General features: G+C 36.1%; 1 protein-coding gene across 3 annotated transcripts; it reads left to right on the top strand.

The window, feature by feature from the left end:
• The first annotated feature begins 63,847 nt into the window (after positions 1–63,847).
• On the top strand, positions 63,848–285,090 carry KCNH7 (potassium voltage-gated channel subfamily H member 7). Of its 3 annotated transcripts, XM_051787244.1 has the most exons (17): positions 63,848–64,503; positions 66,494–66,724; positions 194,454–194,609; positions 201,826–201,858; positions 208,195–208,623; positions 213,806–213,829; positions 216,477–216,691; positions 236,211–236,636; positions 244,149–244,548; positions 245,281–245,480; positions 255,643–255,895; positions 259,315–259,520; positions 262,131–262,230; positions 273,297–273,560; positions 278,339–278,507; positions 281,839–282,031; positions 283,410–285,090. In XM_051787244.1, the coding sequence occupies exons 1-17, from the start codon at positions 64,428–64,430 to the stop codon at positions 283,674–283,676; spliced, it is 3,642 nt and encodes a 1,213-aa protein (XP_051643204.1). In that variant the 5' UTR covers positions 63,848–64,427; the 3' UTR covers positions 283,677–285,090. The 3 variants fall into 3 exon arrangements, with proteins under 3 accessions (XP_051643204.1, XP_051643202.1, XP_051643203.1); XM_051787242.1 differs by lacking the exon at positions 201,826–201,858; XM_051787243.1 differs by lacking the exons at positions 201,826–201,858; positions 213,806–213,829.
• The last annotated feature ends 3,268 nt before the right edge of the window (positions 285,091–288,358 follow it).

The following is a 288,358-nucleotide window of genomic DNA, read 5'->3' as shown; positions in this document are numbered from 1 at the left end:
GTCATTGGGTTTTATTTGGAAATCCATGAGAATGCAAGGACTGAGGGTCCGAGTCATCTATTCAAAACCCTTGGCTGACAAAATATGCTTCCATATGAAGGCTTCTCCTCCTTGAGAGGACCCAGAAAATACAGCTTTTCTGCATCACTTTATGCTCTTTGCTTTAGTTTCAGGTATATGAAGTAAAACATATACTGTTTCCTCTCATGTTTTCCAGCATAAATTCTGCCCTCAATGAACAAAAGACTCGCTGACATTTACTGTCACGAGTACAGCACCAAGTACACTGATGATCTCAGCTGTGGCTTCCAGTTCAAATAATAATAGTAGTAGCTATGACAATGTTAGCATATGACCAAGAACAAAGACATCTTACAAAAAACATGAGCCAAATTGGGAGAACATACCAAAGAACAGTAAATGCTAACTCAAAGACAATTCATTATTTGCTTTGTCATTTAAATATTTCCAAAAATTAATGACATTTCCCAAGTATATGTCCATCATTTCCCTGAGATAGCAAGCCAATATACAGTAGGAATTCAAATGACTCATATGCTGTGATGCGACTGCTTAATATGGCTTATTAAATCAGCTCTCCAAAGTGTCCAGTACAATGACTATCAAATATCAAAGTATAGGAAATAGGGTCCTATTTTTTTTCATTGGTGTGTGCACAAGCAGAAAGCAAATTGACCAGAATTCATGCAAATCACCTAAGACTTATTTCTTACAGAATCTCTAATGAGAATAACAAAGTGCAGTGCTCAGTTCAGTAATACTTCATTGCTATGACAAACTACAGAGCCATCACCAGAGTGCACTAAAAAAGCAGAACCTTCAAAAAAACCTGAAACAAAACAAAACAAAAAACTCCCCACAAACTCAAAAAAACCCAAAAACCCCAAAAAAAACAACAAAAAAAAACCAAAGAAAAAAATCAAGAAAAAAAATGCTCTCAAGATAGAACACTTTAAACTCTTTATCAGTTTATTCAGCAAACAGTCTGAAAGGATTCCAGTAATTCTGACAAATAGAATCAGCAAGAGAGCTACTTACTGCCTCATAGACTTTGAAATTCTTTTGGACTTTTAATTAAAGAAATATAAAACCAAGTCAAAAGTATATGTTCTTATTCAATTTGCATCTATTAATTGAAGCATTTATGTCCTTTGTTACCTTAGTGCTAGTATAGACTGCAAATACTTGTGAATTTTGTTTTACTTTTAGGTTAGGGAGCTATTGTAATTCAATTATATGGTTAAGAGTGACGTTCAGAGATACTAAATGGCTCTTCACACAAGCATCTAACCCAGTTGTCCCTAGGCCATATATTAGCTTTCAGTAGTTTTGAATACACAAACAAAAAGATAAGGTATGGTAAACTGTAAGCCCTCCAAGGAACAGCTAGAACAAGTAAGCGTAATGACCCAGATAGAGGATATAAAAAGAAAATTTGGTCTTGTGCAGATTGCACCTTGGCATAACTATATCAGACCAAAACTTAAGCTGACAGTTTTGAACAGCAGGTCGATATGGCACAAAGCAAAAAATCATGAAAAAAACCCTAAACAAAGCAGTGGCAATGCCAAACAACCTTTCCACATTTCTGTTAACATGTACAGAAATAGAATAAAGTGAGAATGGTTCCACAGTTAAACTGAAGTCTGCTCGAACTATTTTTAAAGTCAAAGTCCGAGATATCTTGATAAAACCCCTTCTAGGTCGTGTTCCTAATATATATCATATAAATTCCCTCAAATAAGGTTTTCTCAGCTCACAGTTACACAATTTTTGGATGTCTTCCATTTTGTTTCCTAGAACACCTTTTCTGGAATCAGAATGGACTCTGAGCACTGTCTGTTGGGTCCCTGAAAGAACTAACACAAATATCTTACAAATAAATGTGCATAAAACCCAGGAGAGATTCATTTGCAAAGTGATTCACAGCCATTTGAACATACATGTCTTGGTCAGAAGAAACTAAAACTAGAAAATCCCTACATGTACAAGCATATACTCTGTAAAATCAGGTGTTTACTACTGTTCATGTGCATTAAGTGGAAGCTTGCTTCCTCAATAGTTGTGACTGAGACCATGTCCCAGAGGAAACAGGGCCAAATAACTTTCTGCAGAATCAGGACCAAATGTCAAGGAAACAACCCTATGATGGTAGTTGGATTGGTTAGGTAACTGAACAGGTCTTCCGCAGCCTGGGTTTTATGGTATGAAATAGTTAACTAGTTATATTATATACTTACATATATATAGTTACTAGCAAGAAGTATGAGCTAATATAGATGTGTCTTCTGTGGCTCTGACATTTGAAAAGCCAAACACTCTCACACAGAGAGTATCTAACAGGATGGTTTTCACACAATTCTTTCCTATATTTTGATCAGCTTTATTTTTTTTATATATTGGCATTGAAATTGTGCATCTTTATGAACATTGTAAAAACTTGAGAGATTTGAGTAGAAAGCCCAGAAAAATGAAAATTTTTTGCTAGAAAAATGCCAGGTAAAATTTTGCTTCTTACATTTACCAATGGTATTTCATAATATTTTCACAGTTATTTCACCTGGAACGAATAACAATAAATGCAGTATCATTCAGGTAATAACGTTAGGAGCAATTTCTCTATCACTAAATGAAAAGGATTAATAATTTTTGTCTTGAACAATACATGTAAAGAGGATATAAAGTAAGTGAATTCAAAGTCTCAGTAATAAATCTCTTGAAAACCTTGATATTAAAGTATAGTTAATCATGGGACAGAGAAAGTCTAACAGATTTGCACTGTTTCCAACTTTAATACCCTGAAATATGTTAAATAAGAATGTAAATTTGATTCCAGACAGCAGTCATATTCTTTGGAAAAGACAGAGGCAGATCAAATTCTGAGAGAAGAAAACTCAGGAATCAACTGAAGTAGCTTTCCAGAAACTGATGGCCATTGAAAAATAAGACAGAACACTTTCACAGAGCAAATCCTTGGATAATGACTATACAGAGTATGGGGGGAAATGGAGGGTAGAGATCTAACATAAAATAATATCTATTTATACTGTATCTTCCACATTACGAAAAGTGACTCTCAAGGTGCATCAGCCCACCAAGTACATGCACACTGCCAGTCTGGGGCAGTGCTGGACTTGTTTTCTGTTCCTGACCCCTTGGTTTCTGCACTATATATATGTTAGTGGGAATTATTTCACTGGTTTCTCCCCTAAGTTTGATATTGACCCATCAGTAAAAATAACATGACATCAGATTTCTGCCCATGGTGTAGAGGACAGGGTAGAGGAAAACCAAAGACATACATGTGTGAAATTCAGGTGATCCTATTCTAGTCTCATGATCTCCAGAGTACATCTGAAGGATATAATTGAATTTCTGAATCAGAAATCACCTCCTTTTTCTTAGCTATACTTTGCTTTAAATTTAGGATTCTCTTTATCATTTTATATCACCCAAATATACTAACTTTATTCCATCATTCACTTGTATGAACAGTATCATCTTAATTATGGTACTACAGGGGGGGAAAAAAGTCCAGACAAAAAACTCACCTGGATGTAGAGCTTGATCTACTAATGGAATAAATAAATATGTTCCCACCTTATCTCAGCATCTGTTCCTCCACCTTTGTGCAAATGTCCAGAAGGAAGAAATGAGAGAACGAGAAAACAGAAGAGGAGGTCATGCAGACAACCTGGGGTTCCTGAGTTTAATACACCAGATTAAGGAATCAAATATTTTCAAGCTATGGATAAATAAAATGAGGCTTGGCATGGTTTGGTTGCTTGAGACACAGCTGAGAGCTGGATCTCTGCAGCTCAGGCAAGCCCTGCCAAACAGGTTCGCCTGAGGATTAGGAAATCAGAGGTAACTCCAGGTATCTTCAAGATTCATCAGACTCCTACTGTTCCCCAGTGAGAATGGAAAACAACAGATACTTCTCTGCAAAGGCAAAACATTTCAAAAAATAACATTCTGAGGTGGAAATTCACCATCAGCTGGAAGCAAGAAAGAAACAAAGAACAAAAGAGAAAACGTGGTTTCAAATAGCATGTGTCTGAAAATAGAGCAAATGTGTGGAGGAACAATGAGCTTTCTGTGAGTTGTGTTGGAAGCACAGGCCGGGGCCAGTGCATCTCTACTCATATTGGGCAGCTGGCCAGAGAATATAGAAGTGACTTTCCTCCCATTATTTTCTCATTTTCATTAAACTGTATTTTAGGGCACCACAAAACAAGCCTACTTTCTCTATGTTTTTCTCAGGCACATACCCTTTGCTCCCAGCATAAGAATAATCTTTCCTGGCAAAGAAAGCAGGTTCTCATTAATTATCTCTCTCCTCCACTCTTGCAGCTTTACTTGTAGGAATACTGCCACAATTATAGACTGTTTGCCAAGAGGCCTTACACATGCTTTTTTCATTATTAGACTACTATAAAATTTAACCATATAAGTCTCCTGTGCTGTATCCTCCTGACAATGCCAACAGCCATTCTAAAATAGATTACTTCAGAGGGCCTAGAGACCAGGCCTTTTTACAACTCCTTAAACTGTGTTTTATTTTTGCCTTGTTAGTAGATGTGATTCTGCTCCCGCTGATGGTCACTGCAGCAGTCTCACCTCTTATATGAGCATTTTAAAAAACATCAGACTTTGTCATGCTCAGCAATTACACAAAAATTCATTTAACTAACTAGGAATTTTTCATGTCAGTAAGGTTTACAAAACAGCAAGGGCCACAACACAGCAAGGGCCAGCTTTTGCCATTTAGCATTAAAAGACTTTTATTCTAGATTGCTGGAAAAATAATGGTGTACAAGGATAGACCTTGATTTTCATTTTCTCCTCATACCACAGAGCTTAATTAGTTCTACAAATACAGAACTGTAAGGAAAAAAATGGATCCTGAAATAGTACTTTTTATCAATAGATAGCAGAGTACTTTGCAGTGGAATACAATACCATTTTCCTCTTGTAAAACGGTCTCTTGAAGTAGAAAGAAATTACTTCCTTGTCCGGGGGCTCACAGCAGACTAGAAGTATGTAAGCAAACAACATTCAGGCTTTAATCATTTTAGTTAATCCTAATGAGCAATATTGTACTTGCTATCATTAATTTCCCATCAATGGTAAAGAATCTGCCTCAGAAAGTCACAACTTCTTTTTTTCAATGTGTGAAGACAACACACATGGTAGGCCTCTGGAATTTATTCTCTCAGTGCAGCAAAGATAGAGTAAATAACACTGTCCCTAATTCAACTTTCAGGAATGTCAACCAGAGCAGTCAGGGAAGGGCACCAGCTGCCTGTCCTCTCATTCTGATCTACTGCAGCAGCAAGGCAATAGTATCTGACAGAAAGGGAAAACCCAAAGCTCTCACATACCACAGAAAACACCCATCAAGATTAGGATTCAAGCTTAGCATCAATTATAAAAAACAACAGTAACATTGTAAACAGGACTGATGAAATCAAGAAAAAAATGATACTTCACATATGCTTGCTAACATGTCTCTCCTTTATTTTCATGTGCCACTCTATATCTAGGATATATTGCGTTTAACAGTTTTATAAATACGATTAAGAGCCACCATCCTTGGCTAACACGTTTCAAGAAGCTTATGTCTACAGTAAGCCTTTGGTGCTGTTTATGTATGCAGAGCCATAGCTACTTGGGAAGATATGAGGAAACACAAGCCACTGCCCATTTAGCAAACCAGCAGTGTCTGCACTATCCAGAAGCTGTGCTCAGCACCCTCCTTTAAAGAAAATGTTTTCTGGTTAAATGAAGTAAAAAAACTTGCAGAGCTGTTAGTTTACTGTCTTATTGGAAGTGGTACAAGAACCTGCTAACTTTAGGTTGAAGAGAGAATAAAAACAAACAGACCATAACTGCACAAGGGCACAGATACCCTGTGCCCAATCCCTGTGTTTCCCCATCATGCTCGCATTGCCTAAGGACATTTAGCCCAGACCAGATGGCCTTACGTGATTGTCTGAATACACTGATAGAGTCATTCTTTCAATGTCACTGACATTTATTTTACTCTCTTACATCTCTGTTGAAAAGATACCTCCATCTTCATGCAATTGCCCACAGCTTCCCACAAATTCCAGCTCAGCTGAGCAGAGCAGAACATAGCTCAACCTTGGAGGCCTTATAAGGAAGGCAGATAAGCCCCAGATTTCTTGGAAACCCTTGAAATTAGTTATTTCTTTCTCCCAAGGTGTTTTATCTTTAAAAAACAAACAAACATCCCTCCAAAAACAAAAATGGAGAGTTGAGGATTTTTTCCTTTCCACCAATTAATTTAATGAATCCCACATTTCCAGCCTTACTCTCCTATACTTTTTCCTCAAGGAAAGCACCAGTCAAGGTCCACTCCAGTGTCCCCAGTGCTCTGTAGATGAGCATGCTGCACCCTGCTAGATAGAGCCAGGACTTTTCCACTGAGAACAATGAGTGCAGTGCTGTGACCATCCTGGTCACTGTGAGATGATGTCCTTGCTGCACAGACAGAATAGGATTGATGGTAGGTGTCATCCCCGAAACTTATGGAAAAGATGTTGTGATTACCAGGCCTACCAGGACTCTCCATAAACTTTTTTTCTCAATGAACAAAAGCAAGCAGGTCCACAACTCTTCCCCTTCCCCTGTTGAAAAAAAAAAGTACTAGAAGACTTTTAAAAGATGTTGTAGGGGACTACAAAAGCACATGCAGAGTGCTAGAAAGCAAATAGATTGATTGGAGAAGCAAAGAACAGGCCAAATGCTACCCTTTGCCCTGGGAGCAGCCAGCAGGGCTGGGGGTGCTGCGCCACACAGGCTCTTTACTGGGCCATGCTCCACGTGAACTCCACAACTTGCAGGGAAGGGCGACAGGTTCAAACACCTCCTGCTCCCAGTGCTGTACCCATCATCTCACACCAGCAGCAAGGCCTGGGAGCAGCCCCCACACAGATCCCCGTGAGGGCTGGCAGGACCAGGGCCACCCATCACCTGTGATGGGCCGGTCTGTCCTCGATGGGTGCTGGCCAGGGGGATGACACGAATTGCTTCTGTGCTAAAGGGCTGGGAAGATGGGATCAGGCTGTCATCGTTAGGTTGCCCAAAGTTTTTTGCAGGGCTTGAGGAAGACTGTGGCTATCTTAACAGGATGGTCTAACAAACGTCACTGATTAAGAACGACTCCCTCAATAACATTTTGTAATTCCAAATTACATAAATGCAGAAAGCAGCCCCTCCTTATCTGGCTACTCAAGTCCCCACCAACAAACAGATGGATGAGTATTAGACTGAATTCATCTGTTGAATTTTGGTGGTGTTTCTCAGAAATCAGGACTCTAGTAATCCCATTAGCCCAAATACCCTGCTTAAATTTACCATAGAAAAATTAGTCAGCTTAGTCAGATTTTAGCTTATAATATGCTGCACCATCTACACACAGAGATACACAAAGAAATAATTTTCCCTTGTTGATTTATCAGCAATAGATTAAGTTACACCTAAAAAACCCCCCAAAACCCCCCTAAAGCACAAAACCACAAAACCTGTGCAAATTCAGCACATCTGGAGCCGCGTTTTTCCATGAGAATTTAAAGAAAAGTAATACTGTTACCCTTTCATCCCTTGAGCCAAATTTGTTATGTGAGAAGGACCATTAATGTCAGCAGGGATACAAAGTGAGCAGGATTTGCTCCATGCTCAGTAATAAAACCTTCTCAAGGAGATGAAATTGGACTCAGTGTAATGTAACAGGAGCAACTGGAAACCACAGTGGCACTGTGTGGCCAAGTCTGTATCACACTGCTATTCAAGTGCTACAGAGCAGGTAGTTTTGTAGCTCTGTTGTAAGATTTTTCTGGAGATGATATTAATGAGTGGTGACTGTCGGGTGCCAGTGTTACTTCAAATTGCTATTTTAATACAGCTCACATCAACAGTAGCACTGACAAACATAATCAAAATGGCAGTCCATTCAAGTACAAGATACGAATACTGTCCTCACTTGAAAATGAAAAATAAAGCAAGAGACAGGATATTGAAAAAGGAGGAAAAATGCTAAAGGAAGAAAGAGCCAGTATCATTTGGAGTTAAATCACTATGCAGTAGTTATAGTCTGACAATCCAAATGTGGACTCCATGTGCAAAAGTATGGATACAGTCACTAGAATTTTATTTGCTTGATTTTTGTATAAAAATGAGATCAGTGTGTGCCTCAACACTGGGAGAGCACTGCCACAAATGAGTTCCTACTGTATGTTTTTGGAGAGTATAGGCTTGAATTTGAGCACAGCATTAATTCAGTTTCCCCCTCCTTCCCAATCAGGTTCTCATTATGTCATCTAAAAGTTTGATTTAGCCAAGCACTTCTGTGTGTGCTTTGTTGGAACATGTAATTACTTCCCATTAAAGTCAACAGGACTAAGTAGCATGGTTAAGTGCTTTGCTGAATCAGAGCCTAAATGATATCTGCTGTGCCAGTAAGTTACAGGTACAAAAAAAACCCCAAGAAAAACACCACCACCAACCACCCAAAACTAAACGTGCTTTAAAATTTTGACCTTTTTTAAGCAAACTTTTATAGTGGACCCCTTTTTGATTTTGTTGTGGATTTTACAAGTCGACTGATTTAGTTATGTTACTTCCCATCTTTCATCTCTCTCAAATGTTGCCATGTTAGTCTTTGCTGATTCTATAGAAAATGGTAATTTTTAGAGAAGATAAAAATATAGTACGGAGGTGAAAAACATTACTCTTGTTTGTCAAAAAAGTGAACAGAGAAAGAGAAGGAAAGCACATACAGTTGTTCGCCCTTAAAATCTTGTAATGTGACTGACTTAGACAAGGGTGCATTAGTCTTTGAAAAAAGACACCAGACACGCACACATAAAAAAAATACCACAGTGGCCCGCAAAAAGCTTCCTGAGCCAGCTTATTCAGGAAGAGATTATGCAGGGTTTGTAGCTTTCCTTCACCAGTAACAGGTTTAAAGACAGCATGCAGCCTGGACAGCAATGAAGAGCACATAACTGCTCTATCTCAGCCATATAAACAATTCAGATCTGCCCCTAAGTCCTCACGGGTAACCCTCAAAATTATTCACCCAAATGACTCTTTCTCAGGGGCAGGTGCACAGTGTCATGGTATCTGAGGCAAGGGTACCTTAGACACACAGCTAAGGATGCTTTTAGTCAGTGTTCTGCTTAAAATCTTGTTTTGTGACTCTCATCGTGATGCCTGCCTGTGTTTGCAGCAGCAGTTCTGAAGCACAGCAAAAACACTGTCGCAAGTTAATTGGGTAGAACTTGTATCAGACAACAACGTGTTTAACTGGGTAAAATATATCATTAACAACACCTGAAAGACTGAGAATCTGTGGGGAAAATAAATCAAAGCCAAAAATTCATGAGCATTTGTAACTGTCATCACAAAACAGGTTTACTTTGCTCTATTTGAGTTCTGATGTTGTGAACATAGCTTTGGTATCTGAGCACCTAGATTTCATAATCAGCAGTCTAACATGGAAAATCTTATCTATGAGGAAACAATGTCATGAGTTCCATATGACACGAAACTGATGGATGTGCCCACATCACCGAGGTGACACAGGGGACACACTGAAACAAAAAGTAGTGGATCAATGGGATCAAAATGACATGTTTCAGTGTGAACAAATAGCTGTTGGCAAATAGCCAGCAGTGGTATAATAAATAGTAATGCCAATAAGAAGTTAACTATCACCCCAAAATTTCAGCCACAAGCCGCATAGGCACAAGACAGACATAACAGATGCTATGGGAATGAGTATCTTAAAAATACCCGACCAAACACAAAAGCAATATTACAAGATAGTTTAACCTTTAATCACTGTTTCCAGACCAAAATAGGTGAAGCAGCTTCTCAAAAAAAGCCTCCAGTTGAAGACTTTAACATATATTCTATTATTTATTCTATTTATTTCTTTAAATTTTAAAATGTGCGTCTCCAAAGATCTAGGGAAAATATACAAATCATTTGAAATTACACAAAACATTCCAACTAAACCAATGGTCAAAATAAAAAACCTTCCCAGAACCCTGACCCTAACCCTTCTCAGAAAAGAATCCCACCTTTTGAACCCAGTCACCATCACTCAGTCTGTTTCCTAAGAAAAAGCTTGGGAAAATAGTTGGGTGCTTCCACTACCAACCAAGAGGTTAGCAATTGGCCCATGTCTAACATCTAGGACCATGACATGCAGTGACAAGAATTATTCCTGACGCTCAACTTTCCCTTCTCATCCTCTCTCTGGCATTTCTGCTTTATCTGCAAGTTTATTTTCACAAATGATTTTTATCAGCTGTTTATCTTCACCCCTTGGTGCTCTTTGAGACCTCCAAAATATGTCCCTGGAGGTAAGATGACCACCATCCTTTTTCCATCTCCATTCCTTCCCTTTTTTATTTTTTTATTCTTTTATCCCCAGAGATGGTCACTAAAAGAAGTACTGAATATCATAGTGTTTCTCAAAGCCATAATTAAAATTGCTCCATTCCTTTCAGCTAGTAGTGTGCCCATTTTGTAGATGCATAGAGACAGAATAAGAGTCAGACAGAAACAGAGTCAGCAGAAGAACTGGTAACATAATGCAGATCTCATTTCCCTTCCCCTTGGTTGAGGAATTGTACTAAACAATAGGGACAGTCTATTTCAGCCTATTTTCGGATACAGTATCTCCAAGAGCTATTTTCATACCAAAGGTAAAACGAGGTCTATAAATCTCAAGAATTTTTTTTCTCCTTCAGTCAGTGGAAAAGAGACAGGAACACATAAGTCATAACACATTAAAATGAAGGGGAAGGGTCAGCTTGCTTTCTGTGCTGAGCAGGAGAAACATCGTTGTCATGCTCAGATAAGCAATCATAGACTTTCTGAGTGACAGGTTACAGGTAATTGGAAAAAGAACCCTGTAACTGAATGTTATAATCCTATTATTGACTTTTAATTAATAATCTGAACCTTATTGAATGGAGCAGCCATGCTATAAATTTAAAACACATTGCATGATAGTCCACTCTTTCCAAAGCTTCATTTGTAATCAGATCTGTAGTTCTTGGCTGCAGTGATTTATAATAATCATCAGTAAATATTACACAATTGATGCTATTCGCTGTGTGTAAAACAGGAGTGAGAAATGCCACATCTTAGGCCAGAATCATTCACACTTTTCACAGAAAATTATTTATTCTTTAAACTAGTTTAATAGGGGTAAGAAGATACTGAAGGCAGAATTTCATCACAAAAGGCAGCAGGCAGGTCTGTGCATTAAAGGAAGCCTTGACTTACTGCAGGCAGCAGTTCACCGTCTGTGCCTTGCCTCAAGGAGGGAAAACTAATTCAAGACTTCTCTACTCTCATCTCTAAGGTTAGATGCTTTTTACACTCTCTTTCTACAGATTTACTGAAACAAATTACCAGCTGGTTATTTTCACTTTCACGTGTTTAGTATGCCCTCACTCATACTGCTTTTGATTTCACTGGAAGTTGATTTTTTTCTTGAACGCAGATTCTACCACCTAAGAACAAATGTAAATGTCTCTCGCTTCATCGTAATATATCGAGCACCATTCATTTTATTTTGATTTATCAGCAAATAAATAAAAGACCTGCAAGTGAGAACATTAGCCCTCAAATCAACCAACAAACCAACCAACAAATACTGGAGCATCATGGAATCAACAGTCAAATATTCTGAATAAGTTATTGGTTTGGGGACACAGACTATGCATAAGAAGAGTCATAATTATGTTTCTTTCCTTTTACCAATTGCAAATCAGAATTTTTGGCTTAGTCACTTTAAGCCATTTTCCAATATTATTCAGATCACAATGATAATGATGGTTTGTGTGTTGGTATAGGAGAGCCCATGGATCATTAAGACTGTTCTTCAGCACTCAGTAAGCATGCTCTGACCGCAACCTATCCAAAAATCTCTGGTCCAAGAAGCAGCTGTCCAAGAATGTGTTGCACAGATGGAAAAAAAAAAAAAAGTCAACCCAAGGTCAAATGAAAAGCCTTGGCAATCTGACCCAGGGAGCCCTTAGAGCTGAGTGCATTTCCATGAACACAGAGAAACAAATACAGTTTTCATATTTAAAATTACTGGCAATTTGTCTTTCAAGGACAAAACAAACAAAATCACACATCCACATGAGATGTGTCCCAAAAAGTGATACTCCCCTGGCAATGCAGCCAGCCCAAAGAGGGCTGCCACAGCTCAGCTTGGAAACATCCTCACCATTTTGGAAATATTCCAGCAGTCTACTTGATGTAAATAAATGGTTACAATACACAGGATGATGGATACCTTTCCAGTATGCATCGAGTTGGTGTTGGGATGTACTTCTCTGTCTGACCCAAATCCTTTCTGCTTTCTGAGCACATGTTCTGATCACTGGGTTATGGCAAAGGTAGAAGCAAATTCTCTTCCACTCTCCCTTGCTTACTGGTGAGACCACCAATAGGCACAGGCATAACCAGCGAATCTGGTTGATCCTTCTGGAACTTAGAAGTGCCTGTTTCATCCCTATTTGCAAAAGGGTCTAGATGCTCCCCCTGTCATTTCTAAGTTAGTATGCATGCACTGGCACTTAGTAAACTTTAAGTGTCAGAGTAGAAGGCTATGCTGATTTTGGGGCTCAGTTAAAGTGCTCCCTGTAATTTAGGACCGTAAATCTTGTCCAATCCTCAAGTTGCACAGACCTGAAGCTCTCTGAATCTTGTCCTGGCCTCTCGAATTGCGAGTTTAGTAGATGCAACAGCAGTGGCTTGTGCTAACTGAGAGTCACCATGGTCTCATTGGTCAAGTCAAATAGCTGCAGAATCCTGATCTAAGAGGAAGTAATCTCCACTCGTGTCTATAGGGATTACATAAAGTAGCAGTTGCATTATTCTCTTGAGTTATCTGAAGCATAGTTGCCCCTAGAACATACATGCAGTTTGCAAAAGCACAGTAAGACCTTGCAGTTAAAAGGGCTATGTAGATACGAGGAGTATTCTTTCAATATTAACCAAAGTTCCATGCTTCCCAGATGGAAGGGTTGCTATATTTAGCAGTTTAGACAGAGATCTTAGTTAAGGGGTTAATGCATTCAACATGGATATCCCAAGGGGCTCTCTTCTACTAAGTTAACCATATTTTAAGCTTTCTAGATAAAGAATTAATTTTCTATATGCACAGAAATTCAAGTATTTTAATTTTGTACATGAGGTTATTGGCACTTCATCTGACAAGTGTCTTAGAAAGATCCAGCCATGAATTTCATGAATTTATGAGAACTTAAGTCCACACCTTACAGTCTGCCACACAGAGCATTTTTATTGGCAAATCTCAGAACTGAGCTCCCCATGGCTGCTTTATATGACACTCAGATGCATTAGATTTGCTGCCTTTGTGCTTTCCAGTTAAGGTGTTCAGACTCAGTTAAGCAACCAAACAAGCTCAGCTTAGCTTTTGGCATCATCAGGGCAGCTCATGGGCCTTAGTGCTGTACTCAGCTTGGCCACATACTCATGCATGGACTAGGGCTGTCCATGCCAGTTTGGGGTATTTAACAACAGACAGAAGGTGCTGCTGCCCCTACTCCCAGGCTGTATCCTGGGTGAGAAGCTGCAAGGAGCTGTTTTTGGAAGCATAGACAAAAAGTCATATCTGTAGGGTTCTTCACACTGGTCCTGAGTAAGGTAATCCTCAAGTGGAGAGCAAGAGTAGGATTCCCAGGATGCTCAAGCTTTATACTGGCTAGAACAGACTAGCCCCTGCTTCCCACACTGAGGATTTTCAGGCTTCATTTCTAGGCATCCGCTATACCTTCACACAGGCAGAAGGTTATCTAAAATCCCCTGTCCTTGCTAACTGCTGAGCTGGATGCAAGGCAGCTGTTGTGGACTACGCTTGAGATAATATAATCTGGCAGCAGCAATATGGCAACAGCTCAGACACAGGCTAGTGCTTTCTTAAACCAAGCTTTGTCTGGGCCAGACTGTAGTGTCGTATCCTAACTCTCCCCACATACTGTGCAAAGTTTGCTGCAGTATGTGATTTAAATGTTTAAATCTTTCCTTACATCTCTCCCTACCAGTCAAAAGAGGTTTTCCATAAATATTTCCTGACCAATATTTTGTCATAGAAATGCTCACACCAGTAATTTAGAAAGCTATTTAAGTAAATTACTAGGTTCAAATTCAGTGTCTAGTTTGGATTATTTTCTCCATTTGAGTAAAAAGTACAAGGAAATAGAGGAAGAAGATCATACATTAAATATATTAACTCCAACTGAAGAATAGTGCTAGGAGAGCCAAAAAGCCCAACTTACCAGTAACATTTACAATAATACCATTTCTATATCTGCTGAAAGACATTCCAGGTGTACCAGATTATGGCAATATAAAGCCTGAAAATATTTCTCTTGAAAAGCACAAGGGACTCCTTAGTGCAAATGTTTCTTCCCCCTTCTCCCAAAATTTACATCTGATAAAGTCTTTCCAGCACCTGCTCAATGGCTAGGTGGACTTCCAAAAACCTGTCACTCAGCAAATGGTCTTTGGGGAAAATACTTAATTTATCATTACAGCATGGAAACACAAGAAAAGTAAATATATCTTTCTCTTCACTGCAGATAGAAATGAGCTGCGGTGGAAACATCAAAATTGGTTCAGTTCTCACTATTTCATTATATTCAGCAATTATTTATTACCTAATGATTTGCATACTGTTTTATCTCAACAATTATCAAAGGATAGTAAAATTAAAGTGATGTACAAAGTCCTTACAAACTGTCTTCATCAAAGAACTGTGTCCCTCAAGATTTGCCATCCCCAGAGGAAGACCATAAGCTTCATGACCATGATCAAGCTACCAGACTTGAAGTCCATCTAGCTAAGAATTTAATTGCTTCTACTGGCCAGTAGCAGATGCTCAAGGAGTATAAAAATAATCAGTTAGTGCTGCAGTACATTGAATGCAAACATCACATCTAATCCATGACTTTAACAGCCAGTAACAAATGTATTCTTTGTGATTTTTTTTCCGGATTCCTTTTCAACCCATTACCACTCTTGGCTATCACATCTTCCTGTAAAGGGATATTCCAATTTAATCCTATGTTGCATGACAAATACTTAAATTTGTTGTAAAGTTGCTGCTGGACATTTTTATTCTGTTTCAGTCATAAGACAAAGTGAACATTTCCTGCCTCTCCCTCACCATTCTATCTTCTCTAGGACTTTCACAATTTTATATTCCACTGTCCTCCTTCAATCATCTCTTTTCAAAGGTGAAATGCTTATTAAAACTCTCCTCACAGGGGCTTCCTTCCACATCTTTTATAAAAGTTGTCTTTTCTTTTAAAATTCAGTTCTGTTGCAGTTTTTGTAGATAAGATAATCAGAATAGTTTATAGTTATCAAGATGTGGGAGCACCATAGATTTATTCTGTTGCATAATGGTACTTTTCTATTTTGTTATCAATCCCTTTTCTAATAATCCTTAGCATGCAATGTCTTTTTTTTCTGCTGTGAGCAATGACCTAATGTTTATGAGAAGTTAACACCAAAATCTTTTCTGCAATGTTAGGTTAGAGTCCATCATTTATATGCATTCATAAATGTTATTTTCCAAGTGTCTTACTTTGCATTTATCAAAATTGATCTCCACCTGGCAGCTTATCATCAACTATGGGAATTTTCTGCAATACTTTACAGTGAGTATTAGACACTCTTATTAGACTTCTGCTTATTTTTTTCATACTATAAATGAAGTGTATGAAAACATTGAACATGAAACACAAATTTCAAAGGGATCACATACGTAATCTCTCTTTAAAAAAAAACTTGACCATTTATTCCCACCCTCTATTTTCTAGCTTTTAACTGGAAATTAATCCATGAAAGGATCTTTCCTCTTAACCCATGACAGTTTAATTGCCTGAACAGCTTGTTTTTGTTGAATCTGCATGTGCCATTTTCATCAGATAACCCACAAGACAACTGACACTAACAGGAGCTGATTTCACACTAAAGTTCTGTAACTAAATCATAAGGAATTATAAGTATTTTGTTCTGAAACACAAATTCTTCATTGATGATGTGCTAGCAGGAGCACTAAGGCAGGCTTACTGGAATCAGTAGGAGCTTCACAGATGACTGGAATGGCAAAAAAGGCAGCAATGCTTTGAATCACTGTCAGTAACACTCTCATTATAGGTTCATTATGTATGGGCTAGGAGTCCAACTCTCACGGGCAATATCTGAAAAGCATCTTGACATGTTTCTGCTGAGAATGAAACATCACTTAGCTCAGGTCTGCACCTGGTACCACAGCCATAGGTGGCAATTAATGGTGCAAGTGTAAATGGAGCTTCACTGCCCTCCATACCTAATTAAATTAGGTGACCACTACACTCTTCAATACACTTGTCTTTCTTTGATTCTCCAATAAGTTACAAGTCCCTGAATCACATTTTTCACCGCAGAATAATAAAAACAGGCACAAGTTTACCCCTAAGCACTGATGGCATAAGGTTGTGTTTAACATACTGACATTTTAGTGGGTTTCCCAGTATCTCCAGACCCTTTTTGCCCTATATTAAGATTGCTCATCCCTCAAATTCTCTTTTTACACAGTCTAAACTTTTATTTAGATAATAAGGAAGAGAACATCATGTTTTAAGATTATCTGCAATAGTTCACAGGTTCAAGTCTTAGCTTTCTCTACTCAGTAGATTTTTTTTAAAAGCTTAGATAATGCACATTATTCAAAATGCAAAGAAAAACAAAAATACAACTACTATGAAACTATAGCTCTGCATTTTTTTCTCTAAACAACACAGTGTTGAACTTAATAGTGACCTAATTTTTTTCATTGTTTGTATAATAGTAGCAGCTAAGAGGCTTCTGTGCAAAGTAGGGGAGGGGAATTTTCATATAAAGATGAATTTGAAATACAGTATGGAAATACACCTTTTCAAGGTTATTACTTTTACTGCAAAGGAATTCACCAACACAAGAGGATCAACAGAACTGGTGATAGCACTTGCAACCATGTTTTTCTTGTGACCTTATGTCTGGGTATTTTAACATTGTGGGCTGAGTCTTGGTGCTAAACAAAGATTAGAAAAAGGAAATTACTAATAATAACTAAAAATACCAAGTCATTAAAAGTTAAATTATGTTCAAGTGCATGCTTGGAGACCTCAAAAAATGAATGGAAGTCTTTGTTATTGGTCCACTTTTGCTGCACCATGAGCTAATCTGAATGTGTTCAAAATTTACTGTGGGTCAGTCAGTAAACTTAGTTCATGCTTCTGAGGCCTAAAATATAGATTTCTTTTTTTAAGAGACTATCTAAAACCAAAACAAAACCCCACCCAAATCCCAACTTTTCTTTAATTGCAGCACATAAATAGCATTTTTAGGGGCTTGTTCCTTCCTTGGCATATTGAACAGAGTTCTAGCTATATTTACCACATTAGTATATAAAACTGTTCTGTCATCACTCTCCTTTTATGCTTTTAAATAAAGATTACATAAAGTACTGACACTTTATAATTTTGGCAGATCAATAAAGTCAAGAAAACAGCAGCCACATCTTTCTGCTAGCAATTGCTAAGATTACATTAGTGGTATTTAGTGCATTTAGGCTATTAGAACAGCAATGCTTATATTTTATATAGGTGGGGCTGGTAATATCAGCTATTAGTAAGATTGCTTAACAGTTCCTATTTTAAGACCCTGTCTTCAGTTTTTCAGTTGCTTGTAACTTTGAAAACTTTTTTGTAGACTAAGCTGGAATTTTCCATCCTAGGTATTGTGTAGAAGTATCATAACGATTTGACTGTGCCAAAAAGCAAGGTAAAACTCTTTTGCTCGTGCTTAAAAATTGAACTCACCAACCCCCAACTTGATGTACTTATCTCAGAAATGTTCTAGCGTCTCCAAGATTTTGAAAAATGACTTAAAATTTCATTAGGAAAGGGCTTGATAAATTCTGCTCCTCTTCAGTAGAGATTTCTTCAGTTTCAGTAGAAGTTGCTCATGGAAGATGTCTCCTGTAACACTAAGGCCAGATGTAGGAATTTAAAAGCACATGCCTTGTGTCTCCACAGACCTCAGTGAGCCATTGCTATATTCAAATAAAGAAAAGACAAGAGAAAGAGGAAAGAAATGAAACTACAGAGAAATGGGATTAGAATCCATTAAAAGGAAAATTGAGATTGATGTGCAGCACACAGACTGGGATAGCCCTGGGAAACCAGGAGGAAAAGACCACAAATGCAAAAAGCAGGAAGCATAAGAAGAGATATATCAGATAAGACACTAGTGTGCAAAGGAAGAACTGAGAATTACTGGGGCAAAAAAAATGGTACCAGAGAAAGGACCAGAGTTCCTGAGGCTGCAGGAGGTTCCCCAGGCAAATTTAACCAAGGAATGAGCTGGGATTTGGAGTTATCATTTAAAATGTACTGAATAACCCAATCATCAGAGCAAGGTTTGAATTCATAAAGAGTGCTAGCACATGGTGGACAGAGGGGAAGGAAAGAAAATACCATGCCTTCACAGGCACCATCCTGCCTGTGGCCTGGCTGATGTAGGACACCCATAAAATTAGACATCAGATCAAAACAGCACAAGATGCTTCCAGAGATCAGCTTTGCATTCTTTTGAATGTTCTTTGATTGAAAGTTATGTGAGTGCGCTTGCCTGTGTGCTGTTAAATGCACAGACTTAAGAACAGGGGTTTTTTCTCTCCTTCAGAGGGTATAAAATAAACCCCATAATTTTCATCTTCTGATAGAAAGGCATTATCCCCCCAGCATCCTTGAAATCTCACTTGAAACATCAGAAACAAAAATAATATACCAAATTAATCTGACAAAACTTTTCATCCATGTTTCTGATTCAAGAACCCTTCCCATTAAATTAATGTCACTCACTTTTCAGAACACAAAGATGGAAAATATCTGAGATTACTTTCCTGTGCAGCCTCTTGTGATGTTTGGTCAAGAACACGATGGATACAGACAGAGATCAGTTTGTGTCCAAGTGTTACCATGCCATATAGACCTTAGCCATACAGCAGCTGAGTAAATACCACTGATAAATACTGTCACTATTAACTTTGAGAATGGGTTAAAAGCATCTCCAGTTTCAAAGCTGTTCCATTTCTGAGATATGGCAAAGGGAAAGAGAAATTTTAAATGTGTATTTTATTATTTTTCCTTCTCTGTCTATTCTCTGATACAATAAATTAAAACCCGACAACTTTTTTCCTAGGAATATTACTATTAAGTACCATAAGTCATTGTACATTACACTATCAGCCCACTGTGTCAAAGTGTACGAATAAGACTGACAGTTCTAAACAAATCAAAGGTTACTCTTATAGGGTCTGTACAGATCACCCGTACTGCATCAGTCCTGTAAGTCAGTATACCTAGACAGGGATTTATATTCTATTAGCTTCTATATAACCAGAAGTGAATAAAAGGAAAAGCCTTAGTTTTTACCAGCATTTTGAGGCAGAAAGGAATAGAGTTGAGACAGGGTTGTATTTTGCAATCAATATGTCTTCTTGTCTGCAGGTATCCTCTTTACTAGTAAGGCATTGGGAGTATTAGCATCTGTCTTGCAGAGAGGCATCCACACCCTTTTCAGGCACCATTTCTAGATTTTTGAGCTGTATGGGAGTGGGATAAGAATCTGAACATTGTGAACTTGGAGAGATTCCAGCGTGAGGAAGACAATAAGAGTTGAGTTTTCTCATAATTTTTAATTAGGCACCTAAAGTCCATTTGTATCTTGTTTTAAGGGCCCATGTCCTTTTCAGACTATCAAGTCATTAAAAAGTACTTGTGTTTTCAGCATTAACAAATGATTTCAAACCCTGGCCCTGAAATCATCTTAATGGATCTCTTAAGCCTAACCTAGATTTGGAAATTCCTCCTTGACTTATGCCTTGTTCACTGTTCTCTAATTAGCAGTACAGTCATGCTATTGATGAAAAGCAGGTTGATTCTTCATGTGAAGATCATTTGCCAGCACATCACTACTCCTACCCCAGAGGGCAAGTTCCTGGTAAGGCTAAGAGGTTCAATTATTTAATTGTTCTATAATCAGACACACACTTCAGTTAGTTTCTGATGATTACAATTCAACAGAGTTTCTGCTATTTACTATTTCATTTGTCAAGACACTCTATGCAATCTTTGGAATCATTTCAGTGTTAAGATGCAACAAGTTTACCATGTTGGTTAAGCATTTTAACACACTATGCATAAAGGGTTTATCAACTCAGAAAGCAAAGGTAATTTAATTTTGCCTAAATGCTAACTAGTTCCAGTATAATGGCAGGCGCTTGACTGTCTGTAACTAAGAACAGGGCAAGCTTGAAAGGATCTATGTCCTAAGAAGAGATTTATAATGCAGTTTAGCAAACATTTTTGTAAGTCACACAATTAAGAAAGTGAAGCAGATCCAAATAGTTCTAGAAGTAGTAAAAGTCAAAATACTTCTACTTCAAATAGACATTTAATCCACTCTAGTGTTACTCTCACCCAGCCAGAGTATTTAGTTGTTACGTTTGTGAGAAGGAGAAAAATAGCCATCGTCTTATTAATGGTAACTCTCTCCTACATGTCCCCCCTTCATAATCAGCCTGAGCTGCCATTTACCCTTTTCTGTGAGTTTGGGAGAGACAGACACACCCCTGCTCTGGGCTACAGCCAAGGACCATTACGCACAAGGACTCTGTAAATCATTTAAACACTTTTATGAGAAGAAGACAGAAAAAAGCCCAAAACTTGCTGCATTGGTACAAATTTGTAGGAGGTTTGTAGTTGAGCAGAGGTGCATTGCTGTTTACCACCTCACAACACCGCAAAAGGATTTGAGAGAGGTTTGTGAAGTTTTGATGGGGACGGATCCCACCACTTCCTGGATAAGAGCTGCTACATGCACACAGATGCAGGTCTGAGGGATTTCTTCCATTCTGGTAATTTAGGGGATTTTGTGCAATTTATTGTAATATTTATTTTCCCTTCTTTCAGGATTACCATTACTTTACTCTAAAAAACTGTTATTATTCCTCTTTTGAGGCTACATATTTCTCCCATCAATTTCATTTTTGTACAATAACAAAACGAATGCAACCTTAGGTGACTAATTAGGCCTCTTAGCCCATACAGTCTGTGCTCAGACAGACCTGCGGTGCTATAATGGATTTTAGTGAGAGTTGCCTGGATGTAGCTGAAGATAAAAGCAGGTCATATGAACAACAGGAAAGGCCTAAGATTACCTTGTACAGAATTGCTGAGGCATGAGAATGAAGAGCTGAGAGAGCTGAGCTCTCCACAAGTCCTCTCATCACCTACCCAGCATGTGTGGCCACATCAGGTGACACAGTAGCGCAGCTCATTTGTTCAGACTGGAACTGAATTTTCCCTGGTAGCTGTGGGAACTGTAACTACTTCATTTTCAAGTTACAGCCTTTTAAATACTAAGAAAAAAAAAAAACAAAACCCCAAAATTTTATTTTAATAATACTTATACTTTATATTAGCCTTGTCATAGATTTACATATAAAATATAGGTGAATTTATAGCTGCACGGATATTCATTTATTCAAGCACTATGTATAAAGAATTTTGAGGCTGAGATATGTTGGGACTCAGAGCCCCAAAGGAGAGATTGGTAAACCTGCAGTTAGCAACATAACCTTGATTCAGACTTCTTACGCTTCTCTTCACGATACAGTCCTTAACTGAGTGACTGCTGTTTTTACAGCACAAAGTACTTCAACCAGGTCATCACTGTTCACCATTTCTTTTAGTTCCACCATGGGTTGCATGTTACTCATTGTATACTATCCAAATGCCAGTTTGGCTACAGAATTCAGGATTTTCTCCTGGCTTTCCACAGGGATTTCAGCCCCCAGAGAAGAGACTAGATCAGACAAAAATCCTGTTTCTAGGCTTATTCTCAAAAAAAACCCCAAACAAACAAACAAACAAAAAAAACAAACAAAAAAACCCCCCCAAAAACAACTACTTATGATACCACTCTGAGTGGTTAAAAATCATTTTACAAAGATAAAAAAAAAAGACTCCCAGGTTTGAAATTTAAGGTTAAGTGCAGGTGGTGGGTTATAAACAAACTTGGAAGAAAATAAACAGAAAAGTGAACAGAAAGTTAATCCCACAAAAGAATACACAAAACCCCCACAATCCTAACTACAGGCATCAATCTCTATCTCAATGATACACATACAAATAATGCATCTAGATTTACAGCTGTGACTTTGTATTTTCAAACTATATATAGACAACCATATAATTTACATTATGAAACCCTCAGGTTATTCCTCAGTAGAATCTCAGAGGCTTAAATCAATAAACATTATAGCCATTTTTAGGACCTACCAATATTTATTAAACCTCCCAGGGGGAGAGAATATATGTTTGTGATGGCTCCTATCAGTCTGAGCGCTATTTATGCTGCTAATGGACACTGAAGACTGGCAGAAATTGCACTCAGCTGAAACAAGTTTTCTTTTTACTATTTGTTGATTACCCTCAACCAATTCTGAGACACTTTTTTAGCTACTAGAAACTCCAGTTTCTGGAGTAGACAGCCTCTGGGCCTTGTGACAGTCTTTTGCTTGTTTCTTCTAAGCCACCCATTACTGCTTACTTGGGCTGCTGGTGCCAAGAGGGTTTGTCTCCCTCTTCTCTACGAGAGTTAGTCCTGACAACTGTCATAAGTTCTTTTACATCCTGTTATGTTATTTCTGGCATAGGGGCCATACGAAGCCAGTGCTTCAGGAGAAATCACCAGGGAAATCTCAAGGACAAATAACTGAATCCAAATTTGTTCTCTAGTTCTTTAGACTTAGGGGAGTTTCTGTGATCTAACTGATCTTTGAGTCCTCTTCCGGGTTCTCCCCCCCTATATGTTTTTATCTGTACAAACATGGGTTTTTCTGTAGAGCTATTCAATTGCCACATGCCCTTGATACGTGTTGGTATTGAAGCTTATACTATGAGGACTCCCTACAATGCTCAGTCATTTGAGCCTGGTATTATAAAGGCGCGACCTACCCATTTGGACAGGTTCCCTGATCTCTTACAAGAAAATAGTCTGCCCCATAGTTGTCATAGTTTGCAATTGATATTTTCTATATAGATTTTCCTCTCAAATCCACCAGGCAATGATAGAAATTGTTTCATACTTTTGCAAGAAAGAATTTTAGTAGCAGTGTAGAAGATCCTCAGCAGGATCTTGAGGAATTTGGCTCCACGGTGCTATTCAGTCAATGGTAACAAATGGCCTGAATCTACTGCAAAGTAAAAGTTTTCAAAAATGATCTTAGTGTACTGACAGTAACATATTCTTAATGTTTGAAGGCTTCTGAGAGTAATAATAATAAAGTCTCCAGTGAACAGCTGAGCACACTCTTTCCTTCAAGAAGTGGAGCCCAAGGGAACAGAGCTTTCCCCAAAACCAGTTATTCTAGTCATAAAATAACTGGAGCTGACTCCAAAGTAGAGATAACAGGTCCACAACAGAGCACCATTCATTGCCAGAGCTCCATTAAATCATGGTGGCAGATGAAATAGAAACAACACCCATAAATGTAAACACAAGGTAAAATACACATTTAAAATTAATCACTCAGTCATCTCCTAAAAATACAGGGACTATCTTTGTCCTATTGTTGCGTGTTAATGGGGAGGAAGGGGAAAGCAGTCTCCCTGCTCTGTGGGCTTGGGCTTGGAAATGGAAAGCAGCTTCCATCCTGCTGAGCTCAGCTGCTGCAGCAGCAGAAAGTTGTTCTAGACACAGTGTGCACTCATAATTTATTGTTTCTGTTTTCTAAATGCATTACCTGTTGCTCTTTCAATTCTTCCTTTTATAATCCTTTTAGATATTGACCTTTCCTCCAGCAACCATGATCTTGTGTGGTCTTTCTCACTTGTGTAGAGTATAAAAGCTCATGACAGTATTTATCAGCCCCTATTGCTGGGCTTCAGAGTAAAGGAAGGGGCAGATGAAGGTTTTTATCAAGCTTTTTAAGAAGAAACACAGCAATATGCAAAACCAAGAAGACAGTAAAACTGCAGTTACCCCCAGAATGTCATGACTTTATAAGGAAAGCCAGAGCTTTGGGGCTGTCAGGTGCAAGAACTATTGCATGTGATTATTATTCTTCCCTTTGCCACACGTCTCTGATGGCCTGCACTATCAGGATATTTCCTATTGCCAGTATTCACATCAAGCTCAGTAGACCAGATTTTCAGCCTTTTTTTTCCTTCACCAGAGCAAGACACCTAAAGCTGAGATCTGGCCTGATTTAGACAAATGTAAACAGCAGTTCATACTGCAGGGCAGACTGTCTCCGTCAGAACATCCAAGCAGAAATAAAGAGTTCTAGTTTAAACAAGTTCAACTGCTGTTTTTCCACTCAGTGTTATTTCTTAATTCTTCCTTCCTTTAATAGATGCTTGATGGCTTGTAGCAGGTAGCTGAGTCTGAACATGTTGTCTTTGAAGTGTGTTTACTTGGCAAGGATGCTGAGTAACTAGGAAAAGCTGTACCTTGCCCACCTGCACCAGCTCTGTATCTGTCCAAGCATATTTATACCTTCTATTCTTTTTTTCCCCACCATTTCCCAAACAAACAACTGCCCCCCCCCCAAAAAGCCCTTCTGTTTCTGTATTTGTCTGTATTGAAGTGTCATTGTCCTCTATTGATTTTAACTGTCTGTAAATAGCTAGCAATTGTGTTCTTCATTACTTACAGTTTCATCCTTTTATAGTATCTTCCATCTGCGATTTTTGCTTTTCCTTTACTTTCTTTCCTAATTTTTTGTCTTCCCTGAGCCAATTTTCTTTATTCTATGAACCCACAGAACTTTACTAAAACAGCATTCTCAAGTTAAAATAGCAACATCAAATTCGCACTCAGAATTTGAAGCATTCCTTATGCACCCTACACTTACAGAAACTGCAGAAAACCTGGAACAATTTTCTCCAGTTCATATAGAGTATTTGTTATTAAACTGATTACAGTAACAAGCCACATACCCTGCTCTTTTATGCAAGCCACAAAGTCATCATGATGTGAGACAGAAATCACAAATATATACATCTCAAACATAATCATTGACTCTTACCTCGTACCAGTTGGTCAGGCAGTATTCTGTTGTATTCATCAGATTTTTTCATCTGCAAAATTTTCCAAGAAAGACAGGATTTTTAAATTTTAGTAGTTACTACAACAAAAGATGTAGCATTATTTACAGCTGCACCGATATAAAACACCAACTTACTCCAATGCAGTTTTTACAGGCAGGTGAGAGGATTACAAATTGATCAGTGGTATTGCAAAGTATCTGTCTTGACCTACTCTGTAAGGAGCTCCCCAACAAGACCAAGAGGCTTAAAATCAATTAAAAAAACCAACAAACCAGATTCCTCAAAGTAGGAGCTCTGATAATTGCTTCATCATTAGCAAAAGTAGCAATGAGCAATGACAAAATAACAACAAACACCTGTCTCACATTCCCTCACAAACTGTCCTCACCTCTCAACTGTGTTTCATTCAGCTCCAGTGACCGTTGGGATCTAAGAAAGCCTTGCCATGGCTCCAGCTGGCTTCCCCTCCACCTCACCTGGGACTCTGGCTTCATCCTTCCCCTCTACTGCCTGCAAAGGCAGCTCCAAGGCCCAGGCCACTCCTGGCCATATAGCACCTGCTCTGCTGCACCACCTCAGCCTTTCCTTAGAGCAGAATAACAAAATTCCAACCATCAAAGTAAAAATAAAAATTCTGTCTCTTTAAAAGGAGAGCAATAGCTCAATTATTTTTAAACTGAAACACTTATTTTCATTTTATATCAACAGATCTGCTTCCTTGCTTTTACAGAAACCCTGGGTATATTAGAATGCCTCAAAATGAAGTTTTGCCACTTGTAAAATATTAAAGCATTTCAGAACAAGAAAGGTACAGCATTGTATACACATTTCCTATGTTCAGTAGTTTAAGTAAGGAATGGGAAGGAAAAGTGGGAAAAGAAAATTTTAACTTCTCAAAATACTCAGTAGAAACTTCCCTAAGAAATTAGTTACCAAAAACTGAATTTGTACATTAAAGACTCACAGGTGAAGATCTACAGTGTAGCCAGAGATCTAGCTATGCAGGATAAGTGATGTACTTATTGATTACTTACATGACAAAATAGAAACCTTTGCCCATGCTTTCTCTGGAGGTTGCCTTGCCTCTAAAGCTTCTCTGCCCAAGACACACACACACAAATACTTTGACAGTGGGGTTGCACTGAATAAGGCCCATGTCCTTCACCTGCTGTTTAAACCAGGCTGGCCCTGTAGATCTGCTTTTCTTATCCCTGCAAAGACAAACACCTGAGCAGTGGCACAGTTCTGAGCACAGCCTTGACCTATTTTCCAGGGCAGCTAAGCTTGTTGAAAAATTATGTGAAGAACAGGGGAAAAGGTATAGCTCATGTGGGCTTCACAACTAGGAGTTCATGTTCAGGAATTACAAACACTAAAAATTATTTACGTTGATAGCTAATAAGATGTAAGTTTGGAGGTTGAAGAAAGTTATTTTCTTCAGTAGAACAAATTCCTTATGATTGTAGAAAGTAGAGAACCAGTAAATAAACCAATGTCTCCAAGTGGATTAATAAAAATGGAAAACAGAACACACCAAACTCATGCCTCAGAAATTATTTTGTTCTCATTATGTGCAAACCAGGTTAATCTCCCTCATATTGTATAAAAGCCATAAATTTTGCTAAGCCTTCTTGAATGCTATGGAACAATTTTCTGGAAACCAAATAAATCAGTCCAATCAGTACCAAGCAAGTCTCTCAATTCTCCAACATCAATGACATGGAGAGGATGACTTGGATGCAGGCAAAGCTGACAGTAAGTTGGCTTGGAGTCAACCAGAGCTTGCAGCATGGCAAGTAACCCTGGCTCTCCCAAGCTGGCTCTGTGCTCTGCCCCATTGCTGGTGGGTCTGCCTGTGCTGGGATGAATAGGGGAACCTGGCTCAGAAATCGTTCTGCAGGAGCTGCTCTTGGTCTGGGAGCAACAGTCTTATCTATTATTCAAGATAATGGGCAACCTGCTAAAGAGTACAGCAATCAGAAGAGGATTGGTCAGTCAGCACTTTGAATTGGTTTTTCACTGTTGAACTGCAACGAAAAGTTATTTTTGGAAGCCAGAATTTTACTCCTTACCTTTACTTGAAATGGATTTTCACTGCTGTGCTGTAACAAAAAAGTTATTTTTGGAAGCCAGAACTTTACTGCTTACCTTTACTTGTTGGTTTTAAGGACTGTGCAGTACAGTTTTATTTTGTTTGTACAGCACTCGATTTGTCTTCTGTTTAAAAAGAAAGATTTTTTAATAGATATTTTTATAATAGATATATAAAACCAAAATGTCAGTAAGTAGATAAATTATAAATGAATTTTAATCATTAATATTTACTCAACTAAATGGATCTGTATCCTGAGAACATTATTATTTTGTGTTCAGCATTTGTATATGTCAGGTTTTATTTACTTGTGTACTTGCATGTACAGACCCCAGCTGAGTTGTGGGGTTTTTATTACCCTAGAGATTAAATAGATGTAGAAAAAGACAGTCTCTCAGGGAGGTTACAGTCTGAGAAAACACATCAAGTGCAGAACAGAGGTGCCTAATGCACTCTCATGTTTTTCCAGCATATGAAGAGTAGCTAGGAATTTAGCTGAAAAGCAGCATGAACCTTCAAAATGCATCCAATATGCCATGGGGAATATTTCTGCAAGACTACTGCCCACAGGAACTGGTAGCAATCAGGGGAGCCAATGATTACAACCACAACATTTCTGCAGATCTGTCCCATGATCCTTGTACAGGACATGTTGCAAATGAGGGCTGGGTCCCAGATGGCCTTATGACCGCATAAAAGTATGGAGGATGCTGTAATGGTTAATGGAGACAGAATTTCTCATGGAAGTCATGGTTACTGATGCAATTTAAAATACATCAACAGTTATCCTGCAGGCATTTGGAGAAAGTTAGTAACTCAGATGACTTTATTTTTCTGAAATGACCTTTCTCATCCCAAATAAATATGTACCATTTTATATACCTGACAGGTACTATTAATTGCATTTATTACATATAGTTCCACTTAAGGCTTCACCTTCTGAGTAGAATACATATTTTCCTTTCTAAACAATAGTTTACACATTATTGTATTTATATTTAAATCTAGTTCAGCTGGAATTCTATTAAATGCAACATGAAATTAACATTACAAAGAATCAACATCAAGGTGTTTTCTTGATCATTTAAACAATATTTCAATGGAGTTTTGCCAAAATTGATAGCAACTCCCTATTCAGTAACCTTGAAATTGCAAAAGGATCATAAAGGTAGCAGAAATATAAATGGTCTCAAAAAGGGCACAGTACAGAAAAGAAATCTAATTACAACTCCAAATCTCTTGATGCTTGTTCATTCAAACTCTAATAGTCCAAAAACTCAAAAGCTGATGCTAGTCTCTAAATTCAGAATGCTACCCAAGAGAATAATACTCTTCTCCAATGCTTCTATTTGCACTTACATTTGTGAATATAAACCAGTTTTTCACCTCTATGTTTTTAACATTACTTTTTAAACACAAAATGGGAAGTAAAAATAACTTTGGCTCCATTATGCAGCAAATGTAGGCAGACCTTTAGCTTCAGCATGACTCCATAACAGAAGCTGTCCAGTGGTGTCCCTACACAGCCCTTTTTGCACAATCAGCTTAAATTAGTAGAGACATATGATGCATTAAGCCATGCACATTGCACTGTTCAGGCTAGAAAGTGCCTAATGTTGAATAAAGTTTCCCACCAGCTGTTTTTGTGTTGTTTTGTGCTCTCATTTGAGCTATTACATAATGTGTTGAGATGAAAAATTGGCATATAGAGGTATAATGGTTTGTTTTCTAGAGAAAAAGCAGTTTATAATTAGATTTCATACTGAAAGAATAAAACAGACCTTTAACTCAAAATGAAAAGTGAAGGGGGGTATGTTAAATGATATTATAGCACCATCACTTCCAGGAAGTATTCTTATACTGTAAAGACAGGTCTTCATCATGTTAGAGTCATAATGAATGATATATTGAAATCAACATACTTCTGCCTGAATTATCATAGTCTAAAGCCATTATGTACACTGACTTACTGCAACATATGAAAAGGCAGAAAAAATACCTGATACGTTGCACACCATTTCTGACTCCATAAATATCTAGTGAATGCTACAAAACGTGTAATATTGAATCAGATAAATTAAATGAGTGTGAATCCACACACAGACAAGATTTATTGCAATAGCACTACCATTTTGCCCACTATATACTTATGCACACACAGACACACAGACATGCAATCTACTTTAGATGGAAAAAGGAAGCATAAAAATTAGCATGCATGGCAAGTGCCCCAGTCTTTAGACTCCCACTGAGTTACTACAGAAATGGGCTGCAGTACCACCAGCTGGTTTTAGAAAGCTTTGTTGCTGCTTAGGAAAAGAGCTGACTGTCTCCTTCCAGGAGAAAACTTGGGCTAAGATAGCATCAGTAAGCCCATTAATCTTCTGGGAAAGAGTTAGTTCTTACCTCTCCTTTCCACGAGATACCTCAAGTGGTTTCCTCCTCACTATGCTGGATTCTGTGGACCCCCCTTCTTTCTCTGAAGTGTAAAGGGAAGATCAATATCTAACTTTTATGGTTGGACTTAATTATCTTAAATGATCCCATGATCAGTGTTGCAAAATTCATCAGCAGCCCAACCTTATGCGGTCTGTCGTGGTTTAACCCCATCCGGTAGATAAGCTCCACATAGGCACTCACTCATTCCCACCACACCAGGGTGGGGGAGAGGACCGGAAGAGTAAAAGTGAGAAAACTCAGAGGTAAAGATGCTTCAGTAGGTAAAGCGGAAGCAGTGCACAAAAGCAAAGCCAGACAAGACATCCCTTTACCACTTCCCAAGGGCAGGCACCCCTAGGACAGCAGGGCCCCACCACACGTAACGGTGACTTGGGATTACAGACATCATCCCTCCAAATGTCCATCCCTTCCTCCTTCTTTCCCCAGCTTCATATGCTGAGCATGACACCATATGGTGTGGGATATTCCTGTGGTCAATTGGGGTCAGCTGTCCCAGCTGTGTCCCCTCCCAACCCCTTGTGCACCCCCAGCCTCTTCACTGGTGGGGCCGTGTGAGGAGCAGAAAAAACCTTGACTCTGTGTTAGCCCTGCCCAGCAATGATGAAAACATCCCTGCATTGTCTACACTGTTTCCAGCAAAAATTCAAAACGTAGTCCCACGCTAGCAACTGTGAAGAAAATTAACTCTATCCCAACCATAACCAGCACACAATAGCAGATTTTCATATCAGAAAGTTCTGGCTACACATCTCATTCACATCATAGACTATGCAACTCCCACAGTGGTCCAGCCATAAAAGATGAAAATACAATCCTCAGTAGGCATTGCTCCAGACTGTCATCAGGAAAACAGGAGTTTTCAGCCTTTGCTCACTGCAATGGGATGTTCACCACCATATACTTTCATTACTCTGAGGTCTGTAGGAGACATATTACATGTGGGATGAAAACCAAATCTCTTTTTGATAAAAAGTCAGTCCAAAAGTGAGAACCATTAGTAAGTAGAAAGGTCCAAGAGGATGGAGCTGCCATGATAAATTAATCTTAATATGTGGCAAGTGAAAATACTTATTTTTAATGCTGCTTAATCTTAGCATATATGTGTTTTTCTTAGAGATCATTATAGTCTTAGTCTCAGAGTCTGTTAGTGCACATACATAACACAGGCTTTTGGGAAAGGGAGAGACAAAAAAGTTATCCAGAAATCACAGTGGGGCTTAACTTCAACACAAAGCAAGTTTAATGGGATCCTTGGAAACTGGGTATCCAGTGGCCAGCAGGACTAGGGAAGTGATTCTACCTCTGTACTCAGCGCTGGTGAGGCCTCACCTGGAGTGCTGTGTCCAGTTCTGGGCCCCTCAGTTCAGGAATGATGTTGAGGTGCTGGAGCAGGTGCAGAGAAGGGCAATGAGGCTGGTGAAGGGACTGGAGCACAAGTCCTGTGAGGAGAGGCTGAGGGACCTGGGGTTGTTTAGCCTTGAGAAGAGAAGGCTCAGGGGAGACCTCATCACTCTCTACAACTCCCTGAGAGGAGGTTGTAGCCAGGTGGGGGTTGGTCTCTTCTCCCAGGCAATCAGCAGTAGGACAAGAGGGCATGGCCTTAAGCTGCGCCAGGGGAGGTTTAGGTTAGATATTAGAAAGAAATTCTTTACAGAGAGGGTAATCAGACATTGGAATGGGCTGCCCAGAGAAGTGGTGGATTCTCTGTCCATGGAGGTTTTTAAGATGAGGCTGGACGTGGCACTCAGTGCCATGGTCTAGCAACTGTGGTGGTAGTGGATCAAGGGCTGGACTTGATGATCTCAGAGGTCCTTTCCAACCCATCTGATTCTATGATTCTATGATCCCTGTGGCAACATACCAGCAACAGGAAAGATGAATTCACTGCCCGTTCACACTCACCTAAGCATAGATTATAAAGGGAAACAAAACCAGTAGTTTGAATTCTCTCCCTCCCAGGTAAGGAGTCCAAATGATCTGTGTGGTCTATATTTGTGTCTAAGTGATACCAATTTTCAGTATAGCTAGAAGTTATCACTGGTGGGAAGCATGCATGCAGACTCCATGGAAAAACACTATTCAAGTAGAAACTGTCTGTAACTGCATTTCCAGGGAGTTATAATTTGTTTCAAATCTTTGAACATTGGTAAGGGTGAGAGCACTCAGAGTCAGGCAGAGGGAGATGATGCTTTTTTTAAAATAAAGAGGTCAGAAATTCTTCAACATCAGTTTCTATGTTTTCAACACCCTCTTTTTTATTTTTAAGCACCAGCCAGGCAGGCATTTTTACTGGTAATACATCCACACAGGTTTCCTTGGCATCCCTCAAATCCTCGCAGCACTATTATATATGAATGCTACAATTTTCCATCAATGAACAAACTACTCTGTTTCCACTCCCTGTAATTTTACACCCTCAGAAGGCAATTTTGTTGACTGACAGACATCTCTTTCTTCTTCCTTTTGCTGCACTGGGATTGGAAGCCTGCTCCTCATGAGGGTTAATACAGCTGATTTTCCCTCTTACACAGTTAAAAAGCAGTCATGTGGAAGAACAACTTTATGCAAGGGAGGACGAACTTAAAAATACAAAATCCCAGGAAAGAGGAATGTGAAGAAGTACTTCAGAATCTTAGTTTAAATTCAGCCCTGTAAAAGCTCACATGAAATATTCATACTTTAATGTCCACAAAGTAGTTTAATCTGATCTGCAGAATCACAACACTGGCAGTATAATATGTCCCATGGCTGTACAAAATGCTGAAGTGAGCGGAATGTGTCCATATTCCTCTGCCAGAAAAATTCTGACCTGCAGGCTCTGGTGCAAAGCACTCACTATACACCCTGTATAACTATTTAATATGTGTGCCCCCTGGAAATGCTGAAGGCTTTTCTCCTTAGGTGTCTGTCTCTGATCCTAGCAACAGATACTATTTCTTTGTTCAGTGACCTTATGAATAAAAGCACTAGATAAATTGAGCCAGATAAATTGCTAGCAGCATCACTGTCTATAGTGAAGGCCAGTGATTCTCCAGATTTCATCCTAAACATAATTATGTGGAGAAATCCATCTACAGAACTTATGAGTTCCTCAAAACACTTCATCTGTCATCACTCCATTGAACCAACACTATTTATTTGCTTTTGAAAGCAACTCTAATTGATTTATCTGTTGCTCAGTATAAGACCATGATAAATAAATTATCACTTAAACACAATGGATTACTAACATTTCCTTTTCTATTTATAGCTATGACATATTACTAGGTCTTGCTTCATTTAAAAGCTTACATATGTTTTCCTCATCCCTGTAATCTAAGGTGCAAAACCTGGATTTGTGCCAGCGAATGCCTTTGTTAATACAGTGCTGCACTACCAGAGTCCATCTGGAGTTACTGTTCTGCTTGATGTCACATGGCAGATCCTACCTGCATGGAAGATGAAAGGACTTTCAAGGCACGTATCTAGGGATGACAGTTTCCTTTGTGATGAACCACAGAGTCACAGCTTGTTAAGAAAGACTGTGACAGTGATAAAAGACAAAGCCATCATTTTATAGCAGAATATGGCCTATCGGTACATGACAAGCCATACTATCTCTGCTCACACATGCTGACATCTCATAATGCCTTCTCCCAAGTGCCGGACAGAAATAGTCCCTGAAGGCAGCACCACTAGAGAGTAATAGCATACTGCTTATCTGGGAGCAAATGAATGGAAAAACCCTGAAGTGTGCAATGTGCCCTTATAATCACAGATAAAGGGAGCTTTCAGTTTAGAGTATTTTTTGTTTTCATTAGAGGTTCAATAGCTTTAGAATCCAAAAATAAGGACAATTATGTTACCTTCATTGTCAGCTATTTTGAACCTTTCATTTTTTTTTAAATGTTGAGGGTAAATTTACAAAAATCTGTTGGAAGCCCTTTGTTTCTGAGGGCTGTGCTTCCACACCAGGTATGTAATCTTGCCCTGTACTTAACATTCTTCACACTTGACATATTGCAAGACTGCCCAAGTATCACTAACTGATGCTCACAGGCTCCCAAGCTGCCCTGCAGGGCAAAGGCCCATGGAAATGTAGGTTATGGCTAGAGGTTAACTGCCAGGCACCTCCCAGAGCAGGTGGCATAGGGGACAGGGAGGGGACACTCAGCAGACATGTCAGTGGGGAATCTGAGGCTGGAACCTTGCTGGAGGGAATGGGAAGGCCTGGTGGCTTCCTGAGAAGGAGAAATCATAGAAGAAACATCAAGAAGGAAAAGATTTAGCTTGAAAGACTAGGGAAATATGTAAAAGGGCCACAAACCAGCAGGGGACTATAAGAAAAAAGACCTTTTGCCTCTAAGGATACTTCTCAGGTAAGTCAGGTTCTTCTCTTGGTTTTAAAACAAGACTTTTTGTAGTCCCCACAAAAAAGCTTTAATGATGACCTTGCTATTGGAAGAAATTGCAATCCACCTGAATCTGGGCAGAAATTAATCCATGTGCTCTAGTGATTCCCATGAAAACTCTGGCTCCCTATACTCCCACAAGGACAGAGCCACTCTTCTGCAAGTGCAGCTCACAGGGAGGGGCAGGGAACAGAAGTGTGACATCACAAAATAATAAAGAGATTTTCACAGAGATAACACTGGGTGGCTGCAAAATTAGTGTTGATGCCATAATGTAAGTGCTGCTTATCAGTAAGAAGCTGTCAATGTGGTTAATGTGGGTGTTCAGGTTGAGTGCTAATCACATGGGCTAACCTGAGAAGTATGCCTGATGGTGTTGTACATTTGAGATCCATTAGCTGCATTGGCTGGAGGTTGTAAGTCTTCAGAAGTGATAGTGAAAACCTGTCTGCCGCTCTCCTCTCGAGTTGCATAGTGCACAGATCTCCCTTTCCAGTACATGCAATCATTCCTATCACAGAATCTGTCCACCTAGCACAGCCAAGCATCCTGTTCTCACTTGCAACCCACCCACAAACACCTGCAAAAGTCACTGGGCAATCAACTGCAAAATTTCCTCAGTGACACCAAAAAAATGTTGACAAAGATGAAGTAGCTCGTGTCTTGACTGTTGCCTACCATACTGACCAGCATTTACTGTTTGCTTGGACTCTTCCCATCTCTTGACTGAATGTCTCTTTTTTTATACATAGATACTAAATTCTTTGGTATAGTTTTAATATAGTAAGCACAATAAATAACAGTAACATTAACCAATGTATTTAATAGTAAGCCTGTTGATGACCATTTATATTAGTTAGTTCAGTGTTTCTGCTTTGTGTCACAGCTTTTGTTGTACAGAATAATTGATTTTTTTCCCCATAAGTGTTGATAAAATCAAATAGACACTTTTTCAAATTTCCCTTCTGGGCTCTGGACTTCAAAATCTATATTGGCACTCAGGTCTCAATAACTTTTTCTCCATTTCTATATTTACAGTACCTTCCTCACTTATCTTCCTTCAATTCTCATTCTCATTAATTCCTTTATGGGGATTCTCAGACTTGAAACAACTCTCTCCCTCCTCTGATTTTGTTTTGCAGAAGCTCTCTCTGCTAAATGAAATAGCAAAATTACAGTCAAAGACAAAATATTTTAGAATTAAAAAACCCTGAAAACTTTTCAGACGCTACATGTGATATTTCATCATCACAGAATCATTGAAAACAGGTTGGAAGAGACCTCAAGGATCAAGTGGTCCAATCTTTCGTGGCAAAAGCATAGTCAAGACAAAATGGCCCTGCACCTTGTTCAGCTGGATCTTAAAATTGTTAAGTGTTGGGAAAGGTGTCAAATGTTCGGGAAGAATCTATATTTGAGTCATAGAGAACATCCATACAGGACACAATAGGTGTGGTATGTAGAGTTGTCTTGATAACAGATGAGAAAGATCACATAATACAGTTCTGCTGCAGCTGGAGTCCCATCGTCTGCTACACCTCAGCTAATAAATTCTGTGTCTTAGCTTCATATGAGCTTGAACAGACTGTTTCCATTTCCAAATCTACTACCACTCACAACTAATTTGGTGTTTCCACTCCTTCACTGGTGCAGCACAGACACAGCCATAGTTAGTCGGACGTAGGTCTCCATCCTGTAAAATCTTAGGTATGTATTTACCTAGATATAAAGGTATGCAGTGTTTTATCTCTTCTAACTTTGTTATGGTAATGACCATGTTTTTGAAAACTCTTAATCCTGAAGTTGAGTGATCATGTGAGAGTTCCATTTTTCATTTGAAGATAAACTCTTTAACCTTTAAAGAAGAATGTTCAAAAATCTGAATTCATAGAGAGAACTCACCTTTTCTTGTTCTTATTTTTTTCCTGATTTTTCACCCATTCTAATGATTTTTGAATATTCTGTTTGAATGACTTACAGTTGGAGTTAGCTCTACTAAAACTCTTTGTTGCTTGAAGCAGACTGAATTTTAATTTGTAGACTCATTACAAAGATCACATTTATTCACACATTCTTAGCACAGGCATAAATTGAAAAAGTGTACCCCAAATTCTCAAGAAATGCTATAGCCGGTCTCTTTTTTTCTATCCAAGTCACCATATGATTTTGAAATTCAAATGGACAAGTTGTTTTTTGATGACAATCGTCTTTTCACTTCAAAAAGAACTTTATTTTTAGAGATTCATAAAGCATAGCTAGCTTTTAGCTAGAGGTTTTTGAGCTTTATGCACACTGTGGTTCCCGTCTGGATTACAAGTGCCAAAATGCCACAAAAAAAGACTATTCCCTCAATACTTTTGGCTTAGTGAGATACAGAAAGTGACGGAAATTTGGTAAGAAAAAAACCACAGTGAGAATTCCCACTAAGAGTTTAGGTCAAAAAGGCTGATTAAGCACTGGAGGTTTTGGGAAGATTTTCAGACGGAACTGATGTTATACATCAGCTGAATTTTGCTGATCAATTTGGTAAACTGATTGAATATTGTCTCATATACAATCAAATTGAATGTTCTCGGAAGGCTTCATATATATTTAGAAACAGATAACCTAAAGTCTAAATGTGCCCTTGGTAACTGTTGGATCCCAAAATATAATATCTTCAGAGAGAGATTTGAGTGGTCTTTGCAAAAAGCTCTGGGCTATAGAAGTTGGGAAAAACCCTCTGCATTGACCTCATCCCTGTGGATTTTTTCTGCCTTCTCCAGCAGGATGTGAAAGGACTCTTTGCATGATGTTATCACATGCCCTGCCCAAACCAGAGAGTCCCCACCCTGCACCCTGATCTCATCAAACCTGTGCAGAAGACCTTTTGTGCTTTATCTCTCCCTTTGTGTTCCCTGAATCCTGGCATTCTGTAAACCCAAATACCTTTTTTCCCTTTTAATTCCCCCAAGATAAAATGGGTTTTCCCCTATGATGTATGTGTAAGACCCCAAATTTGTTAACCTGGATTTTTCCCTTATGTCATCTCCTGAAACCCCCTGTTTGTAATAACTGTAATATTTACAACCCCCTGTTGAATATGTAGATCCTAAACCCTTTAAATATGAATTTGTGAGTCCAATAAAGCATTCCAGTTTTCTGCCTTGGCTGGGATCCCCATAGTTATTGACTCATTACAGGTAACCCTTGCTGTTGGGTAAATATGAAAACACAGAAAATGTGTATGTTGATGACTGACCCCTACCATTGCCATCGCTGTTAGCTACTCATTTGTTTATCTTATTAAGAAGCTCCTACAATTACACAGGAGACTGACAACAGTTTGAGAGGTTTCCCGTGCAGGGAAGAAGCTCCAGGCTCTTTCTGGGGCTCTTGAGGAGGCAAAGGTTGCCATAGTGGTCAGATTTCACTCTGCCTGCCATAGCATAGGATCTAGGGGTCTGATTTTGCCACATGTTTATGGCAGGGCACAAAGAAGCAACCCTTAATACCAAAACACTACCTTTAACAGAGTCATGGGATGGAAGAAAAGCAGGTACCACAAGCAGTGAAGGAATAGGATTAGATGCCAAATGACTCTAAAATTCAGCAGTTCTGTGTTGTTTCTCCATGTAAGTTGTTTGGGGTTCACTGATGACTTGGAGCAGTAGCAATTATGAGTATCAGGAAGACATTCTGCATGCCTTGGGAACAACAATTGCAATACGTTTGAGATGACTCATTTCTTTACCTTGGCCCTGATTATGTAGGTTTTCTTTACCAAACATGTCTGAACACTCAAAAATGCACTCAAAGGGGTTTTTTCATGCAGCAGCTCCAATCAGTTTGTGCATTTGCAACACGAGTTACTCATGTAAGGCATGCAATGCACAGTGAATATGAGGTAACCTCCTCCATGTCAAAACTAAGGTGTGAACTTACTGATGCTTTTCGGAAATGGAGTAAATTACTTCACACATTGCTAGCTAAGAGAATTTCCAAAAAGAGATAGTGTGGAGTAGTTTATGAGCTTTAAATTCACACCTCAATTTTTACTCTTTATGGCAACTTTTAATGCAGAGAAGCATTAAGTCATTTTAATTCTGGAAGTCTTAGTTCAAAAAGCGATCAAGGTTTTAAAAAAATGAAGTGTAATGTTCTTGTATTTTCTTCTGCAATTCCACTTCTCCATAAACTGAACGACACACTTTTCAGTTAGTTCTGACACAAAGCAAAAGACAGAACGAAAACATCTACTCAAGGGTGACAAGATGAGACATTTCTCTTGAAAAATACACTTAGTCTTAACGTGGTCTGTTGACATATGTTACACACAGTGGAAATATGAAGAAATTTTAGGGTTAATATACCAATAGTACTGAAAATCTTGTGCAACTTCTTATAGTTTAGGTCTTGCATCTTGCCTGACATCTTGCTTGGCTTCCAGTCTTTAATAAGTTCAAATCCTGCCTTTTGAAAGGCTGGAGCTTCTGAAGCCAGTCCTCCCTGACAAACTAGGAAAAACACAGCAAGAGAGGAAGTTTCCACCATTTCCTTCTGTCATTGCAGATGCACAAGGATTTTTAAAGCAGGAAGCTTGTTCAGGGTTTTATCCAGTCTGGTTTCGATACCCTCCAAGGATGGCAACTGCACAAAATCATCTGCAAAGAAGCAGACTTTTAGCGGCATTTTTAATTGTTTTTTTCAAATTCACACTTCATTTAAAGTGCTCATGGATGTGGACTGCTAGTGAACTTGCCAACCTTTTTGATATAGAATGTGCTGAATCACAGGAAAAGTGAGGAAACTTACTTACAGAAGGTGTCCTGGGCTAGAAAGTTTGAATAATATTAAACTAGGTAAAACAAGACTCTTTTGGAGTCCTCAAAGGATCAACAAGAAGATAGCTTCATACTTTCCACAAGGTCTTGATACAAAACAATATATCCAAAATTCTAGGATTTTCACCTAGTAATAATCTATCTGTAAAAACTAATTTCTATAGACACAGACTCCGATTAAAGATAAAAGATCAGTCAATTACATAGAGTTCAGTGACTCTAAGCAGAAAATAAGAAATAAAAAAACCAGTAAAAATGTTACCTTGAATTTACTTCTTTCAATTGCAGTGCTTTATTAGACTGCTCTAGGTATGAATTCTTTCAAATATGATCACATACAGCACAATTTGAGGTGTTTATCTGAATATTGATCAACTGGTATTCTTTTTAAAAAACATTCTTTGCAAGTTCATCTTTGTTACTTGATACCTTATTTTCCCAAGTGCTGAGCACCTGCAGCTGCCAGTGGCTTCACATGCAGTAACCACAGTTACCCAGGAAATCAGGTCAGAGCACACTTGTACTCACACGTCAAGGCCACAATTTTCAGTGGAAAACCATAGATTTTGTAGACTACGGCATTTTTTATTTTGCTACACCTTCTGCTAAGAGGTGTCTGTTTGTCCACAGCAGATGCTGGAGCCCTGTCCTTTTAAGCTGCCAACATCCTAGGTCTGTTCCCAAGCATATCTAGTTAGAGAGTCAGGGTTGCCATGCTGGAAAGTACCTAAAAAAGAGGGGTCTGGTACAGGACCTAGACCAAGCTCCCCCTTTATTCCCTTCTGTAAGCCAATAGCAAGGAAAAATAAATTATGAACAGATGCTTGCTTCTGTCCTGCTCTGGTTTCTGGCCAGACAGACTATCTGAGAAGGTGTAATACAAGCAGCTGCTGCTTTCTAAGGGTACAGACATTTATTCACAGGAACAAGAGGAATGAGATTAAAAGGGTAAAAGAATTAGGACTCTGAAAAATACAATTTCTTACATCTGTCTACAAGGTGACAAAACTTTTTATGTCTCCATATGAAGAGACACTATTTACAAATCCATACTTGTGATACATAATCTGAGGCATTTGGACAAATCAGGGTAATGCAAAAAGGTCTTTGTTTCAGTGACTTTGGAGGGCACAAATGGAGATTAGTAAAACAATTATACACTGTAAAAGAAGTGTATATGGCACTAATCAAGATTATAAAAAGTTAACTACGTCTGGGGCTAAAAAATGGTGTTATCCCAAATTCTCATTAATAGCATCCAATTACTGTCTGTGGTTATGTAACTGTTCATCTCACTATGTGGCCACTTACTGCTGAAGTCTGTTACTGCTCAGCATAAATTGCAGAGAGCACAGTGTGCAAAGGCACTAATGGCATTTACTTTGCATTTTGCAGTACAAGGATAAACAAACATGTATTCTGAAGCAAAACTGCAAATTGAGGGGAGAGGTTATTCCAAGCAAATTTTTTTACTTTTGTATGTTTTAAAATTAGTTCAGCTGTGGGTTTTTTAGGGGATTTTGTTTGATTGGTTAGGGCATTTTTTTGGTAGTAAAAATCTGTGATTGTTATGGGATATAAAATAAAGTAAGTGTTTTCTGTTTTAATTATGTAATTAAAAAGTGTACACTATCACATAAAACATACCATTAGTTTTAGTGAATTTTTTTTCCCCTGAATGCTATACAAATATTTTAGATCTCAAAGTGCCCATCATTAGGCACTGAGAAGTCTGTGTGTGGGCACTGAATGAAGAAAATGTCAATGAGCCTCTACTGATAAGAACAAGCACAGATAAAGTAGACACAAAGATCTGCGAGTCGGTAAATACTGCAAACAACAATCATAGCAGGTCAGGCAATTACCAGAAGAAGAAAAAAACACTGATAAGCCCAGCAAATAAAATGTGATCCCCTCATAAGCCAGGGACATGAGAGGGAATGATAGCAGACTAAATCTGGGGTTCACAGGACATTAGTGTTACTGAATGGAGGGCCGACTATTGCTGTTGCATCAAATCTAACAAAGCCTGTTTGTACAGCAAATTACCTATTTCCTTTGTAGAAGGGAAAACATTGAGTAGTAAAGCTACAGTGAGCACGAAGAAAGCAAAATCAATGACCAAAACATGAGAGAGTAACTGCAAACTGAAACAATAAACAAAAGAGTTGTGAAAGACAAAAGCCATAGACTGAAGCAGCAAGAGAAAAAAGAATAGGCTGCAATGATTTCTGAGAGGATGGTTTTTCGTTTTCTTCATGGTTAATGGTGAGACTTCATTGACGTCTGCTGGAGCAGGATCAGGTTTCTTAAGATGGAAACAAAAATGTCTGGAAAAGGAAAAAATGCAGAACAGGTATTGAAAGGATTCAGTGTGGAAAAATTCCAATAAATACTAATTCTTGCCCCATTATAAGCACAGTTTCTGCCTATGGTGGAACAGAGATTTCGATTTGCTGCTATCCACTGAAAAGTAATAATTTAGCAAGCAGTCACTACAGGTTTTTTGTCATAAAGAACAAAACATCCAACAACTCATTCTCACAATAATAACATTTCTTAATCCTCAGCATCTGTGGTCTCAAACTAGACAGCTGATCCTCAGCTCCTTTGGAAGTGTTTGCAAAACACTCTTCCAAGAATGTAGTACATAAAAATAATCCTAAGGAAATGGACATTACAGTATAATGGTGGTATCTGCTGGTATTGAGCTTAACTTCTGGAATTGTGGTCGTGAGGAAAAGAAATGCCTCCTGCTTTACATAAATGAGTACATATCATGAGTACAGTATATATCTATGTACAGACAGTCAAATTGTTATTTCTGGAAACAACCCAGATATTATTTTATTCAAGGTACTTGTTTGACTAGCCCTGACAAAGTCATAACACAGTTTTCTGGGATAAAAGCATTATTCTAAAATCAGAATTAAGCCTTGTAAATTTGCTAATATTCTGCTTTACCCAGCAGATCTCCACTGCATAAGTTTAATCTTTTTCATTAGATATTCAATATGTTTCTTTTCAAACACATATTAGCTTAACAAGGATCTATGTTATAAGCCATATTAACCCCGTGTTTGCAAACAACAGCTTTTATCAATATTATTTCCGATAGAATGACAAAATCAATAGAAGAAAGTGAGACAGTAGAATTAATATATTTAAATATATAATGTATCTATACTTAAATTTTAGAAAGACTTTTAAAGAGTGGCTTGCATAAAAGGATTTTGATAGATTAAAGCCATAAGTGAGGGATATCAATATGTGTAAATGTATCAGAATAGTGTAAGAGGTTAACCAGGAAGAGAAGAAACTTCTTAATAAAATTATTATGATTAAAATTAAAAATTACAGGTTTGTAGTTTCAAGAAAAACAGTTTCAAATATATATATATGTATATGTAAGAAAAGGGAGATACCTGTGAAGACAGACATTTGTGACAAGACTGAGTAACAATTCCAATATAAATATTTAATATAATATAGGGATAAAATAAACAGGTACATATTGCTCAGTTTCTTGAACAATTTTAAAACTCAGTACCAGAGGTACAAAGGCAAGAAATGTCACAGAAAAAGATATATAACATGATCAAAGGCTCAAAAAAGATAATCAATGTGTAATTCCAACTGACATGTTCAGGGAAAAAAAATTAAATTCAGAGTAAAACTTGAAAGAAAGAGAATGTTTCTCATATGAATTTCCTCCAGCTTTACCTTCTTAAGATCTGAGATATTTCCAGAAGAAAAGTAAAATTAGCAGGAGTAAGGAGATAGACTACTTTAGTACAGAGACTAACCATGTGGATATCAAATACACATTTTGAGCACCTGAAGCTAATAATGGACCCCAAATTCACTTATTGCTTCCCTTATTTTCTGCACATAACAGGGTAGGATGATTTGTAGATGCTCCATCTGAAACACTACAAGTTCCAGCATGGTAGTGTCTCCTTGGCCAGAGACCCTGACACTCCCAACCATGGGGTACCACAGGGGCAACTGAAGGTACAAAGGGTTTCTCCTCTCTTTCCCAAAAATGCAGCTGATGGCTTGAATAGTGGTGAAAGCACTTTCCTTTGAGACACAATCTGCATGTTTTATGCTTTCTGAGGAGGAAACTGAACTTCGATCTCATTTGTGAGCTGGCGAACTCTAGAGCCTGATAGAAAAGGTGAACACCGTTGTCTTCTGCTTTAACCTAAAGAAAGGACAATGTAGAAAGAGGCAGTCTGTTTCTGCAAATGTGCTCTTGACACACTGGAAAGAAACCTCTTAGCTTAAGTCTCAGAGTACGTTCAAGCAAAAGAATGTCTACTTCTTGGGGTCCAGTCATATTTAGAAGAAAAATAAGTAATAAAATGACTACATAGACATCATCTGGTCTGAGCACCCACAGAAGTACAAGCCTATGTGCTTAGGGATTTTAAGATGGAACAGGGAGTCCCTTATTGAATTTAGGCTCCACAAAGGTTAAATAGTGGCTGAGTGGATTTAGATAATTTGTATCTACTCAACTGTTGTCTTAGGTGCCTAAATCCTTTCCTGGACGTGGCCCAGGAGAGAGCAGAGCATTGTGCTGTTAAGTGCTCTGCATTTACAGAAAATCAATGCCAAACTCTCATATTTTCGTTTAGAAGATCCTCCCCCAGTGTTTGTATAGCTTACCATTATACAACTAATTGGACACATTATAAATGCTTAAAGAAGTTGAAGGGCTTTAACAAGGAGGAAAATGCCATTATTTAGTCTAGTACGAGAGCATGAAAATAAGAAGAAAATTCCTGTGCATAAGAATTATTGAGAATTGACTGTATTCTGATGAGGAACAGTCTCCTTACTAAAATGGTAGAAACTTCAGCATTTCTACTATTTAAAAAAAGAATAAATATATCACTGTTAAGTAGAAGAAACATGATATTACTGGGTGGCTGATGTAGTTGTCATCTCTTCCCCTAATTGATGTCACTTGATGGAATCAGCTCTCTTTTCCATTTTGAATATGTGATTTTTGAGCAATTAGTTATTATCAGAGAAACCTGTGGGAACATGACCTTGCACAGGGCTGCTGTTTGCTTGCCAACAACTTCTAATTATCAGGTTTTGCTCATTTGATCCAGGATGGTAAGTCCCAGGCTGGGACCTTCTGAAGATAATATTTTCCTCAGAAGTAAATAAAAAAATGACCATAGAACTAAGTAAGGTTTTTGTAAACAGTGATAAAGCCTACTAGACAATCAACAGCACAAATATTTTAAAAGGGAACATCCATTATCCTGTCCATAAGATCCAAGGGAGAGGAAACATGGAACTTCAGTGCTCTTCAGAAACACTTCTTCATACCTTGGGAAGGTTTTACAGTATGCACGTTGACCAAAAAGTCTTGAACTGATCTTCACTCAGAAACTCAGGGTCAGTGCTGCATCCCATGAAAAGCAAATCACTGAGGTCTGGTTCACTGCAGAATCTAATTTTCTTTATTTCTCTCTAAGGAAGGATCAGAAGGGGCTTCCAGATTGGAGATTCTGACTCCCTAGAACACATGTGACAACTGGGGAGAAGGACTTGGGTGTGTCAACGTGTCTCAGCAATGTGCACTCACAGCCCCGAAAGCCAACCATATCCTGGGCATCAAAGGGAGTGTGGCCAGAAGGTCAAGGGAGCTGCTTCTGCCCCTCTGCTCTCATGAGACCCTACCAGGAGTGCTGCATCCAGCTCTGGGATCTCCAACATAAGAAGAACATGTACCTGTTGGAGTAAGTCCAGAGGAGGCCACAAAGATGAGCAGGGTGCTGCAGCACCTCTCCAGATAGTCTGAGAGAGTTGGAGCTGTTCAAGCTGGAGAAGAGAAGGCTCCTTGGAGCACCTTCCGGTACCTAAAGGGGGCCTAAAGAAATCGGGAGAGGGACTGTTGTCCAGAGTATGTGGTGATTGGAGACAGGAGAGAATAAGTTTAGGTTTAGAGAATGAGAGTAGGCTTAGACTAGATATTAGACATGAATTCTTCAGTCACAGGGTGATGAGGCATTGGAACAGGTTGTCCATAGAAGCTGTGAATGCCCCACCCCTGGAAGTGTTCAAGGCCAGGCTGAATGGTTCTCTGATTAACCTGGCCTAGTGGAATGTGTCCCTGTCCATGGAAGGCGGGTTGGAATGAGATGATTTTTAAGGTCTCTGTGGGGGTGCATCCTCTCACCCACATGCTGTGCCATGATTTGACCCTTTCAACCCAGACTATTCTGGTTCTGTGAAACATAGGACAGAAAAACTACCACGCAAGGGAAAGCCACTCACCTCTGGAGATACATACTCTTCTTCAGGGTAGCTTCTTTGGTTGTGGAAGTTATCCTTTGACTGGTTTGTCCAGCAAAGCAAATAAATTTTAGAAAAATAAATTAATATATTTAGTTACAAACACTAACAAAAATTTAAGGAAACACAACTGACAAATATTATATACAAAGTTGGTTAACCTATTTCACTCAAAATATCTTCCTTTAAAAAAAGTTTTTATTTAAAAAAGAGTTTTATAAGTTATTCATGTGATCAAGACTTTTCAACTTCACTTTTTTCTGCATTTTTTCAACACAATTTACATATTTTTTAAATTTTTATTTATTAAACCCTTGTCTTTTTACTGAAATACATGGATTTTCATTAAATGAAAACTAAAAATGTGAAATCTATATTGAAAAAGTATAAAATGGAAAAAAAATGGGAAATAAGTCAATCTTGAACTCTGTTTAATGGAGGGAGCTTTAAAATGTCAGAACACCAGATGCATTTTGACAAGTGAATGCAGTTAACCATATCAATAGTGAAAAGTTCATTGTATAGACTTCCAAAGATATTAGCAAGTAAAAGAAACATAAACCTATTTTTCTCTTAATTTATCTTTTTTTAAGCCAAATTTACCTTTTTCTTGCATCTCGACTTAGTAGTTTTGAATGCTTCAAGATGGGCGAGCTGTAATCAGTTTGCATTTAAGATGTAGAGTTCACTGTGACTCTCATAATAAATTATTTAAATAAAAATTACTTCCCTTTCCAGAAGATCTTAGGAACCTGGCCAATATAAGCCTACACAGGAGCATTCGAAAGTCTCTATTCTCATCACATCAAAGGCTTTAAAAAACATTGAATAATAATAGTAAAAAATGTTGATTCTCTGTCCTTGTAAGTCTATTATATTAATGGTTTACTAAGTAGTATAAAGGATGATATTTTCTTTGTAGAGCCTACTAAGGGACATCAGAATCACTTCCTGAAGGCAATACACATTCACTTTCAGACAGGAAGCATTTTCCTTGAAAGATGTTATATTAATTTTCCAAGAAATTACCAAGCTTTTAGAAAAAAAATTTAAAATTATCTCCAGGGTTTGGACAGCCTTTTTAACAAGGGTATCTGAATGACTCCTTATTTTTTAAATACTTTTATTTTACTAATAGGAAATAGAGACTCACAGAAACATAACTGGCCTTTAGCTTCACTGTCTGCAGACTGCGGAGACCATGTCTGTCAAATCCAAAGCCAGGATCTTAAGAGGACAGGACACAGCTGCTCAAGTGGCAGGGTGCACAGCAGCACAATCGTTCCCCCCACATTCTTCATTGTGCGCTCTACTGGAAAATTTTAGGTGTAATAGCTGCATCTTCCTCCCCCACACAATACCATCTTTCTTCTTCTAAAGGCAGTGGTTATCCTGAGCAGTCTCCTGCTCCTTAGAGGCAGAAGAGCATTTGACACAAAGGTGAACAGCAGACCATACAGTAAATATCCAAGTTATATTAAAAGGAATGAGCACAGCCTGTTTCTTGTCTTCATCATGTTTCTTTTTCATTAGTAATTAGGAATCCCTACAGTGTTGTTTTCTGCTCTGCCATGCCATCAAGAAATAAAGATTTCCCAACAAAATACTAGATGGCAAATGCCTGGTGTAACTAACTTTATATTATCCCTCCTTCATTCTTAAAACACAATGAAACAGATCAAGCTGTTTTAGAGGCACTAGAGCATCTGTGGCTGCAGAACATGTGCTCAGGTGCTTCTGTGCTCAGAGGCCCAGGGCAGTTGGAGTTAGAACATGAACTTCCTCCTGGACAACAATCTATGTCTTCAGAAGACTGCTATCATCATAAGCACTTGCCATGTTCATGTTTCCTTATTGCTGAAAAAATCTAATTCCTAATAAGTTTTGAAAATATTACATAAACTTACATGAACTCTGGCCAGTCTCAGGGCTTTGTGCTCACTATATCATCACACACCTCATGACAGATATAAGATTCTGCCTAAAATAGACATTATCTGAACTACTGCCCTATGAAGAAACCAAACATCTTGAGGTTTGTACCTATATACATGTTTTGTTGGTTTTTTTTAAAGGCTACAAATAATTAATTCTATGTTAGTGATAATCAAGACCATTGAATGATTATTCATTATCTGTCAGAACTAGTAAAATAAAAATGGCCATTACTATAATCAGTAAATTATTAATTATATCCCTCATCAATCACCAAGCAAACTATTCATCATTTGTCCCTGTTCCATAAATTTTCTGTACATAATAGTCATCAAACAAAAAAAGAATCAAGATCTCTTTCTAACAATCTCAGCTAAATTATCTATAAATATTTGTTTAATTAACCAACTCTATTACCTGTCATGTCTCCAAGCAGATGTTAAGTATTCCCCCATCTCCTTTCCTAAGCAAATTACTATCAGTTAATATCAAGTTACACATTTTTTTTTTCTGTGTGCCACAGTTATATGATTTTAATCTCACTTTCTTACCTGAGGTTAGGTAGTGGATCAGAGCAGATGACCTCCAGTTACATATCTTTATTGTTATCCAAATAAACTTTCTCCAACTATGAGCAAAGAATATTTTTTGTTCTCTCCTTAGTTATCTTCAAGTTTCATTCAGATTAAATAGTGTTTCTATACTGTTTGTATACTTACCTTGCAATGCAAAAAAAAGCTGGAAACCTACTCTGTTTAATTACTTTCTATCTGATGGGTTATTAACTTTCTCTGCTCAAAGGTGTTTAAAAGGTGTTTTCCAACCAGTAGCATAGGCATCTTATATGCAGATCTTTCAAGAGAACATCCTAAACTCTGTTTTCAAGTCTAAGACAACCAGGGCTGGGTCGAGTTAGCTCTGGATATTCTGTGCTGTGTTTCCAAATCCTAACCCTGGCAGCACCTCTTTCCCTTATTGGATTTATAAAGGCAGAAAGATTTCACCATTTCCCATAATTATGTGGTTATTTTTATTCCTTCTAAAAGAATATGAGATCTTTTTTGAGGAACTGGGAGAAGAAACAAGTGTTTCTAGTTCCAACACTTTTCCCAAGCAACTACAACAGCTCAGGAGTTCAAGGAAACAGGAAGAGAGTTGATGAGATATTTCCTCTCCAACAGAGAGGACCCTCAAATGGGCTGGTAATAAGCAGGGTTCCCCCACTGCCTTAGTCACATTTCTTAAGTAGCATTGTTGGTTTAAATGTACATAACTTGGCATTCCTCCTAAAAGAGAAAGTTTTGTCCTCCATCACCTCTTTATCTAGGTTGATTTTAACCTGAACTGTGAGTACATGAACACTTGTTCTGGCATACGGGAGTAGGTGGCACAGGAGCAAAACAAGATGACAGAGATGGGAAATGGTGGATTTTTAGGAAGCATATATAATTAGAGCCAGCTTCTGAAGCCGTGGTGTCAAACTCAGAACCCCAAGGCGGTGTTGCCCTGGAATCATCTCTCTTACAGGTACTACGTAAAATGTCAAAAAACTCAATAACTAAGCTTTATTTAGCTATCACAAGAAAGAAATATTTATGCTGATTTATGAAGGATGAGACAATTAAGTACTGTTAGATAGTTCCAAAATCTGATGACTGTGCAAAAAATCTAAAATTGCTTTGCCTTAATGCAAACCTGTATATTATAAAGACACTGTTTTAATGATTTGACTGGAATCGCTTATCATAGAAACACATAATCATTAAGGCTGGAAAAAACTCTAAGATCATTGAGTCCAACCAACCCGGAAACTGTTACTTTACAGTGTCAATACAGAGTCATAGGTTTCTACCTTCTTCTTCACTTTTATGGGGGGTGTACACTTACATATCTTAGGCCACTGACTTTTTTTGGTATCTTTCTAAAGATCAATTCAGCTTTCATGTGGTTGCATTTCCAAAGTATTATTTTTCAACAAAAATTAAAGAATTGTGCCAGATATTTAAATAATACAAAGTGGCACAGCAGTGCTGAAATCAGCACATCTGTGATCTTTTATTTCAGAAAATGATGCGCTTTATAAAATTGTTCTTTAAATATCTTGTGACATTTAGGGATTTAACGTAGAAAGAAATGGATTTTCTGTCAAATTGAGTGGTCATAGAAAAGAAGAAAACATGAATAATGCTTATAATCCCTTTATATCCCTAAATCAGTCACAGTTTTCAATTGATGTTATATTCTTGGATGTTTCAGCAATATCTGACACCACTGAATAACACTGAATTGCTTAGAACTTACACCAGGCTGATACAAAAAGTCACTTAATTTATTTACCTGCCCACGTACATGATGTTCCTTTTGGCAATTTTTATTCTTTTTTTCCCCCAATATTGTTTTCATGTATCCAGGGAATTACCATTTTGTCTATTGTCATCCAGTGTTTTTGTACTTCCTCTGTGTGAAATACTCTAATTGCACAGTGTGGATTTCACTTACTCAATTGCCCCATTTCGTGATCAAATTTGAAGTCTATTTATTTTGCCTACATTTTTAATCTAATGCTAGCTAATATTTAACTGTACAGGTCAGGTATAGGTAGAACGTTCCTGTTTAAGTTGTGTCACTATGACAAAGTTCTGACGATAATTAGGGAATATTCATTTATAAGGAGTGTCACTGGTATTTACCATAGTATCTTCATAGTGGTTAGTGTGGTTTAGCTGAACAGCTCCTTGTGAGCTCTTAGTGTTCTATTTGAGTATCTGATCCATTTCTTTGAGAATATAACATGATTAATGCCACAGAACAGCATTTCCATAGGCTTAAATGTCTTTACATAGTAATATGCAACAATATCTTACAAATAATTTTCAAGATCTTACCTGTTTAAATACCAAAGGATTTGAGAAATAAACTTTTAAAATGGAGGAGAAAATATTTTCTAATTTGCTCTATGATAATGTGAATCAAAAACCAAGGCAGTATTGACACATAGAGAAGAAATCTGGGTCATACATAAATATACGGCAACAAGTATCTGAAAATTTTAACTTATGCTCATCCAAGTAAATGGTAGAAATAACCTGGCTATCCCTATCAACTTGCTGGCTTTTTTCCTTTGAAAATTTACACAGTGAGAATAATGACAAGAAATCTAAAATGTGTACATCCTACAGAGCAGTACCCTTTTTCTTGCTGCCATTTCATAGAATCATAGAATATCCTGAGTTGGAAGGGACCTACAAAGATCATAGAATTCAACTTCTGGCCCTGCACAGGACAGCCCCATGGATCATACCATGTGCCCGAGAGCATTGACCAAACACTTCTTGACCTCTGGCAGGCTTGGTGCTGTGACTGCTTCCAGTACTGAGCCACTCTATGGGTGAAGAACCTGAATCTATTCACCAAAAAAGATATCAGAAATAGTGAAGTCAGCAGGACTAGGGCAGTGATTGTCCCTCTGTACTCAGAACTGTGAGACCACACCTCAAATCCTGTGTTCAGCTTTGGGCCCCCTCTCCCAGAAGGACACTGAACTGATAGAGCATGTCCAGAAAAAGGAAAAAAAGCTGGTGAAGGGTCTGGAGCCCAAATCTCATGAGGAGCAGCTGAGAGAACTGGAGATGTTTAGCCTGGAGAGAAAAGAGACTTGGGGAACCTCATCTATCTCCGCAACTACCTGAAAGGAGTTTGCAGCAGGTGGAGATCAACCTCTTCTCCCAGGTAACAATAGGACAAGAAGAAATGGACTTAACTTGCTTCAGAAGAAATTAGGATTGGATATTGAGAAAAATGTCTTCACTAAAGGGACTGTCAGACATTGGAACCTTTTGCCCGGAGAAGTGGTTGAGTTGCCATCCCTGGAGGTATTTAAAGGACATGTGGATGTGGCACTTAGGGACATGACTGAGTGGTGGACTTGGCAGGTTAACAGTTGGACTCTATGATCTTAAAGGCTTTTTCCAACCCAAATAATTCTGTGATCTTAAGATCAATATAAAATTCAAATTCTTTACATTTGATATTCACTATTGCTTATTTCTAATGCCTTTTTTTGGTAAGTGACTGAACTAGCAATAGTCTTGCTTTAAAGTTTAGATCCTATGCACTTCATTACAAAGTGTTAAATTATCACTGCTTGGCTTCTTTTTAGATTCCTGGGTACATGCCATTTAAGAATGTAAACACCCAGCAGACGTCATGTAAACATGCAAGGATTTTAGTCAACACACTGGCATTTCTCTCACATTAGCAAGGACAACAGAGACAATTACAAGCTCCAGGTGTTTAGATCTTTTAAAATCTGTGACACATATGCAGGAAAACTATGTTTCTCTTTAAATAAACATTTTCTATTAGAGTTTTCTTACCTAGACTTGCATAGCACATTTATTTCCCTGGGTCATTTTCCATTTTACAGCAAATAGATTATAGACACAGCATAGCAATCTGACAGCAGCTTTTCCCTCCGTCAATAGTATTTCTATTTAGAGATGAGGATTCAAATTCAGTATTGAAGGTACATGCTCTCTCTTCTCAGGGGAGTCAGCATACCTGGACATAACTCAACACCTTTGCTAGTCTAATAAGGCTGAGTTCAAAATTCAAGGAAAACCTGAAATTAAGTCTTTAAATGTCTAGTGCTTTGCAGATGTGAGTCCATATCTGCACTTAAAGCCAGCTCTAGTCTATGCCCATATTTCTTGTCTACAGGGATGTTGCTGCACCAGCACTGTGGGATTAACTGGTATCCATGGAGAGGGTCATCCTCACTGTACCTTGAGAGTACAAGGATCTTCCATGACATTGTTGTGCTTGAGTCATCAAAAATCCAACAAAAGTAGACTAAATAAGGACTCAAATAAAGCTGCTGCTTCCATTGAGCTTGCTTGAACCCTAGATATCCCTGGAAGGCAAAGCTGGTATTCTTGCTATCACACTTCTTTTGCCTCTCTTCTCTTTCCCACTTTCTTACCCAACCACTTTGTCCTTGAGTACTTTGTAAGAAAAGCAAAGCTCAGTTAAACTGGCTAACAGGTATAAGGATATAGATAATAGTATGGTAGTAAATTAGTAAAGCATGAGATGGTACCAATACCAGAAATTGAAGGAAACTTTATCTCCTTTTAGAAAAGTAAATTTTCATCCAAAGAAATTAAAGAATGAATATACTAATCTCAACCATCACGCCTGGTTTATGCTACTGTTACTATCATCACTTTTAAATATTCCAAGTTTTCTGCCACTTCTCAGCATGAGAATACAGAAACCTGCTTCACTTATTAAATTGTTAAGAAGAGACTTATCATAAATACGTACAAAGTCCAATTACTATCATAAAATACACTGGAGTGCAATTTAATTTCTGTGATAAAACCTCATATTCTGCTTTCAGACAGTCATGACTGCTTGATTTAAACAATGCAGTCTTCACACTATTTTAAGGGATTAAGTTCAAATGAATAGCCTGGCTGAGCCATGATCCATGACCTTCAGTACCTTCATGGATGATTTCTGATGAACACAGTAAATACACCCATAGTAAATACATCCTTGTAGATTACTCGTTACTGATTGGCAGTGATCATTACTATAACGCTCCCATCCTTCCTGAGATATTTTGACATAGGAAAAGCAGATGGCATTATAGCCAGGACTCCATCACCAGATTATCGTATGCCATGACTTGTCTCAAGTGTGGACTATTATGGAAGGATTTGAATGCTTTATAGTTTCTTAGATTCATAAATTGATAAAGTTTTCCAAGACCCACAGCTGTTCACATTCTTGTGGATTAAAAATATTCATGTAATATTTTTGGCTAATTGGGCATGTTCTATTAACTGTTATTGATTGACTTGTCTGAAATTCATCAAAGAATGTATGTTCAAGCAAGAGCGGCTGTAATTCTATTGATATTGATAAAAACTAGAATATTGATAATTCCTGTCTTTTTATTTTTTACTTTTGCACTTTCAGGAATTCTTTCTGGCAGTAAAATGTTCATTAGAACACCAACAGGAGAGACTATAATGTACAAAACACAGTCCTGAAGTTATTCAGGTCTAAAACAAGTGACACAAATGACACACTCATCCCAGAAGCTTCCAAATGACAGAACCTGGATCTCAAGTTAGTTTATGAGAACTGAGATGAACAATTGTTCTCTTATGAGTATTTGGTCCTTTGAAAATGACTATTCTAATCCAAATTATTACAAGGTGCACGCTTTGGCTATCGCTTGTCCACACGCCTGTCTCATTTGAGCATTGACTGATCCAACTGTTTTCACCGCCTGTCACAGGAACTGAACTAGAGCTAAGATATTTTACTGTCCTTTTTCAGAATTCATCAAGAGCAACATGTAATTTTTTTAACTCTAAAATGGGGAAGGCCAAGTAAAAGTGTAGAAGGCAGACAGTTTTCAATTGTTCCAGGTAATAAGATCTGCCTAACACTTGCCATCTGCATGGTGATTCTGCTACTCCCTATCAGATTACATTTCATATAATACAATTTAAACAAAATTAAATCAAATCCCTTGTGCCTTTACCTCTATAGCAGTTATTCAAATTACCCTGCTCACATGACTACTGAAAAGGCAAATACATCAGTGCTGAGGATAGAGACACACAATAAAAAGGAAGAGGGGAAATCTGGTAACCAAGCAATGGAGCCATGAGATTCTGTCTGTGAGAAGGATCAGCAAAGTTCCTGTTTTATGCTAGCACAAGGGAGCTGTGGAAGAAATAAAAGTCTTATCCCTGAATGTAAGGAAAGAATTATAGAACTGGAAGTATTTTATGGCAGATTAAAAAATAACACAAAAAATATTTAACCCTCATGAGCGAAAAGCAGTGCTGCTGCAAAGGAGCTGTGAGAGATGGGAGAAATGTAGTTAAGAAAGAAGTACAAAGGGTGCAAGCAAAGACTGGATTTATATTTAATGTTTAGTCTGAAAAGGTTTCAGATATCACAGACAAGTGTCCTACTAGCATACATGTGTATGACAGCCTTTTAAAATGTAAATCAATAATGTATCACTTATGGAATATCTCAAGCCTCAGGAATGCTATTCATACCATTGATGACTTCAGCCAATGACAGAAATGGAACCACATGTTTCAGGGAGCCATACAAGGCCAGCACATAGATATTACAGGGAGAAAGCATAAGTAGCAGAATTAAGACCCCATCTGTACATTATGGCTAATCAGAAGCCAAGTCTCAGTATCTCTGGAAATATCAAACATATCATATGATAATACAGTTGTGAGCAACCTCAGAAGGTGCCCAGTGCAATTTCCAGCCCAAAGCAGTGTCAGTGAGACTGTGAGACCAGGACTTTTAGGGCTTTATCCAGGTCAGTCTTGAGAGTCTCCAAGCAAGGGCACTGCACAGATTCTTTGGGATTAGCAGGAAAAGGACTATTGAAGCACTAAATAGGATTATATTTTTGTCTTAAACTGAAGATGTGTTTGGCAGCTCTTAGCCTCAAAGGATGTATATCCATAGACTGGGATATTTGACAAGGTCTGAAAATTTAGATTCACTTTCAAGTGAATCACAGCAATCTTGAGTTTTCAGGTGAGAGTACAAGGAAATCACTATTTGAGATTATTACAATTTCTCCCTCAGAACAGTCCTCTGATTTGGAATGTCCATTTCCGAAAATGTCAGCATTCCCTGGGGGGAAAAAAGTTTTACTAATAACAATTAGAAATACCTTTTAAGAAAGATTTCCTCTTAATATTCAATATGACTTCATGGGTTTGTTTTTTTCATGGTAAGCTGGGATAAACACAAGGCCTGTGTTTTCAACAGTACAGCTCTGTATTTGAATCTGCCCCTGGATCTATCACAATGTGGAAGTTCTGGAAGTTTGCAGGCCAATTTGGATAAGCAGTCATCTCAGTTGTGCATTACTGTCCTAAACTGACACAAGAACATGGTGGGTTTTTATATCCTAGATGTGCTTTTTCTCTGTCTATTAACACAACATAGGAGAAAAATGGGTAAATGAATATTTATCTAGCTCAAATGGCATAAAAAATTAATTGATGTATGTTTGTATTGATTTTTTTTCAAGAGTTGTGAAACTAGACTTTCAAAGCCACCAGTGAACAGCCTGATTACTGAGCTAAAATACAGTTTCTGAGTGACTGCTTTGGATGCTTTTGCATGTACAGAAGAACTCCTCTTTCAAAAAGTGTATCTGGATAGTTTGGCTATTATACTGTAAAAATAAACATAAAGTATGCAAATAAGTATAAAAAATAGTAAAAATTATCATAATCATCAAGAGAATTAATATCTACACTGTGATTTAATATGCACCTCTCTTAATTAACAAATAATGATAAAAAGAAAAATGCAAAATAAATGAATGTGTTATCATGAGAAAATCTTGCCATTTCTGAACATATATTTTGGTATAGCTGTGCTTTTATTACTCTTTACAGGCAGAAAAGTTGCCTTTCATCTGAAATTATTGTTCATCCTGCCAAATAACTTGAACTAGATGAAAGACAACTCCTGGAAAAAACTAGACTGAAAATGTATATCTTACTTGTATTTCAATCAAGTAGACATAATGACAGAGATAGGAAATCCAGGAGATTATTTAAATAAATTCCGTCTTGGGTAGCAAAAGACCTTTTTACAAAACACCATATGTCATTCGAGTGTCCCTCTCTGTTATCAGAGATTACAAGCAAAACTCTCACTTGCCAAGTACCTGTAGTTCATGTTGGCTTCAGCAGGGTTACTGAATACAGCATTTAGCACTGATGAAAAATCTACCCATTCATTTGCAGCTGCATCAATATAATTCTGGAGATACTAGCTTCACAGAGGCACCTGGAAATGTGGCCTATATTACATGTATTTTATCTTCAGAGACAGCAGATCAGCTCATACACTACCTTTGTGGAGGAAAATGATGTTTCAGGATATGGGTATCTCTTCAAAATGAATAAGACAAATGCCAATTTTTGTAATATAATTAGACATGATCTCATGCTATGATATTATAAAAGAAAAGTGGAAATATTGAAAAAGAAATATGTAACCTGAATATTTTCAGATTATAGTTGACAGCCATGTGAACAAAAGCACTGATAAGTACAGTGTCAGAAAGAATTCGTCTATGCGATTCTGGACTCTACACAGTTATGGAAAAATATTATTAGTGTAAGAATAATACTGAAAAATTAAATGTGGAAAAATACAGTTGTAGGGAGAAAATATACATGCCAGGTGGAGAAAGCTTCGCCTACAGAACTGAGTGTTAGAATATGCTAATAATAAAATTGTTAATGACTAAGTGAGCACAGTGTAGAAACTGCAGTTACCTTATTTAGATGAAGTGACTGTGCAAAGTATGTTAACAGAATGCAGAAAGAGCAAAGAAGGTATAGAACACTAAAATGAAAAAAGCAAACTCTGCTTGGTGGGGCTTTCTAATTAACATAGAAACACAATGTACTACTACTGAGATATTTAGAAAAACAAAATTACCTTCATCAAGGCAGTATGGAGCCATTGACACTAAAGCCTCATACTATTTTGGTGTTTTGTTTTTTTTTCTGATGAGTGAAATAGGAATTTAGTTGCTATGCTGTGTTCTGGGACACCATATCCAAGTGTATCAAGCTGACTGCACTCTGATTGAGGTCTACAGGGTCTTTGGGGATATATAACAATCATCCTTAGGAATACTGGACTAAGCATCTGGAACTACATTTAGAGTTGATGGCAGACAATTTTCCCCCCTAAACTCTTTGAATTTATATTTAATTTTGGCTACTAAAGTTTAGTGCATTTCTGGCCAGTTTCAGTCTCTTCACTTGTACCCTTTGAGTCTGGATTATGAAACTGTCCCTCCACCTTTCTTCTTCATATCAGACAGATAGTTTGTGGTCCATTTACACTTCCATCTACCTGTTCCCTCTATCCTTCTGTCTTTGACACAAATAACTAACTATAAGTAGCAGATATGGGTTAATCAATGAAGACAGAAAGCTGAAATCAATGAAAAACATGACACGAAGCATAAAAAGGAATAAAATTTACCCAAAATCATAAAATATCATATCAGCCCAAGGGATGGGAGCAAACCAAACCTCATATTTATGTATTAAAATAAAAATAAATAAATCTGCTTAGATTATTTGCACTGCCAGGACACTGTTGCCCAAAACAAACCACTGATATGCTTCAAAACTGCATTTTATTGATCTTAAAGTGAACCTGCGCTGGAAAGAAATCTATATATGTGACTTCTGATTGAAAACACATACAATCTGATACTGTCTAAAGGAGATAAAAGGTCTTGCTCCTTTTTGGTCACTCTCAGGAAAAATGTCCAACATGAACCAAGTTCCTTCAGAGCAGCTACTGTCCTTTTTCACCCCTACAGCTGCTCAGCAGTGCCTCACTGCCAGTTGCTGCAGGGCAGAGGAAATGAAAAGAGGAGCTCTGGCTATCGACTGCTTGCTAAGATAGCAGCATATGGAAATGCTATCCAAGCAGGAATTCAGCCCCTATTGCCTGATCTGAGGAAAAAGGCTGGGGAATAGAAATAATCTTATTTTCTTATGACCTCTCCAAAGTGAACCACACCAGTAGAGAGGCACCGGAACTGATTGGGAAGAGTAATTCCATTTTGCAAAAGATTTTGATATGGCCCGGTTTTATTTATTATTGCTCAGAAATTAAACAGTTTGAAATTCTCCGTGAAAGGAAATTGTGCCAGAACAGAATGTGCTGGGGTTACGCACCCTAAAGATCCTAGTTCAGACTACCTTTCTCTGAGGACACGTGCCCCAGAACCCTTCTGCAGTTGAACTAGGAGGAACTTCAGGCAAAACCAGAAACCTTGCAACCTCAGGATAGCCTAGACCACTTCTTTACCTTTTATTGGCATTAGGGTGAGAGCCAGAAATCACCATAAACCTGATCCAGTGCAAGGTACACTCTTTCATCAACATTGGTAAAAACACACGCAGAATGTGCAGATGTAGAAGAAGAAATTCTAACCACACAGTTTATTCAAGTGAGAAGCTAAGAAAAGGAATGTACCTCACCTGACAGATGGCAGTCCTATCACTTAATGTCTGAATACACTGTGGAGAAGGCAGCGTGAATTTGAGTACAAAGATAATTAATTTTAGAAATATATGAATCTAGTTCAGTGAGTAACTTACAGACAATAATTCATCTTTTTCATGATGAAGCAATGAATTTTTTCCCTTTTCCAGCTCATTCCTACTTGCTAGGCTTACTCTTCTGAAGGGACCAAACTTAAGATGTGTGATATAATAATTCTTACATGAATTTGTATGAACTATTATTAGAAAATAACATCCCTGAATTTCTGTTATGATGGATGACAGATTACAGAGAATGCACATATTTATCTTCAATTACAGTTCTCTGTGGTACAGAATTACTCACAAATATGGAGCAGGGTACTGCTTTTGTAAACCGTTAAAATTCTTCTATATATAGTATGAGGAAACAAATAAATTAATAGAAGTATGTTTCATGTCTTGCCTAATTATAATCAACATTCTTTCTGGACTGATGGCTGTCAGAATCATAGAATCATAGCACTGTAATCTAGCTAGAAAATCTTGGAAAGGCACAGCACATGCTGAGGTCATTCCTGATGCTCTTAATTGGCCAGAGAAGGTCAGCACCGAGTAGCCTGCGGCAACTATTTCAGACCAAGAACCCAGGAAAACGAGATGTGCATCTTAATACTGTAAACTCCCTAAGCAAGAGCCCACACCAAAACTGTGGCTTAATATTAGGGAATGAAGCCCTGCGGTGAGACAAAGAGATAGAGTCTCTCAGAGGAAGAAGCGGAAGCCTCATTGCTTGAATAATTTAAATGCTAAATAAATAATACAAATGCAAATATTCTAAAAGGAACGATCCACTGGCGAGGCATTGACTAGATAGATATATTGATGGTTTTCATGACCTGTACATGCTTATTCCAAACTGATCCTAAGTCATGAAGTTCTGAATCCCTAGGCATTCTAACATAGCATGTAAAAACAGCAATGTAAACTGTAGAATAGCTGCCTCAACTTTCTATGAATCCTTCCAAAAACAGTGAAGTTGCTTGCTGTCTTACTCTTTTCCTGTGTGATTTTCCTTTACTAGCCTAGGAAATTTAGGTCACAGTAGTTTTGCTCTTATAGATTTTGCATTTATAATTCATATTCTTGTCACCAACTTATTGTCTCCCAGAGTGAATTACTTGTGAAATATACACTGAATGAAATCCAAAGTAAGTATAACATAACTTTTTTTATTACTCATTAAATTAGTTGTAAAATTAACTAGAAAATTTGTAATCACTTTTTGGACCGTAATTTGGTGCAGATACTTCTTTTATGATACTAAAAACCTGATATATTTTCTCCCATTGAGATATCTGAAATCCTGAACACTTATAAGACCCATATAGAGACACAACGATGATGTACACCTTAAGGCCAAATATAATGATCACCTCTGTGTGATCTCATTGACATCAGTGGTCTTGACAGAAACAGGAGCCTTTTTTTTTTAGACAGCAAAAGTGAAACACAAAATAACCATAATCAGACCTAATTCATGGTGAATTTTGTAACTACGATAATGAAGTATTCTAATTTTGCTGTGTAGGCAGCTGTGTAGACCATGTGGCTGTAGGATTAGGAATGACCTGGTGATCCTGGGGCATCAGCACAGTGCAAGCAAAGGCAAGGAAGGAGCCAGCTCTGCCACAAGCAATTGCCACCACACTTACCCTGTGCCTCTCTTACTTGCATCAGCAGAGATTTGCTATTTGGCTGCTCATGATATTCAAGCAGCCGATTTCTATCTTCTCCAACAGAGGTAATTTGGCAGTCTGTTGTCCCAGGCAACTGCATACTTTGCTTGTGCCTAAAGCACAGACAGTTACAATCTAAATGATGATCATTATTATTGTGAAGGATTAAAACAAAATCTAGAGCTATAACTTGAAATTCTGGAAAGACATTAAAAAGTAAAAAGACAAGAAACAAGACTGATAAAAACCAAAGGTGATGATAAGATTCATCAACCTGTCAAGGAATCACAAAGGCCATCTTAGCACAAAATAGGATTCTAAATAAAGTTTCAGGATTTCATTCAACAGCTCTGAAGACACTCCCAGCCTTATTTAAAATTGTAAGCATATGTAAAATAGATAGATGAATAAATTATAGGGTATACAGGATAGACATGGTAAAAGCAACACAAATATCTTATGCTAGCTGGAACAATGGTGGGGCAGAACAGAAAGAAAGAAGAAAAACCCCAAGAACTATCAAGACTTAACTGAATATTGCTCCAGTACAGAAAGTATTTATTCAAATAGGAAGGCATTAGTAAAATTCTGTCTACAGGAGGGTAAACCATAACATCACAACAAGAATGAAATGAAAAACATAGGACTTTGAAAAATAACAGCATATGGTTAAGGATCATTTAAACTGGAAAAAGAAAGACATATCTCTTAGGGAAAGTCTTCTGAAGCATCAAACAGGAAAAGACCAAATCTTATTGTCTCCTCTATTTTTTTTTCCACCAAAAATATGATGGGAAATACGATTAGAGCCATTTTCCCAGAGCTATGTCTTCCTGACAATAGCAGATTTAATTGTTAAATGCCAAGATGTTGAAATAGATCAGTAACACATCTCCAGGCATACATTCCTCTAAATTCTCCTAAGGCACTTGAGAAGGAAGTAGTGAAAACGCTGGTGTAAACCTTGAAACCACTATTTCAAAATCAGCTACTGTCCTTGAGACCAGGAAATTCCATATATAGTTTTACTGTGGAGCAGCAGTGCTCACTGGGGAGTTATCACTGGTCTGTGGTGAGGGTGGTACCACGAGGGGCAATGCCACAAGGGGGCGGAGGGCAAGGGATCAGTGATGCTGGATGGGTTTTAGCTCCAGAGACACTCTCCCTCGGTATTTTGGACTCTTGGAGAGTTAGCAACTGTACGACTTTATAGATAAAACATATATCTCCATGGCATTCTACATTTCTTTCATCACACTAGAGATGCACATTTATAATGAATTCAAACTTTCCCACTTGCATGCATATTTTCCCAATCAAATGCAAATTCTTCCACATTACTTTCTCTGTATTTGTTGTAAATTGTCCAGTTTTAATGTATTTTCCTCTCTCACTTCTCTCACTATTGGCTTGCTTCAGAAAATTATCAAGCATTATGCACAATGAATATTAAGCACCCCAGGACCAATAGATCAACTACAAGACTGCAGTGGTGTAAATCACCACAATGAAAGCTTTTCCAATGCCACCTATTGCTCCTGTAGTTATTACAACCCATCATTCTTGTGAATTCATACCCTGATAAAAACTACATCTCAGACCTGGTCTTTTAGCAGTAGTTATCTTGCTTTGGCTGGGGTTGTCTTGATCAGGTTCTAAACCAATCAAGGTGAGGAAAACAAAAGAAAAAGTATACTCTGTTTAATATATATTCACATAATCAACATCAAAGTTCAAGCTGCCATCAGGAGACGGAACAAAAAAAGGTTTTCCAGAGTCATGGAGTTTTGGTGCCTTCAGTTTTCAGGCAAGAATAGCGTGGCTCTCAAATTTAACATGAAAAGATGGAGCTTCAGGAAAATTTTAATTCTTAAAATTATTTTTATCTTTTTTTTTTTACTTGTTTTCTTTCCAGACAGGCACTTAAAGCACTGGACTTTGGACTCTACTGGCCTGTAGTTGATCTAGTTTGCTTCTAACTGTTGAATACTAGAAACAAACACTGGTTGTTCAGTACAGGTCACAACTTTATTGTGTTTATTTTCTGCTGCTGGTATAGAAACATCAAAGTGCCATTTTTAATGTAAAAATGAGAATGAAGTCACTGCTGGTCATTATGTCTTGACTAGATATTAGGTATTATAGAAAGCGTTAAAATAAATGTGCTGCTATCACTTGTGTACACTCTTTCTACTGCTGTCTTTGGGAACTTGAATACATTTTCAGGGAAATATATGTCCTTGGTAAAGTTAAAGAGCAGAAAAAGAAAAATCCAACCTGCAGCCTTATCCACTGTCCAAACAAAATGAAAAGTAGCTAAAAATACTTTATTCTCTAGTGTTGATCAGAGTCACAAGAATTACTTCTTCAATTATTATTACAGAAAAATATGTCTGCTTTTCCTTTGATTCATACCACTGAGTACAGAGATTAAAACATTCTCTTCTGTAAATAAGGAACGCTCACTTCCTAAGATTGATTATGTACCTGATTACATATTTAGTGTAGCTGAGGCTTTGTAATTAGTATACAGTTAATTACTATGAAGCCATCTAAATACAGTTTATGTATATATAAATTATATTTTCAGACATCATTTACAGTTATAAATCCAAGACGATTCCAGTGAGATTACATTAAATTAATCTAGAAATGTACCCACCTACTCAACAGACTGTGTCCCACCTCTGATTAATATAGAGGATGACACACGGTAACAATGAAACAAAGGCCACACCTGAGAAAAGCTCACGGGAATAAGGAAACACCTGTTTGTGCTGCGGAAGAACAGGTGGGAGGCGGTGGTTCGCCGGCTCAATATCCTGTGCTTGCGATTACAAAGAACTGTGCTCAGGTGCCTCTCTTTTTTTTGCCCTGTGAGTTTATTAAGAAGCTGCCACTGCTGTGCACTACCCTGGAGATGCCTTTCCAGCACCGCATGGTTGCCCCCAGCTCCCTCCCTGTATCACCTCGCCTAGCCGTGCAGAACGCACACCGTTCTGCCTGCTGGATAGTGCAGGAAGCCTTAATTACAGCCTGAAAATAATACCCGCTTCCCCCGGGAGCCTCCCCAGCTATTCCTGGGGGACGGGAGAAGCTGAGATGAGCCTGGTGTGGGGAGGCTGGTGCTCCCCGGGCCCGGCCGCGGGCAGCGGGGCGGCTCCAGCACCACGGACAGCTCCGGGCCGGCGAGGAGCCCCGACCCGGCCCCTTCCCCGGACCCGGCCCGGCCGGCGGGGCGGAGCCCGGTCCGGGGATGCAGCTCAGCGGCCCCGGCACCCGCTCGGTGCCGCCGCGGGCCGGGCGAGGGCGGCCGGGCAGAGCTCACCCCTCGCACCCTCCGAGAGGAGCCTCGGCCCCCGGGGGATCCCCCTCCCTGCCGGGAGGAAGTCCTCGCCTGGGTCACGATGCGAGAGGAGGGAGCGATCCCGTCCACTAGGGCGAGGAAGGACGCCGAGGGCTCCGGTGGTCCCTTCCCCCGCTCCCCCATCGCTCAGAATCGACCCCTATTCGCGCCTCCCCCCGCCCCAGACGGGGCGTGTTCCAAGCTCCCTCCCTCCCCCGGCCCTGGCAGCGCCCGGGGCTCCCCGGCGGGCCACGCGGAGGGGCCGCGCAGGGCGGGCGGTGCCGGAGGGCGGACGCCGGGGCTACCGGAGGTGGCGGGGCCCCCCCGCCGCCAGTGCCCGCGGTCCCCGCTGCCCCCCTGCAGCCGCCGCGGTGGGGATGTGGCACGTCGCGGTGCTGCTGGGGTGTAGCTCATTCCTGATGCCGCTGTTTGTCGCTGAGTTTTGAAGAGATTTATTGGCTGGCTCCTGCTAAACCACGCTTGAGTAATCCGAGCTGCTGCGCGCCCTGGTGAAGCCCGGAGGGGGGGAACGTCACTCCCTCTGGCAGCGGAGCAACATTAGTCTTCCAGCCCTCAAACCACCACTACAGCGTCGGAAACTGCCGGGTCACAGCCATTTGCTTTGGAAAATTGGCGATGTTTGGTGCTAGAGATCGATTACCCTTGTAATCTTCCCCCCCACACCTCCTCCTGCTTACCCCACCCCTACCCGCCCCAGACAATAGCGTCCGAGCTCCTCGAGGAAAAAAAAAATAGAAAAGAAAGCAAGGAGAGAAAGAAAGAAACCGGGGGATGGATCTGACTCCAGTAGGAAAAGCGTGTCTCTAGAAGTGGTGCTAATGGGAAGAGATTTCCGATCTCCAGAGGACGATGATTTGCCACAAAGGGTAGTTGGCTCGGTGCTTTGGGCTGGAGCCGTGTAGGAGATCCTTGGAGAAGTCATTGTGCACAGAAAACCGAAGACCTGTACAAACATGCCTGTTCGCAGAGGTCATGTGGCACCACAAAATACATTTTTGGGTACAATCATTCGAAAATTTGAAGGGCAAAGTAAGTTCTCGCTTTCTATCTATTTTGGTACAGTAGTTTGATTCTGCTTGTGACTAAATGGACAGCAGCTCCAGACTATTTTAAGTTTGTAGCTTGAAAAGAAAACCCGGGAGGTAAGGAGGGGATCCCTAGCAGGAGTAACATTATTTTTGATCTAGAATACAGATCACCGACTTGAATTATTGGCTGCTGTTTTGGGGAAGGGGGGTGTTGGGGCTTTTGCCCCCACTATTTCAAGGAATAGTTTTTGTCTTTGACTGTATCCATGTTGTATAGCTGTAGAAGTTATATCTCTTACCTTCTTCTGAACTGGTGAGATGACTCTAAAAGCAGAATGTACAATCTTGCTGCCTGTGAAATGTCTAAAAAATAAGCTAGATTTACTGTCGTTATGATTGTTATTGCTGTTAGTTATAATTGCCTTTTCAAAATAAAGCAGAACAGTCTGACTGATTTAGAGGAAGCAGATAATATGCAGAAGAGTTATTAAAGAAAAAATATTCTCTTACCTTGTTGTCACGACTGAATTTTAATAGAGCTGTCAAATTTGTCTGTTTTGTTTATATAAGTCTAAAATATCTATCAAACCAGTGCAAATACATCCTCTGGAAGAGTCTGTGAGATCTTTTGCAATGCAGCAGCTTACTATCTGTCAAGGAGGCTGAAGCTGAAGTGTTTTTCCTGGCAGGAACTCTGGTTTACTATTAACTGTTAGAAGGAACACTTGATGCTTAAAATGAATTTCATTTAGAAACAGTAGTTTTATGTATGTACATTGATTTAAATATTTAGCATAATTTTAGTATCAGTTTGGTGCAAACCTTTACAGCTAATTCCAGTTTATATACTTCCTTATACTTAAATCTACATTAACATTTGTAATATTTATATTATTTGAGGGAAAAATAGAAATGGTGTTTTTAGTCCTAGTTTATCTAAATGTTAAGTCAGTGTTGCTACTCAAGTAAAGTTTTCATGTAGTGTACATTTTTTTTAGTTAATAAAGCACTAGCTGCTAAATAGGCATGTGACAGTAAGAGTTCAACCTGATTGAAAGACACTAGAAAAAGTAGGAATGAAATATGTATTTTTCTCTCCACATGTTTCGCTGTGTCCCAAACAGACCATATTTAAAATTTTGAAGAGTTGTACTACTATAATAACTTGATGTCCTGTAAGAAATGTTTTATAAAGCAAGTAATCACCTAGTATAATTAAGCGAGCAGAAATCAATGTTATTAACAGTAAATTTATCAAAGCTGCACATTTATAACTACAGTGGGAATGGTGTGTTATAGTGGTAAACAGAAACAAATTAAATGAGAGTTGAAAATTTTGAATCTTTCTGTCAGATAAGAGTTTAGGAAAAAGATGATGGACAGAAGCACCGAACTTCAGCAAACTGTGCAAAATGTTTCCAAAATCACAATAATTTAATGTACCTCCATACTCCCCTTTTTTTTTTAAGGAATATTTTTTTATTCTGTTCTTTTCTAGATAGATTCATTAAAATACTGACTATGAACTTACTGACATTCACCTAATGAAAATCCCTCAAGAGTAGACTAAGATGGTTGGACCTTATCCTAGTAAGCCCTTCACTTGAGTAGAACCCCCTTCCTGAGGCCCCACTTCTCCCCAGAAGAGAACTTTTCATGGACCTGCCTGAGGTGCAGCTGACAGGGCGGCGCTCATCACCTGTGCTTCAGTGAAGCTAAAAAAGAAAAACATTGAAGTTGAAAGGAAATTTGCAAAGACTTGCATAATCTGGTTTTGTTTCCTTAAAGGACAACTATCTTTGATGTATTCTAAATTGATTGAAATTTCTTTAAAAGCTATGGATCAAATTAGCTACATCAAATGACTGAAAATCTCTACATTTCAGGCATTCCCCGTGAGAAGAAGGGTTGTTCAGCATCCATCCATGCAATTGACACTATGTGAAATGTTGAAAGAGTACTAAAAAATGCATAACTTTCTTTTATTGCAGATAAAAAATTCATCATTGCTAATGCTAGAGTGCAGAATTGTGCTATCATCTACTGCAATGATGGGTTCTGCGAGATGACCGGGTTCTCCAGGCCAGATGTCATGCAGAAACCTTGCACCTGTGATTTTCTTCATGGACCAGAGACCAAAAGACATCATATTGCCCAAATTGCTCAAGCACTTCTGGGGTCAGAGGAGAGGAAAGTAGAAGTCACCTATTATCACAAAGATGGTAAAGTCTGGTTTTATTTTCAAGATTTTTGTGTGTTTGGCTATCAGTTGATTGGTAAAAGAACTGTGTATGTTGTGCTGGCCAGACCCTTTGCTGGAGTAGTGGTGTAATTTCTGTGAAGTCCAATGGAGTACACTTGTGTGTATCAGTAAGGGAATCTGCCCCCAGACTGGTGGGTGTATGGAGTGTGTCACTGTACACTGACTCTATCAGCTGAATGAAGCTAGCACGGTGTTTGCAACTGTTGAACAGAAGCTCTCCTCTTGGTTGGTTTAAAGTAGATGTAAATCTCTTAAGTAATCAGCATAGAGGAACCATACCTTGATTTAAATGTAGTATTTTACTGGGAAAAGTACCACAAAGTTAAAAAAAATGCCCTATCATGAAGAAAGCCTTAGCTTATAAAGAAAGGGACAAGTCTTTTTCAGAGCTGAGATATTGTCAAGTTGGAGTACCTGCAACTGAACAACTGAAGTTGTTCTAAAATTATGTTGTTAGAATCAAAATTTGTGGATAGCTACCCTATGAACAGTTTCCCTGTTATTCAGTAAAGACTCAATACATGCAGAATGGCTAAGTCTGTTGGTGATTTTTTTCCTGTTAAGAGCACAAAATGAATAAATATTTTTGCAGATTTAAAAATGCATGCACATGAAAACTAATTATGATACCTAATAGTTATAGGTACATTTTTGGTTTGGTTGTTTTTAATTACGCAGAGTTATTTACAAAAACATCCATCTTTCAAACAAGTCCAAATAATGGATAAGTGTGGTGTACCTTATTTTGCCTCTTGCTGTGTACACTCTTGGGAGAAGGAAAAGGAAATTCATATTCAAATGCTGAGCTTAAATTAGTTCTGGAGAAGTGCCAGTGTGTTGTTTGCATCAATTTTAGAATCACATGCAGTGTGCTTTCATTTTAAAGTCACAGAGTTAAACCCTGTTCTCAATAATTCTGTTCTTATCTCAGAGAGACTTAAGTAATATTGTTTTTAGCTTAGGCTGGTATAATTCAGATAGGACTCAGGCCAACCATTCTACCCACGCTACCAATATTTAAGCATATTCTTCTTAGTAGTTTCTCAGTACAGCCCTTTATTCTTAGATCTGCTTTGGTGGTCTGGAGCAGATTTTGGTCAAGATTTGTTGCTGTAGCTGTGCATTGAACATAGATTTCTCAGGAGACCTGACACCGTATGTCTTTTACACATCTAGCCTGTGTTTGTTAACCTGGCGTGTGTTAAAAATAATATTGCAAAAGGAGAATGTCAATGCTAACTTTCACAGCCACCAGCCTGGAGCACAATTTTGAGATCTGGTAGTTTAAAAGTGCTACAGTCTCCCAAGACATCAGGAGGGAGGGAAAGACGCTTAACTAAAGCACTGCTTATCTGTCAATCACTGGATATATGTCTATACATACTTTTCTAAAATACTGAATTCTGGCATCACGCAACACACCATAATCTGTTTAAGGCAAACCAAACTAATACCACCCATAAAAACTGCTGTATCTTTTGTAAATACTTTTGAATACTTTTTGTAAATACTTTTTAATTTTGCTATGCTAAATTATGGATTATTTAGCATAAACAATCTTATGTATAAGAGTTTTCAGTAACTTCACCTCTGTGAATAGTTTCTTTAAATGCCTAGATTTTATGTGTGAAGGTTAAGGAATTTCAAAAGCTGCAGACAACAGTTCTAGGCAAATTTGGATTGAATTCCTCAATGTTTAACCTGTCTAATGTGAATAAGACTTACCATGTGCATTATATGATCAGCTAAATTTAAACAAATATAGGTGAATTATATGGAGTCATAAATATAATTTAAAATATCAAGTCACTGATTACATGCAAAAATTGACAAAAGACAAGATTGGTCTGACACTCAAATTTGGTTTTGCAATATATAGCATGTACACATATACCCCTTTATAACATACTGTGTATATAATAACAATATACAGAATAGTGATACTTAGCAAGGACTTCCCCCAGGTTGTGAAGCAAACTGAATTTCAAGAATTTTCTAAAAATTTAAGAGTTTAATGCCTTGTTAGTGGCTCATTTTGTACTGTGTGCTGTGAGGGAGTATGAGAATATTTTGAGAGGTCAATTCTAGCACAGGTAGAAATGTAACTTTCTCCATGTGAGTAACCCAAGTTACTCCAGTAAACTACCCACTGCTTGAAATTTTGATTTGACATTTAATTTCATAGCAACCCATTGTATAATATTTAGCATAATACTAAGCATACAGAGGAGGAAGACACCTCATGAAGGTGTGAATCACTTGAGGTTCCACTGACAGGAGGTTCTGAAGACCATATTACACATTCCTAACAAATGCCCAGTGAATGGTAAATAAAACCTTATTTCACATCACACTATCATTTACTCTACATAAGCCATTGATTATATTAAAAATTATGTTAATATTTTGAAGTGAAGCAAATGTCAGCAGGATCACTTATGAAGCTAATCTGTCATCAGAAGTCCAGCAATGCAGACATCAGAAAGGGAATCACTCTATAAGTATTTCTTTTTTTATTTTAAATACCACCTCACATAATTTTAAAATGTCACAGTTTAAAAGGAAATTCTTGCTGTAGAAAAAGGGTATTGCATATGTACTGGGAGTTAAGATTCTGATTCTCTACTTATCTGTAGTCCACTTTTCTAGACGAAAGTGCAAGATTTTGAGTTTTAAATGTCTTGACAATGCAAGACTGAATGCTGCTTGCTGTTTGTTCACTGCTTTAATCTTTTGGCCAGATCACACACTCAAAGAAGATGGGACAGAAGGATGGGAACAATTTTGTAGCAAGTTGATTTTCAGAAAATGACTTGAATCTACACTGCTTTAAACACAACAGACAGAAGATACAGTGGCCAAAGGAGAATAAAAATTCAATGTATCATGGTTTTATAAATATGTAACTTGGACTGGGCCTGTTTCCCTTTTCACTGCGCAGTGCAGGGAGGGTGCAGAGAAGTGTAGAATGCTTGTGATAGTCTTTTGTAAGATGTTTAGATGGTATGGAAGTGGGATGCCAGCATTACTTAGGCATCCAGCAGACCCTATCCCAAGCACACCAGTGCCCTGTTCTCACTAGCTTCTCTAGCAGTGTTTGTATCAGCATAAGATTGTTAATGTAGCCTACATTTGCTTTTAATTTCTCCTCACTCCTTTTTCTTGTTAGAAGGGTATTGACGCAATCCAGGCAAAGTTCTAGTCCTCTGTCCTGTTCCAATAGTGCCACAGTAGGCAATTACATAGTTACGAAAATAATTAATTACTGAGAAAAATGGTTAATGGCAACAGATGTATGCCAAAACTAAGGGTCCAAATTTATAGGTTCTCATTGTGCGAGAAGCTTCGCTAAGATCACTGGATGTACTCATGGGATTAAAGACACAGTAAATTTCTTTTTGAATGTAAATATCCCTTTTTAAAAAGAGCAATAGATAAATACACACAAATCACAAGAACTATTATTTTGAAACAGATTTTTTTTCCAAGTATTGCCCATTAGGCATTAACATCTGCTTAATTCAAAAATTATACTGATATCAATGCAGCAGTATCATATTCTTCACTATCTCGCTTCGTTTTCACTAACCTTATGGCCATATGAACTGAATTATACTTGAAGGCAATATATTGTTTATACAGGATATCAGTTCTTATTTTAATAAAGTTATTTGTGGTGAAAATGTTTGACAGCTCTTCCTTTGAGGACTCCATATTGCAGTTTAAGTCATTATTGCATAAATCATTCTTGACAGATGTAAAATATTGCTTTAGGTTGTAAAGCTGTGGACATAAAAAGTATAATTATTTTGGGACTGAGAATGGATATATAATAATCAGAAAGGACTGTATCCCACTGAATACTTTTTTACTTCTTACTGTGTGCTTTGTGGACAACAATGGGCTATGCATGATCTTGCAGATGATGCCTGTTAAAGGGAGGTAAGGAGACCATTTAGCCATACCTTCTACATATCAGATATTCTAGGGATGAGAAGAACTACAGCAGAGTGTATGTTTGAGCAAAGACAAGATTAATCAATTAATTGTAGAGTATGGACAACCCTCACAAAGTACTTGCCATGTACCCAGTTTCAAAAAAATAATTTGCTACAACTGACTGCAAATTAAACATATTTGCATTTTCAAAATACATTTCCAAACTAATATTTTAAGGCCTTTTATGCTCTTTTGAGGATAAGAAAATATAAAAAATGTTCAAACATACTGACAAAATAAAGTGAAAATGGTATTGCTTTTAATTAAAAAGATGGATGACTATATTTAGAAGCTTATCATCTAGACTTCTGTCAGCATAGGTATTTTATCACCTGTTTGTGTGAACCTGCCAATCAAGTAAAAATACAGCTGAAAAGAAAGACCATTGCATGTGTGTCAAGTCCCCTTAGATTAGCTCTAGCATGCGGGTCAGCAAACACAGCGTTGACCATGGTTCCAATGCCTTATCCAGAGTTGTTGAGAAAGGTCAGTGAATCAAATCACTGTCTAATACTCTGCTGCTGTAGGAGTTCTTGATTTAAGAAATGCTATCTGACTGTATTTTGATAAAGAAAGTGTTACCCCCCCCAACAAAAGCTGTCAAAAAAACGCTTTCTTAATGCAAGTGCTTCTCCTGGCATCCTTAAAAAAAAACAACCTTGGGTCAAATCCAGAATGTTACTGAAGCTGTTAAACTATTAGGAATTAATGAGGCCATTCATTCTTGTCCGTAGTGGTGTTTTTACCTTAGGCTTCAATACTTGTCCTACAAGAAAAAAAACTGTCCTACCTTTCAGTACTGCTGATTCTGTAACAAGGGCACCACCAACATTTAGATGACACCCCAGTGATCCAAATATCTCATTTACCCATCCCCATTCAGATATGGCTCCTATGTCTGCCCAGAACTGTGGGTCACTTCTTATACACATTTCATATATGATATCTAATGATTTCAATAAAGCACCTCTCAGATATACGAAATAGGTTTGTTTATGGGTCAATTTCTAACTTATTTTTCAATTCCTTGATTTTCCAATATATTCCTTTTTCTTCTCAGGTCAAGAATAATTTATTTTCTATAAGGAAGGGACTTTTATAGATAATTTTTTACCATTCTTGTATTCCTGCTAATGAGAGATATCTGAATAAACAGCACAACAATTAAATCGCTTTTTAAATTATTCTCTTGTCAGTGTTTAGTGTCAGAAAGTATGAGAAGATATATGTAATTTTAACAAATAATGAAGAATATAAATGCTATTATTATAGATACTGCATCTTTAACAGAAAAAAAATGAATTTGGAAAAATCCTTTCTGACAGTTTTAAGATCATCCATGGCACAAATAAAAATCCTGCAGGCTAGTGGATCAGCAGTCTTTCACTTCAGTATAGTGTTCAGAAGGAACTCTTCTTCCAGTGGACTTCCATAGTACAGTTTCACATCAGGATTTGGAAAGTGAAAGGGTCAATTTACACTGATCAAGTGGCCCAAATTTCCCTTGTTTGAGCTACAAACAATGATTGCTGAACACTTTCAAAAAGAGTGTCATAGAGCTAAGAAAGGTGACACGTTCCAGAGTGAAATGGTACTATAAGGTTATGATATGATCCATGTACTCAGAAGAGTTTAATCTTTTAAATAGGCATTGCCTGACAACATTTTTTATCTGTTTTAAATATGCTCCTTTTAGTTGTAGTGAAAGCTTTTTTGGTTTTGGGTTATGAGACAAAAAGAACAGATGCTGTCAGTCTATTTTTGGTGTGGTTTCACATGATTTATTGTGTCCTCTTTCCATCTTCATTGTGCATCCTTTCTAATGTTACATTATGATAAGAGAGTTAAAGAGAGTTATTGCATACTCCTAGTTTGCATTATTGATTGGTTCTTTCCCTTCTCCACCAAACTGGCCAATATATCAAAAAGAGATGCAGAGAGCAAATCAGAAATCATGCCTATCAATAGATGTGTCTATTGCCTTTTGCATATTTGATATGATACAAACTTTAGAACGTGGCACTTCAAATAGTACCGATGCTGATATCAGTGCTGTTGTCTCTGGTTCCCAGCAATGGAAAGAGAACAGCGGTGTGGATTAGATTTTATGTTAGTGGTTTCAAGCCCAGTTTTAGTGTTCCCTACACATTTGACTTAGTGTATGACTCAGTCTATGTGCTAGATCGTCCATGCTCTTCCCAGCTAAGTATGGAAAAAGCTTTATCAGGCAGTATAGGCTTCAGACTAGCAAGACAGAGCTGACTATGGAAATTGCTAACTGACTCTGGAAACCTCATATCTGAAAAGCAATCAGAACTGTAGCTGTGAACCTCGATCTAGGCAGAGCAGATAAATGACAATGACAGTGGTGTATTGTGGCTCTATAGTTACAGCTGGTGTCACACTGTCTGCACCTCTGAAAGTTCACATCTCTGAGGTGGGAAGTATTGGTGTTATAATTTTGTATAGCTTGAGCATTTTAGTCTAGTATATTGTTTTTGTTTGAAAGGAAATAACAGACATAATTGAATTATTTCTTAGAAATTAAATTGAAATTTAATTTTGAAAGCAGTATTATAGCCACAACTAATCACAAAATGCTTTTAGACCACCAGTATTTCTGTAGGTACCCAATTTTAAGCTCCCTCACCAACCTTCTGGTACAATACAGCCTTTTAATTTCTATTTTTCTTAATTCTTTGATTCCGAAATCAAAGTGAAATCTCATCAGGAACTATGACCACAAAGGATAACAAAATTCAATCAGAAAAAAATTCAATGTAAACAGTGTAAAGGGAAGGTCCTGTGTCCTTTTTCTGTTTCATTAACCGGACTCTAATTATAGATCTCATTATACCTAGTTTTGACTGCCCTCAATTATAGCACTGAAGTTCTATCCACAAAAGAATATATTCCAGCTTCTTTGTAAGCAAAGAACCATCATATCATCAAAACCTAAAGGTGATATTTGTCACAGTGTCAACATTATTAACTATTTCATTACTGATAGTGAATGGAAATTACCAGAAGAAAGCTTAGGCCAGAAATCACAGCTGCCTTCAGTACTTGCCTGCCTGCTGAAATTTCTTGCTTTCCTGTCCTTGTTCCTCCATAATACCATAGTCAATAAAAATACTTTCTTTTACATTTTGCCATAACCTCATTTGAATCCCTGATTTTCCACATTAGACTGCAGTGGAAACCAAAAGGTCTTGACTAAATGGTCAGTTCAGTTCAGAAAAACACAAGAGTTTACTTCAAATACTAGGAAGTTGGGATTCATCACAATATCCAAATACCGATCCTTGATAATATCAGGATATGAAATGTTGGCCTCTTTTGAGCAAATGCACAGGATTATATGGTAACTAATTGTTTCTGCAGCCAAAAACAGTTCTAAAGGCCTGAGAGTAAGATATCAATACCTACAGATACAGGACTTGGCTTGCAACCAACAGCTTTCATAGAATTAATTTGTAAAGTTTAATTTTTGTAACAATAAAAATCCTGGTCTGTAGGTACTAGAGCACTGTTGGTAGAGACATAGTGTGCTATTGCTAACTATTAGATGGTGGTCTAATGTTAGCTGGATCTCTGCTGCTGCATAAAAATTCCACAAATTATGAAAGAAACATGGAAAACACAGATGAAACCTTCCTCCATTTTTATCCACAGGGTAGACAGACAGAGATAACTTCAGAACAAGGCTATATTAGGGGGGGTTGTCTTTGTCTTATACTTAGGCCGATTGAAAAGCAGTTAATCATCATGTAAATGTGTTTCATCACTAACATGCATGTGCTAAAGCACTTATTCCCAGCTGTTGTCAGACTTTGGACGCTGTGCCCTTTTGAGATTATTTCTTAGAGCATTCTTTGCTGATTTTCAAATCGATGCAAGTGTATCTCTGAAAATAGCTTGCAAATTTCCTCCTTTCAAAACTCATTTATGCCAATCTGCTTTACTCCTTCCTTTCTGGAAAAAAAATGCGAGATAATCTCATTAGTATTTTGCATGTTTATGGCATTTCTTTTTATACTTTCAGAAAAACATGAAACTCAGTAGTCCATAAATCCCATTGTCATGGTATTTAGGGTAAAACACTGTTGCCCTTCTGTCTACTTGCTTAAAAAATGTCTTTCAATTCAAGAAATGAGAAAGAAAGAAAACCTAAAGTCCATATCATTTTAAATAATGATAATAAAAGAAAGGAAAATGTGTTTTATTTTTTTCCATTATAAGCACCCAGTTTTATTTTTGCATGATAAAATATACCAGGAATCAATTTAGCACCAAATTCTATCCAACTGAAAAGATAGCACTTTCCAAAAGGACTATTTCTGGAATCATGGGCAACATAACTATATTATGTGAGAATAACAGCCTTGGAGTACAAAACCAAGTATCTATAAATCAGCATCTGAGCCCTCTCTGTGGATTAATGGAGCAGCTCATGCACTAGTGTGAAAGCCTGTGTATAATGTCAATCCTGAGCCAGTCCATGCTGGTTCACAGTTCAGAGCATCCTTAGTCTTTCTGTAAGTTATACTGATTGTTCATGGCAACAAGAATGTGAACACAAAATGCACAGAGGCATCTTTAGTGTTTTAAAATAAACATTTTGTAGACAGATAAAAAAGAGTTTAAGTACTGTTTGTGGATGACTACAAAACTGTATTAAAACCTTGTTCCTCTTTGTCCTGAAACGTGCAAATCGCTTCTCACATCAGGATTAGAAGTGTGGTCTAAGGACCTGCTCCCCAGCGCCTAAAAAGTTAATTAAAAACTACTAACTGCTACTGCAGCTACAGCAGAGTTAGTTTCTAATTTGTGTGATGTTTGCTGACCAGGTGCTGGGTGCGGGTGGCATCCCCCTTCTATGCTTATTGTTTATTTAAAGAGGTGAAAAGAGGAAGGAATATGTGGTTCACAGACAACTCTTCTTCCTGTCTGACAGGTAGGCAAGTCTATTTTATAAAAGCGACTACACAAACCAAGAACATTACAGCTAAGGGAGCTATTCAATAGACCATGCAGATCTATTTACATTCATTTCTGGTTGTCTTTTGACCTCATTTGTGAAAAGACAGATCCCACAGCAGCAGAATTACCAGTAGTGTCACTGTCTCCGCAGAACTCAACATATGCAAAACATAATTATTAGCCAGACAAATGCATTCTGTGTGCAAAGAGAATGTGCAAAGAGCATTTGTCCCTGTTCATAGAAATTGATTGAATTGTTTCCCTTTTAAATAATGTTTTAGTCTGAATCCCTTTTCTTTTCACTTTGGGGTCATTTTCCTGCAAATAAAAAAAGTTGTGAATAAAACACTTTATTTCCACTTTCTGAGAAATATCTGAAGAAAAGATATCAACTGTTTTTTAAAATTATTTACATTTAATGATTTACACATTTAACCTCAGTTGGTACCTGGAAAGTAGATTATCCAAACAGGGTTTTTTTGCCCCTTAGGGGCCACAGGCACTAAAATAACAAATATAACTTAGGTGTTATAGCTATAAAGATCGCACTGAGGTTCAGTTACTGCAAAAGAAATGCCTGACCTGAACTTTTACATACAAAAGCAAATTTAGGACTGGATTTTCAAATATATGTATATATTATAACATATAAAAGTGCATTTCTCTTTCTCAAGAGGTTTAAGAACCAATTTGAGGAGCTGCCAAAATTACCTCCTACCCCATCATAGAATATAAACTGATATTTTATATTTCACAACAGCTTTAATAATAAAGCATTTTTCTTTTTAAATACATTCAATCACAGGCTGCCTGAACTCAACAGCAAATTAAAGTGGCTCCTAATGAGCTGGTTGACTAATGCAGTGAGTCTTTTACCTCAAAAGACATTTAATTCTGGAAAAGCTCACAGTTCCAAACCATCATTCTCTACTGCATTTCTGCACTGTCCTCTTCTCTCTTCCAAGACAGTACACCAAAGTTGCATGGTAACATTCCCCAGTGTAGACAAAAGCAGCATATATATATATGTATATATATATATAAAAATAAATAAATAAATAAATAAATAAATAAATAAATACATACCACAAAAATCCCCAACATGATCAAGTCCAAGAAATGGATAAGTGAGTGAGAATATAAAATTATTTTCAACAGGAATAGTTCTGTAAATCTACCTCTAATAGGAATTGCACTGAATAGGAATTGTTCTTAAATGAATATCTCAGACCAAAAGCCAGGTCTAGAGAAGAGACAGCCTAGATAGTGCAGTTGTGTACATGTCTCTGTTCTGTCTCTAATAAAGAATAATTTTCAGAGAAACAACTTCTTCTGTTAAAGAGGATGCACATTGTAATGATTCTGAAGTGCCAGATTGGGGTTAGAGACAGCTGGGGTTATTCTGCATGGCAGAAGTGTCCAAGCTGTTTCCCTCTCTTGCCATAGGGTTAAAGAAATGCAAAGGTGGAATCAAGTGCTGTGTTAAGTTCAGCCCTCAGGTCTTCCAAATTTGATATAAAAAATCGAACTGCCAAATAAATGGCAAAGAAAAAATAAGGAGGCATGTTAAGAAAGTTCAGTGGCTGCTAAGCTCACACTTTTTCAAAGAAAAAACTAATCATTTGTAAGTCTCACACTGAACTTTGTTGTGATAGTTGTAGCACTTATTCAGGTGCTACCACAAGTCAGTCACACAGAGCTATGTATTGTTATTTTAAAAGAATGAAAAACTTTTCTTATCTGAGTATTATTTGTCTTTAGCTGGCGCTGCATGGATTATACAACACACAAGGCTTTATTTCTTTCTCAAAACAAAATTTCCACTCTCCAAACATTCAAAGAGTTGAAATTTCATCAGACTCTAGCTTGATTCAGCTTTTTAAGTATGTGCTTGGGATTCTGATCTCTAGTATCCTGAATACTTGAGAGTTACATAAAGTTACCAATAGGAAAAAAGGACATTTTTGCAGTATACAGTACATCTGTTTAGATTCAACTAGCACATCTCTAAGCTTGATTATTAACCAGGGATATTCTCATAACCTAGTTTAGATTGTAACTTTTCCCCCTCTTGGATTTCACCCTTTGTTTGTATCTTGTTTTTTAGAAACTGGCACAATCTGGATAACAAGTAATGCTTTGTTTCACATGGGAATCTTTAAATAGCAATCACTCAGACGTGTTTGCTTTCAGAAAGCATTCTGTTAGCATGGCACATACTCTAACTAATATATAACATTTTACCATTCCAGTACAGCAAAGAAGTCCTTTTCTTAGGTTGGTCTTTTATAGCCATCCTATTTTCATAGAATCAAGAAGAATTTAGGTCAGGAGGAGACTCAGGAGTCCAGTCCAGCCTCCCACTGAAAACAAGAGGGACACAGAATTCAGATTAGGTTGCTTAGGACTTATCCTGTTGGGTGCCAGGATAGAGACAACACAGCCTCTTTGGGCAACCTGTTCCAGTACCCTCAAATTAAAATAATTTTTTCTTTATACTGAGTCAGGACCTCTCCCATTCTAATTTAAAGCATTGACTATCATTCTTCTTCCTTGTACCTCAGGACCTGTCTCCATCTCTGGTAGTTTCCTCGTAACTGAAAGACTTTTATTAAGTCCCTCAAAACTGTCTCTTCTGTAGGCTCACAGCCAAAGCCACTTTCCTCAGCCACTTCTCAAAGGATGTGTGCTCTAAGTTCGTATCCATCTTGATGGCCTCTGCCGGCCTCTGCCTCTCTTGTACTAGAGGTCCAAAGTTACATGACACATTAAGGATGGTTGAAATTGCAACCTAGATATTTTTTGATGGAGATCTTTTCCAAATATCGTTACTGATGTGCTACATGATATAAATTCCATGTTTCTACAAATTTTATTATGAGGAACTCAATGTTTTCCTGCAATAGAGGCCAAGTCGCCTAGGCTGTTAGGCATCTGCCTGGTTTTCTTTGGCAGATTTTTTTATACAAACATGTTTGAGTTTAGAAGAAAACAAACATTCTAATGCTTATTTTGCCAGGGATTGCAGTCATCCAAACAGCTTAATGCTAAATAAAATTGTGATGGAGTTCTTCTAAGTTTTAGAAGCTAATCAATTGTCTTATACTGGGAGATAAACACAACTGCCACTGGCAACTAACCAGAGCATCCCTGGCACACATTATTCAGCACTTCATCCCCATCATTAAAGATATGCAGAAAACAGATCTTCTAAGAGTTAAATATTTTTCACGTTGTGTGGAATTCTTTCAGTGACTTTCAGAAGTAAGGTAACATTATGGAAACACTGTCTCATCTCAGAAGAAAAAGCTTATTGCTAACATTTCCTTATATAAGTCATGCAAAAGACAGCAGTTCCTTCTGCATTTCTCTTCTGCCACTTCTAATTTCATATTTTCTTTACAAAAAATGATAGATTTGTCCTATGTGCTTTCTTCCAGGTTACTGACTAGGGGAGATAGAAATCTGCTGTTTTCTTTGAGAGTAAATATCAGCCTTTTCCTTTAGGACAGTGCCAACTACACTTCCCTTACCCTGCAAAACACCACAACCAGTATGGAAGTGTGCTACCTGCATCCTGACAGGAGCTCAGCATATCTGGCTACCAGCACTGATGGCACTCAGCATCCTGCCAGAGCTGGTCCCTAACACACAGAGCACAACGTGTCAACAGCAGAGCATCAGGAATCCTGCACCTTTTGTGCTACTGCACTGATGTCAGAACTGTGGTTAAGCTGTGCCCCTACAAACACCCATCATTTAGGGACATGATTATATCTGAGGATATTAGAAAAGATACCTGAAACGTAGTCCTACTGGTTTAAGTCACCTCAGCTGGTGGCCTGACAGCCTATTCAGATCTGTAACCTGTTCCATATTTTCCTTCAGTTTTTTATCTATAGACAGGGACTGCTAAATAAGCACAATGTGACAAAGCATAGTTAATGAATAATATTAACAATGAGTACAACTGCTGTTTGAAGGTGTTGATAAGCTTCATCAGATATTCTTCCACTGACCAAACAAACACCGACAAATTTCTTAATTTTATTATTAAAATAGTTTTTGTCCATACTGCATGCATATTTAACACTTACAAATCTGCTTCTTCATGCTGGATTTTATTTTTAATCATCGTAATATGATGTTTAAAAGTTCATAGGTAAAACCTGCTCTACTGACTGCCTAAAATAAGTGTCTTTTCTCTCTTTTTTTTCCCATGTGACAGATAAAAGTATCTTGCGGGTGTACAACAGCAGTTTCTGGCATTACATTAGCCATGCTGGTTGCCCCTACATCAATTAATTTGATGATGCAGAAGAGAACACATCTAGATTACGCATTACAATATAGTATTATGTAAGGATTTCTTATGTAGTAATTTTTTATTTGTGTGGTTTTTATTTTCCTACTTCTAAGATAATTGATGGGAGATTCACACAGTGACAGTTTAATTGCAATCATTTGTGCTTGTAACAGGGTAGCTTTTTGTATGTGTTTTATTTCTGCATAGGGTTAATTTAGTGTGCAATATATATATTGGTATATATATATACTGGGATATATAACTTATTTTTAATTTAAAGGAATGGGAATATACAAATAATTTTTCATTCTTGGACTGGACCAAGTAGTCCTTGTCAGATTGCCCATGACTAGACAACTGGAAGTGTTGACTTGTTTTTTGTCAAGAACAGTTGAAGATACTTGGCCCTACAAGGCTTGGGCAAAGTCAGAATGTGAGGAAGAGCCAAAAGGATGGCTTTTCTAGCCTTGTTTCTAATATTGTGCTTTGCAGAGAAATACAGTTATCTTTACACACAGGTATTATGAAACAACTTTCCCTCATGGCTAAAATAACTTCCAAAATGATGTTTACATCACAGTTATTTATGGTCTTTATCTAAAACAAAATAGATGTAAACCAAACATCCCAAACAAATTAAGTTTCAACTCTAAGGTTTTTAAATAACTGAAAAACTTTTATGTTTTTATCTAGATTTGAAATGCTTGAAAATATTCAATAGTTACGTATTTGATGAGGGCTTTACAAATATATGCTTTTTTGAGACTTTGTTGAACAGATCACCGTTTTAATGATCAGTAAGACATTCTTTTTTAGACACAGAATATATTTGCAAGCAATTATAAGTGAAAAATTACGTACAATAATTTTAAAACTGAACTATTTTCATACTAACTCCAGTTCTAATATAGCATATTTATTCTTTGAAATTACATTTTTTCCCTAGAACCCAAGATAATCATAGGAAATTTTAGAGATCAAACCAGTGAGTTCAACCATGGAACTGCCCCAGGTCTATTGGCTGGGAAAAAGAGTGGTCTTATTTTAAAGTGTCAATGCTAAATATAAACCCATTTGAGTACAGGATTGACAACTCCATTAAGCCTGCCTAATCAGCCTTTCAGAAATGCAGCAAAAAGTGTAAGCAGAACCTCTGACTAAAGGATACTGTGCATCACCTCAAATTACTTTTTCCAAAGACTGCAATGGTAAATTCAGCTTTCCTTTCAATATTTTAGGCAGTATAGAGGCTTTCCAGAATACCCATGTTGGAGTTTGATAGTGGTTTATATTTTATGAGAATAAAATACCAGAATTGCGATGCTGAACTTCGATCAGGGATCAAAGTTAACGTGCTATCTCTGAGATATTATCTGCAAAGGAAACTTTCTAAAAAGGAATGAAGAATCATAAAGAAAGTTCATTAATACCTGCCATGGACATATCTATATATTGCAGATGAAAAAGATTACTAAAGCAAAAACAAAACAAACAAATCCGAAACAAACCAAACAAAAAAACAAAACCAAAAGGTTTTGGAGTCTCTGCCCTTCTCCTGTGCTACCAATACTTTGAGCAAACTGACAATGTACTTATGCAATAGCAGTATACAAAGGAAAATTCTACTAGAATTGAATCAAGTTAAAATCTGTTTTAGTTGTGCCAAGTGTATCAGCTTTCAATCAGTGGCGGTCAAATCAAATCTATTTTGAGAAATTTTAGAATCTCACGGCTACAGTCTTAGAGTAATTGAGAAGTTTGTGTTTAAGCAAGTGAAAGAAAAGCATATGAAAACCTGCCAGAGAAGTTTGCAGTTAGCTCCATGTATAAAGCACACTTCACCTTTAATATTACTACAGCTTTCAGTGGGGAGACGAAGGGAAACATGGATTCTCAATAATACATAGAAAAACATTTTTTATTTTGTTAAAATCATCTTTCAGGTCAGATAAAGCATCTGGTATGGTCACATGCTGAACATGGATCAGATGAGCACACCTGGCAAGTAGCTGTTAACTCAATTCTGTGGTTTGCTGGTTAGCAGGAATCACAGTGTCTTTCTTTAGAAAGGTGCCCACAATTTTAACCCTGTAATTTTTTTCAAATTATGAGATATGTTCACCTTTTCTTCAGGGCAGGCATTGCAATGCATGGTCAGATTTTCAAGAAAAGTTTATCAAATTAGCTTGTTGTTTGTGAGGATTTTGATTTTGGTTGTTTATTGGGCATGGAAATAATGGCCTGCATTCTGTGCCTATCAGTTCAGATATGAACTGATCCTTCCTGAAATCTAGTCTGAGCTACAAATTTAGGAAAGTGAAAACTCCAATTTGCTGAATAGTTCACTGGTGTTTTTCTTATTATTTAATAGAGGATCTATCTTCTGCAACTGTAGAACTCAGCAATAATATCTTCATCCAGAAACATCTTCGAACAATAATATCAAAATAAGACATGAAATAATTCATGTCTTTTCATTACTGCTACTTCTGCTTATTTGCACATCTTTTTCATGTTTCCTTTAAAATAAATGTCATAAATATGCTGAAACACAGAAGGGACAAATTACAAATTCACTACTATTCCACAATTTTTTTCCTCAGAGCAACTAGCAAAATCCAGCAGTGAATATTCATTGGCTTTGGTACCAATGACAAGTTTTAGCTTAATAGAGTTTATAGGAAATATAGTAAATAACTTCAAATACATTTACTATGGTGGTTATAATCACTCATAATTATATAATTGGATGCCTAACACTGCTTATCAATGATACAGTCAATATTACACATGAAATTGGCTTGGCTCTTCATTAAAGTGAAAGCTTGATGTACTACTTGAATTGGAGCCCTGTTTAGACTTCAAGAGTGAGGACCCCCTGGAGAAGCTGTATATTACTGATCACTCCAAAAGAAAAGAAAGAAAATCTAGGTGCTGTAGCAAATATATAAGCACATAAAGCACATGAGCATAAATGATGCGACTGCATGAAATATTTTGCTTCCTTGGCTGAACTGTGGGATGACAACAGAATTAATATTTTTTCAAGTTCCATGTCATGTTTTAAGTGAATTATTTTCGCAAATGCTAAATTTCTCTGTACCCAGATTTAAAACAGCTGAATTCAAAAGCAGGAAGACTATCTTGGACATTTTTACTCTACCTTAAGAAATTTAGATCTGCAGGCTTTTGGAAATTCAAATAAATGACATCTTCAAACTTAAACCTTCAGGGTTAGTGTTGTCAATAAACAACATCTTCATTACTATGGTACTCCAAACATAGAGGGCTTATAATGTACATAAAACCAGGACAAAGCAGGCAGAAAACATGCAAAAGGGCCACACAAACAAATCATAAATGGCATGTATCCACCAGATGGGAAGAGAACATGAACAGGGAACACAGACCATACAGCAAAATTACCACATTGATTACATGGGAACTGTTGCAAATGTCATAACTGAGGTTGGAGCTGGTTTTGTCTTTTAAGTAGGCTTACAAGAAGAGTAGGAAGGTGAGCTAAAACCCCTTTCTTTCATCTACCTTCACTGAAACAAGCACACACCAGGCTGAGCAAAGGACTGAAAGTTAAGACTGTGTCTTGGAAAGTGGTTCAACTGTTTTTCTTTGTCTTGAACCTTGATAAAAGCACAGCTATTTATAGAACAGAAAAAATCTGATTAATTATTTTTTCTGTAGTAGAGTAAAGATATAAAATGCAATACTGTATGTAGATTATTTGAGTGCTAAGTTTTCCTGATGTGCTTTTGCTTCACTACATTTAATCTATTTTCTAAAGTAATTAATTGGGAAAAAAAAGTGATAAAATCACCGGAGAGAAATTATCCAGGATTTTTTAATACTACCTAATAAGATATTTCTGAAGGTCTGATTTATGACGTATACAGTGTAGAAATACTGTAATTTGGGCCAGGGCTCTTATTTACTTACTTTGTTAACTACACTGCACTGATTTGCCAGGTCTGTACAGTTTTTGTTGAACACTCAGGCATCTCTTTCTGCAAGATCACATAACAGTAACAAATGCTTCTATAGGAAGCCAGGGAGCTGTGCAGAAGGGTCTCTGTGGACAAACATCTTCTCCCAGTCATAAGAAGCAATCACTAAACAAGGTCCAAGGATTTCTAGGGCCAAGAATGAAAGTCAGGGTAGTGACTAAAAATTCAGTTCAATTTAGAGGACAGTTATGGATCTTCTCTTCCCTGCTTCATCTCTTTCATAACGAGCAGACACCATTCCTCATCTTTGATATAGGAATGGAGCTTCCAGAAGAGGCTAAAGCAAGGTGTGCTGGAGAGCATGTTAACAGCTGGTTTGGGAATCAGCTATAAATTTCACAGCTGGTTTTTGTGAATCAGCCTGAACTACTTTGAGTGGTGCCCCTGGCAGTGCAGTTGTGTTCACAGCACACAGGTGCTAACATGACTCAAATCCGCAGCACAGATTCATACATGTATATGTGAATGTGAAGGACTACATCCAAGTTTTGAACGCAGCTGGCAGTAAACTTAACACCTAAGCACTCAGCTTACTGCTTAGAAAATTAGAGTTCTGTTGTGTGGCAATGGAAAGATAAATTTGCAGCAGCCTGGGCCTAAGAAAACTCAGCAATTTCAAGAGTCTCAAACCCAGTGTTAAGCTTTGAGTCCTCTGAAACCATAAGGTGGTCAGAGCCTCTCACTGCTCCTGGGAGCACAAGCAGTCTTGCTTCACTATTCCTGTCAGCACAATCCGAGAATAAATCCATGGAAGCACTTCAAAAGACCTTCCAACCCTTCTCCCCATACTCAGGGGTAATTTGTTGGGAAAAGTCTTTTAACTGAAAGACCACTTTATTTCTCTGACTATATTTTCCTATCATTCCTTTGATTCATCAAGGTAATAAAGATTTCCATTTGATGTAACCTGAAGTGCATTTCTTCCTTCGAATTGCTTCCAAGTACAAAACAGCTACTCAAAATCACCATCATAAACAAATTATTTCCAGATACTTGTTAAAATAAGTTCTGACTGTTGCCATTTAGAAGTCTCATCTCTGCCTGTTTTTTAACAATGATACAACTTAATTTGCTGTGTATTGTTTACAAATTTCTTTCAAATACAGGTATTACCTAATTGAGGTATATAGTTCCATAGAGTATCTAAGGCATGTTGTGCAAAGAGAGCTATAGGGAGACACATGCCCTGCAATGAAAGTGCAATAAAATCAACAGGAGTTCAACTATCTGGATATAAAGCAAAGACTCCCTCCCACTGAGTTGTCACAAAAGCACTGAAAGCAAAGTATGGCCCTCTGTGGAAACATCTCTGAAGACAGCAATAAAGCCAGAAGAAAATATAGCAGCCAAAATGTAAGTTCAGGAAAAAGGGACCATTATTCCAGTACTTGGAGAAGGCTGCTGTATCTATCAAACCAAAAATTTTCCCTTCAGTCTGCCAGTGCAAGTGAATATGACTAACATTTTAAAAATTTCAGGTGAAAGTGATTTAAGATCAGTTTTTACTTAAAAATGTTTGATCTTCTGGGCTTGGAAAAACAATCAAACAATGGAGAAAGACAGATATATTATTAAAATATTAAAATGTTAATTTAATTAATTCTTAATGAAAAAATGTGACTAGTCCCATTGTATGTCTCATTAATTTCAAAAATTAATAAGGCTTTATGAAATGTGCAAAAAGGAGAATAAATAATATCTCAACTCAAACACTGATCCCAAACGTCCTATGATCAAAAAAAATACGGGAATAGAGTTTCTTTAACAAAACATTTTTAAAAAGTCTCAAGTTTCAAGCGTATAACAGTTTTGAAACCTGAAATGTTGTTGAAAGTGAGTTATCCCTTAGATGTACATTATATTCTTAAAATGTTCACTCTGAAGCAATTGAAGCATTTTCGTGGGTGGTGGAGGAAAACAGGTAAAAAAAGCTTTTGAACTTCTAAAATGTTTAGGTTCAGATTCTCTGAAATTCAGTAATTATAACAGCTGATGTAGAATTAAAGGAGTGATAAAAGTTGCGGGTCTGGCCCTTTTTTACACATAATATAATAACTTAATATGATTTTTAATATATCATATAGGGAAAATTAAAGTACTTATAAAATAGATCTCTGATGTACTTACTGTAACATCCTGTAGTATCCTTTGTATTACATAGAAAACAAGAAAAAGCAATGTATAGTGTTTTCATTTAATACTTAGTACATATTTATAAAGCAGGCAGACAAATAAAAAAATTACAATTTACCTACCCATTCTAAAATATTTATAAGTACTGTTAGAAAATTTTAGAAAACTTACATGTCTGCCTTGCTTCCCCAGAGACACCATTCTTGTTTTATAATTCCTCAGTGTCTGGGCCATATTTTTAAATTTCTGTTTATCTAAGTGAAGGCACCTTAATATTTCTAAAGGTATTGTTAGTACTGCAAGCAGAAGACTAATTTCTAACTACTTTTTCTGGTTCCCTCTCTCTGTTTAATGCCCTCCTCTTGTCATTTGTTTAGTTGCCTTTTCATTTAAATCCCGGTCAGAAACACCAAGATTTTCCTAATTGTAGAGCCATACAGGCTAACACAGGGCAAACATTATATATTTGATAGTTTCATGGAAAACTGGATTACAATTCCCTTTCTAAAACTAGTTTTTGTTGCTTAAAGCAGTATTTCGGCCACTGCCCCTTAACTCTATGCTCTCAAGCACAGTATAAATTAGTCTATCAGAGAAGAAGCATCTTAGGAAAAATCTCTGACTTTTTAAAAAATACTGAAGACATTAATTGGTCCTTGCAGAGCTTTTACCAATGAGCAGCAGAAACAGAACAAGTCCAGACCAATAGTTAAGTCATGATCAGCTGTGGTACTTGTTTCAAGGTTATATACAGAAACCAAAGACTGAGCACATACTCCTATAGAGCAGCTTTTCATCAGAACTTCCAAGAACAGTAATTTTCTGGGAAGTATAAAATAATCGATTTTTGCAAATATCCTTCTTATTACAAAATTTCAGACACAATTTTTCACTAACAACTAAAACAAGGTAAATTGTAGTTCCAAATATCAATTTCCTTAGAGATAACCTATCTATTATGCTTTAAATTATTTCATTGGATAAAAATATTTCATGTCATACTTAGGCAAACAAGAAGGTGGTGGAAGTTGAGCAGACAGCAAATTAAGAACATGGTCTGTATGAGGGATACCTTAGGGATAAGAATGCAATCTAACTAGTTACCTATATACATGTTAATTGTTTTTCCAGTCTTCCACCCATGTAAAATGAGTAGATGGAAAATTCAAGAATCTTTACCCTTTGTATCCTTATGCAAAGAGTTGGTGGGTGGTAATACAAGCTTCCCTATTTATTGACACGGTGTTGTACCAATTTCAAAGATGGCAGGACTTTAACTGCAGTGCCCCAGATCACCAGAACTCTTTCTACAGTCACTTCAGTGCACATTTTTTCTTAAAAACTCTACAACCCAGAGAGGCTGCTGGAAGTGCAAAACCAGAATGTGACCTGATACATTTATCCTCATCTCTGAGTACTTCCCAAAATAGGGACATACCTATCGGATGTGTAAAAGAACAACTACTGTGTGCTCACAAACAGCTTGTAAGAGAATTTTTAAATATTGAGTAGGAGGAGAAATGACAGCTGACCAGGAAATAGGGTTATTATGAGTTCCTTTTTAAAAGCATCATTTTGAACCACTTCCACAAAACCACCACTCAAGGTTAATGAAGCAAACACAAACGTAACATTTTATCCTAAAGAATGAACATCAAACGCAGTATTATCTCTAATACTGCATTGCGGTATCACTTCTGGGTTTCTGTCCAAGTCTTGGTGTGGGACTTGAACTCATGGTTTCCCAGCCAGCTTAGAAACCTACTGTGAGCTCAACCATAAAGGCATTCACTCTACTTTGAATTATGCTGTAAAATACATACTGTTGTAGAACAAATAGTAGGAATATGATACAAATAATTGGAATTTTATAGACATAATCATATAAAAATAATCAAGGGTCTAAATAGCACAGAAAGAAAATTTAAAGACTAAGATATACTGCATTACATTTTTTTTTTCTTAAAAATAGTTGCTGCATTGCTGCAACAAGATAAATAGATACTAAATTACAATGCACTGGATTCTTATTTATCCTGTTTTAACATCACTTGCGCAATTTCTTCCAGCCTGTTGCAGAAACAGGACTAGACCCATTAAGCTTAAGAGATACTAATCATCATATTGAAATTGCATTACTAATATGTACTTTAATGCTTCTTTTAAAATGTAGCAGCCCTCCTTCCAGAGCTATATATTCACGTGAATGGCATAACTAACGTGTTATTCTAGGACTTCAGTTGTAGTATGTGGCTAATAACACTCCATTTGTAGTAAATGTGACTGGTTTGAATTCTACTAACAGCTACTTAAATCTAGAGGTATAATTTGGCTCTGCATCCCAGCATCCAAATGAAAATAAGAGACATGGCTGCAAAATACAATTTTGACTAAGGCTACAGATATCATAGTGGCTTATTTCACCACGGTGTTAGAACATAAAGGGCCCAGAATACCCGATGAAGGAGCCCCACAAATTGGTGCTGTTTCTCACAAATGCTAGAATTGGCAACACTCATCATCACTCCTTCTTGGAAGCTGCCCCACAAGTAGAAGCCATACACAAAAGCTCGCAGATACACACAGCATTAGTAAGGGAGAAACACTCTAGTACCTCTGGATACCCGTTAAGCATTAACCACTCAGGAGCTCATATGATAATATGAAATTGCACACCATGGAGCTCTCTCAAGAAAATGTACTAACCTTTTAAAATTCACATCTACTCTCTTTGACTGAAAATTTCTCCAAATCAATCCAAAGTCATAAATAGTTTCTGGGTTTTTTTTTTTATTTACTATTTTTTTTGTTATAAATAATAAGTTTCACATATTTAATATAAGAGCTTCTTACATTGATCCTTAGAAACATTTTTCACTTAAATGATATATAGAATGACTGTTTGTAATTATATATATATTACAATACCAAAGCCTGATAGTATTTCTGCTTTTGAAGATCTGCATGCAACAAAAATTAATGCAGTAACCTCTTTCTCCAACATATTTGGCAAAAAAAAATAATTATAAAGCCATTTTTAATGCTGTTATAATTGACAGGAACCCTTAGGACAACACAGCTGTCCTGATTCTGTATAAGCATCTTGTACTATGCATGTAGGAAGTGCTGGCCAAAAAGGGGAGGTGGAAAGAGTTTGTACAGCTGGATACCAGGTTTCTGGCAGCTCTGAGAGTCAGATATAGCCCTGACATAGGACAAAGCAGTGCTTGAAAAGTCTGTAGATATAACACATTTATAACATGCACAAAAACACGTAGTTCAACTCCTAACTTAACTGTCTTTGTTTTCTTCCTAATCCTTACCAATACTTTTTAACTAGGTCCTCAGATAGGAGGATTGTAAATGCAAAGTGTTCAGGATGTTATGCCAGCAGGCAGTCAGGAAGATCAGAGGAATAACAAACAGCAAATCTACATCCGTGGAGAAGTTTGGTTCCTCACTCATCCTTACTAAGCTACAGCTGTGATTAAAATTACTTGTCTTGAACAAATCTATTCACAGTTCTTCTTTTAAATTTCCTCAAAAACTATTTCATAACAGACTTTGTTAGGTGAGGAAGCACACACAACTGAGGCCTAATGAAAGGATTAGTCTCATACAACACAGAGTCAAGTCACTTAGGCCTTTTACTGTGACAGGATAAACTGAGAATAAAACTTTTAATGCCTTTCAAGCTGTTAGGCAAGAGCTCAAAAGCACTTTCCAGCAGTTCCAATCAAAGCCTGCAAAGTTCTGACTACTTTATTGCAAATGGTAGAATGTATTTTAAAATATTCTTCTTCATCTAACCCCAAAATTAAATATATCCAAAGGTAGGTCTTTTTCAGTGAGCATTTCTCTGATTTGAATGGACCTTTGCAGCAACTCCACTAAAATTGTTCCAGATGTGTACATCAGTTTAACTGGAATTAGAACTTGGGCTAAAAACTGCATACAAACACATATTAAATTAGTGGTTTGGTATTTAAAAGTCAGAAAGATAGGCCAGGAGAGGGCTTTCTGCAACCGAGATTGACGCATTTCTTCCTTGCTTTTAACTTTGGGATTAGAAAATTAAAGGAATACTTTGCTTTGAAATTGTCCTATTTGCTTTTGCTTATTAGTGAGGTGAAGATCAGAATGTAAGTGACCGTCTCACAGTATCCAAACTTTACTCTGCTGATGTTGCTGGTTAATTTTGAACTAGATAAGTTATTACTTGTATCATTCTGTAAGTTTGTGGTATAGTGCACTGCTGAAATACTTTCCCCATATTCTGATTTTTGAAAGAATCTTGGTTTACCTTACAGTGAAGGATTTGGTGAGCAATGAAAATAAATTGCTAGAGCAATAATTTAGCATCTAAAAATATAAAGAAATAATATAAAGATGGAGCTAATCAAATATTCAAGACAGCTTCAATTCAAGGAAATTGTGGCAAAAAAAAAGTCCTAATATTCCTTCCCTTTTGATGGTATAAGTTCCTAGTTATATCACCTATAATCATTTCTTGTGCTGTTGTAAAAAACATTAGCTGTACATTCATTTTCCTTTATGTTGTTCAGTTACAGAAAAAAAAAATTCTTTTAACTGCAACATAATTGTGCTGCCTAATGAATAAATTATATAACACATTTAATCCTGACTGATATTGCAGTAAAGCTCAAATTATTCCTGCTACTAATTAATGAGCACTTCTGTATCTGCAAAAGATGATTTAACTAATCCAATGTATAGATTTTCTTGAGGCTAATTGTTAAGTTTAATGAACCAGATATCTCCCACTGAAGCAAGTGTCATGTGCCCTTACACCAAGCAGCTAAAAGAGTTGTAAATCCCCTTGCACAATAGCAGTAGTTATGGATCAAAGCCTGTTCTAAACTGCCTTCTACTTATGCAGTGTCCTTGACTTTAATGGGAATGTGCAAGCAGAACACAGTTTTCTACTGTGTTTTGACTTCAGATTTGATTTTTTTCTCATTTTGTTTTCTGTTCAACTTTAAATCACTTTAAGTACCCAAACTAGAATAAATACAATGAGGAAACTCAGATATGAAACAGAGTCTATCTGAAAAATCAGCCAGATAGGAAGGCACTGGTGAGAGCCTGTTACAGGGAACGCAGGGATTACTGGCTAGCAAACACAAAGCACAATAAAAGCCTTTTTGATGCACAGTATCTGTGGAACTTTCACATTTAAAGCCATTGACAAATTTAGCAGGAAAGACAAATCCATTAGTAAAACAAAATGCAGCAAAACAATTGAACACCACTGAAGTCCCAGACAGACCTGGTATCAGTTGCCGTCACTGAGGCGCAGCACAGGATAAATTAAAGATGGCTGATAGTGAATTATAGCAACATGGTGAAGTGGGGGAGAGGCACTCAGCCAGGAACTGCAGGGCAAACACTAGATAAAAAGAGCAGTTCTTCGCTTAGTCACCTCTTGCTTCTCATTGCTTATTGGAGTGCTGGATCATTCCCATACAGATGTTACCTATGACATTGAGATTTTTTCCTAGAACTTAGTCAAAATGTCAGATATCTGGAAAGGAAAACAAACAAACAAACAACAAACCAACAAAACCTAGTTACACCAAATCAAAAAACCAAAACAAATAAGCAAGATATTTAGAAACCTAACATCATATCTGAAAAAGTGGAAAGTTAGAAACTGATGTTACCAAATTAGTGATTTATCATGACAGTTATGTTTGGAAGGTTCCCTGTCATCTCCTAAGGATATTGCCACATAACTTCTCATCTGTGTCACCACCATTAGCAACAGCATTAATAGGAAGGGAATACAACAATTTTTTTTTCTTAGGTGTTTGGCTAAAAACCATGTTGACATCTATGCATTTTTCCTTTTGGCATCAACAGATTTATGATTCAGAATACTTAAATTTTTTAAACTATAATTTGCTGTTGGATAATTTTTTTTTTTAGTTTCAGTGTTCCTTATGTTTTTAAAAAACATTCCCAGGTACTTTTGAAAGACATTTATGTAACTATGAAATGTACCATTGCCTCAAGTCTTGCCATGCACTGCAGTATCAAACTTTCTAGCAAAACTTGTCCCTCTAGAATTTTTTAAATTATTATTATTTTTTATTATTTTCCATGAACCCACTTGAAGTGGACTGAATAAAGTGGGTCAACCTTCCCTGTTAGACTTAATTGGAAATTTCTGTTTCTCTCTGCCAGTCTTCACTAATCCATTCGGAAGGGACTGAAAATATTTGAGTCAGGTAATAAGGAGAATATTCTTTAAAAAAAAAAAAAAATTAAAAAATTATTCCTCTAACTCTCAAACAGTATTTACTGAGTTAAGCCAGCAAATTTATTTATTCTGCCAACTTATACAGAAGACCTAGTTTTAGCTATGTTTTCCTCATTTGCCATCTTAGATACACCAGCTCATTTTCATTCTTTATTTGAGGCCTAAACTCTGAAACATCATTCTCACATACCTTAACCTTGGCCATATCTCTGATCTTTTATATTTTCCATTCCACATTATGCAACATCAAGCACAACAGACACCAAATATCCTATCACAGCCAGAGGATTACTGCTTCCGTGCCACATAAAAAATTATATAAAAAGAAAGCAGATTACTACCTAATTGTATGTTTCATAATGTGGCAATGTTGCCAGTATTTTGTTCCTGGGTATTTAAGAGGTATCCAAATGATTCTTACAAGCCATTTCTGTCTATATCAAGGAATTTGGTTTCTGAACTACAGGAATGCTTTTTTCAACTTTTACTTAAGTATGTGGTTGGGCATAGCCAAGCACAAAGATCAGCTGAAAAGAAAATAGAAAAAAAAGCACATTTGTATTTTCCTGATATTTTGAGAGGTTGGCTCATAAAATCAAAGAACAAAGCAAGAATTGTAGGACTGTGACACACTAGTTCATTATTCGGCTCATCAGCCCTCTGTAGTAGGGTGAAGTTACATATATAGAATTGGAAGGAAAAGTCTGACAGCTTTTAGCACATTTGAACTCATGTGGAAAGGGCCTCAGGACAAGCGCTTTGTAAAAGCATCCAGAAGCATAAAGAGTAATAAATGTAGCATATCTACTAAACTTTGCTTGATACCTGCCATCCAAGAATCTCTACTAACTTTTGTTTATTACCTTGGCTTATCTGGTTCCTCTTAACTAGATAGAAAAATATAGCCAAAGTATTCTTACTCTCCAAAAGTCTTCTGCCTTGCTCAAGTATTAATAATGTTCCCCAATTATCTAGCAGCAACTTTGCATATATAAAACTTGTCTTTCTAGCAAAGTAAAGATATTTTCTTAAATTTATGTGCTTTCAAAAATTCATTCTCTCTTTTTTCCTCTCTCTTCTCTTGATTATAGACCTTTAATGATTGAAAAATGGGCAAAGAATTTTACTTTAAACAACTGGCATAACAGCCTGTGGTCTTTGCTAGAGTCACTGAGAACATTTTTAATGAATGGGTATGAGTATGTTCTTTTTCAACACCAACATCAATAATAACCATTTCAAGACAGAGACCTTGGGAGGTAAGCCACAAATTTGTGGCAATCTGAACACAATGAAACTCAAAAATGCAAAATCTAACTTTGTTTCCAAAAGCTTTTAGTTAGCGGACAGTAAGTTAACCAAATGCATTTTCTCAAATACAGCTGATGAATTTTGATAATCACATACTGTATCTGCAGTTTTCCCTCTCATCTGTGTATTGTTCCATGAGATAATTTGCCTTTCCCATAATATGTAGCTTAACACTGGTGAATTCATCCCTTGTACCACCTTCACCCTGAGTAACAGCAGCCTTGCATCACAGTCCAAGTTCCCAAAAACTTGGCATATAATACAGTAAATACTGAGATATCACAGTGTTAATGAAAGATTTGAGCTCTACCAGCACCAGTGGTTGCTAGGACTTCTTAGAACCCTGTAGGGCCAGTAGGTTTGGTTCTTCAGAGAGTTTAGACTATTTTCATTCAATTTAGACTATTTTCATTCAATTCAGAGGGCTGTTCTGATCTACTTTCTGTACTATTAACATTTTTTTAATGCAACCTGGCAATGCCACTCTTCTCTAGCAAAATACACATTTCCCATGTCCTCTGTTACATTCAAATAACCATATTGCAGTGGGTGAATTGCTTGTAAATAGCACTTGAGGGTGGGTGTGAGAAGACTGGTTCCAGGCTGTTGTGCCATACTGTTTCCTTGCAAACAGCTTTTCAGCATCTATGTGTAGCAAACTTCACCTTTCAGATCCCAACTACTTCACAGCAAGTGGCTTTCCATAAATGAAGTGGCAGAAGGGTTAGTCCTGTGGTACGCTTCTTGTCATTGCTTTCCTGTTGAAGGTGCATAAATTGCACTTTGAACTGTGTTGCTCCTCCTATAACTATTCCTATGTGTTTGCTGTTCCCACATTACTTTTCCTTTTGTGTTAATCATTCATTTTCTTTTAGCAGGATCATGGGTATTCCTCCCATGGTCTCAACATTACGTTGCCCCAGTTTCAAAACTTAAATTATTGACTGATCATATGAATGGTTAAACTACCTTGCAGGGGTCATTTGGGAGACATTTAGAAAAGTTTTTATGCTTACTTAGCCCCAACTTCAGCATCAGTGGATATTATTTTTGGTCACAGAGGTTGTTTTCTCTTTCCCTCACCCATCTATTCTTCCCTGAACCTGCAGTAACAGTGTCAGCCATTTCCCTGTTTTAGCTCAATTTTCAGTACATTTGTTTTGAGTCAAGTGGAAATTAGGAGAGTAGGAGGAGTATTGTTTAAAATATGTAAGATATGATCTCTTCAATGGGTCACAAGTTTATTTTACAAATACTGCAGTGAAATATACTTCCATGTGTAAAAATAAATTTAATTTAGCGAACTGCTACAGCATTTATAAATGTTTAATGAAACTCTAGAAAGCTCTTTCTTTTTTATGTATTCAAACTTAGGCTTGATAAAGTACAAAACAAGAGTTCTTTCAGTGATCTTGTCATACTCTGCAACTAGGATCAGCTATACAACCAACAAATTTTCGAGTAAAAAAACAAACACATCTGTTTCTGGTATATGTCAGGGGAAGAAAAAGAATGTTACAATTTTGTTTTGAAATATTCTCTTCTCTGCAACTTCAGTGCCTTAAAACATAGTGACACAAAAGATAAGATCAGACTTGGTAACTCCCCCAGATTTTTTTCATGCATTTCCTTATTTACCCTGGGAACAGCTTTTCAGACAGAGGTTGCTCGGCAGGCAGAATAGGAAAAAAAAAAAAAGAAAGGTGTTTTGACAGATTATCAAAGGGTGATATATTTGGCATTCTTATCTGAAGTCCTCACTTTGGAGAAATGCAATGTGAACAGGTGGTTTCCTCACGTTTCTTCAAATACAGGCGATGCAAATTAAAATAGGTCAAAATATATTCACTACTCACATCTACATACACTAGAAGTTTGTCTTTTTAAGCAAACATGTCCATCCCCTACTGTCCTTTTTCAGGGATTGTTAGGACCACAGTCGAGTTATGGCCATCTTAGTAAAACAAACTGTTCTGCCTGTGCTAAGTGTTACTTAAGATATTGTCCATTGTGGGTGGAGATAACACTTGAATCTTCTAGGAATTTTACAGAAATTTATGCACAAGTGAAATTGGTTGGGTGCCCAGTTCACTGTATCAAGTCCCATATCCATTAGTGACTGTGGCATCCACGCACTTAAAGTCAAAATTGGGCAGAATTTTGGGAAATTGCCAATGCAAGTTTTCTTTGCTATCTATGGTGATGCACCACGCTGATTTTTCCATCCAGGCACTAATTAGCATTACCTTAGCACATAAAGTAAGAAGATAAAGGCAAGAGAAATAACAAAGTCCTGATGTTCCTTCAGGATAAGAAATTCAACCTTTTAACCAATAAAATATGTATAAAACAGTCTTTTAACATTGTAACCTTTCCCTTGTGATATGATCACAATGGCATCTCATCTGTTCCCACTTTTTCCAGTCATCAAACCATTCAGAAAATTAGTCCAAACTAACCTTGCTTAGCAGTGAGGATGCCACGTGGATATCTAGAAGGTCACAGTACCCTGCACTGCCCCCTCCTCATCCTACACTAGAACTGCAAAGCTCAAAACATCTTTACAACACAGGCATAACCCAACACACTATTTCAAGCATGTGCGCATGGGCTGCAGCACGCCAGGAAATTGTGTGCTTTATGTGTCTTCATTATCTATTTTTGGATATTTGTATGATTACTGCAAAGACCTCACTGTTTTTCCTTGTTAAATATTTGTTTATGCAACCTTCCCCCTGCAGGCAACTGTGTTCATGGGATCCTTACTTTATAAGGAATTTCAGTCCCATATGTTGCTCCTGGCGCTTTTTGCTGCTCTACTGGCACCTCTGCTGCTTGCCCTTTAACTGAAGTGACAATTAAATCATAGAAAAACAAATCTTGAGCTGTAAGAAAAATCTCTCCAAGCCTGAGGCTAAAGCAACCAATACTCCTTATAGATTGTATGTAAAAGTTATAGACTGCATCTGGCCATATGACAGTAATGACATAAATCCATATATTCCATAAGAATTTCAAGACTGACTTCCTGCTGCTCAAGGAAAGCAAGTTGTGCCTGACATACAGAATTGCTTTGATGTTAACAGAAGTGCAAAACATTCAAGATTAATTAGAGCTCAAAGTATAAACGCAACAAAGGGAATTCCCTTCCCGTCTGTTCTTTCCCAATGGAGAGAGGGAATTCCCTTCCCCTTCTGTCTTCTCTCTGAGCAGGGAGGGAATCCCTTTGCTATTCTTACTCATTATGATACTTCTTTTCTCTTCCTTAGAGCAATGGGAAGTTTGTTGTTTTTTTTTCCTTGTTTCCCTTTTTCCCATAAGAGCATTGAGGACTCCCTGTGACTCCGTTCTTCCCATCATTTCTCTCGCAGAAGTGAAGAGGGATTGCTTTGCCTGCTATTTTCTGCAGACACTCACTGTACCAGTTTTCTGCTTTAATATATGGGAACTACTTTTATGTGGGTTTTGGGGTTGGGGATTTTTTTTTTTAACCTCTCTGAGTGCAGCATTTTATCCTACAAAAATATGAAACCAGACAACCACTTGAAATTTGGTTACTGGCATCTGTGATCTAAATATAACTGTATCCACTTCAGTACAGCTAATTAATAATTAATACAGGGAATAGGGTTTAAAAACAAAGAAGAACACCAGAATCCATATTTCATTAAAGGGGCTTCTCTCCAGTGTAAAGCACACACCAACTACAGCTTTTAGGGCAAGAATTTAGCTTTTTGCACTAGAACTGACTAAGAAAATCTGCCTCCCCCAGGAATTATGGAATAGTATGAACTAACAAATTATTTCAAGTTTCCTTTAATGTAGAGGTTGACGGCCCAAAGAAATCACCACTAATCTGCAGATTAAGTTCCATTTCAGTTGTACGCCACTTAAGTGAGCTTTGTGTTTCCCTTCATAGGGTAATGAATTTCATCTCTGTGATTAAAACCAAAGAATAATGGATGATGATGTAAACTTAGTTAATTTACTATAGTACTTGTTGTTGGGTTTTAATAATTTAGAATATTGCAGACCATAGAGGTAACTGTTCTGTGATACCTTTGCTAAAAAATAATGAAGTATTATTAATGTGAAACCTCATTGTAATCTATGTCCTGGGCTAATCTCTCTTGGTTAGGATGGGGCCATTAGATTCTCCCTGAGAATTCTCTGCTCTTTTGATGAAAAATGAAGTGAGCTGCTAAAGAATTGGCGAATTTAGAATGCAGAATGAATTTTCTCTGGTATTAAATGAAATGCTCTTTTTTTTCCCCAACTGGCTTTTGACATCAAGAACACAGTCAACAGATTTTAAAGGAGAATTTCTAAAAAATTAGAGCCAAGTACAGTAATAATTAAAATAAATGGAGTAATAAAGGAAAATAATTTAAACTCCATAGAATATCAGTAAGAAAAGACAGATTTTTCTCTTCAAAGCTCTCCTGTCCTGATTGACTGTTCACTGTTTTTTTCTTTAGCCATGACTCTGATATTACTAAAAATATCATTAAAATGTCACTCTAAACATTTATAAGAAAAGATTGTCTCTTAGGAGCAAATTCTTATTTGAATAAAATTATAAACCTGTTGATTCGATCCACTTTTTTTCTGGATTAGTTGACCAGGTTTTCTGTTCTCATAAATGAAGCACCACTCATGTCACAAAGCCCCTACTATATAGTCCTTATACTTTAAGGTTTTTAACAAGCAAAAATTTGAGACAATGTCGTCTTCAGATATGTTGACATCAGCTTATATCTTTAGAAAATCATTGTAGGAGGTATATCACAAAGATGGTGAGAGCAGGTTGATAAAACAACTAGAGTGAGTATAATCAGACTATTTTGAACACTTTTACTTTAAAAACATATAATATTTTACTTTCATTCTGTGAGGGTAAATAGATATAAATCTTGCACTATTGAAACCCAACATGCTCTATGCAAACAAAAGATTGGTCACTCGGCCAGGTTCAGGGACACCAGTAATCTCAAAGCGACAGGAATCATCATCAAAGAATTGAGAGCAAGACAGAAGCCAGCCACATCTGAGTGATAACTTTTCCTCTGGCACATTACTAGTTTTGACTTTCATAGTCTCAATTCCTCCTCTTGAGAGAGAGTTCAGTATGAGATCCTCAGTACGTTTTAAGGATCTACCTCAGTCAGTCTCAGCTGGCTAGAATTTAAAGCTGAAATGATCTCATTTGTGTGTAGACTATCTGAGTCAATGTGTTACTCATAAAAGTTGGGATTTTTCAAGTGAAACCTTGGCTGAATTATAATCTTTCACTGTGCTGTTGCCTTCATATTTGTGAATTCTCTCAAGCATTTTTATATCTGGAACAGTATCACTTGGGTACAGAGATACACTATCCTCCTCTGCCAGAAGTAATAGTAATGAAATTATAATAGGGAACATTTAATGTCATTTTAACTTGGCTTGTTACTTTTGTTTTTGAAAATTATAAGAATCCCACAAGTTACTGGTTGGGCTTTTCATTTGCTGTTAAGTTACCATGGCTTTGAAGGGCTTTTATTTAAAGAAACATTCATAATCTGTATTTCTTTTGGTATCACGTCCTCAGTTTCCCACTGCTGTCTCCAGCTCTTAAAACTGAGCAAAATCAACATTCTTTTTTTTTGCTGCTTTGTGAAGAAAAGGTGAAAATATGTGAAGGTCACATGGATGTTATGTCTCTAGGGAAACTCTGGTTAAAGTTGTGGAAATATTGTACATGCAAATATTGTGCATGCAAATAGTCCACAAATTTTCAGTCTGGTTATTCAGCAAAATGAGTATGACTGTCAGCCCTTTAAGGACGGCTGAACTAACCCTAATGCTTTGATTTATTTATAACAATTGTTACATGAAAAAGACGGTGTTGGCAGAGAACTAGTTTGCTATGAATTTTTTTGCTCCTTCTAATCTGTGTTTATCTATTCACATTTTCTTAAAAGCATGCTCTGGCAACTGATATAGGTTCACATGTTATGAAAGGGCACTCAACCCTGTGATGACCCTCCTCAACTCTTCCTTGAAGAATAGCTCTCCGAGGCCCACACCATTGTCAGTTGGAGATATTCATCTCTTATGAACAAATATTAGTGGGGATTTTACTATTTATCTGTTCTTAAATTATGTGAATAGTATGGTAAAAAGGGCTGAATTAAAGATACGATGTCTTCAGAGATGTTTATGGAATGAGGAAATTTTGTATTATATTATGCTATTAACCTGTGATACTGCCCAAGGAGTGAACGGTCCTCAAGGATAAGTTCTAGTTACGTTCTTCTGCCTTGAAATAAGACGAGCCACTAACCCAAACCTTCTGGTACACGAATAAAACCCAGAGAGAGACAGCTACTGTTTCAGACTGCAGCCTGTTTCTTTGGGTAGGACCTGATCTCTCCAAGTGTCAGACGCGTCCCTACCAACTAATCTCCCACTCCCAGACTCCCACGCCGCAGAGGCCCCCGCGCCACGGCCGCGCAGCCCCGGGCGGTGGGTGCGGCCGGCCCGGCCCCGCCGCAGCCGGAGCGGGGCCGCGCGGGAGGCAGCTGCTCTCCTATGTACAAACAAAAGCCCCGGTTGCCGTAGCAACCCGGCAGCCCTGAGCAAGCTCCCCGGCACGGCACGGCCCAGCATCCTCCCCCGCGCCGCCCGCGGGGCTCCTCGCACGCTTCATCCCCTTTTGGACAACGCGCTTGGAGATCTGTGCTGATACAGCCGGCGAAGGTGAACGGCGGAGGACGCGCTCCGGGTCTGTCAGATGATAAATGCGTACAGCTCTGCAGGCTTCTAACGGGCCCAACTCTGCAAGAGCCGTCCTAAAACACCCAGCGACAGGACTTGCTCCAACTCCGCATATTGCACATATTTACATTAGTAAAGTAAATAGTAATTTAACTGGGGAAACAGAATTAAAAAATTTAAACATCCTTTGAAAAGGAAGATGGGCTGTAGGCAACAGCATGTTGTGAATTGTAATGCTTTCTTTTTAAAATTCAGCGTCTGCAAATTAGGTTCTGTCCCCAAGCTTGTTTCTTTCCTCAATGAATGGAGATACGTTATCAAGACAGCATTCCTGGATCCGCAATAGCTAGTATTTGTGTCAGCTTTTACTGGCAAGAAGCCAGAAAAAAGAAACATTTCTTTTTTTTTTTTTTATCCTTGATAAATATATAGACCTAAAAACTAGACCCGATTTAAAAAAAGTATATAATTAGAGTTATTATAATCACATTATTCAGATTGTTATTATGATTAACAGTAGGTATTTCATACATAAAATGTATGTCTGCATGAATCATGGTAAAAAATCAGAAGAATGTGCCTCATTTTGATGAACTTGGAAAATAATGCTTTGAGCAAAATGATCAAGAGATTTCATGAACTCAGTTGGATTCTCACAGCTAAGTGGAAATCCCACATTATACTTTTAATTCATAGTGAATAGATAATCTTTTCATGTTTCTGACAAGGAGTACTTTAATTCATTGTTTCCTTTCAATTGATGGTTCCTATCAGTGACAAACTCATGTAAAAATATAAAGAATCTGAGTTTACCGTATGACACTTCATTGTAGTAGTGTTAGCGTATAGGAGGAATTGTACATTTTTACTGAACCATCTTTTCCCAACATAAAGACAGAAACACTGCACTGGCTAAAAAAAAAAAAAGGTAACACTTTCACTGATATTCAAAAGTCTGTCCAGTCCATCATGAGAGACCAATTGGTAGGAAGACTGCTAATACCATGTCAAAACTTGGCATATAAGAAAGCTGATACTCTGGGCAATGTACATATTTTCATTATGCTTCTTTGGAATTACCTTTGATAGCTGTCTCTGCTTATCAGAAGGCACCAAAACAAAAATGGATATTATCAAATGATTGTTGGTGAGACCTCTGTACCAACATTGTTCAAAAAGTTCTCATGTATTCAGTCATGATTTTTTTAGACATTCATTGTGTCTGATATCTTGAACTAGAAATTAGACGCCTAATCTTTAATGAAAGGCAACAGTAGATGGATGTCTTACTTTTAAGTACCAGCCTTTGCTGGTACTTATAAAATACATGCTCAAATGTAATTAGTTCTGATTTATTTAAATAGTACTAGGTTCAACAGAAAATGCTTCCACAGTTGGATTTTTAACATGAATTGCTTAACAAAATTTCCTTCAACCCTTTGACATTTCTTCTCAACAAATAGTAAGATAAAATTTAGATAATCAAGTATCCTTACCATCAGGATCAGTTTCAGCAATTTGAGCTGCTGAAACCAAAATGTTCTCAATTGTGTAACAAACAATATCCTAGCCTGTCTCCCTGCATCGCTAGAAAGCATTCAGCTCTACAAATGCCTTACATTGAAGAGTTTGTTCTTAAAATCAAGATATATAACATGCACCCTGACTTCCCAAACAAAATATGGGACACCATAAAAGCTTCATTGTTATGATTATAATGCATCAGTACATTTAATCTAAGGGGTCATTGGCCTATTTCCTTTAAAAACAAATTACAGTGCTTATGGAAAATGACACTGAGTTCAAATCCTTTCAGTGCATTCGAAGACTCGAATGAAATAGATCTGCAGGAACAGAGTAATCTAACTTATTTCACATAGTCTATTGAGTAATCACCAAATTGTTAGGAAAATGTGCTCTTACCATGCTGACCCAATGTGAACTAATGAACTGAAGTGAATGCACCAATTTTCCATTACTATTCTCCTGAGCTAAGTGACCACACTGGTAGTATATAATACTGCTGGGGGTCTGACAAAATTAATTTCATGCTTAGGCTTTCAAATAGTCACTTTCCTGAGAAATCTTTGTAGGCTGAGAAACTCTTCTAAAATTTCCCTTAGAGTAGTATTCAATGGCAAAGTGGAATCAGTTAGTGTTTGCATTCAGGTTTCTGCTGCCATTCTTAAAATCTTTAGTTTTATCATGTCTATGATACAACCAAATACTATCACAGAGTAGCTTCACCTAGAATAAAAGTGATAAAAATTGACTTTGTACTTAACTATAACACATATGTAAATAGTATTTTTCTGTATAGAAAAAAATAAAATAGACCATGATTTTAATGACCCTATTAATTAGAGAGTATTACCTTCTCTGCCACCATCTTGAATTTAGAACAGATCTGAGTCTGTTCTACATTACAGAAATGTCACTTTAGAGAACACTAAGTTTATGGAGAACACTAGGGTTATGAAGCCCCACACCTCAAAAACAGTTAAGAGATTCATATGTGTGGCTTCAGCTTTGTGATCTGTGAACACACAACCACCAGTCACCTCTTCTGAGCATGACATCAGCGATGGCAGCTCTAGCTAGGTATCGAAGCTTGCTTTTCAGTGAGATACATTTATAATTTTAGACTGTATATCAGCAAGTTCTCTAAAAATATGACATATTTCAAACACACACAGAATGAATATAGACATACAGTGTGCATATAGAGAAGTAGCATAACCATAAAGGAAAAACCTTCAACTTTGCATCGCTGTTTTTGGTGCTGTAAACTGTACCCAACTTAGGGAACTTATGGCCCCAAAACTTCTGTTCCTGCCAAACGGATCATTATGTCATTTATTCTTATTCATTATTCTAATACCTTCTTGTCCAGACTTACAAAATACACAACAGCTTCCTACAGTGAAACTTACAGTGCATAGGTGACCAGTCTCTCTCCCATTCACACTCTGTGACTGGCCAACCAAACAGATCACAGAGGCTTTGATGATGCTTTAGCTCAATCAGGAAGTTTGATAGTGGCCAAAGATTCACTGAAAGTCAAGTATAAAACAGTAGTATGTTTTCACCAAACCACTAAGACATTAATATTATTCCAAACTAGAAAGTAGTATATATGTTAACTAAGCTTCTCGGGAGTTTCCTAACATTTGTCCGGTCATACTATAGCAGACTACAGTACCAAGGAAACATTTGTTTTTAAAAATCAAAAGAGCTAGTACTTTTTACAGTTTACTTTCACATATTTTGCTTGCATGATAAGTATCCTAAAAGATCACCTCAGCTGAAAAGACAGGATGTCCCCTTGATATAGTGACAGACAGAATGGCTTGTATGTGCACCCACTTCCCTGGCCTCATGGGAACATTGCTCACAAATATGCCTCATTATATTAAGGAGATTCTCATGCATTTCTAGTTTTAAGGCATTAATACTGTGAAAAGATCAGGAACCACATTCTGTTCTTATTTACACTCATTTTGGTGCTAGGTTTGTATTAAAGTCATGATGAGCCCCATCTCTCACACTGAGGTAAATCAAACATTTTTAGTGAGTCTTGTAATGCCACAACCTAATCTCTCTATGGAAGCTTCTCTCTCAGGAGACATTTTAAATGTGTTTATTAGGAAGACCATATTTATATCTTCAGGGAAGCCTGTATATAAAAGGGAAAAACCTTGTAGGGCAGATGTTGCAATTGGCTAAAATATTGAAACTGAGCTTTGTTTTATGCAAACTAGAGCGTGAACATTTATCACGTAACTAGGATTTAAAGGAGCAGGATGAAAGAGTAAAACAATAAAATTTGAATGCCTCTTTGTGCCCTATAATGTGTTACATTATGAAAGGGTTAATAAAGTAATAATTGACACTTTATTCTTGCCAGTCAATGACAGGTTTTAAAAGCTACTCCAAAAGCTGGTTCAGCAAACTGTATTTGGGGCTCTCAAATCATGACAACTTATTATTCAATGGCACACACACCAACATTCCACCTATGTTAAATGTCATAAAACTGTACTTTGTCCAATATAACTAGAATAATCAATCACATTCATTCAGCTAACATGGTCTGCAGGACAGTGGGGACTCTGCTTTGGGAACTTAAGGTACACATGAATAAAATGCAAAATACTAGCATGTCACTAACTGTGTTCAGATAACCTAATATTATAACCTATATTATGTGAAAGACTTTTGGAACCTTCACTCTTGGAAATAGCAATGACCCATTAAACTCCAAAGCCTGGAAAAGAAATTTAATTTCTTCTTAGAGTTTAACATAACAGAATAGCTTTCTGAATTTCATCAATCATTTTTCAGATATGCTGGACACACCTGTTTTTAATGGCTAACAAATAAAAGCTTTCCTACATTTGTTGTCTGGACCATCCCAATGGCCTGTCATAGCATGTTTAGACTCAAGTTCTGAGATCTTCTGTTATCTTGTTGAGACTATTTTGGGATGAGGGAAGAATGAATTAAAAACAGGATTAAAAGAAGTGCCTGCCACAAAACAAACCCCACAGACATCAACAAGATTTTGCAGAGTTGCAGCCACAGAGGTTTCACTTCAGTGAAAGAAAAAGTGAAAATAAAACATAGGGTTCTCTGAATCTACAAGATCTGAGACAGAAAGACCCACACAACCACTACTAGCTCAGAGTGAGTTTCATGCTTACCCAATGGAGGAAAACTGTTAAACATAACACCAATAGACATAATAGATTGATTACTGTAAACTACATAGAGCCACGTAGCTTCATATTTAGGTCAGAAATGTACCTGCTCTTAAATTCCTACCCCTGTCCCTGGCCTTTTAAAAGGACCTTTTCTTCATCAGTGAGACAGAGGGAAAGGAGATTGATTTTATTATTCTGTCATCATTTGTCACACCCTGGCTGTGTAGGCACTTGATGCTTTATTTCTTTAGTAATGTAAGCAAAGAGAAAAATCTGGTGTTTCTGCTTTTGATTTGCCCACAGGTGAAGTACAAAGGGCCAAACTGACACTCAACATTTAAGTCATAGTTATGTTGCAAGAGCGTTTACAAGAGCAGGGACAGCAAGGACTGCCAGCACTCAAAATCACAGAAGTGATGATAACCAAGTAGAGTTTTGGGAACATTGGGTCATCCAAATGTCATTATTTGATATATGAATATATCTCATTACCTTTCATGTACTACTGCAACTAGACATGAAGACAACTGTAGAGTACATAGTTTTAATACACAAAAATTGCAAACAGTTCAGATCCGGGGCCCACTATTCATAATTTAAGAAAGTCTTAATTCCTCTATCAAAATGTCTTATTGGCTTTTCTGAATGGAAGCCACTTGTGATATTGCTATGGTACAGCATACAACACAAGATATTTTTCTCTCTCTAAATGTAAGCACTGTGTAAGAAAATTAAGTTTGCAATTGGTATGCTTTAACACGATGCTAATTGATGGTTTGGTTTTGTTGGGTGGCATATAGCTAAAATTTTTCGAATTATTTTCAGAATTATTTGTTCAGGAGCAGCATTCATAAAAGCTGAAAGTTTGACAGTCAGGAAGATCTCAGTGAAAGAAAAGAACATTTATAATATATTCACCACTATGCTATATTTTATAATGTACTAAATAGAAAGATTAATAGCTGGAGATAGACTTTCTCAGTATTTATATTCCAATAAAAGGGTCATAATAAAGCATTTTTGCTTCCAATAAAAAATCATTAATGTTAGAGTAGTTACATAGATGACAGCAAAATTACTTTTGGTGGCCCATGATATGATTTTCATGATGTGTATTCAAGTCAGCAATACACACAACAGAAAGTCTTCACTGTAGGTCCCTTTTAGCACAGTTGTTGACCCTTTTTAATTACATACCAAACAATGAAATGAGTACTGTGGATAAATATTGAGGGACAAGGACCAAGCTGTATGACATTGATGGATAAGTCTGTACTGCAGCTATTTACATCGAAACTCCTCTACAGAGTCAAGGCTGCCAAGCTCTGCCAGTTCAGCAGGTAGAACTTAGAAGAGAATAAGAAAATAAAGAAAATATATGAAACAGGACAAGTAAAGCATTCTGTTTTCCAAGTTTCTTGGTTTTTAAAGCTGTGAAACACATCAAAAAAACTTTCACTTCAGTTTGATTTCTATGATGATCACATTTAATCCTATCATTATGAATATCTTGCAGAAAAATTGAGAATACAGAATACAAATCACAGAAATTGAATTACTCTACCAGTGTACATTAGAAATATGACTTCAAGCTGGCAAAACCTTTGGGGAAAAAAGGAAAGATACATTACTGAGCATAAACTTATTTGGCTTTTGACATATTTTAATGTACTGAGTTGGACAGATGAGGGAGCTATATTCCATAATTTAAAGCTGGACAGTGCTTTTAACATACAGTTTATATATAGAAAAAGTGTGAAGGACCATTACTCCATGGGAAAAATATTTGACTGTATTAAAGAGAAATAAATTGTTGTTACCAGTTTCAGCAAAATACATTTCTCACATGACTCTTTAGTTTTGTGAGCCTGCACAGGTATATAAAAGGGTAGACTTTAGCCAACTGGCCAGTATTCCTTGACTTGTTCCTGAAAGAACACAATGACATGACAATCTTGGAACATATTGCACAGAAGAGCAGAGAGAAGATATACTCATACTCTACAGGACACTAATTTAGATCTTAAAGCCAAACTGTGGAATGACCCCTTTAAAGAGCATTATAAGCTTGCCTTTGCTTGAGGTGGTGGATGTCCCCTTCTTACAGGCATATATGTCTGCATTTTTGTCCTATCCTCTGGCCCTTCTTTTCTCTAAGGGAGCAGGAGACAAGCTATTCTGGCATTAAAAGCTCCAGTTTCTTAGCTGAAATATTCTCTAGAGGTCTTGTGCTACCCCTAGCAAAAACATATTATCAGTCCATATTGCAGAGACTGACTTTATTCTTTTATCTGAGGCTGTTCCTCTGCAATTGTGCTCAAAGACCAATGATCCTACACAGCTAAGGAGTTAGTCCCTCTTTTCCTTACACTCACTGGAATCATCCATTTGCAATTTTTGTTTTCTTTTAAGATATCTGAAGAGAAAGAGGACCTATTCTCTTGTTAAATTGCTAGTAGTTTAGCTGGGTGGCAAATGCCCTCTTTTATTGTGTCTTTTCCCTCTTTTCATTTGTGTTTATTATCTGAGTGCTCAGGTCATACTGCAGTTACCATTACTTCGGGAAAATCATCAAAGTAAAAGGAAAATCAGGTGCTTGCCTCATTATGAGTCATGATCCACACAATTTTTTATCTCAAGTATTTTCTTCTACACAACTGATCTTTTTTTCCATTGTATTGAAAAAGAATATAATCTTTTTAAATGTTATCGAAAGGGAACCTTAACCCTTAAATGTATTGTGTCTGCCTAGTGAGAGACCTTTAAATTTACCCAACTCAAACTCTCAGCGTACACAGGGGGAAAATTAAATAACTAATATAGAATATTTATACAATACAAAAAATTGTCATGGCATAGAAGTCAACTAGCAACTGACTAACTCTCAGAAAATATAACCTTCTCTTTATGCTGACACTCAAACATGTGTAGAAATTATTTTAAAGGGTCCTTTAAAAGTTGCATTCATGGGCCATTTACAGATTTCTGTTCCTTCTGTTTCTAAATCCACAAGTATCCCTGAGTTCAAATTGAAATCTTACTGAATACAACAGATGTTATCTGAACCACCTTCCAGTCAGTCTTCTTTGTAGGATTCTGTTTTAAATCTACAGAGTATAGACAATCCCGAGAAGTTAAGAAGCCTCAAACTGCATTTCCAAGGATGTGGCTGACTTTTCTCTGAATCATCTTATTTACCTTTCTTCGAATCATTTCAATAGTCAGATATTTTGATTCTAAATAAATGTTAGTTTTCTGCATTTATGTTTTATTTTCATTATCATCTCAACTTGCCTTTTAAAAGTAAATAATGCAACAGAATGTGATTTAAAAGAAAAATAGTGATTACATGAGTTCCCCATGCAATCTTTCCCCTGCATATAATTATACTCATCTTTAGAGGCTTTTTCCAGAACAGCTAAGCTAAATCTTTCAAGTGGTAGATCTTGTTTTTTTGGACATACAGACTGGTTTATTTCTTTCCTTTGTTCCATTGTATTTCACATATGTAAACAATTGGATTTCCTTTTAGTGCTCTAGATTAACAAATTCAGTTTGCTGCGTCTTCAGAAGTCATGCTTCTCTACCCCTATTTATCTTTAAACTGTCTTATCTCGGCTATCTTCAGCTGATCCACATCTGACATTCTGCAGCCCTTACCAACTTGCATCTGAAAATTGAAGTGGACTTTTCAAACCCTTAATGAACAAAGTTGGATAGATTATTCATATATTATTAATAATAAGGCACATTAACTTCTGGTCTGACTAGATAAGAGATCATTATGCATATAACCAAACTTTCCTGCTGTAATTAATTTGAAAATTAGTGTCATTTTCAATGACCTTGAGGTTGTGCAAATTCAAATGTTCTATTGCACTTTAAAAAGCTTCATGTGAATAGAATCTGCCATAATGAGACCTTTTTTCTCCTTCTTCAGTACTTGAATGCCAGTATACATTTAGCTTTGTACTCAGCTGAGTTTCAAAGTTTGTGGGGTTTGGTAATTTTCCTCTGTACTTATACACTTACATATGCACTTCTGAGTATCCATATGATATACATACATACTTCCCTCTCTAAGGCAGTAATATGTTAATAGTTGAAATTATTTTTCTATGTGCATTCTATTTTCTGTAAGTATTTCTTGGCTCCTTATGTATTTTAGTTCATTTTCATTGTTTATTTGTTATTTAGTCTTGGTGTAAGTAATTGGTCTAATCAGTCACCTGGTATAGCTCTTAGCTGCACATCTTAATAGCTGCAACTTTGAAAATAGGCAAGTAATGAATAACCAGTAGTGAATGTTGATGAATGAAGACCTGCTGAATTATTGGATAAATACACTGCATTTGAGACAAATATGGGAATTCCTAAGGGCTAGAAATTTTTGAAGTGTTGCTACAAATGTCTTTTGGTGAATAATTGAAAATATTCAAACCCAGAGGTACAATATCATGACTGAACACTCCAGCTATTTGGATTTTTAATTCATACTTGCAAATAGTAACTTTCAATCAGCTTCTCCTAGCTCTAACATCTGTGTTATTAATATTAAAAAACAATTCTAGAAAGTATTGTAGCTGCTTTAGTAAATGGACAAGCAGTTAATTAAAACATAAAAATTTAGAAAGATTTATCGATAAAATTATTATTAACCTGAAGCATTCTTCCAGCCTTGAGTTTCTAATGGAAGTTTGAATTCCCCTTTAGCTGTCAAAATCAAAATCTAGTTCTTTAAGTTCAAACAATTCAAGGGTTAACATGGCCATTTACTACTTGGCTATCTAAACCATACCTTATTAGGAACAAGGGGCCAGTATGAAAAAAAGGGAAGGTAAAGTGTCCCAGTAAGAAGGCCTAAATTCTAAGTATAATCTTTCCATTACTCATAGGAGGTAAGGTTAAAATGAATATTATAGCATTCCAGACAAGTATAATAAAGGATTTCACTTTTTTTTTTTTTCTCCTACACCTTAGCTTGCATCTACTCACTTTAGTAAGAGTGACAAAACTCTTGTTAACTTTTGCAGGTACAGGAACAGACCCACTTTTTTGCAAATGTCACTTAGACCAAATAGAGGAAAGAAAAAAACCCCCACAATAACCCCACCTCCCCCCAAAAATCCAACAACCCCCCCACACCTACCTCAGAGTACTCTCCAGCATGTATTAGATAAGTATTAGGACAAGTGATTGTTGGCTGGGCATTAAGTTGTAATTTTTTTCTCATGATAAGCTTCTTTATTTCATGCCCTGTAAAATACAGGTGAGTTTAACATTTTGTATTTTAATCTTTACTGGCAGACAGATAATAAATCACATCTAAGGATAGAGGTGAACTGAGCAAAACCTCAAAGCTATTTTGTAAAATAGTTAGGCTTACCTTCTAGTTTTATATCCTGAAAGAAAACAAAACAAATCAAAACAGGGAGATATAACAAAAAAGGGAGATCTTCCTCTTTTTGCTATAATCCTTCTCCAGGAGCTAAGTCAGTCATTCAGAAATTAGCCAAATGAGGTCAGGGTTTGAAAGGATTTCAAAAGTTCTTGCATCTAGACCTTGGTGATACATATGTTACTCCATACACACTGATTGTTTGCTTCAGGTTGTTTTAGATTTCTCAAATAATGGGAATTCCAGTTTGCCTAAAACCATTATACTGTGGTCTAGCAGATGTCAAAGAACACTTCTAGTGATGGCTACTGTTGGAATAAAGTAATGGGAAAAAAACATCCCAGAGCATGAGAATTAAGAAAAGCAGATTTGAGTAAAGAAGAAAAGTGATAAAATGTACTGGATCTTAGAAATAGAAACACATACCAGGAAGAGTGAAAATTAATGAAATATTCTCATAAACAGTCTGCATAAACTATAAAATCCCATGAGGGAGAACCTACACGTGGGAAACAAGAAAGGCCTTCTTATTTTATTAAATCTTTTTTAAATTCGATTGAGAGTTCCAGGCATTCATGAATACCAAAGCATATAATTTTTTGGAACATTGCCTGTCTATTTAGACAGAGAATTTATAGTGAGGTTCAGGCCAATCACTGTTGCTCTAATTCCTCTTTGCTCCAGGTATGAACAGTTATCATTGCCCTGTTTTACAATATCAGTCCTTTGCAAATAAGGAGATGACCCAATGCAAAGCAGAAATTAATTGTTATTTTCCATCAAATAGTGTTTTGGGTTTGCTTATCGTGAGGTTGATCATCTGAGAAGTGGAGTCATAAACTTTTGCTTAAAAAAAAAAGCTGTCTCCACAGTTGAGTACTTCTTGATATTCAGTGCAAACTGGTACATTTTTCTTATATTTTAAGTTTTAGTAATGTGTGAAATCATGTTTTAAATACAAAACAGACTTCATGACTACATTTTCTCATCAAATATAGCAAGAATGCAACTTTATGCCTGCATGTTATTTTTATGATACGTGTGTTTGCTCCATTGAAAACAGATCTAAAAATATAGTGTCTGTAAATGGCAGCAGAGAGAGATGTAACTATTTTAGTGGAAATGCAAAGAGAATGCATGTATTTGGTGTAAGTAATACACTTTCATGGATAACATATTTCCCAGCTTAAGTAATACATTTTCATGGATAATATATTTAATTTTGTAGTAATATATGCCTAAATACTGCTTTTAATGCACAGTGTTTAGTTATTACAGAGCTATAAAAGCATCCTTAATCCATTTTAACAGGGCTCTCTGAGAGAACTGGATTTGTAAAAAGATGAAGCCAAGGTATTAGATCAAGGTACATGACATTCTGAATGGAATAATAAAAAACCCCTCCAATCAATCAAACAAAAAACCCCTAAAAGACAGCTGTGGCAGTGTAATTTTAACTACTTTTCGGAATGGACCAGAAATGAGTTTCAACTGAGATTGTGAGAGTGTCATGGAGCAGAGGGACGGTTGGCTCAAAGATTAGTCATTAGTTCAAATGGCTTTCAGTAGCTGGTGATGAAAAACTGTGCTTGTCTAACAATCTGGATCATTCAGTTTGTTAATGTGACATAATTATCCAGTGGACTGCAATCTCCAAGAAAAAAATAAACTATATTGTTTTCTGTATTAAGAATTTGTAGCTTGTCTCAGAACAAGGGCAAAAGATCAATGGGGATTATAAACCTTCCCATGTCCTTAAAATTATATGACAAAATTAAAGAGAGGTGGTCTGATACCCTTGGGTATATAACACTTATGCATCACTTAATCTTTTTAACATAAAATGACTGTGTCTGTCCCTGAACAGGTCTAATTCCAAATCTTCATCAGCCTCCGGGTGAAGGATCATTATTTTCCTCAGAGAAAGGGAAGTAAAAACCTAAAATAATTCAAAATAACAATGGCATTTTTTCAAAGTAAGAGATACTTTTTTTCTTTTGTTTATGTTCCCTTCCCTTTTCTCCAGCTATCAAAAACAAACTTATTTTTAAAATGGAAATTCTATTCATATATTGAAATGGAGAGAGTATTTTCACTTCTCCATTTTCACAGAATGAACTATGATAACTTATTATATCCTTAGCACAGTTGCCACTGGTTTTGGAAGGAACAAAATATTGTGTTAGTGAGATGCAGAAAGCTCTGAAAGCTACTGCTAGCTAAATAATGTACTGCAATTGCATGTGCATGTTTATAACACATGTTCAAACTCAACTTACTTCAGCACTGTAAAGGCCTACATGATCATTTTCATTCAATAAAAACACAATATTTTTTAGTTGAAATGTATGATACTATTTATCAACTTAGAGTATTTTTTTTTAAATAAAACTGAATAGGAACATGAACGTGTCTTCTAGGTAGAAAAATAACTATCCATAAGACAACTTAAAACAATTAAATGCTGTTCAGATGCTCACATAAATGAGTACACAGCCAGCCTAGGAAAGGTCAGATGTAGTTAGAGTACAATCCACAAAGCACAGTTTGTTTCAGCCAGATTTGGTGTGTTTGACTCAAATATTTGACTGGCTTGTTAGCATTACTGCAAATGCAAGGACAAGCCTTTATGTTTAAACTGAGGAAGATGCACAGCCTAGTTTCTCACATATTTTCCTGATTTATATAATTACTCCAGCCTTACTGGGTATGTTTTTTTAGCTAATAGGATAACTTGTACAGATTTCAAATCTAAGCATATACTCTAAGCACTTGAGCACATAATACATTTCCTTACATGATAATAAGGCAATGATATTGTTCTAGTGAAAGCATATGTTCTTGGATCCTTGGAATGGATGGAGTGATTTTCCAGTCTATTCAACACACAGTTTTTGACCTACAGCCCATACAGATATATGAAATGGGAAAATTTTTAAATCAAGCAGAAAGTATCAACAAAAAATAGAAAAGAAATCTGAAAGGCAAATGTATTGACATCTGTATTACAGAAAGCTGAAGTCTTCCATTGAGGGCTTCAAGTACAAATACTAGGGACATAAATGCAGTTTCTTAGTCTTTTTTTGACAACTTCTTTTCCATGGTAAATGGAATATTTTGATCATTCTTGCAGGAAGTTCAATTTATGGTGGCATGTTGAACTTGGTGCTGTCATATGATACACTTCAGTTCCCTTAGCCAGGGTACATCCCTCATAAGAGAATTCCCATGATGCTGCACACCTTCGTTAAGCAACAATCCATGGTATATTTTAGAAAACCTAGCTCTTAAGGGTGATGGCTTCCAAAGCACAGAATGGAGTTCACTTTGTAACTCCTCTAAAGATCAGGAAATATGTGGCTTTGTTCAACAAAACAGAAAGTTATTTGTGGTGAACTTTGACTGAAACACAGAAGAGTTTAAATTTAGTCAATGTATATTAAATTTAAAACCACAAAACCCATTCACAAAGAAGAATTTTATATGGAAAGTGTCTCAAATCTTCTGCTTGTAAAGCTACTACAATGACAACAGATTCAGTAAACACTTATAGCATCTAACTTCTTGCTCTCTACAATCTGCACAAAACCACAAAAACATAATTTGAAACTCCTTTTCTCCTTGATTTGCATAATCTCACCAATTCCTCCAGAAATAATTCCTGGTTTACATGAGTAAAACAAAAAAAAAAAATCAGAAGAATCAATATGTTCACCTAAGCATTTGAAAATCATCTAACCAGGACCATTTTTGATCATTAGATCATTTTAGGGATCTAACAGGTGTTACTTACCAATTTCCCACCCTCCTGGTTTCCCCATTAGCAAAAATGCTCACCTGATGGTTGGGAAACCAAGGGTCTTCTTAATTTCTGCCATGCCTAGCCTAGAAGAAAATCTTGAATATGGTATTTTATGGAAGTGAATATCTTAACTATTGTTATTAGTTGTTCTTCAATGGGTTTCTCTTTCTTGAATCCTTCCCTCACATTTTGTTTCAGAAGCATCAACAGCTTCACAGTTCCTACTCTATAGAAAAGCCCCTCCTCAGGGAGCTTTTCGAAATAAGAACATTGGAGGACAAATACATTGTTTTCTTAGATAACAAAACTGTGTTTTCCCCAAGAATACTCTCATTGGATTTTTGTTTTCCTCCAGATAATGCCTTCTTATATTGCAACAGCATTTCTGAGGGTAGATTTTTGTCAGCTTGACCTTTCCAGCTTACTGGGCCCAATAGTTTTGTAATAAATCACTTGGCTTTTCAACAGCTTCCTTACTTCCATTGCTTTTCACTAGCTTTGTTAAAAGTTGCAGGAGGTCAGTCTGAAACATTGGTCCGCAATACTAAATCACACAACGTAAAAAAAGGCATGTTTTAGGATCAGCTTTTGCAAGAAAAGGAAACTTACTAGCAAGGTTGATCAAAACAGGGAAAACAAAATTTAGATGTTAGAATAACTAAAAGTCAAGTTTTGACTACCTGAATGAGATAGAGCCTACAAGTCCTTTGGGTTGTTATCACTGTATATATGCTGACATATCATCAATAGAGCTAGTGATAAGTGAATTATCTCAGTCTTCATAGCTTAAGCAGTCTGTGAGTCACTGTGGGTTTACTCAAGTGAACTCATCCTTGATGTACTCATGCTACTTACAGCAATATTCCAGCTTTTGATGCACTTGCTTGTGCAGCATGTCTTCTCTACTTCAGGTACCATACTAGGCAGCCTGCTTCACAGTAGATACCTAAAATATAGCTTTAGATCCTGAAGTGTAGATACCCTTTCTCCTGGCAAAGACTGTTTCCCTCAAAGTAGTTTTAACCAGTGCCACAAGCAAACAGAAGTTAGCACAGCAAAATTCTCAGCTCTTGGAGTTACAGCTGTACAAGGCCTTCTGCCAGTACACAATTATGTAATCAACAGCCCAACCTAAAATTCTCCTGGCAAAAAAAAAAAAAAAATTAACACAGGTTTGATCTAAGAAAAGCACCAAGTTCCTGTTCTCAAGAACAGAAGGCACAATGCTTTAAAGTTTCTATAAAAAGAAAGATAAGATTCCAACAAAGGAAGTCCCAGAATCTTAGTCAGGAGAACTGGTGCACAAAGGCTGGTTAAGGAAAAAATATTCTTCTCCAAACTCTGCTATACATGTATCACACAATCATTATAAGGGCAGATCACCATATGTTCCTTCAAACATGCATGAGATGAATAGACTGACCATCACAAACTTGGACCACTTAGCTGTGGTCTGAATGAGGGAAAGCATGCAGGAGACCTAAGCTGCCATTCTCTGCCTCCACCACCAGTTTTGCCTGTCCTTGGCAAATAGAGGAGAAACTGGCAGATGACACTTATTTCTAGCTGAGTCTTTAGGTATTCCATTACTAAGGAAATTGTGCAACAATCCAGACTGTACAAGTTTAGCTATTAGACCTTCCATATAGGCTCAGAGACACAAGACTGAAAATTTTCACTTAATCAGTTTTCACTTAGCTGGGGACTTGACTTTGATGCTAGATTAGCTAAGGCTGCTTTATCAGCTTCTCTGCTAATTTATGAATGACAACTTGAAAAGTCTACATTGCCAACATAAGCATCCACAAGCCTCAGATTTATTTCAAGTTATTTAGATTAACATCCATGTGTCCTAGATGTAGGTTTTCAAAATGGTAACTTGATCTAAACCATTTTTTTCCCTGCCTGCAGATGTAAAATGTAGATCTGTCAAAAACTGAAGAAAAAAATGCAGGTCAATGATGAGTGTTGGTATATTGAGAAACTTGAAAAAATGCGAAATGCATACATTTCCCTATGGGAACTACAGAATTAAGAAATTCAGAAAAATGTGTGCGAAGAGCCAATAAAAGTTATTGAAACTAAGAATAAATCTTAGATGCTCTGAAGTTATATTGGATGTACCTAAAAATAAATCAGAGTTGATTCAAAAGAAAGTCTGAAGACTTATTTTCACAGTGCTTACAAGAGTGTGTAAATTTTATAACCATAGTGGAAGTTGAAAAAGAGTGAAAACTCTTAAAACCCAAATGCATGCTAGGTTTAGAAGAAAGAATGTCCAAAAGAGACAAGTGAAATTCAGAATAAGTGACTCATGAGGAAACACTGCTGACCTAGAAAGAACTTAATTACAAAATGTGGGGAAATTGAGACAAGAAACTTTCCCCTTTTTTTGCTTTATATACTAGAACAGAACAAAACTGCAAAATGAATGCCAGTGTTAACCCTCAGTTCATAGGTGTTGAAATTGATTTTGATGACTTGCAGAGCATAGCTATTTGGGGGTCCTATTTGATTGCATTGGCAGTGACACAGGCCACAAGTATTTAAAATGGTTGTTCACCTCCTTTCAAGAATTGAAAGCATTGTAACATGATCTACAATTTCTGTAACTGTCAAAAATTTGGTAGGATACAAAGAAATCAGATTTATACACAAAGAATAACAAGTGTAATATTTAAGATAATTGCCATATACTGGAGACCAAATATTAAGTGGTATTTCATTAACTTTCCACCTAGAAACTGGTCTGTAAATCTGGTTGTAATACTTGCACAAAACGTAAGCTGCATGTAGTATTTGTGGATCACACAATCCACCTTAAAGATATGGCTCTAAGTTCACTATCCTCCCCATTCTCATTTCAAGGCTTCAGTTATAGAATCATAGAATTTAGGATCATCAAGTCCAACCATCAACCCAGCACTACCACTTTGATAGAAAGCCCATATCATCACCAAAGAAATTAAACAGAGCATACATTAAGAGGTAGATATACAAAATCCATCATGAACAACAGAGTTTAAGAGAAGCAAATATTAACTGAACAGGCAGACAGTTTCATGAGGACAACCACCCTGCAGATGGCTGGCCAGCTGCAGGTCTAGTTAATTCAGGGCATACAGATGTTTGATTATGTTTGTTATGTAGGAGATGATAGGTATTCACAGGGTTAGGTAATGAAGCATTGTTTATGAAGAATTTATAAAGTGCTAAAGCAAGTACCATTATTCTTTATTCCTACTCTAATTTGAGCTCATTTTTCTTGAATTGCCACCATCACAATAATGAAAATTCTCTTGCAACGTGGTAACATGGGCATATTTCACACACTGAACCTGCTATACATTCCTGTTACATAGTGTTTGTCATCACTGTGGAGCAGACAGGGGAAGAATGAGAGTTTAGTGACATTAAGCAAGAACCTTTACTTCTCCAGCTCAGAATGGGAGGTCACCTTGGTGAAGGTTTTTCAGTAAGCAGCTTAATTCTTCAGGGACAAATATGTAATAGCATTGCACTTCACATCTCTGACTTTCCATATGAAAATCAATTGATGAGTCAGGGAACAAACCAAGGCACTCACAGTATTTATGATTTGAGCTTTCCCTTATTCTTCAACATTTAGTCTTTCATTCTTGATTGAAAGAGACAAGTATGAGCCAAGAGCACTAAGAAAGACATTTCCTGGAGATTTACAAAAGCATGTAAAAAACTGCCACTTTAAGACTTCATTAGTGTGCTACAGACACAACACAGAAATGAAATTTTCATTTCACTTGATTTCTAGACAATAAAATGAACAAATACAGTGAAGTATGTTTAACAATAAGTAACTTCAGAAATTTAACACAGCAGACAAAATGCTGCCTTATGAGTAGGCATTGAGCAGCTACTGCCATATTAACACTGGTCCAAAGATCTATCAGTTTTTCAAACTACCTACCTTTTTTTTAGGATTCATCCTTCTGTAAGAGGTACCTCAAGCAGCAGCATTCAGGATTTTCTCCACAGCAAAACTGAAAAAAAATAAATACTGTAAATATTGTTGAGCCCTAACATGAAATACTGACTGTTTCCCTACTCTAGATTCATTTTTCCATTGAAATCTCCCATGATCTGCTGGATCTTCTCCATGAAAGCACTTGCCAATAAATCTTCCAATGTTATTAATCCAAAGAAATTGTTATTTATTCACAGAACTTTAACATCCTGCATATTGAACTTTCATCTTCATTCTGAACATTTCCCAAACTTGCTGACACTCCTCAAGAGCACCAAAGCTCATTCCCTTACATGTTGTCCTTTCCAGGAAGGTCCAACTAACAATACAGTTTCTCTGAAGTCAAAACTCCTGCCCAAAAGTTAAATAGCACCTTTCTGTGGTCTCAGACAAAAACCTAACTCTTTTCCAGGTGGTCCTGATAACCAAATTTACTGACACAGACTGAGGTACATTTGTCAAGACTTACTAAGCCTTCTGGTTCTGTGTACTCTCTCTCTTTTTAAGTGGAGATTTATTCATCTCACTACTGAACTTACTATTTAGAAACACTATTGTATCCCTAAGAATGAGAGAAGGAAAGAATTAGAAAAGGAATCAAGCAGCAACTAAAGTAGTAAAACTTAGTGAGTTCCTCTATTATTGCAACTTGTCAGTTTACACACAGTGCAAGGAATAACAGTGGGGTTTTTTGCATTAAGCCATTATATCAGGACAACTATTTTATTTTAATAAAACATCCCATCAATGTGTATCTTATGTGTATCTTATGTAGCAATGTATAATTGACAGGTGGAGTAAAAGGGATCAAGGACAGCAACAGGTTACCCAGAGAGAGACTGTGGAGTTTCCTTCACCTTTGGAGACACTCAAACCCCAACTAGGCAGTGTCCAGAACAACCTGCTCTTACTGACCCTGCTTGATCAGAAGAGTTGGACTAGATTAGATGATCCTATGTGCTCCCTTCCAACCTTAACCGTTCTGTAATTCTGTGGTTTTGTCATTCTTTGATCATGTACTACCAGACATTAAGAGGCTGGGGAGGGTTTTCCCAGGATCACCAACTGTTTAAGTCGATATAGTCCTTCTAAACTTTTCCTCTAAATATCTACACTTTTCATACAGTTACTATACATGTATACATTATCTAGTTCCTCACAGTGACTATTTTGCTGGCATTTTGAGTCATGCTACAGATCCACTGGAGCACCAGAGACTCTGGTGTGTAAGATCAGCTTGTGGGCTGCTCTGCTTATAACAAAGAGAAAAACAATGAGCTATTGGAAATTCATGTTAATGCATTTATTCCATTTTCTTCTCTTTTCTTGTCATACCCATGCACATATGTGAAATCTAAGTTAAAGCACTGCATCCAACAAAACAAATAGCATTCATATCCATAGAATAGTATGTAATAAATATAAATACAAACATATCACATGCAACTCAAATATACCTTCAAGAATAAAACCACCTAAGAATGTTTTCCTAAGGATTCAAAGACATTTTCGCAATCCAACTGGAACCAAATCTTTCATTTCCTTATTCTTACTGACAAAAACTCACTGACCCAAAGTCCACGGAAATCAGTCTTTTGACATTACTCCATCAATTTTTTTCAGAAATGAGAAAGATCTTCTAAAACAACTAGCATACAAATTACTACCGTAGGTGGCCAGAGAAAGTGTTAAGTATATATTAAAGAGAAAGAGAAACGAGAAATTCTTCAAACTGTCTGCAAAGCAGACTGTAATTGCACTTCTTCTATTTCAAGGGTCACTCAGTGACATATGAAAGACATAATTATGAAAGTAATAAAAATGCTTTCAAGTACCTACACAGGTAGAGTTAGGCACATGAAGTAGAAAAAAATAAAATAGAACCATTAAAAATATCAGCGCAATATCTTTTATTGACCTACAACTCTCATTTCTTATGACACCTGAATACTTTAATCATGCATTAACTTACTGATCTCATAGCCTGTTGTTTCCCATCGCCTCTAGAACCATGGAGATTGGAGATAAAGGCTAAAAAGAAGATGCCTAATAGGAAGACATAAACATATAAATAGAGTGCATATTACTAGTTCTCCAAGGTAAGGATGTTCGATTTAGATCCTAAACTTGCTATGTAACCCAACTAACTCAGTAACCTAAAACTCACTGCAACTCTCAAAGCCTATTAAGTACTTGGATTAAAGGTCTCATGAGATGGAGTGTTGTTAGAAAATCATGATACTTCTAATTTCAATAAGAAATTTAACTATAAAGACTTTTTTTTTCTTGACAGAACTGCTTTACATTTTCCTGACAGTGTATAGACCAAATTAGAAGTGAAAATTAATTTACAGATACACAGAACATTGAAAGGTTTGATGTTCCAATGTTTTAACAAATTAAAAAAAAAAAAAAAAAAGAAAAAAGAGCGGTTCTCGGGACCCCCAAAGGGCAATATTTTATAATATTCTGTTTTCCAATGTCTTGAGTTCTATTCTGGTATTACAATGCACTTCTTGCTATTGAGAACATAAGGCATTTGCTTTCAGATCTCTCTTAACTTTGCAGAATATAATCATTCTTAGCTAATGAGAATTAACTAGCTAACTGATTTGAAGGTAGCTAGTTGCAGCCAGCCATTTTATGTATTTAGGATGATCTAGAAGCCAACTGTTTCCATGTGGTTTCCATGGATTCTCAATGGGGAATAAAGGCTTGTCAGAACATACCTCCTTCAAGGTACTCATAAGAAAAGCTCTTATCGGCATGCCAAGATTAGTAAAATGCTAATACAGCATAAATGACATGAGTTTTTGATTAGATTAATTTGTCATTTCTATCTAAGTTCTGTTTTAGGTTTATTGGTCTATCAAAGTAAAATTGGCACAACTTTGCTGAGTTTTGATTCATTCACAGTTTATCATTCCAGTGCAGCAATTCTGTGTGTTACAGAGCATTACCAGTTTACAGCTCCCCTTTTCAATCACATCTTATGAACTAGAACAAGAAACAATTCTTACAGTTTCCTTCCAATCTATGAGCATGAAATTTAAGCTCTGGATCATTTCTTTGTGTTCTATTAGCTGGTATACCATCTGCCTCCCGTTACAATAAACTACTAACAGCCTTCAAATCAGTGAAATATCACCTGCACACCACTCCTTTTAGATTATATTCTTCCACAGAGACCTAGGGAAACTTTCTTCTTTTGAAGAAACTCTGTTAGGCAGAAGTGGGCTCCATGGAGAATCACTGAACACATTATGGGATACTCTGTTCTATCACTCCAAAAATGAGCAGAGCATGCCTCTGGCAAGCTTGTGCTGCCAGTTGTGGTAGTGGATAGATCTCATGGCCACGAAAGCTGCTGAGTGTTAAGTTTTATTTTTGAACACGGGAGAGTGTCTCTCCTACAAGACAAAGGGAAATATTCTATACATGCATAACTCTTGAATAAGCAATAGGTTCAGTTGCTCTAGGCTATATATGATTTTAAGTTAGAAAGCAGGATAAGCACAAAATTGGGTGGGATAATCCTTTCTATTTTTTGGACCAGTGCCTATGATCATATTCTTATTACTACCATTATCAACTCCCTTTTCTAAAATCAGTATTACTGTTTCTAGAGTAGATACTCTGCAGTTTGCTATACTTTGGATATACGTTTAGATAAGCATAGAAAAGATTTCATAGCTTACATATGAGTTTTTCTGAAAAACCCAAGGGTTATGATTAGTGTGAAAGTGCTGTGAATAATGAATCTCTGTCCTTTTTTTGCATTTTTGTGCAAGTAATTTAAACTACATGGCAACTTTCCTGATAGTTGTCAAGAGCAGCAGTGAAGCCTTGTCAATCAGTGTATGACTTGTGTCTGTTTCCTAAGCAGCAACAGACAAAGCAAACCCTGCAGTGACAGTATTCTTTGCTTACTTATCTTGGCAGTAGCCAACAGCTCTTAGTATTTTAAACACGACTAAAAATATCCACCAATTCAGAGAATGATATAAATGGCCTTGCGTTATACCACATAAGGCAACATTATTTATCACCAGCAGGTATAAAGACGGGAAGCACTGAAAGCAAATTCAGGAAGGATGCATCTGCAAGCTCAGTTATCAATAAGCAAATAATTAAAAAGTGTAGACTGCCTTATTTTTTTTGTTATCAAGAGGAAAACCCACAGTTTCCTATTTAAAAATAAATCCTGCAAACATTTGGTTAATGGCTGTCCTCTGGACAATTCTGCCTTTATCTTTAAGGGGTATACTTAGCTATAATTGTCAGGAAAGATTTATTCTAAAAAGCTTCACTGCACTTCCGTGTTCTCTAAATTAGGGAGAGTTTATTCTTTTGTATAAATCAGAAAGAAGGCATACTCATATTCACCTCATTTCAAGATTTTACAAGGAAAGAGGAAAATGTTCCACAGTATCCATAATAAGTTTCATACCTTGGTTAACATTTTGCTTTCTGAAATCAGTCTTAGATTATGATATCTCATACACAAAGAGATCCCAGGAGTTTGCAGTTAAAGCAAGAAAGATACATGTCTAATTTATATTCCTGAAAATATGCTGCTTGGGAAGACAAAAATAGTGATATTGCAGTATATAATGCAATCAGGAATAAACTATGTAAGATTCATCCCTAGTATTGGTATTGTACAAAAATGTGAGAATATGGAGGCAAAACTCAGTAAAAACCTCTTTTTGGTCCAGTCTCTCAGAAAAAAAACAAACAGTAAAGGCAGTTCACACCAAAAAAAGAAGACCTCATCGCAGTCTACAACTTCCCCATGAGGGGAAGAGGAGGGGCAGGCACTGATCTATTCCCTGTGGTGACCAGTGACAGAACCCGAGGGAATGGCCTGAAGTTGTGTCAGGGGAGGTTTAGGGTGGATAGTAGAAAAAGGTTCTTCCCCCAGAGGGTGGTTGGGCACTGGAAGAGGTTCCCCAGGGAAGTGATCACAGCACCAAGCCTGACAGAGTTCAAGAAGCGTTTGGATGATACTCTCAGGCACATGGTGTGACTCCTGGGGATGGTCCTGTGCAGGGCTAAGGGTTGGACTGGAGGATCCTTGTGGGTCTCTTCCAATTCAGCATAATCTGTGATTCTGATTCTGTGAAGTAAGGAATATAGAGATATTTGAAAAAAAAAACACCAAAACAAAAATCTTCTGTTTTCTTTGGTTTTTAATTTATTCTCCACACAGCTTCTTAATAGTTTTTTACCAGCAGAACACTTAAGAATTGCATAAAAGTCAAATCACTTCATCTTCACACCTTTCATACTCTGCAGATACATTTAATATTGTCCCCATTTTGGAGTTTGGGAAATGAGACTGAAGGATGAATATGTTCATAGTTATTTTAAAGACCTGATATATTAAAAGGACTAGCACTGTATTTCACCCCCAGCACTTTTTATGTTCCTTCATAAAAATCTGTCTCTCTGGCTTTTGAACTGCTCTGAACATCCAGCTCTTATCAGGTGATAAAATGAGAGTTTAATGAGAAACCTGGCTTTACTCTGGACAGCGTTCAGGACACTATGGGAGGCTTGATTTCAAGCAATTGAATCAATCTCATACAAGAAACCTGTTGCAGTGACAGGAAGCTCCCATCACTGATTGCAGAAATGTAACCAAAAGATCATCTGCCTAATTTTCTGTAATAACTTACCAGGGAGAAACCAAATTACTTTCCTGCTGTCAGTATGGCTTACACAATATAATACTGACTATTCTCAGCTTCACCTAAAGAACTTGATAGGAGGAAAACAGAAAATAACACCCATAGATTTGTAATGCTATAAAATATTACTTTTGCAAAATGAAGTGCAGTAGAAAACTTGAATTTATTGATCTTCATGCACATTCTTAATATTATTGTTAGCATGGCTAGTGTACACTGACTGTTCAGGGTAAGAGAGAGCTCTGTTCTACATAATTTTACAACAAGATTTCCAATTTTCAAGCTACAGTTTCAATTCAAGTAGATTTTGCTTCTGGCTAAGCTATTACATGAACAGTTATTGATGAAATTATGTATCTTATATCAAGAAATATTAAAATTACAGGAGGAGTATAAGACAGAAATATTTTAATTATACTGTATCTGAATACAAGTTTATATTCCAAGCTGTAACCTGTCATTAAAGACCATTTTGCAGATTTGGGGTTTTTTTAAAGATAATATCAGTGTGAAGTTTGAGAGTTGAAGGCTGGAAACTTGTTCTGTTTGTTGCTTTGAAAACAGAAGATATAAGAGGAACGTAGTATTCTTTTTATACTGGCAACACTACTGCTTTGTGAAGTCAAGGCACAATCAAAATGTTTGCTTTGCTTGTTGAATTAATTGTGCTTCTGTCAGTATTGCTGTTAGAATAGACTGTAAGGGAAAGGGCAGTATTTCAAATATACAGTACCCTTTAGGCTTCAAAACTTTATTTTTAAACAGCAGAAAATAGTATTTTTTATAATATATTTATACAGGTTTTTTTGCATAAATACCTGAAGATTCTGTCATTTTCTTCAGTAAGCATCTTTCTTATTCCTCTGTTCAATCCAGTCTACTTGTATAGTACTTTTTAATGATGCACACTGAATCACTGAGTGAGGCACTTCTCTAATTAGGAGCAGGGTCACTGTTTTAGTGTGGTTCTCTGCCCACACTTATTTACTTTGCTGAATGACTAAATGTGTGTATGCCCCTGATAAAGTCACAGTTGGATATATGTTTACCCTAATTACTAATTAAGTCCCCTTTCCATGATCCTACTGCAATTTTTTTTTACTAGTTACTACCTTTGATAGTTTCCTATTTATGCAAAAACATACTCGGAAAAAATCTTTCAGATTCTAAAGATATCAATAGATATTACTACCTTTAGTATTTTTTTCAGACAAATAACATTGTTACTGTCTTATTTCAAGCTGAAAATTCAAAATTTCTGTTTTATTATAAAGATTCAAGTCAGAATCTTTCATTTAACTGCCAGTTTCTCACTCCAGTCCAGTCTCAGACCAAAATCTTACCAGAGACTTACTTGGATTTTTCATTGAAGTGTACAAACTCATTTTCACTTTGTATGCTGAGGAAATTAGGATAATGAGTTATATGTCTCTTATGTATTATCATTTTATGCAGACTGTGTTTTTATAACAATGTAAGTTCACAGTCATCTTCCCTGCCAAGGCTAACTGAAAAACATGAAACTCAATAAACTCTTACAAACGAAAACTACCATCAGTTTTACTGGTACACTCTGTCTGCAAATAGAGAATGACAGTACTGTCTGAATCTCTTTCCACTTGTCTCCGTTATCTAGATTTCAGATTTGATCTCCTATATTTAGTTTCCGGGAGTTTTTATCTCTTCCATTCTTTCTCTCTGGTTATTTTCTTCAGCCTTGATTTATTCTTGGTACTATGTGCTATTCAGTTATCAGGTTGCACCAAAGAGTATGAAAGACTGAAGCAGCTCTCATTGCTTCACCTTTCTGTGGTCTCTACAGTGTTCTTCCTGAGCCTACCTGGATGTTAAACCACCTGCAGATTCAGATCCAGTACCCTCTGTATGAAATCATTCCCACCATGACATGTGTAGAAGACACTTGCCTGACTGTACTCCTATACTACCTACTTTAGTGTTGCTAAGATCACCAGAAAAGTTTACCTCATGGAGCTGCACTCCATGACTTGAACAAGACTCAATCAGACTTGGTCTGGGTTCATGAGGCATGTTGTCTGTGTTTCCTTTGTCAGTGGACTTGTAAAAAGAAAGGGAGGTTCTTATCTTCAGGATAAAGTAAAGCTGTTAAAAAAGTCAGCAAAAAAGCAACTGCTATTTTTAAATAATACGAATTCTCAACAGCATCCTGCAAAGTTTCCCACAGGGAGTCATATCCTACAGAGTCAGTGTGCTATTAGATACATTGTGGATTTGCAACATTAATTAGAAAAATAGAAATAATAAACAAATCCCAAACTTGGTATAAGATCTGAGAAACCAAGCTGAGCACATTTCTTCTCATTAGCACCCAGGCCCTGGCTCTGGCCCTTTCCTCTTTTTTCTGGTGGAGCTGTACTTGTTTGGCATCTGTGAAATTCCTCAGCAGTCCCAGCCAAGAAAAGCTGGGTTGGCACATTTAAAGATACTCAGGGTATCCCTAAGGAATATTTTGCAGACCAGCAAGTAGAATTTGATTTTTTTTTCCAGCCAGGACTGTCTCACAAGTGGTAGATATCACTGTCATCTCAAAAACTCTTGTCCTCCACTTCCAAAAGGCAGCTCTGTAGTAAGACAACATCAGTCTTTATTCAGCATTAACCTGGACTCAGATTGCGAAAGACACAAGGGAAATTTGCAAGGGGAGAACAGTGTGGCAAAAGAATAATCCTGCTTCCCTTTTATCTAGTCTTTCAAAAGTTTGAACGTGTGCCAAAGTCAACAAAGAAGCTGTGGTACTTGGAGAATGTTTCATTTGATCTGTAGGAAGGTTGTATTGAAAGACATTTGGTCTTTGTCAACATTCTGTAAATGTTAGAAACGTTTTGGTCAAAACCTCAATCTGATTCTATCAGGAATATATGATCTGCTCCTGCCCTTGTACTCACAACAGTAGGTATGCTATGAAGCAGCTGGGGAGGAATAACCCCAGGCACTAGTGCATGCTGGGGACTGACCATCTTAAAAGTGGCTCTGAAGAGAAGGACCTTGGGGTCTTGGTGAAGAATGAGCTGAACGTGAGACAGCAATGCATCCTTCAAACAAAAAAGTCCAACTGCATTAGGAAGAACATTGCTAACCAGCCAAGGCAGGTGATCCTTCCCCTCCACTCATTGGTGACACACATCTGGAGTGCTGTCTTCAGTTGTGGGCTTCCCACTACAAGGAAGATAGGGGCTTACTGGAATGAGTCCAGTAGAGGACCACAAAGCTAGTGAAGGGACCATAGTACCTAACATACAAGGAGAGGCTGAGAAAGTTGACTGTTTAGCCTTCAGAAGAGAAGACTTGGGTGTGTCTTGAAGAAGTGATAAAGATTAGTTACCCAAGGCACTCAGATTGCCAGGAGTTTCCATCTGTGGAGATATTAAAAATGTGCCTGAACACAGTCCTTGGCAACCTGCTATAGCTGACCCAATTTAAGCAGAGGGCTTGGGCTAAATGACATCATGAGATCCCTTCCGACCTCAACACTTCTGTGACTGTAAATCACATGCGGGTCTCTTACAAGGTACCTGTCACTGGATACTTCTACCTATACCAGAATTCAGAAGGCAGTGGGACCTTTAGGGAGCCCTTGTGAAGCAGCTTTGTTTCTGTATTGTTTTGATTAACTCCAGCCACATGAGTTGATAAGAAGGCTGAACATCATTTATAGGTGAAGACCTCTTGAGAAACATCATTGTAATCTGCTGCTATAGCAAGTGTTCCACTCATCAGCCAAGTCTTAACTTACAATACTGTTATCTGACATGTGTCCAGTTGTCAAACCAGAAACACCTACTTTACTAGGTGTAACTGAAAGCAGGAATTTATTCACTTCTTAATATTTTAAATTTTAGGAATTATACGAATGCTGTGCTAGAGATAACAAATATAATTACTTTTTTCAAAAACTCAAAGGTGAACTTTACTAGAACATGGAAATTGTTTTCTTTTCTTCCCTGTATCACTGCTAAGCTTTTTGTAGTAGTCATTTTCTAATAGAGATTTAAAGAAACAATGCTTATATCCAAACCCATAATATGCATTCTGGAGGAGATAATGATGCAATTAAAGGTAGTCTTTGGAAACATAGATGCATACAGAATAAAGACTAAATTAAGAGGACAGACAAGAGGAGTGATAAAAAAATCAATTCAGAATAGAAATGTAAGTCTTTAAAGTTGTTTTCTTTTAGGTGCTTTTTTTCAATCTGTTTTTTCAGAACCTCAGGATTGTTGCATAAGGAACAGACCTTCCTTGGCAGATTATTTCACCTTGATTGTTCTACATGATTTTCTCATAGCTCAGCTTTGTGTGTATGTAACTGTTTATAGTTTGATAAGCTTTATTCATGTAGAATAATTAATCTCTCGATTCTGTTATCACCTTCAAGTGTTTAATTTATGGCCTGTTTTTGATACCCATGAGTACAAGATCATAGTTTTCTAAATAAGTCCATTACCACATCATGCGTCTGTTTAAAGGAAATCGCTTTCATTTAGATACAGCAGCACGTCCTTATAGATTCATAGATTCGTTTAGGTTCTGTGAGAACTAACTAGAATCTTCAAGCAAAATTGCAAAAGATGATGTTTAAATTTGTGTCCAGTTTCACTTTTTCTTATAATTTGGCCCCAAACCCATCTTTGGTACTTCAGAACGTGAGCCTGTTCTTTCTATGAAAGGAATGGCCTCTCCCTCTGCTACATTTTCCTGGCATTGGATAACAGGTCTTGTTAGAGGTGTGTAGATGAGATGTTTCAAGAAGTTTTAGATGAGAGCTTGGAGCCATTCTAGAAGTGATGGGAAGTGTAAGAAACCTTTGTCCAGAGTGACCATTCCTTGGCATGTGCTTAGAGATTGCAAATGCCAAAAAAAAAATCAAGTCTTATTCATACCCCTGCATGACAGAACTGCAAGAGGAAGGCCATGGCAGTACAGGTCACGTATAACTAGAAGAAAATGAGACTGACTAGCACAGCACAAAGTGTAGAGCAGAGTTCTGTGTCTACGTGGAAGGAGCTTTCCTAATGATGGTTTTGCTACAAGAAGTGGAGTTTTCAGCTAGGTTTGACTACGAACTTCAGAAATTGCAGTGTTTCTCTAACTAACAGATATTTTTCCTAACTGGCTATACAGTTAGATAAAATGGACTACACACTAAAATATAAAACTGTTGGTAGCTTTCAACAGATTTTTCATTTGACAGCTGCAAATAAAATGGTGCTGATCTTTGCGAAGCTTTCAAGACAGGCCAGAGGTGGAACTACTTGCAATTAGAGTGCTCTGTATAGCACCTTCTGTCTTCAATCCTCCCTCACTAACCCATAAATAAGACATCTTGAGTATAATGAGAGATTAAGTATATGTAATAAGGGGAAAGAAAGTAAAAATATTAAGTTTCGATTTTGTTTTATTGTTTATGTTATGTCTTATTTTTTGTCAAAATCAAAGAGTCTGATACTATACTGGAACAGCACAATATACTTTCTTAAACTACTTTTTTTTCTTATGGTTTATATCACAATGAACATTTTGTTTCCATCTAGCTCTGTAAACTCATGGATTTTAAAGAGATCCTTTAATCTAGTCCTTCTATAAATGCCCTCCACACTTATTCAAAGAAACACAACGATGTTGCATGAAAAGCTAAGTGGAAAAATAAAATGAGACAGTCTTCAAGATGGGATCATGTGTTTTTTTCTTTCAGATGTGGCAGAGGGCTTTATCATACCACGGCTTTGGTATGATAACAGAATAGGTTTTCAGGAATGGTAAAGCTTTCCCGCAAAGATCATAGTGATGCAAGCTAAAAAACAATATACAAACTAGAATGTTCCCAATCTCAGAAACCATCCCAGATTTATGGTGCAGAAATTCTAGTTTTTACAAAAAAATATCAAACTATTCATTTTCAGTGTTTACATCAGTGTAATTTAACTGCAATAGTGTTAATTTTTTATTTTCACCCTTGCAAGTCAAGAATTAACTCAGCGGACTGAAGAATGAGATACCATAAATGAAAATATCTTCTCTTGATAAGCCACAATGAATAGAAACACACTGTCAGCAATTCTGTCTCTCAAATAGGTGAGAAATACATAAGAAAGGTAGATAATTTGTGAAGTGGTCCAGAGTCTACCATTTGAGATTAACTTCAAAAGATGGGATTGCCTTAAAGTAAAAAAGTAGAAACAGTGGTTCATCACAGTCTAATTTCTCCTTATATACTGACCCAGTCAAGAATGCCACATGAATTGTTTTGTGTCAAGTTATTCTGCAGTTTCATTCTCTGCACTGCTGAGAGTGACCCAGTGTAACCATTAAAAAACATTTGTTTCAGATAATATCATCATATTGTGCTAGTGCTCTAATTTGCATATTCCCTCAAAGATTATGATTACTTTTTAACTCCACCAGAGACTCACACAAAGATGTACCAGAGCCTGTCTTTCTACAGCTGGACATTTGCACAACTGCTGGAGAAAAACCCCATAATTTGAAAGCATTTTAATACAAGTTGTTTGTTTATTTTAAAATTGCAGGCTGGATTCGAAATGTAGGTGGACACTGAAGAAAATATTTGCAACAGTCAGAAGAAAACATAGCATTCCTAGGACACAACACAACACAATACTGAAATTCAGAACTATTTAAGCTTTAGCACCCTCCATACACATTATTCTTAACAGTTTTATGAGAACTTTGGCTGAGCAGGACTACAATTATTCTGTTCTGGGTTTAAAAATGCAATAAAATTTCCTGAAATCAACTGTCAGACATTGCTTCCAGCTGGTGCATTCACGGTGTGATAAAATTAGAATGCTAAGAAAACACACTCAACACAAATAAGATTACTTTAAAAGTCAGACTCCCCATTTCAGCATCTCTGATGATATGGTATCAGCTGTGCCTCTGCTGGGTGGTATCTGCATGTGGCAAAGCATGTGTGTCATAGTGGAACTATGCACCAAGCAGAAAATCCTTGTATGGAGCAGGATGGGCCTAAGGACATATGCTTAAAGGTGGGTAAGCCTGGTGTTTCCTTAAGTTCTTTCAGCATTTCCTAGGTTCACTCTAGGCTACAGGACCATGGACAAATATCAGTGGTGAAGCTTCAATGAATGGAAAAATGAAAGCAGCGAGAAAAACATTGAAATTTAAGCATTAAATTATAACGAATTGACACCCTCCAGAAAGAGGAGGGTTGATGCTTCTCCCTGACTCAAGATGGATTATCTCAGTCTTCAAATGTGTAAATGGTTGTTACAAAAAGAAATATAATATTTTCTATAGTTTAATAGAATGATATGAAATAGTAGAAGACACAATAGACTTCAAAAGTAGCAAGGAAGAATTTGTTTAGGCATTAAAAAGAATCAAAATATAAAAAAAACCCCAAACCTCTAACAACACAGTTAGTGATAGATTACCCCGGAAAATAAACTCCTTGGGAGGCTAAGTCCCTCAGCACTGGTGCATCTCACAAACAGGTTATCCAAACAATTGTCAGGAATTATATGATACATCCGATTCTGCCTTCAGTGTGGAGCTTCACTGGATGAGCTCTTAAACATCCTTAGACTGTACTTTTATGAATAATGTATGAAAAGAAGGACAAACAAAAATATTTACATAACATCTGCTGGTTTAATATATAGGCCCACATACAAATAAGGCAAGTTTTTAAAAATGTTTTTTTTCCTGGTAGGAATATATAAACAGCTGGAATTTGGTAGAACATGGCACACTGAGCAATGAAATTTCTGCAAGTGCAGAAGTAATTTATTGGATATGAGACCTTGAAAAATATGATTACTAGGGACTAACTCCATTCCAGTGGAGGGAGAGCAATTCAATTTCCAACATTAATCCTTACAAAAATGAAGCTTAAGCCTAACAGAATCTTAGCACTGCTTATAAGGGTAACATAATTTTAATTTCATAGGGTATGATTTTCAGCAACGTGTCTTAAATAATCACAGGGGAAATCTCTGGGATTTCATGGTTTGCAGTATGTCACTGTTATGTCAGCGGATGAACAGATCAGAAATTATCACCTTCCACAAACAAGCGAGTTGAATTCATTAAAAAATACACCGAACCCCAAAATAAGCTAAATTCTTACTCAACAACTGAAAGACAGGGAGACAGTTAGACAAAGGGAAAAAAAAAAAGAGTATGAAAGTTCACTTTAGCTTTTTAAAAGAATAAGGTGTATTTCTCATAGTAGGCCAGCAATGTAGGATATTGGGGATTTGTTGTCACCAGGTAGCCTTAAAAAGTGATTATTTGAGTCTACATATAATTTAAGTTCTTCTGTCCTGGGTTTTTGCCATAATGGCTTGCTCAATAACAAATAAAACTTCTAAATAAGACTAAAGGAATACCTATCCCATTTATTAAAGTGTTTATAACAATTTTTGACAGCTGGCTAGTGCCATAGTAAGAATGAAATCCAGTCTTCAAGAGGCACCCAGGGCAATGAGGCCCTGGTCCATGGCTAGATCTCCTATTATACACCTCTGTATACTTCTAGAGTATAGCCCTGCCAAAACTCTCATGACTGACCTCAAAACTTTGCTTGCTAAATCCTTCTTGAGTCCACTTCTCATTTGATATCAGTGTCCCTCGTAACAAAAGAACTGTTCCAGTTAACAGACATGGCAGGCGGTGAGAAAGAACCAACTGGAGCGCTCTGCTCTCCACCCCTCCTGGAGCCCTTCTTTACTTCTACCCCAGTGAAAAATGGGAGAAAGGTTCATCCAGTCGCCTGCCTGGATGCCAAAGATTCTTGTATAATCTTGTTCTGAGACCTAAAATGCCAACAATCACCATTTGCTAGGTGAGACAATCCTGCCCAAGCATATTCTGAAAGAACAGCTTTTAGTCATCCAGTCTAGGTTTCCCTGGTGCATCACACATACACACACGTAAGAAAGTCAGCGCATTTTAAAGCAGAAATTAGAAAGAAACACAGGAAAAAGGAAGAGCTGTCTTATGAAGTATACGTGTTTGGTAACCAGCCTTTCACATGGATTTCATATGGATGTATATGATTTTATTTTCCAGTTATCTTCAAGGTTTTTCTTCCAGTACAAAATTTTTCAGATAAATTCAACTGGTAACTTTGCACACTTTATTCTTTACTTAGAGGAGAATTTTGAGCCCCTCAAAAATATTACCATGTGTACTAGGTAGTAAAGTGAATATTTTTATAGATGCTTTAATGTATATATGAAATATATGGTTTTTCTGCTGACTAAAGAGAAACCCAAAATCCTGCTAAAAATCACTTCATGGCACTTAAAACCAAATTCTATATTAAAGCTGCTGCACTGAATTATTATCACAGAACTGCACTGAGTGATTTGTACTTAAAAAATTAATTTCATTCAAACTCTGAATATACATGCGTGATGATCACAAATGCATATATTTTGATGAGATTTCCCTAAGAGTTTTCTTTCAGTGATTTTGTCTGATGAACAAAGTTGTCATACCTCAGAACCCAAATTATAAGATTCATGTATCTTAGAAAAAAATTGTACTAATAGATGACCACATAAAGTTTGAAATCTCTTAAGCAGTTTTCTCATTGAGCTTAAAGAGAGCAACAGATCTTTCAGCATTTTGACAAGGAAATCCACTATCCTGAAAGAGAGGAACAGATTTGTTTGAATTTATTCATCCTATAAAAAAAATGAAACCTGCTTAGTTGAGCAAGAATTTAATTTTTTTTTCCCCGAAGTCTTCGACAGAGTTAAAAAAGAAACAGACTTTCAAATGTTAGGAAAGAAATTGAAAGCAACAGTTATCTTTTTTGTGTTTAAATATTTCAGATACAACCAGGAAACAGAGTTTACTAGCTTATCAAGAGAAGCTGGAAAATTTTGCTTTCTCTGTCACACAGATACACGAATAGACACCACCAATCAAAAGAGCCAGAGTTTGTGTTTAATATTTTACATTTTCCCTAACCAATTTCTTTTATTTCTTAATTCTGCCACAAGTAAATTCTCCCTGACCTTCTAAAGCAGAAAGTGACACTGAATCTGACTGGACTGATGGAGCTACAATTTCATACATCCTCTTTTTTGACTGCTCAGTGTCCACAACTATAGCCACAAATCCCAGAATAAGTACTGTAATATGAGTCCCATTGTGTCTCAACCCTACAACCTTGACTGAAGATACTCAGCAACCAGCTTCCTCTGCAATTTGCCACTGAAGTGACTCTGTAACTTTCTTCTCACTGTGTGCAGGCAATTCCAAGAATTCAGAGATCTACTTCCTTTAACAATTATTTTAGAAAATGCCCAGCTCAATCCAAGGGACAAAGTAAACTTCGGTCCTCTCTGGCCAGTGGGGTACAATTCACTGGCTATGAGTTTATTCTTATTCATATAGTTTTCTGGTGCACTTATACAAGAGCCAGGCTTTTTAAGAACTTAAGGTAGGTTACCCTGATTTAACTGTTGGCAAAGCACTCAGACACAGTAGGTATGAAAGCACAACCCACTCAAACATGCTATTATTAGAACCAGGTGGGAAATAATTTTCCCAATCTGGGAACACTTTTGAAATTAAGAAAAGAAAAACTCTTTCTACCGTGAATTGGGACTCCGCAGAGTCAGAACCTCCGCAAAAGCTGCAAATCGGAAATCAATGGAAATCAGTAGAAGCATTTAACTTAATTTGGATCTGCTTTAGTTTAACATCAACTTTTTGATTTACATATTCTTTACTATAAATCATTAAAAGTTTGGGATGAAGAGTGATGGAAAAAGTATTCAGAAGATGCAGATGTGGTAGAAAACGCATTGTGAGAGAAAGGAATTGGTGAAACCATTGTCCTTCTAGTGATATTCTAATAATAATTATTCCTAAGGATAAATATATTGGTGAAGAGCTTCTACAATTTCTTGAAAACATTGAACTCATAGAGCTCCCATTTCATTTTTCTTTAATATTCTTATGCTCGTTCACGACAATCAGTCACGAAATTATAGGCCCCCAGTATGGTGTAGATTTGGGTTTAGAAATAGCAACAGCAGAATCTTGAGCATTTCAAACTCAAATTCTTTCATAAACACTTGAATGAAAAGGTTGAAACTGTATAGATTCATGTGCCTGCTTTTCAATTTCGAAGTACAATATATCACAAAGCCTATGAGAAATTGGAAAAAAATATAGCTTTCAAAATCTGTCTGTAAGTGCATGAATGTGAAGAATTTCAGTTCACAGTATCAGTTGTCTTGTTAATTCCATACTAGCAGGGAGTATTTCCCCATAACCATCACTTTCTCTGTTAGGAAACTTAAAAAAAATTGAGTAAAGAACCATACAAATAAAACAACTTCCACAAAAAGTCTAAATTTGTCTAACTAAAACTCAATGTGGCTGTCTACATGCATTTCATGATTATTTGTTTGCCTACTCAATATTACACACTGAATACAAGGTCAAATTCACCTGTGACATGGAAGGGAAAACATAATTGAAGATCAGTAGATTATAATCATCTATGTTAGTGTTAAACCTGACTTCCAGTTTATGCATTTTCATTTAATAGAAGAGACACAGATACTATAAAAATCAAGGTTTGTAGCTTCAGCAGTTTTTATGTTGTTCTTCCAATACTGCACAGATATTTTTGAGACATGTTTAACAATAGTATATTTTACTAGGCAACAATGTTCCATTGTCAAAACAGGAAGGCCTTATGGCAGAAATTGTAACGTTTTCAAGTCTGGTGGTGTCTTTTTTTTCACCTCCATGAGGAACCTTGTTTACATTTCTCTAGTTGTTTGTAATGTCACCATAAGAGCAGCAGAGCAGGATACCCTAACTCAATTTGCAGTGGTACTAGGATCAAATAGGTGTGTGCTCCAGTTTTAAATGGATTTTTTGCCCCAGGGATATGGTTATGATGTCAAGAATAGAGTTAGAACAAATAAATTGGAATGAAGTGCAAAATTACCCCCACAAATGCAAAGGTAGGTATTACCTAAACCAGCTAAAGTAAAACGTGCTGTCTCATTTTCAGTTCTGTTTCTCCTCTTTCATATTGTGGAAGAGAAGATAGAAAGGTTTAGTAAAATATCAGGGTAAGAAATATTTTTAAAAGTTATTTTCTGAACATTTCTCCATCAGACATTTCTAAGATGAGAAAAGGTTTCACAACAGCAGATGATAAGTAACGAAGTGGATATTCTTGAACACAAGTATTTGAAAAACTGACGGGTGTAAATATATCTAAAAAAAGAAAACTGAATCTGATATGACACAAGAAATATCACCATTTCTGCCCTTACATCTTAAATTATTTTCTAGGTAGCCACCTCCTTGTTTTGGAAAGTCTATATCCTTTTAAACAACAAAAGATTCTGGGTTTATGTACAGCAACTCTAACGTGGTTCTTTACAGTTATTCTGTAAACATGCTGATTTTTATATGCTGCAATAATCAATCATTCCCTGCTAGATAGAAACGTGCTATTTCTAATGTTTTATTTTTAACAGCATGTTTCATAATAGATCACATTCAATTCCATTTGTGAGCTTCCCAGAGCCCAAAATAGCTGTAAAAGACGGACAGTTTCTGGGTAAGAAAAATACTTTGGCTCAGGATATTTACAACTTGGAAATATTTAGTCCTTAATAAAATAAAGGCTAGCTGCTCTGAAACTGATAATTAGAGCTCAGAAACACTGAGGCTACCTAATAAATACTGGAATATAGATACAGAAGCTCCCTCTATTTTTTGATACATCTTGTTCTCTTCTCCAAATGCAGACTTGAACCAGAAGGTTACAGAAGGTTAGGGCTGAAAGCATGAAAAGCTATTTTTAGCTCTCAGTCCCTGTGTGAGGATCAAAATGGGCTACACAGACCCCAGTGAATGGGGCTTACAAAACACTAGGATGAGGATAGTCATGAAAGCCAGTAGTATATATCTAGAACGGAAACCTCTGCTCAGTAGACATATGGTTCTTAAATTGTCCTAAGTAGCTTAGATGGCTACTGCAATAATCCTAAATTAAACTAAATGTATTGTGAGAATAAGCAAAGAGGATATAATACTATTTGTGATTGCAGAAAGTTCAGCAGCAGGACAGGCCATATTCATATGTCCTATGTGTTTAATAATACCACAGGGATGATCCAGTATACCTTGACTACCTAGATTTCAATGACCTCTTGATTTGTGTGGTAATCCTGTATTTCAGTATATTTCATGACAAAATAAATAGGCAAATGAACAATTAACTGCTTGAACTTTAAAGTAAGTTTCAAATCTTTGTACTTCAGCACGTAAGTCAGGTTCAGGTTTTCAAAAAGGCTCATTCTGCCTGAGATGAATACTACTGAAGTCTGATCACTTAATTTGGCACTAATAGTGATTCAAGCTGAGTTTTATTGACAAATTAAGACCTAGTTACTATGGATTGAATCAGAGAATCTGTACTGCAGCCCCACCAGATAACAAAAGAAATTTGCACTGTGTATAGGATTAAAGAGAAAAAAATTATCATTTTAAATATACTTGTAAAGTAAAATTAGGTACTTAATTTTTTTTACTTTCTACAATGTTTTCTTAAGGATACTTGATAGTGTTTGACTCTATTTTCATTGGCTAATCCTTAGGGATCTTTCTGGGACTTGTGTAACAGAGTCTGTGAAGTACATTTGAAAATCCCATCTCCCAAATTTATAGCCAAGGAGGTGAATTTTCTGTTACTCTTATTTCCATCTCTTTAAAATATGTATTTGGGCATATATTTTCCTACTGCTTAACACCTCTGCAATGCTTTGTTTGCTTGGTAGAGTGATGAGATATTTTACAAAAGTACTTTAGCAGAGTAGAGCAAATTATTTTCCCCAGAGCTTTCTGCTGGATTTGCCAATGGCAAAGTGTAATGTTATTAGCAATTATTTCCATGTGATGATAACAGCTCTAAAGCATTTATCAAACCACCATCTTCATTTACTTTTTAAAATGAAACATTTAAAGGACTTTTTTAGATGCATAAGTGTGATTGATAAAGGTTTTGAATATTTACTGCAGTCATAAAAGTTAACAGTGCTTCTGTGTTTTTTACAGAATTTTACAGATGTAGAAAATCAGGTTTGATTTTCTACAGACCTAAAGTCAGATTTGAGCATGTTAATGAAACAAAAAAGCCAGACTTTGTATTTCCCTCTGACAAAGAAAAGAAAGAAGCAAGTCCATGCCTCCCTGTTTTACACATATGAGATGACAGAATAAATTTTATCTATCAGACCAGGAGAGGCTGTCACAGCACAGAGTGGGTTTATGTATGCTATATGTGATCAGTCAAAAGCTCAACAGATTCTGAAAATGGTTATTTAAATGAGTCTGAGTGCAGGCTTCTATCTCATCCTTTCTGCTATGATAACAAGGGATTTTAAGGCTTCTCTAGAAAGAACCTAGAGCATATCTACTCTTTTTTTGCCACTCTGACCATTATGGCAGATAGGTGAGAAGGGAACTTGCATCATTTTACCAGGGATGCAAGTGAAATTACACAGTCAATGTATGATCTGGTTGTGTTTCCCTAGTTTGAAATGCATTGCACCACTGCAAGAACACGCAACATGTCCGTTTGAAAGTCAAGTTGATGTACATTTGATTGAGTATGAATGTGTGTTTATGGCATGTTTTCCTCGCAGGAAAACACATTGGCCTCATCTGACTCACAGATCCTAATTCCAGTATTTTGACAATACTGCCCATATAGAACATATGGTCTCTTCTACCAGGTTTTCTTACATTTTCATGGAACCATGTCTATTACAGGATTTCTCTTAGGCTTGCCTCAGACAATGTAATGAACTTCTATTTTGATTTTTTGCTGAAATTTTCTTTCCATTCAACTAAATGCCTTCTAATTTCACAAAGTGATATAAAACACAAGGAAATTTCTTTATAATTTAAAAAATACTTTCTATTTACGTAGGCATGATATAAATTTTATGTATAAATAGTATGCACATAATATAATTTTAGCACATGGTATTTCATAGGTTACATAAGCATTCTTTATATGGTAGCATTCCTGGAGGGAAGACATCAAATATTGCCATTTGAACTGATTTACTTTTTAATTGATAACCTTGGCCATGGGGAATCAATTTAATGGGGCTACTTCTGCAAGGAATCCAGGACTCCACACAACTCCAAGATTGCAGACCTCTATTTCAATGAGTTCTCTCTAGCTTCCTGGTGTTACCCTGTGTGGTATGTGTTAACATATCAATAGTTTTAAGATCTAAAAAAATCTTTGTACTGACTTCCCCATTCTGGACCATCTGTTGTCCTCAAATCACATATGCAGTTTACTTTTCCCTCCAGCTCTACATTTGTTTCCACAGTCAGCTTGGGCACCAAATTCAGAAGCAAGTGACAGGATATAAGTACTTCAACATTTGATTTCTGTGGAATTAATTACATGATTGCATTTTACCAATGGTGTAAACAGAATTCTCATTCAGAATGAAAATCATATTTTAATCTTTTGGCCCATGCATCAATTTCAAACAGAGCACACTGTAAAAATACAACCCTTCTTTCTTTCTTTGTTTTAATGCTGTATAATGCTATTAACACAGACCTAAGGAAAAATATTTTTAAGCTCTTTAAAGATTAATTATGAAATCATGCATCAGAATTGTGCTTCTACTCCTACAACACTGCAATATACACAACGGCAGTGCGTAGGTAAAAGCACAGTCATTATACACTTTGTAACCTTTTCTCAGTTTAGAAAATATAGATTAGCAAGTAAGGAAAATAGCAGGCACAGTAGTTTCCTCTTTCATTGATTCATTGTCATTACTGTGTCGGGTTATTTATTTTTCAACACTGTGTTTTTCCAGCAAAGTGAAATGCCTAATTGCTCAAACCATGAGAAATAATCAGAATGAACTACATCCGTTTTAGAGCACTGAGTCAGTTTGTAGTGGAAAGTGAAGAAAAAGGGGCAACCTGTTCTCTCTCCAACGTAAATAATGTGACTGATTTCTACCTTGATTATATTTCTAAGAGAAAGGGTAAATTCTGCTGAAAACTTCCACCATCAGCGGAAGTGACCATATGTGTCACTTTCTTGGGATCAAGAAGACAAAATGAAAACACATTTTATTCTTGTGTTATTTGAAGAGTAAGTTTGTCTTTAGGATTTGATATGTAGCAATAATCCAAAACTAAAGTATATCTTTATTGCTACCAAAGTTTCTATGAGAGAAATGTATTAATGCTCTTTTACATAACAAGATTTATATACCTGTTGTGGTACAATGTTACTAGTAGGAACTTTGATTATTAGAAACTATTTCTAAGGCTTCACTTTGAAAATTACAAAAGACAAGTTCAACGATACACTTGAAACTCAACTAATGTTTTTTTCCAGGTTAGTTCATCCATATTGTTCAAATAAATTTGCTAGAAAAAAGGGGTTAAATGGGGAACTATACAAGGTTATCATTCTCTTCGAAGTGAAAGGAAAAAATATTTGCATCAATTCAAGAAGAAATTCTTCTTCATAATGTAAACAACAATAGTGACCACACAGATATCACGTCCCACCTAAAGCATGTGAAACTAGTTATAACCAAGATTGTCTGGTAAAAGCTTTCTTCTATTAGTTGACCTATCTCCAGAAAAAAAAAAAATCACCCAACCTAAAAAGCCCAAATCTCTGATTTTTATCTTAAGACTACTGGAGGAGGAAAACAGCGCTGGTTTAAAAGGCAGGGCAGAGAAATTCCCTTTCTGAAAAAAACATGTCAAAACAATAAACTACAAAGCCCTTCTCAAATTTCTTTTCACAACCTTACTTTTTTGCTGGTACGATGCCTTTGAAGGCAAGCAATATTTTTTTTCTTGTGATAGCTTTGCCTGTTTCACAAGGTAAATCACTTTCTGAACTCCTGTTCTTCCTGTATCTCACAATTCAAGACTTTCCAACAGGGAAACAGCTTCTGCAAAGTAGACATTGAACATAAATCTATAGAGTGGCAGAGAAGAATGTTCAAAACTAAAGCCTTTTTTTTCTACTCTAGCAAATTTGCATTTGTTTACAACCTAGTTTAAATCAATCTGATTAAATAAGAACATAGTGATGACTGAGATGAACATAACCTACATAACCTTGTCTGGAATGCTTACAGTGTTATTTTTGCAGCTGAAATATCAGCTGCAAAAATTTGAAAAATTAAAACCTTAGCTAAATCTTTATGGCTTTTAATGTTAATGAAGGCTGTACCTTTCTTATTTTTTCAGACTAAAGTGCCCCTATTATCTCATGAGGATACATAAATTAACCATAAGGATGTAATTCAGACTGAAATTTTACTGCAAGTGTAATCCTGCCTAATATCAATTTTCCTCTTGGTTAAAACTATTTCCTGTCTAGGACTTGCCACTGTGCAAACAGTCTTAATCAATACCACAAGAAATCCGAGCCAGAGAGGTCAACCTGCCACAGAAAAAAACACAGCACTAATTAGTGCTGAGAATGATTTTCCTTTAAATGTTTTTTTCCATTCAACCTCGAAAAGAATCTGATCCAAAGTTAATCTAGAAAAACAGTTGCTTACATCATGAAAACATTATTATTTATCTGGAAGTGATGTCAGCAGAAAGAAATTATAAACTAAAAATCTTTTAATGTTGTTGGAAGTGAGATTCCCCCCCTTTTGATCAAGATGAATTTCAAGAAAAGCTGTAAGTGAAATGACGTATCCCTGTTCTGTGCTTCTCCTTGACCCCCAATATTCAAGCTGCTGATTTCATCATACATCATAAAATATATATTCTTTAAATACTAATTTTTAAACTGAAATCTAAAATTTTAAAACATTATAGATAGTAGTCATGGTCTGATATTTGTACTACACAGTGCTGATAGGACCTCACACTGAGATTAATCCTGAGGGTTTAAAAAATAGACTTCTTTACTTCTCTGTCCACAGTTTTAAGGTACAGCCTGGATGCTGAACACAGCTGATCTTTTAGGCTATCCAAAATACACGTTAATTGTGTGGCTTCAACTGATATATCTACAGTGAAAGAAGGGTAAATGAACCAGAAGTGTTTCTTTCAACCTGCCTAACAGTAAGAATGATTCCCATGTAATGTCGCTATCCATCCTGACTGCATTCATTCAGGTGAAATTTATATGCAGAGTGAGAGCTCTTGTTCACCTACTTATTTTCAACATCCATGATTTCTATTTGAAGAAATTTTTGCCCAGCCTCTGGAAATCATACTGTGTCATTACATGTAACAGCTGGGTACATCTTCGTTATTTCTCTCAGTGATGCTGCTCTTTTCCAAGCAGCTCCATCCACTTGGTTTCCTCAGGCAGCCTTTTTTCTCTCTAGCAGTAAAGTGACAGAAGAGCATAACTTTCAAAATATTGCAGATCACCTGCTTAATGTGTTCTATGTGCACTAATATAGTTGGTGAAAACAGAGAGCAAGTAGTTACTTTCCTGAATAAAAAGTTCAGTAATGGTGTCCTATTTGGTGTTAAATCCAAAGAAGAATTGAGCCAAACCAGCAGAGGAATTTTCTTTTAAAAAATCTAGTAATATAACCATTACTTTCAGTAAGGGATAATCAATTCCTGAATTGCCCATAAATCTCCAGAGAATACATATGCAAGTTTTTCAGTATTTCGCAGCCATATTCTCCCCTCAGAGTATGTGGGCAGCTCTATTCAATTATAAAGGATGCAGATGAAGGGTATGATGTGTCCTGAAGTGATGACAATTTGATGATTATTGTGTTTGATTTGTAACTCTACCCTTAGCATTGAACTTATATTTCTTTTATAAGGCCTATTTTAATGTGGTTATAGAAACCTTTGTCTCATTTCACCCAAGGCAAAAAACAGCATGTAAGCCTAAAATCAGTATTTTTCATTTTTCTTCCAAAATTAGAGACAAAACATAAAAAAATCCCAGACATGTCTGCTGTGTCCTCCATTTCCTAAAAATGCCTTGTTTTCTGAGATATTGAAAGTTCGGTTTAATAGATCAGGAAATAAATATCCTGAAGTGATCCTTTTCAGCCTGAAAAGATGCTTCATGAAGGTAGATTGTTTGTCACAAAAATGTTTTTTCAGCAAAATATTTTAAATTCAGCTCTAAAGGCCTGACAAACGAATCTGCAGAAACTGTGTTCACTTGAGGAAGGAGATAAAAATCCTTCCCTTTTCCTCCAAATCTGAAAGCTTTTTTATTGAAGCCAAATATTTGGTTCCTTGAAAGGGCATTTTATTTCAAATATCTCATTGTTTTAACTTTAATACCTGAAATAACCCCAAATATTTTCTTAGATACAATAAAAAAGAATTTTTTCAATATTAAGACAAAATCTTTCTCCTTCTGATTTTTGAAATTAGTAGTGATTGGATGCCCCTTTTTCTCAAGTTTGCAACGGAAGTTTTCAGAATTTAGCCAAGTGTTGTCCTAATTTTCAGCTGCAACCTTTTTCTAAAAACTTTGAAACCAACCTGATGGGGTTCCTGGGGTTCTGTCTGGATTTCCTGCTCCACAATAGCCCTATTAAATAGAAATATTCTATTCCGAACATTAAGTGTCTCTGGAGAGCAGAGAGGTGGAACCAAACTTCTTTGCAAAGAGCTTTTCCCTCCTGAGCTTTCTTAAAAACTCAAGGGATATTTCCAAAAATTTCAAATGGGCTTGGCCATCCATCTTTCCTGAGAGAACTCCTTTACTGACATGAAATAATAAGAGGAAAGCTAACAGATCACAGGTCAAAAAAAAAGAGCACTTAATATAAAGGCATGGTAAAAATTCTGTGAAATCTCATATCCACATATTTCTTCCACTAAAAGCATGATGTTTGGGGCTCACAGAAGCCTGTTAATGGATCTTAAGTTCACTCAAAGAAAAAGACCCCATAAAATCTTAAAAGGGAAATGTTCTAAATGTTGCTGTTTGCAAAGACCTATTTCCAAAAACATACCAGTAGCTAACTATTTTAAATATTTCCAAAACCCAAATACACTTCTCTGGGTCGAAAAATAATTTTTATTTGCCCAAGATTTTTTTTGCTTTTATTATTTCTCCTGAAGTTTTAGGTTGGTGCAGCAAAACTCATTCTCACTCTTCATTTGGCCAGAGAATCCCACTTCAAAAAACCCAAGATCTACCTTGTCCATGAAATGTGACTCTCTCTGATCAGTCATGTTGACTTCAATTTATTACATACTTTCTAGTCATAAAGAGAAGAGCTTCATTATTCTCATTATACATGGAAAACATTTACTGAGTATTAGGCTTAATCAGTGTTTTAATTGAAGTACAGATATAGAGAGGAGCTCTCTCTTATATGAGACAATAATTCCTATCTGAGTTATATTGAATATAGCAAAATTTAGACGTAACACAGAAAAATAAATTGACAATTCCCATCAAAGTAAAATGTTATTTAAACTAAATCAGAAGCTGTAGCTGATTTCCTGCAGGAATAGTCTTCTTTAAAAATACATCAAAACAAAGCACAACAAACCCATAAAACAAAGTTCTGGTAATTTTCAATCTTGTCATCACAGATTATCAAATTTATTTCTTTCTTTGAATTATGAGGTACATTTTGTATAACTGAAATTTGGTAGTTTTGTAAAGAAAAATATTGCGCTTCAAATCGAAAAGGTAGATGTTAAAGAGGAAAATATCAATATATTGCATTTCATTGGGAAACTTCAATGAGATGTACATGACTGAAAAGAAAGTGCTATTAGGTTGTGTACAAAAAACATTCTGGACCTGCTGTTAATTTCTTTCTAGAATCCTTATATGTACCTCCTTACTTTACAGTAATCTTCTGATTTAATTACCAAGTCTGAGTCTTTTTTTTTTTTAATATTATGCTTAGTCACATTACATCCAACAGACACAATATTTTTGGATGTATACAAAGATAAAGATAAATGGAGAAGACAGTACAGTTCAAGCAATGTTTGCTAAACTTCAGTGTAAATAAACTGGTTTTATTTACCTCAGCAAAATTTCACATAGATTGAAGTCTAAAAAAATTCCATCTTCCCTTTGGGTAAGAAGTAGCTTTCATAGGTAATTAGTGCTTTTTAAGAGTATTCACCATTCAAGCAGGGATTTACCAGGAAAATTACATAAAATAATAAACCTCCATGGTCATATGTAAGAAATGTTGAAGGGAGAACCCTCTTCTTCACATATTTATAAACTCAAGGCCAAAAACTTGACAGTTATGAATGTTTTCTACAGGAACTAGCAGTTTTGGATCTTCCTTTTTTTCCATGTTCAATTTTAGAAACTTATAGGCTCATTAAATCCCACAGTAGTAAGTACTTATTTCATGAAAATCCTTCACTGAGACACTCATAATTTCGTGTGCTTATAAGAATTACTTCCTCTATAAATGTTGTGATAAATTATAGAACATTTCCCAGTAAAGATCAGATGTTTGGATATGAATGCTCATTTTTTTCTTCTCAAATCATAGTTCTTGTTATGCAGGCATATACAAATCACTATCCAGTGATTATTAAAACACATTAAGAATGTAGAGAATCAGGAATCTAAATTTCAAATAAAATGGGAAAGTATTGGAGTGACTGGGCATTTTTTTTTCATCCACTTGACTTTAGCAGTTGGAGAACTTTCAGAGACTTTTTTTCAGGCCTTTCAGTTTCTCTAGTCTTTTCTTCCCATGTATGTTTGCATAATTATAGGGAAATTGTCATTTGTTTCATTGGTTTAACTGCAGAACAGAAAGTTACTTGCATTAAGTTTTGCTTTTGAATTTACTTGAGCATTCATTTGACATTATTTTCTTGTCCCTATAATCTATTTGGATTTTCTTTACACAGAAAATGTTTCTGTTGTTAGATGATTTCTTCTGTTCAGTGAGTTCTCCGACAGATATGTATCATAATGTTCTTTTCATTTTCTTCAAATTTGTGTTCTGGAAATTGGTCTTTTAATAACCTTCAAGATTTTTTGAGCCGTGCGAATAATTTGTCACTTATCAGTGGAAGCACAGCAACTGATCTTTCATCATTCTCCTGTAGAGCAAAGGAATCACTTTTGCTAGTCAAAACTGCCTTTCAGTTATTAGAAACTAAAGTTGTGATATGCACTCAGAGAGATGAGGATAAAAAATTGCAGAATAAAATGAGAGTTAAATTCAAGCTTAATGAATCATTTAGAAACAATACATCTTTCCCAAATAATCAGCAATCCTCACTGTCAAAACATAACTTTGCCAGACTTTTCATCTGACATACTGTTTAAAAGGAGACAAAAATCTAATAGTCTAATTAGTTTGAAAACTTCTAATTTTAAGAAGACAAAATAAGTAATTCACAATTCTCTAATCCATAAGTGCTTGGAGAAGTAAAAAGGAAAGTAGCAACTGAATATGATGCTTGGCTATAGCAAACTCCAAGCTTTGCACAGTGGCTAAGCGACCACTCTCCTGTTTTCACTTGGTATATACAGAATTTGATATAATGGAGCAGACCATTCCTGCGGTCATCTACTTTATAAACAGAAGCCAATTGCATTAAAAGTATAATTAACATTATTTTGTTGAATGGGTAACATATCCTGTTAAGTTCAGAATTCATCTTTTTAACAAGCAGTTAAGGTTAATGAAGGGGCTGCGCGTAACAAAGATTATTTTTTTAATGAAAATACTAAGTTCCACAAAGAGTGTTAAAACAGTACAGATTCGTTCAATTATAAGTATTTTTTGTCCAGAGCGGTTACTCTGTTTTCCTTCATGTGATTGCTCTGTTTGTTTGGCAGTTTTAATGTCTTTCTCCTACAGTGGCTTGAGAATACTGTTTTCCTCACTTTCCTTCAGTAAAACCACAGAAAAGAACCAATGCAGGTTCCTTCCAAGACAGACTCTTCACTCAGAGAAACCGGAATGGACAATAAATCTAGAACAGGAGAACAGATTTGTTAGATGACAATCTTGCTCTGCTAAGTTGCATTAACATATTAACAATGTGCAACATAAAATGATGAAATAGGAGGAGCATCCAACCAAATCAGCTAAAACGCTCCCATTGACTTCAGATGTGACAATGGTCATGAAATGTCAGATGCTTGTCATTTTCCAGCCAGTAGAAAAGACGTGAGATAGAGACAAACTTCTAGCATCCCAAAGTAATGTTGCAATGGGAAGTGGTTTTGAGGAATTGAACAGTGGATGTATAATGAGACTGTAAATGGGTGAATGGTAGGAGGGATTTTATTACTAAATATAAGGCTTTGCCCACTTGGAAAACAGGGATTTGATTTTTGTGGTTAAAGATATAAAACCAGAGATCTCTGCCACATTAATTATTCACAGCTTAAAGATCAGCTCAGCAAATCATTATAGCATGCATACATCAGAAAACTTCAACGTACTCCCAGTTCATTTCATTTTGAAATTGAAAACTATCTAAAGATTACACTGGAATTCTTCAAAAAGACAAAGTGTTGTGGTTAACCCCAGCTGGTAACTATGCACCATACAGCTGCTTGCTCTCTCTCCCCAGCAGCAGCATAGGGGGGAGAGGATTGGATGGGTAAAAGTGAGAGAACTATTGGGTTGGGATAAGAATAGTTTAATAACTGAAATAAAATAAAATAAAATAATAGTAACAATAATAACAAATTGTAATGAAAAGGAAACTAACAACAAAAGAGAAATGAAACTCAAGAAACAAGTCATGCAAATGAAAACAATTGCTCACCACCAACCAATACCCAACCAGTCCCAGAGCAGTGGCCTCTGGCCAAACTTCTCCCTAGTTTTATTACTGAGCCTGTTGCCATATGGTGTGGGATATCCCTGTGGTCATTTGGGATCAACTGTCTCAGGTGTGTCCCCTCCCAACTCCTTATGCACCTCCAGACTCCTCCCTGGTGGGGTGGTGTGAGGAACAGAAAAACGCCTTGACTGTGTGAGCCCTGCAGGAAACATCCCTGCCTTGTCAACACTATTTCCGGCACAAATCCAAAACATAGCCTTGCGATGTCTACTATGGAGAAAATTAACTCTGTTCCAGGCAAAACCTGCACTATAGGTACACACAGGTATGTGTGCCTGCTTATCAGTTGAGACAGTTCAGACTAAAATATTCAATTAACATCATAATAGAGAGCAATCCTAAAATGCAAGTCCCATCCCTGTTGCTTCCAGCTGAAAAGATCCTCAACGTGGCTGGTGAAGTTTTGCAAATGTAGCGCTCCATCACCCCACATAGTTTTTTGCAACTACACAGGAAGTTCAAGATGTTCTACAGTCACAGGATTTCACAATACTTGTTATACAAACTTTTAACCCTTTAGTCCAGAAAGAACAAAATGGAGTCTTGCAGGATAAGAACAAATGGATGAGCAGAACTCTAATCAGTTCCTCATCCCAAATCAATTTATGCCTAGCTCTAGTTGATGTAGCCAGTGCCACTGATTTCTACCTCTTTCAGTCAACTGCTGTTTTAAGGAGAGAGGGAGAAAAAAGGTTGACAAGGAAAGGTATGTATTGACATAAGCATGTGTTCAGTATGTCAGAGAGGAAACAGCAAACTGGACTTTTCCCGTCTATGCCTTTTTTTCTAGTGTGTCTTAAAACTCCATTCCCAAATAGCAACAGTCTCAGTAGTTATAGTGACCTTTGGCAACAGCCTTTCTATCTTTTGGGATTACATCAATTTTTTTTTTTTTCCTCTTGGCTTTCATGTAGCAGTTTGGCATCTTATTGACCCAGATCCACAAAGTGGGCAGTATCACTAGCAGTAAGGGAGTTTGACAGATTTTTTTAGGGCAACAAATTAGAACATGAGCTGGCACAGGTTGCCATGAAAAAAGTATCCATAATACTCTAGGTTCAGGCAGTTCTAGTGTACTGATAATCATGTTTGGTGGATGGTAGCACTGGTTAATTTGTCTCAAGATTAGTTTGTAGCCACCCATAATACTTGGCTTGCTCGTCTTCCAGTGTGTGTCCAGGTTCCAAAGGCTTCAGCTTGCAAAAATCCGAATGAGAAAATGCTTATGTGTTTGTCAAGTGTATCAATATATTAACACATAAGAACACAGAAGTTATGAGAACCCTCTCAACTTCTCTTATTTTCTTGTAATTATTGAAACATTTCAGGGAATTCCTAGGGATCACTTTTGTATGTGGAAGATATACATCCTACATTTTTTCAGGGTTTTTTTAGTATAAATTAATACATATTCCATTTGCCTGTGGAATACAATATTTTTGACAGCAGTAAATATTTGGAATCCTTGCACGGTTTTAGTCTCATAGTGAAATTATCCTGTATTTCTATTTAAAACTCTCTGCAATGTACCAGCTTGCTAAAGGCTTGAAATGGATTGCTTTGAATTATATCCGGTGGAGGATAGTCTGTAGTTATCCAGCCTGGTGCCTCAACCTAGATGATTTCAATCCTGCTGAACACCATTACTCAGTAATTACAAAATTGAATGGTTCTGTAGCCATTCGAAGACCTACACTTATACTTCTCAAGAGGATGCTATTCCCTAAATATTATTTGAAAATTCTCTTATTTGTTAAAGGAAACTAAAGCTGTTTTGTAGACTATTTATGACAAAACTTTCTAACTCTTTAACCTTGTGGTGTTGTGAAGAACAGCATGGGTCATGAGCAAGTCACGGCCTTGAGATTAGATTCTTCCCATCACAACAATTAATGGGTTCAGTCCTAGAGGAACCTTTCTTTCTTTCACAGCTGGTTTTTTTTTACAGTTATATCAGCTATACAACTGTATTAACTGACTGCATCAAGGGTCATATTCAAGCTACTGTCCTGCAACAAAACCCACAAAAAAAAAAAAAAAATCAAAAAATTAAGAAACAGAATGACTATCCTCAATGAGAAAATAACATGGAACAATGTGAGCTCTTTTTCAAAATAATTGCTTATTTCAACTAAAAATTTCTAGGGTTTTATATTTCAGTTGAGGATAATTTTTTGTCCAGAACAAGGCTCAGTTCTGAAGTCTTTGTTTATGGATCCAGCTAAAGGAAGACAGAAAGAAAAGGACATAAATCCTGAGGGTTACACAGAAAGTATCTGAGAGTTCCACATTAGTGTTTTTCTCTTTCAATTAGGCAGTAAGATTGCTGGAACACCCAATATCAAACACTTACATATTTTTAAAATCCCCAGTTTCACATTCTTTACTCAGTTGCAATTTTCCCAGATGTCTGCCTGAGGGTTTAAGAATTTGCTACTCCCTGCTATCCATTTTGGTACTCTTCTTTGTATGTTTAATACAGTTTTGTACTCCTTTGACATCAGTTCATTCCTGAAAAGCATAAGCATCTGACACAGAATTTTAGTGAGGCATTCCAGGAAATCCCCTGTGCATGAAAGGGATATAATACCTCTTATTTCCAAATCTGCTCATGCATAACAAGCATTAGCACACACTTCCTCCACGTGTATTTGTCTTCAGTAAAGCAAGAAAGGAAAAGACTCCAGTGAATTTATTTAATAATTGATAGTGGAAATAGACTCTAATGAAATTTCCATCATCCAGAAACATGAACTCTACTTCATATATATTGTCATTCATTTGTCTGCTAATAGCTGACTTGGCAGCTTCCTTGAATTCCCTACTTGGATACAAACAGACAATCCAATCCTCCTATGAGGAGCCAATCCACTGTTCTTCAAATCTCAAGGGAACCAGTGAACTGCTAGGGTTGTATGAATAGAGGCTCTTCACCTCCACAGCAGCACAAAGAAGCTGCTAGGGAAGCCACATGATAGAGATGAACTCTGCTGTGGAAATAAAATGTGAGTGTTTCAAAGTGTATTTATCTTTTTCTTTGTAAATCCTTTATGGGTTGAAGTTAACAGAGGACTAAAAAACCCTACAGACAAACGCTGAACCTAGGTCTTGCTTTCATCCAAGATTCCCACAGCCCTTTTAGCCCCTATCATTTACACATGGAAGATTTGTGGGCTGGAAGTATATATATTGAGACAGAAACTCCTAATGTATGATGGCAAATTAATTTCTCCATAGTACCTATTCTTTATTCTTTCTGTGTCAAGTGGGAAGTCTCCTGTAGCTGTTGTGACTTCTTAAGGCACTGACATTCACTGTGTAGATACTAACCACAATATTTTCATAAAGCTTTTATGCTTATATAATTTAATGTGAATAAAAGTGCATGTATTGTGTATATGCTATGAGAAAGATGAAAAATACATGCTTCTGAATCTAAAGAACCAAATCTTTGGAGACAATGGTAATATCTGATACCAGGCTGCCTAATGAAATGCATTTTACAGGAATCATTGGTCTTAAATTTCCTATTTGACCTTGTATAAAATTGTAAGACTTCCACTGCTTTGATGATAGAAAGAGGACTATAAAAAGGACAGTACTTTGCTAAAATAAAAAAATATTTTTAAGACCACCATGATATTTTTCTCTGAATTAGGTATTTCCTATCTCAGCATTCTATTAGTGCCCTGTCTTACTAGAAATAAGTTAAATAAAAAGCACAAAGTAGACAACCAAATCTGTTGTTTTCCAACAAAGTATTTTTCATCTAATTTCAGACCTTCAGCATGTCATCTTCTTACTATGTATACAGATTTTCTCTTTGATTTCAGTAGGATTAATACTATGCACGTGTCTCCAGAACCAGGATCTTTCAAAGCAGTCACATCAAATATTTTCAGAAGACAGTGTAATGATAACTTTTGTAGCAGTTTTGTCATACAAAAAGTAATTTCATGAGGTTTACAACAGTGCAGCTGTGACTACAGATACCCAATTTATGGCTCATATTTTATTCTCTGCCAGCAGGTGTTCAATCCAAGCTGTATACACTGCCTTAGTCAGAGGCATTTCAGGGCTTAGTTTAATTTTCCATGACAGCTAAGCTCTTCCATGGCTGACTACACAAGGTTGCTATTGAAATGCTCCTTCACCTGTTACCCTCAGTAATCAATAGTCTACTCTAATATTTATACCAAGTCAAATAACTCAGCCTATTGTTGTAGCTTTTATATTACCTGGACGTGAACAACATGTACATGTGCATGTACAAACTAATAAAATAATACTTTTAGTAATCTCTGATCTTTCAGTCTATTTAAATAATGCTTTTGAAGCATTTTTTAGAAGCTCCTAAGATCAGAAGGCCTTGGGGAATACACACAATTCTTAAACTATAATTAGGAACCCTAGAGGAGCATTCCACGGGGAAAATATACTTTGTAGCACTTGCATCTACTACTTAATGCGACTTGCTCCTATCAGGTTTGAAGCATCTTTGAGGTCTGAAGCAAAGTGACCAAACTGAAAATGTGATACTTTTTTCTCAAATTAAAACAAATTTTCTACACTTACAAGGGGAACAGAACAGACCTAATGATAACTCACAGCTCCCACTGACAGTATCATGACAAAGTGAATTGCAGAGGAAGGAACCCATTTAGGAGCTATTTCATTGCGTTTCATTGGATTGGGAAAGGTGATGCTATAAATAAAGCATCAGATTACTACAGATGTATCTTAATATTATCCAAGAAGTTGTGAGTTGCATTCAGCTACTTGAATGGGCTGCTAGAAACTGGAGTTAACACTTTCCAAGCTATTTTCAGTGCTAAATGAAAGTCTACAAGTGACAATACGATCTACAGAGATTTGGGGCTATGCAGGACAGGATTTTCTGCTAAGGATGCTAGTCAAAATAGTATGAAGATTAAACAGTTAATGCTTGTATAACACTTAAAAGAAATAATGAACAATCAACTGGTTTATGTTGTTCTTATGAAAGATGTAACAATGGACAATTTGCAGATACACTCTTACTATGAAATAGGTTAAATTGTCAAACCCACATTTTTTATACATAGTCAAACTTTTAAAAATTACGTAGATACAAACTATTAATAGTTTAAATTATTTACATTTATTTGTACTAACATTCAGATCAATCATACATTCCTAAACCTAATCCTCTGTTTATATCCTGAAAAAGGGTAATTTCCTGGCCTGGGACTATGTTGAATAAACACTAATTTCACAACCAAAACCAAGCATTTCCTAGCACTTCTTACAGAGAGCAGTACTAGAAAAACTTGGGTAGCCCTTTGTACACACTGGTTTTTAACATCTGATTTTTTAGCAATATGACTATTGGCATAGGTTTACACTCAAAGTAATTTGTTAGTTTAGCCCCTAACACTCAATTATGACAACTTTTGACCATATCTGCACTTAGAAATCTTCAATTTTCACTAAAATGCAGTAAGATGTAGTTTGTAACACAGCAATGAATGTTTCTTTTTAATAGTAGTAGTTCCATGGGGAAACACTAGCAAAATATATATCAGTTTCTGTAGTCCTGGATTCTTGTTTTTGCCATATAAAACATACGTTTTTGCCATCATGCATAAGGTGCAGATTTCTCCTATTTTACATTCAGTAATCTTTCAGCATTGTTCTACATAATTTCAGAAGGAATAATGCCACCTGAACCAGCGCTTGTACCTCAGCAGTCTCCCCAGCTGCACACAGTAAGGCAGATGGTTAAAACAATCCCCTTATAATTATAGTTTTCCCTATGCTTGGTAAACGTCACGGTTGTGGTAGAGTGTTATATCAGACAGTAAGAACTGCACTTGCCTTTTATAAGCATGGACATAACTCATAGGCTTATAACCAAACAGCTGATATTCAAATACTTTAGCACAGTAATTTGAAATGTGCATGCAGAAAATATGCTGAAATTTTGATGTCCCATTTGAAGGCTACAGGCCATACCAGATTTTTAGCACCAGATCACACCAAGTACATTGGTAATCTAGCTCTCATATCAAAGTTAAGAAAGCTGAAATCACACATGACTGGACAAAAGTTAACCATTTTATGTTTCCTGTGTATTTATGTTTTGTATGTCAAAATACAGTGAAATAATATTATTTACACATACTTAATTACAAAATACAGACTCACTCATGTTGACACAGAACCTGTTATTGCATCCAGTATGGCACAGCATTTCTTCAGAAGCAAGAAAAGTGTTTGCAGTGAGTTGAAACAGGGTTCAAATTTGTAGGATAAGAAATATCATTGAAAAAAAATAAAAATTACTGTGTGTTATATCTGCATCTGAAAAAGATAGGTGCTTTTACTGTGTAGACAGATATTTCAGAAAAAACAAAGATTTAATAGCTAACAGGAAGTAGGCAACGTTTGCTTTATATACTATCTCTGCATGCAGCCTAAGAGTAATAACAAATTAAATTTACTTGTATATTCTATACTTTATGTGAATTTTATTTAACACTAATGATTGTAAATTAAAATTGTTGTGTGAATTATGAATTGTAACAGGAAGGTATGGAGTCAAAATTAGAAAACCGTTCCTTAGTAAAAACAACGCTATGAGAAATGTTTTTATTATTGCTCTAACCAAATTCTGTGGCAATTCAAAATAGTATCTTTTATATGGAAGTTAAGTAAAAAATATTTTTAATTTTAAAATGTAAAGTGCAAAATTCCAGTCTTTTATGTAAAAGGAATTTTAAAAGTATACTTAAAGTACCCAGAATGGCAACTATGACAGAATAAAACCAAAACAGATGTTTTTTGCAACTTGAAAATTATTTTTAAATAATTTGTCAGATTTTGAAAGTAATTTGTCAGATTATTTCCCTTATCCATTTAAATAGTATGGTAAAGGGAATATCTTTATCATAATACAAGATTCAGCAAAGATTGTTTGTTATTTGCCCAGAAGTAATATCTGGCTGAGTAGTTAACCACCTGAAATACTGCTGCGTGTATTATTTATTTATTGTAATCTTTTAAGGATGATCATGAGGATTCTTCAAAGAGAGTAGTTAAGCAGAAGCACCACTCAACCATATGAAATCACAAGAGCAGGCTTTTTATTTCCTAATAATAAGCAAACTTGCTTTATACCCAACTTGCATTTGGAAAATCTATATTTTTCTACAAATGATTGCATTTATATAAGCCAGTACTGATGTTTGCTTTTAGATAAGAACATTTATTATTCATTGTTCATTAATCTTTATTTGCTATTTATGATTCATTATTCTCTAAAGCTAATTATTACTTTCATTTAAATGGGAAGGGAAAAAAGTATTACCATACAACATCATTTGCTCATGAGAAATAAGTTATTCAATAGACTAAACAAGCAATTAATCATCTATTAATTTAGAGATAACTTACTTGTCAATATTGAAGAGTTACACATACATCTTCCAAAAAATAAAACTGAAATAAAAATAAAATCAGAAGTTCATGTACTGAAAAAGAAAAAAAAGGAGTTGATTTTTCTGCCTAGATCACCAGTGATATCAACTGAGATGGCAAGCTGAGAAATAGGTTTCTATTCCACTCCCAAAATCTAGGTAGTAGAAGCATAAAGAGGAAGTGAAAAAAAAAATGTGGCAGAAATAAATGTAGGGAGTTCTATAACGTTTCTGAATTTGTTTTGAATAAATAAATTGGAACAAGATTTCTCACCCTGTTTTAAAACTCAACTAGTTTAAACTCCATTCTACATGGGTTGAAAAAAAAAAAAAGCTTATTTAATTTGGTGGTTTTGATTCCAGATACTGGACAAAAACTAGCATTGAAAGGTTTTAAGCAGAGTTTTTTTAAGTAAAGTATTTTTAAATACTTTACCCGCCCAACAAGCCTTTTATAGGTTATGCATACATTTGTCTATATCAAGTCCTTTTCAGGAAACCAAAATGTAAGGCAGTACACTGGGAAGAAAGAAATGCAAAAAATAAATTGTCCACTCAGAACTTCTCTGACCCCTGCTACTCCCTTCACTCCTGCCAAATATTTTTATTTTAGTTTCCCAGGTATTCATGACCTGCTCTGCAAGCACTTACTGGCTTCCATGGGCCTTTTGCTCATGAATTAACAGCAAAGAGACTCCCTGCATGGAGACATGACCAATTGTACATAGTAGTTCCATAAGCAGAAATAAATTAGACAACTACATCACTTTGCTTTTGTCATGCTCCATCTGTTCGGGTTTGTTTATTTAGCCAAAAGCAAACAGCAATTTCCACCAGCAAAAGTGCTGTAACTTTGCAAAACAAACCAGAAGACTACAGTGGTAGGCAAAAGCAGAACATTTAGTGCCTCTGCAGGACACATGCCCAGACACCATATTCATCAGCTCTTAAGCTTCTACTGTACAAATATGATCTCCCATTGTTGAAACTTAATTTTTTTTCTATGAGCTTTAGATCCTTAGTACAAAATAGCTTTTCTACAGCATTTCAACGTGACTGGAGAGAGTTTTACACTGCAGCACATCCTTTCTTTCATGTGTATTTCCCCATTGGAGCAAGGGTCTTCCTGACTTCTAATGAGAACTACATTTCAGAGTTTATCCATGTTTTTTTCCATTATTTAGGATAACTCTGGACAACAAAAAGTCTTCTTAGTGGTTCCCATGACTACAACCTTTTAGTTACTAATCCTGAACATATGGCTGGAGTAAAAGAATGTTTTCAGGGAGGTGCACCACCAGTTACAGGAAGTCAAGCTAACCTTGGGGATGGCTTATAAAGCTCCTCCAATCAGTGGAATGTTCCTAAGGCTGGAGGAAATTCAAGCCTATTAGTTACTGCAAACACTTCTCCCATTTACTTCAAACAATTTTCTATATGCAAGAAATTGATGTTGCTTCAGTTGACTGGTGGATTAAGAGAGCAGGGAGTCAAGTGCTAGGAATTTCTGTGAAGAGCTTGGCCAAAAAAACATTTCAGGGATGACTAATGTAACTGTCGTCACCGATAACTTCACCTAAAGATACAAGCAAATCATGGTTTGCACAGAAAGGAAATATCATGTATTAGGCTGTGGTCTGTAGCTGGAAAAAAAAGAGGAATACTTTTGGTGCACAAAATCTTTCAGAACATGAAACTGAGTCTGTCCTGAGTATAAAACAGTTCCTGGCCCTGTGATTCACTGGTCTTTAAACCTATGATTCTGCAGTTCATATACCTTAAGAAAATGTTCTGTAAAGTTATTCCTTTCTCATTATCAATATTTCAGCTGCACCTGGACTGCCAGGTTGAACTATGCCTTTATGAAAATTTTAGTTTTTAGCCAAGAACTGTAGCAGACCAGTACCCTCAGTTATTCAGGCAGCTAACACTGATCAACCAGTTACATAAGCTTATCTTTATCAAGAGGATTTGATGATTTAATGTGTGGGCGAAAGGGGACCTGAAGTTGAATTTTCCCAAAAAACACAGTACTCTTAAGAAAATATTAGATTCAATTTTTGAATGTGTATCAAGGGAATATAAATACACTTTTCCACCAGTTACTGTCAGATTATTTTCTAATTGATGATCAGCACTTTTAATTCACAGTGAAATCTCTGTCAAAAAAAATATTTAGCATCTCTGACTTGGCTCCTAAGTAGTGGAAGCTCTGAAATGTTACTGAATTGAATGGTTGTCCTGGATTTCTCAAGATCATCCAAAAATACCCAAATACGCAGCACATCCCTGCAATCAGCATTGCATTAAATCTTTCAAATAGTGGACACAAAAGAACTGTATATAGAAAACTTTGGCTGAGAATGCAGTTAATTTTGTTAATTTACTTATGCCTTTATATTGGTTTTTTTTTCTTAATTTAAGAGGGAGCAGGTATAAAGCACAATATTCTTTGTCTACATATTTTATTGCAGAAATAAAACTGCCACACATTTTTTTAAAATGGTCGGGAACCCCATTTGCAAAGGTGAGCATAAGCAATAAAAAGAACTATAGTGCATGCCTCCATAAGCAATAAAAAGAACTACAGTGCATGCCTGCACAGCCAGAAATTAGGTATGACCATGCAAGATAGCCTTCCAAATCTGTCTTAAATGTATTTATCCTAACTTAAATATCTTAATCACATAAAAATATCTCTATTTCATTAAAGACAGGAAATAATGAGTACTTATCTGCATTACTGTATATAAATATAAAACATAAAATGTTTTATCCTGTTGCTTTAATTTTCACTTTGGTTAAAGAAAATGGAAGATTCTTTTATAGTCTTTGAATATGCTATACTCTCTCTTTAAGTATAAAGAGCTGGTGCCACGGGTACAGAGTTAATAGAGAGGCCTGTTAAGTTATACGAGTTTTTTTCAGAATATTATCCATTTGAATTTCTATTATGCCTGTGAAATAAATCGATTCTGACATTTATATTTAATCATCTCCAGCTCCAGACAGGTTAGGTACTATGGATTATCCTTATTATTTAGGTAAAACAGAACCAATGGCTGAAGGTCTCTGTTAGCATTCTAAGCCAGCACATGCACTTGCATGACTGTATCAGTTGCCTGCGTCTCATTTTCAACACAAACCTCCCTGTAGCTGAACTCTGATAGAGTACTTGATATAACTACATCGAATGGATCCCTTATTTACAAAACATTCATGGGATGTAATGATTGGAAACATCATTTGTTTCTATATGACCACTTTGAAGCTAATATATCTACAAGAAAATTTTGGAAACTTTTTCCTGTGCAATGTCAGCTCCAAAGTTTGAAGAACAGAGGTCTATACAACCAAGTAGGATTGAAAGAATGGTTTATCCTCCCAGACTCATAACACTGTCTGCTCTTTTTTTCTTTTTCTTTTTCTTTTTCTTTTTCTTTTTCTTTTTCTTTTTCTTTTTCTTTTTCTTTTTCTTTTTCTTTTTCTTTTTCTTTTTCTTTTTCTTTTTCTTTTTCTTTTTCTTTTTCTTTTTCTTTTTCTTTTTCTTTTTCTTTTTCTTTTTCTTTTTCTTTTTCTTTTTCTTTTTCTTTTTCTTTTTCTTTTTTTCTTTTTCTTTTTCTTTTTCTTTTTCTTTTTCTTTTTCTTTTTCTTTTTCTTTTTCTTTTTCTTTTTCTTTTTCTTTTTCTTTTTCTTTTTCTTTTTCTTTTTCTTTTTCTTTTTTTCTTTTCTTTTTTTTTGTTTTTTTCTCTTTTTTCTTTTTTTCTTTTTCTTTTTCTTTTTCTTTTTCTTCTTTTAATGTATCCTGACTGCAAATTGTGTGATTATGTCTTTCTACATCCCAGAAAGTATAAAGTAACAGCCAAAAGAGTAAACTATTCTCATTTACTTCAGCAAGTACTGACACAGAGGCCAGAGGTGATAATTTAAATGTCATTGTTCATTCAAGTACATATTGCAAAAAAGAATAAATATTGCAGAGAACTACACAAAAGCTGAAGATCACCCTAGAATAAAACAAAGGGAACACCAGATTTGTGAGCCTGAATATTGATTAATCTTATTCAATTATATTAAGCTAACTCAGATGAGCTCTGGCTGAAAAATACAGCCAATATTGATTACTAACACAAAAATACAGACAAGCCCATTGTGGGCATTAATTTTGAGTAACTTTTTAATATCATCTAATATGTCACACACGTGAAGGGGCATCGTGTGTTGTTTTCCTGAAGGACAAAGCAGGTTGCCAGATTTAGGGAAATAGAGCTGAATAGAAATTAACTAATAAAACCTGGTATTTATTACTGCAATTGTCTTTGGTGGAGTAGGTTTTTCACACTCCAGAGAAGAATTTGCACTATATGCCAACCGGCAACAGTGCCGAAATGGCTTTGCATTCAAGTTACCATAAAGTGCATACGGAGACAAGATTTGTCAAAACATTTTGAAATCTGCAATGATGTCTTTAATGCATGTCAAAGACATATTGAACCACGACAAATGAAGTTAAAAAACCTGAGCTCTGTTTGATGTGCTAAAATGCTACATACATATCTAAATAGATCTTTCTATTAAGCTCATTATCTGCAAGACTGTCACAACTAAATATAATGTAAATAGCAGCTATAAAATTATCTCTAAAAACAAAATCAGAATGTTGGGATTTAAAAATATCTTCTCTTTTTCTTCAGTCATAACAATTTCCCATTTAAGAAGATTAAAGTGAATAAAAATTGAGGTTTACAGAGTTAATTTGGAAACTCAGAGCATCATCTTTATTATTTTATTTTATATTTATTTATTATTTATATATTATAATATTTTATATTTATGTATTTTTATATTTTATATTTATGTAAAATATTTATTATATTATATTTAATCTCTTTTATTTAACATTTCCCTACTCATACTGTTGTCTTGTGGCAAGATATGGTAACAGTATTTGAATGCCTTGTCATTTGCATCCAATCTTGAGACACAATTACAAATAATATTCTATGTCTATTTTTAAAATATGCATTTGTCACGTGTAACTAATCTTTTTCATTCTCTTTTCTGGTCAGAAAGGTCATCACTGTGTAATTATGTCTTTTTTCTACCATCAAGATCGAATGCATTTGGAAGAACTACAGATTTTATGTTTTTCTGGGACTAAAAAAGTGCATCCAATGGCAAATTATTTCTTTCCATGATGAAGAATTTAGACTGTTTACTATATTCAAACAGTGAATCAAGAATACTAATACATTAAATAGAAGAAAAAAGTCTATATTTTATATAATATTGGAAGAAAATTCAAAGTCTATAGGGGATCAGAGTCCTTGAGGATATAATTCTAATTTATCAACGGAAAAAGTAGAAAAAGAAAATTTGACTCAAGACTGACTCGCATATGAAGACTGATGGTCAGAATAGGAATATATTTATAAACTGACATAAAAATATACTGGAGTCAAGAGCTGAATACCTACAAGAACATACTGAGGTTACATTCCAAAAGAAACCCTCCAGGAGAAATTGTATCTCTGTCATAATAAGACATAATATGACAAAAACATGATACAAACTATTATTTTCCTGAAGATAATGACTCTTGCTGTGCATATACTGGGCTAGATTAAACTGTGGACTGTTGTTTTATAACTATTTTGTACTATTTTCCTCATGTTCTCTTTCTGCAGCTCTCTTATATGCATCCTGGTATAGTACTGCATCATGAGTTCTTGGGGGCAGTCCTCAGCCGTGTAAAGTTTTCTTAGCTCTTGTAGTTGGCAGGAAGTAAATTGTACTAGCAGGGAAGCTATAGCTTTCCTCTTGTACAAGAAATTCTTGAGTATCATGAAAGCCAGGTGAATACTCAGCCTACAAGAATTCAAAATAAAATGCATGAATATACCATTCCAAGAGCAAATGGAACTGATTGCAAATTTGGCTTTCAACACACAGCTGTTTTTCCATATTACTTTGTGCATGGGGTACCCATATACTAATTAGGTCTGTATTACCTACTACAGATACAATCAGTTGAATCAAGATGAGAAATAATTTTTTGAAATTCAAAGTAAAAATTTAATTCTGAATGTATCATTCGTACTGGGGTGTTGCTGATACAACACTGCACTGAATTTCTTGCTTGTAGTTCATTTTGAATCACTTCACTGAGGTAGGATTTCATAGATAGGAGACACAACATTTCTTAATAACTGTTAGTGTGAAAATTTATCATTTAAGAAAACCTTAATTCAAAATTTCATTTCGTTCTACTTTTCAATTAATTTTATTCACATTACGTTATATTTTACAGTACTAAATCACTAAATATTTGTTTCGTATATACTCATCAATTTTTCAAGGATTACCAGTATAGAAGGCATTTAGTACTGGGTATTTTTTAATTCTGCCACTTTATCCAGAAAGAAGATAATGATATCAGAGATCAAGATGAAATCAAAAAAATATATAAAAAAGCCTAGCAGAAGTGCAAAGAGAAATCTGGTCCCAGTGAGAAAAGCATCAAAATATCTACTTACCCAAATGAAATAAGAATTTCATATTTTCTATCTTGCCTACTCTGTTTTTTACTTTATTGGTCAACTAAATAGAAAGCATGTCTGGTTCTCTGTTAATGTCTTATCAAAGTATGAATGGGAATACAAGAGGTAGTAGAAATAGATTTTAAATTCCAGAAAAGTTAGACATCATATTCCTTAAGGAACAAGACCTACTGTACCTTTCTGGGATAAATATTTTCTTAGTAATTTGGATTGATTTTGAATAATATGAATCAGAATTATTAATAACTTGGACAGAATTATTTGCTCAAGCTTGTCTAAAACATTGCTGGAGAAACTGTAACTAAAACAAGGACATCTCCTGTTATGCCCTTGAAATATCCTCTGGGAATATTGGAAAAACTTTAATACAAATTTCATTTTAAAAATAAGATTCTTTAGGGGATGGTGTAAGAGAATGCTCCTGTTATCAATTAGAAGAATAGTCACATTTATCTCTATTGTTGATCTTCAGGAAACAGACATTTCTGATTAAGATATCGCTGCCTCTTGGAGGAGCTGAGGCCTGGATCCAGCCCCAAAATCTGTTTCTTTGTTAGTCCAGTTGTTTAAATAGTACTTTCATATATATTAATATTAATCTGCCATGAAACTTTCAAGATGATCAGACAGGAATTTCTCTGAAAACAAATATGCATGTAGTTAGATCATGAAAATGTTTAATCACCTCCAAGTGTTTTCATTTCAAACTGTGCTTGAATCTGACCATAACTGTTACATGATTCTCCTTAAGGTATAATTGGAACTCTGTGCTGAGGCTGACTGAAACTATTTGAGAACCACTGTAAATTATTAACGAAGGAAGGAGCTGCCAAAGAGCACACAAACCAGGCTGGCCATAAAGGCAAATCCTCAGGCTTTGAAGATGGCCATGCTTGTCAACTGAGTCCAACAAGTTATATATTTTTAATGGAACTGCAAAATTCTTTTGTGTACAGGGTCAGGAAGGTGCAGTGTCTGCCCATCTTATTTTCAAGTAATATCTTTCTCTAAAAGATATTTTTCTTTGACAAGAGAAGCATTTTCAGGAGACAGAACAAATCTTTTTCGTAGGCAAGTCTGTATTTTCTGTTTCCTTATGTTCTCCACATGTGAATATAGGTAAGCAATTGCATCTATCTGTGTACTCTAAATATGGTTTTAGTCTTATAAAATATCCAATCACAACAAAATTCAGATTTGTAGGGGGTTTTTGAGCTTTTGAAAGATAACAAGAGTTTATTTCTAATTTATAATTAATTAAATAATCTTTTATTTTAATCTAAATTTATAAATTCTGGATCCAGACTCTGGCTCAAGACTATCTTCAACTTCTTCTCTGTCACTAATTACACTCAAAATTCTAGATGAAAAAGCAATGATATTTTGCAATACTTTTAGACCAAGTATATTCTGTATTGGCTCACCGTCAAAAGTTTTAAAGACTATCACAAAATTATAACCATATGAGGAAGCTACTGATAGAAAAGAAGTAATCATGAAAATTTGTATTCAACTCTTAACACAGGGCTTTGTTTTTATTTCTTCTAAAGTTTTAAACGGTTATGGAGATATGACACATTTGCAGTAAGCAAGCTTGGCACGAAGGTCAAGTCAGCCCTAGAGGCAAGTTCATGTTGCTGCTTATGATACACTAAGTCCATGAAAGTGAACATGTTTGGACCCTTTTTGATGCTTCTTGCCTTTCTCAATTAGAACAATGCTGCATATTGAAGGAGAGTAGGAACAAGATATTTCAGTAGAGAAGGAGCAGCAACAGAAATACAGCCAGATACAAGCTGTGTTTCACTTGCTGTAGAAAGAATATACAAAAAAGTATACACCCAAGAAGGCATATACCATTATTAGAGAACAAACAAAATAGGCACTTATGGGAAGATGCCTTCTTCCTAAATCCAAAAAATGTATGGAGTATGAGATGAGGAATTGATTCCTTTTAGAAAGACATTTACCACATCTACTTGCAAGCAAAGTATGCTTTTCCATAACTGCAACCTTTTACTTCGATGAGCAGAATAGGGAGACCAAGGACCTGGAGCTCTTTTATGAAGGCATGTCTAGTAAAATACTATATATAGGTCTGATTATTGAGGAGTAAAGGTCAGGCTTTGAACTACCTTCTGGCTTTTCTCCCAGAGCTAAAAATACAAGCAACCCCAAGTGACAGGATAGATTTTCAATCATGATACTCATTTATTTCTTCTGAGCCTGTGATATTTTCTTCAAATCAATAAATCTATATTTAGTATCCTAACAGTAGAGAGCAAAATGTGTGTTTACTGGAAAATAGTGGTGTTCAAATGTTTAACTAAAAGTGGCAATCTGATACATTCAAACTAACATAAAGATAACACATATACAGGAACATGAGCCTATTTCTGCGCAGAACGACCTTACTAGCTTCGCTTAACCTTACAGGTAATTTACAATATGGCAGTATGACTCTAGTGACATATAGGTACTGTTACAGTCTTTGACAAATTTCCAATATAGAGGACAGCTAACAGTTAATGACTGTCTTAATGACTGTTTACCCCTTGTCCAGTAGAAACTTCTGCTAGTAAATATTCCTAATGTATAATGCAAAATGCTGAGGAAACATCTTTTTTTTTTTTTTAATTTGGCAGTATGGTTTGTGACAGATTTGTTAATAATTTAGACTGCAGAAGTTCTCAAGTATAGTATTATCCACTTGTTTACAGATATTTTTTTTAAATATTTCCACATTCCATACATATGGTTATCTGACAGAAATCATTTATTAACTAAAAAGAGCACTTCAAAAATTCTTAAGATGTGACTAGCAATCCAAAATATACTATTCTGAGGAAAAAGAGATCTAAAAAAAATACATCAATTTTCCATATTTCAAAATTTCTAAGCATATCCACTTTAGTGATTCCACAAATTAGGAGCTTCATACCATGGTATCTTACAGTCCCACAGACAGAGAGTTCACTCCAGGCTTCAAGAAGAAAATGTGCAATTCCTTGCTGTGCATCAAAGGAATTAATTGACCTATTCTGATTCAGGAGCAGCTCACTTCTATTTATTCCCTTCCAAATGGTGCCATGGTTTTAGCTACTCATACCGCTATTTGTAGAAAGGGAATCTGTGGACTTAGAGAGGCTATCCTTCTAATCTTATATAACCTGTAGCTTCTGAACAATGGCAAATTTTCCATGGCACTCCCAAAGATGGTAGACATGGAAAGAAATTTCTTCTCAATTTTTCAATTTTCATTTTTTTTTAGTCAAATTGTTGCAGCAGGAAGGAATATTCCAGTCTGAAGAGCAATGATAGTGTGTAATGCAATGCAGATACATTTAATCATCATTGAAATACTGATGAGGAGGTAGATGGAAATAACCATTAACTTGCTATTAATACCGTAGCAAAGGATAAAAATAATCCCTTGAGTTTAGAAAAAGTATCTGAAGAGATGGGAAAGCTGACTGAAAAGCAGATTCAAAAAGGTGATCCAGTTGCAACAGGAATGTTAAAATTTGAAAGAACTTTGATACCACTAGTGACAGGACTCGAGGAAACAGCATGAAGCTGAGTCAGGGCAGGTTTAGGTTGAACATCAGGAAAAGGTTTTTCACCCAGAGGGTGCTTGAGCACTAGAACAGGCTCCCCAGGGAAGCTGTCACAGCACCAAGCCTGTCTGAGTTCTGACAATGCTCTCTAACACATGGTGTGCTTCTTAGGGTGTTCTGTGAAGAGCCAGGAGTTCGACTCAATGATCCTGATGGGTCCCTTCCAACTCAGCATATTCTATGATTCTATGAAGTCCAACCTGCTTCTATTTCAGAAAATCACACCAAATAACCTGCTTTCAAAACTTATATAATTCCAACTTAAACAAAACTTGGGTATTTAACCAACTGCTTGAAAGGCTGTTTCAGAACTTGATTATTGTTATGATTATATACCTTTATTTAATTTTCAGCTGAGGTGTGTATCTGAACCATTAATAACCATTTTTTTGGCTGCTGATGTTGATTTTGGCTCAAATATTTATTATCTCATCCCACTGTGTTGCCATATAGGACTTATCTGCCCTCTTAGTCTTCCTTTGTAAGGCTACATGACACCTCTTCTTAGCAAGATAAGCATCTCAGTCTCTTGGCTACTTTCTCTGCACCTATGCTGATTTCTGTTTAAGTTTCTTGAACAAGAATGTCCAGAATGGTACTTAACATTTCCGATGAAGTGTCAACAGTGTCTTTTAAGTGAAATGCATTTTAGGATCTCACTTGTCTTTTATCTTGTTTCCTAGATAGTTGCCAGATTTGAGTATCACCATCTTTGGTTTTATTGGAAGATATTATTCCTTCCAGAGTCCTGGGTATAACTACTTTATGGAATAAAAAGTTGTTCCAAGGTCACAAAATCATTTCCAAATACTACTTATTCCACAGATTAGTATTACACCAGTCTACATTTGTGAATAATTCTCCAGTGCCATTTAGATACCTACTTAACTGAGGTTTTAGTAGTCATAGCACTCCTCTTTACACTGTCATATCTACTTCATTGATCAATGTGGGAAGCTTCATAAATGTAGATAATGTATTTTCCAGACATTTCGTAATTAGCATTGGAAGATGAGCTATCATAATTGCTTGCATGACAGTAGTTTCTCATAATTTATAAGATCTTGATATATAATGCATATCCTGTAATGCATTTCAACTAATCTGTAACTATAACAGTCAATCATCTTGAAACAGTGTCACGGCACAAGCTGCTTTTACATCTATAATAAGTATTCTTTTTAAAAAAATTCATTGTATTACAGTAGGTAGCATTGTTTTGCAACCAGGATGGCATAAACCCTATAGGCATTAATGAAAGCAATCAAAGACTAATTCAAAATTTACACTTTTCTCCTGTTAGTGGAATATCACTGATGTCAACAACCATTACAAAATGAAAGTTTTACATTTGCCTAGAAAGCAGTTGAGTTCAGGTTTTTAGCTGAAACTTTCTGACACCTGTTAATATTATCATTTAAGGAATAATTCACACACCCTTCACAAACAAAAGATACTCACACTGTAGGCACAACTGATACACACAGCTAAATTTAAGGCAAAATTTAAGCTGGACTTTCTGATATTGCCAAAGAAAGGCCCAGTGCTAGCAAAAGAAATTGGCCCTGTACAATCTATTTAATAAGGTAATTAGACCTAGCTCTTTCTGGAAATGAATCTGTAACCATAAACAGCTTGTCATTGATGCTGAGAGAGTCTTGCACTCTTCTTGTACTCTTGTCTGCCTTAAGTGCTTATTTTTGACCCTATGTTACCCACTTACACAATGGGATGTATGTCTCTTTAGGGATCTGGAACAGGGAGGAGAATTAAGTTAGTATTAATCAGCCAAAAACCAGTTTAATTTCAGCTTGTTATGGTTTCACAGTCACACAAGCATCTGTATTTGCACAAGGGAAGGGGTTGAATGAAGTGGAAATTTGCAGCTGGACTGCTTCTGTTTGCAGAAACATTGGCTTATGTTGATGTAAAGTTTCTGCAAAATTTAGCCTTTAGCTGCACTGCCTCAAACTTCTATTTATGTGGATAGTGACAACTCTTTGAAATTGTTAACACTGTAAAGTAGACAAAAAATATTTATGGTAAATGTTTTAGTAAAGAAGATACTTCTAAAGATGAGAAACTATTAACTGCTGGTAATGTACTCACACATAATGATGGTATGCATCTGCAAGTGAATCTGGCAACAGGGTATTCGTGTGCTTTGTCAGTATATATGAATGGCTTGTGCACACAGGCAACCTGAAGCTTCTCTCCTCTTTCTCTCACTGTCACCAGTCTACCTACTCTTGAATGGCTGCAGTTTGTAGTGGCTGACCCTGGGTACTGGTTTCATCCATCCGTATCTAGAATCCTTCCTTCACTTTTAAATGTAGCAGAGACAAACAGGGTATCTAAGAGTGGTCCTGGAACCTTGCAGTACAAAATTAAGGTCAAAAGGTAAAGAAAGCAAAACTGACATGATGGAAAAAATGCAAGCCTAGGCTAAGGTATGGTGGCAATTTCATGAGATAAAAGTCTTAGCTATGGCATAAAAGTCTCAGTTTATGCATGTCTGTTTGTCTTACAAACAGACCCCTTTTTCCCTCTTAGCCCTGCAGTATCATTTCATCAGTGGTTCCCTCAATCATCATTTTTTTCTCTGAAAATTCCTACCAACATAGCTCCAAGCTGGTGTAGCAATGGTAGCCATGGGGTTTCCCATTTTGCTATACAGAGTAGTTCTGAGCACTAAGATAAATCTCAGTGATAAGATGCAGGCTGATGCTCTTCAATAGCATCTTGTTGATGGAGCTGCTCCAGCATTAGAGCAAAGGTTAAACAGTTAGAAAAAAAGTAAAAGAAATACCTTTCTCCCAACTATGTGGTTTGGATTATTTTGAGGTTTTGGCAGAAAAATCCTTCACGTCCATTCCACTATACTTCATATTACTGTACATCATATTAAAACAACAACAAAAAATTAAGTTTCAGTGACTTTAGTGACATTATTCTTTCTTGCACAATATCCACTGTGATTATTTGAAATAAAAATTAGTTTATTTGAATTGGGTTATTTTTCATTATCCTTCATTTTTTGAGAAAATAATTGCTTTTACCCTGTTTTTGTACAACACTGAAATAAAATAAACTCCATTTACATTAGTTTTCTTGTGGCAAACTACTTCATTCTTTTGTTGAGTATTATGCTGGATTTTGTAAGCCTCCTTCTATGAAGTATCTCCTTAATTGCTTTCTGTTGAAAACATTTTTAATTTTATTTGAAGCTGTTATAACCAAAAGTCTGTACATAGAATTAAGTAATCTTGTGGTTAATAATACCTTGTTACAATAGCCTTTTTAGCATCAGTATATATTAAAAGAAACATGGTGCATTTAACTTGTTAGCCCGATTGAGTTTGAACAAGTTACTGAATGAGTATACCAATAGGCAGGAAAAGCTATAAATCATAGTAATTTTCTTTAAGTTCTATAGCAAAGTAATTGAGAATCAGATACCTAATTACCATGTTAGTAATTTAATTCCTCCTCCAATATGCTTTTGAAGTTGTATTTAGATAGATGTGAAATTGGGATTCTTGGATTTTCTTCTGTCATTCAGCACCAATGGTTTCTGAGTGGTTATATGGACAGCCTAAAAGGATTATAAATGCCGTTTAATTTACTAACACTACTAGAGTAGGATTTTTAAAGTCTTCTACTGTTGCTCTCTTTCTGCACAGGCTTTTAAAGATAATGAATATGTACACTGAGTCAGATTAGGCATAAAAAATGCAAAGTATTTTTTAAAAGCAGCTGCAAGCAACTGATGATGGCATTTTTCCTGTTGAAAAAAAAATCTGTTTCTATATGTCATGCATGATCAGTACTTTAGGGACTAAAGGGGATTGCTTTGGTGAAAGCTATTTGTGTATTTTAATCATATTACAAAACTAATATTTAGCAGGTACTTATTACTTCCTCAAATATTATAATCAAAACAAGTTAATGCAAAGATATAGTTACAGGAAAACATACATTGGAAGCTAATTCCTCTATGTACAAAACTGAACAGAAAAGATTGTTATGTATGCCTATGAAGTCATTGCATAATGCAAGTCTTCCAGAGAGTTACTGTAAGTCTGAGCTGTTGCAGGTGTAGATAGAACAAATACCAGTGGATCTTTTTCCACATAAAACTATATTTTTCTTTTATTCTACACTATTTATATGTATACTGCACTACAAGCTATTTAAATTCACATCCCAGTTGAGGCAGACAATCAGGGCACTACCATTGATGGGTCAAAAGCAATGTAGTCTCTTTCCCAATCTATGGAAGCCAAAGCATTGGTAAGGAGATAGGACACACTACTGCACATCTCTGTCTCATCCCAAAATACAGGAATAGGTTTCAATTTTACAAATGTTTTCAAGCTGAGTTCTGACATGGCTTACATGCCTAAACTTCAAGGAGAGAAGACAAATTGCACTTTCCACTTCACACTTTAGCTAAAGAGAGACAGTTCTATAGTAAGTTATGGTGAGCCTGCACCATGACTCACATTGCACGAGAAGGGTTGCTGTGGGGGACCCCAACCACTGAAGGCAGGCACCCCACCACAAGGCAGGCAACTCCTTCTAACCATGCCAGTATCTTTTGGATATATGTTCATATTTCTGTTGCTAAGCACTCGGCATAGCTCATATAAGTCATGACTGTGTTTCTGAAATTTTAAATAATCGCCTGAGACATGAAACAATTTCAAAATCATCCAACATAAGTATTTTGATAAGAAGAATGTAAAGCTACACAAAATGACTCAGCACAAAAAAAAAATTACTAGTTTATCAACAATCAGAACAGTAAGCTTCTCTGTTATTGCATAAAGCAGAAATAAAAAATAATAACAGACAGAACTGTAAAAATTAATGAAATTGTGGTTTGTAGTAGTCTGGAAGCGTTGCCTCACGAACTACATGCTCTGACTTTTACTAAACCATACTTTCCCATGTCTGCTATTAAACACAGTGGAGCTGTAAGCAGCTGGAACCAAAACAGACTTTCGGATCTACTGACCAGTTAGGCAAATTATTCTTAGCTATCACAATAATATAACAAAACCCCTCAAGCAGGAAAAATATTCATGTTTTCACAGTCTGAATTTCTTCCTATTTCCTAAACCAGACTGTTAAATGGCAAAGGCAAAGCGCTGCTGAAGGGTTAAACAGAACCAAAAGATGGCAACATACAGTCACATATGATTTTGTGTATTCGGCTCAAACCATCTGCTGTTCATATGTGGAAGCTGGCAAATATGATATTGCATCAGAGCAGAAGTACTTGGGGGCAGGATAATGACTGCTCAAGATCAACCTGTTAGAAGAGGACCAAGCTGTATAACAAATAAGGCAAAAATAATCCACAGCATATTTAGCAGTTTAAGACAACAGAAGGATACAAGAGGAGTTGGGTGATTTTACCAGTTAACTTCCAGTCACTGAATTGTCATTACTTAATTGTAATGAGATATTCAGGAAAACTCTCTTTAGCTATCTACATCATTCAAGAAAATATCACTTCTAAATAATATCTGGGTATTAGACACTGTACTCTGAGCCTTTCCACTGAGTTAATAATTTTTAACTTTGAAAATAACCTATACAGGTTATTATATCCTATATTGTATACAGGGATGTAATTTTAAAGTTTTGCTAGTACCTTATACTTTGTAGCAGCATATATGGGATTTTGAGAGGATAAGTACTATTATTACTTCTATGAATATTTTATTTCCTAACTTTTCTGGAAGAAGGACCAATATATAGTTTTGTTCTAAAATTCTCCTTTCGGTCAAAGTTTAGGAGTTAGTCTGACAGCTGGAGGACTATAAAGGAAATTGTTTCGAACTCCATCTCATCTAATAAATGAGAAAATTTATTAGTGCAACTTATTTGCAAGATTATTTTCATTTCTTTGTTCAGCAGCAGGGAAAAGATTGGAGGACAAGGTAGACTGCCTATGCCACCACTGTTGCTTTTCAGCAGCATGACCAGTTTTCTCACACTGGCAGAAAGCACAGATGTTATGCTGACCCTTAGGGAATATTCTGTCTGTAGTAGAGGCAAAATTTCAAAGTATCTTGACTTCTGTGTAGAAGATTCTCCTCGTGTTTCCTGAGGATGCAAATAAAGCTGAATATTTCTGGCAAATGAAAGTTGCAAAGGAAAATTATAAATAATGATATATTTAATAGCACTGGACAACTTAAAACAGCCATGTAATTCAGAAAAGTAATGTAGGCAGTTATTCACATTTTGTGTTTTCCTGCATGACAATCGCAGATATGCAGTATTGTGCTCTAATGTGGGCACAAAAGTATGAAGAGCTCAAGAGTAGAAGAAATTAGGCATAATTGAGTGTTTACTATTAAAACATAAAGTTGCCCTTGTCTGCATTAAGTACCATGTTACCTCTTATAAAATTAGGTTCCTGCCTAAGTCATTTCAAGGGCACATTTTGACTTCAGACCCACAGCATTCTAAGAACCTAGAAAGAATTTGGCCTCTGCCATGTGAAGAGAAATACACATCAGATGATACAAGTACAAAGCATTCTAGCTGCAAATTGGAACAGAGCCCATACACTGGACTGGAGGTCTGACAGTAACACTTTATTTATAACTGATAAACAGTGATATTGACTCTTCATGTGGGTGGGAAATATAGGCAACAAAAATACCCTGTGAATTTTGCTCCAATGGAATAGGATAGGATTAGTGATATGGAAGGAGTACAAATGCCCTTTAGTGAAGTATTGCATTCCTATCTTTATTTCTCCACCTTCTAGAGTGTTGCATGAAGACATAACCCGTACGATATTTCTGCAGGAACAGGTCTGAAGATCACAGTCTACTAGAAAATTAGTCCTTAAGTGTTCCATAGTATTCTCAGCATTTCTGATAAGTTATGAATTGTTAGACAGTTATCCCTATTATGTGTTTTTAAGCTATTTATAAATATTCCCTTTATTTAAATATTAAATAGATCTTCAGAATTTGCACCAACTGTATATGCACAATTGTTACTTCAGACTACATACGTTAATTTAGACTGTACAAGCCATACAGCTCCTAATGTATAGGTTTCTAAGACCAGTCTTTGGCTTCTGCCAAATTTCTTTTACAACTTAAATATTTTATGGTATCCTTTCGACTGCGAATGTATTTCAACAGTGTAGTCTGGGTAGAAAAAAAATGGAAATAAAAATCCTTCTCCACTCACCCACCCTCTCCCCGATTAGTATAGCTTTAGTCTACACTTTGGACAGCATATAGTGATCTTGGTCGAATGACATACTTTGACATCAAATGTTATATACCACTGTCATTAAAATACATAAATACACACTCTCATCAGGTCAAGTAGACAAGTGAAAAGAATGAAGCTTTCTTGCATGCCAGTATCTGTAGGCTTATTCTGCTGAAGGGCTTGCATAGTTCTGCTACCTAATGCCTCCTGTTTTAGGAAGGCATTATGTGTAGAATTCAACTGCAGTTCAATGTCTCTAATATCACTGATATGAATGGGATTTTAGTCTTTTTCAGAGCTTGGCATAGACCCAAGCCATAGTTTGCAGAGAATAGCACTTCAGATAACACCTGGGATGGTAACAAATTAAAACAAGACACATATTTTACATTGCAACAAAACTTATGAGAGTAACATGAACTGAGCTTTCTGTATTATCAACATCACCAAATGGTAGAACTTGTTAAGACTAAAATCTTCTATTTGAGTGAGGACAACATATGGAAATTTAATTTTATCTAATAAAAATTGAATCACCGAAGACCCATAACAAATGACTACATCCTGAAGTCCTCTAAACTAAACAAAATCTTTATGCTTCAGATAATTACCACAAGGGTTAGTGGGCACAAGAAAAATGGACAGATCCCTAGTATTAAGGACAATGAGTACATCCTCATCCTCTTCATGATGAGTGTTCTTTATAAAGTGCTACTTGCTCAACACTTACCACGCTGCTCTTCCTGAACAGGAAGGTGAGCTCTGGTAAGGATGATTTCCTGAACACTATGACAGGATTTAGTTATAGACTCTTTTTCCTGCAGAGGATTACAAGTTTTTATATAATTCTTGAGTCTTACAAGACTTATATAAATGCTTCACAGACAAATAAACAAGCTTGATTTCAATGACTTGAGTAAGACAGATTTCACCTCAGAAATGTAAGCAGCTTATGCAAGACACTTTGGTAAATGTATTCTTTACTATGAAAAATAACCCAGCTGCTAAAATGACCTTCATATTCTTCTGAAATGTATCATTACCAGGTGTGATAACTCTGAGGTGGCAAAAACAGAGTCATTCATCTTTGACTTCACTAGACACGTGTAATAGGGTTTGCAGTGTCATTAAATTTGGAACGTTAAAAGTTTGCCTTCAATTTGCCTTTTGTGTGCACAAAATGCATACTTGTTCAGCAGCTCAAAACACAGATAACTCATGCTAGATATCTGTACAGAGATGAATTTCACTTAGGATTGCTACTGATGTGACCAACAGAAGAATTTCCCCCTATCTAATAATGATATTTGTATCCTTAGTAGTGAAAGTGAAGTAGAAAAACAGACAAGAGGCACTTAAAGACTTCTATTTTAACCATCAGAACAGCTATGTAATATAGTCTAACCTGCTGATGATTAAAAAATTGCCATTAAAATGACAATTATTATTTTAAAATACAATTTAATAACAAGTGAATGCCAGAAAGCGCCTAAGTAGGGATTTTACTACATGCATTCTAACAGGTTAAAGGAAGCCTCACAGGAAAATAATATCATTTTCAGATTCTTTAGGCAGGAGTAATTGTGAAGGCATTCTTATGGTCTATTGTACCACCCTTCAAATGTTTCTCTAAGGGCAGTTTAAACAAGGTAAAAAAAAAAAACCACAAAATGTTTCATTAAATTAATATTAATTTGCAATAGCAAATTCCAGCAAAGCATAGAAATTGAGTTGGGCACACTAGCGTGCTAACATGAATAATGGATGGATTAGCAGAATATATTCCTAACTGGCTCTGAACTGACTTTTTATTTTTCATACACACTTTAATCTTGATTAATGCTTACCTTGGTTTAAGAAATAGGCTTTGGCAAGGAAGAGAGAGGTATTTCTTTTCTTTCCCACTGACTTGTACAGACATCTCAATCTGGAATTCTTGCTAGACTTCCCCTTTGAGCCTGAAATCTGCTGGCTTGCAGAATATGTAGTGTTCCTACTCTTTTTTCTCATGTGAGATTGATTACTTCTTTCATCCATCTCTTCATGTCCCTTGCAATTTATGGTTTAGTGAGGTTAGTCTCCCTGCTTTTCTTGGGTGTCAAATGGCAACACAGGGCTGAGAGGGAGGTTCAGGAGTGCACTGCAGTAGCAGCACAAGATTAGCCAGAACACACAGCAAACTTGAACACAGGAACACTAATATGGCACAACTTCAAAAGTACATGGACAAAGTGCATTTCGTGATGTGAAATAATGTTTTTTTCCAAAGGGTTTGTGCACTCATTCTAGAGCTGTACTGCAGTTCAGAGTTGCTCAAGAAAAGGGAACTCAGTTTTATGGTGAGAGAATTTTCACCTGCACCAAAACTGTTTCCCTAGTTGAGGAAGTGAATTTGGACACATTATTTACAACTATACAACACAGGTACCATCTATTAAAGTCAGTATTTTGCTGCTGGTCTCAGTATGCAAACTCGAATAAACCTGAGGGAAGACCAAACACGCAGTGCAAATCCAATATATAGTCTGTCTAAAACAAGCTAATGTAAAGCTTTTTGGAGAGGAGAAAATAAATGGAAAAATTTTACTCTTGATAAAGATATTCTAAATTGATACATTCCTATTAAGAAGAAATGAAAACGAATACTTAGATCTGTATCAAACCAATATCTATGGAATTATTTTAGTTTTCTCAGTCATTGTAAGTTTTTGGGTAAGTTAGAGGGTTTTTTAAACATTTGTACAGTACTATTCCTATTCTAAGAATTAGTTATAAGGTATCCTCAGAGATGAAGCACGATCAGAGAATCCAGCAAATACAAGAAGGAGATACTGTAAATCAACTACGACTTACACCTGGTTCTATATCAGTTTACTATTTCCCACTTGAAAGACTAAGTTTTCAGAAGAAAACATTTGTATTTGTTACTTTCGCTTGGTTCTTTTTCAAGAAAAAGTCAAAATTTCTCCCCAGATAAGTTTATAAAAAAAAAAAGAAAGTATTTCTTGATATATCTTTGCCCAGGGGCACAAAGCCTGATTTGCTTCTGAGTTAAGGGAGCACTACGGTTTCATTATATCCAGATTTTAGTGGGATATGGATAAACAAGATAAGCAAGGAGATCAGAGAAGCACATAGAGTTGTGTGTCAAAATGTTCCTCTGCTGAGCTACATGATAAGGTGGCATTCAGGGTGGATAGACATGATGCTGACTCAGAGTGAGCCCCACCAGGTTGTGGTGCTGCAATAAAAAGATGGGCTTCAGCCACTTTTCTTGAAGTCAATGCCCAATGTAAGTAGAAGCAAAATATGAGAAGAGAACTCCTAACTCAAGCTTTTCAAAAGCAGAAAAAAGCCAGGCCAGGAGTACAGATTTGACTTCAATTTACATGTTTGTATGGATGCATTTTTTTTCCTAAATATTTTTTGAAGTCTGTTAATTTCTGTTACTCACAAGGGGCTTAGTAAATATTTCACTTGTTCCACTGTCATTTCAGATATCTACCCAAAGCCTAATATTTTAACTGTTATGTCTAAATAATATAAAGATAAATAAAGTAATCTACGAAGTACACATTAGTGGCAATATTCAGCAGGACACTTAAGTCAATGGGACTTCTCACAAGCTAAAAAATTGTCATCTACTTAAATGTCTAGCTGAATCCCTGCCAATGGGCTTCATTATACTCTTTATGGGTTTTATCACTTTGACCTTTACTGCACAGTAAATTTTGCCCTTCTTGTGGTATTTATAACATGTTCTATGCCATACTTGCAAAGGAGATTACCACAGATTTATCTACTGCAATTTGAAAAGAATGAGCTTACCGTAGACTGTAGTGGTTTCACCCCATAGAAAATGCATATTGTGTATATTAAAAAATTATTATCTTAAAATAAATAGACCATTTAAAAATAGTCAGAAATTATATGAATAAAATGTAATTTACACATTTTAATTTCTTGAGATACAGGTGACTCAATCAGCACATAAAATCTGTACAATTCATTAAATCTTACAAAATCTTATGAAAATAATATGATCACTGGTATTTAGGAGAATAAAACTGGAGTTTATTTTCCTATCTACCAATATTTAATGTTGAAATGAAGCTACAGTGGGAAGTTTTCACTGTTATTTTCTGCACTCTTATTTCTTATTATTTCACTGTTCTTAATTTTCTTCAGTTGTTCAGTCTTGCATATCATGAATAAATTATTCAAGAGTCCATATAGGGTATTTAACTATTGCCTATTGGGAACAGTTTTCCTAAGATACATCTATAACCTGTAGAAGAGAATTCAGAAAAACTGAAGTTTTATTTCCAGTCTCTTGATATAAATGCTCTCTTTTCTTACTGTCATGAATAACTTACTGAGTCTATGCAACACTGATAAAGTTAGAACTTTGGAAGAAAATAGTCAATTTAAAAATTCAGGCTGAATAATGTAACTGTAAACAGCACAGTTTCAAAACAAAAGGTGTCAGACAATCCTGACCTTGGATTACAGTGTTTCATATATAGAACACATCTGATCTTGTATACATGCACGTGTGTGTCTCTGTGTGTGTGTGTGCTGTGTGTATGTGTAAGTTCAAGGGGACTGTACAGTTAAAAAAATAAGGCCCTTAAAATTGCCAACAATTTACATAAGTCAACTAGCTCCATGTAAGTCACACATCCCTAGTTTTTAGAAAATTCCATAGAAGCAACAAATCTAAAAAAAGATGCTTAGAAAATACTGGTAACCATTTCTCAATTGCTAAGGATCATCAGTTTAGCAAGCTGAAAGATAGTCAATGCCTAGAGTTATTAAACTTCCGAATCAACAAGGACTGAATACAGCAAATAGATTACTGTGAGAGAAATAAGCCTTGACTTATATTTGACAGGGTCCTGCTAAAGGATATTTTCAAGGCTGGATACATGATGTGTTGGCAAAACCCTTTTTATTCTTGATTATTAGCCAGGAGCTCATTGCAATTCAGCCCATACAAAAAGAACAAAATTATAAGCAGAGTTCATTTCCCATACAGATACCTAAATAAGTTGTCTTAAGAACCAGCACATAGAACACACAGTTTGACAGAGTGGGCTGTGGCTGTGAACACTGCATCATTTTCTATTATGAATTCCATTTTGCACTGTGCCGGGAGCAAGTTATGTCTCAAGCAAGTCACTGTAATGCATTTGAAACAGATGTCCAAAGAAGGCTGATGGACTATTACAGGAAACTGAAAGCCAAGATGGCAAATAAAAGACCTTAAACTCAAAGCCTTATTCACTTGTTTTTCTACAGAAACATTCATGAGTGGGATGAATGTGCCAGAGCCTCCCAGAAGAGCACAGTCTTTCTCTCAGCAGCAACCAAATATTCATCATCCAAGAAGCATTAGAAAACTTATTTCAGGAACAATTTTATTAATTTGCAAAAGTATTAGTTTGGTTTTTAAGAGATTTTTCCCTAAAAAATTCCCTACAAATTCCTTTACATCCATATTTCTTCCTTTCCTCTGTTGACGAAGTAGTAAATCAGAAGTCAAATGTGGGGAAGTGTGCTGTATAGTAACGTTTGACAAGAGATGCTAAAGGATCTACAGCCTAATAGGAGCTCTGAGGAAGTATGCATCAGTGATAGAGAGGAAAAGCAGCAGGCAGAGCATCTCATGGAGGAGAGCCTGAGTCAGTAGCTGTAGGGTTTGCAGTGACAGGACGTTGGAATCACACATTTTGATTAAGTGGATTGAGTCTGGATGCGTGCTCTGAACTACATGCCACCCAGAAGCAGCACAATTTTTTTAGCTATATAGTCAACAATTTTATTCAACCTGAAAAGCAAAACTGGCAAAATAAATTAATTCTAAGACTTTCAAAAAAATTCTTTAAGGAGACTTTTCTAAACATCTCTCCATTTAGTGTTTAGCACATGAAAACTTCATTCTGGCATTCTGGGGTCTATCAATGGTCTGGCATTTCCTCCTAAGAAAAAAACTGTTTTGCTATTAAACTGTTTAGGCTTAGATACTCAGTTTAGAAAATCCAACTCATTCCATGAAATTGCTTATCATTTTTCTATCAAAAACCCCCTTACCAAAAGATGTTCTGAGTTCCATTTATACTATTTTGCCTGAAGTAAAGCAGGCAAATACCTTCCATCCTGTCCATTACAAACATGAGGGTTACAGCGCACACACATCCACACAGACAGGAAGTCACATAAAATATTAAGTAAGTATTCAGTCCTCAGCTGTGTCCTAGGGCCAAAGTCCAGTAACTTGTGGGAGGGCACCATGCCAGCCTAACAGATGGACATACATATGGGTAGTCAGGACATCATGTGAAACCATCAAGTATGGATACTAAGGGCATAATTCCAACCTAAGAACATGAGCTTTCTGTGAAGGTTAGGGGATGTTAAGCTGGATTTACTTTCAAAAATAAAAAATAAATTCCACTGTCATGTCCAGGAACAGTTATGCTCTTAGTTAATCAGGTGGAGTTGTTAGCAGATAAAAAGAGCTTTTTTTCTAACAAAGTAAAGTTTTAGTATTTCACAACATTTTTGACAGATAAACATGTATTATTTGTGGGGAAATGTAGTTAATGATAATGATTTTGCACTGGCAGTGCTTTCACCCTGCATCACCATCTGGCCTATGCCTATCCCCTAAAGGAAACAGGAAACAGCTATCTGAGCAGCAAATGCAGCCCAGAGAGCCAAATGCATTCTCCATTATTGAGAGGTCAGCATTGGGAACCACTGCCCTTTCCTAATGAGGAGAGAATGAGAAAAACAGAGACACAACATTTTCACACACATTGTCCTGGAGAGTACTGAGCTACCATTGCTGATGCATCTGAGTGAAAAACAGACATGCACATCCCACAGCCATCTGGAGAGAGGAAGAGGCTGGGAATCATGCCTTGTGAATTTAATCCCCTGCTACCTCACCATAACAGAAGGATGGGCCAAGACCTACTGAAATGTGATCCCATTGAATCAAGGAATCATAGAATCTTAGAATACTCTGAGTTGAAAGGGACCCATCAGGATCATTTAGTCGAACTCCTAGCCCCGCACAGGACACCCAAAGAATCATACCATGTGCTTGAGAGAGTTGTCCAAATGCTTCTTGAACTCAGACAGGCTTGGTGCTGTGACCACTTCCCTCTGGAGCCTGTTCCTTCTGGGTGAAAAATCTTTTCCTGATGTCCAACCAAACCTACCCTGACTCAGCTTCAGGCACCTTTTTCAAGTCCTCTCACTGGTCACAAAAGTGAAGAAGTTGGTACCTCCCCCTCCACTTGCCCTTGCGAGGACGTTGAAGACCACAGTGAGGTCTCCCCTCAGTATCCTCTTTTCCAGTCTGAACAAATCAAGTGACCTTGGCTGCCCCTCACACACCTTCCCCTCAAGGCCCTTTACCACCTTCGTTGCCCTCCTTTGGACACTCTCCAATAACTTAATATCTTTCCTATATTGTGGTGCCCAAAACTGCACACAATATTCAAGGTGAGGCTGCACCAGTGCAGAACAGAGCAAGACAATCCCCTCCGTCGACCGACTGGCAATGCTTTACGTGATGACCCCCAGGACATGGTTGGCCCTCTTGGCTGCCAGGACACTGCTGACTCATATTCAACTTTTCATCAACCAGGATCCCCAGGTCCCTTTCCAAAGCGCTGTTTTCCAGCTTCTCATTCCCCAGTCTGTAAAAACATCCGGGGTTACCCGGTTCCAGGTGCAGAATCAAGCCCTTTCCCTTACTGAACTTCATATGCTTGGTGATTGCCCTGCCCTCTAATTTTTTGAGGTCTCTGCAGAGCCCCTCTGGCCTTGATGGAGTTGACAGCTTCTTCTATATTAGTGCTGTGGGCAAATTTACTAAGTATTCCTTCAACTCCTACATCAAGGTTATTAATGAAGAAGTGGAAGAGAATTGGGCTGAGGATGGAGCCCCACAGAAACCCACTAGTGACTGGACACCAGTCTGATGTTACCCTGTTCACTATTACCCTTTGTGTCTGACCTGTGATCCACTCGCTCACCATCATGTAACCTGGTTATTCAGCTGTGTGCTGGACATTTTGACCAAAAGAATGCTGTGAGAGACAGTATCGAAAGCTCTGCTGAAATTCAAAGAGATTACATCTACCGCCTTTCATAGATCAAGCAGGTGGGTTACCTTGTTGTAGAAGGAAATCAGGTTTGATAAGCAGAACTTTCCTCTCATGAAACCATGCTGGATGTGACCAGTGACTGCATCATCCTCTAGATGTTTTTCAATACCTTCTGGAATAATCTTTCCCTTGATTTTACCAGGCACTGAAGTGAGACTGACAGGCCTGTAGTTTCCGGAGTCCTCCTTCTTGCCCTTCTTGAAAACTGGGACAGTGTTCACCAGTTTCCAGCTGGGACCTCTCCGGATTCCCAAGACTGCTCAAAAATCAAGAGAGGTTTTGCAATGACATCAGGCAGCTCTTCGGTTTGATTCTGGGATGAATCCCATCAGGACCCATAGATTTGCAGGGATCCAGGTGGAGCAGCAGATCCCGCACAAGTTCAGTCGACCGGAAGTTGTTCATTCTCACAGTCATTGTCCTCCAGCTCAGGGCACTGAGACCTCCTTGGTCCATCATTCGTATTGAAGATAGAGGCAAAGAAAGCATTAAGCACCTATGCCCTGTCTCTGTCCCTGTTTGGGAGGTGACCATTCTTGTCCTGTAATGGGCCAATGATACTGCTATATTGCCTATTGCCATTATTGTATTTGAAAAAAACCTTTTTTATTGTCCCCCACATTTGTGGCAGCTTCAACTTCAGTTGAGCTTTGGCCACGTGAATTTTCTCAGCACAGTGGCAAGCAGCATCTCTGTATTCTTCCTGTGTCACCTGGCCTTGCTTCCACTGGGATCCCACTTTTTACTAAGGTCAGAACATCAAAATCTGACTAAATTATGAACAGTTTTTGAAATTGTACTAATTGACTAAGGAGAGCACAGGAAATTTTAATCCTAAGTACGGGGAGAGCAGAGGCAGCATCTTGGTTTATGGGGCACTGTGTATTCAGAGAAAAGTTGGTTCATTCCAGAGGATACAACTTAAATTGTCTCCTTTCAGCTTCCAGACATTTAGGTTCTTTCTGCTAGACTCAACAGCTCCTCAGTATTCAGCACTCCTTCCATGAAGCTACAGATTGCAATGCAAGTCACTTCTCAGACTACTTTTCACTAAACAACAAAACTGACATCTTTAAGATTAAAACCATTCTGAAGAATGCTATTCCTCTGTTCATTTTTATGCCCCCTCCAATTTTTCAATGTACTTTAAGAATTCAGATGCCAGAAAATATATGCAGTAATCCAGTTTTAGTCCCCCCAGTGCTATATACATAGGGAAAGGTTGACTTCTTAATCTACTTCTTTATACAGGCTATGCTCATAATTCTTACATATTATCCTTTTATTTCTTTTGTGAGACAGCACATCCCAGGATATGGCTATAATTGTTTTCATTTCATCCTACATGCTCTGGTTCTATAACTGTCCAACTAAATTTACCATTTCATAATGCATTTGTTTGCATTTAATGTCCCAATTACAGAATAATTCAAATGCTTCTATTTTGACTCATTAGCATGTCATTAGTCACCTCACAGCTAGTTTACGAAACATCCATGCATTTCATAGAAGTGATTTTATATTTTCTTCAGATCTTTTCAAAGCAAATTAGTGCTATTGTGGTCATTTCTGTGGACTTTCATTAGAAACTGGCACTGAATTTTCATCCTCTGCTAATGACTTTTTGGAAGCTCTCAGTCAATTTATAAACCATGTAATGAGCTTTTCATAAGTATGGTGCTATTACTTTATTGGAATATTGTATAGCAATCAGTAGAATACCTTATGAAAGCATCTGCATGTAATGACTACTTGGTTGTTTTTTTATACAAAGAATATAATCATCAAATGAGATTTCTTGTGCATTAATAACATCTGTGTTACCACACCGAGGGACTTAATTATATTCCTGCCAGGTATTCTTTACTAAATTAATCTAACATCACAGGTTTCCTTGTTTTGCTTACAACTGATGTCAGGCTCACAGCCATACAATCATTTCAACTACTAGATTCCTTTCATAAATGCTGGTACAGTCATAGAGTCGTCGAAAGGCTTGGGTTGGCAGGAGCCTTAAATATCATCTAGTTCCAATCACTCTGACGTGGGTAGGGACACATTCCAATAGACCAGGTTGCTCAGAGCCCCATCCAGGCTGACCTTTAACACTCCAGTGGATGGGGCATCCACAACTTCTCTGGGAAACCTATTCCCACACCTCACCACTCTCCCAATAAAGAATTTCTTTCTATTTTTGGAGTTATTTTTTTGCTTAATGTACCCACTTACTCTCATTAGACTCCTTAGTTGTCACATTCCTCTATCCACTTGAGGTATTTCATACCTCTCAGTTTGCACGGATGTGTATTTACTTTCTCCATTCTCCATTCTCCATTCACTGTGTGACCTTTAATTTGTATTTATTACACTTACTTTTGCATTCAATGCAGATGGATTTGCAGCTGAGATTTTAAGAACTTTTGAATTGTTACTCATTAGTTATTTAATTCTCATTAAGAATTCCAATTTTTCATTCATATATTTGTCTTACTTCTCTTCCCAATTATTTCTGCTTAGGTTTTTCTCAACCATAAAAAATTAACCATGTAGAAGAACCACTATTTTACTGCTTGGGAATGTTCTTTGTTTGTCTACGCTAATTGCAATCAGGTCATGAAAACTACCCCAAGGGCAGTCATGAACTTCTAGTCCAGTAAGTTATTCATATTTATTAGTTCTGAGAGCTTAAATTAAAAATACATTATTTTGGTAGTGAAGACTTTTCACTAGGAAACAGGTTTTTTCTTCTTACAAAAATTTAATATTTTACTGGTGTTTTTCACAAACTTTTAGTACATATCTCTCCCACATTTATTTATATGCATTCAAAATCCCACGATTTCGTGCTACTAAGAACTCCCAAATGCCACTACTTTGTTTTTCCTGGGAGGTTACATACACTTATTTTACGATCCCAGTAGCTTGAACACTCTCATCAGCTTTCAGCATTGACTTCTCACTAGTGAGGGTTTCCAGATCATTGTCTCTGTTACCAGGACCTTATGATGGCTACTTTATACCATAAGAATCTCTCATTTTGTGTCTGGCTGTTCTCCCCCTTTAGAGACATTTTGCTGGTTACAGTTAAGTACTATAATGCACAAAATGACTTTACATTTGACCCTGATGACTCTTAATTTTTTTCTTTTCTACAAGTTTGGGGGTTGCGTATTTCAAGCTACTCATGATCAAATCACTTATAAAGTATCAGGAAGGGTATGTTTCCATGAGTATGATTTTCCAAGGGTATGATTTCCATGAGAAAGGCATCTATATATAGAAAGTGGTACTCCTTCCACTTGGCCAATGGAACTGAATGTACATTGCACTTGTGAAAATTTGCAGAAATGACAGCATTTCTCTTTTGCCTCAGGGAACCTGCTGTTGATCTGTTTTTCTATATCACCCTTCATACTGTATGGCCATTTATTGCTGCCTTCTTTTTGGTATCTATTGAGAACTACATCACAAAAAAACCCAAACCTTAATGTCCCTGAAATGGTACAGTGTAAGTGCCAACAGAATCTGGATCACTCTTTTATGTCACAGTGTATTCTGGACCAATACCTTGAACAAATGAAACAAAATACTGAAATGGAGTTGTGCCTTCATTTTTTTCCCCTTTTTTTTCCCTCCTTTTTTTTGTTCCATTCTGCTTTGTGAGGTTATTCAGTTAGTTCTTAAAATAGTTTATGTAGTTTAATTTGGGGAAATAAATGAGGTTACTTTTACCAAAAAAGTCTTTATCTGCACATTTTCTGCAAGATGGGCAATATTCAACAAACCTGAGATCCCTTTTCTCATGAACATAATAAGACATTTTTCAGCTGAATGCCCAGAGGTGCATAGCTTCTAATGAGGGTTTAGAAGAGAATATCTCGGAGGAAAAAGAGAACTAGAGAGATGGAAAGAAAGAATGATTGAGGGGAAAAAATAAAGAAAAAAGGCATCTACAATTTTAACACACATAATTAAATACTTACTAACTCTTGGCCAAATGTCTAAAAAATAAGAAGCTAGAACCATTAATTCTCAGCTAGTTGGTTTTTAAAGATTTGTGTTTAAGGTATATTTAACTTTAAAATCATAACAATGTTTGTAAGCAGACATTAAGGTTCTGTAGTTCTTTATTTTTCTTTTAAAAAATGTGAGAGAAAAATTTTCCTACCATTGTATTTCACCTTGAGCTATACATCTGGTATTCGTTCAGTGCAATGCTTTAAATAAGCTTAGTGAAAATATGAATGAAAATAGCCAAAGTATTTTCACAATGAAATCCAGTTGTTTTCAAACTATTCTAGTTGTACATAATTTCACTGAATTAATGAAATTCCTATTTCAATGACCTTCCTTTATTAAAAATTTTCTCTCTTGACAAAAACTGAAAAATAATTGAAAAATTACTTAAACTAATACGTAAATGCCTGTTGATACAACCGAAAACATAATACTTCATTATTATTACTTGGGCAAAGTTATCAACTTTTTTCACCCACCTCTTCAAATTGAGGAAAGAATTTGATCTTTCATCACTGACCCTTCTCAAGTGGTATTGATTTTTATCCAATGACATTGGGCATTGGTAATTTTATATTAGTCACATATTGGAATACTCTATGTTTTATGACACTACATTCTGGATTTTCCTTTGTTAATAGTCAAAACTCTAGTCAAGTATATCCACATTTTATTACCTAACAAAAATCTCTTCTTTAAAAAGTCCCCAATTCAAGTGCAGTTGAGGAAACAGTGGATTTTACTTCACTCCTAATCCTGAAAAATTACTTTGTAAAATTACTTTGTGTGTATTTTCAGTAAAATGAGCATTTTGAAATACTATTTCTTTCTCACAGGAATGTAGTGTGCAACATAGAAAAAAATCATGATGCTGTCCTTTAAAAATAACAAAAAATTAATTTTGAAAATGTCTAAGTGAAATATTTCAGTTTCTCTCTTTCTAAAATAGCACTGTTATTTGGAACATTTCCCTGATAAAAGGTTGAGTTTTGAAATCCATCAAGTGCAGTATATCCTGCATTCACTATAACTATACTGGAAGTGTCCATAAAACAAGAGTTCATACTAAGAAAACAAGATAAGAAGCATTGGACTTGCTTCGTTCATATAGTCTGTAACATGTATAACGCAAAAGCATCAAAAATCTTCTTCAGTTATTCAACAATTAATTTGCAAAGAGTTTACAGGTTTAACAATAATTTCTTTTCATATATGTAGCTCTCTGTGCAATTTCCCCTTACCTTCCATATCTGACTGCTTAGCAACTTTACATAGATGCAAGAAACAGGGCACAAGATGCTTAACTGTGTTTGCAGAGACAGGAATATTCTTATTAACATGTCAGAGACATTGCTTTTCAGAAGCAACACTATTTGCTATACACCTCTGGAAGAAACAGAAAACGTGTAACAGAAATTTTAGACTACATTTAGGGTCTAAAAGATTCCAGGTAACACCCATTTTTGAATGTACCAGCTTAACAAAGTACCAGTAATAAGAACCCATATAGAAAACAATTTCAGACTCAGCTTTCAGCCCACTATGCATGTGTAAGAGTGTATGTCTCAGAATGATCAGCTAGAGAGTGTTCAAGACTGACTAGGGATTGGGCCTCCTGCCTTCAGTCTGTACTCTGGATAAACTCCCTCTGACAAAATTCAAGTGTAGTTTTAAGGTGAGCTGAGACAGAAAGAAAAAACCTATCTTGCAATTTCTGGACCAGCTGTGGTTTCAATAAAATGATTCTACATGCAGCCTGGAACCTAAATAAGGCTTTACCCTTCCATATACAGTTTTCATTCTATGGTCTTTTATTGGTCTCTTCTTTATAGACATACATCATCACTGGTGGTTTATTCTTCATTTCATTTTTCTTTTTTTGCCAAATATTTAATTGCTCTACATCCTCTGTACCCACTTATATGTGCTTAAAAAACAAAGCATTAGGAAACTGTCTTCCTATTAAAAATGCTGTCAGCATTACAATTAGTCACCATAGCCTACTAGTGTAGGTGTAGATATTATAATTAGGAGGCTAGCAATAATTGTATCAACTCAGTTGCATAAGAAATGCTGGAGTGAGCAGCTGAACAGTATTTATCTACCAATTTAATTATTTTATAAATGGTATTAAAGGGAGACCAAATTAGATTTTCATATATACCAGTCCAGTAAAGAACTTGTCCACAGGCTCCAGAGGGTAATTTTTTCCTTAGTTTGTTAGTTCAAAAATTCTTCCCTCACCTCTCAACAGTGTAAGTTAATACCTTACAACATCTAAATGGTCCTATAAATCAAATCTTAGTATCAGCAACCATTTCAGTGACAGAATGAATATCTACTTGCTAAAGAGGGTGGAGTAAAATGTCAAAGTAAGTTTCATTTAATCAGTGTAAGCTCCCTAATAAATATCAGCCAAATATACTCTTCTTGTTTCTATCCATCCTCCTTAAAAATAGCTATTCAACTGAAAAGGGATATAATGCATTTCAACCTCCTATCTATTTTTAGTTGTTCTCTGCAGTGAATCTTTTAGAAGAGACAGTTACACAGATATGTCTGCAGCATGTTTAATAGGAAGCTTGTGAATTCCTCATCCTTGCCACTCAAGGTAGCTCATTTTCAGTCAGATGGAAATGGAAAATAGTGACACAAAGACATAGAAGATACAGGAAAAGATAAAGAGAATTGTACAACCCATTGCCCAAAGTTCTCTGTGGAAATATACAAGACACATTTTAATACTGCAGGGCTGTTATCTGCTAATTGAATTGTAAAAATGGGATCAAGAGTTTCTTTGTGTTATCCTTAATTTCTTTATTCATTTTTGATGCTGCTTTGGTTAAAACACTTCTTTTCTATGTCTCAGTCCTAAAATTTTTTAAGAAAGTAAAATTATACCTGTACACTTCAAAGGGCAGCAACAGGCAGGACTTGCAATGCAGCCTGGGATTCCTGGAATAGGTGCTCTTTATGGCTACAAAGATAATCATCTTTAGTCTTAGCATCAAGTTTCCTTCTATTCTTCATGTGTGCAGCTACACAACAAATATGGGACGGGGAGGAACGGAACATCCAAGGGTTATCCTTTCCTTTAGAGACAAAGTTTTGGCAAAATTTAAATAGTTTTTCTACAAATCAGATGTCTCCAGAGATCTGAATAAATGACAGAAGGAAAGAGTTGCAGGTAAAACAAGACAGAAGTATTTGTCTGATATTTCTTTCATGGGATTGTTACTGAGTGGAGCAAGTAGTTACATGGTATCTGTCTCCAGTGATTCGTTTGTACAGCATGAAACACTGGGAAATATTCTCAGGGCAGATTCAGTCATTCTTGCACTCATTTTTATTGTGTAAACAGTAAGAACAAGTTCTGAAAATCTGTTAGTAAACAGTTTTAATTGACACAAAAATGGGTTTGCAAAGGTTTTGGAGCCCTTTAACATAATATCATTTGAAATTCTGCATGACTATTTTCAATATAGCACTACAGGAATAGAGTTCTTATTATGATTTGAGAAAGAAAGCAAACCTTTGCAGTAAGTAGACTGAAAACAATATTCCTTTTGACATACTGCATTGTTCCTGGCGTGTGCTTGAATAGAAATGCAAAGAATAGATTTTCATCCCTTGATTGGTCATGTTGAGTCCTCACATCACAAGACACATCATGCTTCATTATTTGACAAACTGGCTTTTCTTGAATATTCATTACACATCCCCACTGCAATTGTCCCTAAATGCCAACTAAACCTCAACTAATACACTGTTTGCTTAGAGTGGACCTCAAAGCAGAGGTAAATAGGCTTCTGAATTTTAAGCATAAAGGAAACGACTTTCTTCAGTGATAAGTCACAGAAACCACACAAGGCAAAGCAAATATTCCGTGGGTACTGTTTTTCTTCCAATTTCATTTTTTTGTCTATAACCTTTCAAGAATAGAAGATGCTTTGCTTTACTGGTCTCATTATTAAATTACCACCAGTCATTTTCAAGTGTCATTCTTCTGCACCATTCACAGCTTGATGAAAGCATTTGTTTGCTAAAAAAAGTTTTTAAACCTGTTTGTTACCAGAATCTTGACAACACATAGAAAAAAAGTTTTGGCTTACTTCCATTTCTTTTTTTAAAGTTTGGCTGAAAGTAACTATGGAACAACAGGGAATAAGGTCACTATTCCAGATCACACATGAAGCTGTATCAAGTATGGATATTTTGCTTATCCTTAGGGCATTTCAAGAATACAAAAGTCTTAGCAACAGTGTACAACAGACAGCCTAAAGCCCACAGCCTCAGCCTTCATGAATGTACACACAAAGCGGGACAGTCTTTCTCTTCCCAAGATCAGTACATATTTTTCATTTAATTAAATTCCCTTTAATTTCTGCCTGGACAGGTACTACCGTGCACCTTTCCAAGACTTGCCTCATGCTGAAAGAAGTAGAAAGTGATGCTTTTTTTTGGCCACTAGGAAGGAAGGAAGGAAGGAAGGAAGAGAATATTGGATTTGGGAAGTTAAGCAGTTAGTAGAAAGTCATGCTTTGGCTTTTCATCCCAAAGATGAAGATTCCATGATGGACAGGCACAGCCAGAGAAGGTCTTCTGATCTTGCACATTAATTCTCCCTCGTATTAGGTCTATTTTCTTTTCCCAGGGAAGTTCTTATTAACATTGGGCAATCTCCATAAACCATGCTATGATGAAAGGATGACTAAGGCTATAAACATGGACACAAGATTACAAAATGTCATTTGTTATGTTCTTTGTATTTATGGAAGTCAACTTTTCCTTAACAGAGGAATATTAAGTTTCTACCTAGTATAACAGTGATCAGACTCTAATAATGTCACAGTAACTAGTCAAAAATGAAACTATGAAAATGGTATTTCACCTTATTACTAAGAAAATGGGAACTATGCAGACTCTTCTGTCCCCCTTTTCAGTAAAATGGCAGTAGAATTAAGACTAAGCTTAGCACACAATTGAATATGAAACACATTCAGTTGTATTTCTACTATAATTGATAGTTCTAAGTTTGTGCCTCTGAGAGAAGGCATTTTTAGCATTTGTTTTGATGACAAAATGTGAATTCTATTGAGAGAAGTAGAAAGTAGCTATTTCCAAAATTAAAAATACTGATAATTTAATAAAAGTGCAAAGAATGCCCAGTTTCCTTCTCTTACCCCTGTATTATCACAAAATCTTGCAGAAACATCTCATTAAGAGATGTCTTCAAGCAGCAAGTAAGACTGAGTAGATCTGGAAATGTACAGTATCTCTGCTTCCCATTTTTTACTGTCTTTGGTCTTTGTCTCATAGGCAGGTTGTTGTTGGCTCTTCTTTTGTTCTGTTTTGATTTATTCTTTGTCACCTTCAATTTTAAATGAACAGAAGTGGATATGGCTTGTACAGACACCTACAGTGAACTACTTGTAGGTCATAGAAATAAAAAATTATCACAATCCTAGAAAACCCTTGTATGAGGTCACTCTGCCCAAAAATTTATATATGTACACAGAGGACATGTTCAACATTTTTCTTTCTATTGTCTTAGTCAGTTGTCTATAGCAGCTCTAGTAACAAAAAATATCTGAGAAATCATAAATGATTTGGCACAGGGAGCCAAGATTGGTTCCAAACTATGTTGGAACTAGTCTTAGCCCTATGAAGCCTGTCCACAAATTTGTAGAGTGGAGGAGTCTGAATTTTTTAATGGTGAAATGCAGATAGCAACTGTCAAAACCAATCAGGGCAAGAGGATTGCAGAACCATCCTGTAGAACAATGATGGATTTGGAAGGGTCCCTGCTGTGTGAAACATGAGACTTCTGCAGAATTAAGACAATTACCTAAATGCCAATGTCTTGTTTTTCAGAGATCCTTTCAGCTTGGCATATGTAATGGCCTGTGAAGATTTTCTTCCTAGGAAGGTTGAATCAAAATTGCTGTTTGGGATGTGTCATTTTTCAAAGTTTGCTTGTCAAAGTTTTTCATATGAGAATTTGGAATGCCTTCAATGTTGTATTAATTGTATTGTCCTCTCCAAATTGCTTATAAATGGAGCTTTTACAATTCAAATAAATGAATGCAATTGTATCTAGAAGATGCAGTCTGATAAAAATCTGTCCTAAAATCTTCTATAGAAAATCACTGGAAGGCTAAATAGATTTTATGAACCAGATTAATTGGTTTTATGTGCCTGCTTTGTACTCCTGAAGAAAGTCAACTTTAAACACTATGCAGACAGATATTTAGATAGGCTTTGCTTCATCAGAATTGCACAAATGGTGTAATATATCCTTATACAACCCTAATATGCCCTAAATCTTTATTTCTTAAATATTTATTGTCACTTATGTATACATTTTGGCAGTTATTTCTTTCACACCAGTCTGTCTGGTCTTGTGAAATCATACTGTTGAATACATAACCACAGAATCATACATCATATTCACACAGCAAATAGGGGAGCGAAATCTGTTCTTTCCATGTGGATATTTTGCCATTAATTTAATTAGATGAAGCAGTCAGCTTAACAACGGCCTAAATAAAAGGAAACAAGTCCTTATATCCGTGAAATTCAAGCTGACAAGAAAATACCCAGCTTTTCCTCTATCACCTCCAGTGATTATAATGAGAGAGCAAAACAGGTGTATTTCATGGTTACTCCTCAGTAGTAATCTTGAGAAAATCCTGATATATTGCTGAATATTTAATCTATTAATTATAAAGATATCATTTTCTTAATTGTTCTGATTAAATCATCCATTTGCCCTGTGCTGTTAGATGAGAAATGCAAATGCCAAAATCTTCATTACCATTTTTATTGCTCATCAGAAGCATTTCTTACTTTCAAAATATTCAGTATAGAGACAAAACAGGGAAAACATGCTGAGTGCAATGAAGAGCAGTGGGATGCCAGAGTGCAAATACTGAATAAGATTGTTTATAAACAATCTACTTCTTCTTATTTCTTTATTGCCATCACCTCTACAAGTCAAAGCTTTTTGAATTTGCCAATATTCTTTCTTAGTATCCAGTCTTCATTTTCAATCACACTAAAATATTCCTTGCTGTTTTGAATTTTTTATTTCTTTATTGCCATTTTAATAGAGATAGATACTGATAAGTGCATAGAGGATAACTTCTGTGCTGAAGACAAAGTGACTGCAACTGTTGTATTTTGGTTAACTCGCAGGATTCCACTTACAATCATGTACACAAAGTAAATATTCTCTGCCTCTTAAAAAGCCCAGGCTTCTTGGAAAAACTTCAGACTAATGAGCTACAGTGGACTTAGTAGCCTGTGATTCATTTTTTCTTCAAGGGCACCAGATGAACCTTTCCCATTTTTTATTCCCCAAATATTTTTACTTACAGTTTAAATTTTTAACTCTGGCTCTTTTTGCCATGTTCTTAAGTTGTGTATTGTTAAACAGCTTCTGCATGTCCCCAGAGATGTGAATCCCTAGCTTCAGTGCAAATGAAGTTTGTAAATATTTGAGGGCAGAATGTTCTACATAAATGGGAGATAGTATTATTACTTAGCACTGTGGGAAGCATTTCAAAAGCTGAAGCATCCTTGCCTTCAAAAGCAGGATAGTTTTTAAAGGAGTCTGAGACTCCTCATCATCCTCCTTTGCAAAAGCTGGTAGCCATTTGACTTACTGAAGTTCAGTTTTCTTCAAAGCCATGCGTGCCTCAGCCCAGCCCCATTCCCAGACATTGGGTATATCTGCTCAGCCTATAAACCTGCATGTCAAAACATAGCCTATATAATTTCCTTCCAAGCATATCAATAAATATAATTTTGACTGTTTAAACTAAATATGTATTAGTATTAACTAGCCAAACCCACAAAGATTATTCTAAATTCTCTTCAGAGCCTCTGTTTAACAAGTCTATGTTACAATGGTTGGCCTGCAGCACTTCTATTTTTAGCTCTAATGGAACAGTCTTAAATTGCTTATTTTCTGTTTACTAAAGACATTGAGCTTGTAACCATGGAAACAGTGGCAAGTGCCTCAGCTTAACTGTTTTATTAAATGGATGGAAGGTGCAGCTGCAAAACTTGAAAGGCCAGCATGTCAATTTTATACATAACTCAAATTGCCACATATACCACATTATAGCAAGTACTACATTAAATATAAGGAGCCAGAATCTGGTCTTGGTTATAGTGATGTTAATCTTCCTGTGTCTCTCCTTACTCTCCTTTTTCTCCTTATTGTTTTGCAACCCAGATCAGGGTCTGTTTTTGTCAAATTGCACAGCCTGTCAAGTTTCAGTGATTACTGCATTTGACTGCATGAACTGCAGATGATGTACACTAAACTAGCGCCTAGTTAACATGGAAAGACACCATCTCACAGTTGTGTTTGCATGAAGCTTTTAGCTCATACTCTATTGCTTACAGCAATAACACTGTTTTTGGAACCACTATGTTCTGTAACATTAATAGAAGGAATTAAATCAAAACTAATGACCTTGTCAAATGAAACTCCTGAAGTTATAGTGGAAAAATTAACACAAAGAATCCTTTACATTTGTAATTAGGCTTTTACACGAGAACACTGAGCACTGGAGATGTTGAAAAATTTCACCCTCTGTTAGTTTCAGCATAAGCTGAGTGTGCTCCATATATGAAAACTAGGGTATTCTTAAATTCATACTTAAAAGTGTGTATAACAGTTAAATAAAACACTTCTGAAAAAATATTGAAAATTATTAGCACAGTTTAGAAGAATTTTGTGATGGAGTATAAAACCCCATAGGATTGAACAACAAATATCATTTTTAACACAAACCTTATCGTTTTACAACCCCCAAAAGATCAAGAGCTAAAATAAGAAGAGTGGTATATTTACATCCATAAATACTTAATGCATGACTCATCCTGTGTAATAGAACCAAAAGCTTGAAAAACGTTTGACATTTAGAAGAATCAGGTTCTGCTTTCTTCACAAGTATTGTGCTTGGAACAGTGTTCACATTGCTACTTTTGGTGTTAAATGTCTCCATATTGCAAGTGTGTCTATAAAGGCACTTCCAGTGAACAAAAACCCAAAAAGTAAAATTGACATTTCAAAGGAGAAACATTTTAGAAAAGATAAGGCTCCAATAAATTGTCAACAGTGGTATTTCTTTTTATGAAAACATTCTTCTTTAAATTAAAGAATATTATATTTGATGCTCGATTATTAAATTCAAAGAAATATTCTTCACTGTCTTTTGGTGTAACTAGAATTACTGCAGTGAAAAAAATGAAGTTTCCTTTCATTTATGTATTTCTTTCTTTTTTTTTCTTTTTAATCCATCTGCAGGATCTACTTTCATTTGCAACACCCACATAATTCCAGTGAAAAATCAAGAAGGAGTAGCAATGATGTTTATTATTAACTTTGAGTATGTAACAGATGAAGAGAATGTGGCATCTCCTGAGAAGTCCAAGCCTATATTACCATCTAAACTTGTAAATCGTAAGTTACTTATTAAAAGTTCTCTGCTTACCTCTACTCTTATCTGGGAAAGTAGTTAACATGGACCATAGCGTTACCAAAGGACACAGTTTCATTGACTGACTCACTTCAAACAGAATCCAAAACAGCAAGTTAAATGTAGCAAACCTACTGCAATAGGTTGGTAAAATAATCTATCGGATCTTTTGTAGTACTGACAGCATGGATCTTGTGAGTAGTGCTAGGACATATAAATTCATTCAGACTGAAACATTTCAGACAAGTACATTACTCTTGACAAAAGTCAATTATGAATAATTGACTGATAAAAAAGCATTATGACATAGCCCAAATATTTCATCTTAGCCTACTCAAAATTGAATATTACTATTTTACTTTCCCAGTAAAAAATAGTGGTGATGTTTGATTAATAGTTGGTGAAATGTGATTAAATTAGACTAGAAAATATAAAACCTTAAAAAAAAACCAGTTAAAACATAACTAAACATCCTGGGTTTATCAAATTGAAGTATTTAGATTGACTTGAAGAATATATAGGAAAAGCTTTTGTTTTCATTCCACTCTGGAATGTAAGTATTGTCAAAATTAGAATACTCAACATAAAATTCCACTTCTTATACAGCTACACTGTGCAGCTTTCTGTCCCACTATCTGCAGAATGTGGGTTGTTTTGCTGACCTTCACTCTGTACAGCAACAGCACATGATCCTTCTGCTTTGCATCTGCACTCACATAATCTGCTCTTACTACAAGATTTCCCAGAACTCATCCCATTTGTACAAGCTCTTAGTAAAGCACAGCATGCTCTAATAGTGAGCATTAACACTTACCCCTGGCTGGCCCAGCACCAGTTGGAAAATACCTTTTCACAGTAAGATAATCTTTAATGCTAGTACGATAAAGGGACCTGGAATCTGAGTATTTTGATTGTTAAATTAACACTTCAGCTTTCTCTAGATAGGAAACAAAGACTGGTACAATCTTCGCTGTGAGAAGCAAGGGGGAAACTTTCCTGATGTAAGCACTACACAGTACCTGAATAACCCTACAATGACAGTTGATATTAAACTGTGGCAAAGAAAATTCCCATTACTGGAAGCTTGCAGTCTGCAAAAATATCACATTTTTTTCAAAAGCCTTTGTAAATATTCTTTAAGATACATATTTAAAATATTGGGGTTTTATACTTCCTTTTCTTATTTTTTTTACAGTGGGTTTTTTTTTAATAATGAATACAGCAGTTGGCTTTTTACTGGAGATATCAAGAAAACACTATTTCTAGTAATGATATGGTTAAAATCCCATTAAGGGGTATCATGAAAAACAATGAAATTGCATCAGAAGAAAAATTATAAAAAGTACATCAAGTAAACCCTCCTTATATTCTGTTTTTATTTTAGTATGCCATGATTTTGTGAATTTGGAACATCTTACTTCCTCGATTTAAAAAGTAATTTTATAACATAAATAAAATTTTCAGCTTGTCCATGCTTAATGTGGTTGTGTTGACAAAATAGAAGGTAAAATACCAGTTGAGGGAAAAAAAAACAGAGCCTCATGAAAAAGAGCATTTTGTTCTGCTATCTGTGACATATCACTGTACATTTTCAAGTGTTATCACTTGCTGTATTTTAAAGTAAAAAGCTAAAGAGGGAATACAAAAAAAACTCCACTTTGTCAAAACATCCTTTTCTTGTTTAACAGTATTTACACCTGACATACACAAGGGATTTCCTTGCTGAAAGTTCTTGAAAAATGAATAGGTGGACCTCCAAGCTCAGTATATAATTGAGAAACATCAAGGTTCAAAAGGAGGCAAAGAAAGGTGACTTAAACCATTTTCCTGCTAGTGGGGACAGCCAGATGCCAGAAACTGGCAGAAACTAGAGCAAGCACATGGGTGCTCCTATTTCCACCTAGTTGCTTATGGTTTCAGAGCAGACTGTTATGTGGGCAGGATGGGAAGAATGATGATACAAAATAAGCTACGTAGCCAAAAATTCCTCCCGGCAGGGACATTTCTCAAGAAAGAGGCCAAACTATGCAAAACATCCTGAAATAACTGCAAGATATTTTGTATAGTCCAATGATCATTTTAAACTAAAACAGACAAACAAAAGCTTGAAATCTAGAAAAGGCAGAGAGAAACCAATAAGCTAGAAAAGAAGGTAAAAAAAGGTGGATGGTTTACCAGTAAAAACATATTTTTTTAAGTTATGTTCCCAGGATAAGAAAGGCAAAAGGCAGATTCTCCAGGAGGGAGTTAGTTTTTTATTATCTTACTCTATTTAGAACAGGTAAACCAGGTGACGTCTTTTCACTGGATCGCACAAAAAGAACAGTAATGGGTATTGGTTCAGAAAAAAGAAAAAAGGCAGCAAAGAAAAAAAAATCCCTTCAAATCCAGCAACCAATTTAAAGAATATAAATAGAGAGGGAACCAGGCACATAACAAGTGCAATACATCTCTGACAAACAACCAAGATAAGCAATGGCTAATGACAAAAGACAAAAGATTTCAGATTACATTAACATCTACTACCCAGAAGCACACAGATCATGAGAGATTTCTTTCCAGAGCTCCTTAAATTGAGTTTTCTCATATTAGAATGCCTTTTCAACATGAGAGCAAATAAAAATGACTGAGTCAGGTTGCAGGAGAGAACTAAAAGTGATTAGGAAACAAATAGATTGCAGTTATTTTCCTGACCCTAGAAAACAAGATAACTCTTCCATACTACCACTCTTCCTCTAATTGATTTATCGAGAGTTGATATAAAAAGTATCAAGTGTAGCTTTGAAAAACCTTTCCTTTCTTCTATAAGCATCTATCCCACAAGTTGCAGCCAACAGTTTTGAACGCTACTGCCTACCACAGGGCTCTAACACAAAGAAAGAAAAAAGCACGTCATGCTGTGGAGAAAAGAGGGATTTCAGTCTGTTAAAGGGCCCTTTGAAAAAATTAAATACCTATGGAAGGCAACTGACACTTGCCAGGTTGACCTCAGAAACTGCATTTAGCTCTGAATAGGAAGAAAATTAAAAATCTACCAGCTGATTACTGATATTTTTAAAAGCCTTTGTAAGCTCTCTAGGATTCTGAATTTTGTTACACGCCATGATGATGGCTAACACAATTAGCTTCTGATTCAGCATTGGGCTTGGCAGATTATTAAAAAAAAGGTATGTTGTCAGGATTTTGATGACCACGTTTGAGTATAAATAGAATTCTTTCTAATCAGGTACTCAAGAGCTCCTATGTTATATGCAACAAGGGGGTGGATAAGCTGTAGTGTGAAAAGTGAAGATAGTGGCTTCACAACATCAGTGTAAAAGTCCTTTTAGCTGATCCTTCTCTTCCCTTTATTCTTTCTTGCAAGAATTTATCACCAGCTCTCAATGGCAGTCAGAACAGCGTATAATCAAACAGAAAAATTTTGGAAGACAGCGGCATTCACTAAGTCTGTAAAAAACTACCAGATCACAGACAACTCTTTTTTCACTCCTTTCTGTTTCATTGTTTTTGTAGTTTGCAACAATTCTATTTTTCAATACGTGCCAGTTCTTTAGTAAAACAAATGAAGTCTTTGCTCATATATAACTCTTTCCTTTGGGGTAAAAAGGTGCAGCCCAAAATATTGTCATATCTTTTTGTTTAAACTTCTAATCAAATTTATTTAATACTACATCTGTCCCTTCCTTATATTCAGAGAGATATGAAAGTTTGTTCTGTACGTACTTATTCCAGGCCTGGGTAACAATCTCCAGTGAGAATACATTTGTACAATGTGCAGTTAAAGTGAGACTTAAAAAAACTCTTTTCTGCTATAGATGTCCATTCATCATCCAATCTTTCTAAATTTTGTCTCACTTCCAGATAGGAGAATTCTACTCATTGTTACATGTTACTTTCTAATAAGTTTGTTTCCTTTTTGCAGATCATGTAAATTTGTTTCCTTTTGTCAGATCATGTAAATGTTTTGTAATTCTAGAAATTAACATCTATACCCAAAGATAAAAACACTTAATAACTTCACCTCACCTCATTCGATCTGTGAAATGCTTGAAGACATAAATACATGCTTTGTAAGTGAAAGGATATTTGTGCAGCATATTGAAGTGTTAAGATTGATAGTTTTGAGCTACATAAGCCCTAAAAATGGATTTTAATAACCTGTAACCTGGACCCTTCTATCTTATATCTGATAAGACAGCAACATTTGCTTGGTTGTCACTATAACAATAAAAAAATATTCCCATGAATTTTCATTATTCTAACCATTTGCCAAAATTGTATAAAACTTTCATCTTGAACTGAAATAATGCATAAATAATGTATATTTAACAAGTTACTTTTAGTAAAAGATAACTCCTTCCCTTTAGACTCACTGTAAAAGAAAAAAACAGAGCTTTTTGTAGACTTTCTACAACAAACTAAATTAAGAAGAGATGTGATTTTATACCACCTTAGCGAAAAATCCTCTGTGAACACTAATAAATTATCATTTTCATTTGCCTATTTGTAGCAATTGTTAACCAGAATAATTCAGTGTGCTGTACAGACTTCACTAAACAACAGTTTATATTATAAACTCTTAAGCTATGACTTCTGTGTGAAAATATGTCTTTTCAATCACCTGTTGAGGAAAGGGACCCTAAGTGTCCAATTTCATTCCCAAATCTAACAAACTTTCAAATCTGGTATGTTCATCCTCTCCGCTATTTTCTGAGGAATTTTTACAGCAATTTAGAGAACTAGTAACATACTAGAAGTACCAGCATATAAGCTAATACTGGTTCCCAAACACAGTAATCATTACCTCATGCGAGAAAGCCCAGAAAGCTATTTGATTAATGTGTAATTGCATTCTGCTGAAGAGGGATATTTGATGATTCTCTTATCATTTTATCGCTTCAAAATCTATAAGCCTATTAAAGACACCCTGGAATAATTTCTTGTGTTTCTTCCTGTAAAGGAAATGAGAGGATCTGTTATGCATCCAATAAATGGGTACTCTTTGGATAAAGTTCAAATAAAATGAAGAGGCTAAAACTGTAACCAGAAAACCTTTCAAGCACCTTCTTCAAGGTGCTTACTTTTCATCAAGTTTGCCTCTCTCCTGGTCATAGCAATGGAGTTACATCTCAGAAGCAGAGATCACTGTGTATGCTGATGTTACAAATAAAACAAGCACAAATGAAATTGAAGCCATGCCTTCCTTTCAGTCAAAGAGTTAGCTCAAAAGAATGCTATTTGCTTTTTTCTGTGCAGAGCACTTTGCTATATAAGTAAGCATAGGAACTTAGTGAAAGATAAGCATATAATATCTTCCTAAAAATTTTAGGACAACAACATTGTTGTCCTAAACATACTGTTTGATGCATACAATTTTGCCTCATAGAACATGGCATATATAAGTAATAGTAACCCCCTGACTTTGCCCAAAATGTAATGAAGAATTTGTCCAGGTCTTATTTTTAGCTGCACCACTGGGAACAAATTCATCTCAAGTGAGGGCTAGTCAAGAAAAATTGTGTTGAGGAGGACAAAGGTTTCTATCTAGCCAACCAGCTGCATAGTTCTGACAACCCCAGTGTCAATTATGTGTATTTGTCTCCAAGGTAAATTGCAGTAAATGTTAGCTAAACTGGAACAGTGTTATCTCTTAGCAAAGGAATACGGTCAAACACCAATCACCAGTAAAAGACAGAATCTCTGCTACTATCACCTTCAGTGCTCCACAAACACCTAGCAGCCTAAATTAACAGAACAGCCATTGAGATAAACAATTTTTCTTAGTCTCCTTTTACACACAAAGAATTACTAGTGGGGTGGCTGTACTTCTGTTTCCTCTTTATGGTTACCGTTGAGGCTCAGCTTAGAAAGGAAGCCTCCCTGGATTAGCTGTTTGCATTACAGCCTCAGCCAGCCACAGTCACAGCTATCATGCTATATCTTGTAAAAACATTCAGTAAAAAAGATAATCTCTGCTTCAAGAGATTGCAAACAAAAAAGAGGGAATGACACAGCGTTCAGTAGCTTTCATTGGGGGTAACTTGTGCCTACCAGACAGGTCTTCCAGTCCTATATTTTTATTACTTTTTAACAGTATCCTATCTATCTGTTTCTTTCAGGTCATTTAAAATGGGGGTTCTGTGAGGTAACTTGAAGGCTAGGATAATGATTTTGCTAAATCATCCCACAGTATAATACATATCCTCAGGGAAGTATAAAGGTAGTGAATTTTGCTTCATTCTCTGGTGGAAGAGAGAGACATGTCTTTCTATTATTCATAATAAGTATTAGCACAGAGAACTTAACACATCTGTGCACTTGCTAAATTGAATTAAAGATTTTAACCTTGAAGAGGAAAAATCAAAACTATCAGGGTATCTCAAGCTTACACAAAGTTGACTCTACCAGAAAGCAGAAAAAAATTTCCAATGGATTTCAGAAACTTCCAGATGGACACTGGTCACCAGAAATGTGGGGGGGGTGTTATATTATTCAACACGGAATACATATTGTTTTAAGATAAGCAAACAAAATAGACACCACTGTGTCTTGTTTCTCAGGCATAGAATCCTATCATTATTACTTGGCTATTCAAAGCACCCAGGCAAGCTGAGTATTTCAAAGACCCGAAAGCAACTGGCAAGGACACGTAGTCTGGGGAATTCTCACCATGAAGTCATGAAATAAGTGAGCCCTATCAGAAATATGAAACTAATACCATATTCTAAACAAATGTCAGTGAATAGAGCCTATTCTTCCTAAAAAAATTATGAATTTTTCAACTTTTCAATACGTCTCATCCAAACAATATTGGCATTGCCTAGCAAAAAATGTATCACTAATTAGAGGTTCCATTTAATGGGAAATAGCATGCTAATCCATATGCATCTACTTTAGTTTTCTGTCTGAAACATTAACCAACTTTTAAACTTGATGATTGGAAACATGTGAAAAAACTTAGTCATTATCAAAATACATCTTAACTGAATAGTTCTCAAATTTTCCAAATAAAAAGGCAGTGTACTTTCAGAACAACTCTTCGGCATATTACATATATTGTATATGAATTCAAGCAACCTGAATTTACTTTTAGAATGTGTGGAAATTTGATATTCTACCTACTTTTCTTAATAGTCTGTTTATTTTTTTAATCTGTTTCAAGCAAAAGCTTTTTGTAAATTTAGTTTAATTGTATTTCAGATGGTAACAACCTTTCAAGTGGCTCTTCTTCAGGTAAATCTATCTTCTAAAATTCTATCTACTAAAGTCCTTTTATTGCTTTTTTCTGGTTCTATTATTTCAAGATCTCATTACATTTTATATATTTCTAGAAGAGTAAAAGTCATAATATGGCTCTTGCTCTCACTCTGAATATTTATTGCTGCAAAACTATAGATATAACAGCTAAACTATTAAATGTAGTATAATTGTATGACATATAAAATCCAAATTTAATGATACTTTTCATCTTATTATCACTGAAAATTGTTGTACGCAGAGCATAAAAAAACCTTCAATCAATATACGAGACAAAACACGCTGTGGAACTTGATAGTGGCATATGAATTCGGTGTTAAAACATAAAGAAACCATCTTCAGACTTTCTGTCTCGACAAAAGTAATATTTTTTATCCTATGAAGTCTGGCAACCAAGGTGGTTAAGGATTGAGAACTTTATCGAGCTACCAAAAAACCCACCATATCCCCACCAAGACAGCAAAATATTATGCTAGGTGACCAATTCTTTACATATCCTATTTGTTGCAATGCTTTCTATTCTATTTCATTGCAGTTATTTACTTTTTTCTTCTTTTCTATTTCTAATTATGTTCAAGAAATAGAAATGCAAGAAGTAAAATCTCTTTCTGAGAGGACAAAAATTGTTTTTTCCAGTGGCTTTTTTCCAGAAACATTGCAAAGCCTATAATTTTAACATAATGAATAAGATATAACAAAATGACATCTCTATCAACAGGTGGGAAGAAAAACATGTAAGTGTACTGATTCATATTAACATTCAAGGGTATAATCATTCTGTCTTTTGAGGGAGACCATGATAGCATTTTTCAGACTCAATTCACAGGCACAGCATAGCCCTACAAGTAGCCAGAGTCTTCGTCCACTTCCTTTCATACTCTGACAGAGTCCTATGTGTAGACCTCACCAATACTCAGTTAAAACTCTCTCACAAGGGAATGTAACAAAGATTGATGGTGTTAATACTAGTAAAACTCATGTGCAATCTTAAATTTTAGAGAAAACTAAAAGAAGTAGTGCAAAAATTAAATGAGAGCATACCAGAAGATAAAAAAAAAAGACAGGTATGTAGTCTTTGAAAATTATGAGTTCAAGCTTCTAAAGTTAATAATAGCACACACCTTCCTTTTCCTTCCTGAAAATAAATTAAGATTATTTAATGAGCAGGGCGAGAAAATTATCCAACTATGTATGATTCCCTATATTTTTGGGGAAAAGAGCAGAAAAAAAAAAACAACATGATTTGCTATTGCTGTAGTTCTCTGTCCTATGGCTTGCTGTGCCCAGCCAGGAAATAAGGCATCATCACATGCTTCAGTGTTTACATAGAGTACATTCAAGTATTTGCTGCTATTTTAGACTGTCAGCGTTTAGGGATTCTATTTCTCAAAAGCAATTGTTTCATTTAGTCTGTTGCATGAGTTATTAGATGGTATTTATAAGCCTGTGAGCAGCAATTCAATAATTTTCTGTGTCTGTTTTTCTGATAAACCAGATCTTGAAATTCCATGACAGTAGATATTTAATTATGAGAAAATCTTTTATCAAAGAGCTGACTTGCGTTACTTTTGTGAAAATAATTTTGCTGATTATTTGGGAAAGTTTCAGAACAAAGGTATTGTTGAATTAGCCCATGCTCTGAAGGATAGTCTGTCATAATTGACCTATCATACCTGCCCTTGTCAAGGAAAACTCTGTTTAGAATAGTTTGATCTTTGTGGATATGTATGTTGTATTCTTTAATCTTATATGCCCAGAAAGTCACATATGTTTCATATTGTAGCCAGGCCAGTCAATCACCATGATAAAACTTGATATCCAAGACTTGATTTTCTTCAACACTCTCGCACAGTTAACAGGTTGTACTGGAACATAAGCAGCTCGGTGTGGTTTAACCCTCAGCCCAGGAGAAGTTAGACCAGGAAAAAAAGGTCTGACAGTTTCTACACCTAACTTGTGTGAACTCTTTGTGCATTTGAGCTCCTTTGATTTGATTTTGGAAAGTCTAAATCTAGAAAAGGTTGAGATAAATAGACTAGATCTAACTCCCAGTTGGGGAGCCTGAGGCCAGGCTTTGAAATCTTGGTTTCTGAATAATTATTTCTCTGCATCAGCTTGAAAATAACAATGCTTCAAAAACTGGCTGGGCAATTCTTTGAGGAGCCATCACGACTTCCCAGCTGCTGTGTCTTAGGACTACTCTTCTGCAAGGTTTGGGATAGTATTGCAGGAATCCCATGTGCACTGACATGGGCTGAACAGACTTCGGGATAGCACACAGCATCTACCACTATCCAGAACCACTAAAGAAATTGTAGTGAAAGTAAAACTCTCCTAATTGCAGGCATTTCTCTGGCTTTGCCACTGTGTCTTGTGTCTAATATACGTTTCATGACATAGAATGAAAAAAGGCTTTCAGAAGAAAAGTACATTTGAATTTGGGACTTTGGACATAGCTCCATCTGCAAACACTTTAGAGGAGTCCTTTCTTATCTACAGTGTATTTTTGGACTAAGTTCTACTGTTTAGAAATTCTAACAGTTAGCTGAAATGACATAGAGAATAAATGTAACCAACAGATTAACTCATTTGCAAATTACTTATTCAGTAAAGCAAGGTCTGAAAGGAGGAGGTGGAATATAAGTCTGGAATTGTGACTCAGACTCAACTGCTTTCCTCAACTGCTCTTAGCAAGCCACAGTCATACAAATCTCTGACTCAGCACTAAGAACTAAGCCAAGATAAATCTGCTTCTGTCATCATACCTACACAAAGCAGGGGTTGTCCATCATCAAACAAAAGATTTCACCCCATACACAGTATGCCAGGAAAGCTTCCAATGACACTTTTGGTCTATACTGGGACAGGGGGCCTGGGGCCATGAATTTTGCTTCATGACAAATTGTATTATCACACTTCCTTTCTCAGCTCAATAATGCTAACTACACAAACTGTGAATGGGCCTCCTGATAAATTTAGCTGCAGGAGAGAGATGAATGTCCAACACATCATGTAGGTCATTAACTATGCATTGAAGAATAGTAATACACCTTAAGAATATTCTATTAAAAAAAGAGACAAAACAAAAACCAAAAAAAATCAGAAAACAGGTTTTTAGCTTCAAGATTTATTACAGTTTATAGAAGAATAGCAAAAAGCTACTAATTTAAGTTTTCTATTTCATGCCCAAAAGTCTTAACAAGAAGTAAAATTCTCACTGAGTATTCTTTCCAGATGAACTGCAGTTAGACAGCTAAATCAGTAATGTGGTATAACGTGGTCATATTAACTTGGTGAGGCAGAAAAGACCATCTGCATCACCATGAATATGACTAAAATAGGGTGCCAACAAAAAGTCTTTAACAGTGTCAAATGCCAGAAACCCTTATGAATGGTATTTTTAAAAATTTCAATGTAATTGATTAAAAAGAAATTTTTTTAAAAGGCTAATATTTTAAAAGATTAGTTTCACTTTGGATGCAATAAGCTTTCAATATTTATGTATAAGCTGCTTTACAGGTCAATTCTACACATTATTTAAAAATAATAAAATAATTCTTTACATACTTCACTAATTTCAACTGTAAGCTGTTTGTACAAGTATACATAGTAAGTCAGAAGAAATATAAAAGTTCCCAAGGTGCACTCTGCTGAATATCACTGTGTAGACTGAAAATTGGCACCTCTAGTTGCTGTTTTAAACATGCATGACTCTGGTTTATGCAACGAAGTTTTCTGTCTATTTTACTGTTTTGTGTGTATATGCATCAGAGTAATAGATTCAATGGAATTCAATTTGGAATTCAGCAACCTTTTCCAAAAATTGTCAAGGAAAAAAAAAGGAAGATCATTACATGGATCTATATTTTAAAGTAGGGGAAAAAAGTTGAAAATAAATCACCAGATTTCTAAATACTAAGATGTTATCAGTATACTCTGGTAGGTTCTTTTTTTTATAATACATTTCCAAGTCCTTGGATAAAAAAGGTGCAAACAATGAGGTCAGAATGTCTGTATAAGTCACAAAGTTATTCAGACTATTAGATGAGATTCACAGACTTATGCTAGGATACTGAGTGGCCAAGTGATAAAACAGCAAATGAAATTTTTTACAGACATAATAGTAGAGACTAAATTATCTATTACCAGTCAACAAAGAAATCTTTCAGCTGCTGTGAAAATATCTTACATTAGCAGAGCTAGGAAAATAACTCACAAAGACAATTAAATATTGGCAATTGTAAGCAAGGGAACTATGATCAAAACAAAAAGCCATTATGCCACTTCATTGATTTCTAAGTCTGGGAATAGCTCAGGCCATTGTTAAAAATTATTACATTAGAAATAAAAAGTAACTAAGAGTGAAAGGATGATGAGAGCTACACAATGCAGTCACACTAGCATTCTTCAGCTTGCAAAAGAGGTATACAAAGAAGAATGCAGCAGATGTATGAAAAGGAAGGTATTAGCTATTTTTCATAGCACCCTCCCCACAGACACAAGTCAGGGGAAGTACTTATATACTTACATAGCAAGTAAGGGGAAGTACTTTTTCACAGATGTATGCTAAAATTACAGAACTGTTTCCTATAGGATGCTTTGCAGATAAAAGTACAACCATCTTTTAAAAGCACTGAGGCAAATTCCTGGAAGAAAGGTACACCAAACATTCAGTTTGTGGTTTGAATACAATCTCTAGTTCAGAAAGTTTCAGAAATTCAGGTATACAGAAACTGAGTAAATTTACTGAGAGAAATAACAGAATTTTAATCTCTTTCTTCACATGTCCACTACCGGAAATATCAGAGGTCCAACAGTGTGCTAGATGGACCTGTGGTGCCATACAGTATAGCAACTTTAGCTCTTAGACAGGTTTTCCTTTAAGAAGAGTAGGGTACTCTCACCTTCATTTATTTGGAATTCAAAATACAATTCTATATTCAATACTAAATATATAGGACACTCATTTTAAAACATCGAATGATTAAGCTGCATCATCAATCACTCTATAAAATTACTGTCAGTCATAGGCATCAAAGAAAGATTATTTCAAAATATTTCAGTATGGAATGATACATTTCAGTGCTAAATATTTATAAATGTTAGATAGCTAGAAATATTGCCAATTAAAACTGACTGAAAAAAAAATGAAATCTTATCCCAAACAGAATTTCTTATGCCAGTAATAGAGAATAACAAGATATTTTGAGATGTCCTCCAAGAAATCATTAACTATTGATTCACTGTTTAAAGTACTCATGTAACAAAGTGATGAGAGACAAGAAGTTATTTAATAAGTCAGGTTGTTTACTCAATGATATCTGATCGTTGCAATTATTTCAATTATTCTATTAAACTTTTTTAGCATTTCTTTTTCTAAACTGTTTAATATGTTTTCTGTACATCTGAAATCCCTTTGCCTCCATCTGTGAATTGTTCTACACAAAATCTTACAATGTTTGTTACTTGGGTCTTTTAGAAGGATAGTCTGTAGATTTTACAGTTCTTATATATAAATCTTTATAAGCACAATATTTTACTCTTCCTGTCACCTACTGGTATTTCTTACCATTACACAAAACTGTTAGTTTTCCACACCCTCAGAACAGCCTAGCCTGCCATTCGGCATCCAAGTCCAACTCAGTCCAACCCATTCAAATGTAAGTGATAACTGTATTGTGTAGATGCAACTGAGACCTGAGAGCTGTGTTGCTCCTTCTTCTTCCTCTGTGTTCCTTTCCTTTTCAGTTTAAACTCATTAAATTGTCTCATCTAGGATTTTGGCAAAACCAATACACAACTTATTTTCTTTCCATAACTATTAGCACTCGTATTGTCCTGTTTAATTTGTAGTAAATAAATCCATATATCAGCAGTACACTCATAAGCACATGGAGTTCCACTAATAATAGAATCCACAAATATCTATTTCAGGATAACAGCTACCAACCAAAGTAGTTCGGCATGTTCTAGAAGTCTTTTATAGACACATAGGTTATTAATTTAGAAATTACCATCAGAACAGATAACCTTATATCTTTTAAAATAGGCTGTAGAATTAATGCTGCTGTCCTTGTTCTAAGCTGAGAAACTTAGTTCTGACTGAATTATGAAATCCTTTAATATCACAACTATAACAAATTTAGAGCTGTATTATGTTTTCATATTTACATATTCCATTAATAAGCATTGTAATTTATTAGAAATAGGTCAAATATTTATAGCTATTGTCATTGTAAGTGAAAAAAGCAGATTTTCATGACAAGACATTAATGGCTAATATTTTCTTCTTTCTTATATATTTACATGTAGGCAGACTTTTTGGGTTTCGGTTACCTGGATTGAGACTTTTAACATACAGAAAGCAGTCCTTGCCACAGGAAGACCCTGATGCAGTGATAATTGATTCCTCTAAGCACAGCGATGACTCAGTGGCAATGAAGCACTTTAAATCACCTACAAAAGAAAGCTGTAGTCCTTCAGAAGTGGATGATACAAAAGCACTGATTCAACCCAGTAAATGTTCACCTTTGGTTAATGTATCAGGACCTCTTGACCATTCATCACCTAAACAACAATGGGACAGACTTTACCCTGACATGATACAGACAAGCAATCCACTAACGCATTCCAGATCAAAGGAAAGCATTTGTAGTATACGGAGAGCATCTTCAGTACACGACATAGAAGGCTTTACCGTCCATCCCAAGAACATTTTTAGGGACCGTCACGCAAGTGAAGGTATGGTGTAAAGTCAATCGTTATTCTTTGATGTACTAAAAAAGGAATTATTTCAATTTTTCATAGTAATAATCATCATTTTGTTAAAAAAATTAAATATAATCAGCTGTTTACATTCAAAGGGGCACTGAAAATATTAAGGCCCCAAATATGCCAGGCTAATTTATACTAAATATTGTTTTTTATTTCTAAGGAGACTAATGGAATTATGGGTTTGCTCTTCTTTATAGGGCTATAGCAAATTTGGGCCTAACATTCCTAAAGCTAATATTGGTATTTGGAGGGGAAAAAAAATCAGTTGATCAACTTATAATTGCATGTACCATTCTGTCCTATACTCACATATATTAGATTATCTTTGACTGTATGAAATCCTTCAGAGACTAATCAGTTTATTTTTCTTAAATCTGTAATGTGCACATTGTGTATTCACTGGTCTACCACCAAGACATGCTTTTTCTTTCACATTGGAGAAAATATCCTCAGCAACTCCATTGAAATGCTTTGTGTAATGATTAATGAAATATTTAGTGAAATGGTGAAATGTTTAGTGTAAAATTCATTGCAGTGTGTTTTTCTCCTTGCACTAGTATATTCTTGCAACCAGCAAAATTTACCAAGATGTTTCCCCGTCTTCTTTTTCTACTGTCTCTCCTAAATCTATGGAGTGCAGTCCATGATTTCTTCTTGAAGACAGGGAGTTTGAGAAACTTGAGAAAGAGCTTAGCAAATAGAGATTTGAAAGCCTGGTGAATTGAGAGGTCCCTTGAAAAGTCGCTTTCAAAGAAAAGTGTCAGGTATACAGTACTTTCACAGCTATTGATGGTCTAATGAATTGCACACCTTTTTATTCAAGCTAGATGACAAGGAATGTATGGGGAATATTTTAAGATTTCAAAAACATATATAAAGCAAGACAGATTCATAAATTAGCAGGAAAATGAATTTTCATTTTCAGCGATGGCTTGTTTTTCTGCTATTCATTGACCACAAGTGTAAAATCCCTTTCAGTTCTCCTGCCTTATGGAAGGCCCACATCAGGAATGCTTTGCTTCTGTACACCTCCTTAAATATAAGTCTGAATGTTCCTCTGACACCCAGTTTAACTTGTAGAATAGCAGAACTAATTATTCCTTCCAGTTACTCTTCCTGTATTACATATACTTATGTAAGTACTTCCTTTCCCATTTCTGTTCCTTTTGGACTATGATTTATTTTTTTTTCACTTCGAATGAACTTGAAAATTCAATGAAATCCATACTAAACCAAACCATTTTGTTTATTCCATGTTCGCTTTAAGAAAAGATTTCAAAATCAGGATGTGGGGCAAAAATCTCCAAGACTGAACTTCAGCGTGTCCTTTCAACCTATTTCATAAACCTCATTTTTTGATTCACCTTTCAAACAAAAGACATTTAAAAATATCTGTTTTGTCAATTTCTATTTTCAGAACATTAAAGTACTTCCAAACTGGTTGTTTCACTCTTAAGTGTCTTTGATTACAGTGGTAGAAAGTTCATGCAGAAATCATCATATAATTTAATATTTGCAGCATGGAGGAGCAAACATTTATATCTCCATTTCACCAAATAACAGTTTTCAAACATTAAATACAAAGGAAAATAAATTTTACTATGAGAAGTCAATAATCCAGTTGAATTCCTATGACCTCTCACATAATGTGTTCATTTACAGTGTAAATAGATAAAACACTCTCACTCTGTTTTCACTCTGCATAAGCTACAAAATAGTAGAGAATCTGGCCCTAAGTTTAGGTCATATGTGTGCATTCAAGAAAAACACAGTAGAATAGAGGATGGCTCTCAGATTTGCATTAGAATTAGTAACCATTCTTGATGCCATCTGTTTACAAGCATCTTAGAATTGGATACCTTATGCTGAAAAGATGCTTACATTTGTCCAGCAAGTCCTAATTGCCTTACTCAACTGTGAGCAATAAAACCCTATTATTGCTATAAAATTATCCATGCAAGTCAGGCAGTCAGGATTCACCTATCTTCTCTGAGCTCACATATTTTGATCAGGGGGAATGTAAAGCCCTAAGTACAAGTAAAAGTACAGTCACAGAATCACAGAATCTTAGAATATACTGAGTTGGAAGGGATAAGGATCCTCAAGTCCAAATCCTGGTCCTGCACAGGACCATCCCCAAGACAGGATCATATGCCTGAGAGTATCCTGATGCTTCTTGAATTTTTCAGCCTTGGTGCTGTGACCACTTCCCCGGGGAGTCTGTTCCAGTGCTCAATCACCCTCTGGGTGAAGAATCTCTTTCTAATATCCAAACTAAACCTCCTGTGACACAACTTTAGACCACTCCCTCAGGTCCTGTCACTGGTCACCACAGAGATCAGTGTCTGCACCCCCTCTTCCCCTCACAAGGAAGTTGTAACTGCAATGAGGTTTCCCCTCAGTCTCCTCCAGGCTGAACAAACCAAGTGACCTCAGCCACTCCTCACACAGCTTCCTCTCAAGGCCCTTCACCAACTTTGTTGCCCTCCTTTGGACACTCTAATGACTTAATATCTTTCCTATATTGTGGTGCCCAAAACTGCACTCAATATTCAAGGTGAGGCTGCACCAGTGCAGAGCAGAGCAGGACAATCCCCTCCCATGACCAGTTGGTGATGCTTTGCCTGATGCCCCCAGGACACGGTTGGCCCTCCTGCCTGCCAGGGCACTGCTGACTCATATTCAACTTGCCATCGACCAGGACCCCCGGGCCTCTTTCTGCAGCACAGCTTTCCAGCATCTCATTCCCCAGTCTTTACGTTCATCCAGGGTTGCACCATTCCAGGTGCAGAATCCAGCACTTTCCCTTATTGAACTTCATATGCTTGGTGATTACCCAGTCCTCTAATTTGTAAACTATTAATCAAGGAAGTGTAGGGTTCAATATATTTCCCATTCCATTTTTATTTTGTTTATTGATCCTAATAATTCTGAATTTTCCCAAATCATTTGAAAACTACTAGTCTATCTGAAAATGCAAGTCAGGATTCCATTTTTTCCTGCCTTTTCCAGTTCAAATGATATTGAATCAGTATAACAGAATTCTGAAAGAAGATAATAGCATTATTTAGCTTAATACTAACTATAGTAATTTACCCCCAGTCAAATTTTAAGATAATGCAACTGAGAATATGAATGATTTCATGTGTTAAATTAATTTATGTAGCCTAGTTGCCTATCACTTTAAAATTATCGTCACTGTGGCCGTTATATGCCAAAAGGTATTAGAGTAAAAATGACAGTTTAGAATTTTAAATGCATTTGAGTGTACTTGATTGAATTCCATTCTAAATTTCCCTATACGACAGCAAAAGCAACAGGGCTCGAACTGTGTCTTCCACTTACCACCCAAACTGCAACCAAGCCCATCTCACCTGAAACATCAGCAATCCAGATTTTGCACAGGTTCACAGGGACTCTTCAGACATTTTACTGTCTTCAGCAAGTGACCTCAGTAAGATCCCTGCAGCCTTCTGAAGCAGCAGCAGACTTTTGGATCTAACTCAGCCTAATCTGCAGTACTGCTACAGATGCCTGGCACAGGAAGGCATCAGGTTGAGAGGAACTAAACACTCTTCCACACCCCTAGTCCAGAGGGCCCAGCTCAGTGTCCCACGGTCCCTAGTCCTTGGGAGGCTGAGGAAAAGCCGGAGGGGCAGCAGATGTGATGCCACCTTTGATGCCCCCTCAGCAGAAGGGGAGCAGGGTTGAACGTGCTCTCCTCAGGGACAGGGCTGCTGCGAGGCAGCTGGGACACAGACACCTCAGCCTGTCAGCCTGGGACAGTGCAGGTGACCATCCATGAGAGCCCAAGGCACCTCTGAAAGCTGGTAACCTGGTCACAGCCGCTGGCAGGGGTCACAACACAAGCGGAGGGCAGTCTACGGATCATGTTGTAATCACATGAACTGGGGTGGCATCCACCTATCCACCTGTGTGGTTTCTTTAAAATAATAATAACAACGGCAATAATAATATTCTCCCAGAAAAAGTTTGATCTCATGAGAGCATTCAGGGGCAGGTGTGCCAGTGAGGACAGAAAGCTTTGCCACTGTTTCCTTGTAGAAAGGCACCTAAGAACTGAAGAAAGCATCAAAGTGTATCTTTCTCCAGCACCTAGAATGGCACTGCTTAGCTTGCTGCCATGGTAAAAACTTTTCCTCCTGTGAGTCTAGATGGGCATGGGGCCTGGGGGTCAGTGTTGAGCCACCTGCACAGCCCCGTTCCCCATGCAGCCAAGCCAGCCTGCATCACTGCCATGGGTGCCTCAGCTTCTCTTAATTACTCGGGACTAATTACTTCCTCTTGGGTTGGCACTTCTGACCTCCAACCCACTGCCAGACTTATGGAGAAACGATTTTACCATGTTATTGTGAAGACAAGTTAGCTAAAGCCAGTCCTACTGCCTGATGATCTACTCCCAACACTTTTACCGATTATCTCTCAATTGTCAAAGTGACTTCATCTTCACTAAAAGTCAATGTAATATAATCAAGGAGGTGCAACAATATTTCAATTCAAACTGCACACACTCTGAAGTAATATTTTCTGCTTTTCTGGTGTAGATTTTAGTTGTATTTTTTTTCTCTTTTTTCTTCACTTTTATTATACTGAAAACCAGACAATGGTCGCAATGTTAAAGGTAAAGTATACATCAAGACTGTACCTTCCAGTGTTTCAATCAGCCACACTTTTTGGCATGTTACTTTGCCTGCTGTATGAAACGTTCAAATGCAACATTCTCATGCCAGCCTCTCTAGGGCCGGGTGCATTACTTAAATTATATTTGTTAAACATGTAGTTATTCTCATAACTATTGTCTCAAAGCACTATCAATCACTGAAAAAAGGGAAGGCATAGTTAAATGGCCCTTTGACTTAACTGTGTGTGAGTTCAAAAAAGGAAGGGAGGGAGGTAGAACATATCATAGTTACTTAACTCAGTGCTATTGTCTTCAAGCAGGCAAAACTTCTATTGAAGCTACCAGGGGTTTTACCTGGATGAAAAGGAAGTATGGGGACATTACCAAACAATCTGTTGTTACAAGGTGCTTAGTTATCAGCTAACTATTGTAAAAATTACATAATTGGTAATCAGGACCCTTGTGGAAGTATCTTCATTTATTCCTCTTTTGTCTCTTTAAAACTAGTTTCACGTTCCTGGATGGCAGGGGGTATGGTTTCAAGCTTCCTGTAGCATTAAAATGTGCATGCATGAACTTCATTGCCAATTCCATGTTTAAATAATATTTAGTGCAGTTACGAAACTGTTTCTTTTCACCAGCACTGAGCTATGCCTTTCAAAAGCAACTTTAACATAATTCATAAGTGATTTCCTCCATTTCTGAGAACACATACTAAAGTGTTCAGTTTAATTGTCATATTTGTAGCCATGTCGGAGAACTGGTTTGTGACTTCATGCATGATGCAAAAAGTGTGTGTACCTGGTAAAATCTCTCTAAACTGCATGCAGTGCATGACCTAGATTCTGTAAAGCGATTTGTGGACTACAAAATCATTGCATTTGCTTCATGTGTATGTTGGCAAAGTCTCGGGAGAAAAAACATGCAGTTTTTGTTCTATACAATAACTTTTATAAATATATTTACTGCTGGTAAAAGATGATGGATTGGCAGCTCAGGAGAGTGAAATCATTTCTCAATGCACTGTGTAAGCAGGGACAATGGAATCCTACAATAAAAATGTGGAGCTTAGACTTAACCTGAAAGATTCTCCTTTGTAGGGTAGGCAGAAGCACGTCATTCACCCTGCTTATTCAACTCTTGGCCTCTCTGTTGAAACTGTCAATCAGGGTGCCAATTAGTGTCAATTGTGATTGTTATTTGTTATGGTCCTCTTTTTCTTCCTGCTGCTATGAGAGTATAGGAACATTCCACTAGTTGTCAAGTATCAGCTCAATTGCTGTCAGTCTGGGCTGTACTTAAGCTAATACAGTCTTTCGATTAATTAACATTATCAATAAGGTGCATTATACATTTCACCACTTTCTAAAGCAAAAGAAAGAGAGGGGAAAAAAGCAAGGTTTTATTCTCATGTGCAATGAACTTAAGTCTAAAATCATGCTCTAGGGCATGAGTATTAGGTAGAAAGGGGAGAATAATCCCCTTTTGAATAGAAGCAATAAAAGATCTAAATCCCACAAAACAAAAGTTCAATGCAATTTAGGCATCTATAAAGTTTCTAATAAAATAAAATCTCATCTACTACCTAATCATGGATTTGCCTAAGCTATCTTAGTTTCCTCTTACCTTTAGAATTCCTAAGGTACCAAGAAACTTGTTCATCTGACAAATGACTCCAACTTGATACCCTGCTTATGTCTAAACCTACTAAATACTCAGAAATTACTGCTATAATAGAAAAGTAGAGCTGAAAATTTGCAGTCTGACCATATATATGTACCACATGCCAGCCAGATTAGTCACCTCATGGATTTTTGAGAAGACTGTGAGCCCTGATATATTTTAAACACTACTTTTTGATAGAGTCATACAGATGACGTGAAAGATAGAAAAAACCTCGAAGTCTGATTCTTCAGCAAGAGCTCAAAGCCAGATGTGATGAAAAAACAGCCCTTATTTAAAGAATTTTACCAAAAAAACAGAAATCAGCACAGCCTGAAGCATTTTCCCCCAGCTATTTCCAGGCAGCTGGTTGCTTCGAATTTCATTCATTCACACATTGCAAATACAAATCAACTGTTCCACTGTTGACTTTGCAAATTACCCCATAGGCCTAATCCTATCCCATTGACTGTTCCTGATTCATCATACATATTCTTGTTTTCCTCACAGGAAGTCAAAAAAAAACCTCAAAAGCAATAGAAGAGATAAGCATCACATTGTTGCCCATAATAGAATTAAGATGCAATAAGGTTCTCACATGGATCTGAGAAATGCCCTTCAATCCCACACTTTAGGTACATTGCTACTGACTACAAGACCCGGATTTTTTCTTAAATCCCTAACTGTATGTAGCTCTCACTGTCTAAACATCTTTATGGTTCTTTTTTCCAGTATTATTCTCAAAAGCAAATTTTATTTGCAATGAATACTTTTGACTTCCTGACCAGCCTTCTGATAACAGTACAAAAGAAGTATACTGATATATTGCTTCCTGTTACAAATAATTCTGTCCAATATGAAAAGAATAATGATAAAGGATATGTGTCTCACAAAATATGCAAACTCCTTAATTTTTATCTACCATGATACACTAAAATAGCATATAGAGTTTATATATAGTCTATTAATATGCTAAACAAACATCCCTATAGTTTTTAACATTTTGCTAGCAATGACAACTGAAGAAACTTATTTTGTGAGTCCACTCAATTTTCCAGTTCCTTTGAACTATCATGTGAGCACAAGCAAGGTACAGATGTGATAATAGAGCCTTTACTAATTCCAGGCACTCTTATATAATCATGTGTCCTATTTCCACTCTTGTAAACAAATGAGAATATAGTCCTTATATTCGGTCAGAATTACAGTAAGAGCACATCAGCATTTTAAGTAACATGAAAACAAGTAAGGATAGATGTAGGTACTTTGCAATCCATGTACCTTATAAAAAAATATTGAGGGCTATATGTGAAGGAAATGTCATATTTATAGCCAGTACTAGATTAGAATTTCATTAGCAATAGAGTTATTTTTAAAATATAGATCTTTTTTACTATTAACAAGTAGTATAAAAAAAATATTTTTAACTACCCTCTTAACATACCACACTGAAACATTAATGTTAATTTATTTTTCTACATTTATCAAATTCTAAATATGTGTTCTGATTTTTCAGGGCCTTTCAATCATATCAAGTCCAGTCTGTTGGGATCCACATCAGATTCAAATCTCAACAAATACAGTACAATCAACAAAATTCCTCAACTCACACTGAATTTTTCAGATATCAAAAGTGAAAAAAAATCTTCATCTCCTCCTTCTTCAGAGAAAGCAATTATTGCACCTAAGGTGAAAGATCGAACGCACAACGTAACAGAGAAGGTTACCCAGGTAAGGTAATACACATTATTTTAGTTCATTTTCAATTTTGTGGAGCTCATTATCAATTTATTCAATAGATTGTTACTCTTTCCATGAATGATTTGACTATCTCCAAGATAATTTGAAGGCTATGAACCATTAATTAATTTACCTTCAATTCGCTTGCACGAGGTAGTTTACAGAATTAGATGATACTGCTAAGAAACAAAACTTTTCAGGTCTCTTTTTTTTAATGGAAAAGAAAGCATGGTATACACCAAGTGCCCCAAATAATCCCATTAATTTCAGTGATTACTGTCATTCATAAATTTTAGTTTCATTCTTAATTTTTCTCAGCATTATGAATTGCTGATTAGTGTAAGGCACAACATGATAAAAAATGGTAAGTGATTGTGCCACTGGTCTAAGCGTCATAATTACATCTTGCAATTTATCATCTAGTTCTTTGGCTTTTCATAATGCTTTTTCTTGTGGATGTCTTTTCCATACATTTTTTGACATCAAAAAGGCTGTCAAAATGAAAAGCAGATACCTTTGGACTGGATGTACGATATATTCTGTCAGACTTGTGAATGAGGTTTAAAATTGAAACAAAGCTGAAAATAATTCAAGATAGCATACTCCTTCACTGTAAGACAAATAGTGCTTGACTTCAGTGCCCTCTGAAGTAAACAGAATTTTTCAGCTAAATTCAGTATAATTATTACATTTGTGTTATAGTCTCATTTGGAGATTGACTAGGACAGGCTACCAATGTGCAACATACTGGGAAAAAAATCAAGAGATGATAGTATCCCAAATAACTTTTACAATGTTAGTAAGCAGAGAGTCGGCCCTTAAATGCCCATACACTGACAGAGGTTAGAAGTGCTTTGTATCAGAATGCCAATAGATATTCCATAAGAATATCTATTACCAAGAGTAGCTTTTTACTTAGAATCATAGAATGATAGAGTTGTTTAGGTTGGAAAAGACCTTTAAGATCCTCGAGTCCGACCATTAACCCGGCACTGAGAAGTCCACCTCTAAACTAGTCCCTAACTGCAGACCTGCCTTCTATAGACCAGACTGCAGCTTCTCTACATTGGTGCTGTGCCAGATATTGTCCATTCTCCTACTCCCTTTGACAGATATATAAAGAAATGTATTGTACACCCTCCTAGAGAAATAAAGGTTCTATCAGTTCTATTTTGAGATCAGTTAGTACCTAAAAAGTAATTGTATTTTTATCTTTCATATATTTAGTTGTTGATAGCTAACTTGAATCTGCAACCATTGTCCTTTCTTCTCTGGTCAATTGTGAAAGATTTAATCTCTTCTGGATCCATTTTGATATGTTTTAAATTATTCATAGTAGTTATACATAGAAATCTTTTCACAGCTAATATAGCAAAAAAGTCAGGTCATATAAAAATTACCAGTTTTTATGAGTTATGTAAGCGTGAGGCAAGCTAGATTTTTTGATTTATTTTTTTTTTTAATTCTGACTGGATAACTGGTGCCAGGGTGCTGAGTTTCTGTGTACTAGTGACACTGTTATGGGGGGTGAGGCAGGAATTTTTTAAAAAAATATGTGCTTATTCTCCAAATAATTTAGATATTATGAAAAATCCCATGGAAATGCCTTGGATCAGCTAAACTTTCCGGGAAAATTGATAGCAACTAAACACAAAATTAAATTTGAAGTGCTCTATAAAATCTTTATACTTTGCAAAAGCCTTCCAATTTAATTTGACATTGGTTTATGTCCTTTTCTAGAATGATCTCAACCGATTTGCAGAGCACAATTTGCATAGCAAAGTTTGATGACATATCACTCATTATAATTGGAAATAATTCCCTGCAGCTGGTGCTTTTTCTCTTATTACATTCACTTATCAAAGTTTTTAGTTGCTGCTGCATCCTAAACTCTAGAGTTAGGTACAGAGAGAAACTCCCAGGAGGTATAAATAAATGTCGGTCTATAATATTACACTGGTAAAAGATCGAGTTAACTAGTTATTCAAGAATTATATTAGAAATAGACAGTTAGAAAATTAAAGTGGCTAGTTTTAGCCCTGTTTATGTTTTTTCAGTATGTTTCATAAGAGTCAGCACTTTGAAAGTTCCACTGTATGTCTGCCTATAAATTTCTTTGCAAATCTTTTCATAGGCCAGAGATCCATTTTGTATCTGCAGAATAGTGCAAAAGTGGTTTTGGAAGGTTTGAGTATAGTGTTGAGATAGAATATGGTAGAAGCGTTAGATGAGATATGCTCATGAGTATAAAGTGGCCATGGTAAGTTTAAAGATCACCCTTAATCAGTCATGACATTCTGAAACAATCCTCTAATAAAAGAAGTAAGGACAGGAATTCTAAATGTTGTTAAAAAGAGAGTGAAAAAATGTCGTAATGGGATAGATAACATGTACGCTTCTGGGATTGCAGGATTTGATGACAAGGAAGGCTACTTCCAGATGTATATTGCACCATTCAAACATCCATCCATCCATCTCTCCCTTTGTAATCCTTATTATCTTTCTCCCTTTCCTCAGTCTTGCTGAGAAATTTGGTCCTGCTGTTATAACCTGACATTTTCACTATGGTGGCTCCTCACTGTGCTACTCAAAATACAGGGACATGGATTCTATTATGCACCATAGTAAGATATCAGAGAGCTTCCCTGTTGGATCACTGCACTCTGAATTCTCTCTCATGCATCGATAATATCAAACCAAGTATCGGTATCACAAGATATAACAAGTTCTTTCCAGAGATAACACCTGTATGACTTCTATAATATCCACAAGCTGAAGAGGTAATTCACGTCATGAAGACAGTGAAAAAGGAAGGAAGGGATAACACATAGATATCTTCAAAGGGTAGAGAAAGAATAATGAGAAAAAGTAAATAAAAAAGTCATGGTCACTGTGTTTAGAGGAAGTTATGCACTTTAAGAAAGCACTGAAAGAGGAGTGAAATAATTTAGTAGAAATATTTTAGTGCAATAAATTAGTAGAAGACAGAAAAATAAAGTTTAGAAAATAATTTGAGAAGGAAAAGAAGATGTTGTGGGACAGTGGTTCATACTTTGAGTGAAAAATATAAACTTTGAAATTCAGGTGGAGAAAATAAGATTTCAGTACAGAATTTAATAAATAGATACATAAAATCCATAACATCTTATCTTTTAAATAATACAAATAAATGAATGTCTTCAAGAAGAGTTGTGTTATAAATTCTGCTGCAAAGAACCTTTCAATACTGTCTTACTACTTAGCAAGAATGTCCAGGACATTATGGAGAGATGGAAATTACCTTAAAATATAGCTTGCAGTGAAGTGCTGCACATGTGATGGTCCTGAATAAGTAGATTCTCTGATCGCTTTGCCTGGTTTTTCACCTGGGGTTTCACTGATCACAACTCCTTGTATAATGAATGCCTGTTTCTCCATAACATTGAGAAACACTCAGAGAAATAGCCCAGCAGTAGCTTCTTATTGATAAGTTGGCATTGTTATATTCCACTGCATATATTTGTCACTAAATTAAATTTACATTTCCATTCCACTTTACTAAAAATTTTAGATTCTTAATGTTTCTCATCTAATTTCCAGATGTGCTAAACTCACTGTCTTCTAGAGGAGTCTCACTTTACTTTTTTCCATTACTCTTTTTTTTTTTTTTTTGACAGTCTGTTCAGGGGTGCAGTCCGATTTCTGCACTCGTCTGCACTGACAGGTTCAGTCGGGGTCCTGGCACTGATTGTTAGAAAGAGACAAGTCTTCCTAGAGGCACAAAAGGTAGACTTTTATTAAAGAAAGCAGTAGGGCAAAAATTTGACATCTGTCCCTTAGCATTTTTTATGAATTCATAAAGGTGACGTCTGGCCTTAAAATTGCAGTGTGCAAAAGCGCAACAGTAACTGATTTTATCTTCTGTTTGAATACTGATTTATTGCAAAGCTTCTTACACATCCAGTTCCCACTGATGTATGGCTCTAAACTTGTGAGCAGCATGAAGACTAGTGTAGTCAGTATCTATGCTTGTTTTTAAAGAAAAGAGAGAATTCCTGAATACCTCTAATCTAACACTGCCAACAAACAATAACTGTCCCAGTTAATAAAAGGGTAAATTACTGGTCTCTTTACTGTGTTGTTTAAGAAAAACTGTTTTGTTTCTCTGGATCACTAGTATCCAGAGATTTATCCCTTGAAATTCATCAGTCTGATGGGATATAGCATGTGGTTGAAAGACTTTATATGTATCCGTTGTTTACGATTTGTCTCAATAACTGAATTACAGGAAGGTAAAACTCTCTGATCTTTAAAGTTCTTGCAAATAATACTGTTCAAAACAGTTTCATTATCTATCCACCTGGAGGAAATATATATACCCAAACTGGTCATATGGCCGATGAAATAATAAGTATGTACCTTGACAGGATACACAGAAAAGTATGATCTGTTTTGCAGACATGCTGAACACCCACAAATCTTCTGAAAATAGAGCTGTCAGTGAAGGGAGGGTGTGGGGGGGTCACATATGAAGCGATAGACCTTGCAGTGTCACTGTGTGTTTCTGTAATCTGGCCACACTCCATTCAGTTCCCCAAAAGATTAAGAAATAAGTAGCAGTATCCCCACAAGGCCAATAAAGCTGTTGATATAAAAAGAACTATTGTATGATCATGACTTCAAACTGACCTTCAGGTTTTCAGGCTGAAAGATGACTAGCAGCATTGAGAACAGAGAGGGGCAACATAAGACCTAAAAATAAACTCAGTTATTGATCTATACGTTTTCAGCAGTCTGATTCAGCTGACACACTGCACTGTTTACATCATGCAATAACTCACATACACACAACATTTCGAGGCTGTTCATTTTGGAACACAAGCTAACATGAAGCAGAAAATTCTGAATTAAGGGAAAACAATTTTAATGTCTTCCAATTACACAGTAAGGCATTGCATATAATAATGAAATTGGGGAGTAAGCAGAGCCAACATTTCCTTGTTACTGTATGGAAAGTTCAAATTTCCTCTATAGTGACAATCTTCTTTTTCCTATTATTTGTCAATTGACAGTTTATTCAGGAATTATTCCTTTTCTCTACAATAATACTTAGCAGCCTAATGCAATAAAATTTCATATTTAATTGTCATTATATAATTAGACTTTGTAATTAATATAGATGTAATATAGAAATAGTATAAATGTGTTTAGTTTCATTGTCATTTAGAACTTGTGACACACTGTGTGTGAAAAGAAGAAAAACAGAGAAATCATGGTAAAACTAATAAAAATACCCTGATCTCATGGTAGCTATTTAAACCTGTGCAAAGTGTCACCAAAACTGGAGAGTAGTATCTTTTACACCAGAGTAAGTAGCTATACAAAGTGCATGGAAGCAGAAAACAGAGCCTACTGTTTTGTTCAGTTTCAGAAGAAAACATAGTATTTTCATTGTAATTACTTCTGTTGCACCAAGTAATAAGTTTCACAACAACTGTGAAAGATAAAATATTCCTTCCTTAGAGTAGAGTCTCTTCTTTTTGTGACAGCTGAATGGGCTAAGGCATCTGAACTGCTACAGTGTTTTGAGAAGATTTCACAACATATGGTAGAAATGGAGCAGTCGGAAAGCCCAGCTCCTTTGAAGCATGTAACCTGGATGTATCCTTAATTAGTCCATGTCCTTCCCCCAAGATCTACTCTTCTGAAAAATGGATTACCTGATTTTGCTGAGTTGGGAAAAAGTATCCAGTATCTTCTATGAATTACCCTTTTGAGTAATCAATGTTTTGTGTGATCTCTTTGTTGTTACTGCCTTGATGCTAACATGGAATGAAGCATACGACTCTTTTTAATAATAGATCATTAACCAAAGTAACACTCCTCTTTTGATGCTAATAAGTGGGGAAAAACAGGCAGACACAGGCTTTCAGACTGCATTGTAATTTGTTCTGCAAATAATTTGTTAAAAGTGTTGAGAGTGTAAGAACTGATGCCCTATAATGCAAGTAAAGCTGATTGAAACCAAGGTGTCGGCAGCATTTGGATAAGTCTCATTTCTCTAGACTAGAGCTATAAACCCCCAAACTCCCACTTCCTGGTGGATTGACCTTGGAAGTTTCTAAACTTAGTAGGTTACTCTGCTGAAACCAACAGTTTTGACACCTACCAGAACAGTCTCACCATGAACTGCAAGAAGCCAAGCCCCACCGAGATCCAGAGAACTGTGAGAATCCTCTGATCCATTTGATATGCACAGTCTGAAATAATACCTTTCCCACATGCAGTTATAGTTGCCTTAAAACAGCTACAAAAGAAGTCACAGTCCCTCTTTCAAGTAACCTTAGAACCATGCAAAAATATAATGTGAAAGAGACCTCTAGAGGCCATCTAGCCCAACCTCCTACACAAAACAGCACAACTTCAAAGTTACATCAGAGTCTGGTGGTTACCATGTTAGCTCAGGAAACAGTTCCTATGTTTAGGTCAGCATAAGGATATGTTTTCTCAGAGAAAATCAGCCAGCGATAGACAGCAATATCAGCTGGCATGTGGAAAGACAGAGGGAAGAGGGCAAAAAGTTCAAGATGTCATGGGTCAAAAGAACTGCCCTTTTTCAAGACCACTGCTTGTGTACCTGACATTTAGGACAATCATTTAGAAAGGGGCAGTCCTGCTTGTAATTCCAGAGTGTTTTGACTGTTACTTATCTTACATAAATGTTCATCTGTTAAAAAATCCACAAATATAACCCAGGGCACCATGGACTCAGACTCAAGACTCCCTTCCTCCCTGTCTAGTGCCCTTACCCTCAAATGGTTTGGATTCTGAACTCGGTTCTAGTGCCAGGTACCTCACGTGTACATACTCTAGTACCAATGTTGGATTCAGCCACAAAATACCATAAGCTGGACAACCAATGTTTAGTATTTACCTGAAATTATATATATTAAGAGTCATTTTCATCAGACAAAAAAGGCAAGTATGTTCAGCTAACAATTTAATAATCTTTTACCTTTTAATGTAATACTAGTGAATACACAAACTGAGAAACTGGTGGGTAATTTGAAAGATGAACATTTACAAGGAAATTTGTACTTTCCCACACATCACTAATGAGAGACATTAATGAATAAACTAAATTTTAAAGAGCAAAAAGTTCCTGCAATTCACAGGTAGTATGGGGGCAACTATAAAGCAGTTATCTTCTAACACTTAAGGTGGCCTTAAGCATATGAAAGAGAAATAGCTGCAAGGCTATTTTCTTTTGACTTGGGCAGGGGAGAGGAGAAAAGCATGTGAATTGGTTGGTTTTGATGTGTTGGCAAGTGAGGAAAATATTTTCTGGTTAGTGTTTGATAGGATTTAAGATTTTTTTCATAGTAGTAGAAATAGTAAGAAATAGCAAGAAATAGCAAAGACCATTAACCCCAATCAGCATAGTGTGTTGTTTGATGAATTCTGAATGCCCTCAAAATTAATAAGATAAATGAGAAAGTCATTGTCCTTATCTATTACCTGTCACATGTTAGAACTCGGATGACACTTTCAGCTTGTAACTGGTAATGGGATCAATAGAGAAGAGCAAACCTAGAATAGTTTAGAGATAAAGCTTTGGAAAAAAAAATAGGAGGAACACTCCATAAATTGTATTGAAATAACAATAAAATCACAGTAAAGGAAAAATCAGGAACCAGATGTATGAATCAAAAACCAAGGGATTATTGAATTCCAAATACTTTGTTTATGACAGAGAGTGTTAATAAGTGTGGGGACATGTATTTTCAAAGCATTTATTGAGCTTTATGGGTGGTATGGGTGTTACTGAACACAAAATTAATGAGCATGGCACAAAAAAAATTCCTAGGAGGTATTTACTAAAAGTGGCTAGTTCAGGCCATCTAAAGTGCAGAAATATACTGTAAAATAAAAATCTATCTGTAATAAAACACCTAAATTGTATTATTATTTAGTTGATATTTATAGTACATAGAAAGCTGAGAGTTTCTTCTTCTTCTTGATATCAGGGTGGACTTGTATTAGATTTATCTTAGATAAGTCTGATTTTCCTTGACAGTTGAATAAATCTTTTACTGTAGCACATGGTGAAATTGTGTTTAAGGTACTTTGGGTGTATTTTCAGGCATAAGTTTTTTTATTTAAAGAGTTACCAATTTTACATTAAGGCAGTATCTTTTTAATTATGGAAATTGCAGTAACTGCTCCTCATTTAATATCTTAGAAGCTGGCATAAGAAGCTATGTTCTGCTTCAGACAGTCTGTTGAGTATACTACTAATAATAAATGAAGAATGTTTATTAAATGGGAAGAAAAGTTCTTTTTTTCACAGCTTTGCATTTTTTCCTAATCTCAGTATCCATCTTTGAATATGTTCCACTTTCTAAATGAATCCTAGTAATTACGCAGAAATCTACTTTCTTTTGAAATAAAAGAACTCCTATGTGGTATGGGCTCACATCTCTATCAATTTTTTCTATTCAGAAAAGTTTAGTTTCACTGGGTTTGTAGGTGGGTTAAGAATGAAAAACTAAAACCAAAGGAGAGTGGCATCTTTTGCTGCAGCTTAGTCTCTAATGCTGTTAGTTGCTGGGTTTGGAAGTGAGCAAAAAATTCCTGTGGTTCATGGTCATTCTGCAGAACTTTCAGAGGCTAGCTCATTTATTTTGATGAATTTTGTTAGGAGAGGATGCAGACTGCAGCCTCCTTCCAGGTTTTCAAACAAAGATTAAAAAATAAGTTTTGTATAGGATAGTAATTTCCAGATACATTATGTTGTCTATTTTCTCTCTTCCTTACATCTACAATATCAAGTAAGCAAAGGAAACTGCAGTTTACACAGTGTGAAAAATTAGTCAATACATCTAGAAAACTACGAACATTAAGAACATTAAAGCTTACGGGCTTCAATCCTAGGCATTTTTCCACTGGAGTGAGCTTTTGATGCCTGCAATAGTACCAAAAAGATTTCCATGTCTTTCTGGTTGTCATGATTTAACCCGAGCTGGCAACTAAGTACTATACAGCAGCTTGCTCAGGTCCTTCCTGTCCTCTCAGTGGGATGGCAGGGAGAATCAGGAGAAAAAAAAGTAAAACTTGTAGGGCAAGATAAGAACAGCTTCATAACTCAAACAAAATAAAATAATATAATAGTAATAATAATAGTGATACTAATAGCAATTGTAATTAAAAGGAGAGGGAGAGGGTGAGGGAGAGAAAATGAGCAAAAGAGAGAGTAAGAAGACCCAAGAAAAATGAGTATTTTACAATACAATTGCTTGCTGACTGATGCCAAGCCTGTTCCTGAGCTGTGATCAGCTAATAATGCCCCTAATAATCTTCCTAATAATGCCCCTCAGTTTATATAGTGGACATGGCATTCTATGTTATGGAATATCCCTTTGTCCAGATTATGTCAGCTCTCCTGGCCATGCTCCCTTGCAGCTTTCTGTGCTCCTACTCTTTAGCAGAGCCTGGGAAACTGAAAAGTCCATGACAGGGTGAGCACCACTTAGCAACCAATATGTCTGCGTGTTGTCAGCATTATCCTCATAGTAAATCCAAAACAGAGCACTGTGCCAGTTACTAAGAAGAAAATTAAGTCTCTCCCAGCCAGAACCATGACACTGATTAAATCCTTAAATAAAACATCCTGTTGTCTCCTAAGCACATCTCACATAACGCAGGCAATGTAGAGCTCCCAAGGAGTTAGTTTTGTCTCACTGATTCTGTGCTATTTTTGTTTTGTTAGAGTACCAGAGTAGGTAATGCAGAATCACCATGAAGGTCGTACCATCTTGCCACAATTCCTCAAAACCAGAATATGTTTTTAGATCATAAAAAAGTGTCTAATGTTAGATCCAGCTACTGGCTGAGGACAGGCAAGTCTGTCTGCCTGTTCTCTATGGTCACAACTCCACTCTTTTTCTCTGCCGAACCACTAAGAATTGAATGGATGGCCCTAGAAATCTGGATCATATTTTTATAGGTTGATTTTGCTAATGAAATTTAATTTGTATCATCACATTGTGTGTACATGTGTGTGCAATCTGTTCCATCTACCTTTGTCAAATGGCTTTTGGTTAAAATATTGCTGACCAGAGTTGATAGAAGTTTGGGTAATGCACCAAACTTTCCTACAAGTGATGTTGAGAGAGGAACCTGGGAAACCTGGGCAGAACACTAGGACTAGTTTAAGTGAATCGGGTTGGAATATGCTCAGTAGGCACAAACACGGAGAGCCATAAGGGAGATGGACATTTCTAAATTAAGCTTTTCTCCATCTACCTAAGCAGTTTCAACCGCAGTTCACATGTTTTTAAACACTAAGGGGTCTAATTACACAATGTGGATTTTCTAGAAACTAAAGTTTGCTTATTTTGCTTATTACGGAAAAAAAATATTTACCATGAAACTGAAGGTTTAACTTCAATATGAATGTATGCATAAGGAACTTTTCTTCCTTTCCTCTTTACTCCTGACAGTTATGTCAGTAGGTACTGTAATCATAGAACGAAACTATGGATGTAGCTGCTTCATTTTCACTCCATGCACTTCAGAAATTCTTACAGCTTTTATGCTTTTCTTTATCTGCATCAAAATATTTGACAGCTACCAAACCAGTCTAAATGGATAATAATGAAAGATACTCTTTTCATAAATACTGTGAGGAAGATGAGATAACATCAAGCACAAAATCTACTTGTTTTGTTGCCGTGCCATGAACAGATAACAGAAAATATCTTTTAGGTGACCAAAAACCACACAATAATCTAAGACCTTATTAAAAATGTAACCCTTGATGTTTTTTCATTATCATGCATATAAATGTTTGTTAGCATCTTAGTGTTGTCAGAAGTGCATTCACCAGAATTTTGAAGGATATTTTCTCTCTTCTGAAAAAACACCGCTTAGTGAATATTAAAGAAAAGGGTTACACAACTTTTAATACATATTCTTTCATTAACATTTGCTAAAAAAAGTCAGTTTTTAATGTCTTCTTTGATAAACTTTGTATCACTAATTTGAGGTTTAAGGTTTAGTAAAGCACTGTCAGTAAATCCATATGCTTTTAAGTGTTACTCTGATGATGCATTGCCCACAAATATGAAAGTGATTATATACTGACTGGCAGGAAGAGGCTCCTGAGGTTTAAGATCTGTATACCATTTCTTAATATTTTCATGGAAAATAATGAATGGAAAATTAAAATATAAAAATGCTTTCTCTTTTTTAGCTTCTAGGTTCATGAAAAAAATTATAGATTAGAGATAGTGAGTTTTCTAAATTATTGCATATATTCAAGTTTGGTGAAGTAGTTTTATTTGATGGTAATATCCAATAAATACTATTTCCATGAAATCTGCACATTTTTACTGAAGAAGTATGAGAAAAAGGCTGTTCTACTACTTAATTTCAGGACATACATAAACTTCCTTAACCATTTGAAGATTTTGGGTTACTTTGTAAGTAAATATGTTTAGCTGAATAGATTTATGTAATTATTTGATAACTTTATAAAAGTTTTGCCCTTCATGGTTTCAGTCCTGTAAGGCTCTCAGCAGTCCCTGGAAGTTCCATTGCTCTCAAACAAACTTCGTCTAGTGACAGACTGACATCTGGAAAAAAACAAATTAAAGTACGCTCAAATAAACTTAAAATATGGTCAGATAAGCTTTGATTTTTTTCAGGTCCTGCCATTAAAAACAAAATTTCTGTTTCAGTGTCTACCTAAAATTAAAAAAAAGGAAAAAAACAACAACAACAACAAAAAATGCATTGCGCTGTTTCTGACCCCGAAAACAAAGAAATATTTAGCCCATTGTTTAAATAAGAAGTTTATATCCTCTTCTCTGTGAAGTCCCAAATCGGAAACATATAGGACAGGCAAGGACAAGTCATATTTTCACACGGCACCAAATTTTCTGTAACAAAAAATTAGCTTAAAAAATACGGAGGTCATTAAGACACTATGTTATAAAACCTCGTTGTTATACTTCAAACTGCCTCATAGAGAATGTTTTAGCATTCAGCATTATATACAGTCATACTACATTATTTTAAAGCGCTTAATAAAGACAAAAGAATAAAACAAGAAGACAAGTATTAACGTTCCTATTCAGAAGATGTTCCTCAACAGCTGTACTTTGAAAGATATGTAAAAATATTTTTTACATGGAAAAATGCCTTTTAATGCTGATATATGACAGCAGTATGTAATGCTGTGTTTGCAGGGTGCACCAAATCAAAAGCACTTCAGCTTTCTTTCAGTACTGGTGTAATCTTGTTAGTTGTTCATGTCTGCATGAGGAAGACAATCATCAAGATGACTGAAATATGAGTCTATTATAGTCTTTCAGGGAATTAGGTAATGCCTACTATCAGAAAGTCAATGTTGGTTTAATTTCTATTTGTTCACTAGTATTCGTGTAATATTTATTTTTGATTCTTTTTAGATTCAGAGATCTCCTCTGTAGAGGTCTCACGGTAACAGAACAAATAGAGAAGAAAAGGGAAGAGATGTACTTGCTAGTTATAGCTTGGTAGCTTCAATAGAACTAATACACAGGAGAAAATAGCACCAGGAGAGGTTACATCCTATAAAGAGTTCTATAAAATCTATTAAAATAATTTTAAAGCTGAAGTAACACTGCCTCATTTTTTGAGCACGTTGTCATTCAGATCTAAGGTCTATGGTCATAACAAAAAGAGTTAATTATTACAGAAATATGGCTTTAGCTTCTGTGTCTGATTAATGTTTCTCATTTCATTTTCCAAGATTTTCCTTTTCAATGCTTATTGGTCTTATTGATAAAGATCTGAAAATTAGTTCAAAACTGCCAGTTAAAAGGAAGAGACTGTACTCTTGGGCTGGCAGTGTTTATTCTGCATCATGAGCTGTATTAAAGAGTAAACAGGAATAGTAACTTAGCTTTACTTGCACCTAGGAGATTCTACCTTCCTTGATTTCCTAGTCACCAACAACAAACTTGTTTAACTCCTGTTCAGAGTTAAAAATCCTACTGGAAAAAGAAATACTAAACTAAATAGCTTTTCATGTTTTGTGAAAATACTTACAGGTCATTGAGATTAACCTAGCCTAATAATCAATAGAAACCACCTATAAAAATTAGAAGGATATGAATGTTCTCATGTTACCACTTGTCTATGTTCTTTGAGTAAACAGAACATGCTTTACAGCCCATTAATGTAGTCACCTTCCACTTTTAAAATCAGATAACAAGTATGGATTATTTTTGCTTTCTGAGTCAATCTTGAAGTGTATTTGGATTAGATCTGAAAAGTCAAATGTTCTTACAAATTCCTTCCCTTACTTTTCATTGTCTACAATAATGCCCATAATATAATCATCCTGGTTCTGTTTCTTTTTTTATATATTCATGTGAATTTCATATCTTGGTGCTGAATACACTTTACACAATCAGAAATTTTAAAGTTTCTTCAATCACATGATAAAGATAGTCAAGTCTCTTAGCATATACAGAGCTGATTTGTTTCTAGATTTGCTACAGCTTTTCTGACTTAAAGACACAGGAATGATTAGCCACTCACCTCTCAGGGCTGTACATCTGCCATGGGACTGAGTCCAGCAAGATACTGGCAAAATAATATTTTTTCATGTCATATAGTATTTCCCATAAATAAATATTTCAGCATTGTATTTGGACTGGTAGCCTCTTCTGTAGTTCTACAAGGATGTTTTATAGGTGAGATAAATGTTTATTTTAAAGTCCCCAAGTATTTTGGGACTATATTTATAGCTTGAACTTTATTAAATGTTTATGAAATTCTCTTAACATGAAAGGTGCTATGCAAGAGCTAACCTTGTTAGCACAAGCTTCACTTCAGTTCATCAGTTGCAAAAGCAGCAGTATTTAGTACTGAATATAACTACATCATTTAAATATACAGTTCATATGAGGCACACTTGCTCATGAGAAATAACAAAGTACTTTTCTGAAAATCCAATTTATTAAGCTTTGCACCCACCAAACTTCCACATCTACTTTTCATAAAGATATACTCAGTATCCATCTATCTTGAATGATCTATGATCTATCATATGATTTTATGATCTTAAAACTCTTGGGTTTCCCCCAAGCCTATGTACCTCTTTTGGTATTTTGTCACCTGTAAACACTGCCCTTTGTTCAAATTTTCTGGATGTGCAGTGGTTCTGTCCATGATGAAAGGTGTCAACTAGATTGTGAATATGTTACATATTGGTTTTGCTAGTGTACAATAGTCACCTATCTGCTCTCTGATTGAAAATATACAGGAAAAATATATTGTGAATTCTGAGCAGAAGTGAAAAAGTTCCAATATTTTCTGAATTATTTGCATATAGAATTTGGTCCATACAATCACAATATGCTCATGGAATGAGTTCAGTGCTTCTTGAATGCATCAGGCATGCTTTCTGGTTGTTTTCCACGTCCGTGTGCTCAATAGTCACTAGAAGAGCCATGGTCCAGCATATGATAACCCTACCCCACACTTGCTCTCATACAGTGCTAGGATAGCCAGGAAACCATACTCTAAATCCATGCAGTGGTTTGACAGAAGTACTTCTTTAACAATTCATGGTGGCATTCATCATTTATGATTTCTCTTATGATTTATTAATACACTATTATGCATCTTTGGTTTTTACTGTGTGTATTTGCATTCTTTAATAAATTGAGACTGAAAATGCCTCAGAACAAAATTTATGAATATACATGTGATACACAGCAGTATGACTCTCTCAGACTCTCTTGAAACTGTACAGTTTCAATAGCAGAATCACAGAATGATAGAATGGTTTGGTTTGGAAGGGACCCTAAAGATCATCTCGTTCCAATCTCTCTGACATGGACCGGGCTGCCTTCCACTAAATAAGGTTGCTCAGTGCCCCACCCAACCTGGCCTTGAACATTCTGACAGGGATGAGGCTTCCACAACTTCTTTGGGCAACCAGTTCCAGTGTCTCACCACCCTCACAAAGAATTTCATCCTAATATCTAATCTAAACCTGCCCTCTGTCAGTTTAAAGTCATTGCCCCTTGTCCTCTGACTTTCTTTAGGCCCTTTGTGGGTACTGGAAGGTGCTTATAAGGTCTCCCTGGAGCCTTCCCTTTTCCAGGCTGAACAACCTTAACTCAGCCCATGTTCATTAAGAGAGGTGTTCCAGCTCCCTACTCATCTTTGTGGCCTCCTTTGGACTCACTCCAACAGGTCCACATCCTTCTTATGCAGGTGGCCCCAAAGCTGGATGCAGCACTTCAGGTGGGGTCTCATGAAAGTGGAGTAGAGAGGAAAAAATCACCTTTCTCGACCTGCTGGTCACACTTTGTTTGGTGCAGGAGAAGAGGACAAATATTTGTGTGAATTAATCTTAAAAAAAAAAATCAACTAAATTTAGAAAAGTAAGAATTATGATAGCCCATTGCTCTTGAACAGCTTTTATAAATATTTTCTGCTCATTCTCCTTTGCAGGATACTGTCAGTTTAGTAGGTAAATATTATTCTCTCTACTTGACAGAAGTTGGGTTAAACATCAGCTTGCCTAAGATGTCTGAGAAACTCAGTAACAGACACCAGAGTAAAATTCCTAGATTATCCAACATCTTGTCTAACATTTTGCCTATATATTCCATTTTATTAAAGAACCTGTACAGGAAAGAAGAGTCAAATGCTGTTGCTGCCTCTGATGCCACAGAGCGTGTAACAAGAGTCCCCTTCACAATCTAGCTACCTAGTGAAGCATCTTGCCAATGTATTGCAAAGCACATCAGTCTAGTTTGGCTCTTTGACACTTCGCCAAGAAATACTGTGCAAAACAAGGCCTTTAAATACAGCACAGAACAGAAATTATACCTGGTACCAGACAGGTTTTCTTAAAGGGGAAAGATGTTAGAACTGCCCAGAAAAAGATAACACTACAAACAGTGTAATACAATTTAAAGTGATAAAGGCTTACCGAATCTTTTTTTTTTCATTAACTATCACATGAGGGTAACTCTGGTGTGCCTCTGGTACATGTGCTTCCTTTCTCCTCTTGCTTAACAGAACCTAGGCCAATAATAAATTTTCATTCTTCTTAAATATATTTTCTTTAAATTTCAATGAAGTACTGTTATCTTTGAGAAACTGAAAGCTACCAATCACTTCAGAAAGATAAATCTGTCTAAAACATGTCAATTTATGACAGTTACTTTGATCTCACTCCATATTTTTCTGGATATCTGACTGTAGCCCTTCTATAATAAATGCTATCTTGAAGTTGTGATCTTAGGAAGTGAATGCATGAACTTAAAAAGACTTAAAGGTGTTCACCAGCCCTGTCTGTGATTCTCAAACACCTCAAGCAAGATTCTCAGAATGAAAAATGTGTTTTAATGAAGTCTTCTCACTTGCAGCAGCGCTGCTTTAACAGTGAATGGGATAAACAGGAACACAGGAAAAACTGAATTTTATATCAGAGTTCTTTACTCAAAGGTAAAATACAGCACAGTTTATGTAACCTTGAGATGGTCTTGTTATAAAGAGATTGAATCTTATAATCTAATACTGCTTGTAAAACACACCAGTTATAAATACATTATTGTTTTCACCAGGAAAGCCACAGTGAGATAGTATTTCATCAGGGTTGAATACCTCCAATTTTTCTTAAGAGAAACCCATTGCAGCTACTATGACTTTTGTGATTTAGCATTATAGCCTTCTTTTTAGTAAGATGCAAGAAAGCTTGGCTTTCTCATCATGTCTTATCCCAAGGTTCAAAGACTTTTTAACACTGCAATATTTCATTCTTGTCCCAGTGACACTACTTAAAAATGTTTCATTCCCTAAGCTACCTCTTTTACAATCCAAAATACGAGAGCTTCATTGCCCAGAAGAGAATAAATTGCCCAGAGTTAATAAATTGTCTTTTTACTAACAGTGAATTTGCCAACATCTGTTTTAATCAAGTGGAAATATTAAAAGTCTTTTAAGTGGATTTCTAAGTAAACTGAAGTCTTCTATATAGCCAAGATGGCCAAGATTAGCCAACAACAGTACACAAACCTTGCAAGGATGTTACAGAATAGCAAAAGGACAAATTCATCTCATATTCAATTAGTCTTTGTGGAAACTACCAATATGAAACTAAATACTGTGTTTTCTCCTTTCTGTGTATGTGCAACCGTGATTCTTTTTTATTTCAGAAATGAAATCCCATCTTCTTTCTTCTTCTTTCTTCTTGCATGCGAGTAAGCAATGCAGAAACAAAAAGTTCTGTATCAAATTACAAATATGAAACTCACAACCATCAGTCTCTCTTGTGTGTGTCTACAAAACTAAAACAAAAAAAGTTGGATCCATTTCTGCTACAATCACTTTTATACTGCTGTACCCTCATTTTGTCCAGTTGGTTTTTTTTTTTTACCTTTTCAGTTTCACCTAATTCAGTCCAAATCAACCTAGGAATGTAACTAAATGTAACTAAAATGAGACTAGGAGCCAGATTTCAGGGGAATAAGTCCAATTTACATCATGTGTTGCTCTGAAGTGAAGCACACTGTCTGGAATTTTTAAGCAACTGCAAGAAACTGGTGAAGTAAGCTGTATTGTTCTTTTTGTCTAATCCATTTCCTTCATTGTCTGTAAATCCAGCAGGAGAACAGTGATATAAATTTTATAAATAGCAATTCCCTTGTCACATGTACTCACTGCTCTCAAATACTAAGAAAACATTCTTGTCAACTCACCAGGTGGGGGTCTGAAAATATTAAGACTGCTTAAAAGACTAAGCAATGCTTCAGCTTGCTGCCAGCTAATGCGTTTGATGCATAAAAAACTAGCTAGCACCATTAGTTAAGTGCAAGTCCTAGTTACAATACAAAAAATTGATGAACAACCTCTACCACCAGGTCAGCACAGTGCTTAATGGTTGCTTGAAGCTACCATATAATCTTTTGGATGGTTTAATTTTTTCTACCTTCACAGTTTAAAGAAGAGTGGTTATTAACCCTTGTGTTCTCACAACATTTTCAGAGTAGAACTTGACTTAAGAAGTCCCACTGATTAATAAGGATAGGATCTTTATACAACACTTGCTATTGGAATGTTAAACATAAAGAAGTGTGCTGACCCTTACAATTTTATAAGATTATGTTTGAGGAGCACGAACTTCCTCCATCTTGAACAAGCTGAAATCTCAAATCCCAAACTAGTAACTGTAAAAAAAAAAGACAAATAAAAGCAGACAATGTTGCAGATAAGGTATTTCTACTTCCAATCATTATTTCATTTGAGTAGAATTATTCATTTTAATAACCTTTGCAACATATGATTTTCTAAATATAATTGTTTTCAATTAGCATGGAAATAAGGAACAAGTAGAAGTAAAGGAAAAAGGGTATAAGATTTCTCGAATATGAATATATTGCTACAATGGGTAGTAACTAGAGATTGTCGCCATCTGATGTTTGTTCATTGGTCTGTGCAAAATGAAGTGGTGATCTCAGCCCCATAGGATTTGGAGATCACTTGCAGCACAGAAGGCAATAATTAGCATCATTGCTGACAGTCTCTATAACTACAACAAACACTGAATAGGGGCAAAAACATAATTTACCTTCTTATCCTTCAAGGTTTTGTTCCTTCTTGTCAGATTTCAGTCAGACTGGAGGAGCAGCCAAAGGAAATTTGTTTTATCTGGTGCCCACACTATGCTTGTTCTTTGCAACAAAGCAAACATTTCAGCTTCCAGAACCAGCAAATTAAGCAATGCTTACAAACATAATCCTTCCAAATAAAATTGAAATCCAACTTAGATAACATCAGCAGACAACAAATCCATACTTCTAAAGGAATAATAACAAGCTTTAGGCACTGACAATAGTAGAAGTGGAGCAAAAAGCAATACTCCTGTGGTATCCTTCTTTGTCACACCTTTAGCTGAACTAGAATTACAGCCTCAGTGAAATCTGTCTGTGTATGAAAGTTTTCTACAACACAGGACTCAAACTGGAGATAGCTGTTAAGGACACTAACAGATCTTTCTCTACCGTTTTTTTATTTCTGATTGCCTACAATTTCTAATGAGAGCAGACTCTTTTTAGTGAATTTAAGCCAATGATAAAAGATTTGCTTTGGGAGAAAAACATTACATCACTGCAAGAAAAGTCATTCACTGACCATGAACAGGCTGGTGAGGTTATCATGTGGTGGATAAATGAATTTGATGACATGCTTAATTATGCAAATTTTATGTACTAGATATGCCACTTAAGGATTGTTACAGGGGACAAGAATCAACCTAACATGAAAAATTGTCAATGAATTTATTGGACCTGGCAAAGATTATGAATTTCACAGAAGTTTATTTTGCCAAAACACCAATTGAAGCTTAATCTTCAAAACTACAGTGAAATACTTTTATAGTTGGTCCTGTATTTTCTAAGTTTACTGTAAATTTCAATAGATACACTGCATGTTTATTGACATGGTATATTTCTTATTGTAGGTTCTATCCTTAGGGGCTGATGTTCTACCAGAATATAAACTCCAGACACCTCGCATCAACAAGTTTACTATATTGCACTATAGTCCTTTCAAAGCTGTCTGGGACTGGCTCATTTTGTTGCTGGTAATATACACGGCCATATTCACTCCTTACTCTGCTGCCTTCCTTCTGAATGATAGTGAGGATCGGAAGAGGAGAGAGTGTGGATATTCCTGCAGCCCACTGAATGTTGTAGATTTAATTGTGGATATTATGTTTATCATTGACATTCTAATAAACTTCAGAACAACATATGTAAACCAGAATGAAGAAGTGGTAAGTGACCCAGCAAAAATAGCAATTCACTACTTCAAAGGCTGGTTCCTAATTGACATGGTTGCTGCAATACCTTTTGACCTGCTGATTTTTGGCTCTGGCTCTGAAGAGGTAAGCTTAAATGAATATAAAATCTTAAATCTTAATTTTTTACTTTAACCACGATATTCCGTGTGCCCTAAAGTATCTTTTGCTTGTCAGTTACAGGTTGTTTAGTAATTCCACCCCATCTTTTAAACTAAAATTAAGTCTTCCTTTTTAGAATGACGTACAATATTAGCTTTCATTAACAAGAGAAAACACTGAACAATTCAGCTAGTATTTTTCACTTATACTATATTTGATACTGTCTTTACAAATAATGAAATAAATATATCGCATATGAAGGACTTTTTCAAATGCTTTTGTATAAGAACTGCTCTTTTGATTGTTGCTTGCTTTGTAAAAATTGCAAAAATGCATATAATGCTGTGTTGGCATTGAAGCACTAAAATAAATTTTCTCTGTTCAAAATCTTTAGATCAGATGTTTACTTAGCATAAAACAGATTAGTTGAAGCGTAAACTATACCAGTTACCAAAAAGATTTGACTACTGTCTATTTTATCAAGAATATGGACTATCAAAAGAAAGAAAAAAGATTAGTTGGGATTACCCTTGTTAGACAAGATTTACATCCTCACCCTGTGTATACAGTAGAGTAAAAAAGTGTTCAATATATGCATTCGAAATGGCCCAAAGGTGTATAAAATATATGCTATATTCTGGATTACTGACATAACTCTTCCTCTATCCAAAGAATTTTATTTAGTTTAAGGAGGGCTAAAATTATAGCGTATTTTTGGATGGAAAGCGAACTGACAAGTAGGTAATTGGGTTTGGATTTTTGTGATGCACAGAATGCAGCAGTTTTTTTTAAAAAGCAGCAAACCAAGGAAAAGGTAAATGAGGAGTCTAGAGAAACATGTAGATAATACCATGCAGTAGAAATTAATTCTGTTAATGGAAAGCAATAGGAAGAGAAAGAGTAACATAAAGAACAGAAGGAACATATTAATAGTTCTCTTACAAGAAGAGAACTTTACTATTCAGAAGGTGACTAAAAAGCTTAGAGATTTAAGAGAAAATTTGATCACCTTTTGCATTCATTGTTTGTGGCACATCTCAGTCTCTGCATATATTTTTTTCTGTGGTTTTGACAGCACAAACGTTTTGATAATGGCATTGCTTCTAACTCTGACCACAACATTCCCCTTCAGATGTGGTCTGCATCCATTTCTTATCACTGAGCACTCGTCATTGTCAAAAATTTTTTTCAGCGATTAGAAGTGTGAAATGTAAAGAATTTAAACAGGGACCAATTGCAAAGTTCACTGATGAAGTACTCTTTGGATTTGCTCCTGAACATCATTCTTCTACCTCCCCTGTTACAGATGTACTTAAGAGCAAAGTGCCAGGTGTTAAAGTGATGCTAAAGGGATAACTTTAACACTTTAACATAAGATAATGTAAGGATTAGTAAGAAACAAGTGCATTCTTGCAGATCAGTACACAAATACAAAACCATGGAACTTGAAACAGAAATTACTGGATCATGTAATGACTTTTTCAGTCATTACATTGCAGATATAAGTAAATTGATTCTTTATCCCCTCAAAATCTAGTAATTGAAAAGTTTCACTGTCTGGAAAAACTGGTTTGTTTAAGTAAGCAATAGTGAGACTATATAGATTATGTTCCGTTCCCCATGCCATCATGGCTTCCCTCTCTCATTCATGATATTGAATACATCAATCACTTTTTCTAAGCTGCTACTTACTGCAGTTTTATTTCCTACATTGCTAACTATAATATTTCCCCAATGATCTGTTTTTGATAGTTTAACAAGAAGAAGTAAATGTAAAACTGTAAAAATGTAAAAATGGAATATTTTTCATTTAATAGATTTTTTTTTTCCCAGTCATAAGGGTTACCTTTTTTATGGAATAGCTCTTTTTTGTTATCTAGAAATTCTTCAAATAAGATTCCCTATGAACAGTTGTATTGAATAGTCTTTTTATTAAACAACGTAAGCTCTATAGAGAGCTCCATGTGTGCTCATCCAGCTTTAAAACACCTTGATATCAAACAGAGTCTTGAAAGGGCAGAAGATAATAATCCAGATACCACATGCAGCACTATCTGAATGCTTCTATTTGAGTTGTACTTTGTCAACCATAGGAAAGCAACAGAGTTAGACAGTTAACTTTCCAATTTCAAAAATAGGGAACTAATATAATTTTAATTTTTTTATTCTGCTTAAAGTGACTAAGAAAAAAATTATTATGACTGGTAGTAAATCATACTCTCTTTTTGTGTGTCTGTGTTGTAAAACTTAAGTGACATCCCTGATATGTGGGAAGATAAAAATAATGAGTAGATGTACTTTTTACTTTCTATTATTTTGGAAGTTTATTTTTAATCATTCATCTGACAAGTCTGAGTTGGATTTTAAACAAATAACAGTTGAAGTACTCAGTTCCTTGTAAGACACATAGATGAAGTGCATGTACAAGGGGAATCCTGCTTAAGATTACTAGATGTTTCAGATATATGGATTTAAAATAATACCTGTTTTAATGCTTATCAATTTTTTCATTTCAAAAATGGGTAAGTTGTAGGGAAAATTCAGACTGATATATTGATAACTAGGCCTTCTTTCATTTCATCTAGAACCTACAGCAATGAAATAAACAAATGACAGTACAGTTTCAGCAAGAGAATTTTCATATTTATAATGTTTTTTTCATTAAGGACAGAGAGAACACAATTGGAATATGCAGAAAAGCATGAAGGCTTTTACTGTTTGTTCAAATAAGAGTGATCAGAATTATTTTAAAGAACATAATTAAAAATTCTATCAACAGGAAAAATGCTGCCTTAGAAAATAAAAATAAGTACATCACTGTCTATATATCCAGCATATTCACAAAATGTAAGAGTAAATGCTTCTTCTAGTTGTAGTAACAAGTCGAGAAAATAGATAGGGTTTGGCTAAAATGAAGACACATAAAACAAAGTACTCTTATTCTCTTAGTTCTGACATCTTGATTCACTGCATTACACAGTGTATCTGTTAAAGCAAACTGAAAAGAAGAATTCCACTTTTTTCTAGAATTGAGATTGAACCTCATTGTCCTGATTGCATCTCCACTGATAGAATCACTACTTTGCCCCTCTCCAAATTAGAATATATTTGAAAATCAAGCTCAGAAAACACCCCAGGAAGAGAGTAATACAGTTTTCTGTGCTCAGATTAGCAATTTACTTGGAAAACATATTCCAATGAATTTCAAGTATTTTACACAGAAGACTGCTTATCTGATCATAACGCACTCTGCCTTTGTATTAGTAACTCTGTGGACTGAGTACAGGCTAGGATGGTGCAGCATTAGGTTAGAGTCTCTGGAAACTTATTTATTTAGGTGGCTGGCTAATGTCAGAGAGGCTTTTAATATCAGCTTTTCTTCCCTTGTTTTTCAAGGGAGGCAAAGAGGAAACTCGTTACTACTTGAGCAAGCAGTTACCTGCAGGACCATTTTGACTGTCCTCTGTCAAATTATCAAAGGCAGTTGAAGTACCAGTATGCTTCTATAAATAAGAACTTTTGGTTAGTTGAAATATTTTTGTTTAATTGCTGTGTGTACTAACATTTTCAGCATCATTATGTGTACAGTATAAAAATCTTCAACAGTGGCACAGTGCTCATAAGAGACTGTTGAGGTAATGGAGCATAGGCTGAAAGGCCAAATTCTGGCATTTATTTGAGATTTTTTCAGGAGACAGAAAAGAGTTAACTATGTTTGATGCCATAGTACTGATATTCAACAGGTTTATTTACAGGCTGCAAAAAAGGTAGCAGGTTAATGATGGTTTTAACATAAAATGTTAAGGAAATTATTGAGAAACTGAGGACTTTACAATGCCAAGAAATGGCAAAGGGCCCCATAGCAAATGAAATACGGCTTAAGCAAGAGCACATTAATGTACATTGGAACATAGTTTGAATTACTCACACACATTGGTGGGTCATTTGGTTTAAAAAAGAGACAGTTAAGAGATGATATTATACCTTTACGTACAGTACATACTGGAAGAAGAACTCATGGAGAATAGCCTTGAAGAGAAGGACTTGGGAGTTTCAGTTGACAAAAAGTTGGGCATGAACCAACTGTGTGTGCTCGCAGCCCAGAAGGTCAACAGCATGCTGGGCTGCAGCAAAAGAAGAATGGCCAGCAAGTCAAGGGAGGTGATTCTGCCTCTCTAATTGCCCTCCACCTGGAGGACTGCATCGGGCTGGGAGCCCCCTGCACAGGGAAGCAGAGGGGCCACAAAGATGATCAGATGGATGGAAAAACTCTCCTATGAAAACAGGCCTAGAGAGCTGGGCTTGTTCAGCCTGAAGAAGAGAAGACTCCAAGGAGACCTTATTGTAGCTTTCCAGTACCTAAAATGAGTCCATAACAGAAAAGCTTTTTAGCAGGGCCTGTTGGTACAGGACAAGGGGTAATGGTTTTAAACAAAAAGAGGGCCTGGGTATAAGAAAAATTTAGACTGGATATAAGAAAGAAATTTTTTACAGTGAGTGTGTTGAAACCCTGGAACAGGTTGCCCAGAGAGGTGATGGGTGCTTTATCCCTGGAAACATCCAAGACCAGGCTGGATGGGGCTCTGATCTTGTTGAAGATGTCCCTGTTCATTGCCAGGGGGTTGGACTGGATGACCTTTACAGGTCCCTTCAATCTAAACGGTTTCACGACTCTACTTAGCTCATGGAGAGAATCATGTAGGCATGAAAGAACCATTGCAGGCATAACGTAGCCTTTATTTTTTGTGCTACTACTACAGTCAAAACAGAAAAAATACATGTTTAGCACAGGCCTCCCTCCTATACTATAGCTAGGAAAAATCAAAAGGCATTTTAAAAGGCCAAATAACAGAATAACTACATGAGGCAAAAATATCAAAAACTACACTGGCTATTCTGGTTAACAAACTGTTAGATTTGCAAATTTGAATATATAAATAATGCAAGGGAAAAATCTAAGCTGTTAAGTTTTACTTTTCCCTATAATTCTGTTTATTTGCAATAAAAAATAAATTTGACAAAATCTAATGCCTATTTTGGCAGAATCTATTTAAAATGGGTATTACCTTAAGACTTTTATCTTTTTAATAAATCTTATCAATTAAGAAATTCTTCAATGTATTGTAGGGATTTTAGATTGTGAAAGTCTTTAAATATGTTCCAATAAATTCCAGTTTATGCAAGAAGTTAGGTGCAGTTTACCTAAGTGTTAAATGGAATACTGCTTGCACTGAATGTACTATAGTGAGGAAAATGATCCTGTACTCATCTTCTACCAATCCAGATTCATAGTTTCAGTAGCTATGAGAAGGCAAGGGAAAGGAAAAGGAAAAGGAAAAGGAAAAGGAAAAGGAAAAGGAAAAGGAAAAGGAAAAGGAAAAGGAAAAGGAAAAGGAAAAGGAAAAGGAAAAGGAAAAGGAAAAGGAAAAGGAAAAGGAAAAGGAAAAGGAAAAGGATCATGCTTTCCACCTCTATATTTTAATGTCAAAGCCTCTCCACTGTGCTAAAGAAAAGTAAGACTCAGGATGACTTTCTTGATGCTTTAAAGCAAATCTATTCTCATTCATGCCGGTTTCACCCTTGAAGAGGTGGAGTTTGCTTGTATTATACACTTTCCACATACTCCAGAGCTCACACTGATATAGTATCTAAGCATAGGATTGGCAGTGAGGATGAATAATATTAACAAGTCTTATGTTAAGAATGGGGTGGAACACTGTTGACATATTCTGGATTCTCAATCTACTATCTGATATATTTAAGGGGCACTGTAAGAATATCCAGCCTCTTGCATAACGTAGAGATATACATCTCTATACCCACCTCATCCCCACTTAAGGGATCATAAATATATAAGCCTGATTCACCTTAAAAAAAAATTACCTAATGTCAATATTCACATGGTTCTGAATCTCAGCCTAGGCATAGCATTTTGAAGGATATAGTCTCTCAGACTGTTGAGCTCACAAACCTTTTTTATGTGGTAATGAGACATTCACCCTGAAATTATTCTTTGTGATGTTAACTTGGACAAAGGAGTGTTCCCTACATCCTCTTGCTCATCTACTCATAAAATATGAACAATATATTGAGTTGTTCACTGAGAAATGCAGCCAAGAAAGACTCTTATTTTGTTCCAAAGGATTTGGGATTTTACTCAGAAACATGGTAGATTCAAGGATTTAATAAAACATAAAAACTAGTCTAGTACTTTTTGCAAGAAAGCTTTAATATGACGCATACTACTGTCAAAGTGTTTTGTGAGGCTTGGAAAACTTTTCCAGTGTCATGTAATATACATGCATGTTTAAAAAAAAGTAGGAAAAAAACTTATTAAAAATGTATTCAGTCTTGGCATTTACTGAATACTTTAATATATGTTCAGACTTAATGCAGAGAAAATGTTAGCTGAGTTATTTTTGAAATCAAGCAGTTCCTATTTACAGTGTTTTCCATCTCTTTTACAAGGAATAAACAAGTATGAAAATTATTTACTAATTGACGTTTACAAACTTATCTTAATAACCTTTAGTTTCCTTTAAAATATCCAAGCCTCAAAAATAATGCAATGAATAGTACTGCAGGTCTGCATTAAAAAACTTGGAATATATTCCTGGTTTAAACTGCCTCAATTTGGTTTTTTTAATGGTACAGTACTTTTTTACTGGCTTCTACCACTACACATACAAGATGCAAAAAGATTCATCTGGAGTCTGGCAACAGTAATTTTTCCATGATTTTCTGTTCACACTGCTTCATCTTCTTTTACCTGTATAGAGTGTTCTTATCGTTACAAACAGGAAGGATATTTGTAGGTCACAGAATCACAGAACATGTCAAGTTGGAAGGGATCCACAAGGATCATTGAGTTCAACCCTTAGCCCTGCACAGGACTAACACAGAGAGTCACACCATGTGCCTGAGAGTATTCTCCAAATGCTTCTCGAACTCTGCCAGGCTTGGTGCTGTGATCACTTCCCTGGGGAGCCCAGAGGGGTGCCCAGCTAGCGTCTGGGTGAAGAAACTGTGGCAAATTTCTGCCCTATTACTTCTCTCTTCTAGAATATGTGTGCCCAGAGCATTGCAAGGAGTTTTTAAGTTAGGATCGAATATAGTTACACAGCCTTGTTCAAAAATACTTATTACCTACATGGCCTACTAATTATGAGTAGTTCCAATAACTTACAGAATTAATCATGTCAAAAAAATCATTAATCTAATGGATCATTTAAGTCCATCACAGTGCATTGGAGAGTCCAGAAAAAGTAAAATATTCAAAGTGAAAAAAATATTGAGCAGATAATGACAACTTCAATATATCTTAATTTTAAACATCCATTTCTTATTTTCTTTGCTGTTCTTATAATGAAATTGATAGTTTCAAGAAAATGGAATTAAGATTACATTGAAATGGGGGGGAATTTGCAGTGATTTACTCGTGGTAACTATTCAGGACAATACATTTGCTAACACAAAAATTTCTTCTTATTTTTACAGACAACTACATTAATAGGTCTTCTGAAGACAGCTAGACTGCTGCGTTTGGTGAGGGTAGCACGGAAATTGGACAGATATTCCGAATATGGTGCTGCAGTTCTGATGCTCCTCATGTGCATATTTGCACTAATTGCACACTGGCTTGCTTGTATTTGGTATGCCATTGGAAATGTAGAAAGACCTTACTTGGCTCACAAGATTGGCTGGTTGGATTCTTTAGGAGAACAACTAGGAAAGCATTATAATAAGAGTGATGCAAGCTCTGGACCATCCATCAAGGACAAATATGTTACAGCACTTTATTTTACCTTCAGCAGTCTGACAAGTGTAGGATTTGGAAATGTGTCTCCAAACACCAACTCAGAGAAAATCTTTTCCATCTGTGTCATGTTGATTGGCTGTAAGTAATTTTATCGTAGTTTTTTTAATCTTATTTTTTTCTCAGTGTTTGAGCAAATAGCTTAACATTCTAAGCTAATAAGATTATAAGCGTGCAGCCAGAAGGGCAAATTCCCAGGGAAAGCAACGTTGTATGCAAAAATATGTTGTGACTCATTCAGTGTCAGGAAGTAGTCAAATTCCTTGACTACTCAAAATCTGTTTTCCAAACTGTCAGAAGTTTTGCATTGTGTATAATTTGTGTAAGCAAATCCTATATGGGATAGGAAGCTGAGTTTTGAGTGGATTTAGGAAACTGGCCCATAATATTTGGATAATCATAATTATATTTTATTTTTCATTTAAACCCTGAAGCTATAAATGTGTGCATAGCTTTTTAACTCTGGCCTTTGTTCTTAGCTTGAACTTAGCCTTAGTTCCTTGGTTTTAATTCTACAAAAGTCTCTAGAATTAGGTGAACCCTACTTACAACACTAAACTCAGGTCTACAGATCTCCAAAGATAAAAATTACCAACTTGATTATGATTTAGTGTTTAAGCCTCATCTGCTAACTGAGTAGGTACTCATACAATCAAATCAATAAAAAGCCTCAGGTAAACCAATTCTAGATCTCTGAAAATGTAAATACTGTCATCTGAGCTGTTTTACATGCAAAGTACATTGTAAGAACTGTTGCATGATCTGCAAAAGCCGGTGTTATGACTTAAGTAAGTTTTGTTTCTATTTATCCAGCATTAATGTACGCTAGCATTTTTGGAAATGTATCTGCAATAATCCAAAGACTCTACTCGGGAACTGCACGATATCACATGCAGATGCTGCGAGTGAAGGAGTTTATACGCTTTCATCAAATCCCAAACCCTCTGCGGCAGCGACTTGAGGAATACTTCCAGCACGCGTGGACATACACCAATGGCATTGACATGAACATGGTATGTTGTTCTGTTTTTCAGGCAGTGATGCCGAGGAATACATAAATGCATGAGAATTTAGAGATTGCAAATGTTTATTATTTGTACTGTAAAAGTACAAACCTGAGAATGTGAATATGCAGCAATTATTGAGAACCAAGCCAATATAAGTTTGGCATCCAAAAACTTAACTGCCTAGGTTATAACAAGCTATATCAGAAATCTGAATTTGCACTGAGAATTGCAGATGACAATTTTAAGCTTAAATAGAGAAAAAAAATTCATAGGTTTCTTATTTCAGACATACCTGTTTCAGAATTTATTTGTTCTTTGGTCTGATTTTCCACTTCCAGTATCAAACAAGATTTTGGTGTGTTGGTATCTGCAGTTACTGTTCTAGAAAACCTGTGGAGATCAATTATTTTTCAAAATCCTACTGTGTAATCTAGAACAGGTATATTGGGAGTGAATTGAAGAGGCAGGTTTATCTGCTCTTTTCAAAGTGAAATATTTGAATTACATGATAGTCTGAACAGTAGTTCACTTGCATTCACAACCACATAATTCTGCACTGAAAATCAACACAGTGCTACTAACCATTTAGCCATCCACAGAAACTCATTTCTAGGAAGTAAAAAGGCATAACACTGACATTTTCTGTTCTTGATTTTAAAAAGCCTGTAAACTCTCCTTATAGAAATATATATTATGTGGCCAACTGAAAAGGAATCACAGTCTGCTAATGAATAAAAATAAACATCTCTATTTCTGGCTTATTTTCTGAAGACGACAACATTTTTTTCTGAAAAGTTGACATCGATTTGAAGACCCTGAGAGCACTGTGCATCTTTAGGATCTGTGAATCTGTGTCTCTAGAGGGATACTTCCCTGAGCTATTCAGGATTGGAGATTAGAGACTATGCAGAGCTCTCCATAAAGCTGTCGAGAACAAGAATATCTATACATTTTTGTTAAAGTTTAACTAGAAATTAACCTCCAAAATTTTGACATAAATTCAAACAGCTTCCACGTGGTATCTATACATATATTTGTGAATGACTGTCAGAGTGATACAATTTTATGCATTCGGCAGAAACTATGGTCTTGGTTAAAAGCTTTTATAAAGCTGAATCACTAAGAGTTTGACCTTATCATTACCATTAAGTAAAGCAGATCTTAAAAATAAGACAGAAAACTCCCACTTCCATGAGTGTCCCCTCCAGAGGAATAACATAACCAACGCAGAACAAGGATATGTGTATAAACCTCTGCTGGGGATTACTGCAGTGGAAGGCAGCATCAGTAGCTTCATCCTGTATGGCACTGAATGGCCCTAATTCCCTCTGATAGCAGTGGGATTGTGGGGTACTCAACACTTTGCAGGATCATGCCCTTAAGCTGCAGGTGGGTGCAGCCTAAGCCTAAAGTAGCTCATTGAATTATTTCTGAAGATATTACAAAATCATGTGTGCCTTAATTAATTAATTACCACCAATGGATGTACTAAGAACACCTGTTTCATATGAAATAATAACTAAAACTGGATGTGTTGTCAGGTGAAATGTTGCACAATTCAGGAAATGGTGTACTGGAATTAGTCTTGGATTTGTTATTAATGTGAAATAACAACTAAATGGATTAAATTGACCATATTCTGCAATATGATTGTGAGGCAGTATGGAGGCTTTCTTTTAAATAAAATGTGGAAAAAAACCAAGTTTAGTATCTCTTTTTGGTTTATTTTATTTCTTATTCTGTTCACAAATCTATCCCTCAGGTTTTGTGTCCATCACTTAATTTCCTTTAAAAGTGAGTTTGAATGTATTACACTTAGTGCAAGGATAATATAAGAATTGTGTGATTTATGTTGTACTTATGAAAGATTTATCTCTTTCCTGTCTGCTTCACACCTAAATACATGGAATAACACCACCCACTGGTAAGAGCAGGAGGTATTTATATCAAACTTAATTCCAGTATAAAGTGTGGAGAATATCCATGTTATCTGTCGGGTTTAGAGCTTGTTCAATGCTTTCTAATTTTAATTCTAACTTCTTGCATGATAAAGGGACAGATAGCAAAGGGAAATAATCCAAGTAGAATCAGATGTGGGGCAAAATGGTTACTAAAAATTAGACATTAAAAAATACTAATCTAACCACATTTATTAATCACTGTTTTACCCCACAACTCAAGTCATGCTTTGCCCAAAAAAGGTCATGTGCATATTGGTTTGCATTAGATAGTTGCTCTGTAGGAATGTCACTCTGACAAAGTTGCCATGCTGCTGATCATACTGCATTTTCCTTTCTGTGAATGCTCTTGGTTCAAACCATATATGCATGTTAGCATAAGCACCAATGAAGTTTTCTTGATTATAAGCCATGTGCATATGAGTTGGACTTGCATGTGTTATTTACTAATTTTGCATGAAATATTTGCATTTACACAAAAAGGGCTAATACTGTCCTCAATGCCACAAATGTTTGATTCCTGCCAATATTTACTTGGAGCTTTTTTGCAAATATCTGAAGGTAGAATTTCATCCAATATATTTTTTATTATTATTTCATGACTGAAAAATCAAAAATGTAGTCCTCTTTCTCCTTTGAAATATGAAATGCGTATTAATTTACATTTTATATATATATATGTACATACAACATATACACACACATACTCATATATATATATATAAAATTGGAGAATATATTTCAAAAGGTGCTTTAAATTATCTCCATTAATATATTTAAGAATTCAGGAAAAATGGAAAATAATAAATGAAATTAAACAGAAACCCTTATGAACTCAGAAGTAGTACTGCACTAAGACTAAACTTGATTTTCTAAACAAAATCCTACCACTTAGATAAAAAAAACAGAAGATAATTCTTTATGGTCATTTGAAATGGTTAAATTCAAAATTAGCTCTAAAGACCTGCAGGTGAAATATGCTGAGAACCTTGTTTATTTGTTCATTTGCTCCCTTCTGCTTCATTTCTACATCTTTTTGATTATGTTCCATTACATAATGTATTTTGATTAAGAACAGTTCCACATAATTATGCATGGACTGGATAAACAGGATTTGGGATTTATTTTAATCTGGATAAAAATCTTGATCTATAGAATAAGCATAATTTAAATCATATCCCTATGATATACACTGGCAAAGTCAAATTATATAAAATAATCTTTACAACGCATATTGTTTCATGAAAGATGCCACCTGTCCCAAAGATTCAATCTCTTTTTATTTTTTAAAGTATCCTGTTCTGTTTTTCCTAAACTCTCTTTGCCTTCTTTTTTCCCTTTCATTCCCATGTTATCAGTCCAGCACTGATAATAGCATGCCTATGATGCTTACCCTAAAAAGATTACGTATTTAGTGTTTGAAATACTTTTTTAAGTTCTGCATGAATTTTTACAATTCTGTCCCACCCCTTCTTTCCATGGATCTTCTGTGCATCTGAAGAGCTTTATTGGTTTATTTCATATTTGAAGAGAGTTCAAATATGTAATATTTGAAGTAAATATGTGGGACAAGCTTTGAAAAGTGTTTAGTCAACTGTACACATTAATGAAAATTTTGGATGTGGGACAGATGGTTTTTTATTTTGGGTTTTACCCAGTACCATGGAAGAAGAGAGCAAGTCAGAAATTTTATGCATAAATTTATGACTTCTCCTGCAAATATCCAAGGAAATGATTAATTTCACCTTTGTGATAAATTGTCTTAGCCAGCAGAGCACACACCTATCTTGAACCAGCAATGCTACTGTAGCAAATAAAGGGCAGGTTCACCATTGATTTGTTAAGGCATCTTTTGTAAGAAATTGGCCACTGGTACCTACCTGATTGACATCATTACATTTTTTATTCTTGCTTTTCCTCCCACTGTGAGCACTTCTTACAACAAAAACAATTCTACCAATAAAAGCACTGCCAGTAATATATTTGAAGCAGAGAATTATAAAAGTAAATTAAATTTCAAAAATAGCAATGAGAAGTTTTTTGTACCATCAGAAGGGTAATGCAAATTAGATGTGTTTGAAAAAAAAAAATGAGTAGTAAATGGTTAGAGAGAAGTAATGTGTCATCGTGTTGGAAAGGGGTACTGCTGTTTGTCTATATGTCAGAAGGAAATCATAAGACATACCAGTCAGAAAGTACCTCAGACATAATTAGCTGTAAATCTGTTCTTTCATTTTCTGTAATAAGACCATTTAAAAAACATGAATGTCTGCATTGAATTAAGTAACAGAAAAGAAGACCCTAGAGAAAAAAAAAAGATTCTCAAGAGTGTCCATCTATTGCTAAATGATCCTTTATCAGTCTCCCACTGCATTGTATTTTGTGGTCTGAAGTCTCAAAACCAAGAGGAATTATGAATTTTTCAACTATCGTATTTTTGGAAGTATACAGATCTGGTCACTTTCCAACTTCTACGGACTTTGAACTTTTCTGTTGATACAGGAGTCAACAGTTGAAGAAACTGAAATAATTTTCTATCTTCCTCATTCAGCAATATGTCATGTTTCAGAGATCACCTTTCAGATGTATTCAGAAAGTGAAATAAGATTATAGAAGAGTGATTCACTGCAGCTCCACTAATTTCAACATAAAACATCACACATCTGTGTTGTGACAATGACTGAAAAGATTCTAATTCTTGATAAGGTTGTCAGACTTCAATCTCGTTGAAAGGCGAATTAGCTCATCATCATCATCACACACTGCTTCACTTCTCTCTCAGCTGTTGTAAGGAACTCCTTCATATACTGAAAATTTAAAAAAAAATCTCTGTATGAAGACAAGGCTTTTTCAGAAAAGCCTCTAATAATCTTTATTATATCTGGAACACAAGAGCTGCTGGAGCACAATTATTGCCACCTGTGACCTTGTTCATTCTTTTCTAAATGGTGAAAGCCCTTGGAAATGTTTTGACCTTCTATTCATGGAAACAGTTCATTTCTGTAATTAATTATCAGACAAATAGTAAAATTTAATTTTTTGCTGGAAATAAAGCTGCTGAATCACAGAAATGCTTAGCCTAGATGAAGATGTTATGAAAATCTGACAGTCAAATGTTTGTGGCAGAACTAAATCCCACACTACTCTCCATCAGAGGAAACAGCTACTGGGGGACAGACGTCCTAACTCAAAATCTATGCAGCGCAATTTGCACAGCTAAAGAGGCTCAGATTAGCCTTAAAATTACATGGCAGAAAGATGAAAATTAAATATATCAATTATTTCATCAAATATATGAATTAATATTAATTTCACTAATTCTTACATAAGAAACTAATAAAAAATTTAATTTTCAATACAAAATTCAAATTTTATTATTCAAGTATTTGGGGAACTTTACTTAGCATTTAGTGATGCCAGTGTCAGCATACACTGAGGACTCTGCTACACAAGTGGGAACCAAATAGAGATTAAGTATTTGTAGTCATGACACAAACTGTATTTGTTTCTGCCTCTTTGTACCTTCAACTGCTGAAATTTTTTGCTGTGTTAGTTTTTGCAAGGATCAGTTTCTTAAACCATTCCACAAGGAGAGATCAAGACAAGTCAGGAATAAACCAATAATGTGGGAAAGGACCAGAATTCCTTTTTCAGTTTATGACATCTTAAATTGTCACATGAACTTGAGAGACTTACCTTTATCTTTCCCACCATATGCCCCTCATAAGCATCCCACCTAATTGACCTGTCTTGATACTGAAAAATAGATCCCAAAAGACTAGCTACCCTGCAACTATATGCTGGATGCCTGCCACTCATAAGCAAGTCTGACTGATTCTAGGACAAGAAAGCCTTATTCAAAACTAGTTTCAAAATACCCCAAACAGACACACAACACACAAGAGTCCTCCTGTGCTCTCTTCAACTGCTTCCTGGCATTTATTGTTTTATCCTACCTATATTTCAAGAGAGAAAATGTGTGACAAAAGATTATATGCAGAATTAAAGGAATACGTTTGACTGCCAGGCTGCAGGGACTGAATCATCTCTCATGCTTGGAAAGGCCAAGAGAGCTGGGACTGTTCAGCCAGTCTGGAGAAGTGGATGATCACAGGGGATCTCATCGATGTAAACAAACACATGAAGGGAGGGTGTAAAGAAGGTGGAACCAGGCTCTTTCAGTGGTGCTTCATGACAGGACCAGAGGAAATGGCCACACACTGAAACAGGAGATTTCGTCCAAACATCAGAAAACACATTTTACTGTGAGGATGATTGAGCACTGGTACAAGTTGCCCAGAGAGGTTGTGGTGTCTCCGTCCTTGGAGGTATTCAAAAGCCATCTGGACATTGCCTTGGGTTACCAGCTCTAAGCAGCCCTGCTTCAGCAGGGAATTGGACCAGTCAACCCTGCCAACCAGAAGTTCTTTCCAACCTCAACGATTCTCTGATTCTGTTGGTATGGAATGTGGTATATCCATGTTTAATGATAATTATTGTAGCTAATATCCTAATTTGCTTCAGTTTGGATACTTTCTAAATAGTTTCTGTGGTACAGATGTCAATACCCGTTCCAGAACTGAGGACAGAAAATCTAAAAATTGTCATGAATTTTTTAATTTATCCAAAAAAACTCAAGGTTATCATTGCCCCAAACAATTATTTGTCATCTGAGGTTAAGGTACAAAGATGTGTCCAATTCTGTTGTCACAAATGTGTCTGATACAAGGGTGAGTGATACTTTGTTGTCATCTTGAAAAAGAGAAGTTAACGCAGCTGGACTTCTCTCCTCTTGCAAAAGATCACAGTCTTCAAGGCAGTATGAATCAGGTCCCTACTATCCTAACTAAATTGCAATTCCATGTAAAATGTTTTGCATCTCTCTGAATGATGTTTTCCTCCTCTCTAAGCATGCCACAGAGATAAATCAACATTATTTGACAATAAATAAGTTTTATTCCAGATAGGAAGAGATAACTGAACTTGGGCTTCATAACCATCAATGAGAGACAACTGGAGCCTATGGTCACAGTATCCTAAGTGATTCTCTTTTTTTTTTTTTGGGGGGGGGGGGCAGTTAAAGCTGATTTTATGTCTCATTACGCATCTTTTTAAAATAACTATGTGTATCTCTTGATCTCATGAGTTCTGATGCCAAACATGATTCTAACCATGAGAATACACAATTTTTCTCATCAGGGCCTGGTGGAATCACAACTGAAGAGATATTGAGCATAACTACAGAAACATATTAGGAAAGAATGCAGCGATAGAAACTCACACTGTATTCAAACAATTTATTAGTTTGGGATTTTCATTTATGATAATTTTATTAAAAAGTATTTACAGCTTTATAATTTTCAATTATTTTATTTTTTGCATTACCTAATCTTGAATTCATATAATTTCAAGAATTTTTCTTGTCACATTGGAGTGTAACTTAAATGTGTTTAAAGACTCCAAAACCACACAACAAGTGAAAAGAAGTGAAATGGAATGAGTTAGGTTATTTTTAAGTTAATCTTAAGATTTTGAAGACTACATGGATGACTTTCTAGTATTTAGAGAGGGCAGTTTGTGTATACATACTGTATTAATGTTGATTCTCATTTTATAATAGCATAATTTTCAATACAATAATTTCAGTAATGAAAATCTAAAAATAGGAAGTGTACATGGAGGTTTGGGTTGGCAAAGTGTTGTCTGTAATGCACAACATAAAACTTAGTTTGGAAACATCAAATTCCATATAGTGTCAGCTACTGGACTTAGATTAAATACCTCACTACATACAATGTGCATGATATGGTAAGCTCATTTTAACAATGTAGTTTATAACAATGTTTTAACAAATTTATTTCAAATTAGCTTCTTTCTTGCATTTCCCAGCTTGTACTGATGGAATAATTATTGGAAATCAATGTTATTTTGTTTTCCTTCTAAACATTTGAAAATTGTGGTATTAAAGAGTAAATGTCTTTCCTCTCTGATGTATAAAACTATTTTAGAGTGTAAGCTCCATGGGGCAGGGACTTTTTAGTCACAGATACTTGAATGGAGGCTGGTGTCTTTCAGATGTTATTGGCATATAAATAACTATTAACTAATATGCAATGATTTTAGAACAGTTTCATGTTAAGTATAAATTAATTATAAAAATAATTGTTTCTTTAAAAGGATATCCAAAATATCTTCAGAAATATAAACTAACACACATGGTCTTCATGGTTTTTGCTTAATGGTAAAATACAATTCCTTGAGAAATGAGGTAAACAGCTGATGTGAAAAATTAATACAATTTATTCTAAGTTGTGCTTCTGACTTTCTAACAATTAAAATACCTTTTCTTGTAAGTACTTCTGAATTCAAAATACATTTCCTATTTTGCATCCTATAGAAATGGAGCTCTTTTAAATTTTATTCAGATAGATGTATAGCATACTACTTAATTCTTAACAGATCTTCTATATTCACATGACTAGAGAACAATTTCAAAATAAACACTGGCAATATTTCCCCAACTTTGTATCATTTGACAGACGCATTTGTTTATCAGTTTCTCAGTGTCATTCAGCAAATAAGTTGATACAATCTACAGCCTTTTTCTTTGAATATAATAGCATTAAAATAAAAAGCATAATTGGATACTAAGATATTTCTATGGGTGTGATAGATACTGAAAACAGAGTGGCACCACAGAATCTTTTCATTTATCATATTTTCTTTTGCTTACTGTTGTTGAATGTTGGCTTTTTCTGAGGATGTATAAATTTCATGTGGTAATGCCCTAAAGCTCATAAAATTTTGTATATATTTATTAAAACATTCTGTTTGTTATTTCACAGCATTGATTTCCATTAACAATCATAGAAACATTTCAACTCAATTCAAGGTACTAATATTTCATTTGTAAAACATAGCCTGGCTTGTGTGGACAGAAACCTCATATCAGAAATGTGTTCATCTTCTTCATTAGGAAGGGACATGAGTTCTGAATGTCTTTGTGCAAAAAGAGTGAGTGCACAGACCTTTATTGTGCTGAAGTAGAAATTAATATAGCAACAAGTTAATAATTTTGTATATATCTTTTTTTCTGTGAGGAAATATTTGCACATTTATAGAAAAATAATGCAGAGGATAAAGAGTAATGAATTAATAGACTGCTCTAATAACAAAAAGACACATCCTGTTCACATATTCATAAGACTTATAGCATCAGTACAGGTTTTGCCTTTAGAAATATGCAACAGTTGTAGCCAGTCATATCCCATTCACATCTTTGACAGCAGAATACAGGATTTAACAAAGGAAGGGTAATGCCTGATAATGTGTCAGCAGGCAGTCACAAGGTGGGCAGTACTCCCATGAAGTCAGTAGCAGAAATCTTTATGTTTTTTAAAGGAATCAGAGGTAATATTATCCTAGACAATTTATAAAAGCTCACACATAATGAGCACATTGTAAATAGCTCACTTCTTTCCTTCTAAACAAAATTAAAATGTTGCCATGGTAGCCAAGAGGAGTCCCATGGTTCTACTTCAGGCAAACTCCCATTGTTCTGAGTAAGACACGAGCAAGGACCACAGCAACTAGCCCTGTGGTTTGCTGAACTAATCATCTGCCTATGTAAATCTGCATTACATCTTTGTTTCAGTGGCTCCTGCTGCTTTTTCTGATAAAAATCCAAGTCCCACAAGCAGAATATATTTAACATGAAAATCCTAATAAAATGGCCTCCTTTTGAAAAATACCTGATGTTGAGATAGCTCTCATTTTACAAATGTCATGGTTATTTCAGCAAAAACATCTCTTATGATAAACATAGTACTTTTATAATTAATAAAAAAGAAATAGAGATGTTAGTCCAAATAGGTGTGAAATTCAGTCAAGACTCTCCCTTTAACTGTTTTATTTGTTATTTTACTGTGGTATGTTCATTCATACACCTTGATACTCTGTTGTAATGAAACAAAGCTTAATAGCATATTTTGTAATCACTATATAGATTAGTATTTACATTAATATACACATTGTATAACTTTGCAATATAGATTACGATATGCACTTGTTGAATGTTAATACTCTGACAGCTCTTAGAGCCACATCTATCTGTATGTCACTTCTTTCTTTTTGTCCAGGAAGAAAACATAAAAATTATATAAAGGAATTTTCACAGCATTCGCATGAAATCCTTATTCTTGCCTTTCCAGGTCCTGAAGGGGTTTCCAGAATGCTTACAAGCTGACATTTGTCTGCACCTCAACCAAAATTTACTTCAGAATTGCAAAGCTTTCCGGGGGGCCAGTAAAGGCTGTCTTCGAGCTTTGGCTATGAAATTTAAGACAACACATGCTCCTCCTGGAGACACTTTAGTGCACTGTGGAGATGTTCTCACTGCTCTTTACTTTGTGTCGAGAGGCTCTATTGAAATCCTTAAGAGTGACATTGTTGTAGCCATCCTTGGTAAGTAGATTATTACAAGACATGTTAAAAGAGTCATAGATTTGGAAAGAAGTATTCATAGCTGTTCCTGAGGAAGGAAAACTGTGAATATTTTACTTACTCTTATTTAAAATCAAGTAATGAAATGATTTAAGGAGAAAAGTTTACATTATTGTAATAATTCATGTGTACCACAGAGCTCATAATTTTGGATATCTAAAGATTTATCTTTAGTCAGATACATCCCTAGGTAAATGGTAAGCTGCAAGTTGAGAGAAAGCAGATATCCATTTATTCCAGTTCTGATCATGCTGCAAGAATCAAAGTCAAGGACACCCTTTTCTTGAACAGTGATGAGGGTATTGAGACACATAGACCACCTTATACGCTAACTGGAAGAATCTACTTCAGGCATTCAAAATGTCTTCTAAAGGTTTTCACAAATGTCTGTTTCTGCCCACTGGGCATATAGAAATAGAAGGGAATAATAGATTAATCTGATCTAGGTGTAAGAACACCAGTATATTCTGCTATATTGTTAACATGTTCTTTTTTGCATAGCATAGTGAATTACTTAGTTTCTTTCCTAATGAAGTTGGCTCAGGGCAATGCTCAGTCCATCTTGGAGTTCACCTGCAACTGGTGATAACTCTCATGTAAAACCAATAAGACTTCATTAGCTACAGTAATTTTAAAAGTAAAATAACTAAAACCCTACCTAAAGAGGACTACAGATTTATTTCTCCAATTTCGTATTAAATAATAAGAATGCAAAGAGTAATTGAGTAGATGATTTTGCTGTACAGAAGCCTAAACTAGTCATGTAACATATGTAATGTCATTCATATGTTTTCCTTTCTGTTTATCAGTCACTGTAGGAACTTACAGTCAAAAAAGCAGCTGAAGCAAGATATGGACTGGTGGCACTATGTTGCTATTAGTCCACTTGTAACTGATTATTCTGCTAGTATCCACAGGGTTGGTATGTGAGCAGAACAAAGATATGTCTAAAGCAATCCTTCCCTAGGTTTAGATAGTGTCATCAAGATAATGTGTCATCTCATGCTGTTCCATCTCATCAGCTGAGTTTGCTTTAGGCACAAGCAAAGTAGGAAGCATGCAAATATAACACACTGAGGTTTTTTACTTACCTGTCTAAGTGTTCCTGATTATGAGCAGTGTGGTTCATCAAGGAGTTCATCTCTTATATCAAAATGTGTAAATTTCTTTAGCACTCGCAATCAAGAAAAGTGACAACTTTATGAATTCATCAATTTCTTCCTGGGCCAAGGATGCAGACCGCTCAAGTGTTCACGTTAAGCACATTAGATCCCTATGGTCTCACACTGCAGAAGAAACCCAAGTGTTTACAAGGCAATGCCACTTCCAGCCTACAGCTGCACCAGGGACTGCAGTTTGGAGCCCCACTCTGCAAGCGAATGGTAGTTCAGACAGAAAAACAGGTGTGCACAACTGCAGCCAAAAGTACTCTATGAGCTCACATCTGTTGCATGATCCATGAGGCAAGATAAGTTGGCTCCAGTTAATGAGTTTGTGGTATCTTGAAGAATCTGCAAAGAATAGAAATGAATGAAAATTACTCTGCAATGAAATCACACAGAAACCTAACAAAGTTTATCAATACCTAGCCAAATATTTTTAGGTAGTTGCTTTTTATGAAAAATGTACACACAGAAATGGACATGCAAAACACTCAATGCTTTGTCCTCTGGGGCTGAAAAGACTTGAGTCCAACAGAGGTAACATGAAGTTTTCACTCTTAACAAGTATTGCAATTTCATCAAAGAGTTTTCTGAGAAATGTTGGGGGTTTTCCCACAGCTTTTCTCAAATTATCAGCACTGTCTGATGTGGATGAGTTAAGTCTGATCAGTACTGACATGACAACAGTAATTCTATGTCAAATCCTTAGAAAATAAAATGCCTCTGGAATCTACCATCTCTTTCAGCTTTGCAGACAAGATATAAAAATACTGCAACCATGTCAATACTCTTACTGCAGAAAAGGTGTTATATGCCTTGAATAGGGACCTCTGCATTCATAAACATTTAGGCCAAAAGGACTATGTTTTCTAATCCCTGTTATGTCACTGATTCCTGTTACATTTCATACCTTTAACTATCTGTTATATCTTATAACTCTGTTTGATGAAAGAAAAGCAATAGGTTTTGATTTGAAGACATAGAGATGAAAAAATGATTGCTTTCATTGGCAGTTTATTTCCATGGTAAATAATCTTTTTTTTTTTAATATATATGCTTTATTTCCAGTATAAAATTTTCTTTCTTCAATTTCTTTCCATTGGTTCTTGCTAGGCATTCTTTCTTGTATTCTAGAAGCATTGCCTCCCAAGTAATTTTTTCTCTAAACAATCTATGCAATATAACCAGGTTATCTCTTAATCTTCCTATGTTCTTTAAGATACTTACTGTAAATCAATCCTTAAATTATTTTTTACATTTTTTAGCTGCTTGCTCACCCAGTTTTCAGCTTCCTTTTTAGAAATTGGAGAAATCAGAACTACTCTTAGTAACATAATGTAAAACACACAAATGTTTAACAGGGAGGCAGAATCATCCCTGTGTTCTTCTTTACCAGTCTGCTGTTTTGCCCTTGCTATGACCACTATTTTTTTCCACAAGCATCGTCCTACTTTCCCCCCAAACCCCATTTGGTAAGGCCTGAAACTCTTACTTTAGAGGATATTTTCACTGGTCTATGGCTGCAGCTGCTCTGCATTGATGAAAGTCAGGTGAAGATTTGGCAAAACTGAACAGTTAAATAGAGATGACAATTTTAACAAGCAGGTAATGTGAATGTGGCAACATTGACTGAAAGGATTGTAATGGTATCGAAACAGAGGCAGCCACATTTAGAGAGCATCTTCAAAACAACTTCTGCATCTTAGAAGTTTTGCATTCCCTCTGAAAAATATAAATGCTCAGTAATTTTCTACTAAAATGTATTTCAAGTGTGGTCAGCTCCTTCATGTAATTCTTAACAAAATGATATTACAGGCTAGATAGCTCCTGTACTGGACTGAACAGTAGGAATTGCATTTTTGTCATCTAACAATGTGATTTAAGCCAGCAAATAATGTTTTTTAAAGAAAGAACAAAGGAAACTGCTCTAGTCATGCTGTTTTGATGAAACTGAAGAAAAGTTATGATGAAACTAGATTTTGCTTTCACTTCGTCCAGTTATATGCCTATGCATTTTCATTGATTTTGATACTTTCACTTTTAATATTTAATGATTTTACTTTTTCTTTACAAAAATACATGTTCAATGGTAATCTAATTGTATCACTTAATGTAAAATCAAGTATTCTATGCCACTATCATAAAGAAATATATCATTCAATTTAATGGTTTGTTCATGTTTAAAATAATAATCTCCACCTAATTTTCTCTCTGCAGGGAAAAATGATATTTTTGGAGAGATGGTACATCTTTATGCAAAACCAGGAAAGTCAAATGCAGATGTGAGAGCTTTAACTTACTGTGACTTACATAAGATCCAGAGAGAAGATCTGCTAGAAGTTTTGGATATGTACCCTGAATTTTCTGATCTCTTCCTCACCAATCTAGAATTGACCTTTAATCTGAGAGATGAAACTGCAAAGGTACATATAATAAGTGTGGGTTTTTTTCTTCATACTGGGCCAAATCTGTCCCTCAGTAACAAAACTTCAAAATGGCATTCGAATAACCAAGGTTAGAAAAATTAAAAGCTAAAATCCTGAGGCCAAATCCTATATTAAAAAAATATACTCACCTGATTTCTCCTACCGAAGTCAGTTAAACATGGCAGAAGTCAATGAAATTATTCAGATGATGTTAATCTAACAGGATTTGGTTCTATATTTAAATAGTATTAAAGCTTCACCCAGAGGGATTTTGTTAAAGCCATGGAAAATATGGCTTTTTTCAGATGACTATAGCCTAGGTCACCACAAGGGGAACTTTTGACACTAAATATAATTGTACATCCATAAAATAAGGATAAATCAGATTATCCAGATTCATTCTGTGTATAGCAATAGAAAATATTTAATTGCCTTTCAAACATGAATTGTTAATTCTCTTATCTTGGAGTGCACTCTACCTCCTAGGAGACTAAAAATTTACAAGGGCCTTTTCAAATTTCAGTCAGTCTTCATATTTGCAAGGATTTCTTCGTCTCTTTTTTACCACAGTGACAGTCTTAAATGTTCCCTTTTGCACAAATTGCATCTTCAAGAAAGTAAAAAAAATCACCAGCGTTTCCTTATTTCAGACTGACAGGGTGAGAGTCTGACTTGGGAAAGAAAGTGGACGTTTGGCCAAAAAGGGAGTGGGGAAAGGCAATTGCCGAGCTCGTGCTACTGAGGCTAAAGCCTTCCCTACAAGGTTGCAGGTACCACCAGACATGGACTACACTGCCCACAGAATAACTAGTTCCCACTTCATTATTTCTGAGATACTGGTATTTTGTGGTTTCCAACTATACTTTAAGGGAAAACAGAGGTTGAGTGAGAAGGAACTAACTTTTTCTGGCCTCAAAGGCCTTCTGAGAAACAAGGGGAAAAGAGCACTAATTTTTAGGCTGTAAAAGATAGGGACATCTTTGCTAATTAATTGTGGATCTTTATTTTTAAAAAAATTAAAACAAATATAACTTCTGACAAGAAGTATCACTTCTTTTTATGATGAACCCTTTTAATAAAATATCATTCTGAAAATAAAAGACCAATTATATTCTTTATTTTCAAAGTTATCCTTTTTTTATGTATTGTAAAGGTCATAATTATTAATTACATCCGAAATACAATACAATAAATGTATAGTCTAGTGATAAATTTAAGTTAATAGTGAATATCCACATATTTGAAAAATTCTTAGAGGATAAATTCACATTAATGATTTTAGTCTGAGCAATTACTTCTTGCTTACATTGTCATTAATGTTTTATCATAATTTTTTCTTACATCTGAGTAAATTGAAAAAAAATCCGTCTTATGTTTTGTGGTGTAAAATACAAAGAAAATTCACACTGCTTATGTATCTTAGAAATTCATCAGTTGTTATTTCTTACTGCTGTACCAGCCACTAAGAAAAAAATCACTGTTCTTCACAGAAACAAAGAAGGGAGGAGAGGTTCACCCATGCTTCTGAGCTTGCAAAATCATAGTTTTTAGCAATTCCACTTACTTTCCACTGTCTATTGCAATCCAGAAAATCATCCCCCAAAAGATGCAATGACCACATTCTCATCTTCAAAACATCACTAAATTTATTATCTGAATAATAGGTGCTTATGCCTCAACTCCTGCTCCTATGCTCCTATTTGTGTAAAAGCACCTTTTTCATCCTGCAGTTATTCTACCAGTGGGCCACCATTGTAACCCTCACCAGGTTTGCAATGAACAGAATAGCAAAAACGTAAATGCTTCCCACTTCTTTCCCTCTGCCCTTCTCCTACATGCCAGTTTGCTTACTTCAGGGGTATAGGAAACCTTGCTAGCACAGAGAAGGGAAGTAGGTTGAAGTCAATGCCATAGGTATGTACACCAAGAGCTCAACTGGTGTTATATTTGCTTATTTGTAAATTTTTCAGTTTTAAATAAGTAGGGGGAAAAAAGAGTTAAATGCATCTTGGTTTTATTAAGGAAAGAAAGCACAGCCTGTAAGATGAACAAAAAAAGGCAAGATTGGGTTCTGGTATGGAATAAGTATCTGAATGATCTAACTCTGATAGAGAGGAAGGAAAGGCCTAGAAAGACAAAACAATGAGGGATAAAGTGCCTCTTGCTTGTCAGCCTTATATTTACTGTTGTAAAATTTAAGCTTTATAATCATTACTATGTAGTTAAATATAAATATAATTGCAATCAGATACCACGTTACTTCTTGCAATAATGTACATTCTCTGTTAGAGGTTCTTAAACCACATCTGTGCAAGTTCATGGAAGTTAATAACACGTGAACACATGTATTTTCATGTAAACTTATTATCAGGTTAATTTTATTTCACCATGAGATGGTGACATTTTTGGTTTGGGTCAATTTGTATAAACTTTTTAATGTTAGCCTGGGGCAATACCATTAGCTGGGGATGGAGAGGTTGATGCAGACTGACTGTAATATTGCCTTTCTTAAAGCTTGAACATGATTAATAGTCAATCACCTATTACAAACCTGCCCTCCTTAGATGGGACTAATCTGTCATTTTGTTTCATATTTCATTAAACAAGTCTGACCTCGTAATAAGATCACAAACTACTAATGATACAGATGGAGATAACTGCAAACTACGAAGACGGAAATTGTCCTTCCAAAGTGAAATAGAGAAAGGTAATTAACTTCATTTCTTACGTTAGACAGCACTGCTTCATTATTCATTGGTATTTCACTTGGTAATGCTGGGTACATTAGGGTCCCATGTTGGATGTCACTGCAGCAGCCCTTGAGAATCCAGCTAGGCAGTAAAAATACTTGGTGCATTATCCCCTTGGTGCATTTGAGCTTATGCTCAAATAGAACTAGAAGATAGATGTTTCACCCTTCCATGACTTCACATCTATCTGTGCAGAGCTGTTCAAACATTAAGCTATCTTAGTGCCTTTGAAATATACATATATATATGTATATTGTCTCAAACAATATTTATTTTCTGAGACAGGATGTTTTAAACTCTTTGGAGAACCTAGTCTATTGGATTATTTAATTTCCTCAGAAAAGTACTTTGTTGAACTTAATGCTAGGTAGTGTTTCTCCCTGGAATTAAAATATTTTAAAATTTTAAATTTTAAAATATTTCAGGACAGAGTAGATTCACCATAGTCCAATTTTTATTCATATAGTAATATGTAAAATGTTGTCCTGGCAAAAGTTCAGGTAATGTTTTATGTGCTTACATTCGTCTTAGTGGCTTTTGGAACTAATGAAGGAAAATTCATTGAAATATTAAACTATTTCATTAGTATTCAGTACTGTTAAATATCAGGAACTGTAGATAGTAGCTATGGTAAAACAGCAACAGTCATGAGGACAGCTAAACTGATACTCATAGGATTTTCATGTTTATGTAGGAAAAACACAATTCCTTTAATAACATCACACATTTATGGCTGAATGGTTTGTCTGATAAATTACTGTTTCTGGTATGTCTGTCTTTTACACTCCACAGTTAAAATTCAATCCTAAATACAGCATAATACCAATTTATAGAGTGGCAGAGTAGCTGATAATAAATGGGAACACTTTAAACATACATAGCAAGTATAATGCTTGATGAAGAAAGGCTCTAATCCAGAGTGTGGCTATTCAGAACAATGACATTGCTGTTTGATCAGAGAAGCATCTTTAGGGCAGGAAGCCAAGACTGACAACAAATCTGTCAGGAAAATGTCCCCATGAAATATTCAATCTGCTCTTCACAAAGAATCTGTTGACAGAGGTGCTTTGCCTGACTAACCTTCACATTTCTTATGAGAAAACATATGCTGCTACCTAGACAAGATGGAAGTGATCTTACATGCTGTGCGTGCTGCAGAATTACAAATAAGCTACTCAGGTGTTAATGTGGTTCCAAGACCCCTAGGCTTTTATCATTCTTGTCCAGTCAACTACATTGAACATCCTCTTTGAAACATTTATTATATTACTTTTGAAAGAACATAATTTCCCAGTGTTTTGTCTCTGAAAAAAATACTTCCACCATTGGGGAAGAAGAGACAAGACTAACGACAAGTTCCTTAGTCCTGGCAATGATTGTATACCACCTGGTAATGTCTGAGTTAGACAGAAGTGAAGTGGACTTCCGAGGAAAGGATGAAATTGTAAGAGTCTTTTGCAAGAACTGTTTATTCTTTTGGCCCAGTGCCTTATTGCCCCTCTCTGGTCTCTGCTCAGAGTCCCTACACATTCCCATAGCTGCAGCAGACACCTCACAGTCATAGATCTTCAGGGTCCTCTTCTGTGGTCCATCCTACATCCTCTATGAGGCTGTAGAGTACTAGGGGTAATACTGGCTTGTAAAGTAATATTCTATTGATTTCAAGCCTTTAAAAGTAGGAGAGAGTGGCATAATATTTTGATCCACCATAGTGAATCTATAATGATAAATATTTGAGGATGATCCTGCAGAGTTTTTCAGAAGAACTGGAGTAGAAAAGACAGAGTTCCTGAACAAACAGCTGGTAAATACATTTCTGGCCACAGTATGCCAAATGATAAAAAAAATGTGTTATATCACTACTTTTAACAATCATATTTTGTTTTCAGAACTACAGTTTGAACAGGATAGAGACACCCAACATTCTCACTTTTATATTCTGATATATTATTTTGTATTTATTTGGGGGTGCTCATGGAATGGTCTTCTTGCTGGCATTCTTTACTTTCATCTGTTGACCTTCTAGCATATTATGCAGCTTGAAATTGTATTGTTTCCATCTTCAGTGTAATCATCAGGGTTTTTCTCCATTTTGGAGTGCTAAAAATGGGATTGTGTTATCTCAGCCTTTAGTTCATGCTAGCCTGATTTAGACCTTGTTGCCATGGTAACTTCCTGCATGAGTTTTTCAGGGATTAAACCAAAATCAACACAGCTCTCTGTTATGCATCTGCAGTTAGTACCAATTTTTCCAATTCCACACAAGACCTTCTCACTCAACATACACATATTTCCACCATTTCTTACCTGTGTCAGTGAAAATTGATCTTAGCTGCTAAGACTAGTAAGGGCTCTGTCATAATGTGATTTTAAAGGGTACAAGACTATTCAAGAGACTGGCTTGTTCTCTGACTTCCAGAATGGGTTGCAATACCATAAGAGGTCACCTGCAAAAATTAATATACACACTAGATAGTGGTTTGTACTTGCTCCCACCCAAAAGACATTCACTGCAGGTCTTTCAGAATAGGGGGATGATACTTCTTGCACAGGTGCAGGTGCAGACTTAGCCAGTTGCCATAGATGCTTGACAGTCAGCCAAGAAACTCTGCGACTGCTTAAAATTAGCAGCATTCCTGCCTGGCAGTTCCAAACAAAGCTCTCAGTTGGGTTGGCAAGTTAGTCTCTTGCTGAAAACTGAGGGACAACAAGCTGCTCCATCTATATCCAGCTGCCATTTTCAACAGTGCAGAATACAATCCTTTCTTGCCCATTTCTCATTTTCCTCTAGCAGTTCTGCAGGAATTTGCTAATTTCAAGGGAAATACATTCAGGCAAGAAGTTTCTGTTTCTCTGCTAGTTCTGAATGCAGATCTATTATTCTGTGCTGAATGGGACATTACTAGAGTTGTTTACATGAATATGAAATCCAATAGACAGGTGAAAAATGCAGAGTGTAAGTAGGCTCACTGAAAGCCTGAAAACTTGAGGCTCTGAAAAGACGTCTGCAGAGTTCCACCATTATCACTTCTGCTAGTATCTTTTTTAACTTTTTGTTAATGTTGGCTCTAAATGCTTAATCTTCTTGGGACAGTTCCAGTGTCAGCTGGCCCAGGAAACTCATAACAAGAAAATTTTAGTTCCATGGATGTGAATTTAAAAGGCCACAAAAAGTTCTCACAAAATCTTGTTAAACTGGATCTTGCACTTACCCATGCTGACACAGGCTGTAGCAATCAAGTGGAATATAAAATACATCTTGCAGTGTTTCATTTTTAGAATGTTGTTAAGTAAACTCATATAGTGCTTAATTTTAATTTGAAGAGTTATGTTTCCTCACCAGACTTTTCAAAAAGCGTCTACCGATCTGTTCTCAAAGTAAGCACAGAAGCCAGAGTTCTAATAAACTTCTAAATGAATTTTGATTAGTATAACTACCTTAAGTGTGCATTACTTGTAGGTAATGCTCAGGCTAAGAAACCAAACCATATTAACACAGCTTTATTACACAAGGTATCCAGAGGCCATGGCTCTGGATATAGAAGAGAAGGAAACCTTTCAGGAACTGGTTCTCCTACCTAAAACTATGAAGTGGAGTGGTTCTAAGATAATGGGGAAACACCCCCTGACCCTGTTCTTTCCCATTCTTGTCCCCTTCCCCGAGTTGTTTATCTAAATGGTTACTTTAGAAACAGATGACTCAGCCAAGCACTGTGCTGTGTCCCCAGAAAGAAAGTAGGGTAAGAATCTGGAGAAAAATTGAAGCTGTTACTTAACTGTGTTAAACTGTTAGCACTGTGCTGATGCAGTTGGCTTGGGCTTAATTAGAAAAGAGTTTCTTAATATTCGGCTATAGTGTTAGGTCCTTAAATGACCAGGAAACAGCTATGATATTGGCAGGTAGCATATGGCTGGAAACGAGACCTCAGGTCCCCAAAATCTTACCTTAAGCATGAAACCCATAACAGAAAAGTACCTGGTCAACAGAGAGCCCATCAGCGCAGTGTTCCATCTGCTCCTATTATTGCTGTTGTTATTGCTGTTACCACAGTGCCTAGGAGGCATCTCAGGGAGCTTCCAGAGAAGAGTCTTGTTTCCAGGATTTGTTTCCAGAGAGGCTGTTTCCAAAGGCCAAATCTGGTCAAAATGTTGGGTCCAGTCACATATACCTATAGCCATCCTTCAGAAAAAAAATTAGTAATAATAGTGCTACAGTGAAAGCTAAATTCATTGTAAAAGAGAAGAGTAATCTAAGCTTGATAGGAGAACTGCTTCAACCTTTCATTCTGAAGTGCATGGTTATGGTGGTTATAATCTTAATTTCTGATTTTTTTAAGTATAGTATTATTTTCTGAAGTATAAATTAAGAATTGTCCTTCCATCATTATCTGATTAGCATTAAAGCTGATACAAAACCAGACAGAGCAAAGAAAATGCAGATAGAAGGCTGTCCCTCCATCCCTAGTATCTCATTGTACTGAAAATTGCGCAAAAGAATAAATGAATTATTTCATACTCACTCCAGCTTTGAAATTCTTGGTTTTTAAAATGTGTCTCAAATTCAGTTATTCAAAACTAGCTCTTTTTTAAGTCCATTTAAGAATAGGAACATGGATCCCTATGGAAACATTATCCAGACTTTAGTCCATGATGGTTGGGGAAGGTTTCAGTGTCTTCTGTTGTTCCCTATTTCCAGAATCACCCAAAATTTCATAGGTCAGATAGGAAGCACAGTAAAGGACACATCAACTTACCAAAACCTCACAAGCAGCACTGATACTGAACAGTATTCAAACAACTCTCTCTGGTACAGTTCATTTCCTCCATCATTATCTAGTCTACGGGAACCTTTCACCAAAATTTCCAGAACTTGCTATATGGATGGAATTTCATTAGTTATATCTGTATTTATATCTATCTATGTCTACAGTATATATATATAAAATGCAGACTTAGGAACTCCCAAATTATGAATGAAATTGGAATTCAATGAAGTTTCTATCATTAAAAAAAATTATAGAAAAAGAACTCTAAACCTTTTTACTACTGAGAGGAGAAAATGTTTTAGCCTTCCTAAAATACTTCCAGTAACCTACTTTTCTTAGAAATAGGGATCTTCCTGCATAGTTTCTAGACAGACAACATTTTTCCTTGGTGTTAGTCAAATACCACACACGTATCTGACAGTACATTTGTAAGTAGGGGGTCCTAAAGATAGGTGGGAAATTTGAAGGGAAACATAATGAGCAGAAGTGAGGAAGAAGGAGGAAAACAAATATGTGCTGAAGACTATAAGGATTTCAACAGCTCTGGTTTGAGGAACTATTGTAGGTCTCTGGCATTGTTTCAGATTTTGAGGTCTGACAGGTCTACAGACATCTAACTGAAGGTGCTAAAGCAGGACTTCTAGATATACAAATTCATGTGTCTGGTAGAACTTAGACAAATTACAGATTCACAGAATCACAGAATATGCCAAGTTTGAAGGGGGACCCACAGAGGTCATTGAGCCTTAGGCCTGCACAGGACCACCTCCAAGAGTCACACCATGTTGCCTGAGAGTGTTGTCCAAACGCTTCTTGAACTCTGTCAGGTTCCCTACAGAGCCTCTTCCAGTGCCCAACCATGTTCTGGGTTAAAATTTTTTTTTCTAATATTCAGCCTAAACCTCTCATGACACAACTTCAGGCCATTCCCTTGGGTCACTGGTCCTGTCACAGAGCAGCGATCAGGGTCTGTCCCTCCCCTACCTCTCACAAGGAAGTTGTAGGATATGGGTTGAGACTGGCTTTGACAAACATCCAGAGTCACAACATGCAGCATCTGGACTCTGAGGTTGACTATAGGCCAATTTGATTCTGAGACACAAGAGCTCATTCAACCTAAAATTCAAGGTTTATAAATGACTGAAGTTTGTTTAGGTTTTTGGATTCAGGGTAAGTTGTAGTACTTTCTGATGTTTGAGAAGAGTTAAATATCTCTATAGACAAAACCAAAATCAGTTTTCAGACAAATTTTCTGGTAGCAAAGGTGGAGTAGTTCTCATTTCCAATTTTGCATACAAAATGAAGTCCTGAGTTTTATCTATTCCTCATTACGCATTTGTAAAGATTGTGGAGATCACGTCCTTCTATCACTGGAAAATAAATCCACTAAAATTCCTCATACCGTTTACCATAAGACTCGTTGCAGTCTTTTATTTCATATATATGTATATATGTCATATAACAATTTCATTGTTTTAATAATCTATCTCAAAGGAATATAAATTACTTTAACATTTTCTTCTATTCTTAGATAAAGGAACAATATGGCAAAAAACATCCACCATGTTGCTTTAACATAGCAACACTTGTCTATTGAATGACCAGACACAGTTGCTTTTTATTTTCACATTTACAGGCAATCAGCTTCCTCCTTTTTCATACTCTTCCATTATCCAGTCTACCAGAAGGCACTCAGCTGTATTTAGAAATGTACTCCATACTGGTCACATTCACCTAAGTATGAAGCAAACAGCAATAAAAAAAAAAAAAAACCAGGAGCATTTTAATTAGCAGTTTAATGATCCTAAACTCCCTGACTGGCATTCTGTAGAGTAGTTTAGTCTACATACCACTTGAATAGACTTCTCTGGAATCACCCCTCGTATACTGGTCCTGTTCCATGGTACCAGTATTTTTTGATATTAGATAAATATTATAATATTCTTACATCATCATCATGGCTAGGCTTCACGAACAAAGATTTGGGAAGGCTCTATCCACATTTGTTACAGGAGTAAATATTCTTACACCATTAAGTGAAAAGTCGTGATTTCAGGAACTAGAATTACCATTTTTCCTGACTGATTTTATGCTGCTCCTCATCTATATGATGAAAAACATAGGCATGGTTTGATCACCAGTGTTCAAATTATGCATCAAAAGCTTTTGAGCTTTTGATCTTTGAATTTTGCACTTTTTCAACCCTGCTTGTGGTATTGCATTTAATATACCATCTGAGCTGCTAGGTCACTGACTTTTCCTTCAAGATATTTGCTGCCTGTGGTGCATGGGTGGGCACATAGGCATTTTTCTGCTCTCTGACAAGGTAATGAACATTTTAAATTAAAGAACACATATCAAATCATCATGATGACTAGCAAATACTTTGTTCATACATAGAAAGATAGATTGACCATCACAGGAATATTTGTGAACATCACACAAGAAGAGCTTGTAACAGTTGAATCGAAAAACTTGCTGGGAATCAATCTGAAGATCTCCAGACATTTTGAGCCATTAACCATCCTTCCATCCAAGTCACAGTGGGCATTTCTCCTCACCAAAGAATGTACTTGGTGTAGTGTAAAATAATATGGTAGGTTTTTTCAAAGGAAAGGGAAGATGTCATTTCTGCCGAACAGATTAATAGTTATGCAGATCATGTTAATGATGAGGATTGTCTGTTTTATGGTTTGGGATATAAATTGCTTTCTGTGGGAGTAAGGAAGTCATTCACCTCATTTCCTGCACAAAATTGAATTTGTCTCAGCATATTACAGGAGTTTTTATTGGATGGCTGAAAAGGGAGTAAAAGTCTACCACCTTCTGAAACACTAGGCTACATAGCTGGCCTGATTAAGTATGACAAATTCCAGTTAATGAAATTACAGCAGTATTAAACCATGCTTCTCCACATGTAATGAATTACTGGCACTTTCACTAATATTGTTTGCAGCAGACTAATACATTAAGAGAAAACGTATCTAGATCATGCAGCCTGGCACTGTCTGAATAATGCAAAATTTTGATACTACAGACCATGTCACACAAAAAAACCCTGTCTAATCTCTGGTAAGCAACCCACCAAGTTGGATTTTAATGCCAGTATTTCTGTGAGTTAGTGTCATAGATATATGACCCAGACTTGTGACAGTCCCATTTCTTCCCTTCCTTTGCCAGTGCATGCACGAAAAGCATGACACAAACCTTCTGATAATTACTTCGAAGATTTTGGAATTTCCGGACAGCAAATATCAGAGGACATTGCCTATAAGCTTGGCAGGCATCCAAAACACATAACAGGCCAAAACAAGTCCCATAAAGAGTGTAAATGATGTTTGTACATGTTTGGTAAAGCAGGAAGTTACAAAGTAATCATCTTCAGTAAAACATAGTTTCTAGCAATCAGAATCAGAAAGTGAAACTCGCTTTAGTGCAAAAGGAAAGAGGAACCACTAGAATTCGGAGGGGGGGGGGGGGATAAAGGCAGGGTTTAATGATCACATTTGGAAGCAGAATAGAAAGGGAAAAAAGAAACCTTTTGAAGCCTGGAGTCTGTATGACAGAAAGTGAACTTATCCATACATACACAGATAGAAAACTTCTCCTCTGGAAAATTCATTCCAAACCAGTTACTGGACTTCATTATGAAAGGAATGAGAAACTGGAGACATTCACATTTTGAATAAAGCACTTCCTAGATATTTGTAGCTTATTTCCACTGAGCTACAGAGGCACTACTAAGGTACAGAGTTTGCATCGTCATCAGGTCCTGAAGAGTTAATTAAAAAGAGCAGTTTCTATTTTAATTCATGCTCTAGGTGCGGAGTATCACAAGATTATCCTCCAGACAGAAGAATCTCTAGCATTAAATATGAGTCTTTTAAAAAGAAAACAACTTTTGACTCTATGAGTGTAACCAGATGGCTAGAATATAAAGCAATGGCGGTGAAGCCAAAGATGTCTATTTTGAAATAGATCAGCTGACAAACAAATCTTCCCTGATTTCAATAGGCAGGACCCTAAATTCAACATATTTCTGCTTTCCTTTTCATAACAGTGAGTTCATTATATTTGGGCAGCATTTGGAAAATAATATGTTCTGTTGTTTTGATATAGATGGAGACTAAATGCAGGGATAACAACTCAATAACCCTGGTTTTACAGCAGTGTAACTATTAGCAGAACCTGGCTTCATGTTTCTAGATATTTTAGTATTTTATGAATATGACAGATAAGACGGTCTGCTACGCTTCAGCTGCTATACAATTTTTTTCACTAGAATCTCAATGACCTCTTCTTAAAATGAGTTCACTGATTGATTTGTATTCCACAGAGTGCTCATTACAGCTGCCGTTAGTGCACAAAATCCCATGAACATAAAGAATTACCCTAAAAATTGGCAATTTCAAGCTTTCATTAGAAGGTCTTTTTCACAGGTTGAAGTCAGTAAAACACGAAGTAATTAAGACAATTTACGGTAGCGTGACTGTATGTATTTCAGCATATATTCCCACAAGAAACTCCATGGAAGACATCTACAATAGAATTTTCTTATGAAGATTTCTTTTGTGCTGTTTTGGAGATGGAATTGCAGACAACATGTTCCAGCCTGAGCATCCCACAAGAGCCCCCAGTGCTGGTCCATTTGCAGTTGTGTTGACACCTTTGCAGTAATAGAGTATCATCAGTATCACTTACAGTCAGCAGTCCTGCTTAACAGAAGCCAAATAAAGACCAAGGTTGTGTTAATCACCCTTGGAGACTCTAGAGGGTAAAGGAGGCCTGCTTTGTTATTGGATTTATTTTGTTCACCATTACCTGCTCTCACTGCTCACAAATGTCTGGACACTTGTAGGATGCTCTTTACAAATACTGCATTCTTTTTATGTGCAGACAAAGAGGATTAGATGAGGCCACAGTTTCATTTCCTTACAGTGACCAGAAAACAGAGAAGAAACCCAGGAAATATACTAAAAGTTGTATTAGCCACTGCCGTAGGCTGTAAAGACTACAGACATTCCAGAGCTATGTTGATTAGTAATTAGCACAAAGCAGATGGGAAATCATGCTGTCTCCCCAGGAAGTTAATGCAAACTAGTTACAGTATTTATATGTTGTTGAGACTACCCTGTTAAAATGTGTTTTAAATAAATAGCAGAACTGAAATTATCTTGACATTTCAGTTAAGAATATGTAAAACCAAATACTGAATTGGAAATTAGCTTCAAGTTTATGCTGAAAAGAGATCAAGACTTGTCTGTATTCATAAATGATTGTTCTTGGGTTTAAATCCTATCTAATTTTTACGATGTGTTTTTAAAGGTATCTATTTTAATCTAGGCTTACTTGTCACTTCTCAAGAGAACTGAATCTACTATTGCTCACTATAGGCATTGATTGTGACTAATGAAAAATTCATTCTCAACTTGACTGGTATTCTGCTACCATATATACTACAGAATGTTGTGTACTTTTCTTATTCAAAAGATCAGATATTCAGATAATTGCAACTAATTCTAAAGGTTAAGGAATTTGGGCTGCTTTGGCAAGTTGTTTTGAGGCAATCCCGCAAAGTCAGACAAGGAACACCCTTCTTTTTGTACCAACAGGGTTTCTCTCTACCCTATCACTCCTGTAATAAGTGTGGACAAATACGTTCTCCATTTAGGTGGGCCCAGAAATTTTGGGGATGAGTGGTAGATTAATACATTAATGCATTTCCTTCTTGAAAAAGAATAATTAGCAAAGACACTCTCATGTGAGAATTACTTAAATAAGTATTTCTGATATCAAGTCTAACATACATGACTCTTAGCCTGTCAAGACTGTGAAAAATGCCGGACAGTGAGAGAAACTGGAAGAGGGAATGAAATATTTTATTTTTTTGTAAACTTTGGAATATAAGGCTTCCTCAAATCTCATCCTTACTGGGGAAAAAAAAAAAAAAAAGAGCACACAGGAGAACCCTGTTGGATAAAACCTTTGTTGTTTTGATATAAGCAACTTTTTGCAAAATGAGTTAAGGTTTACAGACTATGAATCCTTACTACGTATGTGCAAATGTCTTCTAGACTTCAAAGGAAATTTAAATCTCCTCTTATAGAATAATCAAAAAAGGCTTTAAAGTAATTTATTCTAATAGACAATGTACTTCCTATCTGATATAATAATCATGTGCATCCTCAGACCACAATAAACTAGAGTACAATTTCATGAACTGCTTATTATTGTACACACACATTTCTGTTTCACAGATTATTTCAAGGATAATGATCAGAGTGATCCTGAACCCTCAGGAGACACCACCAGATATTATCAATCTATTAAGAAACATTTTGAGGAGAAAAAAAGTGGGTCATCATCTTTTGTGTCCTCCATTGAAGATGAGCAAAAGCCCCTGTTCTCTGGGATAGCTGATTACCCATCTGTAACAGAGAAAACCACAGAGATGGACTTTGAAGAAATGGATAATGACACAGAAGAAATTCTTATTAACAAAAGAAGCAATTCTTGCAAAGGTAATCCATCTGTTGCTATTTTGTAAAGTTTGAGCAAACATCTCTTTTATTCTGATTTACCAAAAAAATTTTCTGAATGGTTTAATTATTCTTTACATAATATTTACTTTTGTGTTTCCTAAAAGCTTGAGAAAAAACATTTTAGATCAAAAATTGTTTTTTCTCAAGAGCATTAATGTAGTGGCTGTATCACAGAACCTCCAAAATGTAATTCAATGTTTTGTTAATAAATCATCTTGTAACTGAATTACCTTAGGAAAGTAATTTAAACAAACTTTTTAAAATTGTCCACTGGTACTGGTCTTCACTGAGTGCCCATGAATGAAAACTGCACACAAAGCAGTAAAGAATCTCTCAAAGGGTGTTTAATGCACCAAGGTTGGATGACAGTAAAAATTGTAAAGAGTAAGATAAACCTAGTGATTGCTGCACAAAAAAAATGATTTCAGTTAACTAGTTTCATTCATGACATTGAAAAGACACAACAAAAATTGAGTGAAAAAAAATCATGCTGCACATGTTGGTTACAGTGCCATTACATCACACAGAACAAATCCTGGCTTCCATAAGCAACACACAAGAATAAAGATTTGAGCTTTTGTATATGACAAATGATCAGAAAATATTAAGCAATCTCAGACACTTTTACATAGAGTTAAATCACATAATTAAAGTTACATCTAATATACTAAAATATTAATTTTCTCAGCAATGCGAAGGAAATAAATGAAAACCTCTGGATTAATATACTTAAATACTGCTGCAAGTTCATTTGTAATTTTTTCAGTCTAAAGGGAAGAATTACATATTTATTGTTTAATGCTGTTTCCTCCAGCAGTTTCCATTGAGGCAATTTACCCATTTAACCACCATTCAATAAACTTTAGACTTTTAGACTATCATTTTAAATAAACCTAATGACTGATCAGACCAAACAATGATTTTTACATCTCAGAGGTACAAATGTGTGAAGTCTGGTCTCCTCAAATTAAGGCTCTATAAGTCTGCACCACATAAACTTGTTGCATACATATTGCAATTGGAAAGCTTACCTTTCCTCTACCAATAGCCAGAAATGTGTCCTTGCAGCTATAGCAACATTTTCCAAGGCAACCTATTGCAGATTTTATTTGAGCTAAATTTAGAATATATAAAGGTTATGTATTTTGATTAAGGCCACATTCTTTTTTCCACTTTGTAATCTAGCACTTCTAGTAATGTGTATGAAGGGTAATGAGCTTTCTTGAAGCTTTCATAGAAACTTCAAGGTCAATATGATTAGCTTTGACTGATATAAATTTTAAACTAAATTCCTATTCCTGCTATTAATTAGAGATTGATTATAACTTACCATAAAAGTAGTTACAAACATAATGAAATAGTGAAATAGATTCTGCTTGTATGTGTCCTCATATATTATGGTACCTTATAAATCTTAGATATAAATTCACTTGTATAAAGCTACTCCAATTCATTACCACTCTGACTGATACATATTTAATTACCTTTTGTTTTGTTTTAAGTTTTCGTCATTAATTCAATGAATGGAAAGACTATTAATAATGTATTGTATAATGTGGGCAGAAACAGTATAAACATCTCTCTCATAATCCTAAAATGCAACTTTTAACTTTAAAACATATGGCTCTTTTTTGAAGACCTGATAATTTTTCTGTAGTGGTTAGCTATATGTTAAGGAAAAATGCTATTTTCATTTGATCATTATTTGGGCTATAAGATTGATTCTTTAATTGTTCAAGTGAACCTAGTTATACATTTATTGATTTAGTTCTCAGTCTAAGATTCTTCAACCCCTGGAAGTCCATAGTTGATTACAAAGTTGCAACTGCTGCCTGGCTTTTCTGGGATTAATTATGTATCTGGAAGTACCTGAAAAGACACTTAGATCAGTACAATATCATATTTTATAGTGTATTACCTGGTTTACAGTGTGTGATCTTATGTTGTGATTTCGGTACCAATTCATTTGCTTTGTCACAAATTGAATGTCTGTTAGAATAGTCTCCAAATACATATTCTGGGACAAAAAAATAGCTGTGATTTCCCTGCATTGAATAGCATTGAAATCTGTGATTTTATTGAATGATTTATTGTGAAAAATAATCAACATCTTGATTTTTACAGGAAATTATAAACAGCAAAATGCTCCTGAAATTCACTACTTATAATTCCACCAGATTTATCACATCCATTGCACCTAAACCCATTGTTTGAAATTGTACCCCTGAATTTGTCATAGTCTGCTTTCTTCGGTTTGTTGAGAGCTTTCCAACTTTTCCTTGGACGCTGCAAATTGTGCCATGTGTGCCTCCTAAAACCAAATTACATGCTTCTGTGACACCCTTTATCTCTTTCCTTCTGTTGGCTTAAGTGGCTGAGAAGCTGAACAGATTTCTGTGCAGCCAAGATGAAATCTCTTTCCCCTTCCTTCTGCCTGACACATAAAATCAGTTATAGGTCGTGTCAGACAAAAATCAAACACTCTCTACAACTCGAGGAAACCTGCTACCACCTGCTAACCAAAGATCAGATAATGCAACAACTACCTCTCTCTGATTAAAAAAAAAAAAGATGGAAGTCTCCCCTTCCACTTGGAGTCATGTAGTGAGCACTCCCCTTCCTGGTTAAATCTACTTGAAATCCTAAATCTGAGCAGGCACTTTTTTTTTTTCATTTCTCTTCACTTAGAGCAACACTGCTAAAAGATATGCTTGAAAAGGATTAGCTATTAGCATTTAGACAAAGCTCTTACATGTCATCCACACTGTGGTGTTTTTCTCTTTTCTTTGGAACATAGGTCTGGCTGATATGGTTCCTTAGAAAATTTCACAAACATGAAGTGAATGTAACCTATGCTGAGTTATCAGCGTGCAGTGCCAAGAGAAGAGTTAGGAGAAGCTCTGAAAAAAACATTCGAGGACTGATGTGGGATTCAAATCTGACTGCTGATGCCTTATAAGCAGTCAAGGATTTTTGTCCAGCTGTATGCTGAGGCAGCAGCCTGAGAACAGTAGGAACTTTTATATGTTCTATAACTTCATATAGTTAAATAACTACATATACAACTCTAAAGAGAGTTGTATTGAGCAGGTGTTAAACAGACTTTTTAATCACAGTAGAGTGGTACTGAGCAATTTTTGACTGTTCACATGACAGATTCACTCAAAGTAAACAAAGGCTCAGAGTGGCAGGGAGAGCTGTAGAAAAAGCACTGTTCAACCTAATATGTCACCTCTGCAAAGCTCACAGTGGTAAGTGACCTGATAAGTGCAACTAGTATATCCCATGATAAATGATGTGTAACCTTTCACCATCCTGGTGAACAGGAGAAATGGCATAGAGCCAAGAATGTAAACTAATTAATAAATCCCCAGAGATATAAATTAAGTAAATTGAAAGAGGAAGGAGAAATAGCTCAAACCAGAAGTCCAAGCAAAAGGAAGGAGTTCTGTTTGGTGCTACCATGAAATGCCTTATCACAGAGATCCAAGAATTGGGAGGGTCAAGAGGGATGGAATTTCAGCACAGCAGATACAGGGTGAGAACTGGAGTAGTCATCATCATTTTTCTTACAAGGGGCTGGAGATAAAATATAAATGACTCATACAAAGAGTGTTTTTAAATAGTTCATATATTGTGTATGAAATATACAAGACTTAGAAAGGTAATTAAATTCAGCAAGATAGCTGAAATGCTGAGTAAAATCCTAATAATGTAATTGGGATTTTTTTTAACTTGAAATAATTTTTTTTCTCTATCTTAATCCAAAATTTTATCTGCAGTTCAAACAGGGTGGGGTGTGAAAGAAAAAAAATATTATTTACATGAAGCTTCATTTAATATTAAAATGATCTTTGACTGACCCAGCAATGCTGAATATTTCATTCTTTTAGAAGTCCGAAATAATAAAATAAAATTAACAGGCACCTTTCACCCTACAGTACTATAAGAGTATCAGAGACATGCTTTACACAGTGATGTAAGGATTGGCTTGGAGAGTAGTGATGTTAAAAGCTACATAAGTGAAAATCAATTTCCTTTCTGAAAGTAACCAGTACCCTTTTGCAAGCAATATGAGCTGCATTAAATGGCCCCTGTCTCAGACAAAACATATTGCATTTCACCAACCTTGTTAAGACAAGTAGTGCTACAGTTATTAGTAAGACAGCTGGCTGAGGCCTGGCCCCTTTCTCTAGAGGGAGCATTCCAATGCACTGTAACACATGCCCAACGCTGTAAATGCAATGAAGCAAGTCTTTTACACCAAAAAGCTAAACAGTAAATACACCTCAATAGTTCATTTAAGAGAAGAGGCTTAGTCAGGCCTCTGAAACACGCAATCAAAGACATTCAGGTACATCATTTAATGCATTTAGGTTAGAACAAATATTTCTAATTTCAGTGAATAACAAATTGCTAAAAAAAAAATAAACTCGAGAAAAGTCCAGATTCATCAATAAAATAGTAGAAATAAAACTAAAGGAAGAGGAGACATTCAGTAGCAGAACTCTGATGATGCAGACCAGACAAAGCTGCTTGTTTATCTACAGCTTAAAAATGTTAGCATGGATGTGACCAGTTTTCTTTCCTTAAATAGAAGTAAGAAACAAAGAGAGTTGTTCCGTCAATGTTCCAATGTACCAATTTGACTTTCAAGGTTTTGAGACACACGAATAAGTGGGTGCTTGAGAAATGTCAACCCCTCTCTAACAGTATGTTTATAAACCTGTATTTTTATATGTTTTGTCTTTCATCAGATATCACTGATAAAAGAAACTGGGAGCAGGAGAACATCCAGGAGTACCAGGACTCCCCAGTTCAACCGGCATTACCCCATGTTACATGGGGGATCTGTGAAACTGAAAGTGATTTCATATATGGGGAAGTGGAGAACCGATTAGATTTACTTCAAGAACAACTCAACAGGTAAAAACAGAGATAGGACCAGAAGAAACATATGTGTGAAAGGCTACATAATACAACTGATATTGATGATGCTACAGAAGGAATGAGTTTGTGCAGGAAATTTCCAAAAGCATCAAGATCTTCAGAAGCTCAAAAACACAAAAATATGTCTGATTAGAATATCACTTTGTTGTCTATATGTATTCTGAGGAACCTAGATATCAACTAAGTTAAGTTTTCCAGATTCTTGGAAAACTTGATTCTGGGAATTCTGGGTATACATTTTTTAATTTATTGCCATGATATTCATGTTTCTTACCTCTTAGTACCCCTATTAGCTACTCTGAATTCCCTTGCAGGAAAGCCTTTTTCCTTGATCGACTGTTTAGGAAACCATCTGTTTTTAACCAGGAAGCTGTAGGCACTTGTACTTGTTATACTGAGGCAACTAAAATTGTTAAATCTAAATCTCACCTCATCCAGAATGCTGTTCCTAGATCATAGAATCACAGAATTGTTTGGGTTGGAAGGGACCTTAAAGACCATGTATTTCCAAATCTGCTGCTGTGGGCAGGGACACCAGATATTTACACGTCTACAAAATTGTAATTTTCAGTAGCTTCAATATCTGAAGTAACTTTTCTTTCCTGGAAACCCAAACTACACCAGATGCATGCTTTTAAAAATGTATTGCAGATAAATTCCCTTTTTGACGCATTAACTTTTTTGCAATCTATAATAAAACATAGGAGTATGCACAGACAAAATACTTATATCTCTCACGACAGAAAAATAACATTTGCTTTGTCAGAATCCAATATTACATTTGCTTAATACTGATATACTAGTCATGCTGGCAGCTAAGCACTATAGCTTAGAACATCTTAAAAATATGATTACAGAATTTTGATCCATCCTACACTGTAATTTACAATGTAATTTCATTTAATTTTAAATTGCCCTATGCTCAGGACAGTGGCTTTTTTGTTATTTTAACTCTGCAGTTCCATTATTTTTCCGTGACAAATACTATGACATGCACTCGGTCCTAATTATACTTTAGTAGTTCTTCAATGGCATTCTGTGCTGTATATTTTAGCAATCAGTTTAAAGCCAGGTTAACTGCATATTGCTTCCTTCATCTACCAGAAGTCAATCAAATCATAGTATTTTTCATTTCTGAATACTATATAGTACATTTTAAAAGACAATTTTTAACACGTAAGCCTAAATTGATGTAATTTCTAATTGCAGTAAAATCAAGTAATCTAAGTAACCGTAAATGTCACATAACTAAAAAGCTGCAGGTTCCCCATCAACAGTATGTAGTCTTTTGGTAACATTTCCTTAAGTAAAATCTTAAGCTCTCAAGACTGCAGTTATATCTCAAATTTACCCATAGTTTTATGAAATTTACCGATAGTTTTATCAAATTCTCATGCCAGTTCTCAGTATTTTCTTCTGTGAGAAAATATTGTTACTGATAAACTAAGAACTAAATTGTCACATGTTTTATTAAATAATTTTATTCTTAACTCTTTTCATGTTTTTAAAGTTTTTCATGCTTTCAGGATTTTGGGCCTTGCTGGGTCTTCTATGAATATAACAGGCATTATTCTTTCCTGCCTATGTCAGATCTAACCTGCCGAACTAAAAAGCACAGTCACTTCTCCCTGAATTCTTCCATGCCAAGTTAGAGTCTTGACATAGCAATTATTGATAGACATAGAGGGCTGGAAAGCCACTCTACAACAAATATGTCCCTAGAGCTATCTCTGTTTCTCTTCTTTAAGCAACTGGAATTTCATGGAGACCATGGGCCAAGCATCTAGGGTTCTCCTGTTTATTTGGGTGTCATAACATGGATTTGTTTTAAATTTGGAGGAATGGAAACTGAAGTTTTATATGCAATGATGATTAATAAAGTCTACCAGAAGTACTCTTTGATTTGTAATACCAAGAAAATTCCATCAAGTGCTAACAAAGTAAGTAGGGAGCAATTTTAGAGTTAATTCAAAGACAGTAATGAATACACATCCTCCAATGCTACCTTTTATTCACTGAGATTTTAAGACCCAGGTTTAGCAGATGGAAGCTCTCTGGGTGGTGGTATACTGCTGCTACTGCAGTATATCGCCCTGTGGCATCAGCACCACGCTTGTGTGAGAACAGCATATTTGCAAGTAGCAAAGAACCCAAGGGAGATGAACAAGAGGGCAAGTAGAGCACAATTGACTCCAACGATAGTCTCAGTTTGCACCTTTTTTTCTGAGAGCTGATGCCGCAAAATTAGTTTCTCCCTATAAAGAAACAAACAGCATCCTAAATATCCTTTGGGCACACCTTTCAGAATAATTTCACAGACACTTTTCTACACAGGCAATGGACAACTCCAACGTGATAAAAAAGGACAACAGTGAAGCACCTGCTAAAAGCAAAAATCTGACAGCACAGAATCAATTCTACTGCTGCAGGGAGCCCAAGGAGTAACATTCACAACATTGAAGGCAGCTGACAAAGATTTGTTTACTGTCAGAAGTTGAGTTGCACTACAGAAGGCTGTATATCTGCATTACAGTCTGTCAGTGCATGCTGTAGCCTTCCAGCAGCTGGGGAGGCACAACAGGCATTACCTATTCCTGAGTTAGTCACAGATCTTGACAAGGCCATTCGAAAATCATTTCAGGGTTATGGAATTGTAAGTATGAACAACACAAGCAGCTCAAGTGTTTCAGAAGTCATATACAAATTTATGAAGAGGGAAAAAAAAGAATAAAAAGCTACAAAATTTGAACATCAGAAATCCTGACATTAACTGAGGCCTGAATAAGTTTGAATAAATTTTCGCAGTAAGGAGACTTGGACAGTTGGATTTTTTAATGATCTTGAAATTATCTTTCATTTTCTAACTGTGGAAAAACAAATGTAGTTTCTGCTTATTTCAGTGCATTGTATTAGCAATGGGAATGTCAGAATTAATTGTCAGATGCATCAGAAACAGTGTCTCATGTTCAGCCAGTACAAATCAATTCAGTTACAATAAAAAGAATACATTTATTTCACTTCATTTCAACCAGATACATAGTTTCAAACATAAGGCACATTCTTAACGTTGCAAAAACATGGGAGACAAGTATTCAGGTATGTCCTACAAAGGAAAGGGAGAGCCAGAAGCTTTGGAAGGGCTCAGTACTCCCTCTACTGTTCTCTCCTGTTTAAGACATCGTCATGCCACAACAAACAATAGTTTTGTTGGTAAACTGCAGGGCCCTCTCGAATGCCTCTGTAATCAGTATGTTAAAATATTCCCACTCCTGGTCATGAGTTAACTGATGTCGTATTACTTCTCTAGGCTTGAATCTCAAATGACTGCTGATATCCAAACCATCCTGCAGCTTCTACAAAGGCAGTCAGCACTCATTCCACCGGCCTATAGCATGGTGACTGCAGGGGCAGAGTATCAACAGCCAACAGCTCGGGCGATGCAAAAGCTTCAGCCTGCAGCATCCATTAAAACAGACAGAAGTTTCAGTCCTTCATCTCAGGTAAGTATATATGTACAATAAGATCAAAAGAGGTTTGCTGGTCTTTTTATCTTATGATGGAAGAAATCCATACCAGTCTAGGTGCTTGTTCACTAGTTTAAATATGAAATTATTGCTTTGAGCTGACACCTGCGCAGGGAGCTTAGACATCACAGTTTCAGAGGCCAGATTTTCTGTGAGGGTTGTAGAGATTCATACAATGATCTCACAATCAGACTGATTTCCTTTATTGACATGCTCTTCACATAAGTTAGCAGAAAAGGTAGATATTAGACACAGCTCTAAGACACAAAGACATTCCAAGCATCAGACCTGCCTGCATAGGTTCATCTACCATAGGTCCCATTCATGAAGTCCTGAGAAGAAGCATGACTATGTTTTCCTCAAGGTACAGACCAGACAAGTCCAGCTGATGCAGCATGATGCTTATACACATATGGAATTGTGAGGGGCTAAACCCATTCTTGTGTCCAGTCCCTCGCTATTGCTGGAAATACAAACATACAGAGACATGACATAGTTGTGTTTCCCAATACACATTTTCCATTCCAGTTCTTTTCAGGCAAAATTTGATAATTTTCCAAATTTGTTCAGGATTACTGGAGTTTAACGGCTTAGAGATGTGGCTTATTATTTCCAAACAGGTTTCTGAATGTCTAGGAATCCTAAATCAGTCATATAGCATACAATTAGCAAATCCAGTGTGCTTGGCTGTGTAGCTCATATGTATGCTGGGGCATATATGGGCACAGTAAGTTTAACACATCCAGAAGGCATCAGTTTACATGCATAAAGATTATCAGGGCACCAAACACACAGCAGTAGTTTTTCAGAAGTGTAAACCCACCATGCATGTACCTGCACAAAACACACACAAATATCTCTGTTTGAACAGAGGTGTGCAATCCTGTGCAAACATCAACAGGCGCACTGCACACTTCACACAAATTCCAACTTTAAAAGTGAAGAATAACTGAGTGCTGAAACTGGAATCCAAAATGTTTGTTCAGAATTATGCAACTCTGGAGTTATGCTCTGAAACAAAACTGCAAATTCAAAAATGTTGAGATCCATCCTCTTAGGCTGGGTCTCAAGAGTACTCAGCCCTTCAGAAAGGGCTGCTCATATGTGTATCTTGATGTTATATGAGGAGGTCTGAGGAGAAGAAAAGATATCCATGCTTCTACAATTAATCAACAGAATTGCATTCAATTACATTAAATCAAATGCAGTACCATGTAAAAATATTTCAGAATACTGCTTAATTTTCAAAGATGATTTTCTATCAACTCTCTGAATGTGCTAATTTTGAGCAGAACAAGAGCCTGGAAGAGACAAATTTAATTATTAACATCTTGTTTCTTCTCATCCTTCCCAGTGCCCTGAACTTCTAGACGTTGAAAAATCAAAACTTAAATCCAAAGAATCCCTCTCAAGTGGAGTGCATTTGAACACAGCCTCAGAAGACAATCTGGCTTCTTTTTTAGACCAAGAACATGACCAATGTGTAGAGCGGCCCTCACAGCGTTGTAAACCTTGTCTCCCGCCAATTAGGCACCCTTCCTTGCCAGAATCTTCACTAAGCACTGTAGGAATCTTGAGTCTTCATAGGCATGTTTCTGATCCTGGTCTTCCTGGGAAATAGTACTTTTATACTATTACTTCACATAAAAATGTAAGTGCTTTTAATGGCTGTTTTTCCTTTTTTTTTTTTTTTTTTTTGTATTTAAATCCTCTATACTTGACTCAGGGGCTACAAGGAATATACCATTATATGCAAAAGTACTGTATATTTTCCTAAATCTGAAGCTTGTAAGGTAAAGTTGAGCAGTTCTGATGTAAATATATATATACACACACTAATTGTATGTTCCAAATATAAAACTGCCAGCATTCTCAAGGCACCTTAAATTTTTATTTTTTTTTAAATAACATGCATGTTCTGAAATTACAGTTTACGTTGCATGGAGATTACCATTTACTGCTGTCATGGAAATAGTATTTTATTGTGGATATGTCTTCTGAGCAAATAGGAGACCAATAACAATAATTCACATAGAAAAACTCCTACCTGACCAAGCTAAAATTCAAGCAAAATCCTCTTTTAGCTCACTTTTGAAAACTGATTTATCTTTCTTTCAGTGAGCTTTCTATAATAAATCACAACTAGCCTGAATCTAAAGAAAGAATAAGGTAACCAAGTATTCTGGGCTTGAAACAATTAAGATAGAGAAAACAGCCTCCTTTCAAACCAGTTGAAGTAGGGCAGTATTTTAACAGCAGGAAAATTCTGCCACATGCTGGAAAGTATCACCAAAGGTCACATCCACAAAACTGCATTAATTGAATATTTTGTTTCCACTACATTTTGGTTTTGGGGTTTTGTATTGCTTTTCTTTTTTTTTTAATTGCATCATAGAAGTTAGCTGTGATGAGCAGACAGGCACTCTTCATCTGTCATACAAACATAATCAAATGCAATAAACCTAATTTCTATATAATACAGAAGACTGTGTTCCTTTTGTTCAATGCAAATTATTAACAACCCGTTTAATTTAAAAATAATTCACACATTTTTGTGTTATAATTAGTAAGGTGGCTGTTTGCAGTTACCTCTTTTTACTGACTGGCCCCTCCCAATGATCCTGGTTAGGGTATATCTGTATGTGAACACACACATACACCAGGCAACATTCCTGTATGGGTGCATGTGTGTATTTTATATATGTACATAGGTGTGTATGTATGTGTATGTGTATATATATTTATATACACACATACACACAAGTATATGTATATACCTACACTTACATGTAGGAGTATAGATATAGAGCTATATATATATATATATATATGTATATATGTAAAATCACTTTCAGGAACAATTGTAAACTTTCTTATTACAAAATGAGTAAGCTTAGCTTGTGTCCAAAGCTGACTACATTAGAATAAAATGATTTAAGGTCTGTAGGCTTTAAATACAGTATGTACTGTATGTGCATAATGCTTTGTGAATACTTAGATTTAATTTTATTAAAATATTATTCTGCTTCAAATGTTGTGTTTATTTTTAAATGAAATTACCTTTTTATTACTGTTTTTAAATATTTAAAAATGTTCACATGATTTTCTAATCTTATAGCTTTAATGTGAAATTCCTCTAGGAAGAAAACTGGTTTCAGAAAAGCACATAATCCAGTTGGTGGGGGAGCACATCGATCTTAACTAAACCCAAACTATACCCTCTGTTCTAAACCAGTGCTACAGACAGATGCAATAGCAGTTGTCCCTCACACAGATACATATGTTGTATGTTGGGGTTGGAATGAAACATGACACTTCCAGTCATACACAGCCAGTAGATTAAACCAAGGTGGGTGAATCTTCCCTCGTTTAAAATCAGTGTGTTGGGCTACTGAGCAAGGCTCTGCTTTACCTGTGCTTTTAAAGATACAAAAATGAAATTAATACCTTTGTAAGTGAAAAGATTAACCAACCCTTCCCATACAAGATCAAATTTTCTTCTGCCTCATGCTACTGTTGATTGTTGAAAGGTCCAAATGCTACAACAGGCTGACTGCTCTCACTTATACCACGACTCCAGGAGGTCTGCACTGCTCAGTGCCTTGCAGGATCAGATCCTAGGGACCATTCAGAATCTCTGCCTGCATATACTCCATGACGCAGGAGTGCTGAATAAAAAACAGCTTCTGCTTTTTTTTTGCTTTTTTTTTTTAATAGCAAATGTTAATGACTTCTGCTCTGTCTCAGTCTGGTAACTATATTAATGTCTGCTACAAGGAACAGGTTAGTACATTTTCTAAAAAACTATCTGTGCTTATGCTACATTCTAAAAAGTCTGGTATAAATTAAAAATAAAGTCATTGAAAAAAGTATAATGCATGAGCATTGGTTTACAAAATGTCTTTTGTCCAATTTCATCACTTGGTATTTCACATTAATGCAAAGAGACTCAGCAAAACAGGTGGACTGGGAAAGGAGCACTGGGGAAGAGGAGGAGCTACAACTACTGCAGTTAGTCCAAGTGAAGGAAAAGTTCCATTCCTTACTCCTTTTCTTGGCTCAAAGAGGCTTTGTTCCTTCTCTTCTCTTTGTATCAAGAAGAAAAATCTTGAATGGGGGAAACTAAGGGAGACTTTACAATGTTATGGAGATCCTAAGGTCCCTAGACATCTGCCAAGGAATGCAGAAACAAAACAAAAGTTTAGTGGCAATACTTGAACTGCCCCTTCTCTGGCAAAGAAAGATCTGCCTTCTCAGGTACCTTCTCAGGTGCCTTCTCAGGTACCTTCAGTAAAGTACATGAAGACCCCCTGTTTCAAACTTTTTTTTTCCAGAAGCAGGTACAAACCATTTGTTTTGAAAATGTGTTAATTTTCTAAACAGCAAAAATTGCCCCTTTAATTTGTCATTAGTTTGTTGCTGTTTGGGGGTTCCTGTTTGTTTGGGTTTGGGGGGGTGAGCATTGTCTGGTTGGTCAGTTTGTTGATTTTTTTGAAGAGGTGAGGCTACCTTTAAGCCCAGTCTGTTCTGACTTGATAGAGATGGGTCTGTGTTTTCCAAATCAAACTGGGAATAATGTTAAGGATTGTATACCCACACATTACAATGCACAGCTTCTAAATCAGTAGAAGCTTTCAGAACTTTAGGAGGTAAGTTTTCGGTTTGCTTGAACTTAGGAACTTGACCATGTACATTTAAAACCTGTGGCTGACACTATGTATAAATTAAAAGCTGTAGATTCAGAGAAGTCTCCTTGAAATTCAAGAATAGCTAATGTAGTTGAAATACCAAAGCAACTGGGACAATCACTCCAAATGTGAGAGATGAGACCATACAAATCAGCAGAGCTCTTCATGAAGTTCATTGACTCCCACCAGTTACGAGTCTACTTTAAGATTTAAAGCAAAGGACAGACTGTGATGCTTTTCAATAGTTAAGCTGTGCGGCAACCTAAACCATTTGGATGTGCATGTTCATCTACAGGCACAAGTTTACAGTAAAACGCATCAGTCTTGCGTCTTGACCTGCCCAACTCTGCTGTTTCCAGGAAGCATATGCCCACCTACATGTCTTCCTCTTCTTCCATGTTCCCATTCTGTTCACTCAACAAACACGTTTTCTGGTCTCCCATCTCACCACTGCTGCCAGCAGATGAACCTGTCTTCCCTCTTTCTCCTGCAGATTGTGTCCTGGCAATCTCCTCCCTCTGGTGAGAATTCATCAGAGCTCCTATCTGACTCACCAGCATCATAACATATAAAAGCTGAAAAGCACTGCTTGGCATGGCCTCTGGCTGCCTGCAGAGGTGAAGCAACAGGAGTTTTGCCCATTGATGAATTGCATTTCCTCCCATTTGCTCTGCTGGTCTCTAAAATGCTGGACACAAATAGAATTCTTACACTGTTAATACATGTCTACACTGCATGGTGCAGTGCTGTGACTTGCAGTGTAGTGCTGTGCAGTGCTGTGCTCAGTCATCATCTATGCAACCTCACGCTAGCTGGAATGAACAAGTTGCATTATTTTTTTGTAAATCTCTAGAAGTTTTAAGTGTCCTTTTAATGCCTGTAAACTCTCAGAAACAGTAAAGGATTATTATGGGATAAATACACGGCCTGATTTACCACAAGTATATGCACAACAAAACAAACACACAAACAACCCATCTGCACACAGTGAACCCAAGTAAGTCCTATGGGCTTCTGAGATTGAGCAAGGAAGGCTCATGTGCCCTCCAAATAAGGTGCTGAAGGCAAAAAAAAATAGCAAAGGAAAAAAAGACATTATACTTTCTTCAGAAATCTTTCAAAGGAAACTTGCATAAAGCAGAAATAAAAAAGTAAGAGTGAAAGCTGACATAAGCAGAAAGACAATGAAATGAAAACAAAAACAAGTTCCTCTGAAAAAGAAGCCTCCAGCTGAAGGAAGCTCCTCTGAGAGCAGAATGTTGTAGCACATCTCAACATGACAATCAGCTGAGGGCACAATTTGAATGACAGAAAATTTTAGGCTGGGAAAGGACCTCTAGAGATAGCTGGCTTCCTTTTAAAAGGAAGACATTAAATCAAGGAGGACCCTGTCAAGCCAAGTGTTGAATATTTCTATTGAGGAAACTCCCACTACTTCTATGGGCAATATATTCCAATGTCTAACTGTTTCTAGACTGGATAATAATTTTTTCTTATACCTGGACATAATTTCCCCTGAAGAAATGTGTTCCAATTGCTCCTTGTCCTGTGAAGAGGGATCCCAGTGAAGAGGGATCCCACTTTTAGGAGCTGGAAAACTGTTGTCCCAAAACAG

Source organism: Manacus candei, unplaced genomic scaffold (genome assembly GCF_025592945.1).
Source record: "Manacus candei isolate 608988 ecotype Guabito, Panama unplaced genomic scaffold, ASM2559294v1 h1tg000023l, whole genome shotgun sequence".
Lineage (NCBI taxonomy): Eukaryota > Metazoa > Chordata > Aves > Passeriformes > Pipridae > Manacus > Manacus candei.
Note: the sequence above shows the minus strand (reverse complement) of the source record. Positions and strands in the feature narration are given on the sequence as shown.

Excerpts from the sequence above, each read along its gene's own strand:
- KCNH7 (XM_051787244.1), top strand. The coding sequence starts at position 64,428 with ATGCCTGTTCGCAGAGGTCATGTGGCACCACAAAATACATTTTTGGGT. Across the intron at positions 64,504-66,493 it reads TCGAAAATTTGAAGGGCAAA|ATAAAAAATTCATCATTGCT; the intron begins GTAAGTTCTCGC and ends CTTTTATTGCAG. Across the intron at positions 194,610-201,825 it reads ACCATCTAAACTTGTAAATC|ATGGTAACAACCTTTCAAGT; the intron begins GTAAGTTACTTA and ends ATTGTATTTCAG.